We start from the raw sequence: 262089 nt of genomic DNA on the forward strand, positions 1-262089 counted from the left end.
CCTCCTCTCCCTCCTCATTCTGCCTACACCTCCCCATATTCTCACATATTCCTCCTCTCCCCCCTCATTCCGCCTCCACCTCCCCATGTTCTCACACATTCCTCCTCTCTCTCCCCATTCCACCTACACCTCCCCATATTCTCACACATTCCTCCTCTCCCTCCCCATTCCGCCTCCACCTCCCCATATTCTCACACATTCCGCCTCTCCCTCCCCATTCCGCCAACACATCCCTGTATTCTCCCACATTCCTCCTCTCCCTCCTCATTCCGCCTACACCTCCCCATATTCTCACACATTCCTCCTCTCCCTCCCCATTCCGCCTACACCTCCCCATATTCTCACACATTCCTCCTGTCCCTCCCCATTCCGCCTACCCCTCCCCATATTCTCACACATTCCTCCTCTCCCTCCCCATTCCACCTACACCTCCCCATATTCTCCCACATTCCTCTTCTCCCGCCCCATTCCGCCTACACCTCCCCATATTCTCACACATTCCTCCTCTCCCTCCCCATTCCACCTCCACCTACCCATATTCTCACACATTCCTCCTCTCCCTCCCCATTCTGCCAACACCTCCCCATATTCTCACACATTCCTCCTCTCCCTCCCCATTCCACATCCCCATATTCTCACACATTCCTCCTCTCCCTCCCCATTCCGCCTCCACCTCCCCATATTATCACACATTCCTCCTCTCCCAACCCATTCCACCTACAACTCCCTATATTCTCCCACATTCCTCCTCTCCCTCCCCATTCCCCCTCCACCTCCCCATATTCTCCCACATTCCTCCTCTCCCTCCCCATTCCCCCTCCACCTCCCCATATTCTCCCACATTCTTCCTCTCCCTCCCCACTCCCCCTCCACCTCCCCATATTTTCCCACATTCCTCCTCTCCCTCCCCATTCTGACTCCACCTCCCCATATTCTCCCACATTCCTCCTCTCCCTCCCCACTCCCTCTCCACCTCCCCATATTCTCCCACATTCCTCCTCTCCCTCCCCATTCCGCCTCCACCTCGTCATATTCTCCCACATTCCTGCTCTCCCTCCCCATTCCGCCTACACCTCCCCATATTCTCCCACATTCCTCCTCTCTCTCCCCATTCCGTCTCCACCTCCCCATATTCTCTCACATTCCTCCTCTCCCTCCCCATTCTGCCTCCACCTCCCTATATTCTCCCACATTCCTCCTTTCCCACCCCATTCCGCCTACACCTCCCAATATTCTCACACATTCCTCCTCTCCCTCCTCATTCCGCCTACAACTACCCGTATTCTCCCACATTCCTCCTCTCCCTCCCCATTCCGCCTACACCTCCCAATATTCTCACACATTCCTCCTCTCCCTCCTCATTCCGCCTACACCTCCCCATATTCTCCCACATTCCTCCTCTCCCTCCCCATTCCGCTACACCTCCCCATATTCTCCCGCATTCCTCCTCTCCCTCCCCATTCCACCTCCAACTCCCCGTATTCTCCCACATTCCTCCTCTCCCTCCCCATTCCACCTACTCATCCCCATATTCTCCCACATTCTTCCTCTCCCTCCCCATTCCACCTACAACTCCCTATATTCTCCCACATTCCTCCTCTCCCTCCCCATTCCCCCTCCACCTCCCCATATTCTCCCACATTCCTCCTCTCCCTCCCCATTCCCCCTCCACCTCCCCATAATCTCACACATTCCTCCTCTCACTCCTCATTCCGCCTACACCTCCCCATATTCTCACACATTTCTCCTCTCACTCCTCATTCCACCGACACCTCCCCATATTCTCCCACATTCCTCCTCTCCCTCCCCATTCCGCCTCCATCTCCCCATATTCTCACACATTCCTCCTCTCACATCCCATTCCGCCTACACCTCCCTGTATTCTCCCACATTCCTCCTCTCCCTCCTCATTCTGCCTACACCTCCCCATATTCTCACACATTCCTCCTCTCACTCCTCATTCCACCGACACCTCCCCATATTCTCCCACATTCCTCCTCTCCCTCCCCATTCCGCCTCCATCTCCCCATATTCTCACACATTCCTCCTCTCACATCCCATTCCGCCTACACCTCCCTGTATTCTCCCACATTCCTCCTCTCCCTCCTCATTCCGCCTCCACCTCCCCATATTCTCACACATTCCTCCTCTCCCTCCCCATTTTCTACACATTCCTCCTCTCCCTCCTCATTCTGCCTACACCTCCCCATATTCTCACACATTCCTCCTCTCACTCCTCATTCCACCGACACCTCCCCATATTCTCCCACATTCCTCCTCTCCCTCCCCATTCCGCCTCCATCTCCCCATATTCTCACACATTCCTCCTCTCACTTCCCATTCCGCCTACACCTCCCTGTATTCTCCCACATTCCTCCTCTCCCTCCTCATTCTGCCTACACCTCCCCATATTCTCACACATTCCTCCTCTCCCTCCTCATTCCGCCTCCACCTCCCCATATTCACACACATTCCTCCTCTCCCTCCCCATTCCGCCTACACCTCCCTGTATTCTCCTACATTCCTCCTCTCCCTCCTCATTCCGCCTACACCTCCCCATATTCTCCCACATTCCTCCTCTCCCTCCCCATTCCGCCTCCACCTCCCTATATCCTCCCAAATTCCTCCTCCCCTCCCCATTCCACCTACACCTCCCCATATTCTCACACATTCCTCCTCTCACTTGCCATTCCGCTACACCTCCCCATATTCTCCCACATTCCTCCTCTCCCTCCCCATTCTCCCTCCACCTCCCCATATTCTCCCACATTCCTCCTCTCCCTCCCCATTCTGCCTACACATCCCCATATTCCCACACATTCCTCCTCTCCCTCCCCATTCCGCCTCCACCTCCTCATATTCTCCCACATTCCTCCTCTCCCTCCCCATTCTGCCTACACATCCCCATATTCTCACACATTCCTCCTCTCCCTCCCCATTCCGTCTCCACCTCCCCATATTCTCCCACATTCCTCCTCTCCCTCCCCATTCCGCCTACCCCTCCCCATATTCTCACACATTCCTCCTCTCCCTCCCCATTCCGTCACCACCTCCCCATATTCTCCCACATTCTTCCTCTCCCTCCCCATTCCGCCTACATCTCCCCATATTCTCCCACATTCCTCCTCTCCCTCCCCATTCCGCCTCCATCTCCCCATATTCTCACACATTCCTCCTCTCACTTCCCATTCCGCCTACACCTCCCTGTATTTTCCCACATTCCTCCTCTCCCTCCTCATTCTGCCGACACCTCCCCATATTCTCACACATTCCTCCTCTCCCTCCTCATTCCGCCTCCACCTCCCCATATTCTCACACATTCCTCCTCTCCCTCCTCATTCCGCCTCCACCTCCCCATATTCTCACACATTCCTCCTCTCCCTCCCCATATTCTACACATTCCTCCTCTCCCTCCCCATTCCACCTACACCTCCCCATGTTCTCCCACATTCCTCCTCTCCCTCCTCATTCTGCCGACACCTCCCCATATTCTCACACATTCCTCCTCTCCCTCCCCATTCCGTCACCACCTCCCCATATTCTCCCACATTCTTCCTCTCCCTCCCCATTCCGCCTACATCTCCCCATATTCTCCCACATTCCTCCTCTCCCTCCCCATTCTGACTACACCTCCCCGTATTCTCTCAAATTCCTCCTCCCCTCCCCATTCCACCTACACCTCCCCATATTCTCCCACATTCCTCCTCTCCCTCCCCATTCCGCCTCCACCTCCCTATATTCTCCCACATTCCTCCTTTCCCTCCCCATTCCGCCGACACCTCCCCATATTCTCCCACATTCCTCCTCTCCCTCCTCATTCCGCCTACACCTCCCCATATTCTCACACCTTCCTCTTCTCACTCCTCATTCCGCCGACACCTCCCCATATTCTCCCACATTCCTCCTCTCCCCCCCCATTCCGCCTCCATCTCCCCATATTCTCTCACATTCCTCCTCTCCCTCCCCATTCTGCCTCCACCTCCCTATATTCTCCCACATTCCTCCTTTCCCACCCCATTCCGCCTACACCTCCCAATATTCTCACACATTCCTCCTCTCCCTCCTCATTCCGCCTACAACTACCCGTATTCTCCCACATTCCTCCTCTCCCTCCCCATTCCGCCTACACCTCCCAATATTCTCACACATTCCTCCTCTCCCTCCTCATTCCGCCTACACCTCCCCATATTCTCCCACATTCCTCCTCTCCCTCCCCATTCCGCTACACCTCCCCATATTCTCCCGCATTCCTCCTCTCCCTCCCCATTCCACCTCCACCTCCCCGTATTCTCCCACATTCCTCCTCTCCCTCCCCATTCCACCTACTCATCCCCATATTCTCCCACATTCTTCCTCTCCCTCCCCATTATGCCTCCACCTCCCTATATTCTCCCACATTCCTCCTTTCCCTCCCCATTCCGTCTACACCTCCCCATAATCTCACACATTCCTCCTCTCACTCCTCATTCCGCCTACACCTCCCCATATTCTCACACATTCCTCCTCTCACTCCTCATTCCACCGACACCTCCCCATATTCTCCCACATTCCTCCTCTCCCTCCCCATTCCGCCTCCATCTCTCCATATTCTCACACATTCCTCCTCTCACATCCCATTCCGCCTACACCTCCCTGTATTCTCCCACATTCCTCCTCTCCCTCCTCATTCTGCCTACACCTCCCCATATTCTCACACATTCCTCCTCTCCCTCCTCATTCCGCCTCCACCTCCCCATATTCTCACACATTCCTCCTCTCCCTCCCCATTTTCTACACATTCCTCCTCTCCCTCCCCATTCCACCTACACCTCCCCATGTTCTCCCACATTCCTCCTCTCCCTCCCCATTCCGCCTGCACCTCCCCATATTCTCCCACATTCCTCCCACATTCCTCCTGTCCCTCCCCATTCCGTCACCACCTCCCCATATTCTCCCACATTCTTCCTCTCCCTCCCCATTCCGCCTACATCTCCCCATATTCTCCCACATTCCTCCTCTCCCTCCCCATTCCGACTACACCTCCCCGTATTCTCTCAAATTCCTCCTCCCCTCCCCATTCCACCTACACCTCCCCATATTCTCCCACATTCCTCCTCTCCCTCCCCATTCCGCCTCCACCTCCCTATATTCTCCCACATTCCTCCTTTCCCTCCCCATTCCGCCGACACCTCCCCATATTCTCACACATTCCTCCTCTCCCTCCTCATTCCGCCTACACCTCCCCATATTCTCACACCTTCCTCTTCTCACTCCTCATTCCGCCGACACCTCCCCATATTCTCCCACATTCCTCCTCTCCCCCCCCATTCCGCCTCCATCTCCCCATATTCTCACACATTCCTCCTCTCACTTCCCATTCCGCCTACACCTCCCTGTATTCTCCCACATTCCTCCTCTCCCTCCTCATTCTGCCTACACCTCCCCATATTCTCACACATTCCTCCTCTCCCTCCTCATTCCGCCTCCACCTCCCCATATTCACACACATTCCTCCTCTCCCTCCCCATTCCGCCTACACCTCCCTGTATTCTCCTACATTCCTCCTCTCCCTCCTCATTCCGCCTACACCTCCCCATATTCTCCCACATTCCTCCTCTCCCTCCCCATTCCGCCTCCACCTCCCTATATCCTCCCAAATTCCTCCTCCCCTCCCCATTCCACCGACACCTCCCCATATTCTCCCACATTCCTCCTCTCCCTCCCCATTCTCCCTCCACCTCCCCATATTCTCCCACATTCCTCCTCTCCCTCCCCATTCCGCCTACACATCCCCATATTCTCACACATTCCTCCCACATTCCTCCTCTCCCTCCCCATTCCGCCTCCACCTCCTCATATTCTCCCACATTCCTCCTCTCCCTCCCCATTCCGCCTACACCTCCCCATATTCTCCCACATTCCTCCCCTCTCTCCCCATTCCGTCTCCACCTCCCCATATTCTCCCACATTCCTCCTCTCCCTCCCCATTCCGCCTACCCCTCCCCATATTCTCCCACATTCCTAGTCTCTCTCCCCATTCCGTCTCCACCTCCCCATATTCTCCCACATTCCTCCTCTCTCTCCCCATTCCGTCTCCACCTCCCCATATTCCCCCACATTCCTCCTCTCCCTCCCCATTCTGCCTCCACCTCCCTATATTCTCCCACATTCCTCCTTACCCTCCCCATTCCGCCTACACCTCCCTGTATTCTCCCACATTCCTCCTCTCCCTCCCCATTCCGCCTACACCTCCCAATATTCTCACACATTCCTCCTCTCCCTCCTCATTCCGCCTACACCTACCCGTATTCTCCCACATTCCTCCTCTCCCTCCCCATTCCGCCTACACCTCCCAATATTCTCACACATTCCTCCTCTCCCTCCTCATTCCGCCTACACCTCCCCATATTCTCCCACATTCCTCCTCTCCCTCCCCATTCCGCTACACCTCCCCATATTCTCCCGCATTCCTCCTCTCCCTCCCCATTCCACCTCCACCTCCCCATATTCTCCCACATTCCTCCTCTCCCTCCCCACTCCACCTACTCCTCCCCATATTCTCCCACATTCTTCCTCTCCCTCCCCATTCCGCCTCCATCTCCCCATATTCTCACACATGCCTCCTCTCCCTCCTCATTCCACCTACACCTCCCCATATTCTCCCACATTCCTCCTCTCCTTCCTCATTCCGCCGACACCTCCCCATATTCTCCCACATTCCTCCTCTCCCTCCCCATTCCACCTACACCTCCCCATATTCTCACACATTCCTCCTCTCCCTCCCCATTCCGCCTCCATCTCCCCATATTCTCCCACATTCCTCCTCTACCTCCCCATTCCACCTCCACCTCCTCATATTCTCCCACATTCCTCCTCTCCCTCCCCACTCCCTCTCCACCTCCCCATATTCTCCCACATTCCTCCTCTCCCTCCCCATTCCGCCTCCACCTCCTCATATTCTCCCACATTCCTGCTCTCCCTCCCCATTCCCCCTACACCTCCCCATATTCTCCCACATTCCTCCTCTCTCTCCCCATTCCGTCTCCACCTCCCCATATTCTCCCACATTCCTCCCTCCCCATTCTGCCTCCACCTCCCTATATTCTCCCACATTCCTCCTTTCCCACCCCATTCCGCCTACACCTCCCAATATTCTCACACATTCCTCCTCTCCCTCCTCATTCCGCCTACAACTACCCGTATTCTCCCACATTCCTCCTCTCCCTCCCCATTCCGTCTACACCTCCCCATAATCTCACACATTCCTCCTCTCACTCCTCATTCCGCCTACACCTCCCCATATTCTCACACATTCCTCCTCTCACTCCTCATTCCACCGACACCTCCCCATATTCTCCCACATTCCTCCTCTCCCTCCCCATTCCGCCTCCATCTCTCCATATTCTCACACATTCCTCCTCTCACATCCCATTCCGCCTACACCTCCCTGTATTCTCCCACATTCCTCCTCTCCCTCCTCATTCTGCCTACACCTCCCCATATTCTCACACATTCCTCCTCTCCCTCCTCATTCCGCCTCCACCTCCCCATATTCTCACACATTCCTCCTCTCCCTCCCCATTTTCTACACATTCCTCCTCTCCCTCCCCATTCCACCTACACCTCCCCATGTTCTCCCACATTCCTCCTCTCCCTCCCCATTCCGCCTGCACCTCCCCATATTCTCCCACATTCCTCCCACATTCCTCCTGTCCCTCCCCATTCCGTCACCACCTCCCCATATTCTCCCACATTCTTCCTCTCCCTCCCCATTCCGCCTACATCTCCCCATATTCTCCCACATTCCTCCTCTCCCTCCCCATTCCGACTACACCTCCCCGTATTCTCTCAAATTCCTCCTCCCCTCCCCATTCCACCTACACCTCCCCATATTCTCCCACATTCCTCCTCTCCCTCCCCATTCCGCCTCCACCTCCCTATATTCTCCCACATTCCTCCTTTCCCTCCCCATTCCGCCGACACCTCCCCATATTCTCACACATTCCTCCTCTCCCTCCTCATTCCGCCTACACCTCCCCATATTCTCACACCTTCCTCTTCTCACTCCTCATTCCGCCGACACCTCCCCATATTCTCCCACATTCCTCCTCTCCCCCCCCATTCCGCCTCCATCTCCCCATATTCTCACACATTCCTCCTCTCACTTCCCATTCCGCCTACACCTCCCTGTATTCTCCCACATTCCTCCTCTCCCTCCTCATTCTGCCTACACCTCCCCATATTCTCACACATTCCTCCTCTCCCTCCTCATTCCGCCTCCACCTCCCCATATTCACACACATTCCTCCTCTCCCTCCCCATTCCGCCTACACCTCCCTGTATTCTCCTACATTCCTCCTCTCCCTCCTCATTCCGCCTACACCTCCCCATATTCTCCCACATTCCTCCTCTCCCTCCCCATTCCGCCTCCACCTCCCTATATCCTCCCAAATTCCTCCTCCCCTCCCCATTCCACCGACACCTCCCCATATTCTCCCACATTCCTCCTCTCCCTCCCCATTCTCCCTCCACCTCCCCATATTCTCCCACATTCCTCCTCTCCCTCCCCATTCCGCCTACACATCCCCATATTCTCACACATTCCTCCCACATTCCTCCTCTCCCTCCCCATTCCGCCTCCACCTCCTCATATTCTCCCACATTCCTCCTCTCCCTCCCCATTCCGCCTACACCTCCCCATATTCTCCCACATTCCTCCCACATTCCTCCCCTCTCTCCCCATTCCGTCTCCACCTCCCCATATTCTCCCACATTCCTCCTCTCCCTCCCCATTCCGCCTACCCCTCCCCATATTCTCCCACATTCCTAGTCTCTCTCCCCATTCCGTCTCCACCTCCCCATATTCTCCCACATTCCTCCTCTCTCTCCCCATTCCGTCTCCACCTCCCCATATTCCCCCACATTCCTCCTCTCCCTCCCCATTCTGCCTCCACCTCCCTATATTCTCCCACATTCCTCCTTACCCTCCCCATTCCGCCTACACCTCCCTGTATTCTCCCACATTCCTCCTCTCCCTCCCCATTCCGCCTACACCTCCCAATATTCTCACACATTCCTCCTCTCCCTCCTCATTCCGCCTACACCTACCCGTATTCTCCCACATTCCTCCTCTCCCTCCCCATTCCGCCTACACCTCCCAATATTCTCACACATTCCTCCTCTCCCTCCTCATTCCGCCTACACCTCCCCATATTCTCCCACATTCCTCCTCTCCCTCCCCATTCCGCTACACCTCCCCATATTCTCCCGCATTCCTCCTCTCCCTCCCCATTCCACCTCCACCTCCCCATATTCTCCCACATTCCTCCTCTCCCTCCCCACTCCACCTACTCCTCCCCATATTCTCCCACATTCTTCCTCTCCCTCCCCATTCCGCCTCCATCTCCCCATATTCTCACACATGCCTCCTCTCCCTCCTCATTCCACCTACACCTCCCCATATTCTCCCACATTCCTCCTCTCCTTCCTCATTCCGCCGACACCTCCCCATATTCTCCCACATTCCTCCTCTCCCTCCCCATTCCACCTACACCTCCCCATATTCTCACACATTCCTCCTCTCCCTCCCCATTCCGCCTCCATCTCCCCATATTCTCCCACATTCCTCCTCTACCTCCCCATTCCACCTCCACCTCCTCATATTCTCCCACATTCCTCCTCTCCCTCCCCACTCCCTCTCCACCTCCCCATATTCTCCCACATTCCTCCTCTCCCTCCCCATTCCGCCTCCACCTCCTCATATTCTCCCACATTCCTGCTCTCCCTCCCCATTCCCCCTACACCTCCCCATATTCTCCCACATTCCTCCTCTCTCTCCCCATTCCGTCTCCACCTCCCCATATTCTCCCACATTCCTCCCTCCCCATTCTGCCTCCACCTCCCTATATTCTCCCACATTCCTCCTTTCCCACCCCATTCCGCCTACACCTCCCAATATTCTCACACATTCCTCCTCTCCCTCCTCATTCCGCCTACAACTACCCGTATTCTCCCACATTCCTCCTCTCCCTCCCCATTCCGCCTACACCTCCCAATATTCTCACACATTCCTCCTCTCCCTCCTCATTCCGCCTACACCTCCCCATATTCTCCCACATTCCTCCTCTCCCTCCCCATTCCGCTACACCTCCCCATATTCTCCCGCATTCCTCCTCTCCCTCCCCATTCCACCTCCACCTCCCCTTATTCTCCCACATTCCTCCTCTCCCTCCCCATTCCACCTACTCATCCCCATATTCTCCCACATTCTTCCTCTCCCTCCCCATTATGCCTCCACCTCCCTATATTCTCCCACATTCCTCCTTTCCCTCCCCATTCCGTCTACACCTCCCCATAATCTCACACCTTCCTCCTCTCACTCCTCATTCCGCCTACACCTCCCCATATTCTCACACATTCCTCCTCTCACTCCTCATTCCACCGACACCTCCCCATATTCTCCCACATTCCTCCTCTCCCTCCCCATTCCGCCTCCATCTCCCCATATTCTCACACATTCCTCCTCTCACTTCCCATTCCGCCTACACCTCCCTGTATTTTCCCACATTCCTCCTCTCCCTCCTCATTCTGCCGACACCTCCCCATATTCTCACACATTCCTCCTCTCCCTCCTCATTCCGCCTCCACCTCCCCATATTCTCACACATTCCTCCTCTCCCTCCTCATTCTGCCTCCACCTCCCCATATTCTCACACATTCCTCCTCTCCCTCCCCATATTCTACACATTCCTCCTCTCCCTCCCCATTCCACCTACACCTCCCCATGTTCTCCCACATTCCTCCTGTCCCTCCCCATTCCGTCACCACCTCCCCATATTCTCCCACATTCTTCCTCTCCCTCCCCATTCCGCCTACATCTCCCCATATTCTCCCACATTCCTCCTCTCCCTCCCCATTCCGACTACACCTCCCCGTATTCTCTCAAATTCCTCCTCCCCTCCCCATTCCACCTACACCTCCCCATATTCTCCCACATTCCTCCTCTCCCTCCCCATTCCGCCTCCACCTCCCTATATTCTCCCACATTCCTCCTTTAACTCCCCATTCCGCCGACACCTCCCCATATTCTCCCACATTCCTCCTCTACCCCCCCATTGCCTCCATCTCCCCATATTCTCTCACATTCCTCCTCTCCCTCCCCATTCTGCCTCCACCTCCCTATATTCTCCCACATTCCTCCTTTCCCACCCCATTCCGCCTACACCTCCCAATATTCTCACACATTCCTCCTCTCCCTCCTCATTCCGCCTACAACTACCCGTATTCTCCCACATTCCTCCTCTCCCTCCCCATTCCGTCTACACCTCCCAATATTCTCACACATTCCTCCTCTCCCTCCTCATTCCGCCTACACCTCCCCATATTCTCCCACATTCCTCCTCTCCCTCCCCATTCCACCTCCACCTCCCCGTATTCTCCCACATTCCTCCTCTCCCTCCCCATTCCACCTACTCATCCCCATATTCTCCCACATTCTTCCTCTCCCTCCCCATTATGCCTCCACCTCCCGATATTCTCCCACATTCCTCCTTTCCCTCCCCATTCCGTCTACACCTCCCCATAATCTCACACATTCCTCCTCTCACTCCTCATTCCGCCTACACCTCCCCATATTCTCACACATTCCTCCTCTCACTCCTCATTCCACCGACACCTCCCCATATTCTCCCACATTCCTCCTCTCCCTCCCCATTCCGCCTCCATCTCCCCATATTCTCACACATTCCTCCTCTCACATCCCATTCCGCCTACACCTCCCTGTATTCTCCCACATTCCTCCTCTCCCTCCTCATTCTGCCTACACCTCCCCATATTCTCACACATTCCTCCTCTCCCTCCTCATTCCGCCTCCACCTCCCCATATTCTCACACATTCCTCCTCTCCCTCCCCATTTTCTACACATTCCTCCTCTCCCTCCCCATTCCACCTACACCTCCCCATGTTCTCCCACATTCCTCCTCTCCCTCCCCATTCCGCCTGCACCTCCCCATATTCTCCCACATTCCTCCCACATTCCTCCTGTCCCTCCCCATTCCGTCACCACCTCCCCATATTCTCCCACATTCTTCCTCTCCCTCCCCATTCCGCCTACATCTCCCCATATTCTCCCACATTCCTCCTCTCCCTCCCCATTCCGACTACACCTCCCCGTATTCTCTCAAATTCCTCCTCCCCTCTCCATTCCACCTACACCTCCCCATATTCTCCCACATTCCTCCTCTCCCTCCCCATTCCGCCTCCACCTCCCTATATTCTCCCACATTCCTCCTTTCCCCCCCCATTCCGCCGACACCTCCCCATATTCTCACACATTCCTCCTCTCCCTCCCCATTCCGCCTACACCTCCCCATATTCTCACACCTTCCTCTTCTCACTCCTCATTCCGCCGACACCTCCCCATATTCTCCCACATTCCTCCTCTCCCCCCCCATTCCGCCTCCATCTCCCCATATTCTCACACATTCCTCCTCTCACTTCCCATTCCGCCTACACCTCCCTGTATTCTCCCACATTCCTCCTCTCCCTCCTCATTCTGCCTACACCTCCCCATATTCTCACACATTCCTCCTCTCCCTCCTCATTCCGCCTCCACCTCCCCATATTCACACACATTCCTCCTCTCCCTCCCCATTCCGCCTCCACCTCCCTATATTCTCCCACATTCCTCCTTTCCCTCCCCATTCCGCCGACACCTCCCCATATTCTCACACATTCCTCCTCTCCCTCCTCATTCCGCCTACACCTCCCCATATTCTCACACCTTCCTCTTCTCACTCCTCATTCCGCCGACACCTCCCCATATTCTCCCACATTCCTCCTCTCCCCCCCCATTCCGCCTCCATCTCCCCATATTCTCACACATTCCTCCTCTCACTTCCCATTCCGCCTACACCTCCCTGTATTCTCCCACATTCCTCCTCTCCCTCCTCATTCTGCCTACACCTCCCCATATTCTCACACATTCCTCCTCTCCCTCCTCATTCCGCCTCCACCTCCCCATATTCACACACATTCCTCCTCTCCCTCCCCATTCCGCCTACACCTCCCTGTATTCTCCTACATTCCTCCTCTCCCTCCTCATTCCGCCTACACCTCCCCATATTCTCCCACATTCCTCCTCTCCCTCCCCATTCCGCCTCCACCTCCCTATATCCTCCCAAATTCCTCCTCCCCTCCCCATTCCACCGACACCTCCCCATATTCTCCCACATTCCTCCTCTCCCTCCCCATTCTCCCTCCACCTCCCCATATTCTCCCACATTCCTCCTCTCCCTCCCCATTCCGCCTACACATCCCCATATTCTCACACATTCCTCCCACATTCCTCCTCTCCCTCCCCATTCCGCCTCCACCTCCTCATATTCTCCCACATTCCTCCTCTCCCTCCCCATTCCGCCTACACCTCCCCATATTCTCCCACATTCCTCCCACATTCCTCCCCTCTCTCCCCATTCCGTCTCCACCTCCCCATATTCTCCCACATTCCTCCTCTCCCTCCCCATTCCGCCTACCCCTCCCCATATTCTCCCACATTCCTAGTCTCTCTCCCCATTCCGTCTCCACCTCCCCATATTCTCCCACATTCCTCCTCTCTCTCCCCATTCCGTCTCCACCTCCCCATATTCCCCCACATTCCTCCTCTCCCTCCCCATTCTGCCTCCACCTCCCTATATTCTCCCACATTCCTCCTTACCCTCCCCATTCCGCCTACACCTCCCTGTATTCTCCCACATTCCTCCTCTCCCTCCCCATTACGCCTACACCTCCCAATATTCTCACACATTCCTCCTCTCCCTCCTCATTCCGCCTACACCTACCCGTATTCTCCCACATTCCTCCTCTCCCTCCCCATTCCGCCTACACCTCCCAATATTCTCACACATTCCTCCTCTCCCTCCTCATTCCGCCTACACCTCCCCATATTCTCCCACATTCCTCCTCTCCCTCCCCATTCCGCTACACCTCCCCATATTCTCCCGCATTCCTCCTCTCCCTCCCCATTCCACCTCCACCTCCCCATATTCTCCCACATTCCTCCTCTCCCTCCCCACTCCACCTACTCCTCCCCATATTCTCCCACATTCTTCCTCTCCCTCCCCATTCCGCCTCCATCTCCCCATATTCTCACACATGCCTCCTCTCCCTCCTCATTCCACCTACACCTCCCCATATTCTCCCACATTCCTCCTCTCCTTCCTCATTCCGCCGACACCTCCCCATATTCTCCCACATTCCTCCTCTCCCTCCCCATTCCACCTACACCTCCCCATATTCTCACACATTCCTCCTCTCCCTCCCCATTCCGCCTCCATCTCCCCATATTCTCCCACATTCCTCCTCTACCTCCCCATTCCACCTCCACCTCCTCATATTCTCCCACATTCCTCCTCTCCCTCCCCACTCCCTCTCCACCTCCCCATATTCTCCCACATTCCTCCTCTCCCTCCCCATTCCGCCTCCACCTCCTCATATTCTCCCACATTCCTGCTCTCCCTCCCCATTCCCCCTACACCTCCCCATATTCTCCCACATTCCTCCTCTCTCTCCCCATTCCGTCTCCACCTCCCCATATTCTCCCACATTCCTCCCTCCCCATTCTGCCTCCACCTCCCTATATTCTCCCACATTCCTCCTTTCCCACCCCATTCCGCCTACACCTCCCAATATTCTCACACATTCCTCCTCTCGCTCCTCATTCCGCCTACAACTACCCGTATTCTCCCACATTCCTCCTCTCCCTCCCCATTCCGTCTACACCTCCCCATAATCTCACACATTCCTCCTCTCACTCCTCATTCCGCCTACACCTCCCCATATTCTCACACATTCCTCCTCTCACTCCTCATTCCACCGACACCTCCCCATATTCTCCCACATTCCTCCTCTCCCTCCCCATTCCGCCTCCATCTCTCCATATTCTCACACATTCCTCCTCTCACATCCCATTCCGCCTACACCTCCCTGTATTCTCCCACATTCCTCCTCTCCCTCCTCATTCTGCCTACACCTCCCCATATTCTCACACATTCCTCCTCTCCCTCCTCATTCCGCCTCCACCTCCCCATATTCTCACACATTCCTCCTCTCCCTCCCCATTTTCTACACATTCCTCCTCTCCCTCCCCATTCCACCTACACCTCCCCATGTTCTCCCACATTCCTCCTCTCCCTCCCCATTCCGCCTGCACCTCCCCATATTCTCCCACATTCCTCCCACATTCCTCCTGTCCCTCCCCATTCCGTCACCACCTCCCCATATTCTCCCACATTCTTCCTCTCCCTCCCCATTCCGCCTACATCTCCCCATATTCTCCCACATTCCTCCTCTCCCTCCCCATTCCGACTACACCTCCCCGTATTCTCTCAAATTCCTCCTCCCCTCCCCATTCCACCTACACCTCCCCATATTCTCCCACATTCCTCCTCTCCCTCCCCATTCCGCCTCCACCTCCCTATATTCTCCCACATTCCTCCTTTCCCTCCCCATTCCGCCGACACCTCCCCATATTCTCACACATTCCTCCTCTCCCTCCTCATTCCGCCTACACCTCCCCATATTCTCACACCTTCCTCTTCTCACTCCTCATTCCGCCGACACCTCCCCATATTCTCCCACATTCCTCCTCTCCCCCCCCATTCCGCCTCCATCTCCCCATATTCTCACACATTCCTCCTCTCACTTCCCATTCCGCCTACACCTCCCTGTATTCTCCCACATTCCTCCTCTCCCTCCTCATTCTGCCTACACCTCCCCATATTCTCACACATTCCTCCTCTCCCTCCTCATTCCGCCTCCACCTCCCCATATTCACACACATTCCTCCTCTCCCTCCCCATTCCGCCTACACCTCCCTGTATTCTCCTACATTCCTCCTCTCCCTCCTCATTCCGCCTACACCTCCCCATATTCTCCCACATTCCTCCTCTCCCTCCCCATTCCGCCTCCACCTCCCTATATCCTCCCAAATTCCTCCTCCCCTCCCCATTCCACCGACACCTCCCCATATTCTCCCACATTCCTCCTCTCCCTCCCCATTCTCCCTCCACCTCCCCATATTCTCCCACATTCCTCCTCTCCCTCCCCATTCCGCCTACACATCCCCATATTCTTACACATTCCTCCCACATTCCTCCTCTCCCTCCCCATTCCGCCTCCACCTCCTCATATTCTCCCACATTCCTCCTCTCCCTCCCCATTCCGCCTACACCTCCCCATATTCTCCCACATTCCTCCCACATTCCTCCCCTCTCTCCCCATTCCGTCTCCACCTCCCCATATTCTCCCACATTCCTCCTCTCCCTCCCCATTCCGCCTACCCCTCCCCATATTCTCCCACATTCCTAGTCTCTCTCCCCATTCCGTCTCCACCTCCCCATATTCTCCCACATTCCTCCTCTCTCTCCCCATTCCGTCTCCACCTCCCCATATTCCCCCACATTCCTCCTCTCCCTCCCCATTCTGCCTCCACCTCCCTATATTCTCCCACATTCCTCCTTACCCTCCCCATTCCGCCTACACCTCCCTGTATTCTCCCACATTCCTCCTCTCCCTCCCCATTCCGCCTACACCTCCCAATATTCTCACACATTCCTCCTCTCCCTCCTCATTCCGCCTACACCTACCCGTATTCTCCCACATTCCTCCTCTCCCTCCCCATTCCGCCTACACCTCCCAATATTCTCACACATTCCTCCTCTCCCTCCTCATTCCGCCTACACCTCCCCATATTCTCCCACATTCCTCCTCTCCCTCCCCATTCCGCTACACCTCCCCATATTCTCCCGCATTCCTCCTCTCCCTCCCCATTCCACCTCCACCTCCCCATATTCTCCCACATTCCTCCTCTCCCTCCCCACTCCACCTACTCCTCCCCATATTCTCCCACATTCTTCCTCTCCCTCCCCATTCCGCCTCCATCTCCCCATATTCTCACACATGCCTCCTCTCCCTCCTCATTCCACCTACACCTCCCCATATTCTCCCACATTCCTCCTCTCCTTCCTCATTCCGCCGACACCTCCCCATATTCTCCCACATTCCTCCTCTCCCTCCCCATTCCACCTACACCTCCCCATATTCTCACACATTCCTCCTCTCCCTCCCCATTCCGCCTCCATCTCCCCATATTCTCCCACATTCCTCCTCTACCTCCCCATTCCACCTCCACCTCCTCATATTCTCCCACATTCCTCCTCTCCCTCCCCACTCCCTCTCCACCTCCCCATATTCTCCCACATTCCTCCTCTCCCTCCCCATTCCGCCTCCACCTCCTCATATTCTCCCACATTCCTGCTCTCCCTCCCCATTCCCCCTACACCTCCCCATATTCTCCCACATTCCTCCTCTCTCTCCCCATTCCGTCTCCACCTCCCCATATTCTCCCACATTCCTCCCTCCCCATTCTGCCTCCACCTCCCTATATTCTCCCACATTCCTCCTTTCCCACCCCATTCCGCCTACACCTCCCAATATTCTCACACATTCCTCCTCTCCCTCCTCATTCCGCCTACAACTACCCGTATTCTCCCACATTCCTCCTCTCCCTCCCCATTCCGCCTACACCTCCCAATATTCTCACACATTCCTCCTCTCCCTCCTCATTCCGCCTACACCTCCCCATATTCTCCCACATTCCTCCTCTCCCTCCCCATTCCGCTACACCTCCCCATATTCTCCCGCATTCCTCCTCTCCCTCCCCATTCCACCTCCACCTCCCCTTATTCTCCCACATTCCTCCTCTCCCTCCCCATTCCACCTACTCATCCCCATATTCTCCCACATTCTTCCTCTCCCTCCCCATTATGCCTCCACCTCCCTATATTCTCCCACATTCCTCCTTTCCCTCCCCATTCCGTCTACACCTCCCCATAATCTCACACCTTCCTCCTCTCACTCCTCATTCCGCCTACACCTCCCCATATTCTCACACATTCCTCCTCTCACTCCTCATTCCACCGACACCTCCCCATATTCTCCCACATTCCTCCTCTCCCTCCCCATTCCGCCTCCATCTCCCCATATTCTCACACATTCCTCCTCTCACTTCCCATTCCGCCTACACCTCCCTGTATTTTCCCACATTCCTCCTCTCCCTCCTCATTCTGCCGACACCTCCCCATATTCTCACACATTCCTCCTCTCCCTCCTCATTCCGCCTCCACCTCCCCATATTCTCACACATTCCTCCTCTCCCTCCTCATTCTGCCTCCACCTCCCCATATTCTCACACATTCCTCCTCTCCCTCCCCATATTCTACACATTCCTCCTCTCCCTCCCCATTCCACCTACACCTCCCCATGTTCTCCCACATTCCTCCTGTCCCTCCCCATTCCGTCACCACCTCCCCATATTCTCCCACATTCTTCCTCTCCCTCCCCATTCCGCCTACATCTCCCCATATTCTCCCACATTCCTCCTCTCCCTCCCCATTCCGACTACACCTCCCCGTATTCTCTCAAATTCCTCCTCCCCTCCCCATTCCACCTACACCTCCCCATATTCTCCCACATTCCTCCTCTCCCTCCCCATTCCGCCTCCACCTCCCTATATTCTCCCACATTCCTCCTTTAACTCCCCATTCCGCCGACACCTCCCCATATTCTCCCACATTCCTCCTCTACCCCCCCATTGCCTCCATCTCCCCATATTCTCTCACATTCCTCCTCTCCCTCCCCATTCTGCCTCCACCTCCCTATATTCTCCCACATTCCTCCTTTCCCACCCCATTCCGCCTACACCTCCCAATATTCTCACACATTCCTCCTCTCCCTCCTCATTCCGCCTACAACTACCCGTATTCTCCCACATTCCTCCTCTCCCTCCCCATTCCGTCTACACCTCCCAATATTCTCACACATTCCTCCTCTCCCTCCTCATTCCGCCTACACCTCCCCATATTCTCCCACATTCCTCCTCTCCCTCCCCATTCCACCTCCACCTCCCCGTATTCTCCCACATTCCTCCTCTCCCTCCCCATTCCACCTACTCATCCCCATATTCTCCCACATTCTTCCTCTCCCTCCCCATTATGCCTCCACCTCCCGATATTCTCCCACATTCCTCCTTTCCCTCCCCATTCCGTCTACACCTCCCCATAATCTCACACATTCCTCCTCTCACTCCTCATTCCGCCTACACCTCCCCATATTCTCACACATTCCTCCTCTCACTCCTCATTCCACCGACACCTCCCCATATTCTCCCACATTCCTCCTCTCCCTCCCCATTCCGCCTCCATCTCCCCATATTCTCACACATTCCTCCTCTCACATCCCATTCCGCCTACACCTCCCTGTATTCTCCCACATTCCTCCTCTCCCTCCTCATTCTGCCTACACCTCCCCATATTCTCACACATTCCTCCTCTCCCTCCTCATTCCGCCTCCACCTCCCCATATTCTCACACATTCCTCCTCTCCCTCCCCATTTTCTACACATTCCTCCTCTCCCTCCCCATTCCACCTACACCTCCCCATGTTCTCCCACATTCCTCCTCTCCCTCCCCATTCCGCCTGCACCTCCCCATATTCTCCCACATTCCTCCCACATTCCTCCTGTCCCTCCCCATTCCGTCACCACCTCCCCATATTCTCCCACATTCTTCCTCTCCCTCCCCATTCCGCCTACATCTCCCCATATTCTCCCACATTCCTCCTCTCCCTCCCCATTCCGACTACACCTCCCCGTATTCTCTCAAATTCCTCCTCCCCTCTCCATTCCACCTACACCTCCCCATATTCTCCCACATTCCTCCTCTCCCTCCCCATTCCGCCTCCACCTCCCTATATTCTCCCACATTCCTCCTTTCCCCCCCCATTCCGCCGACACCTCCCCATATTCTCACACATTCCTCCTCTCCCTCCCCATTCCGCCTACACCTCCCCATATTCTCACACCTTCCTCTTCTCACTCCTCATTCCGCCGACACCTCCCCATATTCTCCCACATTCCTCCTCTCCCCCCCCATTCCGCCTCCATCTCCCCATATTCTCACACATTCCTCCTCTCACTTCCCATTCCGCCTACACCTCCCTGTATTCTCCCACATTCCTCCTCTCCCTCCTCATTCTGCCTACACCTCCCCATATTCTCACACATTCCTCCTCTCCCTCCTCATTCCGCCTCCACCTCCCCATATTCACACACATTCCTCCTCTCCCTCCCCATTCCGCCTACACCTCCCTGTATTCTCCTACATTCCTCCTCTCCCTCCTCATTCCGCCTACACCTCCCCATATTCTCCCACATTCCTCCTCTCCCTCCCCATTCCGCCTCCACCTCCCTATATCCTCCCAAATTCCTCCTCCCCTCCCCATTCCACCGACACCTCCCCATATTCTCACACATTCCTCCTCTCACTTGCCATTCCGCTACACCTCCCCATATTCTCCCACATTCCTCCTCTCCCTCCCCATTCTCCCTCCACCTCCCCATATTATCCCACATTCCTCCTCTCCCTCCCCATTCCGCCTACACATCCCCATATTCTCACACATTCCTCCCACATTCCTCCTCTCCCTCCCCATTCCGCCTCCACCTCCTCATATTCTCCCACATTCCTCCTCTCCCTCCCCATTCCGCCTACACCTCCCCATATTCTCCCACATTCCTCCCACATTCCTCCCCTCTCTCCCCATTCCGTCTCCACCTCCCCATATTCTCCCACATTCCTCCTCTCCCTCCCCATTCCGCCTACCCCTCCCCATATTCTCCCACATTCCTAGTCTCTCTCCCCGTTCCGTCTCCACCTCCCCATATTCTCCCACATTCCTCCTCTCTCTCCCCATTCCGTCTCCACCTCCCCATATTCCCCCACATTCCTCCTCTCCCTCCCCATTCTGCCTCCACCTCCCTATATTCTCCCACATTCCTCCTTACCCTCCCCATTCCGCCTACACCTCCCTGTATTCTCCCACATTCCTCCTCTCCCTCCCCATTCCGCCTACACCTCCCAATATTCTCACACATTCCTCCTCTCCCTCCTCATTCCGCCTACACCTACCCGTATTCTCCCACATTCCTCCTCTCCCTCCCCATTCCGCCTACACCTCCCAATATTCTCACACATTCCTCCTCTCCCTCCTCATTCCGCCTACACCTCCCCATATTCTCCCACATTCCTCCTCTCCCTCCCCATTCCGCTACACCTCCCCATATTCTCCCGCATTCCTCCTCTCCCTCCCCATTCCACCTCCACCTCCCCGTATTCTCCCACATTCCTCCTCTCCCTCCCCACTCCACCTACTCCTCCCCATATTCTCCCACATTCTTCCTCTCCCTCCCCATTCCGCCTCCATCTCCCCATATTCTCACACATGCCTCATCTCCCTCCTCATTCCACCTACACCTCCCCATATTCTCCCACATTCCTCCTCTCCTTCCTCATTCCGCCGACACCTCCCCATATTCTCCCACATTCCTCCTCTCCCTCCCCATTCCACCTACACCTCCCCATATTCTCACACATTCCTCCTCTCCCTCCCCATTCCGCCTCCATCTCCCCATATTCTCCCATATTCCTCCTCTCCCTCCCCATTCCGCCTCCACCTCCTCATATTCTCCCACATTCCTCCTCTCCCTCCCCACTCCCTCTCCACCTCCCCATATTCTCCCACATTCCTCCTCTCCCTCCCCATTCCGCCTCCACCTCCTCATATTCTCCCACATTCCTGCTCTCCCTCCCCATTCCGCCTACACCTCCCCATATTCTCCCACATTCCTCCTCTCTCTCCCCATTCCGTCTCCACCTCCCCATATTCGCCCACATTCCTCCTCTCCCTCCCCATTCTGCCTCCACCTCCCTATATTCTCCCACATTCCTCCTTTCCCACCCCATTCCGCCTACACCTCCCAATATTCTCACACATTCCTCCTCTCCCTCCTCATTCCGCCTACAACTACCCGTATTCTCCCACATTCCTCCTCTCCCTCCCCATTCCGCCTACACCTCCCAATATTCTCACACATTCCTCCTCTCCCTCCCCATTCCGCCTCCACCTCCCTATATCCTCCCAAATTCCTCCTCCCCTCCCCATTCCACCGACACCTCCCCATATTCTCACACATTCCTCCTCTCACTTGCCATTCCGCTACACCTCCCCATATTCTCCCACATTCCTCCTCTCCCTCCCCATTCTCCCTCCACCTCCCCATATTATCCCACATTCCTCCTCTCCCTCCCCATTCCGCCTACACATCCCCATATTCTCACACATTCCTCCCACATTCCTCCTCTCCCTCCCCATTCCGCCTCCACCTCCTCATATTCTCCCACATTCCTCCTCTCCCTCCCCATTCCGCCTACACCTCCCCATATTCTCCCACATTCCTAGTCTCTCTCCCCGTTCCGTCTCCACCTCCCCATATTCACCCACATTCCTCCTCTCTCTCCCCATTCCGTCTCCACCTCCCCATATTCCCCCACATTCCTCCTCTCCCTCCCCATTCTGCCTCCACCTCCCTATATTCTCCCACATTCCTCCTTACCCTCCCCATTCCGCCTACACCTCCCTGTATTCTCCCACATTCCTCCTCTCCCTCCCCATTCCGCCTACACCTCCCAATATTCTCACACATTCCTCCTCTCCCTCCTCATTCCGCCTACACCTACCCGTATTCTCCCACATTCCTCCTCTCCCTCCCCATTCCGCCTACACCTTCCAATATTCTCACACATTCCTCCTCTCCCTCCTCATTCCGCCTACACCTCCCCATATTCTCCCACATTCCTCCTCTCCCTCCCCATTCCGCTACACCTCCCCATATTCTCCCGCATTCCTCCTCTCCCTCCCCATTCCACCTCCACCTCCCCGTATTCTCCCACATTCCTCCTCTCCCTCCCCACTCCACCTACTCCTCCCCATATTCTCCCACATTCTTCCTCTCCCTCCCCATTCCGCCTCCATCTCCCCATATTCTCACACATGCCTCCTCTCCCTCCTCATTCCACCTACACCTCCCCATATTCTCCCACATTCCTCCTCTCCTTCCTCATTCCGCCGACACCTCCCCATATTCTCCCACATTCCTCCTCTCCCTCCCCATTCCACCTACACCTCCCCATATTCTCACACATTCCTCCTCTCCCTCCCCATTCCGCCTCCATCTCCCCATATTCTCCCATATTCCTCCTCTCCCTCCCCATTCCGCCTCCACCTCCTCATATTCTCCCACATTCCTCCTCTCCCTCCCCACTCCCTCTCCACCTCCCCATATTCTCCCACATTCCTCCTCTCCCTCCCCATTCCGCCTCCACCTCCTCATATTCTCCCACATTCCTGCTCTCCCTCCCCATTCCCCCTACACCTCCCCATATTCTCCCACATTCCTCCTCTCTCTCCCCATTCCGTCTCCACCTCCCCATATTCGCCCACATTCCTCCTCTCCCTCCCCATTCTGCCTCCACCTCCCTATATTCTCCCACATTCCTCCTTTCCCACCCCATTCCGCCTACACCTCCCAATATTCTCACACATTCCTCCTCTCCCTCCTCATTCCGCCTACAACTACCCGTATTCTCCCACATTCCTCCTCTCCCTCCCCATTCCGCCTACACCTCCCAATATTCTCACACATTCCTCCTCTCCCTCCTCATTCCGCCTACACCTCCCCATATTCTCCCACATTCCTCCTCTCCCTCCCCATTCCGCTACACCTCCCCATATTCTCCCGCATTCCTCCTCTCCCTCCCCATTCCACCTCCACCTCCCCGTATTCTCCCACATTCCTCCTCTCCCTCCCCATTCCACCTACTCATCCCCATATTCTCCCACATTCTTCCTCTCCCTCCCCATTATGCCTCCACCTCCCTATATTCTCCCACATTCCTCCTTTCCCTCCCCATTCCGTCTACACCTCCCCATAATCTCACACCTTCCTCCTCTCACTCCTCATTCCGCCTACACCTCCCCATATTCTCACACATTCCTCCTCTCACTCCTCATTCCACCGACACCTCCCCATATTCTCCCACATTCCTCCTCTCCCTCCCCATTCCGCCTCCATCTCCCCATATTCTCACACATTCCTCCTCTCACTTCCCATTCCGCCTACACCTCCCTGTATTTTCCCACATTCCTCCTCTCCCTCCTCATTCTGCCGACACCTCCCCATATTCTCACACATTCCTCCTCTCCCTCCTCATTCCGCCTCCACCTCCCCATATTCTCACACATTCCTCCTCTCCCTCCTCATTCCGCCTCCACCTCCCCATATTCTCACACATTCCTCCTCTCCCTCCCCATTTTCTACACATTCCTCCTCTCCCTCCCCATTCCACCTACACCTCCCCATGTTCTCCCACATTCCTACTGTCCCTCCCCATTCCGTCACCACCTCCCCATATTCTCCCACATTCTTCCTCTCCCTCCCCATTCCGCCTACATCTCCCCATATTCTCCCACATTCCTCCTCTCCCTCCCCATTCCGACTACACCTCCCCGTATTCTCTCAAATTCCTCCTCCCCTCCCCATTCCACCTACACCTCCCCATATTCTCCCACATTCCTCCTCTCCCTCCCCATTCCGCCTCCACCTCCCTATATTCTCCCACATTCCTCCTTTCCCTCCCCATTCCGCCGACACCTCCCCATATTCTCCCACATTCCTCCTCTCCCTCCTCATTCCGCCTACACCTCCCCATATTCTCACACCTTCCTCTTCTCACTCCTCATTCCGCCGACACCTCCCCATATTCTCCCACATTCCTCCTCTCCCCCCCCATTCCGCCTCCATCTCCCCATATTCTCACACATTCCTCCTCTCACTTCCCATTCCGCCTACACCTCCCTGTATTCTCCCACATTCCTCCTCTCCCTCCTCATTCTGCCTACACCTCCCCATATTCTCACACATTCCTCCTCTCCCTCCTCATTCCGCCTCCACCTCCCCATATTCTCACACATTCCTCCTCTCCCTCCCCATTCCGACTCCGCCTCCCCATATTCACACACATTCCTCCTCTCCCTCCCCATTCCGCCTCCACCTCCCTATATCCTCCCAAATTCCTCCTCCCCTCCCCATTCCACCTACACCTCCCCATATTCTCCCACATTCCTCCTCTCCCTCCCCATTCTCCCTCCACCTCCCCATATTCTCCCACATTCCTCCTCTCCCTCCCCATTCCGCCTACACATCCCCATATTCTCACACATTCCTCCCACATTCCTCCTCTCCCTCCCCATTCCGCCTCCACCTCCTCATATTCTCCCACATTCCTCCTCTCCCTCCCCATTCCGCCTACACCTCCCCATATTCTCCCACATTCCTCCCCTCTCTCCCCATTCCGTCTCCACCTCCCCATATTCTCCCACATTCCTCCTCTCCCTCCCCATTCCGCCTACCCCTCCCCATATTCTCCCACATTCCTCCTCTCTCTCCCCATTCCGTCTCCACCTCCCCATATTCTCCCACGTTCCTCCTCTCTCTCCCCATTCCGTCTCCACCTCCCCATATTCCCCCACATTCCTCCTCTCCCTCCCCATTCTGCCTCCACCTCCCTATATTCTCCCACATTCCTCCTTACCCTCCCCATTCCGCCTACACCTCCCTGTATTCTCCCACATTCCTCCTCTCCCTCCCCATTCCGCCTACACCTCCCAATATTCTCACACATTCCTCCTCTCCCTCCTCATTCCGCCTACACCTACCCGTATTCTCCCACATTCCTCCTCTCCCTCCCCATTCCGCCTACACCTCCCAATATTCTCACACATTCCTCCTCTCCCTCCTCATTCCGCCTACACCTCCCCATATTCTCCCACATTCCTCCTCTCCCTCCCCATTCCACCTCCACCTCCCCGTATTCTCCCACATTCCTCCTCTCCCTCCCCACTCCACCTACTCCTCCCCATATTCTCCCACATTCTTCCTCTCCCTCCCCATTCCGCCTCCATCTCCCCATATTCTCGCACATGCCTCCTCTCCCTCCTCATTCCACCTACACCTCCCCATATTCTCCCACATTCCTCCTCTCCTTCCTCATTCCGCCGACACCTCCCCATATTCTCCCACATTCCTCCTCTCCCTCCCCATTCCGCCTCCATCTCCCCATATTCTCCCACATTCCTCCTCTCCCTCCCCATTCCGCCTCCACCTCCTCATATTCTCCCACATTCCTCCTCTCCCTCCCCACTCCCTCTCCACCTCCCCATATTCTCCCACATTCCTCCTCTCCCTCCCCATTCCGCCTCCACCTCCTCATATTCTCCCACATTCCTCCTCTCCCTCCCCATTCTGCCTCCACCTCCCCATATTCTCCCACATTCCTCCTCTCCCTCCCCATTCTGCCTCCACCTCCCTACATTCTCCCACATTCCTCCTTTCCCACCCCATTCCGCCTACACCTCCCAATATTCTCACACATTCCTCCTCTCCCTCCTCATTCCGCCTACAACTACCCGTATTCTCCCACATTCCTCCTCACCCTCCCCATTCCGCCTACACCTCCCAATATTCTCACACATTCCTCCTCTCCCTCCTCATTCCGCCTACACCTCCCCATATTCTCCCGCATTCCTCCTCTCCCTCCCCACTCCACCTCCACCTCCCCGTATTCTCCCACATTCCTCCTCTCCCTCCCCATTCCACCTACTCATCCCCATATTCTCCCACATTCTTCCTCTCCCTCCCCATTATGCCTCCACCTCCCTATATTCTCCCACATTCCTCCTTTCCCTCCCCATTCCGTCTACACCTCCCCATAATCTCACACCTTCCTCCTCTCACTCCTCATTCCGCCTACACCTCCCCATATTCTCACACATTCCTCCTCTCACTCCTCATTCCACCGACACCTCCCCATATTCTCCCACATTCCTCCTCTCCCTCCCCATTCCGCCTCCATCTCCCCATATTCTCACACATTCCTCCTCTCACTTCCCATTCCGCCTACACCTCCCTGTATTTTCCCACATTCCTCCTCTCCCTCCTCATTCTGCCTGCACCTCCCCATATTCTCACACATTCCTCCTTTCCCTCCTCATTCCGCCTCCACCTCCCCATATTCACACACATTCCTCCTCTCCCTCCCCATATTCTACACATTCCTCCTCTCCCTTCCCATTCCACCTACACTTCCCCATGTTCTCCCACATTCCTCCTCTCCCTCCCCATTCCGCCTGCACCTCCCCATATTCTCCCACATTCCTCCCACATTCCTCCTCTCCCTCCCCTCCCTCCCCATTCCATCACCACCTCCCCATGTTCTCCCACATTCTTCCTCTCCCTCCCCATTCCGCCTACATCTCCCCATATTCTCCCACATTCCTCCTCTCCCTCCCCATTCCAACTACACCTCCCCGTATTCTCTCAAATTCCTCCTCCCCTCCCCATTCCACCTACACCTCCCCATATTCTCCCACATTCCTCCTCTCCCTCCCCATTCCGCCTCCACCTCCCTCTATTCTCCCACATTCCTCCTTTCCCTCCCCATTCCGCCGACACCTCCCCATATTCTCCCACATTCCTCCTCTCCCTCCTCATTCCGCCGACACCTCCCCATATTCTCCCACATTCCTCCTCTCCCCCCCCATTCCGCCTCCATCTCCCCATATTCTCACACATTCCTCCTCTCACTTCCCATTCCGCCTCCACCTCCCTGTATTCTCCCACATTCCTCCTCTCCCTCCTCATTCCGCCTCCACCTCCCCATATTCTCACACATTCCTCCTCTCCCTCCCCATTCCGACTCCACCTCCCCATATTCACACACATTCCTCCTCTCCCTCCCCATTCCGCCTACACCTCCCTGTATACTCCTACATTCCTTCTCTCCCTCCTCATTCCGCCTACACCTCCCCATATTCTCACACATTCCTCCTCTCCCTCCTCATTCCGCCTCCACCTCCCCATATTCTCACACATTCCTCCTCTCCCTCCTCATTCCGCCTACACCTCCCCATATTCTCCCACATTCCTCCTCTCCCTCCCCATTCCGCCTCCACCTCCCTATATCCTCCCAAATTCCTCCTCCCCTCCCCATTCCACCTACACCTCCCCATATTCTCACACATTCCTCCTCTCACTTCCCATTCCGCTACACCTCCCCATATTCTCCCACATTCCTCCTCTCCCTCCCCATTCTCCCTCCACCTCCCCATATTCTCCCACATTCCTCCTCTCCCTCCCCATTCCGCCTACACATCCCCATATTCTCACACATTCCTCCCACATTCCTCCTCTCCCTCCCCATTCCGCCTCCACCTCCTCATATTCTCCCACATTCCTCCTCTCCCTCCCCATTCCGCCTACACCTCCCCATATTCTCACACATTCCTCTGCTCACTCCTCATTCCGCCGACACCTCCCCATATTCTCCCACATTCCTCCTCTCCCTCCCCATTCTCCCTCCACCTCCCCATATTCTCCCACATTCCTCCTCTCCCTCCCCATTCCGCCTACACATCCCCATATTCTCACACATTCCTCCCACATTCCTCCTCTCTCTCCCCATTCCGTCTCCACCTCCCCATATTCTCCCACATTCCTCCTCTCCCTCCCCATTCCGCCTACCCCTCCCCATATTCTCCCACATTCCTCCTCTCTCTCCCCATTCCGTCTCCACCTCCCTATATTCTCCCACATTCCTCCTCTCTCTCCCCATTCCGTCTCCACCTCCCCATATTCCCCCACATTCCTCCTCTCCCTCCCCATTCTGCCTACACCTCCCTATATTCTCCCACATTCCTCCTTACCCTCCCCATTCCGCCTACACCTCCCTGTATTCTCCCACATTCCTCCTCTCCCTTCCCATTCCGCCTACACCTCCCAATATTCTCACACATTCCTCCTCTCCCTCCTCATTCCGCCTACACTCCCCATATTCTCCCGCATTCCTCCTCTCCCTCCCCATTCCACCTCCACCTCCCCGTATTCTCCCACATTCCTCCTCTCCCTCCCCACTCCACCTACACCTCCCCATATTCTCCCACATTCTTCCTCTCCCTCCCCATTCCGCCTCCATCTCCCAATATTCTCACACATGCCTCCTCTCCCCCCTCTTCATTCCACCTACACCTCCCCATATTCTCCCACATTCCTCCTCTCCCTCCCCATTCCGCCTCCATCTCCTCATATTCTCCCACATTCCTCCTCTCCCTCCCCATTCCGCCTACACCTCCCCATATTCTCCCACATTCCTCCTCTCTCTCCCCATTCCGTCTCCACCTCCCCATATTCTCCCACATTCCTCCTCTCCCTCCCCATTCCGCCTACACCTCCCCATATTTTCCCACATTCCTCCCACATTCCTCCTCTCCCTCCCCATTCTGCCTCCACCTCCCTATATTCTCCCACATTCCTCCTTTCCCTCCCCATTCCGCCTCCACCTCCCAATATTCTCACACATTCCTCCTCTCCCTCCCCATTCCCCCTCCACCTCCCCGTATTCTCCCACATTCCTCCTCCCCCACCCCATTCCTTACACCTCCCAATATTGTCACACATTCCTCCTCTCCCTCCTCATTCCGCCTACACCTCCCCAAATTCTCCCACATTCCTCCTCTCCCTCCCCATTCTGCTACACCTCCCCATATTCTCCCGCATTCCTCCTCTCCGTCCCCATTCCACCACACCTCCCCGTATTCTCCCACATTCCTCCTCTCCCCATTCCGCCTACATCTCCCCATATTCTCACACATTCCTTCTCTCCCTCCCCATTCCCCCTCCATCTCCCCATATTCTACACATTCCTCCTCTCCCTCCTCATTCCGCCTACACCTCCCCATATTCTCACACATTCCTCCTCTCACTCCTCATTCCACCGACACCTCCCCATATTCTCCCACATTCCTTCTCTCCCTCCTCATTCCACCTACACCTCCCCATATTCTCCCACATTCCTCCTCTCCCTCCCCATTCCGCCTCCATCTCCCCATATTCTCACACATTCCTCTCCCTTCCCATTCCGCCTACACCTCCCTGTATTCTCCCACATTCCTCCTCTCCCTCCTCATTCCACCTACACCTCCCCATATTCTCACACATTCCTCCTCTCCCTCCTCATTCCGCCTCCACCTCCCAATATTCTCACACATTCTTCCTCTCCCTCCCCATATTCTCACACATTCCTCCTCTCCCTCCCCATTCCGCCTCCATCTCCCCATATTCTCACACATTCCTCTCCCTTCCCATTCCGCCTACACCTCCCTGTATTCTCCCACATTCCTCCTCTCCCTCCCCATTCCGCCTCCATCTCCCCATATTCTCACACATTCCTCTCCCTTCCCATTCCGCCTCCACCTCCCTATATTCTCCCACATTCCTCCTTTCCCTCCCCATTCCGCCGACACCTCCCCATATTCTCCCACATTCCTCCTCTCCCTCCCCATTCCGCCTCCATCTCCCCATATTCTCACACATTCCTCTCCCTTCCCATTCCGCCTACACCTCCCTGTATTCTCCCACATTCCTCCTCTCCCTCCCCATTCCACCTACACCTCCCCATATTCTCGCACATTCCTCCTCTCCCTCCTCATTCCGCCTCCACCTCCCCATATTCTCACACATTCCTCCTCTCCCTCCCCATTCCATCACCACCTCCCCATATTCTCCCACATTCCTCCTCTCCCTCCCCATTCCGTCACCACCTCCCCATATTCTCCCACATTCCTCCTCTCCCTCCCCATTCCGCCTCCACCTCCCCATATTCTCACACATTCCTCCTCTCCCTCCTCATTCCGCCTACACCTCCCCATATTCTCCCACATTCCTCCTCTCACTCCCCATTCCGCTACTCTTCCCCATATTCTCCCACATTCCTCCTCTCCCCATTCCGCCTCCACCTCCCCATATTCTCCCACATTCCTCCCACATTCCTCCTCTCTCTCCCCATTCCATCTCCACCTCCCAATATTCTCCCACATTCCTCCTCTCCTTCCCCATTCCGCCTACCCCTCCCCATATTCTCCCACTTTCCTCCCACATTCCTCCTCTCCCTTCCCATTCTGCCTCCACCCCCCTATATTCTCACACATTGCTCCTCTCCCTCCCCATTCCGCCTACACCTTCCAATATTCTCACACATTCCTCCTCTCCCTCCTCATTCCGCCTACACCTCCCCATATTCTCCCACATTCCTCCTCTCCCTCCCCATTCCGCCTACACCTCCCCATATTCTCCCACATTCCTCCTCTCCCTCCCCATTCCGCTACACCTCCCCATATTCTCCCGCATTCCTCCTCTCCCTCCCCATTCCACCTCCACCTCCCCGTATTCTCCCACATTCCTCCTCTCCCTCCCCATTCCACCTACTCCTCCCCATATTCTCCCACATTCTTCCTCTCCCTCCCCATTCCGCCTCCATCTCCCCATATTCTCCCGCATTCCTCCTCTCCCTCCTCATTCCGCCTACACCTCCCCATATTCTCACACATTCCTCCTCTCCCTCCTCATTCGGTCGACACCTCCCCATATTCTCCCACATTCCTCCTCTCCCTCCTCATTCCACCTCCATCTCCCCATATTCTCACACATTCCTCCTCTCCCTTCCCATTCCGCCTACACCTCCCTGTATTCTCCCACATTCCTCCTCTCCCTCCTCATTCCGCCTACACCTCCCCATATTCTCACACATTCCTCCTCTCCCTTTCCATTCTGCCTACTGCTCCCCATATTCTCCCACATTCCTCCTCTCCCTCCCCATTCCGCCTCCACCTCTCCATATTCTCACACATTCCTCCTCTCCCTCCTCATTCCGCCTCCACCTCCCCATATTCTCACACATTCCTCCTCTCCCTCTCCATATTCTACACATTCCTCCTCTCCCTCCCCATTCCGCCTCCACCTCTCCATATTCTCACACATTCCTCCTCTCCCTTCCCATTCCGCCTCCACCTCCCCATATTCTCCCACATTCCTCCTCTCCCTTCCCATTCCGCCTACACCTCCGCAAGGATCTGTTTTGGGACCATTGCTGTTTGTCATTTTTATTAATGACCTGGAGGAGGGGCTAGAAGGTTGGGTGAGCAAGTTTGCGGATGATACGAAAGTCGGTGGAGTTGTTGACAGTGAGGAAGGATGTGTCAGGTTACAGCAGGATATAGATAAGTTGCAGAGCTGGGCAGAAAGGTGGCAAATGGAGTTCAATGTAGGTAATTGTGAGGTGATTCACTTTGGTAAGAGTAACAAAAAGATGGGGTACTGGGCTAATGGTCAGATACTTGGTAGTGTGGATGAGCTGAGGAATCTTGGTGTCCATGTACACAGATCTCTGAAAGTTGCCACCCAGGTAAATAGTGCGGTGAAGAAGGCATATGGCGTACTGGCTTTTATTGGTAGAGGAATTGAGTTCCGGAGCCCTGAGGTCATGTTGCAGTTGTATAAGACTCTGGTGCGGCCGCATCTGGCGTATTGTGTGCAGTTTTGGTCGCCATACTATAGGAAGGATGTGGAGGCACTGGAACGGGTGCAGAGGAGGTTTACCAGGATGTTGCTTGGTATGGTAGGAAGATCATATGAGGAAAGGCTGAGGCACTTGGGGCTGTTTTCATTGGAGAAAAGAATGTTTAGGGGTGACTTGATAGAGGTGCACAAGATGATTAGGGGTTTAGATAGGGTTGACCATGAGAACCTTTTTCCACGTATGGAGTCAGCTATTACGAGGGGGCATAGCTTTAAATTAAGGGGTGGTAGGTATAGGACAGATCTTAGGGGTAGATTCTTTACTCAGTGAGTCGTGAGTTCATGGAATGCCCTGCCAGTAGCAGTGGTGGACTCTCCCTCTTTATGGACATTTAAACGGGCATTGGATAGGCATATGGAGGATAGTGGGCTAGTGTAGGTTAGGTGGGCTTAGATCGGCGCAACATCGAGGGCCAAAGGGCCTGTACTGCGTTGTATTTTTCAATGTTCTATATTCTCCCACATTCCTCCTCTCCCTTCCCATTCCGTCTACACCTCTCCATATTCTCCCACATTCCTCCTCTCCCTTCCCAGTTCACCTACACCTCCCCATATTCTCCCACATTCCTCCTCTCCCTTCCCAGTCTGCCTACACCTCCCCATATTCTCCCACATTCCTCCTCTCCCTCCCCAGTCCCCTACACCTCCCCATATTCTCCCACATTCCTCCTCTCCCTCCCCATTCTGCCTACACCTCCCCATATTCTCACACATTCCTCCTCTCCCTCCCCATTCTGCCTCCACCTCCCCATATTCTCCCACATTCCTCACACATTCCTCCTCTCCCTTCCCATTCCTCCTCTATTTCCATTCCTCCTCCACATTCTCACATTCTCCATTTTTCCTCCATCTCCACACATTCTCCCTTCCCATTCCCCTCCCCATCCCTCCTCTACCTCTCTACATTTTCCATTCTCCCTCCACACCTGCCCCCTCTCCCTTCCCATTCCTCCTTAACCTCCCCACGTTCTTCATTGTTCCTCCACACATCTCCCCTCCCCTTTCCTTCCCCATTCCCCCAAGTTCTCCATTCTGCCTCCACTCCACACATTCCCCCTCTCCCTCCCCATTCCTCCTCTACCTCCCTACGTTCTCCGTTCTCCTTCCACCTCCACATGTTGGACGGCATGGTGGTCCACTGGTTAGCATTGCTGCCTCTCAGTACCCGGGACCTGGGTTTGATTCCAGCCGTGGATGACTGTCTGTATGGAGTTTGCACATTCTCCCCGTGTCTATGTGGGTTTCCTCTGGGTGCTCCAATTTCCTCCCACAGTCCAAAGATGTGCAGGTTAAGGGAACTGGCCATGCTAAATTGCTCATGGTGTTCAAGGATATGTAGTTTAGAGACCTCAGGGGGAAATGTAGAGCGATAGGATAGGGGAATGGGTCTGGGTGGGATACGTTTTGGAGAGTCATAGAGATGTACAGTATGGAAACAGACCCTTCGGTTCAATCCGTCCATGTTGACCAGATAGCCCAACCCAATCTAGTCCCACCTGCCAGCACCCGGCCCATATCCCTCCAAACCCTTCCTATTCATATACCCATCCAAATGCCTCTTAAATGTTGTAATTGTACCAGCCTCCACCACTTCCTCTGGCAGCTCATTCCATATACGTACCACCCTCTGTGTGAAAACATTGCCCTGTAGGTCTCTTCTTTGTCTTTCCCCTCTCACCCTAAACCTATGCCCTCTAGTTCTGGCCTCCCCGACCCCAGGGAAAAGACATTGCCAATTTACCCTATCCATGCCCCTCATACTTTTATAAGGTCACCCACCCCTCAGCCTCCGATTCCCCAGCCTGTTCAGCCTCTCCCTATATCTCAAACCCTGGCAATCCGGTGTAGACTTGTTGGACCAAATGGCCTGTTTCCACACTGTAAGGATCCTATGATCTATGAAATTCTTCCTCTATCTTCCCATCCCTCCTCTGCCTCCCCACATTCTCCATTCCACCTCTCCCTATTCTTTTTCTCCCTCTTTTGGGTTGGCACAATGACCCCAAGTGGTTAGCACTGCTGCCTCTCAGCGCCAGGGACTCGGGTTCAATTCCACCCTCGCATGACTGTGTGTGGATGGAGCTTGCACATTCTGCCCCCACCTGTTTGGGTTTCCATCGGGTACTCTGGTTTTCTCCTACAATCCAAAGATGTACAGGTTAGGTGGATTGACCATGCTAAATTGCCCACAGTATTCAGGGATGTGTGGGCTTGCGGATAAGCCAAGGGAAAAGAGGGGTTACGGGGATAGGGATGCACCTGGGTGGGATGTTCTTCAGAGGGTTGATGCAGACCCGATGGGCCAAATGGTTTCTTCCTGCACTAGTTTCACATCCCTTGATGACCCATTCCCTGTCCCTATTTTTCCTACTCCCCTTCCCCTTACTTACACCCCACCCCTTGAATTCTCTTCCATGTCCAAAACACTTTCAAAATTTCTGCCATCCTGTTCCCACAATGGACCTGATCTGGGAATACTTTAAAGAAGGGAGTGAAGGCCTTGGCGTGGAACAGATTTACAAGAATAGAATCACAGAGATATACAGCACAGAAACAGACCCTTTGGTCCAACTGGTCCAGAAAACATAACCTCATCTAGTCCCATTTGATGCTGACATGGATGAGGGATGTACATTATAAACTGAGAACTTCCATTTATAGTGCATCTTTCTTGATCACTGGATTTCTCAATATGCTTTAGATTAGATTAGATTACTTTTTTTTTAGATTAGATTACTTACAGTGTGGAAACAGGCCCTTCGGCCCAACAAGTCCACACCGACCCGCTGAAGCGTAACCCACCCAGACCCATTCCCCTATATTTACCCCTTCATCTAATACTACGGGAAATTTAGCATGGCCAATTTGCCTAACCTGCACATTTTTTGGATTGTGGGAGGAAACCGGAGCACCCGGAGGAAACCCACGCAGACACGGGGAGAACGTGCAAACTCCACACAGTCAGTCGCCTGAGGCGGGAATTGAACCCGGGTCTCTGGCGCTGTGAGGCAACAGTGCTAACCACTGTGCCACCGTGCCGCCAATGAAATACTTTTGGAAATGTAGTCTCTGCTGTCACAGGGAAATGCACCAGGCAGTTTACACACAAGAATTGTATTTTGTATTTTTGTATTTTGTATTTTTACAAACCTATTCCACTGTGCCACCGTGCCGCCAATGAAATACTTTTGGAAATGTAGTCTCTGCTGTCACAGGGAAATGCACCAGGCAGTTTACACACAAGAATTAGGAGTATATCATACAGCACGTAGAGCTTGCAGAGCCATTTAACAGCTCTATTTCCTGGTATTCCCAGCCAGCCAAGAGAGAAGGAACTGTAGGGAGGCATTGCTGAACCATGGAGCCACTCTTTGCCTCCAGTCCTGGGGATGGTGGGAGAAGCATAATGGGTGTCTGAGGAGAAACTTTAACTGAGAGAGGGGAGATAGAGGTGTGAATTTCAAAAATGAGCCTGCAACATTTTGCTGTAAATCCCTAGATTATCACAGCACACAAGGAGGCTATTTGGCCATTGTATCTATGCTGGACAACAAAAATCTGACTGCAGTAATATCATTTTCCAGCTCTTCGCCCACAGCCCTGGAGCCATGGCAACATGAGAGAGTATCGAAACACAACTTAAACATTACGAGGGTTTCTATCTCAACCACCCTTTCAGGCTGTGAGTTCCAGACTCCCACTCTCTTCCCTCTGGGGATGTTCCCTCTGTAAATTTATAAACTAGCAAAGTATTAATATCTGTCTTAAAAAATACAAAGGATCTGAACTATTTTTGTATTTTTACAAACCTATTCCACTAACTGAAAATTATTATTTGAGAATAAGTGCAAGAATTCACCTCAACTCTCCTCCTAGATTTCTATCTCTCATCTTCAATCTGTAGGCCATGGTTCTTGACACCTCTACTAATGGAAAAATTGCCATCTTGTCCACCACATCTATGGCTTTTATAATCTTATCTATCAGATTTCCTCTCAACTTTCACTGCTCCAAAATTTTTTTCTCATAGATCAAACCCTCCAGTCAGCAACCCTCCTTTATACCCTCTCTAATGCAATCCCATTATTCCTGTAATATGGTGACCAGAACTTTATGGAGTACTCCAGTTAATGCCTAACCTGTGTTTCATACTATTCATACAAGCATAAACTCCTTGCTTTTGTATTCACAGAGAAATTCCAAGCACTGTAGGAAGAAGGTCAATAACTTTCTCCACTCTGTCAGCATAAGTGCCATTGTCTCCTCTCTGATACCACGGGACAGCACGGTGGCTCAGCGGTTTGTACTGCTGTCTTACAGCGCCAGGGGCCTGGGTTCAATTCCCGCCTTGGGCAACTGTCTGTGTGGAGTTTGCACATTCTCCCTGTGTTTGCGTGGGTTTCCTGTGGGTGCTCTGGTTTCCTCCCACAGTCCAAAGATGTGCGGGTTAAGTGAATTGGCAATGCTAAATTGCCTGTAGTGTTAGGTGGATTAGTCAGGGTTAAATATAGCGGGGGGGGGGGTTACTCTTCGGAGGGTCTGTGTGGACTTGTTGGGGCTGTTTCCACGCTATAGGTAATCTAATCTCATACTGACTTTGACTCTGCTAACGTATCCATATCCCACCAAGACTTGTGCTCTGTCCCTCTCACTATTATATGCAGCATCTTCCCTCACTTGTTCCACCTACCCTTATTTCCAATACCACAATTTATCCATACTCTCTGTGCTGCCTAGTCACTCAGTCAAGACACTCCACTACCTGCACTACAAATAACAGTTGTGCCACCCATTTTCATCTCCTGTAATATCTGCTTCTCTCTGATTCCAGGAGGAATACAGTCCACAGTAGGGTGATGGGCTGTGTGACGTTTGGCTCCTCACCCTTTATGTGGAGAACATCCTGACTCTTACCATCCTGAGTGGCTTACTGACCATGTCCAAGAGCCTAGACTGTTATCGGAAGCTGCCCTTGATTTACCGCCCAGACCTCCTGAGTGAAGGTTACTTCTTTTGACTTGACTGAAGGTGCTGAAAATCACAACAAGCTGCACAGCTTTGTGACTGCACTAAATGACATTACAGCAGTGCTGAGAGCCCAGTATCTCTGGCTAAGGGGCAAACTGCAAAAAGACGAGGCAAGGACGCTGTGAGTATCTGAGTAGACTCAGTCTGAGACAATAAGAACCCAGCGGTACAGCCTGGTCCAGTCTGTGAGCTGGGTATCTTTCCCTGAGCACACAGTGTCCTTGCTGCAACATTGCCAGCACAGCCCAACACTGAAGTGAATTGAAGGTGAGCCAGAGATGTACCATTAAGGTTCTTGGAGGAGGCAAACACACTAACGCCAGTGTCTTGGAAAAGGCCAACAGAGCTAGCATCACTACCATCATAATTCAACAGCAACTCCAATGGACTGGCCATGTCATCCAAATGCCCACCTCGACCCTCCCAAAACAAATCATGTGCTCCCAGCTAAAGGAAGGTCAGCATATCTGTAGTGGCTAAAAGAAATGCTTCGAAGATAACATCCAGACCAACTTCAAGAAATTCCATATCAACATCACCAACTGGGAGGAGATGGCTACAAACCAGAATCACTGGAGAAGTAAGGAGCAAGGAGCTATGCGCCATGAAAATTATCTCTGCTGCACTGCTGACCAGAAACTGCTTTTGTGCAAGGAGAGATAGAACATCAGGAAGGCCTAGCCACCACCATTCCCACCCACCAATGCTCACAATGCAATAGAATCTGGTGATCCTGGACTAGTGTATTTAGCCATCTGAAGATCACACATAGACATCCTTATGAAGGACAATCATACCCAACCCAAGTGATCACTGATACATCCCCTGGCATGTCAATTGCCGATATCTGTGGATAGAACATAGAAAAGTACAGCACAGAACAGGCCCTTTGGCCCACGATGTTGTGCCGAGGTTTCATCCTAATGTAAAATATAGTAACTTAACCTATGCACCCCTAACTCACTGCTATCCATGTGCATGCCCAGCAGTCACTTAAATGTCCCTAATGACTCTGCCTCCACCACCACAGCTGACAACGCATTCCATGCGTTCACAACTCTCTGTGTAAAGAACCTACTTCTGACGTCTCCTCTATACCTTTCCCCTAATATCTTAAAACTGTGACCCCTCATACCAGTCAATTCTGCCCTGGGGAAAAGTCTCTGGCTATTGACTCTATCAATTCCTCTCATTATTTTGTACACCTCGATCAGGTCTCCTCTCTGCCTCCTTCTCTCCAGAGAGAAAAGTCCGAGCTTATTCAACCTTTCTTCATAAGGCAAGCCCTCCAGTCCAGGCAGCATCCTGGTAAACCTTCTTTGCACTCTCTCCAAAGCCTCTGTATCTTTCCTGTAGTAGGGCGACCAGAACTGGACACAATATTCTAAGTGTGGTCTCATCAGGGACTTGTAGAGCTGTAGCAAAACCTCGTGGCTCTTAAACTTGATCCCCTGTTAATGAAAACCAAAACACCATATGGAGTACATGTGGCTGGTGTCCTGAGATGTTGGTTTCTGGTGTCTAACATGGAGGCCGTTTGGAGCAATTGCTGAGCTGAAGTCGCCAGGATACCGCTCTGATTTTCATGTTCCATGGCACATTTGGTAAGATGAGAAGCTAAATGTTAATGAAGTGTTTAACAAGTGATAGTCTCCCTTAACTGGCAACTCACAGTTGCCTGATGATATATTCGCTTCACTGTTTGGCAAAAGTGTAAATGTTGCTCCCACTGTTGAAATACGCTTTCCTGGATTTCCCACGCAATTCTAATATAACTCTCACCTTCACTCATGTCATGGAGGATGCTATAAGATTCCACTCTCATAAAACTATCATCCATTGTTGTCTGCACAACCATCTGGCTCCCTAATGTTCTTCATCCTTACCCCCAGGTCTGGCCTAAGAGTGACCACAGACCCTGAGCAATTCATTGCCCTCACAAATGGCCTAGAAAACCATTCAGTTCAGGATCAACACATACTAGCCTTACCAGTGACACTCGCATCCTTTGAAAGGATCAATTTTAACAATGACATTTTGGGAAACAATGAATGTTGCCCTCACAGTTAGCATATTAAATGAAATGAATAATTTCTGAATTGAGCTGCAATTATGTTTTAGACCACATTTTATTTCTACATCCTAGTCAGCCCATGTAATATGGGATTGGGCTACCTGGCTTTATATGGGATTTTGCTGTCAGAGATATTGATTTGGGGAAATCATCTCGATAGATATTGGAGTGAAATCGGTTTGCTCTTTGTCTGGAGATGTAGCCATTGTCTCAATAAGTTTGAGCTGAAATGATTACATCACTTCCTCAATGTTATGAACATCAACCCCTAGTTAAGTCAATGACAGGCTAAAGACAATAAGTTATTAATTTCTGATCTAAAATCACAGTCGAAACTACTTTGCATTGTCCTGTTCAATTCTTTAGGAAATTTGCCATAGTCCCACTGTCCCATTAGAGAGATCACATGAGAGGGAAGAGGTTGAAAAGGAGTGTTCTTCGTGGTAGCCCATGCTATTGGTGTTACTCTGTATTGCCAGTCAGCCATCCAATCTCCAGTTCTCTGGTACAATGAATTACATTGAGATGAGTTCAACTCCTTCAATGCTTCAGCAAGTGACAGTGGGAAATCCACTTTTTAATTTCTTTAAGACTCAAGTAAAAGGATAGAGATTCAAGTAGTTAACTGGGAAAGAAGATGTCATAGTCAGTTGGTAGGCATAGACCATTTTAAAGTTGCAAATTGCCAATACATTATGTTCCAATTTATCTTAATAACACAGTCACAAGTACGAAGATTGTATTCTTAGAGAGCAAACAATTAAAACACCTCAAATCTTTAAATCTTCATGGATTCCTCATCATGAAAATGAAGAATAATTTCCAGATTTCTTATTGCAATGATGAATTAATAATGTTAAATCAGAGTTAAACATTCGCTTAAGCCAATCTACCAAACCATTGAAACAATAGGTACAAATGCTTGCAGCATAGAACATTACAGCGCAGTACAGGCCCTTCGGCCCTCGATGTTGTGCCGACCTGTGGAACCCATCTGAAGCCTATCTATTCCAGTTTCATCCATATGTTTATCCAATGACCATTTAAATGTCCTTAAAGTTTATAATAACTTATATTAGTCCATAAGATGTAAGACTTAGGCCATTCAGCCCATCAAATCTGCTCAATGATTCAATCATGGCGGATAGGTTTCTCAACTCCTTATCCAGCCTTTTCTACTTAACCCTCAATCTCCTTACTAATCAAAAACCTATTTATTTCTGTCTTAAATACACTCAATGACTTGGCTTTCACAGCCTTTTATGAGTTCCACAGATTCACAACTCTCTGGCTGAAGAAATTCCTCCTTATCTCAGTTCTAAAGGGTTGTCCCTTCACTCTGAGGCTACACCCTTGGGTCCTAGTTGGTCCTACTAGTGAAAATATCTTTTCCACATCTGCCGAATCCAGGCCTCTCAGTATTCTGTAAGTTTGAATCAGACCCCCCTCTTATCCCTGAGATCATTCTTGTCAACTTCCTCCAGACCTCCTCCAATGCCAGCACATCTTTCCTTGGACACAAAGTCCAAAACTTCTCACAATATTCCAAAGCAGTCTGACCAGAGCCTTATGCATCCCCACCAATACATCATTGTTCTTCTGTTCTGGCCTCTTGCAATGAATGCTAACATTGCATTTACTTTTCTAACTGCCAAACGAACCCACATGTTAACTTTCAGAGAATCCTGAATTGGAACTCCTCAGTCCCTTTGCGTTTCAGATTTCCAAAGCCTTTCCTCTCATAGTCCAGGAATGTGCAGTTTAGGCAGATTGGCCATGATAAATTGCCCATAATGTCCAGAGATGTATAGACTAGGTGGATTACCTATGGTTAATACAGGGTTATGGGGATATAGGGTGGGGGGTGGTGAGTCTTCGGAGGATGGGTGCAGACTCGATGGACTGAATGGCCTCTATCTTCACTGTAGGAATTCAATGAATACCATTTGTCCTTCCACCTATCTTTATGTCATCTACAAACAATGCCCTCAAATCCTTCATCCATATTGTTAATGTGTAATGTGAATATTTGTGGTTCAAACACTGACCTCTGTGGAACTCAACCAGTTATCTGCTGCCATCCTGAAAAAATCCCCCCTTATCCTCACTCTCCACCTTTTGCCAGTCAGCCAATCCTCTATCCATGCCAATACCTTCCCCAACATAGGGTCTTATTTAGCAGCCTTTTGTGTGGCACCTTGACAAAGACCTTCTAGAAATCCAAATCAATCACATTCACTGGCTCTCCATTGGCTAACTTGCTCGTCACCTCCACAAAGAATTGTAACAGATTTGTCAGGCATGACCTCTCCTTGTTGAATTCATGCTGACACATCCCTATTTTACCATGCGCTACCAAATACTCTGCAATCTCATCCTTAACAATGGCTCTAAACCTTACCAAAGTCCAACGTCAGGCTAACCAGCCTATAATTTCCTGTCCTCTGCCCCCCTCCCTTCTTAAATAGGGATGTTACATCAGCCATTTTCCAGTCCTCTGGGACCCTTCCTGACTCCAATGATTCCTGAAAGATCATCAACAACGCCTCCACAATCTCATCAGCTAACTCCTCCAGAATTCTGGGGTGTAGTCCATCTAATCCAGGTTATCCACTATCAGACTTTCAGCATCTCTGTCATCTTTTCCTTTGTGATGGCCAGTCTACTCACCTCTGCCCCTGACTCTCTTGAAGTTCTGGTGAGTGTTTGGTGTCTTCCACTGTGTAGACTGATGTAAAGTACCTATTCAGTTCCTCTGCCATTTCTTTGTTCCCCATTACTACTTAACCAGCCTCATTTTCCAGTGGTCCAATGTCCACTCTTGCCTCTCTCTCACTTTTAAAATATCGAAATAAACTCTTGCAGTCTTCTTTTATATTACTACAGGCTAATCTTCATATTTCATCTTCTGCACCCTTATTGCTTTTTTAGTTATCCTCTGCTGGTTTTAATGACTTCCCAATACTCTGGCCTTGCACCATCTTCACCACACTGTATGCTTGTTCTTTTGATTTGTGTGTCCCTGACTTCCCTTGTAAGCCACGGTTGCCTTGTTCTTCCCTTGGCATATTTCTTCTTCCTTGAGATGAATTTCTGCCGTGTCTCACTAATTATCCCAGAAACGCCTGCTATTGCTGTTCCACAGCCTTCCCTGCTGTGCTCCGCTTCCAATCAACTCTGGCCAGCTCTTCTGTCATGTCTTTGTTGTTACCTTTACTCATTGGTTATATCTGATTTCAGCTTCTCCCTCTCAATTTGCAGAGTGAATTCTATTATATTATGATCACTGTCCTCTAGGGGTTTCTTCACCTATGCTCCCTAATTAAGCTTGCCGCATTACACAAATCCAGAATTGCATGTTTCTTCATGGGCTAGTTTTGCTTTTTAATTTAGCCCCTAGCTGCTCATATTTCCCCAGCAGAACCTCTTTCCTCTTCCTACCTATATCATCAGTACCTACGTGGACCACAACAAGTGGATCTTTCCCCTCCCGCCTTCCCCAATACTGTTGTTATTATCCCATAAATTTGAATCTGTTTCTCACAAACCAATCTTTGAGCTATGTATTTTCCTCTTTAATCTTGTTGGCCTTGTGCCAATCAGCTTATGCCTCAGGTAATAATCTGGAGATTATTACATTTTTGGTTCTGCTTTTTAATTTAGCCACTAGCTGCTCATATTCTCTCAGCAGAACCTCTCTACCTATATCGTTGGGACCTATGTGGACCATAACAACTGGATCTTTCTCCTCCCACTCCAAGTTCCTCTACAGCTCAGATGAGATATCCTGAACCCAGGCACAGGGCAGTCAACACAGCCTTTGGGAACCTGAATCCAGAAAATGTGTCTATTCCCCTGACTATGCCACCAATTACAACTATATTTCTCTTTTGTCTCCTCACTTGAATGGTTCCCAGTACCATGGTGCTATAGCCAATTTGCTCACCTTTCCTATAGCCCCCCACTTTCATCCCCACAGAGAGCAAGAATTCAAACCTGTTGGGTGAGTTTCAGGGCTGAGGATCCTTCAGTATGAAGGGCTTTTGCCTGAAATGTCGATTTTGCTGAAGCTCCTCGGATGCTGCCTGAACTGCTATGCTCTTCCAGCACCATTGATCCAGGATCCTTCAGTATTACCTGCTGGACCCCTCTACCTGTCTTGTTCATGGTCACACCTTCAGTTTACATAATGTACATGACTAGCTTCGTCTGAACAGTATGAGACTTGTAATGTCAGGGTTATAAGTACAAGACCTGCGTTGAGCACTGTTGTTTACTTTAGGGATGTTGTGGTACAGTGGTAGTGTCTTCACCTCTGAAGTAGGAGGCCTAGGTTCAAGTCCCACCCACCCTGGATCTGTGACATAATCTGTCTGAACAACTTGATTAAAATAGCTATATTTGTATAAGCAGCCTTACTAGTTAGACTGTTGCAAGGTGGCTCCCAGGAGTATTATAAAACGAAATGCAACACCCAGCCATGTAAGAGATGTTTGATTAAGTGACCAAACAGTTGGTCAAAGAGAGTCTTCAATGAAGAAAGCGAGGTAGGGAGGTGTAGCTAGGCAGATTGGGGCCCAAGCAACTGAAGGCAAATCAGCTACAGGATAATGCTGAGATAAGGATCAGGTCTTGAAGGGGGACTAAAAACAAGGTAGAAACCAACGTACATCGGAATGCAAAGGGGTGATATAGGAATGGGTTTTGTTGTGAGTTAGGACACAGGCAACTGAGATTTGGATAACTTCAAGTTTACAGAGGTTAGAATGTAGGAACCTGGCTGCGTGTTTGTTCGAATAGTTGAGGCAAGAGGTCATAAATTCTTGGATGAGGGTTTCAGCAGCAAATCAGTTTGAATGGGGCAATGTCAGGCAATGTCCTGGAGGCAGAAACAGCCGGTCCTAAGATAGCAAAACGATGACAGCGAAAGCTCGTCTCAGGATCAAATATGATGCCAAGGTTGCAAACAGACTGGCTCCATCTTAGATGTTGCCTGGAAGCAAAGGATGAATATTCAACATCATGGATCCATTCCCAAATTATGGATTATTTCCCACCACCCATGTTCCATTATTGATTATAATTTAGCTCAGCTCCTTGATGATCCTAAACATCAGAAGCCTGCATTTATATAGCACCTTCATAATAGCATGACACTATCACCTCTGTGATCGTTGACCTACATTGGCTTCCAGTCAAGAAAATTCTCACCCTTGTTTTCAAATCCCTCTAGGACCTCCACCCGAACACACTGTAGTCCTCCAGCTGATTGTCTTCCTTTGCCTGGACCCTGAAATGTGCAGGACGTATCCTGACTTGACCAATACTTGACCTCAAGAAACAGAAGAAGATACTCAAGCAGAAGATTAAAAGCCTAGGCAAAGAGGTTGGCTTTTTAAGGAGTGCCCTTAAGGTAGTGAGGGAATACCAGCTGATGGCATGGCCATCAGTGGCAGAGCAATCGAAATAGTAGATGTTCAAGAGTCCAGAATTAGAATTAGTGGAATTAGACATATAGAAACCAAAATAGTGACCAGATTCTCAGCTGTCTTATTGTGTGTGCAATAACGTACAAGACAGCTCCACTCCTACCTCTTTCAACCCTTGGCCATGAACTGCACCAAAACTGCTTAGTGTTTTAATCAGGGGATGGTTTTAGTCAACTCATGCATAGATAATATTCATTAATAAAATATCACATCCAATGAATTATTGAGGAATGAACAAGGATGCATGGAACTCCTTAGTGACTCCGTTGATACAAGTTACACTGCACTGTTTTAAATGGCAAACTCATCTGGAGATTTCCGAGAAGGATAGTCATGGATCAATTGCAACGATGTGTAATTGGAGTTTGCCCAATGATCATCAGTGGGGTTCAACACGAATATCTAGCTTGAGAATTTCTTTAATAGCTTTGTGCTTTCAGGCATTGTCCCTGAAGAGCATGTGGACTACACTGAGTCTCATCTGGCCGAGTGCCAACATAACCAGCCCTCTCAGCAGCCATGAGCTCCTGAAGGGGATTGCTTCAGTGCACAGATAGTGTAGCAGTGTACTTTATTCACAGTAGACTTCAACAGTGTTAAAGCAATTTGATGCAGTTATTACCTGGAAAATAATGACTGATTGGTAAAGCATCCAGTTAATTAGGAAACTGTTCAATGGTTAATCAACAAACACTCATCAAGCTGTATTAGGTGTGCTGATTATTTTTGTTTTCCAGCAGCTATATTCTGTTTCAGTACCGGAGGACGCCATTCACACCATCACATTTGTGCTAGCTATTTGCAAGAACAACTTGTCTACATTCACTCCCACATAGCCAGCAAATGTTCCCATCAGGATATTGGTCATTTTCCAGTTCATGTGAAACCCATTTTGAACAGGTCTTTTCTGTTCCAGAAGAGATCCCAATGAACTGAGAAACTGAATCCTTGCACAATGCACCACCTCCTCAACCATTGATTTATCTCCCCTATCCTTTTATTCCTTTCCTCATTAGAACTTGGCATTGGAGATTATTACTTTTCTGTTTTCTTAATCTGCTCCCTAACCTCTTATGTTCACTCTGCAAAGCTTTAACCCTTTCCCTGACTATGTCATTCCTGCCGACATGTCCAAAAACTTCTGGCTTCTTACTTTCCCCTTTGACAATATGCTTCAAAAGTTTTGAGATGTTCTGAATTCTAGCACCTGGAAGGCAACATACTCTCTTGGATTCATGCTCACTGCCACAGAATCTCCTGTCTGTGTCCTTGGCAGGAGAATTCCCTATAACAAGTATTCTTTTAAATCTTGATAAACCCCGTTTAACATAAGGTTCATTCTCAGTGCCCGAGATCTGACTGCCACATATATTTTCCTCTGAGAGATGATTTATTTCAACAGTGCCTTTTGCTGGATTTGCAAATTTCAACTCTGCAAAGGTCAACGTTGAGTCATCTGGCTCTCCCAGATCACTTTCAGCCTCTCCCATTCCCTGATTCGAAGTTAATGCAGTTTTGTCATTTCGGAATGTGGAATGTCTGGCACATACTGTAAATGTATTTAAGGGGAAAATGCAAAACCCATGAGGGCGCTCCTCATTCAACATTTCTCCATTAACATTTTCTCATTTTAGCACTATTTTAAAAAATGTCCTTTCCTCACAATATAGAGTCATAGAGTCACAGAGATGTACAGCATGGAAACAGACCCTTCGGTCCAACCTGTCCCCGCCAACCAGATATCCCAACCCAATCTAGTCCCACCTGCCAGCACCCAGCCCATATCCCTCCAAATCCTTCCTATTCATATACCCATCCAAATGCCTTTTAAATGTTGCAGTTGTACCAGCCTCCACCACATCCTCTGGCAGCTCATTCCATACATGTACCACTCTCTGCGTGAAAAAGTTGCCCCTGAGGTCTCTTTTATATCTTTCCCTGACCCCAGAGAAAAGACTTTGTCTATTTATCCTATCCATGTCCCTCATAATTTTGTAAACCTCTATAAGGTCACTCTTCAGCCTCCGACGCTCCAGGGAAAACAGCCGCAGCCTGTTCAGCCTCTCCCTGTAGCTCAGATCCTCCAACCCTGGCAACATCCTTGTAAATCTTTTCTGAACCCTTTCAAGTTTCACAACATCTTTCCAATAGGAAGGAGACCAGAATCGCACACAATATTCCAACAGTTGCCTAACCAATGCCCTGTACAGCCGCAACATGACCTCCCAACTCCTGTACTCAATACTCTGACCAATAAAGGAAAGCATACCAAACGCCTTCTTCACTATCCTATCTACCTGCGACTCCACTTTCAAGGAGCTATGAACCTGCACTCCAAGGTCTCTTTGTTCAGCAACACTCCCTAGGACCTTACCGTTAAGTGTATAAGTCCTGCTAAGATTTGCTTTCCCAAAATGCAGCACCTTGCATTTATCTGAATTAAACTCCATCTGCCACTTCTCAGCTCATTGCCCCATCTGGTCAAGATCCTGTTGTAATCTGAGGTAACCCTCTTCGCTGTCCACAACACCTCCAATTTTGGTGTCATCTGCAAACTTACTAACTATATCTCTAATGCTCGCATCCAAGTCATTTATTGAAATGACAAAAAGTAGAGGGCCCAGAACCAATCCTTGTGGCACTCCACTGGTCACAGGCCTCCAGTCTGAAAGGGAACCCTCCACCACCACCCTCTGTCTTCTACCTTTGAGCCAGTTCTGTATCCAAATGGCTAGTTCTCCCTGTATTCCATGAGATCTAACCTTGCTAATCAGTCTCCCATGGGGAACCTTGTCGAACGCCTTACTGAAGTCCATATAGATCACATCTACTACTCTGCCCTCATCAATCTTCTTTGTTACTTCTTCAAAAAACTCAATCAAGTTTGTGAGATATGATTTCCCACGCACAAAGCCATGTTGACTATCCCAAATCAGTCCTTGCCTTTCCAAATACATGTACATCCTGTCCCTCAGGATTCCCTCCAACAACTTGCCCACCACCGAGGTCAGGCTCACTGGTCTATAGTTCCCTGGTTTGTCCTTACCACCCTTCTTAAACAGTGGCACCACGTTTGCCAACCTCCAGTCTTCCGGCACTTCACCTGTGACTATCAATGATATAAATATCTCAGCAAGAGGCCTAGCAATCACTTCTCTAGCGTCCTGGGTTCCCAGAGTTCTCGGGTACACCTGATCAGGTCCTGGGGATTTATCCACCTTTAACCATTTCAAGATATCCAGCACTTCCTCCTCTGTAATCTGGACATTTTGCAAGATGTCACCATCTATTTCCCTACAGTCTATATCTTCCATATCCTTTTCCTCAGTAAATACTGATGCAAAATATTCATTTAGTATCTCCCCCATTTTCTGTGGCTCCACACAAAGGCCGCCTTGCTGATCTTTGAGGGGCCCTATTCTCTCCCTCATTACCCTTTTGTCCTTAATATATTTGTAAAAACCCTTTGGATTCTCCTTAATTCTATTTGCCAAAGCTATCTCATGTCCCTGTTTTGCCCTCCTGATTTCCCTCTTAAGTATACTCCTACTTTCTTTATACTCTTCTAAGGATTCACTCGATCTATCCTGTCTGTACCTGACATATGCTTCCTTCTTTTTCTTAACCAAACCCTCAATTTCTTTAGTCATCCAGCATTCCCCATACCTACCAGCCTTCCCTTTCTCCCTGACAGGAATATACTTTCTCTGGATTCTTGCGATCTCATTTCTGAAGGGTTCCCATTTTCCAGCCGTCCCTTTACCTGTGAACATCTGCCTCCAATCAGCTTTTGAAAGTTCTTGCCTAATACCATCAAAATTGGCCTTTCTCCAATTTAGAACTCCGACTTTTAGATCTGGTCTATCCTTTTCCATCACTATTTTAAAACGAATAGAATTATGGTCGCTGGCCCCAAAGTGCTCCCCCACTGACACCTCAGTCACCTGCCCTGCCTTATTTCCCAAGAGTAGGTCAAGGTTTGCATCTTCTCTAGTAGATACATCCACATACTGAATCAGAAAATTGTCTTGTACACACTTAAGAAATTCCTCTCCATCTAAACCTTTAACACTATGGCAGTCCCAGTCGATGTTTGGAAAATTAAAATCCCCTACCATAACCACCATATTATTCTTACAGATAGCAGAGATCTCCTTACAAGTTTGTTTCTCAATTTCCCTCTGACTATTGAGGGGTCTATAATACAATCCCAATAAGGTGATCATCCCTTTCTTATTTCTCAGTTCCACCCAAATAACTTCCCTCGATGTATTTCCAGGAATATCCTCCCTTAGCACAGCTGTAATTCTATCCCTTATCAAAAATGCCACTCCCCCTCCTCTTTTGCCTCCCTTTCTATCCTTCCTGTAGCATTTGTATCCTGGAACATTAAGCTGCCAGTGCTACCCATCCCTGAGCCATGTTTCCGTAATTGCTATGATATCCCAATCCCATGTTCCTAACCATGCCCTGAGTTCATCTGCCTTCCATGTTAGGCCCCTTGCATTGAAATAAATGCAGTTTAATTTATCAGTTCTACCTTATCCCTGCCTGCCTTGACTGTTTGACTCACGTCTGTTCTCAGCTGTACCTGTCTCAGATCGATCTCTTTCCTCACTATCTCCCTGGGTCCCACCCCCCCACCTTACTAGTTTAAATCCTCCCAAGCAGTTCTAGCAAATTTCCCTGCCAGTATATTAGTCCCCTTCCAATTTAGGTGCAATCCGTCCGTTCTTGTACAAGTCACTTCTACCCCAAAAGAGATTCCAATGACCCAAAAATGTGAATCCTTCTCCCATACACCAGCTCCTCAGCCATGCATTCATCTGCTCTATCCTCCAATTCCTGCCCTCACTAGCTCATAGCACTGGGAGTAATCCAGATATTACTACCCTTGAGGACCTCCTTTTTAAATTTCTACCTAACTCTCTGTAATCCCCCTTCAGAGTCTCAACCTTTTCCCTTCCAATGTCGTTGGTTCTAATGTGGACAATTACGTCCTGCTGGCCCCTCTCCCGTGGGAGAACATTCTACACCCTCTCTGAGACATCCTTGATCCTGGCACCAGGGAAACAACACATCATTCTGCTTTTTCTCTGCTGGCCACAGAAACATCTGTCTGTACCTCAGACTACAGAATCCCCTAACACAATTGATCTCTTGGAAGAAGACGTACCCCTCATTGCATTAGAGCCAGTCTCAATACCAGAAACTTGGCTGTTTGTGCTACATTTCCCTGAGAATCCATCACCCCCTACATTTTCCAAAACAGCATACCTGTTTGAAATGCGTATATCCACAAAAGACTCCTGCACTAGCTGCCTACCTCTCTTACCCTTCCTGGAGTTAACCCATCTATGTGACTGTATCTGAGACTTTCCCCCCTTTCTATAACTGCCATTCATCACATCCTGTTGCTGTTGCAAATTCCTCATCGCTTCTAACTGTCTCTCCAACTGATCCACTTGATCTGATAAGATTCGCATCCAACAGCATTTATGGCAGATATAATCCGCAGTAACCCTTGAACTCTCTTTAAACTCCCACATCTGACAAGAAGTACATATCACTGTAAAGGCCATTTTTGTTCCTTCACAATCTACAGACCCAGAAAATAACACTGTCTTATTCCTCTACAAACACTGCCACAGTTAAATTAATAGCTATGGCTTATATTTTAAGTTTAATCAAGAGCCTTATCTCCAAAAACATATAATCAAGAAAGAATCCACTGTACCCACTACTGCAGCCCTTCTCTTGGACAGACTTAAAACAACAAGTAACTTATCTGATTCTGTGCTGTGAACTTTGCCCAACAGTTCCTCCAGTGAATTTCACTGTTTGTTAATTTTCCCAGTTGCACTCCGATGTCCAGCAATACATGAATTCAAACAGCAAAGGAAGTAACTGTGCAGGTTTTCTCTCTCTCTCTCTCCTGCACTGTCTTCACCATGTGCTTCCTTTGTCTGCTCTTCTCCCTTTTAAACCGCTGTTGTTTTGACTTTTTTTCCCCAAAGTTCCAAAACAATGCAACAGCATATAAAACAGCATATATGCTGCTCCTGGAATTCGAGGAAATCACCTCCAGCACCTAAAATACCTCAAAAAAAGGAGCAGCTGTTACAGTCAGAAATTTTCCCCGTCCTCCATCTTGGAACTGTTGTGGAAAAATGTGTTGTTAATTCCGCATTAACATCGTATCATCAGTCAGGGAATGGTGAAAATCATCTCACTGCTGAATTGTTCACATTGTTTGTCAAAATTGCCCTGGGGGTAGGTGGGGAGAAACCAAGAACTCAAAAGGAGAATGCAAAGAGAGACAACCAGAATTAAAATGGACAGACAGGAATTATTCTATAAAATATGGCCGCCCTTTCTGAACTATATATATACACAGATGTTTCAGCCATTTTGTCAAGGGCTTTTGTCTAGCTGTGGTAGTAGTTCTGGCAGGTCAGGGGGGCCCCGGGGGGGGGGGAGGAATCACATATAAATATGGGTTTTGTCATGACTTGATGTTAATCCATTTTGAGTATATACTTAACTATTTAATTATTACATTATTTCTTCCTAGAAATGTAAGATATGTTATTTTATGCTTTGGTTGTTTGTAGGAAAGATTAGTAGTTAGCTGAGGTTTTTTTCTCTTTTTTCTTTTGTTGTATTTTCATTATTATTTATTTCTTTTTTATATATTTAATTGTATATTAGTGTTTATACTTGTTTGTATTACTTTATAATTTTGTAAAAAATGTTAAAAAATTTCTTTTTTTCTTTCAATAAAAATATCTATAACATAAACGGACAAACAGAAAAAATTGAAAAGGAGAGAGGAAGAGAGAGAGACTCAATTGAAATGAGAGGGAGACAGAGCGCAGAGGGAGATAAAAAGTAAAATGAGCCACAGATGCCCAGCAGGTGGTGATAGTGAGCCTGCAGCGGGGGAGAGAACAAGGAAACCTTGTCATCTGATCTATGATAAATTTGTATTTCTGCCACATTCAGTTTGTGCATGCTATTTCAGTTTGGAATGCATACATTATTTCTGCTTGGGATGCAGTACTGCACCCTGTATTTTTGTGTTTCCAGTCAAGAAAAGGCTTCAATGAACTTGATTATGGATTTAACATCGATTTCCATGGGAACCCATGTTTTCACTTCAAGTTGTTTCGCTCAGTGTTTCTCAGCAAACTATCTGGAGCAGTTTTTGTTGAATACAGCCAGATGTAAAAGGATGGGAGGAGGTTCGGATGGACCATAAATACTGGTATAGATCAGTTGCAACCACAGGGGATAAATGTGGATTTCAACAGCTTTCTCATTTCCCCTCCCCCCACATTATCCCAGTCCCAAGCCTCCAACTCGGCACCACACTCCAGACCTGTCCATCACTGCCCCCTCTGACCTATTACCTTCTCCCTCACCTTCATCCACCTATCACTTTCCCAGCTACCTCCCTCCAACCCCACCACCCTCCTATTATCTCTCACCCTGACCCACAAGCCTCATTCCTGATGAAGGGCTTATGCCTGAAACGTCGATCCTCCTGCTCCTCGGATGCTGCCTGACCTGCTGTGCTTTTCCAGCACCACACTCTCGACTCTAATCTCCAGCGTCTGCAGTCCTCACTTTCTACCAGTTGGGCTGAATGGCCATTTTCTTTGCTCTACGTTACATGTAATTCATCTAACATTCTTCTGTCCACTTGCAAATACTTCTATAGCTGTCCTCAGACTTTATTGCCCCTTAATGTGGTATTGTGTGTTAATTTAAACAGTTTACATTTGCAAACTCACATCATTTATGTACATCAGAAACAGCAGGAATCTGAGCAGCACTCCCTGAGCCATGACATTCCATCTAATTCCCTCATTTGACATTATTCTTCTAAACAGCGCACGCTAGTTTCCTGTTTTAGCCAATTCCTTACCCACTTCCCAACTCGATCAAGAATACTCAATATCTTAAGCTGAAGTAACAGCCTTTCATGTGGAACTTTACAAAAGACGATCTGTCAATGCAAGTATTTAAGTGGACATTTAATTGTTCTTGGGAAAGCAAAATTACCCAAATCGAAATAAACAGAGATGAAAGATGCAGTAACCCTTTAGTCCAGGCTTCTTTCCAATAGCCAGGGAACCAATGTGAATTATTTATATTCTTCTTGGTGGACTAATCCAGCGTCTGAAGCACCCTGGCCAAACTGACAGGATTTGTTATTTTGGAGATGCTCAGCAAGTTCTGAGAGTTGCAAGCTGCAAGTCACCAGGAAGGGCCAGATGCTCAGCTTTGAATAATCACCTGTGGTGCACATTACATCTTTTGAAACATCTCTCCTCAAGCTTTGCAATTCACTCCTCATTCACTCTTCTGCTGAGGAGCAGAGGGTGATGCTTCAGATTTCAATCCTGCTCCAAGGCACCAGGTAATGCCAGAGTGAAACTGATCCTAACACATGGCCTCTATCCAGTCTCTCATAGAAATGACACCCTCCCCACTCCTTCATTTCTGCAGCAGGATCTCCTCCACAACTGATTAGCACATCTCAATGAGGGCCACCACTAGGAAATATCCCTTTAGTCCTAGAACTATATCTACATCTGTCTTGAAAGCCTTCAATGTTTTGACCTCAATAGTTTCTTGTGGCAGAGAATTCCACAGGCTCACCACTCATTGGGTGAAGAAATTCTTCCTCATTTCAGTCCTAAATGACCCATCCTTAATGCTTAGACTACAACTCTTGGTTCTGGACTCCTCGATCATTGAAAACTTCCTTTCTACATCTACACCATCTAATCCCTTTAGAATTCTATAGATTTCTATAAGATTGCCACCCATTTTTCTAAACGCCAATGAATATAGTTCTAACCAATCAAGTCTCTCCTTATATATCAGTCCTACCATCCCAGGAATCAGTATGGAAAACCTCCTTTGCACTCCCTCCATAGCCAGAACATCCTTCCTCAGACAAGGAGACCAAAACTGTGCAACATTCTCCAGGTGTGGTCTGACCATGGTACTGTACAGTTGCAGCAACACATCCTAGCTTGTGTACTCGAATCTTCACACTATGAAAGCCAATATCATTTACCTTCTTCACCATCTGCTTTACATGCAATGCTTACTTTCAGGGACTGGTGTACAAGGACACCAAGGTCTTTTTTCACATCCTGTTTCCCAACCTACCCCCACTTAGATAATAATCTGCCTTCCTGTTTACATTTATCCACATTATACTGCAACTGCCATGCATTTGGCCATTTCCTTGTACAAACCACACTGAAGCTTCACTGCATCCTCCTCACAGCATACCCTGTCATTCAGATTTGTGTCATCTGCAAATTTGGAGATGTGATATGTTTCCCCATCTAAATCATATTATTAAGCTGGAAAGGGTTCAACAGAGATTTACCAGGATGTCGTTGGATATGGAAGGTTTGAGTTATAAAGATAGGCTGGGACTTTCTTCACTGGAGCATAGGAGGTTGAGAGGTGACCTTATAGAACTTTGTAAAATAATGAGGGTTATAGATAGAGTTAATAGTAGTTGTCATTTCCCTAGGGTGGGGGTTTTCAAGTCTAGGGGGCATATTTGTAAGATGAGAGGATAGAAACTTTAAAAAGACAATTTTTTTACAGAGGGTGGTTTGCATGTGGAATGAACTTCCTGAGGAAATGGTGGATGTGGGAAAAATTACAATGTTTAAAAGACATTTGGTTAAGTACTTGAATAGGAAAGGTTAGGTGAGATATGGGTCAGGAGTAGGCAGGTGGGCCTAGTTTAGTTTGGGATAGAGTTCGGCCTGGACTGCTTGTACTGAAGGGTCTGTTTCTGTGCTGTATGACTCTATAATAGCTGGAGTCCAAGCTCTGATCCCTGTGATACACCACTGGTCACTGGATGCCACTCAGAAAAAAATCCTTTTCTTTATTTCCTGTCTGCCGACCAGTTCTCAATCCATTTCTGTGTGCAATCTCCAATCCCATACACTTTAATCTTACATGCTGATCTCTTATGTAGGATATTATTGAAAGCCTTCTGAAAATCAAAGTAAACCACATCCACTGGCTCTTCCTTATCCACTCTACTAGTTACATCCTCAAAACATTCCAAGTATACTTGTCAAGCATGACTTCTCATTTGTAAGTTATTGCTGACTGTATCTGATCCTGTCACTGTTTTCCAAATGCTATGCTATTACATCTTTTTATAATGAACTCTGGCATTTTCCCTACTACCAATGTCAATTTAACTGGTCCACAATTCACTGATTTCTTTCTGTCTCCTTCCTTAAATAGTGGGGTTACATTAGCTCCCCTACAATCTTTAGGAACTGTTCTAGAGTCTGTAGAATTCTGGAAAATTACCATTAGCCCACCTGTCTTTTCTAGGGCCACTTCCTCAAGTGCTGTGGGATGAAGGTTATCAGGCCATAAGGATTTATTTGCTTTTAATCTCATTAGTTTCCCCCAAATCATTTCGCTACTAATTTATTTCAATTCCTCCTTCCCACTACACCCCGAGATCTCCCATATTTTTTGGGATGTTATTTGTCTCTTCCTTTGTGAAGAACAAAACTAAAGTATGTATTTAGTTTGTCTGTCATCTCTTTGTGCCCAATTATAAGTTCCCCTGTTTCTGACTGCAGGGGACCTGTAATCGTTTTTACAGAGCTTTTTCTCTTCATGTATCAACAGAAGCTTTTGCCCTCGATCTGTATGTTTCCTGCATGCTCACCTAGTCACACAACAAGGGAAAGCCATTCTGTTACAAAATTCCATTAGATCATTTCTGATCGTTGCCTTAAGTCCATCTAACTGTCTTGGCTCCATATCCCTTAATACATTTATACAACAAAAAGTTATCAATCTCAGTTTTGAAAGTTTTGACCCAAGCCTGAACAGATTTTGAGGCAACAATGATGAGCGGTAATGTCACTGGAATTCAGGTGTTTATTTTTGAAGCTGCAATAGTGCAGAGGTTGTATTTTTCGATATGAAAGCCCAGAATCAAATCCATCCCAATCCAGTGAGTATTGTATTTTGGTAAAACAAACAAGGGCAGGACTTATACAGTTAAAAGTAGGGCCTTGGGTAGTGTTAAACCTAATGATGGAGCAGCGCTTCGAAAGCTTGTGATTTCAAATAAACCTGTTGGACTATAACCTGGTGTTGCATGATGTCTGACTTTGTCCACCCTAGTCCAACACCGATACCTCCACATCACAATAAAAAGTAGGACCTTGGGTAGTATTGTAGAATAAACAGAAACTTTGGGGTTCAGGTACACAATTCTTTGAAGTTTGCATCACATATAGATAGGATGGTTAAGAAGGCCTTCAGCAGACTTGCCTTCATTGCTCAGACCTTTTGAGTGTAGGAGTTAAGAAGTTATGTTAAGGTTATACAGGACATTGATGAGGCCTCTTCTGAAGTACTGTGTCCAGTTCTGGTTGCCCTGTTATAGGAAGGATATTATTAAGCTGAAAAGGATTCAGAAGAGATTTACCAGGATGTTGCCGGGAATGGAGGGTTTGAATTATAAGGAGAGGCTGGATAGGCTAGGAGTGTAGGAGGTTGAGGGGTGATCTTATTGAGGTTTATGAAATAATGACAGCTATAGATAATGTGAATGGCAGGTGTCGTTTCCTTAGCATTGGGGATTTCAAGACTGGTGACATATTTGTAAGGTGAAAGGAGAAAGATTTAAAAATATGTGAGGGGCAGTTTGTTTACACAGAGTTTGTGTGCGGAATGAACTTCTAAGGGAAGTAGTGGATGCAGGTACAGTTACAACATTTAAAATATTTTTAGATAAGTACATGAATAAGAAATGTTTGGAGGAATATGGACCCAGTACAGGCAGGTGGGATTAGATTAGTTTGGGATTGTGTTCGGCATGGACTGGTTGAACCGAAGGGTCTGTGTCTGTGCTATCTGACTCTATGACTTTACCGAGTGACACACAAATAAAGAGAAGGCCATTTAGCCTCTTCAGCCAAGTCTGGCTAATGCTCTGGGAACGTGTGTTCAAGGAGAAAATGTAATCAATAATCTGGGATATAAATTAATCTCAAAGTAATGGTGATCATGACAAATATTATTGATTATCAAAAAAAATTGGTTGCAGTATACTTGAAGGAGGGAAATCTGCTGACCTTCCCATAGGCGAACACGTCACTCCAGTCCCACAGCACTGTAGTTGACTCCCTCCGGAATGGCCTTTGTGAGCCACTCTGCTCAAGGGTGTTGAAGGAAGGGCAACGAATGCTGGCCTTGACAGTGATGCCACATCTACTGCAACACTGAGAGGCGGATAGGAATGTCAATAACGAGATTCCGAGAGGTCTGGTAGAATAAAGAAATCTACAGACAGAGGGACATTATTTATACCGCAGAAGTGGAACGTTGGATGCATGTAAAGCTATTAACATCTGCTTCAGGGGGGTAATTGAAGTGTTCTGCAATTCCTGGCAGGTATGTTTTTTTGAATGCAGTAATGAGGCTCTAAGAAATCCTTAATTGCCTACAATCAGTGCTATTCACAGCTTTCATCCTGCAAGTGCTAGCAATTGAAGCTGAAGCCCCCATGGGCTAAGAGGAAATGTGTATTACAGCAAATTACAAAATGCCGTGGAACTCAAATCATCCCTGTGGGTGGGAGGAAGAGACGCTTGGAATAATGTACTTTGTAATTTAGTGACAAGAAAGAGATTAGAGTCAGAATATAGGCAGATATTTGATCGGGACAGTTAGGGAGATGTGTTTCAATAAAAGTAAAGTTCTGCAAATGCCCGAGATCTGAAATAAAAACAGAAATTGCTGGAGAAACTCACCAGGTCTGGCAGCATCTGTAGAGAGAGAAACAGAATTAACCATTTGGGTCCAGTCTGATTTCTACAGAACAGGAGTACTCCAGACTATTAAAATATGGAGATGTGTTTCACCAGTACCTAGGAACAGGAGGAGGCCATTCACCCTTGAACTTGTTCTCCCATTCAATAAAGATATACTATAGTTACTCTGTATCTTAACTCCATCCACCCACCTAAGTTCAGTACTCCTCAATACCCTCACTGAATAAAAATCAATCAATCTGAGGTTTGAAATTTTCAGTTAATCAGCAATGTCTGGAGAATTTTTTTGATTTTGATTTGATTTATTATTGTCACATGTACCCTGGTACAGTGCAAAGTTTTGTTTTGTGTGCAATACAGGGGCAGATCATACCATACAACAATTATAGAGTGATAGAACAAAGCAAGGCACACAATGCAATAGCTGCAAACGAAGTGCATAAAAGACGAGATCAACATTAGATCTGAATTCTGAGAGGTCCATTCAGAAGTCTAATAACAGCGGGGAAGAAGCTGTTCTTAAACCTGTTGGTACGTCTGTTTAAGATTTTGCATCTTCTGCTTGATGGAAGAGGTTATAACCGGGTTGGGCGGGGTCTTTGGTGATGTTGGCTGCCTTTCCGAGGCAGCGAGAAGTGTAGATAGAGACAATGGATGGAAGGTCTCCTCCCCTTTGGTGGGGGATGAGTTCAGAGATTTCCAGTCTCCTTTGTGCTTCCTGATATGAGCTCTCAACAGCCTGCCTTGAAATTTAACATAAAGCACCCCCTCTACTCTCTTGCTCTGGAGTGCCCCTCCCCAACCTGACGAGGTAGCTTCTCACTGTCTCCCACAACCTTCACTCATGTAGAGCACTTCAATTTGACCTTCAATCCTCAATAGCCATGGGAATACAAATCTGGTATGTCCAATGGAAGCCTTACTGGGACTTTTAAAGGCACTTTATAATTGAAGAAAGTTGTTGTTTAAGTCAAGTGACTTAATTATGAACCTATGCCAGCTCAGTTAGATGGGGGGATAGCAGACAGGAAACTGTTGTCATGGATCTAAGTGGTTCTTAGCACCACTCACTATGATGATATTATATGAACTTGTGAGCAGAACAGCTAAGGTTCTTGAAGAAGGGAAATCCAACATCCAGAACCTCCTCAAAGTATCCATAACTGTGTCTATCCTATCTATGTAGCTTATAATTTGCTGATGTGAAATAAACTACATCTTGACAATGACAAGAGTTAGACAAGGAAGTGGTTTTCCTATCCCACATGAAACCAGGCAGTTCCCGACACTTAATGGGAATGGAGGCTGCAATCTCCACCATGAGCAGCAGCTCACACAGCACCATGATTTGACATGGCCGGACAACAGACTATCAAGTCAGCCACTATCTTATTGAATAGCAGAGCAGACTCAAGGGCTGAATGGCCTCCACCTGCTCCTTGGTCCTGTGTTCCCATCAACTCTCCACTGAAGAGGAGAAAGTGAGGACTGCAGATGCTGGAGATCAGAGCTGAAAATGTATTGCTGGAAAAGCGCTGAAGAAGGGTTTATGCCTGAAACATCGATTCTCCCGCTCCTTGGATGCTGCCTGACCTGCTGTGTTTTTCCAGCAACACATTTTCAACTCTCCATTGAAACCTCATTGAATCCAAACTCCATATTATTAGAGAGTTAGAAGCCATGCAAGTTTTCTGTACATTTTTAATTGACCTGTTGAGATACATCATGACACTCTCGGGTAGGAGGACCTTTTGTCTTAAACCAATATTGTGAAAGGAGTGTTCAAGTCATCAGATGAAGGAGACCTATTGAGGATTTTTGCTTTACAAATGGGCTAAATCAGTCATGATAAAAAAAACAAACAGCATTAATTACCAAAAAGATTCTGTTATGATTTCCTGAGGCTGAGAGAATGCTCCTCAAACTGGGCCTTGAGCCACTTGTCTCATTACATCCGTGCTGCTATTTGCTCCCATTTTGATTCACATACATACTCCATACAGGGCTAACGGGCAGCTCATATCGCACGCCTGATGGTGGGGTGGAACAAAAATGAGAGGCTAGAAAGAGAGGGTGAAAACTAACTGGAGAATGAAGGAGGGAGTAAGAAAGTGAGAAAAATGCAGAATGAAGACAAATGAATTAAACTGAAGAGACTTGCAGCAGGAGGGAGGGAGCAAGGAAGAGTCATAGAGACATAGAGATGTACAGCATGGAAATAGACCCTTCGGTCCAACTCATCAATGCTGACCTGATATTCTCGCGATGGAGAATATGAGATTAAGAGAGAATGTGGGATTTGTGTTGATAGACAATTTTTTTATCATCAGTGTAATCTCGATGGGCCGAATGGTTTATTCTGTACTATATGCTTCAGTTTATCTAAAGATAAAGGGGTGAGGACTCAGTAGAAAGGTGGAAGCGGGAAGCAGTAGTGAGATATAGAGGGGAAAAGAGGAATGGGAAGAGAGATCAAAGAGGTATGAGAAGATAAAGGATGGATGGAGGGAGGCTTGGCTGTTGTGAGTCAGCGTCCCTGGAACATTTTCCATGTCTAGGGTCACACGAGGCAGACAAAATGCTTAGAGCTGCTTTTCATGGCTTATTTTTCCTGTAGGGGGCTATGAAATTGAAAACAGGATCTGTATGAGAGGATCCAGACCACATCATGTATAACTAAAACAGGAATCTCTTGCTCTCTTACTGCCTACCATTCGCAAGTGATGGAAGGGTTGGCGCGTCAATCCACACAGATCTGACCATGTTATAAAAACACCTTGCTTGACCATCAAGGCCTGGAGGGTCTGACTCAGAGGCAGGGATGACACCCTTCGTCCTTGGAACTGCACCCAGTAACGTCATCCCCCCCCCCCCCCAGCCCCACTTCCCCAGGGGAGGGGTTGAGGTTGCAGTTATGGAACCTGAGCTTGGGTTAGCATCTCAACCTTGCAAGCAGTGATCAAAGCTGGCAGAAACTTGCAGGACTTTGCTCCAGTTCTGAACCTGCAGCCAGTGCCCATCCCCAGTACTTAGTGCAGAAATACAGCTGAGCACTGGTTCCAGGGAGCAATCCTTGGCACCCCAAGCTCGCGTGTAGGAGTAGTGCAATTTGCCACAGAAGTGGCCACAGAAAGGGAACAGCCCCGTTTTGTTGGCACATCCCCTGACAGGAGCAGGGTGGGCACTAGGACCAAGGAGAAGCCCTGCAGTTAGTGGCAAGTCTAGGATTAATTGGAGAGGTAGTTTGACAAGACTGCTCTTGATGATTGTCTGGATTCAGAGGTCTTTATTTCAGAAAACTTTCAATAGATAAACCCTGTTGCTGCTCACCTGGGTGCCAGAAAGCTCATTCTTGATGGGGGTTTGTTTAAAGAAACGGAAATCCTAATAGCGAAGCTCATTGCCACATCTCTCCCAGCGTCTCCTGGTAAGTCGTTCAGTTATCTCTGTGTTCCTACATCCCCTTCATTCCTAACCAAATAGCCAGCCAACCGATACCCCCTCCGGTCTAACCCCTACTCTCCAACACTTGGTCCATATCCCTGTGGGTTACAGCACTCCACAACCACATCCAAGCAATTTCATTTAATGTGCTGAGGGTCTCTGCTCCCATATCGCTCTCTCCCTCTGTGGGAACAATGCCCCCTTAAATCCACTCTCCTGCGTCTTATTCTCAGTCTGTGGGGAGAAATTCCGCAGCCAAATTGGTGAAAACAAGTTCAACTTGCAGCATCTAAAAACTCAGGCAAAAAAATGCTGAAAGTGCCTGTGTGAGGAGTGAGGGTCAGAAAAGCTACGCACACAATTAGTTTGCATGACTCCCACTTTCTCTGTCCCTCTTGTTTGGACCCTTTCTCTCGATACCATCCTCACTTTAATCTCTCTCTTGCAGTTCTCGTTCCCTACGCCCCCCTCTCCCGCTATCCCGTTCTGCTTGTCCACCTCTTCCTTCTCATTTCAACACCAATCCGTGTTGGTGTAGCTTAAATGCGCCCCAAGGTGTTTCACGGAAGCTGCCATGAAACAAATTTTGCAAACTACCTAAGGAGATTTTAGGTCAAGTGGTTAAAGAGATAGATTTTAAAGAAAATATTAAAAGAGGAAAAGGAGGCAGAGAGACAAAGCGGGGTGGGGGGGGGGGGGGGGGGTGTTTTACGTATGTATGTATCCATATTAGATTAGATTTCCTACAGTGTGGAAACAAGCCCTTCGGACCAACAAGTCAACACCGACCCTCCGAACAGTAACCCACCCGCCTCTGACTAATGCACCTAACAACTATGGACAGAGATGCTGTCTTTGACTGTATATCTATTTGTGCGATTATGTCTATATATCCTCATCAGATCCGGCTGGATTTGGGTTTTAAAGGACATCTGGTTAGATAAGAAAAAAACTCGATCTCCTCAGGGTTGGAGTGCCTTCCTCCTCAATTGTAGCTCTATTCTTTTCACCCATGGTAATGCCCACCCCAGAGCTCTGTGGTATAAAGGAATGTCCCAGTTCTGATAAAGAATCATTGGACTCTGTTTTCTCCCAACTGATGCTGCCAGGTCTGCTGAGTTTCTCTAGCAATTTCTGCATTTCTTTTCAGATCTCCAGCATCCAGAGTTCTTTGTTTTATATTTATCTGTTTAGCTTGTCTGTCAGTGTGTGTTTTTGCATCTCTGATTTTACATGTGTGTCTGCCTGAATCTGAATCTGTGTGTATCTCTGTGTACATGTGAAAATGTGTGGCTGTGAGGATGTGTGTCCGTGTCTCACTGTGTCTGTCTGTGTGAAACTGTCTTTGTGTATATCTCTGTACACATGTGAAAGTGTGTGCAGGTGTGTGGGTATGGATTTGTCTGTGTAGAGGGATTATACGTCTGTGTGTATCTATCTCTGTGTGTTTGCCAATGTGACTGTCTCTGTGCAAATCTCTGCGTACACGTCTCTGTGTATGTGTTGGGTGTGGGAGTTATGTATTTGTGTCTTTCTATGTCTCTGTGTGGATGAATGTGCATGTGGGAGAGGTTGTGTGTCTCCCTACACCTGTCTGTATGTCAGGTAGTGTAGGTATGAGAGTGTGTCTATGTGACTGTCTATGCGTATGTGTCTCTGTGAATCACTATATACATGTCTCTGTCTTTATCTTGGGGAGTATGGGCAGGGAGTTATGTGTCTGTATTGGGGTGAGTTTTGTCTCTACATCTGTGTATGTGTGGGTGTGTTCGCCTGTGTGTTGAAGTTTGTATGGGTTTGTCTGTGTCTCACTCTGTGTTGGGGAATGTTGGGTGTGGATGTGTAAATGTAGGAAGGTGTTGATTGTTTTCCTGTCTCTATAAGTACATCTATCTGCTGTTGTGTGGGAGTGTGTAACTTTTTTTGCTGTGCTATTTCACTGCTTTTTCCACCTGCTAACTACTGATTCATGCAGTCTTGCAAAGGCCTCATTATTCACAAGAGTGCTTGGCATAGCTCTGTTAAACTGTACACTCTCTGCACTTTAAGTTAATTGAGTCATTGGCAAAATTGATGGAACTGGTTCCCACACAGAAAGGCGACAGTTTCAGAGGAGAGCTATTTTTGAGATACTAATGAGAAAACTAGGAAGAGAGACATGATCCAGAGTGCAGGATAAGGCCAAGGGTGAGAAGAGTTGAGTGGAAATCAGAAAGAAGGAAGGCAGCCCCATCCCTGAGGAGATGGTTGTCTTTTCATTCCTAAGCACATTGTCCTCTAAATGTCAACCCCAAACCTTCCCTAAGATCCCAAACCACCACCTACTGCCCCAAGCCCGCGACTTACCTGGGTATGGGGTTCGATGGGCCTCCTCTTTCACGAGTCTGCCCACAGTCCTGGCAGTGCCCACTATGCGGTATAAGGAACGTCCCCATTACAGTCAGTTTGAACTTGAAGCATTAACTCTGTCTCACTCTCCACAGATGCTGCTGGACTTGGTGAGTTTCTCCAGCATTTAAGTTGTTACCACCAGAACAGATTATCTGCCCATTAGCTGTTATTGGGAGCTTGCTGTGTGCATTTGGCTCTTACATTTCTTATATTTTATCAATGGACCCACTTATAAAAAGCAGAGAATTGATCATAAAGTAAGCTGACCAATAATGTTTTTCTTCGAGGAGAAAGTGAGGTCTGCAGATGCTGGAGATCAAAGTTGAAACTTTATTGCTGGAACAGCACAGCAGGTCAGGCAGCATCCAGGGAACAGGAGATTCGACGTTTCGGGCACAGGCCCTTCTTCAGGAATGAGCAGAGAGTGTTCAGCAGGAGAAGATAAAAGGTAGGGAGGAGGGACTTGGAGGAGGGGAGTTGGAAATGTGATAGGTGGAAAGAGGTCAAGGTGAGGGTGATAGGTCGGAGTAGGGTGGAGGCGGAGAGGTCAAGAAGAAGACTGCAGGTCAGGAAGGCGGTGCCGGGCTGGAAGGATCCGGCTGAGACAAGGTGGGGGGAGGGGGGATGAAGAAACTGGTGAAGTCCAAGTTCATCCCCTGCGGTTGGAGGGTTCCCAGTCGGAAGATAAGACGCTCCTCCTCCGACCGTCGGGTTGTTGTGGTTTGGCGGTGGATGAGTCCAATGACCTGCATATCCTCGGTGGAGTGGGAGGGGGAGTTGAAATGCTGTGCCACAGGTTGGTTGGGTTGGTTCGTCCGGGTGGCCCAGAGGTGCTCCCTGAATCGCTCCGCAAGTAGGCGGCCTGTCTCCCCAATATAGAGGAGGCCACACCGGCTGCAGCGGATGCAGTAGATGATGTGGGTGGAGGTGCAGGTGAATCTGTGGCGGATATGGAAGTTTTCCCTTGCAACCGCAGGAGGTGCAACACTTGCGCCCACACCTCCCCCCTCACTTCTCTCCAAGGCCCCAAGGGAAACTTCCATATCCGCCACAGATTCACCTGCACCTCCACCCACATCATCTACTGCATCCGCTGCAGCCGGTGTGGCCTCCTCTATATTGGGGAGACAGGCCGCCTACTTGCGGAGCGATTCAGGGAGCACCTCTGGGCCACCCGGACGAACCAACCCAACCAACCTGTGGCACAGCATTTCAACTCCCCCTCCCACTCCACCGAGGATATGCAGGTCATTGGACTCATCCACCGCCAAACCACAACAACCCGACGGTCGGAGGAGGAGCGTCTTATCTTCCGACTGGGAACCCTCCAACCGCAGGGGATGAACTTGGACTTCACCAGTTTCTTCATCCCCCCTCCCCCCACCTTGTCTCAGCCGGATCCTTCCAGCCCGGCACCGCCTTCCTGACCTGCAGTCTTCTTCTTGACCTCTCCGCCTCCACCCTACTCCGACCTATCACCCTCACCTTGACCTCTTTCCACCTATCACATTTCCAACTCCCCTCCTCCAAGTCCCTCCTCCCTACCTTTTATCTTCTCCTGCTGAACACTCTCTGCTCATTCCTGAAGAAGGGCCTGTGCCCGAAACGTCGAATCTCCTGTTCCCTGGATGCTGCCTGACCTGCTGTGCTGTTCCAGCAATAAAGTTTCAACAATAATGTTTTTCATCAGCCAGTTCACACACATCTCAAGAACAGGTGAAACTTAAGCCTTTTGGCTCACAGGTAGGGTCACTACCATTATGTAACAAGAGCTCTGAAAACTCTGAAGCAACATCTCCTTTGCTGAACATGTTCAGATATGTTTTGAGATTCCCCCGGGGCAAATGGAACTTGAACCCAGACCTTGTAGCCCAGAAGCAGGGAAATGTACCAGCATGCCACAGGAATGGTACTACATCTTTTACGAAAACTTGAAGATTTCAATTGTTCAATTTCTAAAAAAAAACTTACTTTGTTTGACAGACACAATGCAGGGCATCTATTAACATTGGGAGGAAGACACTCTTACGGAATGGATGATCTGTGTGAGCTTCAGAGACCCCTGTTAGGAAAGCAGGTGAGTGGCAAACTGTTTAGTCATGTACTGCCTGGCGGAGCCTCAGCCAAGGAGGGGCCCACATCTCCCCATGGCCTCACGCCAATCTGCAACCAGCTGGTACCAGGCAGCTCTCCTGCCAGCACGGACTCCCAGTTGGTCCCACAGCTCCTGGACACATGCTCACTGCAGAACACTGTCGAGTCTCTCTACTGTCCAAGCCTAACGCCGCATGCAGATCTGAGGGTCTGGGCTAGCTCGAAACACTGCACCGAGACCACTTTCACTGAGAATGGACCTGGGGAGCAGAAGATAGGAAATTCGAAAGAGCCCAAGGTTCTGGAATCGGAGGCTGGTCAGGCAAAAGTTCCGACTGTCTCAGTCGATGTGGAGGACCTTCCATATCTGGACACACAGGTAAATGGTTCCTTGTTTGGAATGTGGGAAAAGCTTTCCACAACATTCTTGAATCCCTAGATACCTTTAATATTGTATTTAGAAATCTATCAATCTCTGCCTTAAACATAAGACTATAAGATATAGGAGCAGAATTAGGCCATTTGCCCAATGAGTCTATTCCACCTTTCAATCATGGCTGATATGCTTCTCAACCTGCCTTCTCTCTGTAACCTTTGATCCCCTTAGTAATCAACAAACTATCTGTCTCTGTCTTAAATACACTCAATAACTTGACCTTCTGGGGCAATGAGTTCCACAGATTCACCACCCTCTGGCTGAAGAAATTCCATCTCATCTCAATACTGAAGGGCTGTCCCTTCACTCTGGGGCTGTGCTGTCAGGGCCTAGTCTCTCCTACAGACACATTCAGTGACTGAGGCACCACAGCCCTCCTGACTGAAAAGATCAGTCCTAATGTTAAATTTTCTTTCAAAGTAGCTCTCAATGCCTAGGAAATTCAAAATATGAAATTCATGAAGTGATTAGAAAATTATGCTTCCCTCACTCAATATTAAACTCACTTTTATGAATTTATCTTCAGTATTGTTGATTTTTGCAATAATTCCCTAATTATTCATGTCTGTGAAATAAAGCAATAATTCACATGATTGAAATAACTGGGATTTATTTTAATTAGTTCCCTTAGGAATACAGTAACATTAGACAGAAATTTACAGCAGCAAAAACCCAATAAGATCTGTAAGCACTTTATAAATAGCACAGGTAGTGTGAGAAAAAGAAAGAAGCAAAGGAATGAAAAGAGACAGGGCAAGAGAGAGGGAGAAAGAGAGATTAGATGAAGAGGAAGAAATATAGAAAATAGGAGCAGGAATAGGCCAGTTTGTCCTTCCAGCGTGCTCCGCCATTCAATAGCAACCAAAATCATACTGAATGGTGGAACTGGCTCAAAGGGCCAAATGGCCTACTCCTGCTCCTATTTTCTATGTTTCAATATGATCATGGTTCCCACTTTCTCCCCACACCTTTTGATTCCTTTAGCCTTAAGAACTACGGTGGCTCAGTGGTTATCACTGCTGCCTCACTGCACCAGGGTCCCAGGTTTGATTCCAGCCTTGGCGACTGTCTGTGTGGAGTTTGCACATGCTCCCCGTGTCTGGGTTTCCTCTGGGTGCTACGGTTTCCTCCCACAGTCCAAAGATGTGCTGGTCAGGTAAACTGGACATGCTAAATTACCCATAGTGTTAGGTGCATTAGTCAGAGGGAAATGGGACTGGGTGGGTTACTCTTTGGACGGTTGGTGTGGACTTGTTGGGCTGAAGGGCCTGTTTCCACACTGCAGGGAATCTAATCTAAAAAAAAACTATATCTAACATTTTCTTGAAAACATTCACTGTTTTCCCCTCAACCGCTTTCTGTGACAGAGAATTCCACAGGCTCCTCCACTCTCTGGGTGAAGACATCTCTCTAAACTGGAGACGATTCAGAAAAGATTTACCAGGATGTTGCTGGGAATGAAGGATCTGAGATATAAAAATAGATTGGAAAGACTGGGACATTTTATTCACTGGAGTGACCTTATGAGGTTTATAGAATCATGAGGGGCATAGATAAGGTGAATAACAAAGGTGGGAGATTTCAAGGCTAGGGGACATATTTTTAAGGTGAGATGAGAAAGATTTAAAAAGGATATGAGGGGCAACATTTTCCACAGAGGGCAGTTTTCGTGTGGAATGAAATGTCAGAGGAAGTGGTGAATGCAGGTACAGTTACAACGTCTAAAAGAAATTTGGATAAGTTCATAATTAGGAAAGGTTTGGAGGGCTATGAGCCAAGCACAGGCAGGTGGAACTAGTTTAGTTTGGGAACATGGTAGGCATGGACTGGTTGGACCGAAGGGACTGTTTTCATGCTGTATGACTCTATGACTCAGTCTTAAATGGCCTACTCTGTATCCTTAGACTGTGACCCCTGGTTCTCGACTCCCTGGAATCTGGAACATCCTTCTTGTGTTTAGTCTGTCTAGTCCTGTTGTAATTTTATAGATTTCTACAAGATCTCTCCCTCATTCAACAGAGAAAGAGATGAGAGAAAGGAAGGGAGAGAAGGTTAATTAGGAGAGAAATTAATGGAGAGAAAGACAAATGGAGAGAGACAGAGGGATATAGAAAGATAGAATGAAAGAGAGAGGAAGAGATAGATGGACAGAACAGCAGAGGTGAAAAAAAATCAGCGAGACAGAGGCAGGAACCTTCTGTCCTTCCCTGTGATAGGTTTAGCATTTGGGTCGGGGGTGCACTTAATCAGGCAGCAGATTATTAGGAGCTTCCTTTCACTTCCTTCCTCCTTCCATTTTGGGCAAGTCTTCCCATTCTGATTGAGGCCCTTCAGTGCCCACTTAATGCTTAAATAAGGGCTTCATCCCCCTACCTGGGTATTAACCCAGCAGTGGGCAGGGGGGATTGGCCATGTGGGGAGAACAAGCAAACTGCTGGGTGGAATTTGCAGGGTCTCTGAGTGGTGGTGGTTGGGGTTAGGGGTTGGAGATGCACGTGGCCCTCATTCATAGGCATTCGGTGCTAAATCGAGGGACCTTAGAGATATTCCGCACACCCTTGCTGACTTGACCGTCAGCTGCAGCTGGGATCCACTGATGATCCTAGCCTGGCTTTGTACTGGCAGATGGCACTGCCTCACCACTGGCACTGTGGCCCAATAGAGGTGCCAGGCTCTGAGCAGCTGGCAGGTCTTAGTGAGCAGGTTGGGAGCACCTAAAACCACATCCATAATCCTTCAACCAACATTGTTAATACAGATGATCTGGTCACTATCACTTTCTCTTTGTGGGAGCTTGCTATGTGAAAATTGGTTCTCATGTTTCCTCCAATAGTGACTGCACTTCAAAAGTGTCCCATTGGCTGTCAAGCAATTCAGAGTGTCCTACAGTCAGGAGAGGTGCTATTTAAATGCTAAGCCTTTCTTTATGTCAGTGATAATTTTCCTTGACTTAAGTTGGTGACACAAAATCAGGATAGGTTTAGCTAAGATTGACTAAGAATAGCTGTTCCCTTTAGCTGATGGTACACAGGACATAGGAACACAGATATAAGGTTCTGGGCAAGAGGTGCAGTGAGAATTTGATGAAGAACTCTTCGATACAGTGAGTGGTAATGACTCAGAAAGCCTATCTCTACAGAGAAATCTTTTTTACCTTCTGTTTCTGAAGTGTGTTTGTGTGTATTTGACTGTGTCATTTGGAGATGTTTGTAGTTGGAAATTTTTCTGTATTACTGACTGTGTAAGTTCATCTATATTGGATATTTTTTGATTAAATAATAAAACCATAATTGTTTAATAAGAAACCTGGTTGATAGATCCTTTTAAGTTTCAAACCAGTTATAGAAACAGGGAGACTAAGGTTCAGGTATATAATTCTTTGGAAGTTGCATCACAGGTATACAGGGTATTAAACAAGGCATTTGAGACACTTGCCTTCAGTCCTGAGACTACTGGGTAGAGGAGTTGGGATGTCATGTTATGGCTGTACAGGACGTTGGTGAGGCCAATTTTGGAGTATTGTGTACAGTTTTGGTCACCCTGCTATAGGAAGAATATTATTAAATTGGAGAGGGTGCAGAAAAGATTTATGAGGAAGTTACCAGGATTGGAGGGTTTGAGTTATAGGGAGAGGCTGGATAGGCTGCAACTTCTTTCACTGGAGCGTTGGAGGTTGAGGGATTACTTTATAGACATTTATGAAATCATGAGGGGTATAGATAGGGGAATAGCAAAGGTCTTTTCCCTAGGTTAGGGGAGCCCAAAACCAGAGAGCAGTGGAAAGATTTAAAAGGAATCTGAAGGACAACTTTTTCACAAAGAGGGTGGTTCACACATGAAATGAGCAGCCAGTGAAAGTGGTAAATGCATTTACAGTTTCAACATTTAAAAAACATTTGGACAGATACATGAATAGGAAACGTTTAGAGGAATATGGGCCAAAGACAAGCAAATGGGACTAATTTAGTTTAGGAAACTTGGTTGGCACGAATGAGTTGGACCAAAGGGTTTGTTTCTGTGCTGTATGGCTCTTAGACTCTGTGACTGTGGAACCCACTACTTACGAAGGTGGTAGAAGTGAAGACATTCAACGATTTGGGAATGGGAATGGGACCGGGATTGCTTTACTCCACAGACAGCCAACATGGACTCAATGAGCCGAATGCTGTCCTATGTTGTAATGACTCCATGGTTCGATTTGCTATTGGTGGGATCTTGCTATGTACCAATTGCCTGTTCTCCTGTCTTGTCTTAATTTCATAGTAATTAATTGGCTACTAATCGCTTTGGAATGTCCTGAGGTAGTGCTGGGTTGTTACGTAAATGCCTTAGTTTCTTACAATAAACCTCTTTAAAATACCTCTTTTTAAAATAAATTCTATCTGGTTCTGATTAATGTATTTGGACATTTTATGTTGAGCTAATATGAATCAGTCTCAAGAACACAGCAAACGGAATCACAGAAGTGGCATAGTATAGAAATAGGCTATCATGTCTGAATTGGCTCTTCAAGTGAGCATCGTTGCCTACTGCTAATTTCTTGCCTTTTTCCCATACCCTTCCATGTTACTTCTATCTAAATAATCATCCAATGTCCTCTTGAATGCTTCAATGAAAGAGGAGCAGGGATAAACCAATTGGCCCCTCAGGCCTGTTCTACCATTCAATACAATCATGGTCCTTGGGCTTCAACTTCACTTTCCCATCCACTCTCTGTGTCCCTCGATTCTCTGAGAGAACAAAGACCTGTTTATCCCAGCCTTAAATATATTCAACAGTAGAGAATCCAAGGCCCTCAGGGCTACAGAATTCCAAAGATTCACAACCCTTTGAGTGACCACAGCTCTTCCCAACTCAGTCTTAAATGATCATCCCAATCACCAACCTTTTGGTTACCAGTCTTAATTTGACTGGACATCCAGCAAGATAACGCACTATATAAATAGTGGCCATTGTTAGAGTTTGTGGTGTATTTGAACGTGGATCCATCGGTGAAGACCACTCCTCCATTATGTCATTTCTTACTCTGGGAGTATTTGTGGACATGACGGTCAGAGGTGGCACGTGACTCAGTGGTTAGCACTGCTGCCTGAGTGCCAGGGACCCGGGTTCAATTTCTGCCCCAGGCGACTGTCTGTGTGGAATTTGCATATTCTCCCCATGTCTGCGTGGGTTTCTTCTGGGTGCTCCGCTTTCCTCAATCCAAAAGACCTGCAGGTTAGGTGAATTGGCCGTGCTAAATTGCCTATCGTGAAAAGTGCATTAGTCAGGGGTAAATATAGAGTAGAGGAATGGGTCTGGGTGGGTTACTGTTCGGAGGGTCAGTGTGCACTTGTTGGGCTGAAGGGCTAGTTTCCATACAGTAGGAAATCTAAATAAATTGCCCATAGTGTCCAGGGATATGCAGGCTAGGTGGATTAGCCATGGGAAATGAGGGTTTGGATGGAATGCTTTTCAGAGGGTTGGTGTGAACTCGATGGGCCAAATGGCCTGCCTCTGCATTGTAGGGATTCTGATTCCATGATGTTGATATTTTCACAGACCAATTATTACAACGATGGGGACAGTGATAGTGATAGTGATAGTGACAGCACACTCTCATTCAACATTCCCCAGGATTATCTGGGACTCGCTGTCTTCTCAATGCTCTGTTGCTTCTGGCCAATGGGAATTGCTGCATTTTATTTATCACAGAAGGTAAGGTGCTGTTTTATTCATATTCTTGCTGGAGTTATCCAGGTTTCATTTGTGAGAACAGATCACAACAGCCTTTTGTATCCTGGAGTTTAAAAGATTGAGGGGTGACTTAATTGAGCTGCTTAATAAAACTGAGGAGGTCTTTCCTTGCATAGTACGCAGCACCTCTGCCTCTGAGCCAGAAGGTCCAAGTTCAAGTTCCACTCCAGGACTTGACGGCAAAGGGAGATGTGTTCACAATGCGGCCAAACAAGTTGACCATTAAATAAAAACCAAAAGATGTGCAGATGCTGGAAGTCAGAAACAAAAACAGAAATTGCCAGAAAAGCTCAGGTCTGGCAGCATCTGTGGAGAGAAATCAGAGCTGCGTTTCAGATCCAGTTCTGAGGAAGGGTCACGGGACCTTTATTTTTTAGATTAGATTCCCTACAGTGTGGAAACAGGCCCTTCAGCCCAACAAGTCCACACTGACCCTCTAAAGAGTAACCCACCCAGACCGTTCCCCTACCCTACATTTACCCCTGACTAATGCACCTCACACTATGGGCATTTTAGCATGACCAATTCACATCTTTTTTGGAATTGTGGGAGGAAACCCACGCAGACACGGGGAGAAGGTGCAAACTTCACATAGACAGTCACCCGAGGTGGAATCAAACCTGGGTCCTGGCACCGTGAGGCAGCAGTGCTAACCACCAAGCCACCGTGCTGACCTGAAATGTTAACTCCAATTTCCCTCCACAGATGCTGCCAGAACTGCTGAGCTTTCTATTTTTGCTTGTGTTTGGGGTTGAATATTAACTTGTAAATCTGACCATAAGATGGAGGAGCAGAAGTTGGCCTTTCAACCCATTGAAATTGCTCCACTATTCAATAAGTTCATGTCTGATCCGATAATCCTCAATTCCACTTGAGGGCCTTTTCCCGGTAATCTTTTATTATGTTACTGATTAATAATCTGTCTATCAGAGCCTTGACTATACTTAATGACCCAGCCTCAACTGCCCTCTATGGTAAAGAATTCCACAGATTCACTACCCACTGAGAAGAATTCCTTCATTCTCTTCCATTGGCAGGAGGTAAGAGTGGAGAAAGTCCTGATTTGCCCTGATAGAAAGAAATTGGAGCCTCTACAACTGTCACTATTCATAGGTCCAGGCTACAATTTGCAAGTAAGAATGTATGATACCTCAGTAACTTGAATGCCTTGGATGCAACGGATGGGAGAACTGGAGAACCCAATTAAAGAATTGATACAGAGAAACTACCTCCATTGCTCTGGGCACGCAAACCTGAAATGAGAAGTGAATTTCCAGCTCAGCACTGTCCCCATGACTTCTCCTACCTGCCTACCTTCTTTTGCACCTATCCACTCCACCCTCCTCCCTGACCTATCACCTTCATCCCCTACCCCACTCACCTATTGTACTCCATGCTACTTTCTCCCCAACCCCACCCTCCTCTAGCTTATTTCTCCACGCTTCAGGCTCTCTGCCTTTATTCCTGATGAAGGGCTTTTGCCCGAAACGTCGATTTTGCTGCTCCTCGGATGCTGCCTGAACTGCTGTGCTCTTCCAGCACCACTAATCCAAAATGAGAAGTGAACAGTCAAGGCCTGAAATCACATAGTGCGTTTTCCCACTCTGAAAGCTCCTCCTTTAAATGTCAGTAGGTTCTGGTTGTCAATTGGAGCTTTCCAGAGGTATAGATAAGAGTTTTATCAGGAATAACAGATATTGTTGGTGCAGATAGGATGGGCCAAATTGCCTTCTTAAGCACTGTAACAATTCTGTAAACAGATATGAAGCAAAGACAGGTAAATGGAGTTGAGGTACAGAGGAAGTTTGATCCAATAAATGGGCAGTGACTAGGGCCTGAAGAACCTGCTCTAGCTCCTGCACTTCCAGCTACCTGCTTCATTAAAGGTGAGAGGGCATCTTAGCAGTCACAGCTCTGCTTATTGCTGTGGACAGTATGGAATCGCAGTAGTCAAACTCCATCAGCCATTCAGCTCTTTTAAATAGAATGAACTTCTCCAACTGTGGTCTTTTGAACATGCCCAGTTTTAACTGCCCCACCACTGTTAATTGAGTGTCTAGAACTCCCCCTTGTTCAAGAAGGGGAGTAGAGACAACCCTGGTAATTATAGGCAAGTGAGCCTTACTTCGGTTATGGGTAAAGTGTTGGAAAAAGCTGGAAGAGATAGGTTTATAATCATCGAGAGAAGAATAAGTTTATCAGGGATAAGAACACGGCTTTGTGAAATGTAGGTCGTGCCTGGCAAACCTTATTGAGTTCTTTGAGAAGAAGACTAAACAGTTGGATGAGGATAAAGCAGTTGATGTGGTGTTTATGGATTTCAGTAAGGCATTTGATAAGATTCCTCATGGTAGGCTATTGCTCAAAATACAGAGGCATGGGATTGAGGGTGATTTAGTGGTTTGGATTAGAAATTGGCTAGCCGAAAGAAGACAGAGGGCAGTGGTTGTTGGTAAATGTTCATCCTGGAGTTCCGTTACTAGTGGTGTACCGCAGGGATCTGTTTTGGAGCCACTGCTATTTTTCATTTTTATAAATGACCTAGATGAGTGCATAGAAGGATGGGTTAGTAAATCTGCGGATGATACTAAGGTCAGTGGAGTTGTGGATCGTGCTGAAGGATGTTGCAGGTTACAGAGGGACATAGATAAGCTCCAGACCTGGGCTGAGAGGTGGTAAATGGAGTTTAATGCAGAAAAGTGTGAGGTGATTCACTTTGGAAGGAGCAACAAAAATAAAGAGTACAGGGCTAATGGTAAGATTCTTGATAGTGTAGAAAAGCAGAGCGATCTTGGTGTCCACGTACCATCCCTGAAAGTTGCTACCCAGGTTGATAGAGTTGTTAAGAAGGCATACCGAGTGTTAGTTTTTCATTGGGAGAGGGATTGGGTTTCGGAGCCACAAGGTCATGCTGTAGCTGTACAAAACTCTAGTGCGGCCACATTTGGAGTGTTACATACAGTTCTGTTCACCGTATTATAGGGAATGTGGAAGCTTTGGAAAGAAATTTACGAGGATATTGCCTGGTATGGAGGGAAGGTCTTATGAGGAAAGGCTGAGGGACTTGAGGCTGTTTTCGTTAGAGAGAAGGTTGAGAGGTGATTTAATTGAGACATATAAGATAATCAGAGGGTTAGATAGGGTGGGCAGTGAGAACCTTATTCCTCCGATGGTGATGGCTAGCACGAGGGGACATAGCTTTAAATTGAAGGGTGATAGATATAGGTCAGAGATAGTTTCATTACTCAAAGTAATAGGAGTGTGGAACGCACTGCCTGCAACAGTAGTAGACTCACCAACCTTAAGGGTATTTAAATGGTCATTGGATAAACATATGGATGGAAGTGAAATAGTGTAGTTAGATAGGTTTCAGATTCCTTCCACAGGTCGGCACACCATCGAGGGCCAAAAGGCCTGTACTGTGGTATAGTGTTCTATGTTCTAATTCCCTCCCTCAACCTCCCTGCTTACAACCTCCTCCTTTAAGATGTTTCCTAAAAAAGAATTGAGTTTTTTAATATTTCCTTATATGGTTCACCATTAAGTTTTGTCTCCTGTGAGGCCCCTCGGAATGTTTTAACATTGAAGGTACTATATAAATATCGGCTGTTGTTGAACAAGCAGCTTTGGTTACCCTCATTTCTCATGACATTGTATTAACTTTGGCAACTTCTGTTTTTTGTTCCTTCTATGTAACAATTTCCTTCTCACCTCGTACTCTGCAGACCAGCAAAGCTACAGCCAAAGGAGACTATCGGCAGGCCAGCTCTGCCTCCAGGAAAGCTCTGTGCACAGCCATCTGCTCTATTGCTCTTGGGGTCTGCACCTACATCGGAGGCATGGTGGCTCTGGTGATATACTTGGCAAAGAATGGGCACTCGTAGTGCCAGAGCCTGGCAGGGTCTAGGCTCCACAGGAGCAGAGACTGAGAGAAGAGACTTGCTGGGCAGGTTCTGACTCCCACAGGGCTGTGATACCAGACAACCCATCAGGAGAACCATCTACTATCTCTCAAAAGGTAACCAACTCTTAGCTGCAAGGTCTGAATGGAGCTCAAGCTGCTTTGTGGAACATCTTGTTAGTGTCTCAGCCATTTCGCTGATCCAACAATTGTTTTGATCAACAATAAATGGAAGGTTTCATCTTCAGGGAACCTAGACTAAATCAGGGATCAGAATTCCCATCATGTTGTATGTATATAATTGTCTGTAACAGAGTTACAAAAATCTGATTGTGGTTTCAAGCCCAAGTTCACACCCAATGCCATTCCTGACAGCATGCTGCACTGTTGGACCTGTCACCTTCTGAATGAGATATTTAACTAATAGCCATTCTCAGATGGTTGTAACAGCTATCATAGCACTCTTAAGGGCAAAGGAGTTCACCTCAATTGTACTGACTAATATTTATGTATCAACTACCAGTCAAAAACCGGTAATTTGGTCATTGTCACATGGGAGCTTGCTGTATGCAAATAGGTTACTATATTTCCTACATTACCACAGTGGCTATTGCAAAGCAAATGAGTATAAATATAGGGAGATCTTGCTAATGCCATACAATACTCTAGTTAGAACCTACCTGCAATACTGTGTTAAAGATTCCAACACTTGCAAAATATCGGCAGCCAAAGTAAAACATTCCTTGGAATAGAGTGCAACTCCCATTGCAACTAAGAGCATTGAAAGCTATCCCACAGATTCAGTGCACTCTTTCTAAAGCTCCACATCGAGGGCTCAAATTATTTTCTCCTCCCCCAGTGCCAGAAATGCGTACATTAACTGCAGTGAAGATTATAACACTCTGCTGCTGCTAATCACTTGGAATAGACTGCAGCAACTAAGATAAGTGCAAGAGCGAAAAGCTTTTAGGTTTCAAGGTGGGATTATAGTATTTGACAGAGAAGGGAATAAAGAATGGAGCAATTTACGTTTGAATAAACACTAGATTCACTGAAAGCGTTTTAAAATGAGAAATGTGACATCAACTATATTCACCAGCATAATATTACACAAATTCTTTTGGAAAATTCATTCCAGAGATGTGGGTGTCATTAGCAAGGTCGATATTTATGGCTCATCCCTAGTTACTGTTGAGTAGGTGATGATGATGATGGTTTCTTTCTTAAAGCTTTTTTGTCTTTTGTGAAAGCAAGTCCCTGCGATATTGGGATGGAGTGTTAGGATTTGGACCTAGCAACAAAGGAGGTACTTAATGTTACCTTGTCCAAATTGGGGTGGAGAGTGACAGTTGTGGTGTTTTCACTGACCATGCCGACCTGATATCCTCAATAAATTTAACAGTGTTTGCCAGCATTTGACCCATGTCCCTCTCAACCTTTCCTATTCGTATACCCACCCAGATGCCTTTTCAATGTTGTAATTGTACCAGCCTCTACCACGCCCTCTGGCAGTTCATTGCATACACACACCACCCTCTGCATGAAAAATTTGTCCATAGGTTCCTTGTAAATCTTTCCCTTCTCACCTTAAACCTAATGCCCTCTAGTTTTGGGCTGCCCCACCCCAGGAAAGACCTTGTCTATTTACCCTATCCACATCCCTCATGATTTTGTGAGCCTCTATAAAGGTCACCCCTCAGCCTCTGACACTCCCAGGAAAACAGCCCCAGTCTCTCCCTATAGCTCAAAGCCTCCAACCCTGGCAGCATCCTTGTAAATCTTTTCTGAACCCTCTCAAGTTTTACAACATCCTTCCAATTAGCAAGGAGACCAGGATTGCACACTGTATTCCAATACTGGCCTCACCAGTATTGTGTCTCTACAGGACAAGAGCTCCCAACTCCTATTCTCAATGGTCTGAACAATAAAGGCAAGCATTTCAAATGCCACCTTCACTCCACATTTAAAGAAAGAATCCACATTTCCATAGCTTTCTCCATGACTATAGGGCATTCTAAAACCTTTCCAGCCAAATAAGTTACTTTCACTGTTGCAATGCAGGAGATGCGGCAGCTACTTTGTGCATAGCAAGATACCCAAAGATCATATGACAATGAAAGTTATCATCCTCACAAATACAAACGTGGGGAAATCCTGCTGCAGCTACCATCACACACAGCTTGGCCGCATGTAGTTCAAGGGCAGAAGCAAGAAAATTTAAATCCAATTGGGTTCCATCAAGACAGGTACAGTATGGGTTAGATACTCAGAGTAAAGTTCCTCTCTGGTGCTAAGGGCATACTTTTCAGTGGTAAACTGTGATCTCGTGGGAGACCTGATTTGGGTTGATCAATCCTTTGCATTTCTTTCAAAATAATTTCCAAAGCAGCTGGAGACACTACTGTGATCAGCAGGTACCTGACTAAGTTGTTGGGACTGGTCAATAGTAATCTTCACCCTGCTCAGTCCTTGGAACAGGACATTTGTTTCCCAAATTATAATGATCTCTACTAATCCCAAACCCCACAGAGGCCACGTGTTTTATGCATTCACTCATTGATAGGGGAATTGAGGAACATTTATCGGCCCAACTCATGTTGAAGACCAGTTAACATTAGAAGCACAAACTGCCCCACTTGCAGCTTCACCAGTTTCAATAAGATCTACTGTTGCATCTTCCCTGTCCCATACAGTCGTGTTATCCTGGGCAATACGATTTGGATCCCAAGGGACAGAGTGCCCCAGACAATGCTTATCCTGGGCATCCTATACCCAGTGAGTGTGAGTGCTCCAGCCAACTCAGTGCGTCAGGGAGAGAGAGTGCCATGGGGGCAAGCTGGGTGCCAGGGTGAGACAATGCCAAAGGGAACCCCTACCCTTGGGAGAGACGTCACCCATACAGCCTGCACCTTGGGGGATAGCGAGTACCCAAGGCAAGCTGTACCATGAGGAGAGACAGTGCCCCAGGGAGAGTGGACATCCCAATTGCCTATCCCCTGAAGACAGTTAGTACCATCAGGGTGGAAAGAGAAAACTGGCACAGGACTGCATTTCTATTACTGAGATACAGAAGGCAGGAACAACCAAACAAACACCCTTTAAACCTCACAAGAAAGCAGTGATTCCAGGGCTGGCACTTTGACCAGATTTGCCAATGACTGCAATGGGTTTTCATTTGTTGTAACCATTATTTCTCAGATCTGAAGAGAATGGAAATTGTAAAACTAGCATGAAACAAAACTGTAATTCTTCACCATTAAACTTTATTTTTTAAAAAACGTTCGTTCTTCCTGACTCCCAGATACATGCTTTGCAAGTGTTCAAAGTACAGTGCCAAAGTAATGTGCCAAAATGCTGAAACAGCTCAGAGTTACTGTTTCTTTCAGACCAGCTCAGAATACCCACAGCTATCCACAGGATTGATCATCGAGGGCTCAGTGATCATGGAAGGCTCAGGACCAGGATATAAACAGAATATTCACTGCTCTCCATCAGAGACTGTCCATTGGCTTCATTCTGAACTTGATGGCTCTTGGCTTTCCTGAAGGCCCTTAAGCACTCTACTGCTCCCATCTCTAGTCACTCATTTTCGAGTATTTCCTGCTCACTGAATCCCTGTAGAATTGGAAGATTTTCTCTGCAGCTTTCTGGCACATTGCGACACACTGTTGGAGCTATGTAAGAGAGATAAGCGCATTAGCAATATCATGGAGATGGCCTTTTCCCTCCTCTTCCTAACAGAACTCCAGCCAGAAGGATAGGCCTCTGTAAAATCTTAACATTGAAAAAGGCAACTGTACAAATATAAAACATCAGCAGTATAACAGACATGTTTGGGATGATTAGAAAATTGTACAGAGAGGAATGGGAAGGCAGGGGACTGACTAAACTACACCTATTATCCAGAATTTATAGCACAGAAATAAGCTGTTCATCACAACACCTATACATATCCTATCTCTGAAACCATGTCCAGTTCTAAAACTGATATTCCTTATAACTGGCCAAGTGCCTCCAAGTTACTGGATGTGCGGCTGTACAAAAAGGTTTGAAGGTTCATATACTTTAATGAGTGGACTTACTAACAAAAAATATTAGAAGGAATGTTACCACTGTGGCCGGACAGACCACCCGAAATAATGAACTTATGATGGACAATAATAAACTTACCATGGAGTTACAAAAGAATGGACAATAATTAAAGTAGGTTGGGAAATGGAAGCCAACCTTGACTAAAGTGACTGTATCAATCCCCATGCTGCAGAATCCAGACAATCTGCAGCTGCCCATAGACGGTTTGCAAACAAACCTGACAGCTGCAGACTCTGCAATAATACACACCTGAAGATGGACTTAAATGGGACAAAAGAATGTCACCTCGGGACAATTAGGAGCAGTGAGTCATTCCTTAGACACGGAGGTGCCCAGCACCTTTATTTGGAGGAGGCTACGTGCACCCTGCACCTACCATAATGGACACCTAAGGGTCACCCTGCCAACAATGAGCCAACACCTGTTTGGGTCTGATTGATGAAGGTAATCGAACCTGATCAATCCATTGGCAGATTCTCAAGATCCTCCCAAAAGGGCGCGAAGACTCGGAAGGATAACAATCACCGCAAAACCCCTCTCAGCGCGGTAACAAGAATAACCACTGAAAGAGAAGGCACCTCCAAGACCATTAGAAGACGACGACATCATCACATGGAGTCCAGCCATGTTCTCATGTGGTGGTACACGATTGCACAAAGTTAAAGCATAATGTAGTTTGTAGTATTTTTCATTAGTTTATAGTATACTTTATTGTTCTAATATTAAGTGTGTTCAAATACCAAATATTATTGTTGATAAGAGTCGACTCACAATTCTATTGCTGAACATAAGAATTTAAGCACACTGTGTGGCAGGTCCAACACCTCCAACTCTGAGATCAGTGCACACCTCCAATTTTGATCTTTTGCACTTTCTTGACTTTAGATTATCATGGAAAGTCTATGTCATCAGCTGCCAATCCCCCAAGATTGCTTTCCCAAAATCTTGCCAGCTCTTTCTTAAATTTAGATGCTCTTTAACCAAACTTCTGAGTCACCTCGACATCACTCAGCATCGAATGTTGTTTGGAAACACTGCTGCACAGACCATGAGATGTCTGACTACATTTGAAACTCATTACAAATATAAGCAATCATTTGTTGTTGCTAGAGCTAATGCTCCCTATGACCCTTCCTGTCCTTCCATCATCTAATTCCATCAACAAAATTTTCAATTACTTTCTCACTTGTGTATATTGAGATTTCATTTACATACAGCTATGTCATTTGCCCCAAACACTCCATGTTCCTTCAATTTGCACATTCTGACCATTCTCTAAGGAAATACATTTCTCCACATCTCTTTATCAAAATTAGTAGTGACTATTTTATAACTATGTCCCCTACATTGTGGATTCTTGAGAATTGGAAACAGCTTATTTACATCCATTTTATCGAACCAATCAGAATTATCAAGATTTCTATTAAAAGTCACCCTTTGTCATTTCTTTGTTAAAAAAAAGAAAATAGAGAAGTAATCAGTTCAATATTCCCAGACAGTTACAACTTCAGAGTTTTGGTAACATCCTTTTGCACATTCAACAGGAGGATGCACACTTCCAGCTGTGCACTGAGAGTGTAGTTCACCAAGCATGCAAGTTTCCAGCCATTTCGAGTCACACCTCAGACTATGTCTTTTCTGAGAAAGTGGCTAAAGAATGAGAAAGTTCACAGAGGTCAGACAGCAATGAACCTGTTGATGAAACCACATCTGTTGATGAAACCACATGCCACACAGCCTGTTCACAGCAGGCGACAGACTGCCTCACTCTGCCCAACATCAAACAGGAGGTGCATAGAATTCTACCCCACAGTACTTTATAAGTAATCAGTTTGCAATTCAAACTACATACTTGCAGATTATTAAGGGGTAATTAGAACTGACAGATTCTGGATGCAGAGAGGCTTTCATTACAATGAGTCATAGAGATGTACAGCATGGAAACAGACCCTTTGGTCCAACCTGTCCATGGCGACCAGATATCCCAACCCAATCTAGTCCCACCTAGTCCCAGCACCCAGCCCATATCCCTCCAAACCCTTCCTATTCATATATCCATCCAAATGCCTCTTAAATGTTGCAAATGTTCCAGCCTCCACTACTTCCTCTGGCAGCTCATTCTATACACGTACCACCCTCTGCGTGAAAAAGATATAAAAGTCTCTTTTATATCTTTCCCCTCTCACCCTAAACCTATGCCCTCTAGTTCAGGGCTCCCCGACCCCAGGGAAAAGACTTTGTCTATTTACCCTATCCATGCCCCTCATAATTTTGTAAACCTCTAGAAGGTCACCCCTCAGCCTCCGACGCTCCATGGAAAACAGCCCCAGCCTGTTCAGCCTCTCCTTATAACTCAAATCCTCCAACCCTGGCAACATCCTTGTAAATCTTTTCTGAACGGAAACACCAAAACCAAGAGACTATTTGGACAATGAGCAACATTATTATCCTATGGGTGAAGGCAGTGTTGAGTCACACTGACCTAGCAAGATGCTAGGTACCATCCCTGGCCTGTACTCCGTTGGTGAGCATCAGCTACACGAGGAAACAAGGTCATTACAAACAGCCCCAGCTAATTTAAGTTTCAGTTGGGGCTAAGTAGGTATCACGCTCACTTTGGAGTCAGATTGGGTTCTAATTGTAGTTCAGGGACTGCAGTATAATATCTCCTGATGGAATGCTGCATTGCGGGAGGTGCCAACTTATAAATGAGACATCACTAACCAGAATGGTATAGTACCTCAACAACAGGACAAGTGTTCAATTTGATGTTATATCTCTTAATTTTTAATTGGGCAATTTATATTCAACAAGAGGATAGTGGAAAGACTGTAGATGAAAAGAAATAATCAAAGCCCAGTTCTCTAACAGAACTAATTTGCATTGAAGTGCCAATTACAGCAAGGCACCCGTTGTACAATCTAATTAACAGATTTTCATCACTAGCTAGTGGCCAGAGTGGGATAGGCTGACAATAGACTTCAGTATCCAACACAAGTGCTTACTTAGCTTTTCAAATTCTGTTTTAACCCTTCAAACAGGGTGTGCACAGTATAATCTGCATTGTCAGTGCCCTGCCTACCTCACAACGGCACACTGCAACCAGCACTGTCTTCACATGGCCTTCTCTGTCTGACAAGCTACTTACTGGGGCAGCATGGTGGCTCAGTGGTTAGCACTGCTGCCTCACAGCACCAGGGTCCCAGGTTCGATTCCAGCCTCGGGTGACTGTCTGTGTGGAGTTTGCACATTCTCCCTGTGGATGCGTGGGTTTCCTCCCACAGTCCAAAGATGTGCAGGTCAGGTAAATTGTCCATAGTGTCAGGTTCATTAGTCAGAGGGAAACGGGTCTGGGTGGGTTACTCTTCGGAAGGTTAGTGTGGACTGGTTGGGCCCAAGGGCCTGTTTTCACACTGTAGGGAATCTAATCATACGTAAGAACATGTGATTTGGAAGCAATGGAGCCTGCACAATTTCCAATACAACCATGATGTGGAGGTGCTGGACTGGGTGAACAAATTTAAAAATCACACAACACCAAGTTATAATCCAACAAGTTTAATTGGGAGTAATAGCTTCTGGAGCACTGCTCCTTCATCAGATAGCTGTGGAGCAGGATCATAAGACCTAGAACTAAATTATCTCGGGAATGTGATTTGAAAGAAGTTCTGAGATTTACATATTAATGAACCAAAATCTGCAACCCATTCTAAAAGATGAACGACTTAACAGCAATTTAGGTTTGTTCAATATATTGTATCAGTTGAATGCATGACAGTGATCTTTTGCTATAAATTCTGTGTCTGATGATCCTGCTCCACAGCTACTGATGAAAGAGCAGCACTCTGAAATCTAGTGCTTCCAAATAAACCTGTTGGACTATAACCTAGTTATGAGTGATTTTTAACTCAATAAAACCATGGCTGTACTGATTTCTTCACATTCCTGTCTATCCTCAATCATCTTTCATGTTTTGCTTACAACGAATCTATCCACCTCTGCCTTAAAAACATTCAATGACTCTACTTCCACCACCTCAAGGAAGACAGTTCCAAATACTTGCGACCCTCAGAGAAAATTAAAATCTTCACGTCTTAAATGTGTGACCTGTTATTTTTAAAATAATGAGCCCTCGTTCTCGGTTCTTCCACAAGACAAAGCACTCTTTTGACATCCACTCTGTCAAGACTCCCCAAACATCACAAGACAACTCGCCCAATCCAGATTTTAGTTGAGTAAACCTTTTCTAAACTTTAAATTTACATCCATGTTTAGGAAAGACTAATACTGTACACACTACTCCAGAAGTACTATACAACCACCCTACTTTTGTATTCAATTCCACTTGCAATAAACTATAACATTTATATTCACTTCTCAAATTACTTGCTGTACCTGCATAGGAACCTTTTGCAATTCATGCACTAGACACCCAGATTCCTCTGCTTTCTCAGAACTCTAATCTCATAATATTTCAGACTGATCTGACATCCCTCATGTCCACTTTCCTGCGTTTTCCCATAACGCTCGATTCCCCTATTTGTGAGGAATCTATTAAATATACACAAGGTACCTGCTGTCACAGTTCTCTGTGGAAAGCAATTCCAAAGACACTCAATCCTTGAAGAGAAGAAATTCCTCCTTATCTCTGTCTTAAATTGGTGCCCATTTATGGAGACTATGCCACCAGACTGTCCCATGAAGGAAACATCTCTCAGCATTTACCCTGTCAAGTCCTTTAAAAATCCAATATGTTTCAATGAGACCATCTCTCATTCTTCTAAACGCCAGTGAATAGAGACCCAACCTACTTAGCCTTTGCTCATAAGGCAATCCTACATGGGATCATCATAGTGAACCTTCTCTGAACTGTTTCCAATGAAATAACACAGTTCTCTAAATAAGGGAACCAAAGCTGCTCACATTATTCCAGATATGTTCTCATCAGCACCTGTACAGTTGCAGTAAAACTTCACTACTCTTATAATCCAAACCTGTTGAAATAAGGGCCAACATTCCTGATTACCTGCTGCACCAGTAAACTAGCTTTCTGTTATTCATGCACAAGTTCTCCAAGTCCCTTTGTGCTGCAGCTTTCTGCAGATTTTCGCTGTTTAAATAATAGTTTGTTTGTTCTCCCTTCCAAAATGAACTTCATGTTTTCCTACATTATACTGTTTGCCAACTTTCTGCCTACTTACTTTTCAATCAATATCTCTGTAGACTGCTTGTATCCATCTTACAGCTTGCCTTTCCATCTATTTTTATGTCATGTACAAATGTGATTAAAGTACATTCATTTCTTTCCTCCAAGTCACTAATACTTATTGTAAATGGTTGTAACCCCAGCACTGATCCCTGTGTAATCCCACCGGTTACAGGTGGCCAACCTGAAAAAGAATTCCTTATTCCTACTCACTGTTTCCTGTTCATTAGCTAATTTTCTATTCACCACACACTATTTCAAAAAATATGCTTACCATCTTTTCTTGCTACCAAAAGTGGAAAATCTGCTATCACCTTATTTTCTGTAGGACCAATGCTCGCTTTGTTAAACTCTTATAAATCTTTATAGAAACTGGTTTCAAATTTTAGTTAGCTTTCTCTCCTACTCTAATTTAACCCTTCTTTTAATCTCTTGATCACTCTTTGCTGTTGTATTTTCTGTCCAATCTCTGACCTCCAACCCACACCTGCACCATTATACACATTCTCTTTAAATCTGATATAAGCTGTAACACTTTTAGTTAACCACAGAATGTGAAACCTCCGATAGAATTTTTCTTTCTTGTTGAAATGTAACTATTCTATGTATTCCAAAATATCTGCCATTGCATCTCTATCCCTTAACCCCTAGTTGCCAGTTCATTTTAGTTCCCTCCGCACTACTGGCCTCATAATTGGCCTTTAGTCAACTTTAAAACACCAGACTTGGATCCACTTGTCTCCTTCAAAATGAAAGGAAAATCTAATTATATTCATTGCTACCTTGGAGGTCATTTCACTATAGAAGTCCTAATTAATTCGACTGCACTTCTTAATACCAGATCTAGTGTAGCCTGCTCTCTGGTTGACTCCAGAGTATGACATACCAAGAGCTATCTCAAAAACATTCTTGATTTACCCAGGCTACTTTGGCCCATCTGATTTTTCAGTCTTTATGTCGATTAAATCCACATGCGATACCTTTCTAATAAGCTCCCATGGTTTCTTCTTTTATGCTTTGGTTGTGTGGTTACTATTAGGAGGTCTGTGTCCCGCAAGACACTTCTTGCCTTTGTCTTTTCTCACATCTCAACCTAAATCACTTATACATCCTCATTTCCTGAATCTGGGTCATGCCTCTCTATTGTGTTCATGTCATCATTAATTAACAGAACCACCCCTCCAACTTCTCCTAGCTTCCTGTACTTTCTAAATGACATATGCCTTTCATCTTGCAGCTATTTCACTATGCGACAACTGATGAAATTCAGTGACAATCTGGCTCTGAGCCACTGAAGAAGGATGGGTGAGAGGACCAGGTTTGACCCCTTTCCCACTGACTTCAATCCTGTGCTACATGCTCAACTGTCAACCTCGGTCACTGCGGTAACAAGATTGCTTACATTGGTCTACATTTCCTGGGCTACAACAACTCAATAACCCACCCCCTTCAAAATAAACTCAGACAAGGCTCTGCTCTCGATCGCTACCCAGAACATCTCACTGGTGGGTGACCACACGTGTCCTTGAATGCAGAGTGGAGCACAGCTACATTGTTGCCATGATTGGCTGTGACACTTCCAAGGTGGAGACATTAAGAATTAGCATGGGAGAAGCAGGGGAAAGTGCTCATTGGAATTGTAAAACTGAAAGACACAGTTGTGAAGAAAAGGGGGAAAACATGGAGATTTGGCCTAGCTCTCAAAATTATATTTCTCCAGTGGCTGCTCGTGGAGCATTCTCTGGAACAGAGTGGTGTTTCATCTGGTCTACCCTTTAATCTGTGGTTCTTGCATGCACCCAAGGGCAAATAGTCAAAAGACATATAATAAGCACGCAATATTGGAAACAGTTAACCCAAACCACCCGTGCTCCAAGTCTCATTCCCAATCTCTCTTCACTGGGGAATAACAGAAATTGATATCGTTAGATGAGGTAGGATGGGATGAGGTTTGAATAAAGCAAAAGGTAACAAAATGGACATGCTTGGCTAATGGTTTATTCCTGTGCTGCACAATCTATGTAAGTCTTCATATAATGGATCAAAGGATCCACATGTGGAAGTTCTTTTTAATATAGAGATATTAACAGAGAGTAAGCACCTAAAGACACTCAAACTTGTTAAGCAGAAAATTTCAGAATTTGGGCTCTGTAATAATTAAAGAATGGTAATAGAAGTCCAAACCGAGTTGATATATTATTTGAAGGCTGTGGTGTTTCCATGTGCCTGTCCTTCCAGATTCAGGTGGTTATGGATTTGGTGCTGTTAAAGATGCCTCGGTGAGTTGTTACATTGCATCCTGTATAGTGTACACAGTGAAACTGAGGTGTGCGGGTGGTGGAGAGAGTCACAGTTAAAGGTGGTGGACTGGGTCTTAACAAGTCAGCTGTTGTGTCCTCAATGGTGTCCAACTTCTTGAGTGTTATGAAGCTGCCCTCCTAGTCATGGCTGGATGCACTTTTGGAAAGCATGAGATGGTAACCTACTTATCACCGGATCTCAGACCTGGAGGACACTGCTGAAACCTGTCAATTCCTCTTAACTTCTTGTTATCTGATTTGCTGTAATTGCCAAAACTTGTGAGCTGTAATCTATATCACTGAAGTTGATGCGTGTGAGGTACAGCCTGAAATGCAATAGATAAACTAACACAAAATCCATGCAGGTCACTGAACATGAAATATATATAGCTCTGCCCTTTCATTACATGGAGCCATAACCCTCTTGTATCATGTCATTCAGCTGTGATAGGAATGTGTAGCTGGCATCAGGATTTGACAGAACCTTGTGGAAAGAAACAAAGGCTGCGATAACTTTCCCTAAAGCTTACCTCTTCAACAGAGTATAACCCTTTTGTGGACGACATCAGCAATTGCTTCTCAACACTGTCGATGGAAAATGTCAGAACAGCAGCAGCCTCCTGAAACCAACATGCAATTAGACAGGGAGTTTTCAGCACAGTGAAGCTAGCAGCAGTTTCATATAGGATTAACAGCTTTCAATAATGCTCGTCAAACCAGCCACAACTGACTCCTCACATGTAACCTTTCACACGTCAGCTTGGTTCAGTTGGCAGCAATGTTGCCCAGATCAGAGGATATGGCTTTGGATTCCACCAGTGCTTCCTGTAAGCTGAGTGGGTGCACAACTGCACAGAACTCACTGTGCAACACAGTAAGTTAGGCCAAGCACAACCAAAGCTCCCTTTAAGGTACACATGGGCAACCATGCAGCAATATTTAAGGGACAATGCACTGCAACAAATAAGCCACACAAAGGAAAACTGGTGGTACATAACATTACTTCTAAGCTGCACACTTATACAGCCACACAGCAATGAAAAGTACAGTGCAGACACTGGTCATAAAATATGGATGTGCTCAAGTGTTCAAAAAAATTCAAAACATCACACATTGTCATGAACATATCATGCAAAAACAAAACAAAATTGGGAAGTTTTTTGGGGGGGGGGGGATATGATTGAGCACATAGACTTAAGCTAGTAAGTTAACTGACACTTAAATGTGGTACTGAAGGAGTGTGCATTGTCAGGAGGTAGCATATTTCAGATGAAAACCAAGTTCCACAGAGGACCTGGGGCATGAACTGAAAGGGCCATTCAGCCCAGTATTTCTCCTTGAGTCCAAATCTCGAGAAACAGACAGCCTGGCCTCTCATCCAGTTACAGACTGTGTGCAAATTGTGTTTGCTACATTACAAAAGGAAATCATTCACTCTAAAAGCACTTTGAGATGCCCCGAGGAGGTGATATAAATGCAAATTCCTAAACACAATGTGGAGGCATCATTTTCCAATGCTTCAGAGGAGATATTTTTAATCAGGCTCATTGCCTGCTGAGATTTTACTGCCCTGGTGTTTCACACCACTAACCTTCTCCATCTTTGATGTTGGATCTAAAAGGATATCTCCATTGGAGTCAATCACACACGTGACCCCGCAGAAAACACTTTTCATCGGCAGCCCAGCATCCATTAGTGCCATGCAGGCTGCATTCAGGCAGCAAGCCAACAGCTATTCCAGTCAGTTAAGGATGTCCTCATGGAAGCTTCGAAATAAAAGTTCATGCAACACAGACTAGCAAACAGTCAGGGTAGGGGATAAAAGATATTTAAAGCATTCAAGAACATACAGTCATAGAAATATACAGCACGGCAACAGTCCCTTCGATCCAACTTGCCCATGCAAACCAGATATCTTAAATTAATCTAATCCCATTTAGAGTCATAGAGTCAGAAATGTACAGCACGGAAACAGACCCATCGGTCCACCTCGTCCATGCTGACCTGATATCCCAACCCAATCTATTCCCACCCTGCCCATATCCCTCCAAAGCCTTCCTATATTCAGGTGACTTTTAAATGTTGCAATCGTACTAGCCTCCACCACTTCCTCTGGCAACTCATTCTATACAGGCACCACCCTCTGCGTGAAGATGTTGCCCCATAGGTCTCTTTTATATCTCTCCCCTCTCACTGTAAACCTATGCCCTCTCGTTCTGGACTCCCCAACCCCAGGGAAAAGACTTTGCCTATTTATCCTATCCATGCCCCTCACGATTTTGTAAACCGCTATAAGGCCACCCGTTAGTCTCCGACACTTCAGGTAAAACAGCCCCAGCCTATTCAACCTTTCCCTATAGCTCAAATCCTCAAACCCTGGCAACATGCTTGTAAATCTTTTCTGAACCCTTTCAAGTTTCACAACATCCTTCTGATAGGAAGGAGACCAGAATTGCACACAATGTTCCAAAAGTGGCCTAACCAATGTCCTGTACATCCACAACATGACCTCCCAACTCCTGTACTCAATACTCTGACCAATAAATACCAAACACCTTCTTCACTATCCTATCTATCTGCGACTCCACTTTCAAGGAGCTATGAACCTGCACTCCAAGGTCTTTGTTCAGCAACATTTCCTAGGACTTTACTATTAAGTGTATAAGTCCTGCTAAGATTTACTTTCCCAAAATGCAGCACCTTGCATTTATCTAAATTAAACTCCATCTGCCACTCCTCAGCCCATTGTAATCTGAGGTAACGTTCTTTCAATACACCTCCAATTTTGGTGTCATCTGAAAACTTACTAACTGTACCTCTTATGCTCACATCCAAATCATTAATATAAATGATGAAAAGTAGTGGACCCAGCACCAATCCTTGTGGCACTCCAGTGGTCACAGGCCTCCAGTCTGAAAACAACCCTCCACTACTATCCTCGGTCTTCTACCTTCAAGCCAGTTCTGTATCTAAATGCCTAGTTTTGCCAGCATTTGGCCCTATCCCTTTAAACCTTTCCTACATATGTACCCATCCAGATGCCTTTTAAATGTTATAGTAGTAACTGTCTCCACCACCTATTGGCAGCTCACTCCAGACATACACCACCCTCTGCATGAAAAAGTTGCCCTTCAGGTCTCCTTTATATCTTTCCCTTCTCACCTTAAACGTACATCCTTTACTATTGAACTCACCCCCACCCTGTGGAAAAGACCTTGGCTATCCACTCTATTCATGCCCCTCATGATTTTATAATCCTTTATAAGGTCAATCCTCAGCCTCTGACGCTCCAGGATAACCACAGCCAACTCAGCTTCTATTGATAGCTCAAACCCTCCAACCTTGGCAACATCCTTGTTGAGATCAATTTCCATTTTCACTATGGGCATCCTTTCCACCTTACACCACCAAAACTGGGCCACAGTGGATGTTTAACACCTTTCTCACACATCAAACGTGGCAAGCTGCAAAATTAAAGCTGTGCCAAAGCACCAGCCATGTTTCAGTGGGCAGCATGCTCATCTACATTATAACATTGTGGGTTCAAGTCTCAATCTATAGTCACGAGACAAGAGCCCAGGGTGAAACTCCAGTGCAGTATTGAGAGAGCACAGCTCTGACAGAGGTGCTGGCATTCAGATGGGATGCCAGACCAAGGTCCTCTCTGTCATAAAAGACTCTACGTACTACATTGGCCTGAAGTTATGAGAAGTGCTATACAAATGTAAGGTTTTTGTTCAGATATTTTGTTTGCTTCAACCTGAAAATTTTGATGCAAAGAAACAATACAAGTCACAGATTCCCTGAGCAACTATGTCACAGCATCACTGACAGGCAATGCAACAGGTAATCTTGTCGATTCTGTGCATTAAGGTTTGACCGCTGGACCATTACAAAGTGTTTTGCAAGCAATTGCATACTTTGACCTATAATTACCTATATTTAAGGCACATAACGCCCAATTTGTGCACAACTTCCCACAAACAGTGAAATGATAATGACCAGATAACCAATCCTATAAAGCTGATTGAAGGATAAATATCAAACAGGGAACCAGGGACAATTCCCAGCATACCCCCAAAACAGTGCCATTTCACATCCACCTGGTAGCCCTCACCTGAAAGCCCTATCCAAAAAGGTGCCAACTCCAACAATGCAGCACTCAATCTGTATTGTGCCAGGGTATTGGCCTTGATTTTTGAGCTCACATCCTGAAGTGGGATTTGAACTCAAAACTTACCTCCTGACTCAGTGACAGGAGTGCTTCTCACGCAGCCACAGCAGATTACCTGTTGCTAACAATGGTTCATCCAATCCAAGTAGTTGGTGAAGAATGCATTACACCTGCTTCTTACCCAACATCTACCCACTCTCCCAGCAGTCTCACTTCACACGTGTGAAGCACCTGATGCCTTTCATCTCTGTGTCTTAAAATTTAATTAAGATGTTATTAACAGGAACTAATGGCTCTAGTTGATGGCCTGTAACACTGCTTGAGGACGCAATGACCACATTTCAAGCTTCTCAAACAGCGATCTAGCTATGTTAATCTTGTTGACTGCCTAAGTGTGAAAACTATCTTCAACCGACCTTGATTCAAACCCTTCCAAGAGGCCCACACCGCAGCTTATGGTTACATCTCCTGACCTGCAATTGGCACTTAACTGTACATAGGCAAAAGTACATAAGCCGGAGGTTAGAGTCAAGAGTGCGGTGCTGGAAAAGCACAGCAGGTCAGGCTGCATCTGAGGAGCAGGAAAATCGACGTATCAGGCAAAAGCCCTTCCGACAGCCTGTTTTGAACTTTTGCCCAAAACGTCAATTTTCCTGCTCCTTGGATGCTGCCTGACTTGCTGTGCTTTTCCAGCACCACACTCTTGACTTAACTGTACATTGCAATCAGGCTCTGGAGCTTGTAGGTTCTCCCAACCACCATTGCCAAGGCACACAGTGAGCAACAGGGTGCTTATATACTTAACTGGCATCAAATATTGGCAGAGGCAAAGCGCTGTTTAGTAATGAGTTTGAGTCCTTCACCTTTCATACTGCATTAACTCCATCCAAAATGGTTTACCCATCACCTGGCTGTCACTAGAATTAAAAGTCTCACTTTGGTGTTCAAAACCCTGCCCCTCCCAGCACACATTTTTGCTCACCTCTTCTTCCAGGCCTATTGTGTATCCCCGATTTCCTTTGCCCACTAGAAGTTTAATTGTCTAGGCTCTAAAGGCTCTAATTGCGTTCTTACACCTCTTCACTTATGTCCTGATGCCTAATTTGTGAAAAATTCTTTCATGGGATGTGGATATCACCAGCTGGACCACTGCTTTGATTGCCCATCTCTAACTGCCTTGTTGAAGGTGGTGGTGAGCTGCTCTCTTGAAAGGCTGCAGTGTGCGAGATACAGGAACACTCACACTGCTGGGGAGTGTGTTCTGGGAATGTGATCCAGTGATAGCAGAGGAGCAATGATATCTTTCCAAGTCAGGACAGTGAATAGCTTGGATGGGAACTTGCAGGTTCCTTTGTATTTGCTACCCTTGTTCTACTAAATGGTAGAGGTCACAGGTTTGGAAAGTGCTGTCAAAGGAACTTTGGTGAGTAGCTGCAACTTATCTTTTAGATGGTCCACATTGCTGTGTACCAATGTGTCAATGGTGAAAGAAGTGAATATTTAAGATGATGTATAGGGTGCTAATGAAGTGGAAAGCTGTGTCCTCATTGGTATGGAGCTTCTCAAGTCTTAGTTGTGTCCTACTCAACTATGCAAGTACTGTGTAGTCTGTTACACTCCTAACTTGTGCCTTTTTGACAGCGCTCAAACTTTGGAGAGACAGGAGGCAAGTTACGCACCAGAGAATTCCTGGATTCTATGCGCTCTTGTAGGTACAGTATGCTTATGGCTGGCCCCATTCAGTTTCTGGTAAATAGTTAACCTCGGATGTTGATAATGGGGGATTCACGGATGTCAATGACAGCACTTGTCAAGTGCCTTCTAACATTGAAGGCACTATAAAAATCCAAGTTGCTGTTGCTTCCACAGTGTTTGCATCGCCCAAGCTGCCATGGGTGCTTGGAGCAGGAGTGATTTAGTAAGTAGGATCCAAGCTCTTTGAAATAATTTGTTTTCTTCAGCTTCTTAAAAAAACATAATACTGAAACATTTGTTATGAACTGTTTCAAAATAAATGAGATTATTTAAAGCTGAGAATGGTATCAGGAATAAAAAGCACTTACACCTCCTTCTTCAATGAGTCACTAGCTATCAAAGTGGAACAGCAGGTGAATCATAATTCCTGGCCTCTTTCACTGATTGGGACTAAAATAAAGTCTATATTTTCCACCATAAACAAAACATGATCAGTTGATGAAAGCGTCAAGAGAAGCAATCTCGCCACACTGACAGAGCCCTTCCAGCTCCTGGAGGAGGGAGCTGACATCTTGCAAATGCACAAACAAATCGGCAGAACTGTACTAATTGGATAATCATTTGCTTTTTCTAAGTTACATGTTGAAGGGAAATTATTGATAAGAACATGGGCTTACATGGTGGTGGTGGTGGAGGAAAACTCCCCCAATCTGCTTTGAAATAGCAGCAATTGGATGCTTTATTTTCACCTGGGGAGGCAGACAAGGACTTTGTTTTAAACATTGATTGAAAGATTAGTCAGTGTCTGCTAGGTTTATCGTGCTCAAGTCACTACAGTGGACCTGAAGCTCACTATTTTACGACTCAGATAGATGACTCTCATGCACTGAGCCACAGTTTAAGGGTTTACTGTACCATTAGGTATTCCCCAGTCTAGTGGCAAATATTAAATGGGATGGCTTTTGTCATAGTGGTATTATTGCTGGACTATTAATTCAGAAAAGCAGGTAATGTTCTGGGGACCCAGTTTTGGATCCAACCATGGCAGATAGTAAAGTTTCAATTCAAATTTATAAAAAACATGGAATTAAGAGTCTAATGAAGATCATGAAACCATTGTCGATTGGAAAAATCCCTCTGCTTCACTAATGTCCTTTAGGAAGTAAACTGCCACCCTCACCTGGTCTGGCCTATATATGACTTCAGACCCACAGCAATGTAGCTGATGCTTACCAGCCCTCCGGGCAATTAGAGATTGCAAGTGTCACCCATATCCCATCAGTGAATAGAAAAATAAAATCATCCCTAAACCAACATTGCCAAAAGGTGATGATTGTAGGATGTTTCTGTACACGGGATCTTGCAGGATGTAACCTGGCTGCGAGGCATCCGACATAAGTTATAACATTTCAAAATGTATTTCATTGACCAGAAAGCACTTTGGGTTACTCTGAGGACAGATACTGTTTAAATGTGACGACAGACATTTCGCAGTTGGAGACTGGCTGAACCATCACCGCTGTCAGGATACAGATCCAGAGTCATGGATGACTTGCAGCACGACTGTGATAGAAGAGCGCGGGTGGAGAGCAGTCAGGATGGTGGCTTCGCACGTGTTTCGAATCATCTGCTCCTTGCTCTTCTCAGAGACACCTTCGCAAAAACAGAGAAAAAGGCCCGAGTGAGTGGGGAGTTTGCAAAAGACATATGAAACGATCAGTAAACTCAAATTTATTGCAGCCCATAGTCTAAAAGGCGACAACAGGATAGCAAACACAAATTTCTTTCAGAACATCTTTAAGGTGCAGCTTGTTGCCAGAGAACCAATGTTGATTCATTTTGGGCCATCAACTATGACCCAATGGTAATACAATACAGTAGCCCCATCTTTTAAAAACAGAGGGACTCCTTCCCTATCACAGAAAAACACTGATGCACTCTCTGGGGCCCACAATAAGTTTTTGCTAAGTTAGAACCTTCACCAATTAACATTTTGAAGTATTTTTATGTTTAAAATCTGGAATGCAATGGCATGGTGGAGGCAAATTCAATTCAAAGGGTTTTGGATAAATATCTGCAGAAAATAAACTTTCCAGGATAGAGACAGTGAAGTGCAAGTTCGCACAGAGCCAGCATGGACCTGAAAGATTAAATGGCCTCCTTCTGTGTAACATTTATTCTACTAAGCTCTTACTTGGCTCCATTCACCAAACATTCTGCATCCAGTTCCACCAGGTACCCTGACTGCTCATTGAGCTGAATGTGCTACCTCGAGTGATTGGGTTGAGAGGCCCAATATCCAAACTGGTATTGAAGTATCTCAGTTGCATTTCTACAACACTGCCAGCACTAGTACCTTATCCCATCAGCCGAGTGCTGCTAACACCCTTCACATTTAAATACTGAAGATGATTTAAAAAGATATTCCTTTGTGTCAGCATATTGAGTGTTTGACTAGATGAAGGCACCATAGTCTTACCAGACCATACGGCAGCTCTCTCATTACGGAGACACAATTCTGATAGCATTACAGTTGAGAGAGGGAAGAGGTCAAGGAGGAGATGGTAACCTCAACCTGAACCCTGTAGGCATCACTTTGTATTGCACACCAGCCTCTGGTAGACTAAATTTAATTTTCTCTCTCTACACAAACAGCAGGTATAGGGAGTAAGGCAAACATAGAACATAGAAAAGTACAGCACAGAACAGGCCCTTTGGCCCACGATGTTGTGCCGAGGTTTAATCCTAATGTAAAATATAGTAACTTAATCTACGCACCCCTCAACTCACTGCTATCCATGTGCATGTCCAGCAGTCACTTAAATGTCCCTAATGACTCTGCTTCCACCACCACAGCTGGCAACGCATTCCTTGCATTCACAACTCTCTGCATAAAGAACCTACCTCTGACGTCTCCTTTACACCTTCCTCCTAATACCTTCAAACTATGATTTCTCATACCAGTCAATCCTGCCCTGGGGAAAAGTCTCTGGCTATTGACTCTATCTATTCCTCTCATTATTTCGTACACCTTGATCAGGTCTCCTCTCTTCCTCCTTCTATCCAGAGAGGAAAGTTCGAGCTTATTCAACCTTTCTTCATAAGGCAAGCCCTCCAGTCCAGGCAGCATCCTGGTAAACCTTTTTTGCACCCTCTCCAAAGCCTCTGTATCTTTCCTACAGTAGAGCGACCAGAACTGGACACAATATTCCAAGTGTGGTCTCACCAGGGACACCAGGAACTTGTAGAGCTGCAACAAAACCTTGCGGCTCTTAAACTTGATCCCCCTGTTAATGAAAGCCAAAACACCATATGCTTTCTGAACAATCCTATCTGTTTGGGTGGCAACTTTGAGGGATCTATGTACTTGCACACCCAGATCCTTCTGTTCCTCCACACTGCCAAGAATCCTGTCTTTAATCCAATATTCAGCATTCGAGTTCGACCTTCCAAAATGCACCACTTCGCATTTATCCAGGTTGAACTCCATCTGCCATTTCTCAGCCCAGCTCTGCATCCTATCTATGTCGCCCTGCAGTAGCCCACTATACTATCGACGACACCTCCAACCTTTGTGTGATTTGCAAATTTACTAACCCACCCCTCAACTTCCTCTTCCAAGTAATTTATAAAAACTACAAAGAGCAGAGGCCCAAGAACAGAGCCCTGCAGGACAGTACTCAACACTGACCTCAGGCAGAATACTTTCCATCTACAACCACTCTCTGCCTGCTGTCAGCCAGCCAATTCGGAATCCAGATAGCCAAATCTCCCTGTATCCCATACTTCCTGACTTTATGAATGAGCCTACCATGGGGAACCCTATCAAATGCCTTGCTGAAATCCATATACACCACATCTACTGCTCGACTGTCGTCGAGCTCCTCAAAGAACTTAATAAGATTTGTGAGACATGACCTGCCCCTCACAAAGCCATGCTGACTGCCTTTAATCACACTATGCTTTGCCAAATAGTCATAAATCCTGTCCTTCAGAATTCTTTCCAAAACTTTGCTGACCACAGACGTAAGACTGACCTGGTCTGTAATTGCTAGGGATTTCCCTATTCTCCTTCTTGAAAAGAGGAACAACATTCGCCTCCTTCCAATCCTCCGGTACGACTCCTGTGGAGAGTGAGGCGGCAAATATCCTCGCCAGTGGCTTAGCATCCTCCTTTCTCACTTCCCAGAGCAGCCTAGGATAAATCTGGTCTGGCCCTGGGGACTTATCAATCATAATGTTCTCCAAAATTTCTAGCACATCAACTTCATCAATTTTGATCTGGTCAAGACTGTTTCCCAGCTCTTCTAAGTTTTCATTTACAACAAGTTCCCTTTCCTTGGTGAAAACCGAAGCAAACAACTCATTTAGGTCATCCCCTATCTGCTCAGACTCCACGCACAAGTTCCCTACGCTATCCCTACATTTGACCTAAGCTCTTACAAAAGAAGCTTTAGCTCAAGGAAATGGCTGAAAAGGATCAAAGCTGACATCTCAATAAAACATGCAAAACATGTATTACATAAACAGTGATATTATGGAAGAATAGAGCCATATCACATTTAACCTTGGTTTGACATCGGCTCAGAAGCAATACAACTACATGGAGGGTCGGAAGGCCGGGAGCAGGTCCCTGCAGTATGTGTGCTGTTCTCTCTGACATCAGAGAATATTCTATAAAGTGGTCAGAGTCTGGGAAACTGTGTTGTGTTATTCATATATCACTCAGTATGAATGGAAGACGAAATCAGTCACTGGAATGATGCTTATCATATTAAGCACTCATGCACGAATTGTAATCAAATTTTTTGTCAGCAGACTAACAACTTCATTGCACTAGTTAGTAGTAAGAAATCCTCTGATGAGTATGCTTTTGTTGCTGTTAACCCACCCCTGGACTCCCAGGTTCCATGTTTTGTGACCTGTAACTTTAATAAGTTCCACTGGTTCTTTACATCCTGCACTGTATCCACTGCCTATTCCACACACCAAACCAACAAGTTCTTGGTCACGGGGCTTCCACTTTTTCCCCTTGATACACAACACATGTTTTGAAAAAATTCTTGATATTTAAACATAGCTCTGTGGGATCTTTCCCCATTTCCATGTCAGTTCTCTTCCATAAGTCCTCTGACTTCAGATCTCATGTGTGCATCTCTTCCAGCCATTCAGCAGTCTCAGTTCCACTCTCTCGAACAAACTCCCTAATTCCTGTTCCGTTGTTGTTTCCTTACAAAACCTTTCCAACACAATTTTTACTTCGAATTTTGTTATTTTGGTCAGCTCATCTAATTATTCAGTGGCCCCCGCTACCCCGAACCATACAATTATATGGAACTCTGTTCATAAGTGGAACTTCTTGCTGTGCACCAAAAAAAACACTTAAAATCCAGGATGTACCACACATTCCACTCTGACCAGCGCTGCCAGTAAACCTAATGTTTAGGACGCCCTCTACTGCTAGTATTTGTGGATACTCAATGACCTCCAGCAAATGAACTGCAGGAGTCGACTTAAAATACAGTAATCTTATCATCACAGAGCTATTCCCAATTCAGAAATGGTCCAAGAGAGCGCTAATGTGTTTGGAATACGAAACAAAAAAAATCAGCACGTCTTAGACTTCTTGTGGAAATAGATTCCAATTAGGTGAAAATTATCTGTCGCAAACCAGCTACAAACACAAGTACCCATGTAATAACTTCCAACCTCTCATCTTGCAACAATACAACACCACATCAATTCGTTTAATCCTCACATCTTATGGAGCTCTACTCTCTCTGGTGTTTCAAAGTATTGCTCTCACAGAATATTATAAAATTCTACAACAGTGCCAGTACTATCTACAGCTATGAGCCATACTCTTAGGATTAGCGTCAGCTTTAGCTGAGTTGGTAGCACTCTGACTTCTGAGCCACAAGGTTCCTGACTGAAGTCCCACTCCACATTAAAAACCAAGGCAGACACTCCTCTGCAGTACTGAGGAACAACTGCACCAGAGGGGGCCTCTTCCAGCTGATACATTAAATCATGAACCCATCTATTCGGGTGGATGTAAAGAGACTTAGTGGTACAGCTCTGAGGATTCAAAGGATGTTCTGGTCATTGTCTAGCCTCAATTAGCACCTCAATCAGAGAGTCATTACTATAATATTTATTGAGTTCACAACTCTTCAAAAAATGTTGGTGGAAAAAGGATATTAGACTGTGAAGGTAGAAGGCAAGGACACTATAATTTCAAACTGTATTGAGGTCTCTTAACTCAGAGTTGACAGTCTTTGATTTTCTGTGCCCTCGAGGTTGGTGGGTGCTCATCATTGAGTGCATGTCTAAGATCAAATTGATACAGATCCTAAAAGAATCAATGGATATGGAGATCTAGTAGGAAAACAGATCTAAGATCAAGCATCATCTATCATCTTATTACATGGTGGAACAAGCTCAAGAGAATGCAAAGCTCCTTTTTCTTACATTCTTAACCTTATATATGCTCCCTACATTCTTTAGATATCTCAGCATCCTTATTCATCCCCAGAACTATCACACAAAATCCCTGTTACTACCCATATTTCAACACACTCATCGCTTATGCAACTTCATAGAGTTTTCACCCAGGAACCTCACTTAAACTCTCTCTCCTAAAAAGGTCTCTGAAATTCATCACTTACTCGGCAATCCAACTTTTGGCTTCAGGAGGACATCTAGCGTGGCCTTGTCGAAGATTTCTTTGCTGACTTTCACCTCTGCCGGCCCATACACTGCAGCCAGGACGGTCGTGTCCCCTAGGATTTACAAAGAAAACACCCAAGAGGTTGTAAACATAAGTTGACATTGCTTAGTGGGAACATTGCAACACACGGACAACAAGACTTTACAGAGTTGCTCCTTCACCAATGTGAAAATTGCAGAATATTTAATTCTTTAAAAAAAGTTAGTTCCACTTTTTAATCAAACCTCTGTGAAGCATTTACAAGATTTAAAAAAAGACGGCTGTTTAAATAGGATAGCAACTTTCATCGCCCAAGGACACCTCAAAGCACTTTCGTTCTTTTTGATGTGCAGGCTTTTTTATGACTTATTGATCAGGGAGACTTTGAGTTTGACAGGGTGGGTGCCAGGAGAATAAAGACCAGGGATCTCTTATTTAAGATAGAGAGAAGGAGGAATTTCAAAGTTTGTGAGAAGATTTATAGCTTGGGTGCTCGTTGTTGTGGTTCTGTTCGCCGAGCTGGGAATTTGTGTTGCAGACGTTTCGTCCCCTGTCTAGGTGACAACCTCAGTGCTTGGGAGCATCCTGTGAAGCGCTTCTGTGATCTTTCCTCCGGCATTTGTAGTGGTTTGAATCTGCCGCTTCCGGTTGTCAGTTCCAGCTGTCAGTTGCAGTGGTCGGTATATTGGGTCCAGATCGATGTGCTTATTGATTGAATTTGTAGATGAGTGCTATGCCTCTGGAATTCCCTGGCTGTTCTCTGTTTAGCTTGTCCTATAATAGTAGTGTTGTCCCAGTCGAATTCATGTTGCTTGTCATCTGTGTGGGTGGCTACTAAGGATAGCTGGTCGTGTCGTTTCGTGGCTAGTTGGTGTTCATGGATGCAGATCATTAGCTGTCTTCCTGTTTGTCCTATGTAGTGTTTTGTGCAGTCCTTGCATGGGATTTTGTACTCTACATTGGTTTTGCTCATGCTGGGTATCGGGTCCTTCGTTCTGGTGAGTTGTTGTCTGAGAGTGGCTGTTGGTTTGTGTGCTGGTATAAGTCCTAGTGGTCGCAGGAGTCTTGCTGTCAGGAAGACAGGAAAACAGGTCATGATGACTGAATTACCCATCATGTTCAGGTTCGTGTGGGTTAGGTGCTTTAACAATGGGAAAATGCAGGAGGATAGGGTAGGGGGATGGGTCTGGGTGGGACACTGTTTGGGATGGGTGTGAACTCATTGGGTTGAATGGCCTGTTTCCACACTGTAGGGATTCTAAGGGCTTGAGAGAGATGAGCAGGAAGATGGAGGTTAGGCTCAACAGATCAGTCATGACCTTACTGACTGGCAGAGCAAGTGTCCATGAGCTGAAATGGCCTACTCCTGCTCCTAAATTTTATGTTAAAACACGGCAGTAACAAATCATGCATAGCTCCCACAAACAGCAGTGTGATAACCAGATCATCCAATCGAGATAAATGTTGTGCAAGATAGCAAGCAAAATAGTCTTCAGTCATAGGTTCTGCTTTAGTTGTGTTGGTATCACAGACTAATGTATTTCACCAACATATCTACAGGTAGTGTTAATGAAACCAAGGATGACTTTCCAATCTGGCCACTCTGATTATGAAAATTTATCAAGGGGAATAATCAAATGTTGATTCTTGAAGATTTCAAGCAATGGCCAATCCACCTTACCTGCACATCTTTGGACTACAGGAGGAAACTGGAGCACCCGGAGAAAACCGACACAGATTGAGAGAGAATGTGCAAACTCCACTTAGACCTGTCGCCAGAGGCTGGAACCGAACCTGGGATTCCTGGCACTTTGAGGCAAGAGTGCTAATCACTGACTCATCATGCCACCCCCAACAAAGGCTTGTTGGGCCAAATGGACCACGTTCACATTGCATTCATGTCACAATTGGCCAAAAGGCCTTCTTGCTTTAATGATTCTATAATTGTGTGGGATTTTTAAAAGGCTATGGGCACAACCAGTGATATTGGCTGTGGATGATACAATGCAATGTGAAAGAGAGTGGTACAGCAGAATTACCAGTGTATGAGATTGATAGAGGGTGGAACTGTTGACTTTATTTTGAAATTGACACAATGCTGTTGGGGGAAAAAGCAAGGAGCAGTATAATTAGTTTGGGATTTACACAGAACTATGGGAGAAATAAACATTCCGATCAAAGGGAAGATAACCTAGCATTGGATGCAGTTGAATTAAGGGGTGGAGATTGTCTGAGGAGGAGGGATTGAGTAGGACTTGTACACATTGGGGCAGAGAAGAATGAGAGGAGAACGTATTGAAACACCAGAAACGTGGGAGAATGAGAATTGAGTAATTTGAAAGGGAATGCAAGATTGAGAGGGAATGCAAGACTGAGAGTGGATCAGAAGAGGGACGATAATATTGTGACTCCAGAAGATAAATGATAATTTAAATTGTCTTTAATGAGCCTCCTTCTTACAACCTTCCAGAAACTCCCCACACCACCCCCCTCCTCCCCCCCTGTCATCCCACAGAGAGTGTCCCACATTCCAATAAGAGATGGTGAGGCTAGGCAGGTTCTGAAAGAGACTTCCCAAAGCGAAGGACTATCACCCACCTTGTGTGAAGCAAGCCGAGCCATCAGGCCTGGAGAGGAGACTGTGTTCACTGCCAAAAGGCCTCAATTGCTGCTGGCTCTCAGCACTAGCCTCCATACCGAGCAGCGTCGGTCGTCAAGTCCCCGCTCCTGACTGACAATGCTATGCACCAATCAAAGATCAGCGTTCCCCAAGGTCAACCAATCAATATCTAGATGAGGTGGGACTTCCATGCCATTCACTGATGGAGGCAACTGCCCCTCACTGAGGGCCCCCATCCTCTAGGCAACTTACTGTACGCCTTTACACAATTACAGCAATTGGATCGTATTCTTTTCCTATTTAAATTGTTGTGGCTTCTGCTGTTGTTCGGTCCGTATGCAGGGGCCCCCGCACTTGTTCTTGCTCTTCCTCAGAAGGCGGTGATAATGTGGGACAGGCAGTGGCCGGACAGACAGCAAACATGGCGGCGGTCGTCAGGCAGTTGGGAGTAAGATGGTGTGGCCTCTGGAACAGCCGTGTCTCCCGAGCTCAGCTTGCTCTCTCCGTGTCTCGGTGCCTCCTGTCTACCGGGGTGAGTAACTTCCTGACCAAATGTTAAAATGACCCTGACCTGACACCGGGCTGAGGTTCCAGACCATCTTCAGCTGATTGGTCAGGAGAGGGGGTGGGAACCTGGGTCTGGCTAGTCAGTGGGTGTCTTAGCCTAAACATACAATCAGAGTTTTACTGTGATTCATAACGTGATATCATAACTTTATTAGATTTACTGATTGCTTCATTTTAACTTAACTCATAAGTTAACGAGACTTACTGATTGCTGCAAAACTTTAACTATGAGTAATTATATTCCTGTATTTTCTGCTTCATGACCAATAAATCATAATTTACACTTTACTGATTGTCATAATGTGTATATCGTAACTATTGATCGCTTAATAACTTAGAATTCCTAACCTTTTACTGTATTATTATATCATAACCTTACTAGGTGTGCTGATTGCTTCATGACATAACATAAACTTTACTTTTCTGTATTTTTAATTAATAACTTATAAATCCATAATTACTTTTTAAAACAAATTGTCTGTTAATAATTTGGAATGTGAATCCAAATCCCAGCACTCTAGTTGGGAATTTTGATTTCAGTTTATTTTCAGTATTTATTTATGCAGCGACAGTATCACTTTGTTCAACCTCCCTTTTTACCCTTGTGAAGGTGGTGGTGAGCCATCTTATTGAACTTCTGTAGTGTATGTGGTGCTTGTACATCTACATCCCTGGTCAGTAAGGAAATCCAGAATTTTGATGCAAGTACAGTGAGATATTTTCAAGTCAAGATGGCTTGTGGGTTGAATGAAAACTTTGAGGTGGGAGTCTTCCATGCACTGTCAGCTGTTGTTATTCCTCTGAAAGTGGAATCAGCCTCTATTTAAATGTGAATGTCCAGAAATTGCTATCAGTAATTCTGTGCTTCTCCATAAAGTGATTCATTTTCATGAGGAGAATGCAGAGTGGCAATATAAAATGAAGTTTACAGTTTTAAAATAGACCAGAGGGACCTGGAATAGCAGGGGTGTGTGAGCACATATGGGATCCTAGACTTCATAAATGCAGCATAGAGTACAAAGACAAGGAAGTTATGAGAAAGTTGAATGAGTTACTAGTTTGCAGTATTGTATCCAATTTTAGGCAACACACTTAAGGCATTAGATCAGATGTAAGAAAAGATCATGTTTCCAGGATGTGATTTTTGAGAAGATTTGTGGCTCAGGTTGACGTTCAAATTGTAAGATTGCTCGCTGAGCTGGTAGGTTTGTTCTCAGACGTTTTGTCACCAAGCTAGGTAACATCATCAGTGAGCCTCCAGTGAAGCGCTGGTGATCTGTCCCGCTTTCTATTTATGTGTCTTGGTCTCTTAGGGGAGTGATATCTTTTCTGATTTTTTTTTTCTCAGAGATCGATTTGGGCCCCATTTACCAATGTGTTTGTTGATGGAGTTCCGGTTTGATTGCTAGGCCTCTTGGAATTCCTGTGCGTATCACTGTTTTGCCTGTCCTAGGATGAATGTGTTGTCCCAGGCAAAGTGGTGCCCTTCTTCATCTGTGTGTAAGAATACTAGTGATAGTTGGTCATGTCTTTTGGTGGTTAGTTGATGTTCATATACCCTGGTAGCTAGTTTCCTGCCTGTCTGTCCGCTGTAGTGTTTATTGCAGTGCTTGCAGGGTATTTTGTGAATGACATTCGTTTTGCTGGTAGTTGGCACAGGGTCCTTTAGGTTCTTTAGTAGCTGTTTCAGTGTGTTGGTAGGTTTGTGGGCTACCATGATGCCAAGGGGTCAAACCAAACCCTGACATTAAAGTACACCTTCTGAAGTGCTACATAGGTTATTGTGGCTCAGGTCTCTGGAGTGAGGCTTGAACCCACAACCTGAAACAGGGGTGAGAGTGTTAAGCCTTGGCTCACTTTCTCTTGTAGCATGACGGTCATTTCATCTTCAATGTGCACAGCTCTTCAAAATAATTTGGATAATTTAAAAGTATTGTGATGAATGTGAACATTGGCTTGTTGTAATAGCCTGGAGCACATACGAGGTATGAATTATTTCTTTATTACAAAAGTACTAAAATTGACGGAACCGGTTTGTCTACTGCAGAAAATGTTTCACAAAAGAATGTAGGCGAGGATGAGACAGAAGACTACTTTGTTCTCTTGCAACATGTATTACGAGTTTGCATTTTCTTTTGGTCCCACATTGTTTGGAATCATCACTATTTAAGGATGCAAAATTGAGAGCTCTGTTCAATTCTACCTTCCCATGCTGTCTGGCTAGGTCAGTGCTTAGGCAAGTGTCATATTGCATATGTGACCTGGCTGTTCTGTGCAGCCATGTATGTTGCTCACTGGAACACAATGCACACATGCACAACTGCGTATTAGTCCCTAGCTCGTTACAGACAATGCAAAAAATATAACAGCAACTGGAATATGCACCTGTGACAAGAGATGATTTTGAATTTAAGTTTGAAGCCAAAATGAAATGTGAGAGAGAAACATAGCCATGAGTGAACTTGAATGTGTGGACAACTCTTATACTTATTCAGCAGGCACAAGACAGCAAGGAAGGCAGCTTGGGACACCTACCAATAATAATTCATGAACAACTTGCATTAACATTGTCCTTCAGCATAGCAAAGTTTTCTCAGGTTCACACAAAATGTGACAAGCAACGAGGGGGTATTAGGTCAGGTGATGAAAGAGTTGGTCAAAGATACAAGTTTTCATGAACATTTTTAACCAATGGAGTGAGAGGCAGAGTGGTTTAGGGAAAGAACTCCAGAGCTTAGGGCATAGGCAGCAGGAGGCATAACTTCCAATGGTGAACTATTGCAAATCCAGGGTCACGCAAGGGGCCAGAATTGATGAAATGTAGAGTTGCAAGACTGAAGAAGATTGCAAGGATTAGGAGGGGACAAGGTGATTGAGGTATTTGAAAGAAAAAAAAGGTATTTTTTTAAAAGGGAATGGAGGTTTTGCTAAAACTATGCAAGCCATTAGTCAGACCACAACTGGAAAACTGTGAGCCCCTTATCCAAAGAAAGATTTATTGGCTTTACAGGAAGTCCAGGGACTGATATCAGATATGGAGGGACTGTCCTTTTGAGGAGAGATTGAGTATGTTCGGCATGTACGCATTGGAATGTAGAAGAATGGGAACAATCCTAACAAAACATACAAAATTCTTAGGGGATTTAACACCGTAGATATGAAAAGACTATGTCTGCTATTAGAACCTCAGGCATAATCTTAGCGGGTATAATCTCAGATTAAGGGGTTGCAAATTAAAGAGAGGGATAACAAGAAATTTCTGCTGTCAGAGGGTAGTGGGCATGTGGAGTTGTTTACTGCAGAGGGCTATCGTGGCTGGATTTTTAAATATATTCAAGGCTGAGATGGACAAATTTTTAATCAGTAAGAGAATCATGAGCTATCAAGGCAAGAGAGTGGAGTTAAGGATCACTGCTTAGCCATGATCTCATTGAGTGAAGGAGCAGGCTAAATAGGCTGAATGGCCTTTTTCTGCTCCTACTTAAGATCATAAAATCTGGTCTTATGAAATGTTAGAGTCAGAATGCTGCAGGATCGTGAGTCAGTATAAATCAGAAAGCACAGGAGCTTTAGATCTGACATAAGTCAGACTGGACAACTTTCTTGTAAGTAGTAGTCCTGTGCATCCCCTCCACTGCTGTGCACTCTTTGCCTCAAGAGCTGACATGCTGGATTGAGGGGCATCGAGCAACAAACACCAAAACCCTTGCCCCAGATGAGGTATTTCAGTTCCTCCAGTTTAGAAGAATGTGTAGGGAATAAGTCATGGTAGATGCATCTGAGCATTCAGCAAGGGCAGCACTGGCCTGGCTGCGATACAGTCCACAGTCGAATAGCTGACCGACTGACTGATTCACATACAAAGGACATCAACATCTGAGTTATAGTGGACCTGAACAAATAGAATTAAATTCAGACATTCACAGGAGTGGATATAGGCAACTGGTAACAAAAAAATACAATGCATTTCTTACACATACACTAACGTTAGCAAGTCTTGTCTCCACCACCGTTTGCAATTGAGCAGAACTGCAAAAATCATACAGGATCAACAGAAATCCAATCTCTGAACAAGCTGATTAGACGAGTATTTGTACCTGGTATCGGAGGTACCTTGGTACCTTGGCTCAAGGTTATGTCTATTCTTGTATCCTTCAGTCCTTTTCCTGAATGTCACCTTTACTCCCAACTCCGAGTCAATAAACTTCAGCTCATGCCAAAGGTTTCAGCACGTATACGAGGGTGACACTTTGGTGGTGTACTGAGGGGGTACTGCATGTCAAGAATGCTATCTGTCAGAAAAGGCGTTGTTCTGAGACCCCAAAAGGATATAATGGATCCCCTAGCCCTATGGGATTTCTCCCATCAGCTGGTCAATACTTATCTCACAATCAGCATCATGATTTTACAGAGCTTGAAGTAGAGTACGACACACAAAGTAGAAATGGAAAAAACAACAAATTTGATACAAACAAGTTGTATATTTTAATATAATGCAGAAATTTTCCATTTAGTTGGTAAGATTGCTCAGTACTGATTATGAATATTGAGCTTTTAACGAAGTATTGTTTTACTTTATTCCACAAAAATCACAGATTAGAATTGTAGAACAGTTAAATAAAGAAGAACATTCAGCTCACTGTGCACATGTCAACTACTTGCAAGAGAAATTCACTTTTTCGATGGGGGCATGCAAAGCTTTTCTCTTCAAAATAATTATCCAACTCTGTCTTCAAAGCCAAGATTGATCCAGTCTCTTCCACAGTTCTAGATACAGCATTCCAATTAGTGCATGAAAAGGTTTCTCTTCATGTCATCATTGCTTCTTTTGCCAATAACTTTCATTAACCTTCCAGCATTGGGAACATTTTCCTCGGAGTCTTCCCGATTTAGAAATATGGGAAATAGGAGCAGAATGCGGCTATTTGGCCATCGAGCTCAGTCCAACGTTCAGTTTGATCATGCTGATACTGTAGCTTGATGCTCTACTCCTGCTCTCTCCAACTGACACGTTTAGCCTGTAGAAATGTTAAATAGTGTCTTGGACTCCACAGCCATCTGTTGTAAAGAATTCTATGAGTTCAGCATCCTCTAAGTAAATTTCTCCTCATCTCAGTCCAAAATTGCGATCAAATATCTTGCATTATGACCCCTTGTTCTGAAGCCCTTGCACTCAATCTGTGTAATCACTTTTAAATCTTCTATGAAATCACCTCTCATTCCTCTGAATTTCAGCACAGTCCACAAGTAAAATCTACCCAATCTCTTCTGATTTGACAAAAACTGCTGTTGCAGGAATCAGACTGGTGCACTTTCACTGCACTCCCCCATGGCAAGAGACCAAATCTGCACACAATGCTCCACTTGTAATCAAACTAAGACCCTGTACAGCTACAGTAAGACTTCTCTGCTCCTGCACACAAACCATCCTGCAATGAAGCCAACATAATGTTTTCCTTCCTAACTGCTTGCTGTACATGCATGTTGGCTCTCAGTAAACAGTGTAAAAAGGACACCCAGGCCCCTTTTCACATACGTCCCTATTCTATGACCATTCAAATAATACTCTGAATTCTGATATTTTTCTACCAAAATGAACAACTTCACATTTATCCACATTACCCAATTTCTCCAATCTATCTAATTTATATTTCCTAGTTCCTGCAAACATTCAGGTTGTAGGTTTGCTCGCTGAGCTGGTAGGTTTGTTCTCAGACCTCATCATCAATGAGCCTCCAGTGAAGCGCTGGTGTTTTGCCCCGTATTCTATTGATGCATCTTGGTCTATAAGGTGATATCATTTCTAGTTCTTTTTCTCAGAGGTTGGTAAATGGGGTCCAAATCGATGTGTTTGTGTTTTTTTGGAGTTCCAATTTGAATGCCAGGCCCCGAGGAATTCCCGCGCGTGTCTCTGTTTTTCATGTCTGAGGATGGATGTGTTATCCCAGTCGAAGTAGTGTTCTCCTTCATCTCTGTGTAAGGATACTAATGATAGTTGGTCATGTCTTTTGATGGCTAGTTGGTGTTTGTGTATCCTGTTAGCTAGTTTCCTGCCTGTCTGTCCAATGTAGTGTTTGTTGCAATCCATGCAGGGTATTTTGGTAAATGACATTCGTTTTGCTGGTTGTTGGTAAAAGGTCCTTTTGGTAAACCAAGGCCCCATTTACCCTCTTAGGTGTGTTATGAAGTTGAAGGCGTGTACCTTTTGAGAGAGTGAATGCTGCTTTTCACTGAGAGCTTACAAGCACCTGTCATATGACTGACTAGCAATCTGAGTGTACTGGAAAATTGAAAATATGTAACATTTGGCTGTGAAATAGATACCTGAGTTGGTTGCTGTTTTGACAACAATTCGAATCTAACCAATCAATTTAAATTATGCCCCAGGATACTAAAACCCAATTGATTTTGAATTAATTGTTCTTGCCAAACTTGAACCGATGAGACGATCTGATATTGGGCAGTATAAAAAGGCAGCGTCTAATTGTGTGCTGCTGAAAAAGCACAGTTGGTCAGGCAGCCTTTCCAGCACCACACACTTCGACTCTGATCTCCAGCGTTTGCAGTCCTCACTTTCTCCTAGTTAAGTATAAAAAGGCAGGCAGTTTGAAAGTCAGACAGAGTAACTGCCATTGAGACAGACCCAAATGCTCTCTACCAAAGGTACCTTTTCATATAAAAAATATTAAATTGATATTATTTTAGTTAAATAGTGGAATTTGGGAGTTCTCTGTTACTCATATTTTAACTTTTTTTGAAGCGAGGTGAGTTTTTCTGGGTAGAGTCATAGCAGAAGGGTTCACTACTGTGTCGTAACAGTTTGGGGGCTTGGGTCCATGATTTGGACAGGTTTAGACAGATCTGAATAGATTTGGGGTACAAAAGAGCCCAGCAGATTTAAACACTTGCCAATTAGTGTCCTAGATCTTTAAATAAAACATAGGTGAGATAAATTATTTAATTTCAGTTTCTTGTCGTTGGTTAAATTAAAAGTGAGAGAAATGGCTCTTAAGATTGCTAAAGAGGTTCTGGGGTTCGAAGACGATTCCCAAATTTGTCAAGAAAATTTAGAAAGACAGAAGAAGGACTTACTTTTAGAATTAGCAAAGAGGTTAGAATTGGGTCTAACCAGGGACAAAAGGAAAGCTGAAATTGTAACGGAGTTCATCAAACACTTGGATGTGTCAGAGAAACAGACAAGTGCAGTAGAGTTAGAAAAAAACCTAAATTACAATTGAGGAAAATGGAGTTAGAAGATAAAGGAAGAGAAAGAAGAGCCATGAGAGAGAGAGCGAAGAGAGAGAGCGAAGAGAGAGAGAGAGACACACAGACAAAGAGAGAGACAGAGACAGAGACAGAGAGAGGAATCTTAGCTGAGCAAAGAGAGAGAGAGAAGAAAGAGAATTTGAACTTCAGAAGTTACAAATTAATCAGAAAAGTCAAGTTAACAGGATGGAGATGAAGAGAGAAGATAGTGATGTATGCAAATATGTTAAAACATTGCCACATTTTGATGAGAAAGATGTCAAAATCTCCTTTACTTAATTTGAAAAACTGGTGAGGCAGATGGAGTGGTCAGAGAATTGTGGGTAATGCTCGTTCAGACTCAGCTGTTAAGCAGAGCTAGTGAGATGTTTGCAACTCTGTCAGATGAGGTTACGCAGATATAAACAGGCTATTTTGAGTGCTTGTGAATTGGTACCAGAAGCGTATAGACAGGGGTTCAGAAACATAAAGAAGGTCAGACTTGTGCTGAGTTCAAAAGAATTAAACATAGTAATTTTGATAGATGGGTGCAGGCCTTAAAAATAGGTAAAACCTATGAGGCTGTAAGAGATTATTCTGCTGGAGGAGTTTTAAAAACTCACTTCCAGAGATGATAAGAATTCATGTGGATGAACAGAAAGTTCAAGAAGTGAGAAGAGCAGCAGAGATGGTAGATGTATATGTATTGGTGCATAAGGCAAAATTTAACTTCTGGCAAGAATTTCATCCTGTGAAGGATAGAAATTGGCAGAAGGGGAGATTCTACACTACGAAGAGTAGAGCACACTGGTAATTCTTTACCACAGGCTAAAAAAGAAGCCCAAGACGGTGGAAAGGAGGTGAAAGGCCTCGGGTGTTTTCAACTGTAATGGAGTGGGACACAGAAAATTATAGTGCCACTGGTTTAAGAAGGGCACTAGGGAAAGTGTTTTCACTGCCAGAAAGTGGGACACCTAAAGTCACAGTGCTGGTCATTAAAGAGAGGCAGTGTAGGAAAAGATGTAAAAGAGACAGAGCCAGTGGCATTATTGAAAGTAGTAAAGGAAACCCCAAAAAAAGTTCAGGAGCTGCAGGAGAGTGCACAGCCTGAGCAGGGGCTGGGTATGGAGTTAGTGCCTGATCTCTATAAAGACTTCACCTCTGTGAGAGAGTGGTAATTTGTGGGATCGATGGACAGAAGTTTAGCATTCCCCTATGTAAAAGCAGGTTGGAGTGCCAACTCAAGACTGGGGAAGTAACAATGGGAGTGATTGACAGAGTCTGGATTAGTGGTGCTGGAAGAGCACAGCAGTTCAGGCAGCATCCACGGAGCAGCGAAATCGACGTTTCGGGCAAAAGCCCTGACAGAGTGTCAGTTCCAGGAATACAGTTTATTCTTGGGAATGATTTAGCACGATCCAAGGTGGGAGTGATACCCCTTGTTGTGGAGAAGCCAAAGAAACACCAGGGAACTGAGGAGTTAAAAGAAAAATACCCTGGAATTTTCCCTGACTGTGTACTAATAAGATCCCACTATCATAAGTCACAGCAAGAAGCAAAGACTAAAGAGAAAGATGAGTTGAGGTTCAGTTAGCGGGCACCCTGTTTGATGTAATGGTGTGGGAAAAACCTGCGGGTCAGGCAGAAGTGTTTAATCCTGAAAGGCTAATGAATTTACAACAGAAAGAGGAGACAATAAAAGATATATATGTGGACGCACACTCAGAAAAGGAGTCCGAATGTATTCCTGAGCGTTATTATCTTAAAGATAGAATCCTAAGATGAAAATGGAGACCAACAGCAGGTTAGTGCAGAGGAGAAATAGGGAGAAGTGCACTAGATTGTGTTGCCGGTAGCATACAGACAGGATGTGCTATGGGTAGTGCATGGATTACCAGTAGGAGGTCACCTTGGTGTGAGGAAGACTCCGGCTAAGGTACATAAGCATTTCTACTGGCGTGGAATGCACAAGGATGTGGTTAACTTTTGCCGTATGTGTCAGGTGCTGTTTACCTAACTCACCAACCCAATTTAATCTCTTCCTCACCTCAGGTACATAACCCAAGAGTGAGATCTCTGATTTTCGTCAATTTCTCTTTAATTAATTTCACAGGCCCTCTCTCTTCATGTCTGAATTTTAACCCAAAGGGAGTCAACTGAGTAGATTCACTTGGGGAATCTCTAATGGCAAATATTACAAATGGGATATCTTTATCCCAATCATTCGGGTAATTCTTAGTACGCTCTTCACATGGTCTTCAGGGTCTGATGCCACCTTTCCAAAGCTCCTGGGATTCAGGATGGTATGCACTTGATTTAAAGTGCTGCATGCTTAAACTATCCATGACTTCCTTAAACAGCCCATGACTTCCTTAAACAGCCTAAAATTACACCCTCGCTCTGACTGAATCTCTCTGGATAGCCCATACCGCGTGAAGAAAGCTACTAACTCCTCTACCATCCTTGTTGCCTTAATACTCCATAATGGAATTGCCTCTGGAAATCTGGTAGACACATCCATTATGGTTAACAAGTACTGGTCCCCACTTTTGGTTTTAGGGAAGGGACCTGCACAATCAATTATAACTCGCATGAAAGGCTCTTCGAATGTGGGGATTGGCAACAAAGATGCTAGTTTTATTACTGCCTGTATGTATTGGGTATGTCATGTGAATATGTTGAAACCTTATTATATGAGTGACAGAGAACTCCCAAATTTGGTTTAATTAACAGAAGGGTTCACCACTGTGTTGTAACAGGTGGCTGTAACAGATGCCATGGCAGTGTTTGAATCTACAAGGAGAAATCCCTTTGATCTGTTGAGCAATTCTGTTCTTTCGGTTCAACCACAGAACCTCCCCTTTGTTTGCAGAGTACCGCAGACGCATCCCCTAGAGTGCTGAATCTGTGGCAGACCTCTTTCAGATGGCCCTCACTGTTAACTTTAGCATCTAGCATCCATCTCCATTACCACTATGTCAGGCCTGGTCACATAGCATAGTATGATGGTGGCAGTGGCTGAGTTCCCAGAGAACCAGCTCAAATAGACACAAAGGTCCAGTTCGGTGGTACCATGCTGACTGAATCACTCCCCTCCCTTCCTGGCCCCCTCTCTCACAGCCTGCAGCTTCTGGTTTTAATGCGTTGGGAATTCCGGCTTTGGATTCCTGGTCTACCCTCAGTGCCTCAGGCTGCTATAGGACCCTAGCCTCTCTCTTGGCTCTCCAGTGTAGCCATGAATGGATCACATACATGCACCGCTGGGCCGAGGAGTGGCAGATGGCATTGAATTTAGATAAATGTGAGGTGCTGCATTTGAAAAGGCAAATCAGGGTAGGACTTGTACACGCAATGGTAAGGCCTTGGGGTGTGTTGCTAAACAAAGAGACCTTGGAGTGCTGGTTCATGGTTCCTTGAAAGTGGAGTCACGACAGGATAGTGAAGAAGGCATTTGGCACACTTGTCTTTAGTATCATGAATTGAGTATAGGAGTTGGGAGCCATGTTGTGTGGCTGTACAGGACATTGGTTAGGCCACTTTTGGAATATTGTATTCAATTCTGGTCTCCCTCCTATCAGAAGGATGTTGTGAAACTTGAAAGGGTTCAGAAAAGATTTACAAGGATGTTGCCAGTGTTGGACTGTTGAAGCTGCAGGGAGAGGCTGAGTAGGCTGGGGTCTGGAGTGTCGGGGCCTGAGGGTGACATTATAGAGATTTATAAAATCATGAGGGGCATGGATAGGATGAATGTTTAAGGTCTTTTCCCTAGGGAAGGGGAGTCCAAAAATAGAAGGCATTAGGTTTAACGTGAGAGGGATAAGGTTTAAAAGGAACCTCAGGGACATCTTTTTCATACTTTGTGGTGTGTGTATGGAATGAGCTGCCAGAAGAGGTGATGAAGGCTGGTACAATTACAGCTTTTAAAAGGCATCTGGATGGGTATATGAATAGGAAGGACTTAGAGGGATATGTGTGAAATGCTGGTAAATGGGACTAGATTAATTTAGGATATCTGGTTGGCATGGACAAGTTGGACCAAAGGCTGTGTTTCCGTGCTGCATAGCTCTGACTCTATTTTGCCAGATCTGTTATGGGTTTGCAGCAATTTCTCGTTTTGCTTAAGATTTATGGAGTTGAAAAGGTATTTGCAGAAAATGTCTTTCCCCTTGTGGGAAAGTTTAGGATTAGAGGACATAATCTCAGAGTAAAGGATCATCCACTTGAGGCAGAGGTGAGGAGGAATTTCTTCTTTTAGAGGGAATCAAATTTGTGGAATGTTTTATTGCAGAGGGCTAGGTTGCTAAGCATATTCAAGGCTGGTGTAGATTTTTTAAAATTAGTGAGGGAATCAAGGGTTATGGAGAAAAAGCAGCAAAGTGGAATTGAGGATGACCTGATCAACCATGATCTCATTTAGTGGCAGAGAATACTTAATGCACTGAATCGCTTTCTTCTTCTCCTGAGTCATAGAGATATACAGCACGGAAACAGATCTTTGAATCCAACTCATCCATGTCAACCAGATGTCCTAATCTAGTCCCATTTGCCAGCACTTGGTCCATATCCCTCAAACCTTTCCTATTCACCTATCTGTCCAGATGCCTTTTAAATGTTGTAATTGTACCAGCCTCCACCACTTCCTCTGGCTGCTTATTCCATACATGCACCACCCTCTGTGTGAAAAAGTTGCCCCTTAGGTCCCTTTTATATCTTTCCCCTCTCCCCCTAAACCTATGTCCTCTATTTCTGGACTTCCCCAACTCGGGGAAAAGACCTTGTCTGTTTATCCTATCCATGCCCCTCATGATTTTATAAACCTCCATAAGGTAACCCCTCAGCTTCCAATGCTGCAGGGAAAACAGCCCCACCTATTCAGTCTCTCCCTATAGCTCAAATCCTCCAAGCTTTTGCAACATCCTTGTAAATCTTTTCTGAACCCTTTCAATTTTCACAACATCCTTCCGATAGGAAAGAGACCAGAATTCTAGTGGTCTTCTGTGTTTTGAATAAGGATGCCTGTCTTGCTGTCCTGACCAATATTGATCCCATACCAACATGGTGTTTGAAGAAAGGGATTATGTGATCCACTACCTTATTGGTGTTTTTGGTAGCTTGGTGTGTGCAAACTGGCTGCAGTATCTCTTCCATTAGCACTTCATTGACTGAAATGTGCTGTAGGATATCCTGAGGTGCTTACTGCAAAAAACATAGCTGTTTGAAAGAACAAAATCAGATTAGTTTTATAGACTTCTCTTTCTTTCATTCTCAAGTACATCCAGTTTTCTTGTGGAAGTGACTACTATATCTGTTTTCACTAGCATTTCAGTTGGCGCATTCCACACAATAGCCCCATATTTCAATTCAAAAAATCATCTCTTTCTTTCATTTTCTTCCACTCACTACCTTAAACTTTTGTTCTTTAGTTACTGATGCTTATTATTCTATTCATCCACGGGTTATGGAACATTGCAAACAAGGCCAGCATTTATTGCCCATACTTAATTGCACTGGCGAAGATGATGGTGAGCTGTTTTCATGGACCGCTCCAGTCCTTGGGGTATAGGGATACCCACAGTACTGTCTGGAGTGCACTTCCAAAATTGGATCTAGTAACGACGTGAAGGAATTGTACTATACTTACAATTCAGGATGGTGTTTGGCTGAAAGACCAAGTTGCAGGACTCAGTGTTCCCATGCATTTGCTGTCTTTGTCCTTCAGGATGGTGGAGGTTGTAGGTTTGGAATGTGCTGTCGGGAGAACCTTAATGTGTTATCTCAGTGCATCTTGTACATGATATATACTTCTGCCGACGTGTCAGTGGTGAGGTGAGTAAAAGTTGAAGTTGGTGGCTGAGTTATTAACAAAGTAGGCTGCTTTTTCATTGTGCCAAGTTTTTTGAGGTTTGGTGGAGTTGCACCCATCCAGTCTGGTGGAGAACATTTCATCACACTCCTGATTTGCACCTTTTAGATGAAGAACAGGCGTTGGAGAGACAGGAGTTGAGCTACATGCTGTGGAATAACTACCCTCTGCTCTTGCAGCCACAGTCATTTATATGACTTGACCAGTTCAGTTTCTGGTCAGTGATAAATTCCTGACAGTGAGGTTTCAGCAATGGCAGTGCAATAACTGGTCAAAACCAATGCTTAGATTGTCTTTTGTTATAAGTGATTATTCCATGGCACTGTATGGTGTGAATGTTTCTTGTATTCTTTTAATCAGACCAAGTCTGGATGCTGTCCAGGTTTGCTGCCATTGGACATGGGCTTTCTCAGTACCGGAAGAGTTGCAAATGGTGCTGGACGTTGTACAATCATTATTGTGCATTTACTATAATCAAATAATGCTCGCTATTTGGAACACCATTAGCTCTCTCCTTTAAGTTCAGTGTGAGGAGAAAGAAAATTCCCAACTTGTCTAATCTATTTGCACAACCAAAGATTCTCATTATTGGTACCATTAATAGAATAGTTACAACACTGAAGGGGGCCATTCAGCCCATCATATCTGTATTGGCCCTCTGAAGTAACTGACAGAGCGCCTCTGCCCTATTTGGTTACAATTTTACATGCCCATCTTTGATTCTGAGTCATCTAGTCAACATTCAACATTACCTCACTCTAAGTTGGCTTCCCAATCTTGATTGTTTCGACACTGGACTGCTCTATTTCCTTTTCTATAACTAACCAAACTTTATAATACAATGATAACTGCCCCTAAATGTTCCCCAACTAACACTTGATAAGTTTGGCTCATTCTCACTAGTTCAACACTGCCTACTTTCTTGTTGGTTTGGAAATATACTGCAATGGAAAATGCTTCTGAATGCAGGGAAGGTCTTGGCCCTTCTTGCTATTACTATCCCAGTTCATATTTGGTAATTAAAGACCCAAATCATTACAACTTTATTGTTGTGACTTTTTGTAACATCCTTGCAAGCTTGTTCGCCTACAGCTTTCCTAATAATAGGTGGTCTATAGATTACACTAACTACTTTTTCACTAGATTGATCCCAGAGAGGTGGGGTGTGTCGTATGAAGAGATATTGAATAGTTTAGGCCTATACTGTCTGGAATTTAGAAGAATAGAGTCATAGGGTCATAGAGGTGTACAGCATGGAAACAGACCCTTCGGTCCAATCCATCCATGCCGACCAGATATCCCAACCCAATCTAGTCCCACATGCCAGCACCCGGCCCATATCCCTCCAAACCCTTCCTATTCATATACCCATCCAAATGCCTTTTAAATGTTGTAATTGTACCAGCCTCCACCACATCCTCTGGCAGCTCATTCCATACATGTACCACCCTTTGCGTGAAAAAGTTGCCCCTGAGGTCTCTTTTATATCTTTCCCCTCTCAGCCTAAACATATACCCTCTAGTTCTGGACTCCCTGACCCCAGGGAAAAGACTTTGTCTATTTATCCTATCCATGCCCCTCATAATTTTGTAAACCTCTCTAAGGTCACCCCTCAGCCTCCGACGCTCCAGGGAAAACAGCCCCAGCCTGTTCAGCCTCTCCCTGTAGCGCAGATCCTCCATCCCTGGCAACATCCTTGTAAATCCTTTCTGAACCCTTTCAAGTTTCACAACATCTTTCCGATAGGAAGGAGACCAGAATTGCACGCAATATTCCAATCGTGATCTAACCAATGTCCTGTACAGCCGCAACATGACCTCCCAACTCCTGTACTCAATACTCTGACCAATAAAGGAAAGCCTTCTTCACTATCCTATCTACCTGCGACTTCACTTTCAAGGAGCTATGAACCTGCACTCCAAGGTCTTTTTGAATGAGGGGAGATCAAATTATGTATCAAGATAATAAAAGGATAAAATAGAGGTGGAGTGGATGCTTATTCTTTTGGAGCATTCTTGGCTGAGGGTTGGCAAATTTAAAACCGGGTTGAGGAGAAACTACTACTCCCAAAAGGTTGTGAATCTGTGGAATTCGCTACCCCAAAGTGCAGTGCATGCTGGGACAGTGAGTAAATTTGAGGAGGAGTTAGATAGATTTGTAATTGGTAATGGGTTGAAGGGATATGGGGAGAAGGCAGGAAAATGGGGCTGAGGAGCATATCAGCCATGACCGAATGGTGGAGCAGGCTAAGTGGGCCGAACGGCCTACTTCCGCTCTGATATCTTGTGAACTTTTTTATGTTCCTTGGCTCTAGTCAAATTGAAATGTCCTTGATACCTCTGGGACATCCTATCTCTCTGATGATTTTCCCAATTAGTTGTGCCACCTGTCTTCTTTACTTTCCTTTTCTGATTGCCTGGTTGTCAGGAATGTTTAATACCCAGTCTTGCTCTTTGTGAGGCATGTGCCTGTTATTGCCATCACATCATATTTTCACATGGCTATCTGTGATTGAAACTTGCTGATCATATTTACCATACTCAGTAAATTCATGCACATACATTACAGTCCTAATTAAGTGATGAAGGGCTTATGCCTGAAATGTCAATTCTCCTCCTCCTCGGATGCTGCCTCCCTGCTGTGCTTTCCCAGTAACACACTCTCGAGCCCTCGTTAAGAACTTTATACTTTCACTGTTAGGCTGATCCCAACTAATGTCTTACTGTTTCCCACCTTTTGGCACGCCCTGTCTCATAAGTTGATCGTTTCAGAACCATAGCATCATAGAATCCCTCAAGTGTGGAAACCGGGCATTCAGCCGAAGAAGTCCACAATGACTCTCCAAACAGCATCCCACCCAGACCCACCTCCTTACCCTATTCCTGTAATTGCATTTTCCCAAGGCTAGTCCACCTAACCTACACACCCCTGGACACAATGGGCAATATAGAATGGTCAATCTACCTAAGCTTTGTTGGCTACACAGAACAGTCGATTTTCCGTAATTACACCAGCACCACTCCCCACCTCTTCCTCCGCTACATTGATGACTGCATTGGCGCCACCTCATGCTCTTGCGAGGAGGTTGAGCAATTCATCAACTTCACCAACACATTCCACCCTGACCTTTAAATTTACCTGGACCATCTCTGACACCTCCCTCCCCTTTCTAGACCTCTCCATCTCCATTAATGACGACCGACTTGATACCGTCATTTTTTACAAACCCACCAACTCCCACAGCTACCTGGATTACATCTCTTCCCACCCTACCTCCTGCAAAAATGCCATCCCGTATTCCCAATTCCTCCGCTTCCACTGTATCTGCTCCCAGGAGGACCAGTTCCACCACAGAACACACTAGATGGCCTCCTTCCCAATTGGTTAAAGATGCCCTCCAAAGCATCTCGTCCACATCCCGCATCTCTGCCCTCAGACCTCACCCCTCCAACCGTAACAAGGACAGAACGCCCTAGGTGCTCATCTTCCACCCTACCAACCTTTGCATAAACCAAATCATCCGCCGACATTTCCGCCACCTCCAAACAGACCCCACCACCAGGAATATATTTCCCTCCCCACCCCTTTCTGCCTTCCGTAAAGACCGTTCCCTCCATGACTACCTGGTCAGGTCCACGCCCCCCTTCAACCCACCCTCCCATCCTGGTACCTTCCCCTGCCACCACAGGAATTGCAAAACCTGTGCCCACACCTCCTCCCTCACCTCCATCCAAGGCCCTGAAGGAGTCTTCCACATCCATCAAAGTTTTACCTGCACATCCACTAATATCATTTATTGTATCCGTTGCTCCCGATGCCGTCTCCTCTACATTAGGGAGACTGGACGCCTCCTAGCAGAGCGCTTTAGGGAACATCTCCGGGAGACCCGCACCAATCAACCACACCGCCCTGTGGCCCAACATTTCAACTGTCCCTCCCACTCTGCCGAGGACATGCAGGTCCTGGGCCTCCTCCACCACCAGACGCCTGAAGGAAGAATGCCTCATCTTCCGCCCAGGAACACTTCAACCCCAGGGCATCAATGTGGACTTCAACAGTTTCCTCATTTCCCCTTCCCCCACCTCACCCTAGTTCCAAACTTCCAGCTCAGCACTGTCCCCATGACTTGTCCTACCTGCCTATCTTCTTTTCCACCTATCCACTCCACCCTCCCCCCTCGACCTATCACCTTCATCCCCTCCCCCACTCACCTATTTATACTCTATGCTACTTTCTCCCCATCCCCACCCTCCTCTCACTTATCTCTCTACCCTTCAGGCTCTCTGCCTGTATTCCTGATGAAGGGCTTTTGCCCGAAACGTCTTACTGCTCCTCGGATGCTGCCTGAACTGCTGTGCTCTTCCAGCACCACTAATCCAGAATCCACCTAAGCTGCACATCTTTGGACTTTGGGAGGAAACCGGAGCACCTGGAGGAAACCCACACAAATGTGCCATGGTGGTCACCTCTGTGATAAAAATTGCCTGGTGTGGCTCAGGAATCCCACTCTCGCAAGGCCATCGCTGATGCATTTGCTGCAGAGGAAGACAGGAAGCTGAGAGGGTGTGTCATTTGCTGGCCTCTGTTTTCTCTGGACCCTCTTTATGCCTCACTGGGTAAAGAGGAGATCACACTGAGCAGCTTCAGCAGGCAGCCAGTTTTCTTCAGCAGCTTAAATAGTCAAATGACTTAGTGAGATTGATGAAGGCAATATATTAGATCACAGCACTTCTCTTGCAGCTGCTCGACTGAAAAGGTCATGTCACTTGTAGATCGTTCAGTTCTGAAATTTCCACTGGTGTTCAGCTTGGATATGCAGTTGACGAGGGCAACATTCTTTTCCCACAATGCTCAGCAGGGAGGTGTTTCCATAATTGTTGCAGTCAGTATAGACACCCTTGTACTTGTACAGGGTTACAATTTTGCATCTCCCTATACAAGAACAGGGAGACACTACGCTCCCTGTGACGCCATGCTCTCCCTTGTAGAGTCTGAGCAGTTTGTGGAGATGCTGCAGGTGTGCTAGTTTCCTGAGTTCAGGCAACATTGAAGCAGGACTTGAAACAAACATATCAATAGCTTCGCTAAGCTCCTCCACTGGGTTCTATATCTAACTCTACCATGAGAGTAAGACAGCATTATTATGGTATTGAGGATCTCCTCAGTAACATTCTCCCTAGAATACGAGAATGGACCACTTGGTTTCAGTGACGGGTTCCAGCACAATGATTGTAGCCTCAGATCAGTCAACACTGTCCTGCCCTTGCTACCATATTTTGAGAGTGTAGTATTGTACATTTTGTCTCAAAGTATATAGATGTACAGCATGGAAACAGACCCTTCGGTCCAACTCGTCCATACCAACCAGATATCCCAACCCTGTCTAGTCCCACCAGCCAGCACCTGGCCCATATCCCTCCAAACCCTTCCTATTCATATACCCATCCAGATGCCTTTTAAATGTTGCAATTGTACCAGCCTCCACCACTTCCTCTGGCAGCTCAGTATGTTCCATTTTTTTTTCCTGCACTGTTGTGTGAGAACATCTGCTCAGTTGCGTCACAGACTGTTAAATTATATCTGGATAGACAAAGTGACTGGCTGATATTGATATGAGGATGACATTTCTGCTTTGAATGACAGAACTTTGTGTTTGCTCTGTTGAGTGACCTGACATCACAGTCAGCAATCATGTGTGTTCAGCAAGCTGTTCAGAAAGTCATGTCTGATGAACAGATCTAGTTGGTGTCAGTGAATCTTGGATGTCTTCAGGACACCTTATGGCACATTTTGTTCTGAAAAAAAGTTTGGTTACTCAAAGCTCATGGTAGCAGCAAAGCTAAAGTAGTTTCTGTCAGTCCTTTTTTATTCTTCACAGACTGTGTAGTTCGAGGCAGAAGGGATATGCACCACCGAGGATTTTAAAATGTGAATATACATACGAATTAGGAACATGAGAAGGCTCTTCAAGTCTGCTTCACCATTCTAAAGATGATGGTTGATCTGATTACTCCACATTCCTGCCTATCTCTGATAGCGCCCTTTTGTTTAAGACCCTGTCTCCCACTGCTTAAAAATATTCAAAGATTCTGTTTCCATCTTTTTTTAATACATTTTTATTGAAAAATTGATTTTTTAATATTACAACAAATACAAAACAATACAAAGAACACCAAAAAAAGTTAAAAATCCAAACCGTCCTCCTGTACAAATGTATAAATCTGTATAGAAAAATATATGTATTTAAAAAGCTCCAACTAACTACTTAAATAAATAATAACCAATAACAAACAAATAAATAATAATAACAAAACACTCTCTCTTGAATATCGAGAGCATTAGTTTTCACATATTCATACGTTTGCAACTCCCCCCTCTGGATATTGGACTTGTAAAGCACAATCGTTAAGGCTATATAAAAGCCCTTGTTAGTGTGGCAGATAAATCTGTGTCCAGGTATTCCAAAAAGGGCTGCTATTTCTTATAGAAATTCTCAGTCTTGTGGTGTACCATACTGGTGAGAAAATCCAAGGGGATATGCTCCATATCAATCTTCCGCCAACCTGACAGGCCTGGGGGGGTTTCGGATACCCAACCTAACAAGATATTCTTTCTTGCGCAGAAAGTGAGGATGTTGAAAAGTTTTTACTTACGCACATCTACAGGGAGCACACTGGGCAGGCTAAGAAGAGAGATCGGGTCCTTCTCCACCCTTACACCCAAAATCCCCTCCATTGCAGCCGCCACAGCGCTCCAGTAAGTTTGAAGCTTACCACAGGACCAGAGACAATGGGTAAGATTGCCCTTACCAACCTTACACTTGGGGCATGTTGAAGACACCCCTGGTTTAAATTTTGATAAATGATCCGGAGCCAAGTGGACCCTGTAGAGAATCTTCAACTGTAAAGCATGGGTCCTATTGCAAATTGATATCTTTCTTGCATTTTCCCAAAAATCTTCCCATGCCTCTGAGGAGACCTCAATGCATATCTCTCTCTCCCATACCCTGCAGAGTCAATCAAACTCATCTGAGGGGGTGCACTACAATTAATGATATCAATTGCTGACAGAAAGTGTACTCTTACCACTTAACACCCTCCTCTTTATGTCAGATTTGTAGGGATCCCTAAAATCCCTAACTTGAAAAAAACGAAAGAGGTCCCAGTTAGCTCGTATTTTCATGCTAACTGATCAAAGGACATCATTGTGTCTCCCTTCAATAAATCGCCCATGCAAGACACACCCCTAGATGCCCAATGTTTGAATCCTGAATCTATCATCCCTGGTTGAAAACCCGACATGCCCACTATAGATGGAAGAGAAGATGTTTTGCCAATTTTGCCTTCCCTCTGCCAAATTGCCCTCCGTGCTTTAACAGTAAAGATAACTATTAGGATATGGCAATATTCCCTAACTGTCCTAATTTTGTCCAAAAGCAGCAAACTGGTAAGGGGCCACCCTGCCGGAGAGGTTTTGATATCTAACCATATTGAAAGAAGATCCCCACAAGCCCAACCACTCACGCAATATAAAAGCAAGCTTAGTTAATAGTTTTTAATGTCCGGGAGATCCACTCCCCTCAATCTGTGAGGCAACTGCAGTTTAGCTAATTAAGATGCCAAATAAAAGAGCTGAACCAGCCGTTCAGTCTCCCGAACGTTTGCTTATCGAAAATCAGGAGAAGCATCCGTATAGGGTACAACAAATGGGGGAGAATATTCATCTTAATAAGTGCTATCTGACCTAACCATGAGACCGTAAGCGCCTCCCGTCTTTGAAGATCTTGTTTGATTTTATCGAATAATTGAACAAAATTAGCTTTGAGCAATCGATCAAGAACTGGCGTGATGACCTTGCCTAAAACCCTCTGTGACCACTTAAATGGGAATCGATATTCGCCCTCAAGACCTAGCAACTTCGTAAGACCACCCATAGGCATAGTGTCTGATTTTGCAAAATTAATCTTGTACCCCGAAAAGATGCCAAATGTGCTGATGCATTGTATCAGGCAAGGCACCAAAATTGCTGGATTTGACAAAAAAATGAGGACATCATCCGCGTGCAATAAAATCTTATGTAATTTTGACCCCACTTCTGAAGCTGATATATCAGGATCCTTATGAATGGCCTCTGCCAATGGTTCAATCACCAATGTAAAAAAACAATGGTGAAAGGGACCAGCCCTGCCGGCTACTCCTAAAAATGTTAGGGCCACTCAACTCCGTTAAATGCCTTCTCTGCATCTAGAGAAATCACCAATCCCTCTACTGACTGTTAATCACATGTTTGAATTACATTCAGCAGCCTCCTAACACTATTGGAGGATCTATGAATCCCATCTGTTCCTCTTTAATAATTTAAAGTAACACAGTCTCCAGCCTTAACACAAGAATCTTAGAGAGGATTTTGAAGTCCACATTCAAGAGTGAGATGGGTCTGTACAAAGCACAGTCTTCCAGGATCTTCCTTTTTTTAAGAATAAGTGATGGCGGGAGACGATCATGACTGTATGAGTCGTTGAACATGTTGAGCATCAGGCCTGACAATATGTTTATAAATTCCTTATAGAATTCACTGGGAAGTCCATCAGGATTGGGCACCTTTCCACTCTGAAGCTGCTTCACAGCCTCCTGCAGCTTGCTCTGATAAGGGGGCATTGAGAAAAGACTCTTGTTTGGGATCATGCCCGGGAGCACCAGATTCTTGAAAAAGGACTCCATCTTGCCTCGCCCCTCCTCACAACTCTCAGATTGTTATAACTTAGAGTAAAATCTCTGGAATGCTGCATTAATCTTTTTGGAATCACATGTTAGGTTTCCCAGACCCTTCCCTAATCGATGTACTGGCTTGAGGGGTGCTCTTTTTCCTGGTGAGATATGTTAGGTACTTGCCCAGTCTGTCACCATGCTCATATAGCTTTTGCTTTGCGAAAGTAAGCTCCGTCTTTGCTGTCTGCGTGAGCACGGAATTCACTGCAAACCGCAGCGCCATAATCCTCTGTAGCTTGACCAACGAGAGCCTGTCAAAGTAAGCCTTCTCGGCTGCTTTCAACTGTACTTTGAGGAGACGTCGCTGTTCGCCCTTTTGCCGCTTCCTACTAGTACAGTAGGAGATAACTAACCCCCGGCATAGGCTCTGGCAGTTTCCCAAAGGACAGATGGGCTACTAACTGAGCCTGAGTTAATGTCTAGGAATGCCTGAAATTCCCCAGAGAAGTGCTCCACAAGCTTATTATCCTTAAGGATAAAGGGATCCATTTGCCAGTGCCTCAGGCCTTAATCTTAACCAACAGGTACACTAGGGCGTGATCGGAGATGGTAATATTACCAATCGTACAAGACGCTACCAAGTCCAGGGTTGCCACGGGGGTCAGAAAAAAAACATTAATCCTGGTGTGATATCTGTGTGGGTTGGAAAAAAACATAAAATCCCTACCTATAGGATGGAGACGCCTCCAGACGTCCACCAACCCTAACTCCACACAGATCCATTAATTGTTTCGTTTTTACAGAGGGTATCAGGGGACCTTTGGGCAACCTGTCTACTGTGGGATCCATGAGACAATTAAAATCTCCCCCTTTAATGCCAGGACTCGAGACTGATCAATTTGGAGAACACATCTACCAGAAATTTGAGGGGATGGACCGGAGGGCAATAAGCATTTAAAACACCATGTTCTTCCCCATTTATCAGGGCTTTGAGAATTACAAACCTCTCGTGTGTGTCTTTAATACACTCTAGTAGCTTAAATGGAGGTTCCTCCGAACCAGTAGAGCCACTTGCCTACTCCTGGTATTAAAAGATGAAAAGTAAACCGATCAAAGCCATTCTGCTGTTGTTTCAAATGCTCCCTATCATCCAAGTGTGTCTCCTGTAACAAAGCAATATCCACCTTTCCCTTTCTAAGACTCGAAAGTACCTTCTTCCTCTTAATTGGTGAGTGACTCCCCTTGATGTTCCAGGTACACCATTTAATCAAGTCATTAGCCATAACTTTCTGTAGTAACATTTAGATTCCAGAGAGGAGGAACTTGAACCACAAACCGCCGAGCCGTAGTGTCGCAAGATCCATCGAACGTAAAAACTACATAAACTAAAACCACTACAATTACAAAGCTATCAAAGACTATATACAACAAAAACCAAATAAAAACCAACATATAAAGCGTCAATGGTGCTGAATAGGGGAATCACCCCCTTGCCCAAAGGGGACACCTACGCACCCCGAAGCCCAACTTCCCATCCTGCTGCCAATACTGCAGCCTGGGCCTGAATACCTGAACCGAGCATAAACTTCCCGTAAGTAGGCATCCAGCCATCCCAACCATTTCCCTCCACCTAGCTAGAGTCGCACCGCAAACATGAGCAGCAAAGAAAGAACATACACCATGGAATAGCAACTTGAATAAAGAAATTTTGAAAACAAATGGGTAGGTACTTTGCTATATCCTTTGCTATAACATAACTTAGAAATTGAAAGTACATATCTCAACCGCCACCAAACACAGTTTAGACCAGATTATTGCCAATAAAAAAGACAGAGAAAAAAAGCCCCGACTGGACGCCATTTTTTTTTAAAAAGAAAATACAAAGACAAGCAAGCAACACTACTATTTGTACAAACTAAATTGTTCAGATTAAGTTAAGTTAATTTGTACACAAAGTCTCTTGACTTCTCTGACGTGTCAAAGATATGTCCAGATCCATCTAAGGTGATCAGAAGCACTGCTGAGTACCTCAGAGTACTGGATCCCAAGCTCCCTCAGTCTTTGTTTGACGCCATCATAGGATTTTCTTTTCTGAGAAGAACTGGAAGAACATGATCTTAGAGCCCTCATAAACTAGAGCCCTCAGGACCTTCTCCTGGGGACGAGGACGTTGATCCAAACCTGACCTCTGCGCCATGACCCGGTGAGCCCTCTCGATCTTCAAGCCTCTCGTTCCAGCCTCCCAAGTTAAGGAATTTCGGCAACCAGTCCTCAATAAATTCCGCCAGCCACTCACCTTCCTTACCCTCCAGCAGACCAACAATCCAAATATTTTTTCTCCTGCCCCTCTTCTCGAAGTCATCAACTTGGTCAAGCAAATTAAGTACCTGCATCTCCAGGGCTTGGATCCTATCCATGGAGGAACCAGTATCAGCTTCCACCACTGCGCCTCTGTGTTCTACCTCATCCGTCCTTTTCTCCAGGACTCTCAGCAGCTGTTCATGCTTCTGCAGCATGATACAGATCGGGGCCAGATTCTCCCCTACCTGCTCACCCAACATCTCCCGAGATTTTATGAGCTCCTTCCCCAGGACCTGGTAAGAAATCAAGTTTGAGGATGCTGCAGGCTGGGCCGCGGGCCCGGCCTCTGATTCTCCTCCTCCCCTCTTTGGCAGCCATGGACGGCGAAACCAAGGTAAGTTGATTTTTAACAGTTTTCTGGGACTCCACGTCCTTTCTGGAGTCCCAGGATATCGCAGTGGTCCGGATATAGAACATTGAACATATCACAACACAGCGCAGAACAGGCCCTTGATGTTGCACCGACCTGTGAACTAATCTAAGCTCATCTCCCTACACTATTCCATTATCATCCATGTGCTTATCCAAGGATTGTTTAAATGCCACTAATGTGGATGAGTTAATTACATTGGCAGGCAGGGCATTCCACGCCCTTACCACTCTCTGAGTAAAGAACCTGCCTCTGATATGTGTCTTAAATCTATCGCCCCTCAATTTGTAGCTATGCCCCCTTGTACAAGCTGATGTCATCATCCTAGGAAAAAGACTTTCACTGTCTACTCAATCTAATCCTCTGGTCATCTTGTATGTCTCTATCAAATCCCCTCTTAGCCTTCTTCTTTCCAATGAGAACAGACCCAAGTCTCTCAGCCTTTCCTCATAAGACCTTCCCTCCAGACCAGACAACATCCTGGTAAATCCCCTCTGCACCTTTTCCAATGCTTCCACATCCTTCCTGTAGGGTAGGGTGGGTTAAAAGTTCATCCCACCTGTGCTGGGTGGGAGCTGCACTGTGGTGCAGAGCTCTGCAACGTGATCTTCCTAGATTGCTGCCATCTTGGATCCCCCCTTCCATCTTCTTTTGAAGAAGTTCCCAGCATACACAACCCTCCGTGAGGAAAAAGCTTCTCCTCATTTGTACCTTAAATGAGCAACACATCATTTTTAAACAATGAACCCTCGTTCTAGATATTACTAGGAGAAAATTCCTTTCCACAAGAGGCCAGTCAAGAGGACAGTCACAGGATCTTGTATGTTTTAACCAAGTGATTCTGGTCACCTCTTGTTTTTCTAAACTCCACCAAAAACAGGCCTAGCCCACTCAGCCTTTCCTCAGAAGAAAACGTGCTTATTCCAGGTATTATACCTGATAAACATTCCCGAAGCTGGTTCCAACACACTTGCATCCATTCTTCAGTAAAGGAACCAATACTGTACACAGTATTCCAGCTATGATCTCACCAATGCCCTGTTTAACTGAAGCATTACTTTCTATCTCTACATAATTCACAATTTACACAATTCCCCTCACAATAAATACTTTCCTAACTACCTGCTGTTACTACTTACCCACCTTTTGCAATTCATGCACTAAGAAACCCAAATTCCTCTGTATTTGTCGTTTCTCACCATTTGAATAACATATCTCATTCCATTGGCCAAAATGGATAAATACACATTCTCCTAAATTATAATCCATTGACCAGATATTTATCCACTCAATTAACCTATCTACATCATTGTGTTTCTTCTTATTGTCCTCTTCACAACTTGCTTTCCTACCTATTTTTGCATCATCAGAAAATGTAGCAAGCATACCTTTGGTTCTTTCGTCTAAGTTCATTATATAAGTTGCAGGAACGCTGAGGCCCTGACCCCAGCATTGGTCTGGCGACATGCCATCTGTTTATCTGCCCAACCAGAAAACAACCTATTTATACCGATTGAAGATGTTCTGACTTAGAGATTCTGCTGATAATGATATCAAACTTCTCATAGAACTAGTCTTTCACCTCAGTAGTGGAGCATTGCTTTAGAGCACTGATACCTCTACTTTTAACTGGTTCTGTTTTGAGTTGAATGCTATTTGATGATAATATGTTCTGAGCCATTTGAGAAGGTTCTGTTATGAGTATAGAGTTCCATACACTTTGCTCAGATGTTTCTTTGAATTCTCCAGCTTTCAAATGACCACACAACACGTTTCTTTCGGTCATCAGCTCCCAGCGGCCTAGTCTGTTACAGTGAAGCAATGTTAATGTTCAACTGATCAAGTAAATTGTTGATCTCTTGTACATGTTATTGACTAGCTACAAGTCATCTGTCAACACATGTCCTGGCATTCGAATTTTCCAATTGAAGAGAGGGCAGTTTCCTTCTTTTCTATATTCCAGTATCCAGCTTTTTCCAATGTTCTTTACAATCTGATATTCCTTTTTAGTTTGCCCAATCCACCCACAAACATGACCAAATCACCCACATGCAAAATGGTCCATCTTTTCTCAGGTGCAACTTGCCCAGACTGTATAGGTCCCACCTCCCCCAAGACTGATGTCAGTGTCTTTAAGAATCCAAAGCTCTCCCTCTTGCATCATCCCCACAGCCACGCATCCATCTGTTCCATCCCTCCCATTTCTTGCACATAGAATCTATAGATTACTATTTTTGAGTACTGCTTGCTAATTCCTGATTCAGCTCCTTATGTCTGACACACCAGTTCTAGCAGCCTGTGTCATTGGTGTCGATGTTGCTCGTAACCTCTGGCCTAACACCGTCCCTCTTTAAGGTGTTCTCCAGCCATTTAGTGACATTCTTAACCCTGGTGCTGAAAATGCAGGGAAAGGTAGGGGAATTCATTCCATAAAGCTTCCAGAATACCCAGGAAAATGCAATCCTGGGCAAGACCAATCAGAGGGAAGTTGCCTTTGTAAGAAGTGCAGATAGAATCTATGAAGAGTTGCTCCTCCAATCACAGGCTAGTTCTATCACACATTTGCCCCTGATAGGATCACTGAATCTTTCAGCAGTAAGCAAGGGAAGAGAAGAGAAGGGATTCCATCTACTGGGTCTGTGTAGGGTGATGGGGCAGGAGAGGGAGCTTGCAAAGGGTGATTGGATAAGAGGGGGATGCTGCGGGAGGAATGGGGTGGGGAAGCAGGCTGCAGGAAATTGGTGAAGGAAGCTTGAAGTTTGGGGGTGGGGGTAGAGAAAGAAAGGATGCGAATGAGAGAGAACTGTTTTAAACAAGTCAGCCAAGGAATATTGTGTTAACTAGAAGCCTGGAAAACTTGAGATCACTGAGGTAATTAATGACTTACAACGAACATGGAATGTCTGGCTTTATGGCTGTATGTGTTTAGGAACTCGTATTTCTGCAAAAAATATAGTGCATGCTTCTATTGTAATGAACACTGTTATTTGTTAAGTTGAGATCTGAGTTTGAGATCTGAGCTGGGTAAAGTCAGGTTCTGGTCCTTCTGATTGTATTTCACGGTGATTTTGAACTGCTTCACAGTAAATCCAGTCTGTTTTGGTGTGATTTTTGATCTGTTTCACACCGCTCCTAACCTGCTTCATGACGATCTCTAGCTGCTTCACAGTCTGCTTCAACTGCTCCCGGTCCTGCTTTGCCATGATCCTGGTCTGTTCACACAGCTCCTGGTGTTCACTGTCATTCTGACCATTTTCACACTCCTCCCAATCTGCTTCAGTGACCCTAACCTACTTCACTCTCCTCCTGTGCCATAGCATTACTCTGTACTTGTACATACAGCACAAAAGCAGACCCTTCGGTCCTACCAGTCCATGCCAAACCTAATCCCAATTTAAACTAGTCGCACCTGCCTGCTCTTGACCCATATCCCTGCAAACCTTTCCTATTCATGTCCTTATTCAAATGTCTTTTAAACATTGTAATCGTACCCAAATCCTCCACTTTTCAGGAAGTTCATTCCATGCACAAATATTTCCCATGTTTTTTTCAAAATCTCTCTCCCTTCACCTTAAAATATCCCCCCTAGTCTGGTAAGCCCCCATCCTCAGGAAAAGACAACTACTGTTAACTCTATCTATTTTATAATCTCCTATCAGATCGCCTCTCAACCTCCTATGGTCCAGTGAAAAGTGTCCCAGCCGATCCAGCCTTTCTTTATAACTCAAACCTTCCATTCTGATAAATCTCTTCTGAACCTTCTCCAGCCTAATAATATCCTTCCTATAATTGGGCGACCAGAACTGGACACAATATTCCAGTAGAGGCCTTGTCAGTGTCCTGTACAACCTCAACGTGACTTCCCAAATCCTATACTCAAAGGACTGAGCAATGAAGACAGAGATGCTAAACAGTTTCTTAACCAACTGTCTATACGTGGCGCAAACTTCGAAGAATTATGTACCTGCACCCCTAGGTCCCTCTGTTCTACAACACTACCCAAGACTCTACCATTAATTGTTAAAGCCTACGCTTATTGGTTGTATGAAAATGCATTACCTCTCATTTATCCAGATTGAACTCCATCCGCCATATTTCAGCCCATTGACCCATTTGATCAAGATCCCTTTATAATCTTAGAAAACTTTCTTCACTGCCTTCAATGCCACCAATTTTGGTGTTGTCCACAAATTTACTAACCATGTCGTCTTTCTTCTTGTCCAAGTCATTTGTATAAATGACAAACAAAAGAGGAGCCAGAACCAATCCCGGTAGAACATCGCTGGTGACAGGCCTCCAGTCTGAAAAGTAACCCTCCACCACCACTCTGTGTCTCCTGCTGTTAAGCCAATTATTTATCCAATTCACAAGCTCCCCCAAATCCCATGAGACCAAACTTTACGAATTAGTCTACATGTGGAATCCAAGTAAACAATGTCCACTGCTGTACCCTCATCAAACGTTTTGGTAATTTCCTCAAAAAACTCAGTCAAGTTTGTGAGACATGATTAAGTAATAATCCCACTTTCTCTAATACCCTAGTAAATATAATACAGTTTTGTGTGGAGATGTATGTCTTGTCATCTTTTTAATAAACATTTATTTAATGGTAAACCGGCATGATTCTCCATCAATATTTCTGATGGTCTCTTCTTTCTCTGTCCTCAGCATGCAGTTCACCAGCAGCAGTTCACTCCCTTGGATGAGAAACCCCAATTCCCTGGAGCCTCGGCAGAGTACGTGGACAAGTTGGAGTTCATTCAGCCCAATGTCATATCTGGTATCCCCATTTATCGGGTGATGGACCGGCAAGGTCAGATCGTGAATTCTGACGAAGACCCCAAGGTATATGCTGTCATGGTTGTCTTGTTCATGTGTCGTTTTCCTTAACATGCAATTGCCACTCTCATTCTAGATTGGCAAAAAGTGTAGGATCGACTTACTTGAAAATCTCAAACCAGATTACTCAATAGACAAACTGATGACTTACAGTCACAGCAACTTGTGTATGGATCCTTATTCTACCATGCTGCTGCCTGGACTCCTCATGGATGCAGGACTTGTGGTCCTTGGACCACTAACATACTTTTAGTGAGACTGCAGTTGTGTTCCTGCATTATATTATCTGGAATCGAAGCAATGATATTTCCAATCTTTGCAGTTCTGGAGTGTTAGTTCTAGTAAACTGACTTGAGAAGCTATCTCATGACAGCCCAGTGGATAATAGCATTGACTTGTAGTAGTACTGAGCTCTGCAGGTTTTATTTTCTGTTCGTTTCTGGAATGTGGGCATGCAGGTTGGACAAGTGAACATTCATCTAACAGATGTCACACTGGATGATCTGGAGCGGAAGCCAGGAAACAGGAAGTCCTTTGACCTTGAGAGAATGCTGGTCAGTTATCATGTTGAACTGCTGTAGTCCATTTTATTGAGGTAGACCCATAATGCTGGTAGGCAGGAAATTCCAGGAGAGGCAGCATTAAAATTCTAGGTCAGGATGGCTTGGAGAGGAACTTGCAGGTGGTGGTGTTCCCATATGTCGGCTGCTGTTCTCCCTCCAAGATGATAGTCTTAGTGGGTATGGAAGGAAGGTACTGTCCTAAGAGCCTTGGTGAATTTTTGCAGTGCATCTTGTAGATGGTACACGCTGCTTCTACAGAGCATCAATAGTAGAAGGAGTGGATGTTTGTGGATGTGGTATCAATCAAGTAGGCTGCCATGTCTTGAATGGTGTCAAGTTTTTTTTAAAGTGTTGTTGGAGCTGCACCCATCCAGGCAAGTAGGAAGTGATTGATCACACTTCTGACTTGTGCTTTGTAGATTGTGGACACACTCTGGGGAGTCCGGAGGTGAGCTTTTTGCTTCTGACTTGCTGTTGTAGTCACAGTATTTATATGACTAGACCATTTCGATTTTTGATCAGTGGTAACCCCCTGGATGTTGATAGTGGGGAATTCAGCGATGATGATGTCATTGAATGTCAAGGGGTGATGGTTGGATTCTTTCTTATTGGGGATGGTCATTTCCTGGTATTTGTGTTGTAGGAATGTTGCTTGCTACTTGTCAGCCCAAGCCTGGATATTGTTCAGGTCATGTTGCTTTGGACTTGGACTGCTTCAACATCTGAGCAGTTCCAAATAGTGTTGAACCTTGTGCAATTATCTACAAGTACTCTCACTTCTGACCTTATGATAGAGAGGGGGGTCATTGATGAAGTAGCTGAAGGTGGTTGAGCTGAGGATTCTAGCCTGCAGAACTCCTCCAGTGATATCCTGCAGCTGTGGTCACTCACATCAAACAACAACTGCCGCCTTCTTTTGTGCTGGCTGTGACAATGCTGTCACTTTAAAAAGGTTATTTTGTCCTTGGTTTTTTTTTCAAGAGAGGTTATAAAGACCGAGGTGGTGAAATGTCTGGAAATATCTACTTTAACAATGGCAGGGGAGTGGCCAGCTCTACCAGTTCAGGTTTTATCTAGTTTGGTTTAGTTGTAGCAGAGAAGCTGTTGGTAGCTGTAACAGAAGCTGCTACAGTGGCTTCAGCAAATCATTCTTGACTGACTTCTTTCTCTGAAATCTCTCCTGCTTGTAAATACCTGTACTAGAATTTACCTTTTGCCAAAGGGTGTGTTTATGGGATGTTACGGAAAATAAAACAGGTCCTTAGTTAAATTGCTGTATCGAGCAAGTTAAGTTTTCCAGTAAAGTTATTCTAAATTCTGTTTTCTTTGTTGCGTTTCAACTGTAGTGTTTAAATAAAATCTGTTTTGCTTAAAGCTGAGTGGTTTGACCAGCTGCATCCCACCTGGAATATCCACTTCACATCTGCCTTTAGAATAAGAAAAAGTTAAGGTCTGGGTTACCTCCATCAAATATTTTGAGGGGTCTGGCCCAGTCCATTACACTGGGTGAGCCTTCATCTAGGCCAGAAATTTCCTCTGATTCCCATTAACCGTTGGGAGCATCTTGAAGCCACGCTCAGTGAGAAGCTTTCAACAGAATTGTGGTAACCCAAGCAGTTAATTGTTCCCAGCAATAAGGTTTAGCAATGCATTTCATCATTCTTGGGCTAAGGACTTCCTGTTTCCTGGCTTCTGCTCCTGATCACCCAGTGTGACATCTGTCAGATAATTGTTCACGTGCAAACAGTATTTCCCCTCCATACTGTGGTTTAATAGCTGTTTAGGGCAAAATTGCCACAGAGTCTTGTGTGGAAAATAGCCACTTGGGAGAGGTATCAAAGGGAATTGAAATCATGTTTGTAGTGTTGCCACTACAAACAGTACAAACTGTTTGTAGTGGCAACACTCTTAGTGGCATAGGGTAGGTGAGAAAGGTGATTGTTGTGCAGCGTCTAACAAACATGGCTGTACCACTGAGGAACTCACTTCCTCAAAAAGAGTTAGAAGCAGAGTGTTTGAATATTTTTAAGGTGAAGGCAGATTCCTTCTTGGAAGGCAAGGTGGTGAAAGGTTACCAGTGTTAGGCAGGAATGTGGAGTTGAGGTTACAGTCAGATCAGCTGCAATCTTATTAAATAGCAGAAGAGGTTCGAAGCATGAAATGGCTTACTTCTGCTCCCAACTGGTAAACTCCCAGTTAAAACTAAACAAAGAACTGTGCGTGCCGCAGATTTGAAACAAACAAAAATAGACATTGCTGGTCAAACTCAGCAGATCTGGCAGCATCCATGGAGAAAAAAAAGAGTTCACATTTCGAGTCACGTGGAAGAACTCAACATTAGCGAATACTGTGTGCAATTCTGGTCTCCCTCCTATTGTAAGGATTTTGCGAAACTTGAAAGGGTGCAGAAAAGATCTACAAGGATGCCGCCAGGGTTGGAAGATTTGAACAATAGGGAGAGGCTGAAAAGGCTGGGGCTGTTTTCCCTGGAGCGTCGGAAGCTGAGGGGTAACCTTATAGAGGTTTATAAAATCATGAAGGGCATTGATAAAATCTTGTCTATGTATCCTTTCCTTTGGGTGGGAGAGTCCAGAACTAGAGGGCAAAGGTTTAGGGTGAGAGGAGAAAGATTTAAAAGGGATTTATGGGGCAAATTTTTCACGCAGAGGGTGGTGCATGTATGGAATGAGCTGTCAGAGGAAGTGGTGAAGGCTAGTACAATGACAGCATTTAAAAGACATCCGAATGGGTGTATGAATAGGAAGGGTTTGGAAGGATGTGGACCAAGTGCTGGCAAATGGGACGAGATTAGGTTAGGATATCTGGTCGGCATGGACAAGTTGGACCGAAAGATCTGTTTCTGTGCTGTACATCTCTATGACTATTAACTGTTTTCTCTCCACAGATACTGCCAGACCTGCTGAATTTCTCTACCAATTTCTGTTTGTGTTTGGATATTCTCATTTTAAGTTAACATTGCATCACTTGAACTCTAATCCCCCTACTGAAATATTTATGTTGAATATGTTGAAATGTAAAATTTGTTGAACTGAGAAGTGACAACTGACCACCAGATGGCACAAGTGTCTTATAATGTCATAGATTCTTTCCTCGCAGCAAAAATGTCATGACCAACCTCCCAGATATTAGATTTGGACATATTTGATAAAATGATTATTTACCTTCTCACCAGTAAACGGAGTGTGGTCTATCAAGAAAATACTATTAAACGTATTCTATAAATTGCAATGTCTCCGTCCATTCCAATCAGCTCCATTCGATGCTTTCTGTTTCAATTGTGGGTAGTGGAATCAGGGTGTCTCCTGCCACTCTACTGCAAGTGAAATGTGGGGCAGAAGGTGATCTTAATGTGTACCCAGAGTTAGAGGTCAGCATCCACTCCATCCTTAAGCACATTGTGCACCCAGTGAACGCTTGCTGTCCCACTCACTGTTTCCCTGGCTACCCCACCCTAACCCTTACCTGCCTCCCTGTCAGTCACCACCAAGCTCCCTCACTTGCTAGGATTGGTTAACAGTGAGGGAGTAGGGTGGTGAGTGGGAGGGAAACAGTGAGGGGTTGGGAGTGGATTGGCCAGGGAAGTAACCGCCAAGTGTTTGGCATAGGGAAGTGAGCAAATCCCCACCCCAGGTTTGAGCTGAATTGATCTGAAACATTTGAAGGGAAAAGTACATTTTATTGGGGCTGCACATGTTCCAATATTTATGCATTGCTCAATATTACAGATGTTCCTGTTCTTTGATACAGAAATCTACTTGCGGTATCGGCTGTGTTGCCATAGGCACTGCCACTGTGTACGTGGTGTCCCTTGCCATGATGCTGGCAAGATATTCATGCAAAGTTTAACAATGATCGAAACTCTGAAATGCAAATGATTTGCGATGTGTCAAGTGGCAGATCTGGTATGCAGTTTCTGGACTGCTAATTCAGGAAAATCAAGTTAACATTCCACCAGGTTTGAGAGACAAAAGTAAACAACTGGGAGCAGTGACGTGACTGTGAAGTTGGCAGAGTGCAGTTAAAAATCCAACTGGTTCAGTCATGCCCTGGAGGGAAGACTGACTGCCGTCATTTCCCAATTTGTGCCTACATTCTGTCTAAATTGGCCTTGCTACAATCAGCATACTTGTTGCAGTGTGTGGTACGTTTCATGTTTCTGTACACTCATGCAACTCAATGGTCACATGACTCCAATTTCACATCAATGTAGTTGCCTCTTAACTGCCTTCTAAAGTGAGATGGTGCACCAAGTTACTGCTTTGTTGGTTGTGTTGTTAAAAGATGCATAGACGATAAGCATTGTTTGATTAACAACAGGGAATGCATATGAAGAGAGTCAACAGGGACACTGAGATCTTACTCAGAAGGAAAGGGAAGCTGCATCTTGGATATAGACCTACTGTTGAGGCAAAGAGCAGTCTTGTTTCACAATGGTTTGTATGCATTCAATGAAGCACTTGTATCAAACAGTTAGACAATGATTCGAGAAGCACCTCCTGCACAAAGCAACTAGGGGATGGACTGTAAACACCAGCAATGCCCACATCTGAAGAATAAATACTTTAGACATGGTGTAAGGTACAGTGTCCCAGATCAGGGCGCCCAAATTCTTACAGCCACCACTCTCCCACAGTTGGATTTGTTGGTGCACATGTCAATTGAACTGGTACTGCTCTGATTAAATTGCTAAATCAAGAATAATCTTTCTTCCTTGTTGCCATCAGGTAATAATAGACAATAGTATTGTAGAACCGTGGCAATTGAAATTTTAAACTAATTAGAGTTGGGGTGGATTCTGGAGGGGCATACGTAGGCTTACACAGAAAAAGATTATGACGCATTGCAGGGCAACTATTTTTGGTAATGAATAGGACAGGAAGTTGAGAATGTACATGTGTAAAATAAAAAAACAAATGGAGTTATCAGAAATAAAATGTTATTAAAACTAATGATTCTTTACTTAAATGCCTCAGTATTCAGAACAAAGTACTGAACGAAATCGGTGGGCACTATTTCGTTCAGATAATTGATTATTCGGTTAAGTGATTCAATGCTTCTCCTCTGGGGCTTGGAGTTTTCTGAAGTTTCCTTTTTCCTTCGTCTGCCTCCCTTGCACCCTCTCTCTGTCTCAGGATTTCTGAGCAGACACCCACTAGTGTGTAGAGGACTCGCAGCATTGCTGAAGCTCTCTCTCTCTTCCCCCTCATCCCAACCCCCGCACGCGCGCACACACGTTCAATAGGATTGAGACAGCGAGCACTTGCTAAGTCTGCTCCCCGTTCAGAGAGATTATGCAGCGGCAGCAGCAGCAACGCACGTGAGCTCCCGCTCTCCGTCCACCCCCACCATCCGCTCCACCCAGCTGCTGCGCAACCCCGCCCGACTGGCCACCACACGCACCCCCACTCTTTATCTGAGGAAGGACATTCAGGCTATGGAAGGAATGCAGCAAAGGTTTACCAGATTGATTCCTTGGATGGCAGGACTGACATTTGAAGAGACATCTGGATTGACTGGAACTTTATTCACTGAAGTGCATAAGAATGAGGGAGGGATATCATAGAAACTGAAAAAATTCTGACTGATCTTGACAGAATTCCTGATGACTTGGGAGTTCAGAACCAGGGGTCGTAGTCTAAGGATACAGATTAGCCACTAAGGACTGACATAAGGAGAAAGTTCTTTACCAAGAGAGTGGTGAGCCTATGGAATTCTCTGCCACTGAAAGCAGTTGAGGCTAAAACATTGAATGTTTTCGAGGAGAGAGATATAGTTCTTGGGGCCAAAGGACTCCAACGGTATAAGGCAAATGTGGAAACTGAGTTGGTGGATCAGCCATGATCATATGGAATGGTGGAGGAGGTTTGAAGTGCCAAATAGCTTACTTTAGTTCCTTCTTTCTATGTTTCTCTGAAGGGAAAAGTGGTGGGCTAGCTTTATTAGTACGGGATATAAAAATGTTAATAGCAAGAGTTAATGTAGGATTGGATGATATAGCATCCATATCGAGTCATACAGTTGAAGCTATGAAATAACAAGGGGAAGAAGATACTGAAGGGAGTAGTTTATAGATCCCCAACAGTAGCTGTTATGTAGGAAAGTGAATAAATCATGAGATAATGAGGATGTGTAAAACAAAGGCAGTATACTAATCAAGACTGATGTTAAACAAATTGATTTATTATTCAATCAAATCATATTAGCAGAAGTAACCATAAGGAAGAATTCAAAGAGTGTTTTGGGACAGCCTCCTGGAACACAGTCTTGTGAATCTAACCAGGATCAGGCAAATTTGGATTTGGTAATCTGTAACAAGGCAGATTTAATAAATTATCTCGGAGTAAGAGATTTGTTACAGAATCTTAACATGGTAGAATTTAACATTGAGAGTGAGAAACCTGGGTCTAAAACAACTCTGCTAAACTTAAGTAGGGATAATTACATAGGAATGAGGGTAAAGTTGGCTGGAGTGGACAGGGAAAGTTTAGTAAAGAAGACTGTTCAGAAGCAATGGCAGTCATTTCAATGTAATTTATTAAACCTGCCTCGTTTCACAATACCAGATCCAAAATACCCTATTCCTGGTTGGATCCACAAAATTGTGTTTCAGGAAGCTGTCCAAGTGCATCCAATGAACTCTTTCATATGGTTCCCTTGCCACTCTAATTTGACTAAATAATACATCAGTTTGATTAAAATCAGTCTTGATTAGTGTACTACTTATTTTACAAGCCCTCATTATCTTGTGGTTTATTGACTGACCTATGGAACAGCTAGTGTTTGGGACTGGGTAGGTAGGTGCCTATAAACTACTCCTGCCAGTGTCGTACACTTGTTATTTATTAACCTCAAAGCAGCTAATAAGAGGTGTTGAAAAGGAAGTGCTGTCAATGACCAAGAATGTGAACGACTGGTGGAAAGATGGAATGAATGTCATAATGGGCTTCTTTGAAAATAAGCCAGAATTGTGATTTTATTTCTCCACTATTCAGTAATGTCTCATCTAGAAACCTAAATACTAGTTATGATTGAAGAACATTCCTATATTATTAATTGTTTAGTTATTAGTTTTTTTGTCAATGTAATTATTAATTGGTCAGCCATACCACTACATGTCTTTCCTAATTGTTTTCAGAATGTATAACTTCAAGCATTCCGTCTTGCATGTGATTATTAATTTGGAAAATTATGAATGACCAGGAAGGGCAGAGTTCAAAGCTGAAGCATTATCAGAATGTGTGGAAATTTGTAATACTGCGTCACTCTTCTGTTTTTCAGATCTGCTGCTTTGCATCATAAACAGATAATGACCAATGATAAAACTGTTCTGGAGCTCTTCCAAAAATAATTACCCAAAACATTTAAGAGAGTTAGAAAATAAACCCTGGGAGTAAACTAGCAAGTACTATAAAAAGGGACAATAAGAATTTTTAAAAATCATAAAAATAGAGAGAGGGGCTAGAGTGATCATAGCGTCATGTGAGAACAAAGCTGGGGAAGAAATACTGGGAAAACAGAAAGTGGTAGATGAGTTGAATAAATACGTTACCTCAGTCTTCATGATTGAGGACACAAATAGCGTCACAAAAATACTAAATAATCGAGGGACTAAAGTGGGGGAAGGGGAGGAAATAAACACAGTAACCGTGACTAGGGAAACTAATAGAGTTAAAGGCCAACAAGTCCCTTGGACCTGACGCATAACATCCGAGGATTTTAAAGGAAGCAGCGACAGAGATAGCAGCACTGGTAGTAATCATCCAAGAATCTTTAGTTAAAAATCACACAACACCAGGTTATAGTCCAACAGGTTTAATTGGAACCACACTAGCTTTCGGATGAAGGAGGGTCGCTCCTTCATCAGGTGATAGTGGAGGGCTCAATCCTAACACACAGAATTTATAATAAAAATTGTGTATGTGTGGGTAGGAGTGCCTGTGTGTGTAGGAGTGTGTGTGTGTGTGTGTAGTGCAATGGTAGTCACCTGTGATGTGACATGAACTCAAGGACCTGGTTGAGGCCCTCCCTATGGGTACCGAACTTAGCTATAACACACACACACATCCACACACACACACACACACACACACTCCTACACACACACACACAGGCACTCCTACCCACACAGACACACATATACACAGACGCACACACAGACACACACACTCACATGCACCCCCTCACAGACTTAAGACACTCTACACATACACATAGACTTTCTCACACTCTCAACCCCCAACCCAGACAGACAGACACAGACAGACAGACAAAGACCCACATGCACACATATATTTTGTGAGGTGAATTTGTACTTGCAGGGTTACATTGTACTTTGCTCAAAAACTGCATGCATTCACGTAGAACTCTGTTATCTCACTTTTTAGATTAGAATCAATCTAAACATCATGGCATAGACAGAGAACACAGGGGACTAACACCTTCAACATATTGTCTAGCTATCACCATTGTTAACAGCTAACCCGAGAATGCAACTTTTTTTAAAAAGTGGTTTTGTGATTTACACATGAAAGAAGTGAAACTATCGTGGTATTCTAACAGATGAAAGACTTAACAGACAATCAATTTTTCAATGTATAATTTCAGTTACATCACACTACATTTTTGTTATAAATTCTGTGTGTTAGGATTGATACCCTACACTATCACCCGATGAAGAAGCAATGCTCTGAAAGCTAGTGTGGTTCCAATTAAACCTGTTGGACTATAACCTGATGTTGTGTGATTTTTAACTTTGTACACCCCAGTCCAACACCGACACCTCCAAATCAAGAATCTTTAGATTCTAGGAAAGAATCGTACAAAAGAAATTGAGCTATTCTGTCCATCCAACTTGTGTCTTTAATCCCATTGTTCTGCTCTTTGTCTAGGGCCCTGAGAATTGTATTTTCTTCTAAAAAAAAATTAGTGCTAACCTATATTGAGTCTTGGAAATACGTTTGCCTCTAAAGTCAGTTCTGGCCATCTCTCGTGTGGCAACTCCTTTTCCTTGAGTTCTGAGAAAGGGTCACCGGACCCAAAGCATTAACACTGATTTCTCTTCACAGATGCTGCCCGGTCTGCTGAGCTTTTCCCGCAACATCTGTTTTTTATTTTTGATTTAAAGCATCCGCAGTTCTTTCGGTTTTAAATTTTTCCCTCCTCGCAAGATCCGAAAACGCTCTCAGTTTTCGCCGAAGGCATTAAGCTTTCTGTTCAGAGGCCTGCTTCCACTGTTCTTGCACCTGTTTTATCCTTCACTACCACTGTGCTTCTTCCAGTTGCCTAAGGACGTGGTGCTGAAGTTCTATCAGAAGATGACACTGCTGAACACAATGGATCGCATTCTATATGAGTCCCAACGACAGGTAAACATTGCAAGACATTGAGACAAATGGGATATTCTACCTGCTTTGTCACTGAGTTGCTAATTGTACATATCCTGAGTACAGTAATGTAAGTTGACAGTCTGACAGAGCTGAGGGTGTGCTGGACTGTCTGAGGTGCCATCTTTCAGATGAGCTGTTAACCTGCCCCCTCAGTTGGGTTAGCCGGTCCCTTGGAGAAATGAGAAGAGCAGGGGGAGTTATGCCTAGTATATTTAAAATCCTAAGGAGCCCTGAGCCGACTTAGTGTTCATCTCATAAGAGTTTGACCAAGTGGTTACTTCAATCTGATATATTCTGAACAAGTTTTACATAAACTCTGCAATAAACTCAGACAATGATGTGTATATATCCTGCACTAATTCTGGACGGAAGAGCACGTGACTTGTCTCGCAGCATTTGGAATCTGGTTGCGAACGTATCTTCTCTCTCTCAAGTTGGTCAGGTTATTTTTACCATGCTGTTTTTACAATTAATCCGGGGTGGCACGGTGGCTCAGTGGTTAGCACTGCTGCCTCCCAGCGCCAGGGACCCGGGTTCAATCCCAGTCTCTGGCGACTGTCTGTGTGGAGTTTGCACATTCACCCCGTGTCTGCGTGGGTTTCCTCCGGGTTCTCCGGTTTCCTCCCATGGTCCAAAGATGTGCAGGTCAGGTGAATTGGCCATGCTAAATAGCCCGTAGTGTTAGGTGCATTAGTCAGAAGGAAATGGGTTGGTGTGGACTTGTTGAGCCAAAGGGCCTGTTTCCACACTGTAGGGAATCTAATCATTAACCATTCCAAACACCAAATCGAATTCAACCTGTGGGTTATCCTGCCCGAGGAAACCGTCCTGGACCAATCAGATATAAATACAGGTGAACGTATCAACCTCAGGTCATTTTTTTTTTGCATTCAGCACTGTTTTACTTTGCCTTGTATCTCAAGGCTACTATATCTGGATTTGGCTGTTTAAAAGCTTCAGCACTCTTGCATTTTATATACGCACACAGTCTTCGAAATGTCATCATCTTTTAGTTGTTGCAAAAAGGTTGCCAAATTTGTTCTTCCCCATAATCCTATTCTGGTATCAATTTTTATTAAGCCTCATTTCTACTTTTTTTTTAATACCTCACTGTACGATGAAGAAGCAATGAATAAAGTTGTGTTACTGATCTTGTACCCTGGATATATATCCCTCCACCAAAGACTATAAACAGATTCCTCGGTCGTTATAACATTGTTGTTTGTGGGAGCTGGATGTTTGCAATTTTGCAGCCCTGAATCTGACATTGAAACAGTGACTACACTTTGTACAGTACATTTTAGGCTGTCAAGCACTTTGTAGCTTCATGAAGCGAATGAAAAGTTTTTTGTATAAGTTAATCTATCCTGCCACTGTGGTGGTGTAGTTCACTGGCCTGTACCATAGTTAGACACCCTGCTTATTTTACAGGGCCGCATATCCTTTTATATGACTAACTATGGTGAAGAGGGCACACACATTGGCAGTGCTGCTGCGCTGGAACCCACTGACATGGTGTTTGGGCAGTACAGGGAAGCAGGTAAGTGAAACATGAAGCTTGTAATCAGGGTACTACAGTCTGCTGACAAAATGTACGCCTGCACTGGGGCTTCACACCATGAGACCCCAATTTCTATTGGTTCCACAGGCAGAAATATTACTCAAGTTCACCGAGCAGCTAAACCCTTTTATAAACCATTGGGTAGGCCTGAACTGGAGCACTCTATCACATTCTTAAGGTACCACACTCTATTCAGGATGGCAAAACCTTGGAGAGGATGCTGAATGGATTTACTCAATTACTTCCTTTATATTTGAGAAGCTGGGGTTGTTCATCTTGAACAGTGATGGGGTGGCACGGTGGCTCAGTGGTTAGCACTGCTGCCTCACAGCACCAGGGTCCCAGGTTCAATTCCAGCCTCTGGCAACTGTCTGTGTGGAGTTTGCACATTCTCCCTGTGTCTGCGTGGGTTTCCTCCAGGTGCTCCGGTTTCGTCCCACAGTCACAAAGATGTGCAGGTCAGATGAATTGGCCATGCTAAATTGCCCATAGTGTTAGCTGCATTAGTCAGGGGTAAATGTAGGGGAATGGGTCTGGGTGGGTTCCTCTTCGAAGGGTCAATGTGGACTTGTTTGGCTGAAGGACCTGTTTCCACATTGTAGGGAATCTAATCTAATAGGAGCTTTATTGGGAGGCATTCTAAATTTTGAAGGGTTTCATTGAATTATTCCCCAGAAAATGTTTATCCTGGAATGTGAATTATTAAGCAGAGAACACTGGTTAACATAATGACAAAACTTGAGTTGTGCGTAATGAGTTGAAATGATGTGGAAAACACTGGCTGAAAGAGAAGCTGGTTCAGTTGTGACCTGCAAATGAAACTGGAAAAATTGATAGCAGTGTAGAGCAGGAAGAAGGACAAACTTGGTAACTCCATCAGAGAATGGGCGTGATGGGCTGAATGGCTCCTCCTATGTTATAAAATTCTATAGTTAGCTTCCCCAGGAGAGGTTCAGTGAGCAGTGCTTGTTGGAGGGAAACTTCCCAGGCCTTCCTTTCTGCAATGCCATGGCATAAAGATGATCCGACAGTCCTGTCTCTTCAGATTGGGCAGCATTGATATAGTTGTAATGTCACTGGCCCAGTAAAACAGAGGCCAAAGTTAATGGTCTGGGGCAAGGTTTGAAATCCCACCACAGCAGATGGTGAAATTTGAATTAAAGTAATGAGCCTGATGGTCTATTGGTAACTGCAGAACTATTATCGATTGTTGTAAAACCTCACCTAATATCCTTTAGGCAAAGAGATCTGTCATCCTCACTTGGTCTGGCCTACATATGACTCCAGACCCTCATAGCAATCTCGTTGAGTCTTAACTGCCCTCTGAAGTGGCCGAGCCATATGAAGTCTAAGAGAAGGAATGAAACTGGATAGACCACTGCACATCAATCTAGACACCAGACATGACAGCGGCAAACCGAACTCTGTGGACCCTGAAAAGTCCTCCTAACTAATCTCTAAGGACTTTTGTCGAATTTGAGAAAACATACCACAGATTAGACAATCAACAGTCTGACATAGTTATACTCTCAGAATCATACATTACACATGATGTTGCACCATCGTGGAGTATGTAATGCCCCACTATCAGGACAGACCTGTCAGAGATGGCAGCACAGTAGCATAGAGTCAGGAGGTTTCCCTGGACAACGCCTTCTGCATTGACCTCATGAAATCTCATGGCATCAGGTGAATTGTGGGCAAGGAAGTTTTCTGCTAGTTACCACTTACCTTTCCCTGGTCTCAGCTGATGAATCATTATACTTTGATGTTGAATACCAATTAGAAAAAAAAATTAAGGGTGGCAAAGGCACATAATGTTTTCTGTTTGGGGACTTCAATACCCACCACCATGAGTTGGCAAGGTAGCACCACTATTTACCAAACTGATTCCCAAAGACCATAGCTGCAAGATTGGGTCTGCAGCAGGGGGTGAGGGAATCAACAAGAAGGAAAAACATTCTTGCCCTTTTCCTCACCACTACCACTATGCCAAATTGAAAAGACTTCAAACGGATCCAAAAACCCAAAACTGTGGGCCTTCAGCAGTTGCAGAATTGTATTCAACTACAATCTGTAACCTTGTAGTTTGACATTTCCCCCACTCTAGAATTGCCACCAAGCCAGGGATCAATCTTGGTTCAGTGAAGTGTGCAGGAGGGCTTGTCAGAGCACCACCAGGCACACCAAAAAGTGAGGTGTCAATTGGGTGAAGCCAAATCGCAGAATCACTTGCGTGTCTAACAATGGAAATGGTATGGTATAGATGGGGCTAAGTGATCTCTCAGTCAACGGATTGGATATAAGCTCTGCAAAAAGAGGCTCCACAATATTCCTATCCTCAGTGATGTGGGAGCCCAGCACAGCCATGCAAAAGGCAAAACTGAGGCATTTGTGTCCATCTCCAGTCAGAATTGCCAAGTGGATGATCCATCTCAGCCTCCTTCTAGGGTTCCAAGCATCACAGATGCCATTCTTTAACCAGTACTGTTCACACCACATGGTATTAAAAAGTGCTTGAAGGTACTGGATACTGCAAAGGCAATGTGGGTTGACAACATTCTAGTAATAATATTGAAGACTTAATAACTTGCCATGCCCCTAGCCAAGCTGTTCCAGTACAGCTACCATATTGGCATCAAACCAACAATGTGGAAAATTGCTTTAGTATGTCTTGTTCCCAAAAACCAAACCAAATACAATGCAGCTGATTATTGCCCCATCAGTCTACTCTCTATTATCAATAGAATGATGGAACAGGTCACTGCCAGTAGCGCTTGATTAGAAATATGCTCCTCACTGACGCTCAGTTTGACTTCCACTGGGGCTACTTGGTTCCTGATCTCATTATGGTCTTGATCTAAATAGGTACAAAAGAGCTGAATTCCCAAGGTAAGGTGTACTGCCAGAGTGACTGTCCTGGACATCAAGGCAATATTTGATCAAATGTGGCATCAAGGAGCCCTAGCAAACTGAAGTCAATGGGAATCCATAGGGAGGAAGCTCTAATTTGATTGGAGTCATATCTAGCACAAAGGAAAATGATTGTGGTTATTGGAGGTCACTCATCTCAGTACCAGGAGGTCTCTAGAGTTCCTCAGTGTAATGTCCTAGGCCCAACCATCTTCAACTGCTTCATCAATTACCTCCCTCTAACATAAGTTCAAAATTAGGATGTTCACTGATGACTGCACAGCATTCAGTACCATTGCCATTTCTCGGACGCAGCCTGTATTCAAGTGCAGCAAGACTCTGACAACATCCAGGCTTGGTTTAATAAGTAGCAAATAACATTTACACCACTCAAGACCCATGCAACAACAATCTCAAACAAGACAACAGAATTTAACCATCTTCCCTGGACATTCAATCACATCATTGTGACTAAATCCCTCACTATCAACAGCCTGGAGTTACCATTCACAAGAAATTACTAGACCAACCATAAACATACCACAACTTCAAGAGCAGATCAGAAGCTGGGAATTCTATATCCCTCCTGTCTCCCCAGTGCCTGTCTAACATCTACAAAGCACCAGACAGGAGTGTGATAGGATACACCTCAATTACCTGGATGAGTGCATTTCTTTCCCACCCCTAATTTATCTTGAGAAGGAAGTGGTGAGCCGCCTTCTTGAACTCAGAGGTTTATAAAATCATGAGGGTCGTGGATAGGATAAATAGACAGGGTATTTTCCCTGGGGTGGGGGAGTCCAGAACTAGAGGGTGAGAGGGAAAAGATATAAAAGGTACCTAAAGGTAACCTTTTTCCACAGAGGGTGGTGCGTGTATGGAATGAGCTGCCAGAGGTAGCTGGTACAATCACAGCATTTAAAAGGCACCTGGATGGGTACATGAATAGTAAGGGTTTAGAGGGATATGGGCCAAGTGCTGATAAATGGGACTGGATGAGGTTAGGATATCTGGTCGGCATGGACGAGTTGGACCAAAGGGTCTGTTTCCGTGCTGTACATCTCTGACTCTGAGTACAACTCCAATAATATTCATGAAGCTTGACACCATCCAGAACAAAGCAGTCCATTTTATTGGCAGCCCATTCACTAACCTTTTACTCCCTCTTCCACTGTGTACAGTGACTGAAATGTGTACCATTGACAGGGTGTACTGTGGCAACTCGTCCAGGCACCTTTGGTGTGTATCGTCTGCTTCCTTTTGTCCCTCGAGATCTGTGATCCTGGCTGCCACACCAGAATCCTCGATGGGAGTCAGGAAAGCCTCCTGTGTAACGGTCCCCTTGTCTGAGGTGGATCGTATTGTGTCTATGTAACTGCAGATATTGTATTTAACACTGCGCGTAGTTACAACCGCGGCAGCGGGGAGGTTGTTTATCCGGGACGCTTTCCAACCGGACTGATCTACCAAAGGCAGATTAAAAGCACTCATATTTTTAACAATCGTTTTTACCATAAGGCAAAAACACTCGAATTTTAGCAGTCGTTTGGCCCTTCGGTCAAAGTTGACCAAGGTTACCGGCGAGGCCAGCGAGGAGGCACGACAAAACTGTGAAAATCAAAATTCGCAAAATCAATCACAGCTGCAACTATACGAGGTGGTGACTTTCCTATCCCACAACCTAGACCACTGACAAGGCCAGCAGGTGCCTGGTAAGACAACTACCTAAAAATTCCCTTCCCAAACACAAACCATCCTGGCTTGAAACTAGGCCGCCATTCCCTCACTGTCACTGGTCAAAATCCTGGAACTGTCTTCTGAAACATTCTGTGGCTGTAGCTGTATCTCAAGGATTCAGCAGTTCAAAAAGACAGCTCACCACCACTTTCTTCAGGACAATTACCAATTTGCAATAAATTCTGGTTTAGCCAGTCCACATCCTATGAGTGAGTACAAAATAGTGATAAGGTGTGGAATGTACTGCCTGAGGCTAGCAGTAACAGATTCAGTTGAAGCTTTCAAAGGGTCTATAGACTATCATACAGAGCAATATGTGGGGTTACATGGAGAATGCAGGAGAGTGGCATTAGATGAGATGTTTATTCGGAGGGCCAGTGCAGACATGATAGGCTGAATAGCCTCCTGTACTACAATGTACACAATATTTATTAATTCCTATTGACCCTCCTCTATTCCAAATGCTCAGAAACTATGCAGTGTTCACTGTTTAGTTTTAAGGATTCCATATCTGAATTGTCAGTCTTATTTATTGGCTATGATTTAGAATAATTGGAATTCTCTGTGGGACTGGTGCACATAATCTGAGCTGATGCTTTGAGCAGTATTTAGTGGGTGCTGCACGGACAGAGTCTTCTCCTTCAGGTGAGATAGTTCACTCAGGCCTTTCCTACTTGTTTCAGAGGTTCTGATGAGTGGGAAAGATCCCACAGTGCAATCTGAGGAAGAGCAGGGAGCTCTCCCAGTATCCCTACCAACACCCCTCTCCTTAGTTAATGCCACTCACTGCAGTTGATCACCTTGTAGCTCATTTTGAGCACTGTTGTGGGACCTTGCTGTGCATGTCTTGGCTATCTCCTAACAACAGCAACTAGGCCTCTGATTTATTCATTAGTCACCAGCTGCTCTCTGTGGAACCCTGGAGAGATGGTGAAGTGCTGCCTAACTGCTGTTTCTCACTGTCTAACCTGCTTATACTTGGTTCTTTCCTAGGCGTCTTAATGTACAGAGGCTTGCCGCTGGAGCTGTTCATGGCACAGTGCTATGCCAATGCTCGAGATGTGGGTAAAGGGCGTCAGATGCCTGTTCACTATGGCAGCAAGGATCTCCATTTTGTGACAATCTCATCTCCCTTGGCAACACAAATACCGCAGGGTAAGAATTTACAAACTGAGCATAACCTTTGCACACACTCAGCCTTCGTTCATTATTTTCTTCCTCACCACCGAATCCCTTTCTAAAATTGAGTGCGTTTGGGAAATATTTCACCAACTAACACAGCAAGGTTTTCCACCAAGCAGATTATGTTTTAGATTTCCCTTTTGGTTCTGCTCACACAATGTTTAATCAGCTGTTGTCTGGGGATTGCCTACAAGATGTCAGCAGAACAGTTGAGTTATCAATTGGAAGCTTAGAAACATGGCCTGTAGCAGTCAAGCATTCACAAGAGCCCTCCTGGGTATGGCACCTTTCCTCCACTGGAATTTCCCATCCTTTTCATCAGGTACCTTACCTGTCCTTTCCCCACTTCTCCATTTCAGGTATAGTAGCTTAATTTCCATCGCCACCGCCCTCACCCCTCACTCTTTCATTTCCAGGTACAGTGCTGTTCCCCTAGCTCCTCCACAGCTAGGATTTGCCCTCAGCCAGTTCATGCCCACACTCTTGTTGTGTTGGTGGATGTAGCACTCTGTCTTTAGGGATCAATTTTCTCTTTGTTCTGCATTTGGACATTCCTGCTCTGTGTCTCCCTTGCTGATTGATCTATCTACTCCTTGGACCAGGGCAGTGCTGTCTTGGCACGGCAAGGCTCAGGAGCAGGCACAGGCAGACAGGCCAAAAATTGATCGATCGAACGATCCTCCTGTACTTTTTTTTCTTCCACCTACATGCCAGGACATTCAATCCCTCCTATTTGAATTCTCTGACACCCTGTCTGCTTTCTGCTTCCAGCTGTTGGAACTGCATATGCCTACAAAGTGAGTCAAGAGGACCGTGCAGTCATCTGCTACTTTGGAGAGGGTGCTGCAAGCGAAGGGGATGCTCACGCCGGTTTTAACTTTTCAGCCACTCTCGAATGTCCCATTATATTCTTCTGCAGGAACAATGGCTACGCAATATCAACACCAACTCATGAGCAGTACAGAGGAGACGGCATTGGTAGGTACTGGGACCGGGATAAAGAGAGATTTGCAGCAAACTTTTCATTAACTGGCACCTATGAGACCAGGAGTGTGCTGGTTAATTATGTGTACTTCTTGATCAATGTAAAAGCATACACTAGGTAATAAAAACATAATGCATCATTGTAATATTTTATTTGTAGTTTAAAGCACTTTAACAATAATGCAATTTTTCCTTAAATAAAACTTACCAGCAGAGAGTCTTCTCATTCGTACCCTCAACTGACAACTAGGACATTGCAATAATACAATAAACTTCCCATATTTCCAGTATATAAATTTTGCCGGTTTATTCAGACTGCTGGTTCATAAGGTGCCTATCAAAACAAAGTTTGCTTACTTCATAAATATCAATCAAATCAAAAAAATGAGGAGAAAGTGAGAACTGCAGATGCTGGAGATCGGCTTATGCCCGAAACGTCAATTCTCCTGCTCCTCGAATGCTGCCTGACCTGCTGTGCTTTTCCAGCACCCCACTCTCGAAATCAATAAATTACACTGGACGTTAGGAAGCCATTCGGCTAGTCATTCCAACAAAGTCATTTTGAAAAAGCGATCAGTTGGTCCCAATGCTCTTGCCTGTAGTTTTATAATTTTTTTTTGAATATTTATTAAATTTACAGCCTCCATCGTTTTCAGGCAGGTATGTTTCACGTCAACATTGCTCACTGCACTTAAAAAAAAACTTGGTTTTGCCTGGGTGGCAACCTTCAGGGTCTTTGTACATGGACACCGAGGTCGTTCTGCTCTTCTACACTGCCAAGAATCTTACCATTAGCCCAGTACTCTTTATTCCTATTGCTCCTTCCAAAGTGAATCGCCTTACACTTTTCCATATTAAACTCCATTTGCCACCTCCCAGCCCAGCTCTGCAGCTTGTCTATGACCCTCTATAACCTGCAACATCCTTTGGCGCTGTTCACAACTCCACCGATCTTAGTGTCATCCGCAAATTTACTAACCCGTCCTTCATTGTCCTCATCCAGGTCATTTATAAAAATGACAAACAGCAGCGGATCCAAAAGAGATCCTTGTGGTACACCACTAGTAACTGAATTCCAGGATAAATCTTCCTATCAACCACCGTATTCTTTTAGCTAGATCACCATCAATCCCATGGCCTACCGTGGGGAACCTTATCAAACAGCTTACTGAAATCCAAATGCATCACATCAACCACTTTACCCTCATCAACCTGTTTGGTCATCTTCTCAAAGAACTCAATAAGGTTTGTGAGGCATGACCTACCTTTCACAAACTGTGTTGACTATCCCTAATCGACTTATTCCTTTCTAGATGATTATAAATCCTATCTCTTTTAACCTCTTCCAATACTTTACCCACTGAAGTAAGGCTCACTGGTCTGTAGTAGCCTGGGTTGTCTCTACTCCCCTTCTTGAACATGGGGACAACATTTGCTATCCTCCAGTCTTCTGGCACTATTCCTGTAGACAATGATGATATAAAGATCAAAGCCAAAGGCTCTGCAATCACATCCCTGGCTTCCCAGAGAATCCTAGGATAAATCCCATCCGGCCCAGGGGACTTAGCAATTCTAGAAAGCGTGAAAATAGATAACACATCCTCCATGTGAACCTCAATCCCATCCAGTCTAGTAGCATGTATCTCCATAATCTCCTCGACAACGTTGTGTTTGTCCAATGTGAATACCCAATGAAAAATATTCATAAAAATACTTACTCATCTTAAATCTGTATTTTCTGGTTGAAGGTTCTTGAGTCAGTGGAAACAGTTTCACCTTATTTTCTCTCATCAAAACCTTCAGATTCTGAATGCAGCTATCAAATCTACTCTTCATCTTCTCTGCTCTTAAAAAGAACGAGCCAAGTTTTTCCAGCCTGTTCATGTAACTGAAGTCTACACTCATTCCAAGATCTTTATACCTTTAAAGTTTGGTGGCCAGAATATTGGGCGTGAAATACTGTCGCGAAAGTTCAGGCAGATTGAGAGTTCGTGTGTTGCCATACACCTACCTGGTTTTAAGCTTTATCGAAGTCAATGAAGTATAATATTGAGCGGGAGAATAAAACAGGTCCCCAAGACCCTTCTCTCCAAATGAATTGAACCAACCTGACCCAGTCCAATTGGGTGGGTTAGGTCAAAATTGAGACTAAACCATTAGAATGGATCCCTGGATCTCGGGAATTGTCTGCATTGGTTAACACCTTCCCTCTCTCCCAATAGCTGCCAGAGGCCCTGGTTATGGGATAATATCGATCAGAGTGGATGGGAATGATGTCTTTGCTGTTTATAATGCTACCAAAGAGGCGAGGCGCAGAGCGGTGGCAGAAAACCAACCCTTCCTCATCGAGGCCATGACTTACAGGTAAACGTACTGGCTGCTGGCTTGTTTATGATTCAAATTAATGATTCAAGTTGGCAAACAATATAAACTCTGTTTAACAGTTTCCATAGGGAAGATTGATAGGGTAGACAGACCCTGACCTTCAATGCCAAGGTTAGAGTAAGGGGCGATGAACGCTGGCATTGAAGAGGGGGGCAGTGAATGCTCTGGGCCCCAGCACAAAGAATGTGAGAGCACAGAGGACCCATGGAAATAGAGGGCACTGAGGGCCTGGGCAGAGAAAGAAGGACAGAGGGCCCAGGCAAAGAGAGATGGCACGAGCACCTGGACAGAGTGAGAGAGGGAAGGAGGGCAAAGGGGGCACAGGCAGAGAGAGAGAGAGAGAGGGTACAGGGGACCCAGGCAACAAGAGAGACTGCAGGGGCCCTGAGCAGAGAGGAGGAATAGTCCTACACTTTTACATTTTATTTTACAACTAATATAATTTACCAATATAGAAATTTAGCATCATAAGGTATTTCAACTTGCAGGGTTTGATGTTCCTTTGATGGGGAAAAGTCACACAGAATCTAATCATCACTTTTAATTATCCTTAATAAATAAAAATCTGATTTGCTTAAAAGCATTTCTGTTAACATTACACCTTGCCTCCACGATTGCCAGGAAGACCATCGCCGGCAGATTCGCGGCCTCCGTGGGGTCCACGGTTATCGGGAATAACACCGTTTCTGTCATCGCCACAGCCACTTCCGCCCCCTGGGTTGCTGTCGCCACAGTCACTTCCGCCCCCAGTGACATCACTAACCTGCACAACCACCACGCCGCATGCATCTCCGCCCCCACGCCGATCTCCGCCCGTACGCCTAACCCCGCCTCCATGCCGATCTCCGTCCCAGCCCCCACGCCCAAACCAGCCCCCACTCCCAGCTCCAGCCCCACACCAGGTCCTAGCTCCCAGCCCTGCCGTGTTTTCACCATCCCTCCAGAACTACCCCTTCTGAGGATGAAAGATCAGTCCTCAGCAGAGGCCTCACCTTCATTCCCCTACACTCTCGGATTAACAAGTTCAACACGCGGCGAGACATCGAACAGTTGTTCCGCCGCCTTCGCCTCCGCGCCTACTTCTTCAACCAGGATTCTCGCCCACCCTCTGACGACCTCTTCTCCCGCCTGGACACTCCGTGCTGGCCTCTTACCTGCCCTCAATCTCTTCATAGCCAACTGCCGCCGCGACATTAACCGCCTCAACCTCTCCACCCCTCTCACCCACTCCAACCTCTCACCCTCGGAATGTGCAGGCCTCCACTCCCTCCGTTCCAACCCCAACCTCACTATCAAACCGGCAGACAAGGGAGGCGCAGTAGTAGTTTGGCGCACTGACCTTTACACCGCTGAGGCTAAACGCCAGTTCGCGGACACCTCCTCCTACTGCCCCCTTGACCATGACCCAACCTCCCACCACCAAACCATCATCTCCCAGACCATCCATAACCTCATCACCTCAGGGGATCTCCCATCCACCGCCTCCAACCTCATAGTCCCACAACCCCGCACCGCCCATTTCTACCTCCTGCCCAAAATCCACAAATCTGATGCCCCGGCCGACCCATTGTCTCAGCCTGCTCCTGCCCTACCGAACTCATCTCTGCATACCTGACACGGTCCTGTCCCCCTTAGTCCAAGAATTCTCCACCTATGTTCGGGACACCACTCGCACCCTCCACCTCCTGCCGTACCAACCAGTACCCTTCCACTGACACCCTCATTCGACTGACTGAACTGGTCCTCACGCTGAACAACTTCTCTATCCAATCCTCCCACTTCCTCCAAACCAAAGGAATAGCCATGGGCACCCGCATGGGCCCCAGCTATGCCTGCCTCTTCGTAGGATATGTGGAACAGTCCATCTTCCGCAGCTACACTGGCACCCCCCCCACCTTTTCCTCCGCTACATCGATGACTGTATCGGCGCTGCCTCGTGCTCCCACGAGGAGGTTGAACAGTTCATCCACTTTACCAACACCTTCCACCCCGATCTCAAATTTACCTGGACCGTCTCAGACTCCTCCCTCCCCTTCCTAGACTTTTCCATTTCTATCTCAGGCGATCGAATCAACACGGACATTTAGTATAAACCAACCGACTCCCACAGCTACCTAGACTACACCTCCTCCCACCCTGCCCCCTGTAAAAACGCCATCCCATATTCCCAACTCCTTCATCTCCGCTGCATCTGTTCCCAGGAGGACCAGTTCCAATACCATACAACCCAGATGGCCTCCTTCTTCAAAGACCGCAATTTCCCCCCTGACGTGATCGACGATGCCCTCCACCGGATCTCCTCCACTTCCCACTCCTCCGCTCTTGAGCCCCGCCCCTCCAATCGCCACCAGGACAGAACCCCACTGGTCCTCATCTACCACCCCACCAACCTCCATGTACAGCGTATCATCCGCCGTCATTTCCGCCACCTCCAAACGGACCCCACCACCAGGGATATATTTCCCTCCCCTCCCATATCAGCATTCCGAAAAGACCACTCCCTCCGTGGCTCCCTCGTCAGGTCCACACCCCCCACCAACCCAACCTCCACTCCCAGCACCTCCCCCTGCAACCGCAAGAAATGCAAAACTTGCGCCACATCTCCCCCCTTACTTCCCTCCAAGGCCCCAAGGGATCCTTCCATATCCGCCACAAATTCACCTGCACCTCCACACACATCATTTACTGCATCCACTGCACCCGATGTGGCCTCCTCTATATTGGGGAGACAGGCCGCCTACTTGCAGAACGTTTCAGAGAACACCTCTGGGACACCTGGACCAACCAACCCAACCACCCCGTGGCTCAACACTTCAACTCCCCCTCCCACTCCACCAAGGACATGCAGGTCCTTGGACTCCTCCATCGCCAGACCATAGCAACATGACGGTTGGAGGAAGAGCGCCTCATCTTCTGCCTAGGAACCCTCCAACCACAAGGGATGAACTCAGATTTTTCCAGTTTCCTCATTTCCCCTCCCCCCACCTTGTCTCAGTCAAATCCCTCGAACTCAGCACCGCCTTCCTAACCTGCAATCTTCTTCCTGACCTCTCCGCCCCCACCCCACTCCGGCCTATCACCCTCACCTTGACCTCCTTCCACCTATCGCATTTCCAACGCACCTCCCCCAAGTCCCGTCTCCCTATCTTTTATCTTAGCCTGCTGGACACACTTTCCTCATTCCTGAAGAAGGGCTCATGCCCAAAATGTCAATTCTCCTGCTCCTTGGATGCTGCTTGACCTGCTGCGCTTTTCCAGCAACACATTTTCAACCTTGCAAGAACACAACAACAAATTCATGTGAGGACTTGATGTATTATTCAAGCACCTCAAAAACATTGTTTGTATTGAACGCACAAAACTTTCCATTAAATTTCCATTACTATTCTGTAATGACTCTTCTCTCAGCTGAATAAATATGCTGCTGTTGTGGAGCTGAGCCAACATTATACACTGTCATTATACACAGGAGCTTACCTCTTCAAGCTGAGGACAATGCACCTGATTGAGTAATTCAGGCACTTAGACTATGACCTGAGGACAAGTTCAGATCCCAGTGAGGCAGCTGGGAAGTTAAACTCCATTAATTGAGTAAGTCTAGGACGAAAAGCTAGTACCCTTAGTGGTGACCACGATATTATTACATTGTTTCACTAGCATCCGTCCGGGAAGGAAGTCTGATGTCCTTATCCGGTTGGCCTGTGTATGATTCCAGACCCAAGTCACGTGGCTGATTCTTAACCACTGAGTTAGCTATTCCGATCTGTTCAAGGAGCCAGCTCACCAACACTTTTTCTAAGAGCATTTAGAGATGGGGCATAAATACTGTCCTTGCCAGCAATATGCACACTTCCTGAAAGCGTATTAAAAACTTTGCAAGTAATGAGATCAGTTGTCGTTCCCTGACACACCAACTGAGTCATCTGACCTGAAGTCACACTTCACTTTCCAATTCATTGATAAGAATCTCCTCAAAAGTTGTTTAAACCATTCATGGACAATGTTTGACTTATCTCACCATCAGCCCTGGAAGACTCAGTTTTCTAGTTGAAAGCACTCCCCTCAGACCAGGTGGAGTTTATCTTGAGCTAACTGGAACCCTGGGGACAGACAGCAGATGCCTTATTGACCCTTATCTTGCACCAGGAAAATACACCCCAACTCTTTCATAAATGAGACAGAGAGGCACGGTGGCTCAGTGGGTAGCACTGTTTGCTCACAGCGCCAGGTTCAATTCAAGCCTCGAGCGAATGACTGTGTGGAGTTTGCACATTCTCCCCGTGTCTGCATGGGTTTCCTCTGGGTGCTCCGGTTTCTTCCCACAGTCCAAAGATGTGCAGGTTAGGTGAATTGGCCATGCTAAATTGCTCATTGTTTCCAGGGATGGGGTTAGGTGCATTAGTCATGGGAAATGTAGGGTTGTAGGGTAGAGGAATGGATCTGGGTGGGATACTGTTTGGAGGCTTGGTGTAGACTTGTTGGGCCAAATGGCCTGTTTCCACACTGTAGGGTGGTATGGTATGGTATAAATTTATACAAAAAACATGATTGACATCATTTAACCCCTACAATTTTTTCTTTGTCTTGGCTCCCTTTTCATATTCCTCCATGACCCTGTCCCTCTCAACCTTTGACACGCTCTCATGAAATCTCTGCATTCCTCCAATTTTGTACTTTTATATATTTCTGTTTTCAATCACTCCACACTTTTTGTTGTGGAATGACTGTGTACAGTTCTGGTCACTGCATTATAGGAAGGATGTGGAAGCTTTGGAAAGGGTTCAGAGGAGACTTACTAGGATGTTGCCTGGTATGGAGGGAAGGTCTTATGAGGAAAGGCTGAGGGACGAGAGAGAAGATTGAGAGGTGACTTAATTGAGACATATAAGATAATCAGAGGGTGGACAGTGAGAGCCTTTTTCCTCAGATGGTCATGGTTAGCACGAGGGGACATAGTTTTAAATTGAGGGGGCGATAGATATAGGACAGAGGTGAGAGGTAGTTTCTTTACTCAGAGTGTAGTAGGGGCGTGGAAGGCACTGCCTGCAACAGTGGTAGACTCGCCAAGTTTAAGGGTATTTAAATGGTCATTGGATAGGCATATGGATGAAAATTGAATAGTATAGAATAGATAGGATTCAGATTGGTTCCAAAGGTCAGCGCAACATCAAAGGCCAAAGGGCCTGTACTGGCGCTGGAATGTTCTATGTTCCTTCAGTTGCAGAAGATCAAAGCTGTGGAATTCCTTCCCTAAGCACTTTCCCACTCTGCCTTTCTTTCCTTTTAAGCCACATACCTCTTTGTTAAATTGTGACTAAATGTAATACCTCACATTATAACACTCCTGGGACGTGCCTTGGGATGTTTTACTACGTTAAGAAATACTTATGTTTAATGGAAGTTTTTTTTTAATGTGGTGTACCTAATTCCCTCTTGACCGTTAATAATGTTCATTCTGCTCCAACAACATAACTGCAGAAAAACGGTAAAGGAACAGATAACATAAAAGACAACTAGAAATCAGGAGTGATTATTCTGCACATTCCTGCTTCTCCTGTAAGACCCTCAGTTTGGTTTTACATTTTGTGCCAAGGGGTGTTTATGGGGGTTGTTGCAAGTATTAGGAACAGCATCATTAAGTTGGTATAATCTGTTGGGGTTTCAGATAGTTAAGCTGTCCTGTGTTCTGTTTTCTTATGTTTGTGTTTCATTTGGTAATCTTGTAAATAAATTCTGTACATTTAAAACTTGAGTGGTTTGACCAGCTGAATCCCTCCTGGAGTATCTGTGTTACACCTGATTAAAACAACTAGCAAAGTTAGGGTCTGGGCTACTTTCTTGAAATGTTTTGAGGGGGTCTGGCCTGGTCCATAACACAAGATACAGATTGTTGCTACTATGCATCAGTGGAAGAGGAAGTGATGTCGAAGATGGATGACAAGCAAGCAAGCTGCTTGCTTCTGAATGTTGTCAATCATCTTGAGTGTTATTGGCACTACACTCAACCAGGCGAGTGGAAAGTATTCCATCTCTCTCCTGACTTTGGTACAGACACAGTAGATTTGTTATTCACCGCACAGTTCTTTATCTCTGACCAGCTCCTGCAGCCATAATATTTATATATGGCTGTTCCAGTTCAGTTTCTGGTCAATGAAATTTGCATTTCCAAGATCTGGAGCACCGCGTGAGCACATTTGCTACAAGAAATAGAAGCCTAATTCAGAAGCCGTGCACCCACACGTCATGACAAAGCTGAATAAAATCACATGTAAGTCAACTCTGGAAGATCTAACCACAGGCTTTTTTTTATGGCTCATTTCACAGAAACCTAGTGTCTGGCGGTGACATGAGATCTGTGCCTGACAAACAAACATTGTATCATCAGCAGCATCCCTAATACAACCAGGGCAACTGTCCAGCTGCAGACTGTGGCATTGCCAGCTGCCACAGTAGCTGCCCTTTGGATCTGAGGTAGCTGGCACACAGAATCTTTACTACAACACTTGGGTTAGAATTTGTGCGAGAAGGAAAATAGATTTAAAGTCAAATCTGTTCACATTTCCTTGTCAAGGCTTTGGAGCAGAACATCAAAGAGTTGCTAGAATGGTTTCAGGCATTAAGTAGCTTGGAATGATTGCAGAAGCTGGGGTTTTGCTCTCTAGAGTAAAGAAGGCTATTGGAGTTAACAGATTTGGAGGAGCCGGTGTTGGACTGGGGTGGACACAGTTAAAAATCACATAGCACCAGGTTATAATCCAACAGGGTCCTACTCCACAACCACCTGATGAAGAAGCAGCGTTTTGAAAGCTAGTGCTTCCAAATAAACCTGTTGGACTGTAACCTGATGTTGTGTGATTTTTAAAAGAGTTAATAGAGGCATTTTAAAATCACAGACGTTTTAGAGTAAGTAAAGTTTCCAGTGGCTGAAAGGTCAATGATGAGAGGAAACAGATGTAAAGTGATTGGCTAATGAATTGTTTGGTGACATGAAGAGAAATTGTCTTGTTCAGTGAGTGATTAGAGTTTGCAATATACCGCTGAGTATTGTAGTGAAAACAGGTTTAATGGGAGTCGCATAATTAAGATAAAGTTTTGTAGAGATACAACGAAAGAGAAGAATGGACCTAATTGGATTGCTCTTAGCATTAGCACAGATGTAAAGGGGCTGAATAACCTTTTTCTGTCCTGCACTATGAACCCCACGCTGTCCTCACACACCTCATTCAGAGTCTGTATTTTGCTTTCAAATCAATAGGTTGCGTTTTGTCCTGACATCTTTGTATTATACAGAATCAGCTAATGAAGGTAAAATCTTTACACCTTCCTCCTGGTGTCACCTTCAATGAACAGCATCTTAGGAGAGCTGGCTGACGTGGTAGGTTAAGGCACAGATTGTTTTAAGGCACAGGAGGTTAAAAGCATCCCAGACAGACAAGATGGTAGTCTCTCCTGTCTACTGGATGTAAGGTGTTTTAATCCTCTGACACAAACAGGCAAAAGAAGCAATTATAACCTCTTGTTGCACGATCATCCTAAATCCACAAAAATAATCCATGACCTCAATTTCTGTTATTTCAATTTTATATTGCAAATTATATATTAAATAGCAGATACGAAGAAAGCTAGAGCTCCCAAAACCCTTCACAGCCCTGAACGTTCTCTAATACAATTTCAGCTCATCTTTGAAGTTTTATCCTCCAATTCTCATTCTGGTAGCTGCACCCAAACAGTCCAAGTTTCACCAAAATTTCTACAGAAGCTTCTCAGGCCTGCTCACATCAGTCTTGATGTCATGGATCCCCCAGACACCCCCTTATCTGCAGCCTCAGTGATAAACCCATGCACTGTATGGCCAGCTCACACTTGAAGTGAAAGAAACCACTGCAACTCCCTGGTATTTATCTGTTGCCAGCTTCAGGATACAGCCGCCATTTTCTTTTGGTTCAGCTATTCTACTCCTTGGCTGAAGGAAAACTTGGTCACATGGGCGCTGCCAGACAGATCAGGTGTTTTGCCAAGTCTCTCAAAAAAGGAAATTCTCTCCTTGCTGTTCAACATCTTGGTGACAATTTTGTCAGTTTCCACCACTGAGTGCCCAATGCTTCATTTCCCATGTCAATGAACCCTTTTTTGAGCAAGGTACTATTTTGCCTGGGACCTTCTCTGTTGGACTGCTACCACTTTTTATAAACTAGAGCTCGTCCAAACTCTGCTGCACATATCCTGACTGACACTAAGTCACGGACATTGTCTGCATTCTGTCTCATTTTCTAGCTGCTGTGCAGACTTTTGCAATCTGTACACAGCAGCAACTTCCTGAACAGGAAGTCAATGGGTCAACATGTCAATTGGTGTCTGTGGACTCTCTAACTGGCTAGAGTGAAATATTGGTCGTCGTTGTGCTGACTGATCTACCATCAGTGCTCAGGTTGAAAATTCTCAACCTCTCCTATTAAAATCTCTCCTTTTCTCTGCAAGTTTTTCTACCTTTATAACCCTCTTAGAAATCTGCGTTTCTCCAATTCCTGATTTAAACCGTCCCACCATTGCCAGCCATGCCTTTCTCTAGAAACCCATCCACAAACCTGCCTGCTGTCCACCTTTAAAGCCCTCCTTAAACCATTTCTCTTTGACTAAGCTTTAAGTCACCTCCTTTGCGGCAGTGTCAGTTCATGAGAATTGCCTGAGGCCATTAGGTTCAGCTGCCTGAAAGGGAAACCTCAGTTCTTTGGTCTGGGCTCGCCCTGACCCAGGAAGCCATTCAGGCAGTAGACTGTGTGCTATTTGTTAACTTCAATACACAATATTAAATGGTGAACAAATGGTGATCACATTAATTTCCTATTGGCCAGGAGCCATTACATGGTTACATGAGTCCCCTTCCAAGTCTCAAATCATTCATCATTGTGAACATCTTGGCTTAAAGAACAAAATGTGAAATATTGTCTGTTGCTGAGTTTCGATATCCTCTTCATCTACATTGAGTAAGTAGTTTGATCTACTCATTAAATATTAATTGAATATCATTCCCTGGGCTTTCTCCAGCCTCCCTCCGTCTGTTTTCAGAAATGTCACAGAGTGATGAAACGTTAATAATACACCTCCTGGGTAGTCAAAAAGAATCATTTAGAGGTTGCTGTGACCCAGCAACCAGCTCTCAATTGTACCAAAGCATCTCATCCATTGTAACTTTTAAAAAAATAAGAACAAAGATCCTGGCTCCTTTTCTCATAGAACCATAGAGATGTACAGTATGGAAACAGACCCTTCGGTCCAACTCATCCATGCCGACCAGATAGTCCAACCCAATCTTGTCCCACTTGCCAGCACCCAGCCCTCATCCCTCTAAACCCTTCCTATTCATATACTCATTCCTTCTTTCTATCCGAAACCAAAAAGGCAGATCCAACAACTAATAATCTTACAGATGTATTATTTATAATAATGGCACTGTTCAAACCCTCCAATCCAAAAGCTGTATATGTAGGCAATCATTTGCTTTTGAATTGTAGACCCTGACATAAGCATACATTTGAATGCCATAAAAATGACGTTCAGGGGAGACAATGGGTGAGGTAGTGATTGAAAGGGAGCTCCCTTTTCTAATAATGCTGTACAATATTTTATATCCATTTGAACTGGTAAGTTACTCCCTGGTTCAATATTACACCTGATAGATGGTATCTCTGAAAATGCAGCCTTCCCTCAATACTACAACACAGGGTCAACCTCAGATTCCAACTGTTGTCAATCTGCACCATACCTGAACTGCTGTATCCCCTAGATTTTGGCAGGGACAATAGGCTAGCCACCCTTGTAGCTTTAAATTCAGTAATCCAGGTCTGGTACAGTCAATCACTGAAATAAAGGCTTGTATTTATACAGTGCCTTTCGCATTCCCCTACCCTGATCCTTACAAAACATTTTAGAGCGGCAGCCTATTTACAGGCAGGAATGTCCCACAAGCAACAATGTGAAAATAAAACAATTTATTTTATGTTGTGAGGTGAGGGGGAAATATTTACCAAGACACCAGGCAAACTTTCATGTTCTTCATTAAAATAGAGACATGGGACCTTTAATATCAACCCAGGAGGGTGAAAGGATGTTATTAAACAGGAAAGGATGTAAAAAAGATTTTCAAGGATATTGTTGAGACTGGAAGGTTTGAGTTGTAAGAATAGGCTGGAACCTTTCCCTGGAGCGTAGGAGGCTAAGGAAGTGACCTTTTGGAGGTTTATAAAATCACAAAGGGCATAGATAAGGTGAATAGCCAAGGCCTTTTAGGGGAAAGATTTAAAAGGGTGTTGAGGGTCAACTTTGTCCACAGAGGGTGGTGTGTATATGGGATGAGCTGCCAGAGGAAATGATAGGTGCAGGTACAATTACAACATTTTAAAATACATTTGTACAGGTACATGGATAGGAAAGGTTTGGAGGGATATGGGCCAATGCAAACAAATGGACTAGTTCAGTTTAGGAAACCTGTTTAGCATGGACAGCTTAGGCCTAAGGGCCTGTTTCCTGTATGACTCTATGAGCACTCGGGTTTAATGTCTCATTCAGTAGCCTGAAACACATGTCACAAAACTAGTCCCTTTTTTTCTAAAGGCTGTTCCTTGGCTCAAGGAGATTCTGTTCTTGATTTTTTTCAAGGGGCAATAAACTGGGCCAGGCTCCGATCAGACTGGTTTGGTACAGAGATGAAAAGGGTTTGAGAGGCATTTTGTTTATATATGAACAGGTGAGATGTCAGGCCAAAGTGGTCATGGTTTAGAACTGACCTGTATAAGGAAAAGGGAATGGTCAGCTTTCTAGCTGAGCTGAGCAGTTTTAGTTCAGTCTTGAACTGGTTGGAAGTTCAACAGGGAGCTGTGTCGAAACTATCTCTCTCTTTCTGCCCTTCAACTTCAACCTGTAAGCGTGTTCCATTTATCCTGGTTTTTAAAGCGGACTGTTATGTATATTCAGAACAGCATGATTAACTCTAGTTGGATAGGCTGAGTTCTGAAGGGGTTCTTTATTCTGTTCTTTATGTTTCATTGTGTAATTTTGTGAATACATTTTTGTCTGTTTTAAAATCTAGTAGTCAACCTAGCTAACTTATTCCAGGTAATTTTCCCTGTACACTTACTGAGACAAATTGCAAAGTTATGGTCTGAGCTCCCTGCTAAAGAATGTTTTGAGTGGTCTGGCTTAGTCCATAACACACAAGTCGTCACAGATTATGGGCCCATGGTTCTGCAGTGGCAATTGAACGCGCAACCTTCTGACTCAAAGGCATAAGTGCTCGCCACTGATCCACAGTGCTATAGTTAACTGAGCTCAGGTGCCTAGCTGTCAGATTACAACAATTGGACTCCATAGACTGTGGCTGTTTTCCCTGAAGCATCAGAGGCTGAGGGGTGACCTTGTAGAGGTTTTTAAAATCATGAGGGGCATGGATAGGGAAAAGGTCGAGGTCATTTCCCTAGGGTGGGGGACCCTAGAACTAGAGGGCGTAGGTTTAAGGTGAGAGGGGAAAGATTTAAAAGGGACCTAAGGAGCAACGTTTTCACACAAATGGTGGTGCATGTGTGGAATGAGCTGCCAGAGGAAGTGGTGGAGGCTGGTCCAATTACAACATTTAAAAGGCATCTGGATGGTTATACGAATAGGAAGAGTTTAGAGGAACATGGGCCAAGTGTTGGCAAATGGGACTAGATTAATTTAGAATATCTGGTCGGCGTCCTTGAGTTGGATCGAAAGGTCTGTTTCCATACTGTACATCTGTATGACTCTATGACTTAGGCAGTAGAGGCAAAATGTCAACCAGGATTCCTGCTCCCAGTTCTAGGGACCATAGCTCCACCACCACAAGAATTCAGCTGTGATAAAGCTACTTGCTGGATGCTCATTGTCACTGCATCATAGCAAATGGTGTGCCTGTGGCAAGCACGATATATAGCCAAGCACAATACACAGCTAATTGTGGAATTGAATTCTGAATCTCTCCAGGATAGGCCACCACAGTACCAGTGATGACAGCTCAGCCTATCGATCTGTGGATGAAGTAAACTACTGGGACAAACAGGACCACCCCATCTCGAGGCTCCGACACTACATGGTGAACAAGGGCTGGTGGGACGAGGAGCAGGAAAAAGCTTGGAGGAAGCAGTCCAGGAAACGGGTAGGTATTAACACTGACGTTCAGTGCAAAAACTAAACAATGAGTGCTTTCCTATAAAGCAGCATGACCCACACTTCATCTTGTACTTTGTTGAGTGTAAAAAATTCTGAGATGTCCTGCTAACAAGACAGGTTCTATGACAATGCAAAGTTTTTTTTTGTTGCAGTCTTTCACAAAGAATTGGAACTCAGTATTGCATTCTAATTGAATCAGGTTTTGTAAATCCACGATTTTAGCAGTAGGATTCATATTTTGCATTGTATATTGTGTTACTCAACCACACAATGCTGACTGAGTATCTAGTTGTCATGCCCCGACCGTCAAACTTCCTGCCAGGGTTAATCAGTCAGCTGCTAACTAGATTCCTGCGGATCAGTGGGAAGTCAGCTGATCAATGCTCAACAGCGTCAGCTCATTTCCTTTTGCATCCCAGAAAGACAAATCAGAATATTCTCTCCAAGGAGTGGAGCTCTGGGAGATCAAAGAGATTTTGAATTTCTTGGCCTGTCCACATCACTTAAAAGTCAGAAGACAAACTGTGATCGATAAGACTAATGCAATGTTGGCCTTTATCTCGGGAGCTGTAATACAAAGGCAAGGAAGCAATGCTTCAGCTGTAGCAAGCAGACTGGTGCAAGTCACGGTGTGCTAGAGTGAAACCATTTAAGATGCTGGCATTAATTCTAGTCTAAGAGAAACCTCACATGCATTAACATGTGGTACTTTGCACATATATATTCATTTAGCATCTACCAGCAGTCACAACAGTCAAAAAAAAATTCACACACTCCATTCTTTTGCCTTGTCAGCAAATGCATAAGAAGTTCAAACTTCACATGCCTAAGGTACACAAGTATGACATACCAATTGCATTGTCTATTGCTCAATTTCTACTTGTGAATCAGAAATGCGAGTAGTTGGCTTGCAGGGTCAGCTTATGTATGGGACAACACTGGCACAGAACCTGGGTCAGGTGCCGATGGAGCACCGCTCCATTTTAACCATCATAGGGAAGGATATTTGCCTTGGGAGTAGCTACAAGATTGGTTCATGGGAGTGGTACGGAGGCTGAAATGAATAAGTTGCATAAACACAAGACTCAAGATGTTTGCAGATGGAATGATAGGTCGAATGAATGGGCAAATATCTAGAAAGCGGAAGATGTGGAAAATGTGAAGTAGATTGCTTTGGCAGAAAGCAGAGTGTCACTTAAACTGAACAAATGTAGAATTTCGAGGTACAAAGGCATTTAGGTGTTCTAGTGCCCCAGTGTCAAAATATTATTACACAGGTATGATGTGTAATGAAAAAGGCTGATAGGATTCTGTCCTTTATTACGAGAGTCATTGAGCATAAAAGTAAGGATGTTATGCTGCAGTTACACTGAACATTGGTGAAGTCACATCACTAATACTGTTTTGAATGTGCTGATTTGGTTACCTTCTTTAAGGGTGAATGCTAATGCGGTAGAGGCACATCTGAGGTTTATGAGATAGACAGCTGGACTGAGCAGGTTGTCTTATGAGGAAAGGTTAGACAGACTGGGCTTATGTCCCCTGGAGTTTAGAAGAGTGAGGGCTTGGCTGAAAATGTGTAAGATCCTGAATGATCTTGAAAACGTGGAAAGGATATTTCCTCTTGTGGATCAGTCCAGAACTAGAGGGCACTGTTTTATAATTGGAGGGCTGTCCTTCAGGACAGAGATGTGGAGAGTTTTTCCTTTCTCTCTCTGAGACTTGGGAACTCTATGCTTCAGAAAGTGATGGAGGCAGAGTTATTTAATATTTTTAAGACTGAGGTGGGTAGATTGTTATTAGGCAAGGAGCTGAAGGTTATCAGAGGGTAGGTGAGAATGTGGAATTTGAAACACAAACAATTCAGCCTTGATCTAATTGGATGGCAGGGCAGGATCAAGACGGCGACTGAGCTACTTGGTGCTCCTGTTTTATATGTTCAGCTTGCCTTGAGGTCAGAAGATGAGGAGAAGTGTTTGAAATGATAAAGAGGTGGGTATAGAGACCCTGCTTCCCTGGTATAGCAATCCAGAACAAAGGGACATCTGTGGAGAGAAATAAAGAAGGATCACTGGACGCAGAACATTGATTTCTCTGCACACATGCTACCAGACCTGCTCAATTTTTCTAGCGTATTCTGTTTTTGTTTCTCATTTCCAGCATCCACTGTTCTTTCAGTTTTTTTCTTCGGACGAGCCTCAGTGCAGCTGCGCAGCTTAGAGAGAACACTGGTCTCCTTTTTCCTCATGTTTCTAGGACCTGAGGAGGGGAAGAGTAGCAAGGATGTCATAGAAAACTCTTTTTTTTCAGTAGTTGCAAGCATTGCTGACAAGACTGACATTTGTTGCTATCCCTAAAACTGCCTTCTTGGGTTGTTACAGTCCTTGGGGCGCCAAGGTGGCTTAGTGGTTATTACAACAGTGTGGCTTTCTACGTTGATTTGAAGGGCAGTTAAGAGTCCACACTGCTGAAGGTCTGAGTCACATAGAGGCCAGACCAGTTGGAACAAGAATCATGTTGGACTCAAAATGCTAACTCTGTTTCTCTCTCCACAAATGCTACCAGACATGCTGAGTTCACCTCGCACTCTGTTTTTATGTCAGATTTCCAGAATCTTCAGTACTCTACTATGCTATACAGAGCTGGAAGATATGTGTTAAAAGTAAAAAAAAAAATTCTTGTTGCAGTGCTACTATTAGTTGAGCCGCACCATGTGCAGTAACTTAAAGCAATGTCTTTTGTTATAGGATGTGATAATGGTGAATGCTGTAGCCTACATTCCCTGGCTTCAAACCCAGCATTCAATCACTTCCCTTCACCCAGAGCTCTAATCAGGAGTTTGCTGTGTGGACCACAGAAATTACATTTCCTCTTAATTTCCTGATCTTTCAGTTGCGGTCTCTGTGTTATTCAAAAAGCATAGAACCCACTGACAAGCTGGCTGGCAGATATAATGTCAGCCTTCAGTGGCCTGGGTGAATTTTCTGCTTATAGCCATCTACCCAGAGTGTTACAAACAAGAGATACAAAATCATTGTTGTCTGAGGTCTGCAGTGACTCGACACCTCACCTCAGCAAGAAACACAAGAAAACATTGAAAGTCAACTGCAGATCCAAGGCCCCGGATAAGAAATTCTACTTCTGGATTACATGCGGGAGTGTGGGTGTTGTGCATATGTTCTGTTGTCCCTGCAGTGGGAGTGTAGATTAAAGTATTTTATTCTCTGCAATCCATCAAAGGGTGGTTTAACAGCAATGTCAGTGGTGTTGTACAGGACCAGAGGTGCTGTAAATCTGAGGCACAGAATGCATTTTAAACGCTAGAAGGGAGCTTCCTTAATGATGCCGCTGATAAAATGCTGCCCATTTAACGAGTTGACTCTGCAATCTCTTTTGCCAGGTCATGGAAGCCTTTGAAGAAGCTGAACGGGCACTGAAACCAAAACTGGATCACTTGTTCTCCGATGTATATGACGAGACCCCAGTCAGCCTCCAGAAACAGCAGGAGGCGCTGCAGCGGCACTTGAAGATGTATGGAGAGCATTACCCCATTGACCATTATGAGAAATAGACCGACTGTCTATTGCTGTCACCTTCCCCCCCCACCCCCCCGATCTGCTTGCCTATGAATTTCTGTTTCGTGTCCTGTCTCAAAAAACCACACCCCCTCTCCATTCCTAAGCCCCACCTCACACTACCCTCTTTCCCCCACAACCCCCAAACCTCTAATCAGAGTGCTCTGTTCGTAAGAATTATAGGAATTTGATGTCATAGATACTCAATGAAATCCTGGTCTTCCATGATCACCTTATCCCAAATATGGGAATGATGTCATTAGAGAGGTCGCTTCATTCACAGCACTGTGCGTGATCAGTCACCCAGGAGCAGGGTCAATGTTATAAGATTGCAGGAGATCAGAATTATCCAGCACACTCTGCTTACAGAAACGGAGGGGGTGGGGAAGACAGAGTCGTGTTGCTGGAAAAGCACAGCAGGAAAGGCAGCATCCGAGGAGCAGGAGAATTGACATTTTGGTCATAAGCCCTTCAAGACTTTTTAGAATAGGCTGATTGTCCCTTCTCGCTTTCAATGTACTGTCAGTTTCAGGAGGTCAAGTTATGAATAGACCTCTGCGGGGGAGGTGGCCTTTTCAATTTACTCCCGCTTTTGATCTGCAGAGTGAATTTATCTTCTCACTCTCAAAAGGGAAGGGTCTGCAATGGTGCTGTCTTAGCTTGTGGTGTGTAGCTGGACCAGAGCAATAATCCATTTTGAACACTACCTAACCTTTTGGTTTCCTTGATGTACTCATCTGCAATATTAGAAGCAGTGATTCTCTGGGTTCTTCAGTAAGCTTTGTTAGGGTTAGGGTGAGGACTGAGCCTCAGAAACTGGATGCACCCCACCCAACCTGTACAAAATGACATAAATGCAATCTTAGCTAGTGAACAGGGTAGGTTGGTCACTGGCCTCACCATCCCTGAGCTTTCTGTAGGATTTTGACGTGACACTTACACACAGCAGTAGTGCATATTTCTGCCACCAGCACTGCCTACTCTACATTGCTGCTCTAATACTCTGAAGTGATTTACTTTGCTGGAGATCAGATCTTTTCACAATTTGTATGAAAAGAATGCTGCTTGTTGTTTAAGATCCAAATTGCATGGCTGTGTTGCCATGGGTTAATTGGAAAGTGAACAACTAGGTGCTGCAAGTGTTTTGTCTGTCAAAAAGGATAAGGTTCAATCACTCTTGGAAAGGGCTTCCTTGGTGCAAATTGCACCTGCACAGTCTCATTTGCGGCTATTTAATGACCGAGATCAAATCCTGCTGAAATCATAGCATCCTGGGTTAATGGACAAGATCTTAAATTTGACTTGTGCCAATGAGTTAGGGAGGACTGGAGCAGGCTGGAGAAGCATTGGTATTCAGTCACTGACCATGATTGACCCTCTTGCAGGGAATCAATCGACCTGAGTCCCTGGAAGAGTATAGTGGGAGGGAGTGGGTGTCACAGCAGCATCCCTTTGTTAATGCTACTTTAATAGATGTTTATTTACAGACAAGAGGATGATGCAAGTCACTTTATTGGTACCACCCATATAACGTTCAGCCATAAACACCACCATTTTCAGCCTAACAATCTGTGAAGTTGCCAGACTTGTGCACCAGTTAATAAAATATTTGTTCGGGGGTGGGGGTTGTCAGTCCTGTCCAATTGTGGTTATACTCTGTACAGACATGTTGTAGTGCAGCTACCAGTTCCCTTATTAGATCCAGTATGTCATTTCTGGCTAACCAGGCCCTCTCAACTTCAACTGTGAAACGGCATGGTGGCTCAATAGTTAGCTCTGCTGCCTCAGAGTACCAGCAACCCAGGTTCGATTCCATCCTCGGGCAACTGTGGAGTTTGCACATTTTCCCTGTTTCCTGCAGTGCTCCAGTTTCCTGCCACAGCCTAAAGATGTGCAGGTTAGGTGGATTTACCATGTTAAATTGTCCATAGTGTCCAAGACTGTTCACACTAGGTGGATTTCCCATGGACAATGCAGGGTAACGGGGATAGTGTAGGGGATGTAGGTCTGGATGAGATGCTCTTCACATAATGAGTGTAGACTCAGGCCAAATGTCCTGTAGGGATTCTATGATTTCAACATTGATTTCATCACTGTAGATCTGGAGTTAAGTGATGCCAGACCAAGTAAGGATGGCAGATTTCCTTCCTTAAAAAACATTAATGAACTTGATGGTTTTAGCAGTTTATTGGTCACCATTAATGAGATTAATTTCAGATATGTTAATTTAATTTTAAATTTTAACGTCAGCTATTGTGGGTTGTGAACCCACACCCTCAGAGCATTAGCCTTGGCCTCTAGATTATCACGACACCACTGCCTCCACATCATGGAGTGAGCACTTTGGGAAAAGGCCAGTGTTCTAGGTTGAACCTCACAACTTTAAGCGGAAGTATGTTGGGGGAGGGGTCTGCTCAGTGAAGGTATGTCTTTGCGGATGATTCACACCACCCTGACCTCTCATACATTTCTCCCACATTGTATGTCGTTTATGGTAAGCAGCTCTAACATCCAACTGTGAGGTATTCTGTGATGTAATGTTATAGGGTAGGATGTATTCATTTCACAAGAAATGCTGGCTACTTTCTTTGCCGAGTTCATAACAAAAGATGATACAGGATTGGAAATTCTAGCTGTGGAATCGTATGGCTTAGTGAAGGAATATCGCTTCCACAACACTGTGGTCGCAAGACAGACATTCAATCCTTCTTCATGCTCCATGTTTTCTATTTCCAATACTCCATCAACCTCCTTTATTGTACTCACCCGATGACAGTAAAACGAGTTAGTTAATGCACCACCCTATTACATTATCATGTCCAAGTCAGAGATAGGTTGTTGAAAGTTCCCTTCCTGAAAAAACCCAATATCCTGAGGAATTGAAGGACTCTGTGTATTGTAAGTGATTTCATTACACAATGGATTATTGTGTTGTGTTATGGAAGTAGCTGGTTTGCTCTGATGGCCACCATTAATGTAATTTAGAGGGCTTGGTACAAATTGGTGATTATTTAGCAAGAGCCGAGCACCACTGATGTTACAGAACATTCCACAGTTGTGCAGATCCGATTGAGTAGAGTTCTGACAACCCAAACCAACAATGTTGCTGACCTGTGACAAGTTACAGATTGCAGAGGGTTTTGACAAGTCTCTGGAAATTTGTTCAATTCTTTTGCCGGAGTCTCTGGATTCTGCTGTTGTCATTGGAAGGAGATGTGCTGGCACACACAAAATGACACAAACAAGCTGGCTTTTAAGGATCCCCTACAGCCCTTTCCATAAATCACAGATATAATTTGAACCAACAAGTGCATTATTTTGTCCACCACACCCCCTTCGTCTTCCAGTTTGTGTGTCTAATGTTTGTTTAAACACAGATTTTCTCTTCCTCAGAGACTTAATGCGGTTCGTGTACTGGACAAGGTCTATTTTGACTGAATGAAAATAGTTATCACAAAAATTTCCCAAGGCTCCTTACAGCCTTCCTTGTGTGCAGTAACTGACCTCCCTATTAACAGTGCTGGGTGAACTCTGTTGTTAATGACTAACATCTCAACACTCTGTTCCTTTTTGACTCTCGCTTTCTGTTTTAATTTGGCCAGTGACATTGTAAACTCTCTTGCAGGAAACTGTTGTCAATATAAATTCCCCTGTGTTCTACTTTGATTTTTTGGCACACTAGCAATGTGTTTTGCAGCTGTTTCAGACGACCCTAGGGGGAATCTGATAGATGATAACATAACTGTAGAGTTGAGAGCTCTTTTGTTGATGTGGGACTCGGAGGGTAAAAAGGGTTTGATTATCAACTAATGTTCACACTGGGTGTTGAACTAGAAGCGGCGTGAACAAATCTCGGTTTCATATTTATCTTCAAAACTGCTGTTACAAAACACAACATGTTATTGCTGCATGTGTAATCATTGTTTTTTAAAAAAAATAAAAATCAAGACAGTGCAAAATGTGCTTTCTCACTTTCGTGTTAAGGGTGTTGGTTGGTAACACTGGTTCTAAAGCACAATAAAGGTAATGACTGAAGGTGCCTTTTTGTACAGGGATCCACTCGGGGAGGGGTCTAGCCAGTATTGGGGTTGGCACAGTGTACCCAGTCTCTGGATTTAATTCTTACTGGGTGTAAAACTGATTTTAAATAGCTTTCTGCCGCAATATTACTCAAATTAAGCTCCCTTATGCCATTGTTTCAAGTGCTGGTGTGAAGTCAGAGGTCTCACAATGCCAGGTTACAGTCCAACAGGTTTATTTGAAATCACAAACTTCCAGAGCGCTGCTCCTTCATCAGGTGACAAAGGAGCAGCACTCTAAAAGTTTGTGATTTCAAATAAACCTGTTGGACTATAATCTGGTGTTGTGTAATTTCTGATGATCATAGAAGTCCTTGAGTGATTTTAATACAAAATTCCCAGAGCTGGGATGAGAGTCTCTGGAATTTCGAATATGTGGCACAAAGGTTTACTCCTGTCTTGGCAGTCTAAGCTTTCTCAAGTTGTGGCCTGTGGTTTCTCGTATACAGTTTTGTAACTGCAGAATTTGCTGAGGGAGAGCCACGAGGATGCACTTTGGGTGACGCACTAGCAGAAGACCTCATCAAAGGTGACTTGTTTCAGCAGTGCAGGGCAACAGCCAATTGTTGCGCTGTGACAGTTTTAATAATAAAAGTAATATTTAAGCCTGAATATTTCATCATGTCCTCGTGTTGGTTTTCGTTTGTAGTAGTAAAATTTACTGCCTTTAACGACTTGGAGACCGAGCAACCAAATCTTACCACAGGAATTGAATTTGAACTCTTATTAATTCAATGTTTTAAAAAGTTAGCATCAAGCAATTGTGACCATGAATCATAATAATTGGAGTCATTTAGGCTGGAAACCTGCTACCTTCACAGTACATGACTACAGCAAGACAGCAATGTGGTGGAACCTTAACTGCTATCTGAGTAAGCCCCGGCGAGAAAAGGCATATTTTCCAGGGTGTTTCGGGATGGGAATAAACTGCTAAATCACAGTCTCCTCCTATGCGTTTCAAGAGCTTGAGTTTAAAAGATTAACAAAGTTTGGGCAGACAAAGGGATTCAGTGCCTCGGGAGAAGGAATGGGGTTGTTTTTGGGAGGGGCATCTTCACCTTCCAGTTAAATAAAATACCTTGTCAAACATCTGAAACAGAGTCCTTACTGTCACAGCCTTTGATATGGAAACAGTTGCTGTGGAGCATTAAAAAGCTGCTGTAAAGGGGAACAAAGAGAGACACCACATTTACACAAAGCTGTTATGAACAAGAACAGGTTTGCAGCAGGGACTGGGAATTGAAGAGTTTTGCTGCTGCTTTGGTTTTGCCAGAGCTGACCAAACTGTTCAACAGGGTACCTTAAAGGGGTCACCATAAAGGAGTCTCTAGGAATATGGTACCATCAAGAAAATCAGGAGCTGAATTAAAGCAGGACAATTCTGTTCAAATGACAACCATCTCCAGGGACTCAAATGAAATACAGCTGTTGGTGGGAACTGATTTGCTTTAGGTGAAAAAGTGAAGTCTTATATACTAAGTGCTGAGTTGGGAAACTTTGAAACGACATGTCGTGCCACACATCTGCAGCGACTGATGCAGATGTTTGTGATTTTGTGGGACGTGTTTATTTTATCAATTAATTAAAGTGAAACACTCATTTTTATGTACTATTTGCCTGTAATCAGCCTGTCCTCTTATTGACTGTAAATGGTCACCATTGAATAATTCCTGTTATGTTGATTCCTGAAGAAGGGCTTATGCCCGAAACGTCGATTCTCCTGTTCCTTGGATGCTGCCTGACCTGCTGCGCTTTTCCAGCAACACATTTTCAGCACCATTGAATAATATAAAGGTTGCAATGTGCAACATTCAAGTGAGACATTAATAAGCAGACTCTATAAAATACACAGACTTTAATCAAACAATTAATTTAATTAACAATTAAAAAAACCTTCAGCAATCTCTGGTCACAGTCTGTCACTGGTTCGGTACAGTTCATCATCTGAATCTTTACAAACCAAGAAGTATTAATTTCTCCTGAGCGCAATCTCACAGATGATGAAAGCCCAGACATTGCTTTCACAACCTACCCACCACTTCTCTCTCCCTCTCAGTGCATTGGCTCTACAGCCATCTGCGTTTTGGTCATTGTTGACCAAGAGGTGAAGTACAAAAGGAAACATTATTTGAGAGGGACCCATCACATAGGGAGAAATAAAATTTTTGCCTTGGTTGCACAAGGATAGAAGAGCTGGCATCAAAAACCCTTCTCAATCAAAGTAGAGTCATTTGGTTCTTTGGACAGATCATCCCTTTGAAGGCAAGAATTTCTTCACCCATCCCCAATTGCCCTTAAAATGGTGGAAAAGATTGTCTACCTGTTTTAATCACATTCTGGAATGGATCTTGAACCCAAAGCTTCAATGTCAGAGATTTCTTTGCAAACATAGATCAGACAGTGACTCTACAAAAGCCACAGTGCAGGCAGGTAAGCAAGTTCAAACCAGCCTACACTGAAGGACACAACCTTTTCAAAGGTTCTTCCTTAATCTGGTGTTTCTTTACATAGATTTGCATCCCTTAGACATCAGTTTTTATTTTTAGAAAGGGTATTTTTCACACAAACTTTATTCCTGCTTTTATTAAGTAAGTGGGAAGAACTCTCAGGCTAACTTCCAGCTTAAACCATATCACAAATGCTCTTTCCTTAGATAAAAATCACACACCGGGTTATAGTCCAACGGGTTTATTTGAAAGTACTAGCTTTTGGAGCGCTGTTTCTTCATCAGGTGGTGATCCTGTTGTGTGATTTTTAACTTTGTACGCCCCAGTCCAACACCGGTATCTCCAAATCGTTCCTTCCATATCAATCATGGTCTGATGTGGGACTCAACCTAGTGCTTCTGACAGAGAGACAGGGACACTACCACCACACAAGACCTCCCAGAAACTCTCTGTAAAAGCACAGTGCCATTTTCTTTTTTTAAAAAAAACAATCTGTTCAGAGATGTTATGACACACCTCTGGAGCAGGTGGGATATGAATCAAGACCTCCTGGCTCAGAGTAGGGACACTATCACTGCACCACAAGAGCCCCTATACAATAACTGTGTGTTCTTCTAAGGTGTATTCTCAGGAACCTGTTAGAGGTGTTACTACACAGCTCTGCAGCAGGTAGGATTAGAGTCCAGGTTTTTTGGTTCAGAGGAACGGACACTACCACAGTGCAATAAGGCAATCCAGAACTGCCATTTATATCACACAAAGTATACATTTGTATACCATTTGCCTCCCAATTATACTCTAATTGACAGCAGAAAATGCTGCCATCTCTCTGCAGAGCAAGCAGCACTTGTAAACGTTAACATATGTGTAGGCTGACCTTTCACCAGAACCAGAAGACCTTAAGAGTATCTGATTGATACTAAAGCAGCCGTATTGATAGCTACACCTCTTGCAGCTTTTTCTTTTCCACCTTCAGCTTTCAGAGAATGGGAAATTCCTCCCATTTTCAGGAATCTTCAGCTCCACAGGGAGGAAAATGAAGTGGGAGTCAATGAGAATTTTTCAGAAAACCACTTCATGCCTGATGCTTTGGGGAAAGGATCATCCCCTTGGCAGGAAGCATGGGAGGGGCAGACACTAGCACTTGAGGTCTGGGCTGCGCAGAGCTCTCCAGAGTAGAGCCGTTTGCCTGGGGCTGCGCTGATGTACGAGGATCAGGTTGATGTGGGCGCAGGGATTATCTCGGTGCTTGGGCTCAATGTCGAATGTCTGGAAGCCAGAGTGATGCAGTAAGCTAATCTTGAGTGCCATGAAGCACATCCCAGTGAAAACATCATCAATTGGGAAGAATGGGATGTAGTGAGAGACTTTGTAGAGAGATCTGACCAGGCTCCCCGAGTACAGGAAACCCCCACCCCCAGCATAAGCTGGGTAGGCCCCATCGTAGAAGGATTTGGGAATGCTGTACTTGCTTTTCTTGTCTCGGAGTGGCGTGGCATTCAAGATGGTCTGTCCAACATAAAGTTGGCTGCTTATGTCATCGCTCAGTGATTTCAAGTATGTCACCATCACGGGCGTGTTAACGAACACGTCGTCATCCCCCTTGAAGACGTACCGGACATGGGGGCAGTGGACTGTGGCCCACTTGAGGAACAGATAGTCCTTCAGGGTGAGGTTAAACAGAGTGTCTTTGAATTCCCACTGGAGGATATCCCTGTAAAGCCTGTTCTCAAATTCCAGCAGCCTCCAGAGGTCGGGGCCATCGCCCACGTTGGAGGCCGAGCCCAGGAGGAAGACAGTGCGGACCTGCATTCCCTCCACGGTGCTCTCTTCACCCCAGGTCTCGCGGATGGCCTGCCTCCTCTCAAAGTTAGCGGCTACCGACTTGATCACGAGAAGCAAGAAGGTGTCACTGTCGCACTTGTCTGGCTGGTCGATCCGTTGGGGGTAGTCCTTGCAGTTCATATAGCGCAGGAAGTCCCCGTGGGACTCAGAGAAGGAGTAGGCCTCAAGCACCTCAGGCCCCATTCCGGCTTCGATGCAGTTGGACGAGGGGCTGTAGGAGGAGGTACCGTTGAGAATCAGGCGATCGAGCAGCTGGAACATCTGGTGCTGCCTGTGGTTCCAGAAGTTGTTCTTCTCAGGGATAAATTTCTTGAAACCGGAAGAAATGTTGACCAGAGAGATCTTACTTTCATTAGTGGCCAAGCTGGGATAGGAGACGTTTGTAGCATTCAGCCAATTATTGTGGACGTATACTCTCTGCACAAGAACTTGTATCAGGTCTTTGGAATGCCAGCTCAGAAAAATATGGAGCGTAGCAAGACCTAACACAGCCACCACTGCTAGGCGTAACTTGGAGTGTGCCATTCCCCTCTAACCTGGAATAGGAAAGCGAAAGTATTAAAACAAGGTTCTCATCCAACTGTACAATAACAATTTTTTTTTTTTAAGATTACATTACAGTGTGGAAACAGGCCCTTCGGCCCAACAAGTCCACACCGACCCGCCGAAGCACAACCCACCCATTCCCCTGCATTTACCCCTTACCTAAGGCTACGGGCAATTTAGCATGGCCAATTCACCTGACCTGCACATTTTTGGACTGTGGGAGGAAACCGGAGCACCCGGAGGAAACCCACGCAGACACGGGGAGAACGTGCAAACTCCACACAGTCAGTTGCCTGAGGCGGGAATTGAACCCGGGTCTTAGGCGCTGTGAGGCAGCAGTGCTAACCACTAAATTTGAATTTATATAGCACAGTAAAGGAATTTCAATAAGCCACTCTAGGGCAAAGTCTTAGTAAAAGTGGTAGGGTTCCAAGGAATGTCTTAAAACAGGAGTGGGATTTCCAGAGCTCAGGCCCAGGCACAGCCACGAATGGAAGTGCAATGGAAAACAGAAATACTCAGGAGGCCAGGGTTACAGAACCTCCGATATCTCTGAGGGTAACAGGGCTGGAGAAGGTTACAGTGGAGGGGTTTAGTCAACACGACCAGGATGTATATCCAATCCACTCAGCATCCAATAGTACTTTAGAATGAGAGTCTAATTCATATTCGCCTTTCAGTAACTGATGATCACACTCGAGTCCAGAGGGAAGGGGAGAAGTCCTGGCTCCTGTGCCTCAGTTTTGCATTAGGAGGGTAGTTTAGGATCATACACTCCACATTGCTTAGAATTTGTAACAAATCCAACATGATCTCAACAAAATATAGGATGAAGAAATAGATGGGGAGTCATCTAGACTCAAACGTTAGTTTGCTCTCGCAAAACGGGTGCTGCCTGACCCGCTGTGATTTCCAGCATATTTTGGACATAAGGGCCTGGTCAGGGTTGATTCTGTCAAGACATTGCCCCACCCTGGCTGGATAATGGAGAACGAGGGGAACGTAGTCCCAGGAGAAGCAGTCATCCAAACCAGACTGAGTGATGGAATTTCTTCACATGAAGGATTGCAAATTCGGAATTCTCTACCCTGGGGAGCTGTGAATTCTCAGTGATTGAATATATTGAAGACATGAACTTTGTTTTAATTTGAACTACAGTCATGGCTGAAGCAGGCACAAACAGTCATGCTACAATAGTCAAATAATCTGTTTCTGTAATGTTTGAGGGGCAAACCCTGTCTAGGACACCAGAGAGAAGGATACTGTGCTATTCTTCAAAATTGTATCCCAGGATCTTTTTCATCTACCACAAAGCCTTGGTCTAACGTCACATCTGAAAAGAGAACAGGGCAGCATTCCTTCAAAGTTGAAAATGTGTTGCTGGAAAAGCGCAGCAGGTCAGGCAGCATCCAAGGAGCAGGAGAATCGACGTTTCGGGCATGAGCCCTTCTTCAGGAATCTAAGAAGGGCTCATACCCGAAACGTCTATTCTCCTGCTCCTTGGATGCTGCCTGACCTGCTGCGCTTTTCCAGCAACACATTTTCAGCTCTGATCTCCAGCATCTGCAGTCCTCACTTTCTCCTCCAGCATTCCTTCGATAGTGCACTGCAGTTTCAGCCTTCCTTGTGTGTTTAAGTTGTGCTGGGGTTCATGAACCTTGGAGCTTGTGAGATGATGGTGCTACAAACAGAGAGTGATATTGTTGGCTAACCTGCTGGAAGTCACTGCTGAATTTTACAACTCCCAGGCTGTGCTGTCGGACTGCTGTCCAAACCTCTGCAGGTCATTGTCACTGTCACAGAATCCATTCAGGGTTAGTTAGTAGGTGGATACATATTCGGCATGGGCGGATGGGGATTGTAACATGAAAGTATTATACTTCTGTCAGGAAGCCCTGGCTGGACGGGAATGGAAGGAAAGACACAAATGGAGGGGGGGGAAAAGAGAGAGTGGGAGAGAGAAAGACAGACAAACAGACAGAGAGAGAGAGACACACACAGAGCCGAATACAATATCAATCCAGAACTAAATCTCTGTGGGACCTGCTGAGTCTTGCCTCAGTCACACGGTGGCTGATAGCACAGGCCAGAACAGGAAGAATCATTGGTGGTGAAATGAAAAGTAAATTCCTGTTGTTTCACAAAACAGCATGGCGTTTAATCAGAAGATTCCTGGGATCTGTATCAGCTAGACAGTTTTCGTTGTTTCAACAAGTGATCGCAAGCCTGATCAGCTCAGGGTGATCACACAACACTAAACAGAGTCGAAACGTGTGGCTCTAGAAAAGCACAGCAGGATTCCTGCCCAAAACGTCGACTCTCCTGCTCCTCGGATGCTGCCTGACCTGCTGTGCTTTTCCAGCACCACACTTTTCGACTCTGATCTCCAGCATCTGCAGCCCTCACTTTCTCCTACCATACATTGGATCCTGATCTGACGACATGAATCTAGCTCTTTGTTTGAGCTGGTTTTCCCAAATTTCAGCTGTTGTAACAGCATACTGCCATTAAACTATCCCAAAACATCCCAGAGCAGGGACAACACAGTGTTAGATACACAGTATAGCCTCCTCTACAACTGTCCCCATCAAACACTCTCAGGATAGAGACAGCACGGGGTTAGATACAGAGTAAAGCTCCCTCAACACTGTCCCCATCAAACACTCCCAGGACAGGGTCAGCACAGGGTTAGATACACAGTATAGCCCCCTCTACACTGTCCCCATCAACACTCCCAGGACAGGGTCAGCACAGGGTTAGATACACAGTATAGCCCCCTCTACACTGTCCCCATCAAACACTCCAGGATAGGGACAGCACGAGGTTAGATACAGAGTAAAGCTCCCTCTACACTGTCCCCATCAAACACTCCCAGGACAGGGTCAGCACGGGGTTAGACACATAGTGTAGCCCCCTCTACACTGTCCCCATCAAACACTTCCAGGACAGGATCAGCACAGGGTTAGATACAGAGTAAAGCTCCCTCTACACTGTCTCCTTCAAACATTCCCAGACAGGGACAGCATGAGTTAAATATAAAGACCATCTCCCTCATTATCGTTATTCTTCACATCCTTCCCGGAATTAAAACCACCTCCTTGCCTCCAGGGTGTTCCTGCATTTTCAGTTTACTCATTACCACAAAGTTAGCGTTTACTGCCTGTCCTTAATTGCGGTGATAGTAGGTCCGCTTTTTGGACTGGCTGTAGGCCACGTGGTGAAGATACACCCAGAAACAAGTTCCAGGAATGAATCTAACTCCCATTACCAACATCCTACCACAGGTTCACCTGGATCAGTCCTAAAACTACTGTGGCTGCACAAACACATCACAGACTGAGTTCTGTGTATTCTGCAGCAAGTGACTCACCTCTTGCCCAGGGGTTCGTCACCTAGGTGACACGGCATTAGTCAGAGATGTGATGGACTATTCTCCCATTTGTCTCTCTGACAGTTGCCTTGTCCTCGGAATTTTACGCATATCTATGGGATCCCTTCCTCAGTCTTCTAAACCCTGGAGAATATAGGGCCCAAATAAAAGAATTTATAAAACTGATGAAAAATAACGAAAGAAAGAGAAACAAAGTAGAAATTAAGATGAGCACCTGGAAAGCAAAGAGGATACATGAGAGAACAAATAAAATCAAACTGCAAAAGTAAAGCATGTGAAGACTGCCAAGAGTAAGAATCATCTATCTCCAGAAACTTAATGAAGAACCTCTCAAGGGTATTTAATAAATTGAGGAGAAAGTGAGGACTGCAGATGCTGGAGATCAGAGCTGAAAATGTGTTGCTGGAAAAGCACAGCAGGTCAGGCAGCATCCAAGGAGCAGGAGAATCGACGTTTCGGGCATAAGCCCTTCTTCAGGTATCTTCTCCCGTATTTAATAAATTGGCCTTCTAAGCTCCAGTGAGTAGAGTCCCAACCTGATTAACGTTTGCTCATAAGACAATCCCTACAGGGGATCATCCTACTGAACCTTCAATGAATGCATCCAATGAAATGATATCTTTCATTAAATAAGAGGAACTAAAACTGCTCATAATACTCCAGACAGGAACAGCACAGGAGAAAGTGAGGACTGCAAATGCTGGAGCTCACCGTCAAGAGGTGTAGTGCTGTAAAAGCACAGCAAGTCAGGCTGCATCTGAGGAGGAGGAGAATCGATGTTTCTGGCATATGCCCTTCATCAGGAATTCTCATCCCTGATGAAGGGCTTACACCCGAAACATTGATTCTCCTGCTCCTTGGATGCTGCCTGACCTGCTGTGCTTTTCCAGCAGGAATTACACTGGGTCAGACAGAGTAAAACTCCCTCTACACTGTCCCCATTAAAAGTAGACCTTCACTGAATGGTCAGGACACTCATAAGGAGCAAGAGATTCTGAGCAGCAGCAGGATTGGGGAAAGGGTTAAATTATGAAGAGGAACAGGTGAATGGAAGAGGCGTTTTTGCTCTGCAGTAAAATAGGGACTTTCTAACCCAGACAATAAAAGATGACTATGGGTTTGATGCAGGGAAGCTATTTCCTCCTGTCACCTGTGGGGATTTGTAAAAGAGAACATTGAACAATGAAAATCGAAGCAAGGTTAATCTCAGGAAGCTTCCCGTCTTCACAAAACTACTCTCCGCACACAATCGCAAAGACGAAAGTGTTCAATCTCTGTCAGGGTGTTTGGGGAGATGTGTGTGTGTGTGTGTGTGTGTGTGTGTGTGTGTGGTGTGAGGATGGTGGTGTGGGGTGGGGGTGCATGTGGAGCAGGGTGCATGTGAGGGGGTATGTGTGGTGATCCGGTTGTGCTGGGGGGCAGTATGTGGGGGGAGGGGGGGAGCGGTATGTATGTAGGTGGGGAATGTGAGAGAGTGGGGAATGTTCGGGGGGGTGGGGGTGGGGGGTTGAGTCATAATTGAGCAGTAGAACAAGTTCACTGCCTTAAGGGACTGAAAGAACTCCACATTCTGACTGTAATATTTCACATCAATTGGGCCAGGAGATGGTGAATGCCAAGATCTGATTACAGGCATCCTGGAATTCCTAAAGGTGTTAGAAACTGAAGCTGCAGAAAATTAATTCCGTTATCAAATCTAACATTGGGCACAGCATTAGGGAGTGGTCAATTTAGCAGACTTACATTCAATAAGTAAAGTGACACATAACCCTGGTAATAGCCGGTAAAGGTCTGTGTCTGCCCTGAAGACTAAACAGCGCACACAGAACAATTGAGTCATTTCAGACCAGTTTGTCAGCTGTGGTGAACTCATAGCATTCTTACCTCTGAATCACAGAGTCGTGGTTCAAACCCCACTCCAGGGCTTGATGTATATAAAAAGCAAGGCATTTTCAAATTTTGTCTTATCACTTCATTGTTCAAAGTGTTGTCTTTCAGGTGGTACATCAGACCATCCCCTGGTGCTATTTCCAAGGACAACAGTTATCCCCATTGTATGTCCCAGTATTAATGCCTCACCCAAAATACAGGTCATCCCATTGTTTTGTTATTAATGTGGTTAATAATGATGGCAGAATGGGGAAGTTAGTCTGTGACACTGATATAACTAAACTCGAAGAGTCAGCCCTTCACGCACCAACTCAAGAGTCTACAACAAAACTGATCGCAGTTCTATGGTGAGGGGTCAGCCATTTAGGATTGAGAGCATGAGAAATATCTTCACTTAGTTTGTGAATCACAGACATGTTCCACCAAAGCAGTTAATGAGTTTATATTTAAGAACACAAATCTATGGGACTGTTCCTTCAATGTTCTTGTGGACGCTAAAGGAATCAAGTGGATCCCTCACAAAGGGAAGCGAGAGCTGGGACATAAAATTGGAGAACATCCTATGGGTTACCATTGACTAGAACAATGGGAGTAGCAATTTGAATACCATGGCTACAAGAGCAGATCATGGTCTGGGAATCTTGCTGTGAGTAACTCACCTCTCGACTCCGGAGTGTGATGGAACACTCCCCACTTGTCTGGATGGGGGCAGCTCCAATAACACTCAAGAAGCTCGACACCATCCAGGACAAAGCAGCCCCCGCTTGAGTGACATCATATTCACTACTTTCAAGATTCATTGCGTCCACGAAGTTATGCTCAGTAGCAGATACAAGATGCACTGCAGTATTTTACCAGGACTCTTTCAACAGAAACCACCAAACCCACAACTTTGCCATCTACGACAACAGACACATGGGGACACCACCCCATACAAGTGCTCTACCCTAATGGACAGTGCAGTTCAATAAGACAGTTCACCACCAACTACTGTACTCAACAGCAAATAAAGATGGGCAATAAATGTTGGCCCTCGCTGCTAACACCCATATTCTGAAAAACAGAATTCAGATATTAATTGCATTCCATTATGACCATGAGTGGAGAGCAGATAGCACTTTAATTACAAGCAGCAGGAAGCTGTGATGATGAACACAAGCTAACTGTGATGAGAGATATGATAGTGCTCATTATGGGAGTTAGCATGACACAGAAGCCATTCAACCCATTGAGTCCATGCTAGTCCAACGACGATGGGAGAAAAGACAGACAGACTGGCGTTGCTGGATGAGAATTCTCTCCCCTCGCAAAACTTCAGTTTTTCACTTCGCGATGACACTCCTGCTTAAACCTCTCAATAGCTTCATCCCTCCCTTAATTCTAACTTGATTCATATAGAATTATAGAATTGCTACAGTGTGGAAGCAGGCCATTCAGCCCATTGAGTCCACACCAAAGAACATCCCACTCAGAGCCCCCCTCCCTCCCCAACATCCCTGTAACCCTGCATTCCACAAGACTAATCAACCTAACCTGTGCATTCCTGGACACCACGGGCAATTTCCCATGACCTGATGGTCTGCATCCCAAAGTACTTAAGGAGGTGGCTCTAGAAATCGTGGATGCATTGGTAATCGTTTTCCAATATTCTATCAATTCAGGATCAGTTCCTGCAGATTGGAGGGTGACTAATGTTGTCCCATTTTTCAAAAAGGGACAGAGAGAGAAAACAGGGAAATATAGACCAGTTAGCCTGACCTCAGTGGTGGGAAAGATGCTGGAGTCAATTATAAAAGATGAAATTACAACTCATTTGGATAGCAGTAACAGGGTAGGTTAGAGTCAGCATGGATTTACGAAGGGGAAGTTGTGCTTGACTAATCTTCTGGAATTTTTTGAGGATGTAACTCTGAAGATGGACAAGGGATAGCCAGTGGATGTAGTGTACCTGGACTTTCAGAAAACCTAAAGTCCCATATAGGAGATTAGTAAGCAAAATTAGGGCACGTGGTAATGGGGTCAAAATACTGACTTGGATTGAAAATTGGCTGGCTGACAGGAAGCAAATAGTAGTGATAAATGGCTCCCTTTCGGAATGGCAGGCAGTGACCAGTGGTGTACCACAAGGTTCAGTGCTGGGACCGCAGCTGTTTACAATATACATTAATGATACAGATGACGGTATTAAAAGTAACATTAGCAAATTTAGTGATGACACGAAGCTGGGTGGCAGGGTAAAATGTGAGGAGGATGTTATGAGAATACAGGGTGACTTCGTCAGGCTAGATGAGTGGACAGATGCATGGCAGTTGCAGTTTAATGTGCATAAATGTGTGGTTATCCACTTTGGTGGCAAGAACAGGAAGGCAGATTACTATCTAAAAGGAGTCAAGTTAGGTAAAGGGGAAGTGCAATGAGATCTAGGTGTTCTTGTACATCAGTCAATGAAAGCAAGCATGCAGGTACTGCAGGCAGTGAAAAAAGCTAATAGCATGCTGGCCTTCATAATAAGAGGAACTGAGTATAGAAGCAAAGAGGTCCTTCTGCAGCTGTAGAGGGCCCTGGTGAGACTGCACCTGGAATATTGTGCACAGTTTTGGTCTCCAAATTTGAGGAAGGATATTCTGGCTATTGAGGGAGTGCAGCGTAGGTTCACGAAGTCAATTTCCAGAATGTTGAAAGATTGGAGTGACTGGGCTTGCATACACTTGAGTTTAGAAGGATGAGAGGGGATCTGATTGAGACGTATAAGATTAATAAAGGATTGGACATTCTGGAGGCAGGAAACATATTTCCGTTGATGGGCGAGTCCAGAACCGGGGGACACAGTTTAAAAATAAGGGGTAGGCCGTTTAGAACAGAGGTAAAAACAGGTAAAAACAGTTTAGAACAGACTTGAGGAGAAACTTCTTCACCCAGAGAGTGTTGGTTATATGGAATGCTCTGCCCCAGAAGGCTGTGGAGGCCAAGTCTCTGGTTACTTTCAAGAAAGAGATGGATACAGCTCTTAGAGATAGTGGAATCAAGGGTTATGGGGATAAGGCAGGGACAGGATACTGATTGTGGATGATCAGCCATGATCATAATGAATGGTAGTGCTGGCTCGAAGGGTCAAATGGGCTACTCTTGCACCTATTGACTATTGTCTATTGACCAGTCCACCTAACCTGCACATCTTTGGACTGTGGGAGGAAACCCACACAGACAATGTGCAAACTTCACACAGACAGTTGCCAGAGGCTGGAATTGAACCTGGGTCCCTGGCGCTTTGAGCCAGCAATGCTAACCACGGAGGTATCATGCCGCCAATATAATTTGAGTACATTACATGATCATCGAAACAAAAGGTAACATTTACATGAGATGCAGACTGAGTCAGCTTTTAATACTGTGTGTGATTCACCATATTCAAAATGACAGTTCATATTTATTCATTAGTCATGACATGTTGACACACTCTACACTACAGGCCAAAGGATTTTTTATTACAGTTTCCAATCCTTAGCTCCTACATCCCTACCTTGATTCTTTACTCCTTTAAAACTTTCTAACAATTGGTATACCTGTTCCCAACACAGACTGTGTTTTATACCCAATTCCCACCAGTGTGTCCCACATTAACCTGAATGCTATGAGTCAGGAAGTCAGACTACCCTCACTCTGCCAAGACTTGTTTTGAACTCATTTGGAGACCATCCAGACAATTTTGTAGCTGCAAGTCAGCACTCTCTGATGTTGCAGCATTCCCCTAGTTAGCTGGGATTATGCGGGACCCTTCCAGCAGACACCTTGGGGGAACTGTTACAAACGACCTTTGGTGCCTGCACCATTTTGATGGGAACATCCACTGGTCAGGTAAGAGGAGAGATAGGCCATTCAGCTCTTTGAAACTTCTCACCCATTTAATTAAATGAAAGCCGCTATATTCTCAGTCTCCCTTTCCATTCGTACCACTGTAAAAAGGAACTATTGATTTCAATCTTGAAAGTTTCAATTGGCTCTCAGCAACCAGAGCCTGAGAGAAAGTTTTGCATTCTTCCACTGAAAGAAAATTCTTGATTTCACCGTTAAGTAGCTGAATTTTAAGACTGTCACTAAAGGAAATTGTTCCTCTATACCTACCCTATTGAAAATCTTTAATGGATTACGTCTTGGTATTAATATAAGATTTAGGTTCAAAATTTAGGTGTTCCATCACTGTAACCCATTCTAGCCCCATGAGGCTAACATGCCAGGATTCCAGATAGGGTATGGTCAAGGATCTCTGGAATGGAGGCACACAAAGTAAAGTCCAATACTTAGCTTCCTTGCATGGCTTTTACATCTGTCCACTAACGTTTAGCAATGAATGCACACAGACATCTAAATCGCTGCTCCTGCACAACTCCAAGCATTAAGAAAATATTCCTATTTCTCCTTCTTGAATCCCAGTTGGATGACGTAACCCTTCTCCACTTTGGATGCTGGCTCCTATAGTTTTGGCCATTCACTTAATCTGTGAGTGCCCCTCTTGTCACTTAATGCTCCCTGCCCCTACTTTACTGTATTCTACAACTTTGCAGTAGGAAATAGAATTTGCACATCCACGTCATTAATGGACATGGCAGATTGTTGAGGCCGCTGTTCACCTTTCTCAGAAACCTTATAGATTGCATCCCACCTCTTGCAGAACGTGGACCTTTCCCACACTCTCAATTTCTACTCTCCAATAGTGTGTACTATCATTTGGTCTTCTCTGCAAAACCTTATCAAGAGTTTTCTGGAGGTGAGGCCTGTGACCTGTGGTGTTCCACAGGGATTGGTGCTGGGTTCACTTTTGTTTGTCATTTCTATAAATAATTTAGATAAGAGGTACGGTTAGTAAGTTCAGGGATGACACCAAAATTGGCGGTATAGTGGACAGTGAAGAAGGTCAGCTAAGATTATCAAAGAGATCTTGATCAATTGGGTCAATGGGCTGAAGAGTGGCAGACGGGAGTTTAATTTGGAGAGGTATTGCATTTTGGTAAAACAAACAAGGACAGGACTTATACATTAAATGTAGGGCCCTGGGTAGTGTTTAGAACAGAGAGACCTAGGGGTGCAAGTACATAGTTCTTTGACATTTGTATCACATACACACAGGACAGATAAGAAGATGCTTATCACACTTGCCTTCATTGCTCAGATCTTTTGAGCACAGGAGTTAGGATATCATTGTTGAGGTTGTACAGGACATTGGGTGAGACCTTTTCTGGAGTACTGTGTCCAGTTCTGATCGCCCTGTTATCGTAGGGATTTTATTAAACTGGAGAGGATACAAAAAAGATTTACCAGGGTGTTACCAGGAATGGAGGGTTTAAGTTAAAAGATAGGCTGGGACCTTTTCTCACTGGAGCGGAGGAGGTTAAGGGGTGACCTTATAGAGTTTTGTAAAATCATGAGGGGTATAAATAAGGTGAATGGCAGGCATCTTTTCCCAAGGGTGGGGGATTTCAAGACTAGGTGGCATATTTTTAAGGTGAGAAGAGAAAGGTTTAAAAAAGACATAAGGAGCAATTTTTTATTTTACATAGACAATGTTCCATGAGTGGAATGAACTTCCAGAGGAAGTGGTGGATATGGTACAGTTACAACATTTAAAAGACTTTTGGATAAGTACATGAATAGGAAAGCTTTAGAGGGATATGGGCCAAGTGCAGGCAGGTGGGACTAGTTTATTTTGGGATTATGGTTGGCTTTGACGAGTTGGACTGAAGAGTCTGTTTCTGAGCTGTATGACTCCACATCTGTTTAAACGCGCCCCTCTCCACTCTGCCAATTGTCTCCCTAAATAGGTCAACTAGGTTAATCAACTAGGTTAACTAGACCTATACTTTGCGATTTCACGTTGACTCCCTCTGGTCAGATCACACTAATTGATGTACATACTCACTCACTCTGACCCTGATTATAATAGATTCCAATGATCTCCCTAAAGTTGACATGAACTTACAAATTCACTTCTTTCTTTCTCACACTTCTTAAATTACAATAGATAATTTCAGGATCTGGAGTTTTGAAAAATTAAGACTTACATCTCTGAAATTCTTTGCACTCCGTTTTGTTAACGCCCTGGTGTTGAAACTAGCAAGACATGAGATCTGACTTTCTGAAACTACATTATTTATACCATTACTATCTTTTAAAAATCTTACAACCGTAAAGCTTTTCTTTTATATTTGTTCCTGGTATGTGGATGTCACTGATTAAACCAGATTATTATCCATCCTGAGTCACACAGAAGGCAGCTAAGAGTCAACGACCTTGCTATGTCTGGGCAATGATGACAGATTTCTTTCACTGAAGGACATGAGGGAACCAGATGGGTTTTTCTGACAACGGACAATGGTCGTCTTTCGACCAGCTTTTTGTTCCATATATTTAGTGAATTCAAATTTCACCATTTAACATGGTGAGTTTCAAATCTTTGTCCCCTTAACTAAATCCACAAAATTTCATGTGCAGATTATATTGTATCAGTTTACCTCACTGTGAAAATCGACACAAAGTTTGCATCTAACCAATCCATTATGGCTGTAACTACATCAACCTTCAACCCACCCAAATATCCCTTTAGTGCTTGCGTTCTCATCATCAACAATAATTTTTTATTCAGAAGAGGGTTGTCAAGGTTTGCAAATTGCAGCTATGAAGCAAGATTGGACAGGCCAGCACTATTTCCCTTTGAACAGAAGAGACAAGGAGTGGTGGCTGAGTGGAGGTTTACAATATCTTTTGAGGGACTTGGACAGAAGGGAGAGCGAAAACCTCTTGCCCATGGCAGAGGGGTCAATTACCAGTGGACACAGCTTGGCAGAAAAATAAGAGAGAACATGAGAAACATTGTTTTTGCCCAGACAGCTGTGGGTGGTCTGCAATCTGCTGCCTAGTTTGGTGGTTGAGACAGGAACTCTCAAACAATTTAAGAGGGACTTGGTACTGCACCTGAAGCCCTGAAACCTGCGAGGCTACAGACCAAGGGCCGGGAAGTGGGATTGGAATGGGAGGCTAACTTATTCTGCTGCCACAGGCAAGCTGGCCTCTTTCGGTATTGTAACTTTCCTAGATACCTACACTTTAAAGCCTCCAATAGATTTTCCTGCCCCGTCATCACTGGCTCGTGTGTGGAATGAAATGCCAGAGGAAGTAGTAGATGCAGGTACAGTTCCAACATTTAAAATAAATTTCGATCAGTCCATGGATAGGAAAGATTTAGAAGGATACGGGCCAAACTCGGGCAAATGGGACTTGTTTAGTTTGAGAAATGTGGTCGGCACGGACAAGTTGGACTAAAGGGTCTGTTACTGTGCTGTGTGACTTGATGATGATGATGATGGCATTCCTTTTCTTATTTCTTACATCTACGTATCATTTATGACTTCTAGTAATTGTCACACACGTTGGGATTTCAGGGTCGTCTGAATTGATGTGAATATTTTAATTCTGGTTTGGCACTACCTTTATGACACAAGTAGAGCCATTGCCTTTCAGGGATATCATACATTGTTTTACGTTATACACTTGGTCTTAGCCTCTGAACATCCCTTTCTAACGCACTGGTCTCTCTCTGTCCTCCTGCTGTTCTTCCTTTTAAGATACTTCTCAAAATCTACCATTTTGACCAAACGTTAGGTGATCTGACATTATGTGGCTCCATGTTTCAATCATTTCTAATTACTCAACCTTTTTTGCGCATGTTATGACACAGTTCCAGGCACTTGAACCAACACCTACTGATCAGAGGCACTGTACCACAACAGCCCTTCAAATGTTGTTTTACAATATTCCTATGAAGCATATGCTATTCGGTGAAAAGACACCATTTAGAAATAAAAATTGTTGCTCTGTTCTCATTGCTTGCTGTGGAGATTTGCAGATTTAGGGGGAAAGGTGATGGTCTAGTTGTATAAGTATTAGACTTTTCATGCAGAGACTCAGGTACTGTTCTCAGGATCCGGAATCATACCCTGTATGGCAGATTTTGAATTCAATAAAATTCTGTAAGTCATAGAGATGTACAGCATGGAAACAGACCCTTCGGTCCAACCCGTCCATGCTGACCAGATATCCCAACCCAATCTAGTCCCACCTGCTAGCACCCAGCCCATATTCCTCCAAACCCTTCCTATTCATATACCCATCCAAATACCTTTTAAATGTTGCAATTGTACCAGCCTCCACCACATCTTCTGGCAGCTCATTCCATACCCATACCACCCTCTGCATGAAAATGTTGCCCCTTAGGTCTCTTTTATATCTTTCCCCTCTCACCCTAAACCTATGCCCTCTAGTTCTAGACTCCCTGACCCCATGCCCCTCGTACTTTTTTAAACCTCTATAAGGTCACCCCTCAGCCTCTGACGCTCCAGGGAAAACAGCCCCAGCCTATTCAGCCTTTCCCTTTAAATCAAATCCTCCAACCCTGGCAACATCCTTGTAAATCTTTTCTGAACTCTTTCAAGTTTCACAACATCTTTCCGATAGGTATAAGGGTCTAATGATGACCGTGAAACCATTGTCGAGAAAAAAGCCCACCTGGTTCACTAATGGGTGGTCTTAGGGAAGCCCTTTTGGGGAAGGTTCTCTGTCATTCTCACCCAGTTCTGGTCTGCATGTGATTCTGACTCCTAACTGTCTCACTGGGCAATTAGGGATGAGCAATAAATGTTGGCCTAGCCAGTGAATAAAGTTTAAAAAACACCTCAACAATATAGGGTGACAGAATGGCTTAGTGGTTAGCACTGCTACCTCAGAGTGCCAGGGACCTGGGTTCGGTTCCAGCCTCAGGCGACTGTCTGTGTGGAGTTTGCATGTTTTCCCCGTGTCTACGTGGGTTTCCTCCCCCAGTCCAAAGATGTGCAGGTTAAGTGGATTGGCCATGTTAAATTGCCCATAATGACTAGGGATGTGCTGGATTAGCCATGGGGAATGCAGGGATGGGATAGGGGATAGGGGAGGGGAGGGGAGGGGAGTCTGGGTGAGATGCTCTTTGGAGGGTTGGTGTGGGCTGAATGGCCTGCTTCCACACTGTAGAGATTCTATGGTTCTATGAAAATTCAGCCTGGTGAACTCTGATCCACTTTATTTTGTAGTTTAATTCTAAAATCAGACCTCATATTAAATTCAATGATATTATGGTTACTGTTTGCAAGAGAGTCCCCCGACTTCAGATTGTTAATGAACTCTTGTGCCCAGTCTGGTGACAACTCTGTGCTAAAATTCCCTCCTATCTTCCTATTCAAATGATTCCATGTCCCTCCCTGTCTCTGTCAACTTGTTCAGCTCAAAAGTCCCCAGCTATCTCTGCACACCTCCATTTCAAGCCTCCTGTACAATCGCTCCACCATCGGGCAGCCACGCCTTTGGCTGACTAGACTCATTGAAACCAAGCAAATAGGAGCAGGAGTAGGCCAATCGGCCCATTGAACCTGCTGCACCATTCAGTGTGATCACAGCTGATCAAGTCCTTTCCAAATCCCTGTCTCTTAGTGTCTAAAACACTCCACCTCTTTGTCAAAACTTTTATTCATCAGTCCCATTGTCTTGCATTGCTTCATGCCGTTTCTTTGTCTGATTATGCCCCTGTGAAGTTCCAAAAAGACATTTGACAACATGAAAGGTGCTTTATAAATGCAATTTGCTGTTGTACCTGTTTATTACTCATCACTAAATCCAGCATGACTGGATTTCTTATGAATCCTAAAATATTGTCCTGGAAAATTGCTCCAATCATTAATTACAGTGAACACACTAACAACAGAGTTGCTCGGGTACACGGTTAAAAACATATCCCAGGGTGCTTAATACTTTCAGCATGAACAGAAATCCTATTTACTTATGTCGGTTGCCATAGTGATAAAATGGGCACCCTTAAGAGGTGGACAAAAGGAGAGAACCCCAGCTTCTGTCCTAGTCTGGGCTCTGGGTGAGGGTCAGTGCTCTAGTTCCATCAGGCTTTGATCTGAGAGAGACAATCTCCTCCAGGATTGGGAGAGAATCATAGCTGTAAGTGTTGCTCTTTTTTTTGAGGGTCTTTTCAATACTGAAGCTGATTTCCTTGATTCCTTGGAGCAGAAATTCCTGTTGTTACAAGTTTTGGCTTTGTTCTTGGAACTTTACAAAAAAATTAATAAAATCATGAGGGACTTGGAAAGCACGAATTGCCAAGGAGAGGGGAAAGGTTTAAAAGGGACCTAAGGGACAACCTTTTCACGCAGAGGGTGGTGAGTGTATGGAATGAGCTGCCAGAGGAGGTGGTGGAGGCTGGTACAAATACAACATTTAAAAGGCACCTGGATGCTATATGAATAGGAAGGGTTTAGAGGGATATGGGCCAAATGCTGGCAAATGGGATTAGATTAATTTAGGATACCTGGTCAGCATTGATGAGTTGGATCTAAGAGTCTGTTTCCGTGCTGTACATCTTTATGTTTGGATTTACTCCAGCCCAGATCCACACTTGTCCTGGCTCCTTACAAAAGTGGAAGGCATAGGATTAAAGTAAAAGGGGGTAAGTTTAAAGGAGAGGCAGTTTTTTTTTTTTACACAGAAGGTAGCTAAGTGCCTGGAGTGGTTGCCAGAGATGGTAGAAGCAGATACAATCACAATATTTAAGAGGCATCTTGACAGAGACATGAAAAGACAGGGAGTAGAAGGATACGGCTTGCATAAAGGCAAGAGGTCTTTAGATTTAGAAAGAAGTCATGTGTTGGCACAGGCTTGGTGGGTTGAATGGCCTGCTCCTGTACTGTTCTTTGATAGTGCTGTTGAATTGGCAACAAACAAGGAAATTTGACCTCTCCCAAATGTGGGATTATAACAGGAACTGCTGCCTCACAGCGCTAGAGACCTGGGTTCAATTCCCACCTCAGGCAAATGTCTGTGTGGAGTTTGCTCGTTCTCCCCGTGTCTGTGTGGGTTTCCTCCGGGTGCTCTGGTTTTCTCCCACAGTCCAAAAATGTGCAGGTTAGGGTGAATTGGCCACGCTAAATTGCCCATAGTGTTAGGTGAAGGGGTAAATGCAGGGGAATGGGTTTGGGTGGGTTGCTCTCCGGAGGGTCAATATGGTCTTGTTGGGCCGAAGGGCCTGTTTCCACACTGTAAGTAATCCAATCTAATAGAAACTGTCTGATCTAAATATTCTTCCTGCTCTTACACGACCCATTTCTTTCACCCATCACCAGTGGCTCATCATTTCAACACGAATCCCCTCTCTTAAGATCTCCCTTTCTAAAGTCAGACATTTGATGAAGCCATTAATTGCGTTGCATCCCACGGCATCCAATCTTTGACTTTCTGCACTCCTCTGGAGTCTGATTTTTTTAAAAAGAAAGGCACTATACAAATGCAGGTATAAAGGCAAAATATTGCAGATGCTGGAAATCTGAAAAAAACATTTGGAGAAACTCAGCCAGTCTGGTAGCATCAGTGGAGAAAGTGAGGACTGCAGATGCTGGAGACCAGAGTTGAAAAATGTGGTGCTGGAAAAACACAGCGGGCCAGGCAGCATCTGAGGAGCAGGAGAATCAACGTTTCGGGCTTCTTCAGGAATGAGGCTGATGTGCCAAGCGGGCTGAGATAAAGGGTAGGGGGAAGGAATTTGGGGTAGCATCTGTGGGCAGAGAGAGAATCAGTTTAGGTTAGGTTAGGTTAGATTAGATTAGATTAGATTACTTAGTGTGGAAACAGGCCCTTCAGCCCAACAAGTCCAAACCGACCCTCCGAAGCGCAACCCACCCAGACCCATTCCCCTACATTTACCCCTTCACCTAACACTACGGGCAATTTAGCATGGCCAATTCACTAAAGCTGCACATCTTTGGACTGTGGTTAAAGTATCAAGTCCAACAATCCTTCTCCAGTGCACCTTAGTTCTGAAGTAGAGTCATATTGGACTGGAGGCATTAACATTGTCTGTCTGTCTCTCTCTCTCTCTCACTCACACACACACACACATACACATACATACATGCTGCCAGACCTGCTGAGTTTCTCCATCCCTTCCTGTGTTTCATAGAATTCCAACAGTATGGAAGAGGCCATTCGATCCTTAGATACCACACCGACTGTCTAAAGAAGCTAGGTAAAAACAAGGACTGCAGATGCTGGAAACCAGAGTTTAGATCAGAGTGTTGCTGGAAAAGCACAGCTGGTCAGGCAGCATCCGAGGAGCAGGAAAATCAAGGTTTCGGGCAAAAGCCCTTCATCAGGAAGCTTCCCACCCTATACCAGTAACCCCTGTTTATTTTGTACAAATAAAAGTGCTTGTTTCAACTCTTTATCGGATAGCCTTTTTACACTCAGGGGTTAACCTCTCTGCCTTTCAGTAGCGCCTTGTGACAAAAACATTCGGTTTTTAAACAACATCCCCCAGACTTCCCTTGAAATCCAAGTCCCTCAGTTTCACCTATCAGCACAGGAATCCTCCTGCCCTTTCTTCCTCTGAAATAAACCTTCCCAGGATCTGTGTGTGTGTGAGAGTGAGAGAGAGTGTGTGTGTGTGTGTGAGAGAGTGAGTGAGTGAGAGAGAGAGAACAAAGAAATGAAGGCGAACGAAAGACAGAAAAGGGGGGGGGGGGGGGGAAGGTTAGGATGTTAGAGGAGACAATCCACAACAGAGAGGGGGTGGACCATAACTTTTGACGATGTCTGAAGAATTATTGGAAAACACATCAGGAAACTGCCTGCTCTTTATCTACACCTTGACTGCTCCCGCTCCCAAACAACAAAGGGTTTTTTTTTAAATATATACACTGCACAGAAGTTATTCGTATTGCAAAGGGGAAGGGTCTTTTTTCCCCTTAGCCCATGACATAACTCCCTCTCCCCTGCAGCAACCACACCCTGGATATACAAAGGCTTCTTGCCTGGTCACATCAGTGAATCCTTGGCTCTCTCCGCCTGTCGAGTCCGCTCACACACGAGGCATGGGTTTTCTCCTCCAGTCTCCTGTCCCGCTCTCAGTGTGCCCCTCTCTGCCGCTGGGAATGACACTCAGGGTGGGCAAAGGGAGCAGAAGCAAGTGAAGTCTCTCACACACACACATCCAGCTGGAGGGACTATACACAAAAGGAATGCATCTGCTATTTTTGTCTGTCCCTTAGCGCCGAAATCCCGGTCCACTCCAGCTCAGTTCCTCTCGACTCTGAAAAGCCTGCTTCCTCCAAAAGCCAGCAGCTAAGGCTTTCTTATCTTAAACTCCGCCTATTAATGGATTTGACAGCCTCTAGTGTTCAGGTAACGGTTGTACTATTCTGTTACATAGCTCGACTGCTTCCGCATCACAAGCCATGGACTTATATGGGGTTTTTTTTTAAAAAGAAAAAGCCACTCAAGTTGTTCCCAACTATTCTTAATTGATTCCTAGAGTGCTTCAGCCTCTGCAGAATCTGCATATTTACTTGTGTGTTCTCAGGGGTCCATACCTGTGTGTTGGTGTCTAAATAACTCAAGTTCATAATCCAAACTGACAGTGCCAGAATGGGGTGGAGGTGCCAGTTCATAATCCAAGACCACCTCTGTCCTCACAATGTGGAGGTACCCGGGTTGGACTGGGGTGGACAAAGTCAGAATGGTTATAGCCCAACAGGTTTATTTGAAATCCCAAGCTTTCAGAGAGTAGCCTGTTTGTAAGGTGAAGGGGCAGTGCTCCAAAAGCTGGTGATTTCAAATAAACCTTTTGGACTATAACATAGTATCGTGTGACTTCTGCCCTCGGGTCAGCACTGCTGCCTCACAGCGCCAGGGACACAGGTTCGATTCCACCCTCGGGCGACTGTGTGGAATTTGCACATTGTCCCCACATCTGCACGGGCTTGCTCCAGTTTCTTCCCACAGTCGCAAAGATGTGCAGGGTAGCTAGATTGGCTATGTTAAATTACCCCATAATGCCCAGGGATGTGCAGGCTTGGCAGGTTAATCGTGGGAAATGCAGGGTTATAGGGATGGGTTGGGTCGAGGTGGAATGGTCTCTGGAGGTTTGAATGGCATGTTTCCATACTGAAGGGATTCTATGTGAGAGACTGGGGCAAGGATAGGCAAATAAGGCTGGCCCATCATTCAAACATAGATCCTCTGTGGCCCTAACTCCTGTCTCAAACCTGGCCTCTCGAGAGAAGGTTAAAAATCTTTACAGCACTATTTCAATGTTAATCCTTCTAGCAGCATCAGCAAAAAGAGATTATCTGAATGTGATCACATTGTGGGAGCTTGCTGTGCCAAAATTGGCAACTTTGACTCAGGGATTGCTGTAGGTAAAAAAGTGCACTGGACAAGCATGAAATATTGACGTTCTTCTGAGTTTATGCAAACTGAATCATCAGTGCAAACACATTTAACTATTAAGTGTCTGAACCATCAGAGAAACACAGGGTATAGGAGCAAAAGTAAACTATTCAGCCCTTTAATGCTGTTCTGCCAATCAGTGGCATCTTGGCTGACCTGATTTGATTTATTGCAATCACACGCGACTAGGTACAGTGAAGAGCTTTGTTTGTGAGCAATGCAGGTACTTATGGTTTATATTTTGAAATTTTAATCAAGAGACAGATTTCAATAAACCATATAATCAAGAAATAACCCAGTCTATTCAGTACTGCAGACTTATAGCAACCTTACATGTTAAAAACTATGCATTTATCTGTTCCTGGTGCTAGGTTCACTTCTTTTTGTCATTTATATAAATGATTTGGATGTGAGCAGAAGAGATATAGTTAGTAAGTTTCCAGATGACACCAAAATTAGGGGTACAGTGGACAGCAAAGAAGGTTACCTCAGATAACAACAAGATCTTGATCAGATGGACCAATGGGCTAAGGAATGGCGGATGGAGTTTAATTTAGATAAATGTGAGGTGCTGCATTTCAGTAAAGCAAATCATAGCAGGTCTTATACACTTAATGGTAAGGTCCTAGGAAGTGTTGCTTAACAAAGAGACCTTGCAGTGCAGGTTCATAGTTCCTTGAAAGCGGAGACACAGATAGACAGAATAGCGAAGAAGGCATTTGTATGCTTTCCTTTATTGGTCAGAGCACTGAGTATCTATGTTGGAAGGTCATGTTGCAGCTGTGCAGCATGTTGGTTAGGCCGCTTTTGGAATATTGCATGCAGTTCTGGTCTCCTTCCTATCAGAAGGATGTTGAGAAACTTGAAAGGGTTCAGAAAAGACCTACAAGGATATTGCCAGAGTTGGAAGATTTGAGCTAAAGGGAGAGGCTAAATAGACTGGGGCTGTTTTCCCTGGAGCATTGGAGGCTGAGGGATGACCTTATAGAGGTTTATAAAATCATGAGGGGCATGGATAGGATAAACAGACAAAGTCTTTTCCCTGGGCTGGCGGAGTCCAGAACTAGAGGGCATGGGTTTAGGGTGAGAGGGGAAAGATATAAAAGAGAACTAAGGGGCAACTTTTTCATGCAGAGGGTGGTATGTGTATGGAATGAGCTGCCAGACGAAGTGGTGGAGGCTGGTACAAATACAGTATTTGAAAGTCATCTGGATGGGTATATGAATAGGAAGGGTTTAAAGGGATGTAGGCCAACTGCTGGCAAATGGGACTAGGTTATGAGAGAATATCTGGTTGGCTTGGACGAGTTGGACTGAAGGGTCTGTTTTCGTGCTGTACATCTCTATGACTCTATGACAGGTAAGAAGTACTTAAACAAGCACTTAAAATACCATAGCATATCAGGCTATTGGCTGAGTGCTGGAAAATGGGATTGGAATAAATGCTTGATGACTGGAGGGGCACAAATGGGAGAAGGGTCTCATATGGTGCTGTAAGATACTCCATGACCCAGCCTTCATCACTTCCTGGGGAAGAGAATTCTATGAATTAATGGCCTTCTTGGCTTTGTTAAATGCAAAATTAACCTATCTAATAAATGTGGAGGGGTCAGGTAGGGCAGATGGCTGGAAGGTAGTGCAGGATAATGCCAATGATGTGGGTTCAATCCCTGTACCATCGAAGCCTCACCTCCTCATATTACAATATGCAACTGGTGCCTTTCAAGCTACGGATGACCAATCGTCACTTTGTAATGGAGAGAGTTACCTCTGATCTTTTATATCTCTGATCTTTTAATTACTGTTCTTGTAGCAAACTTTTTTTTAAATTTCAAAACTATACTTTATGTATAAAAAAATTATTTGTATATATACATTGACACAAAAGCAGTTCAATTCTGTGCAGTAACATATCAAGCAAGCCAACATTTGAGTTTGACTCCATTCCAACAAATCAACAACATCTTTCACACATACAAGATTATATTTACATGCACTGAAGCTCTGGGAGGGCCCGATAACTAAAAGGACCCCATTTACCTTCAGCAGGAGACCTCAGACAGTGATCTTTCCAAATCACCTCTTGGCAGCAGCTACCCCAAACTTTAGTGCATCCCTCAGCACGTAGTCCTAAACCTTGGAATGTGCCAGTCTGCAACACTCAGTTGGGGTCTACTTCTTGTTATGGAAGACCAACAAGTTTTCGGCAAACCAAAGAGCGTCTCTCAACGAGTTGATGGTCCTCCAGGTGCAGTCAATGTTTGTCTCAGTGTGCATTCCAGGGGACACATCAGAGAGCACACAGTCACACATCATAGAGCTGCTTGGGACAAACCTTGACAAAAACCACAGCATCTCTTTCCAGACTTACTTTGCAAAGATGCATTCCAGCAGGAGATGTATGACATTCTCAACTCCTCCTTGTAGCTGCTTCAATGGCAGTGTGTGGTGGTGCAGACCAACTGGGCATACATGAAGGATTTCACAGGCAGTGCCCTTCTCACTACCAGCTAAGTGATATCTTTACTTGTTGGGAAGCTCTTGTGATGAGGCATTCCACCAAATGACTTTAACAGTCTGTTCAGGGAACCATGCAACAGGATCCATCTGCTCCTTTTCCCACAGGATCTCAAGGATACTCCATGTTGACCACTCCTTGATGGACCTATGGTCAAAGGTGTTTTTCTTTGCAAATTTCTCCATGAAGGACAGGTGATACAGAACAGTTCTTGCTGCAAGTTGCACAGGGTATTTGGCTACTATAATGCAAATAGATTACTAACTTGGCCAAACCGCATGGGATGTTGGGTACATTGTGCAGCACAATCTCTTATGGAAAATTGCGATGGAAGTTTTCTTTATAAACATATAATAGGCTTGAAAATAGTACACAATGGCTTTCACAAGACAACAAACATAAGCAACTCTTACAATTAGGTATGAAGTTCATTTGCATAAGCTTCTTTCCATTCAAAAGGGGGGAACGTATAGCAGGGCTGCTGAAACACAAGTAGATTGCTAACTTGGCCAAGCAGCAAGCAATGCTGGGTACATTGTCGATAAAGGGTGGTGCTGGAAAAAGCACAGCAGGTCAGGCAGCATCTGAGGAGCAAGAGAATTGACTTTTCAAGCTTAATCTTTTGGACATTGGTAAATTAACGCTGAAGTCACATAACCCACACATCAGACACAGTGCAAATCCAGCAGGTGCTAATGACATTAGCAAAATGTAAAAGACAACAGTTATCCTGGACAGACATATCCCCAACAACCCATCCACCAAACAAGGTAGAGCCCAGACAGAAAACCATTGGGTCCTGCTACACAAAGAAACAAACAGTGGTATGCCATCTGAACGATTGACTCTGTTTCAAACTTTTAGATGTGTTCCCCATTTGGCCAAAACTATAGAAAGTTCTAGAAGACCACCCAAAAAGATATAAAAACAGGGTTCTTCTGCAGATCAATCTCTTGGATCCTCTTGGACTTTCTAAAGGGGCCAGCATGGCCAAAGGTAGAGACCCACTGGCCATCTAGAGAGATAGGAAGAGAGAAAGGAGCTTCACAGTCCCACAGCGAGAGAGAGAGAGAGAGAGAGAGAGAGAGCGGCTCCACAAATCTACAAGAGAATTGGGAAGTATTGTAAGTGTAAGTGGCTGGATAGAATTATAGAGATCATAGAATCATAGACTCCCTACAGAGTGGAAACAGGCCCTTTGGCCCAACAAGTCCACACCGACCCTCCGAAGAGTAACCCTCTCGGACCCATTCCCCAACCCTATTACTCTACATTTACCTCTGACTAATGTATCACACCTACACATCCCTGAACACTATGAAACAATTTAGATGGGCCAATCCACCCCAACCTGCACATCTTTGGACTGTGGGAGGAAACATAGTGTTGTTTTTGTAGTAAAAGCTATTGTAACTTGCTTCAGTAATAACGATGGGACAGTTTTACATTAATACCGGCTCGTGCTCAGAGTGACTCTATTGGCATTGTGGGACACCCTGGGCAAATTCAATCGAAATATTCCGCTTGGTGTTGTTGAACTTGCACGAGACAATATTTGACGTCTCTGGGAGGTTTTTGATAAGAAGTGATCGTCATGTCCTCCGAAGTCAAACCCACTTGCCTGGGTATCCTCAGAATTCAGCCTGAGCCATAATTAAGAGGGCACCTACCCCACATGACAGCCAGGGTTCAAGTGAGTAACTGAGGATGCAGACAGCCGCCCAGAAATCAGCCAATCAGCCAGGTCTTCTGCAGCCAGAGCGAGCAAAGTACCAACTGGAAAAGGGTAGTGGGATACAGAGGGACTCTAAGGAAGTCGGCTTAGATGGGGACAGGCATTTACCTCTTGTGTAAAAACCCTAGAGATATGTTGGACTCATGGCAAGAACTAAGGGAGTTTTTATTTTAACCCTCTGTCGTCCCTGTCCCAGAAGTGTTTGACGGGGGTCTGTCTGAGGGGAGCCTTAATTTATTTATTTTCTATTCCAATAAGTAGAATAAATTTTGCCTTGAATTTTAAACTCTTGTTAACCCTGTCCTGGGAGTGTTCAATGGGGATGGAGCTGAGGAGATTTAGTTTTTAGTTTACTTTAAGATTGAATGAGCTGAGGAAAGTTTATTCTGGACTTCCATTCCTTGTCCCTACCCCAAGAGTGTTTGGCAGGGACAGAGTCACCGGAAAATCATTCTTTATTTTCAGAGCTAAAGGAACTTTATTTTGAGTTCTAGAGATTTGAGGGAACTTTTAGTCCCAAAGAGTCATGGAGTCATAGCAGAGAAACAGACCCTTCGGTCTAACTAGTCCATGCTAGATGTAATCCCAAACCAGTCCCACTTGCCTGCTCCAGGCCCATATCCCTCCAAACCTTTCCTATTCATGTACTTATCCAAATGTCTTTTAAACATTGTAACTCTACCCACATCCACCACTTCCTCAGCAAGTACACTCCACACTCCACACATGAACCACCCTCTGTTTAAAAAACATTACCCCTCATGTCTTTTTTAAATCTCTCTCCTCTCACCTTAAAAATGTGCCACCTGGTCTTGAAATCCCCCACCTTAGAGAAAAGACAACTACCATTAACTCTATCTACACTGCTCATTATTTTATAAACTTCTATCAGGTCACCTCTCAACCTCCTACACTCCAGTGAAAAAAGTCCCAGCTATCCTTTATTTATAACTCAAACCTTCCATAAAAGGCAACATTTTGGTAAACTTCTTTTGATCCTTCCTATAACAGGGCGACCAGAACCGGACACAGTATTCCAAAAGAGGCCTCACCAATATCCTGAACAACCTCACCATGACGCCCCAACTCTTATACTCAAAGGACTGAGAAATGAAGGCAAGCATGCCAAATGCTTTTTTAACTGCCTTTCTATAAGTGATGCAAACTTCAAAGAATAATGTACCTGAACCCCTTGGTCCCTCTGTTCTACAACATTACCCAAGGAAGCTTTACTTCTCTGTTTAAAAGGAGTCGAGACATTGGTAGCTGTTGACACCCCTACATACTCTATTACCCCGATCAAAATGACAGCTAGGTGTTTTAAAGAACAAGGAACCAGAGATTGGGTCAGGGAATCAGGGATAGATGTAACATACATGTGTGGGAAAACCTACAGTCAGGGCATGAGAAGGGGTTAAAGACCTATCTCGGGGTAATGTTAGGAGGGGTCACCATGCTCTAGTTATACATGTCTAAGACTTGGAGAGGCTCCAACAGGAGTTTTGTTGAAGCCTTACCCCAACTACAGCCACTTCCCATACCTAATAACATGTTGGAGAAATACAGTAAAGGACCCAGCAATAACATGTTTGCGAGCGAAAAGGATGGGTATCTCCTCACCTGACGTAGGAGGACACTTTCAGGCAATACCTTTTCAAACCGTGGCCCAAATGGATAGAATTCTGTAGTAGTCTAGCCTGGCCCTGTGCTACAGATCCAATGGCTCAAAACATATTGCAAGATACACATAACAAATTGGGAAAGAAGGCCATTAAAATAACCACAGCAATAGCAATAGTATGCAGCCTAGAAGTTTCCCGTAGTCCACCAGCTGAGATTAGATTGCAGCGGGATCAATTAGAAATCACTCCTGATGAACTGGAAAAGGTAAAACTTGTAGTTAAAGAGCAGCACACCAGAATACAGGAAAACCTGATCCATAGTTCCAGTCACAATGGGAAAGGGCCTAATAGTGAGAGAAGGGCCATTAGGAACCAAGAGGCTGCCTTAGCATACATTGACCAGCTGGAACAACAGTGTAGGGATCTCCAGGAAGCTATACAGGTTCTCTAAGCCAGCAATGCAAAGCAATACACATCAGGGCCTAGTGGGAATCATTCAAAGTGCCAGATGCAATCTTTAGTGAACCAAGTCTCCACCCAGAATGGGATAATGTGTGCCTTCAGGGTGCTCCCTCCCAATGGAGATAACGTGAGGCCCCACACTGATATATCCACACCTGCCCACAGATGAAGTCCCCTGTCATCCTTCTCCCAGGTGATAGCACCTTTAGCCCACACACCCCCGACCCACAGCTGAAACCAGAGCCTGTGAATCCCTGTGGTCACCCAGTGTCAAACAGTTGATGGTCACATTACACACACAACACACATTCCAACCATCCAGCCAACGGACATCGCCAACAAGGCCACTCTCTTTGATTCCACCTCGGACCCACGTACATGTTCTGACAAGGTCTATCGTCTATCCATCCTATGTGACCTAGACTCCAGTGAGCAAACCAAATGTGAACCATGTGCCTTAGTCATTCAGCCCTCCTCGCCTTGACGAGATGAAGATGGTAGGATAGGCAGACCCTACCGAGGTGTTACATAACTGCTGACAACAACAAGGGAAACAGCTTGGCCCAGAGATTCTGGGTCCCATTTGTTCAGGTTTTCAGGGACATGACGCGCAACTCTCTCACTAATAAACAACAGAAGAACTGGGTCCAAATCCTTGACTACCGTGCCTCAGAATGCATAGTGGGATTCAACACCTCTGAATCCCCCCCCCCTTTAATGAGGCTTGGGTCTTCCGCAAATTAATCGTTGTGTGGGAAAGGCAGTTAAAGGCACAGGAGTCGTCCGGACGGTCCGGACTTCTTATAGCCTCCCTCCAACTTGGAGCAATGAAGGAAGGGGCAGGAACACAGCAAGGATTTCCAAACAGACTGTCCCCCTCCATGTAAGGAGAGATGATAGCCTAATGGTTTTATCACTGGACGATTAAGCCAGAGACCCAGAGAATGTTCTGGGCACCCGAGCTCGAATCCTGCCATGGCAGATGGTAGAATTTGAAATTAGTAAAAGAGAAATCTAAAATTAAGAGTCTAATGATGACCATGAATCCATTGTTGATGGTTGGAAAAACCCAACTGATTCACTAATGTCCTTTAGGGAAGAAAACTGCCATCCTTACCTAGTCTGGCCTACATGTGACTCCAGACCCACAGCAATGTGGTTGACTCTCGGACAATAAGGATGGCAATAAATGTTGGATCGAGAGTGTGGTGCTGGAAAAGCACAGAAGGTGCTCCAGCATCAGGAATATGAAGGGCTTATGCCCGAAACATCAACTCTCCTGCTCCTCAGATGCTGCCTGACCTGCTGTGCTTTTCCAGCACCGCGCTCCCGACACTGATCTCCAGTATCTGCAGTCTTCGCTTTCTCCTGGCAATAAATGCTGTCTAGCCAGTATTGCCCTCATCTCATGAACGAATAAAGAAAACAAAACTCCCCTGCCCCTAGAAGAAAGAAACTTCCACAAATAAACTCCAAGCTGAATACATCCCATAACCAGCCATTTTGTTCAAGAGTGACGGGCATCAAAGATTCCAACCTGGCAGTGAGAGGTCTGGAAAAAGGGGTCAACACCCAGAGTACTGTCCTGGCAGCAACAGCTGGAGTGAAACTGGGACTGTGGTTTACACATTGAGGATGACAGGGGCAACTCTGTAATGGAAATAGCTTTGAAAGTCCCCAGCCACTTGTGTGCACAAGCTGATACGTGGGATCCAATCAGGAACAACTCCAGTCGCCTGCTAAACATCCATTTACAGAGCAAGTGATAACTCACCCCCTCCACACCACATCCTGTCTGGGGGGGCACATTTATTCCATTGCCCCTTTTGTTAAGGGGGCGGGGCCAGGATTGGGTGACAATTGGACAACTTGACAATTCTAAAATATTCTGGATTAGTGGTGCTGGAAGAGCACAGCAGTTCAGGCAGCATCCGAGGATGTCAGACATTAGAGAAAGATAATTTCAGAAATTACTGCTGTTCTGCTTTTAGGAAGAGCACTGGAGTGGCTAATCGAAGACAGCAACCCAACCCTTACAGAGGGTTGTGTGTTATTTATTGTGTGTTATTATAATGATTATCCAAAAATGTAGCGCAGGCACAAGGGAGCACTATGTACTCAGGATCCCTGTGATATGACCCATCAGATGCCGTGGCGTGTGTAAATGGGATTGTCTGGGACCACTCTGTGAAGTCGGTGATATTTGGATGTAACTATTAGCTCATGGTGTACAGGAAACCCAATGGGAGTTCCACATTGTCTTACAGGAGTGTGGGGGTCACAGACGATTGATTGGTTTCTCTGAGAACGGGTGCATGGTAGCTGGCTGCCCAACGCACAGCCTGGACAAGGGGTAAGAGTTTGGATGGAGATGCCCCACTAGGGAGACTTCCTAGAGTATGAAATTAAAAATAGGCTAAGACCAGGAGTGAAGGTTCCTCTCCCAGCTTGTCCCACACACTCACACACCAATGGACTAGTAATTGTGGTAAAATCCTGTTTGATAACAACCAGTCATAATAGGTGTATCAAGGATACAGTGACTGGAGTGGTGCCCTTCCCCATTAAAATTATTCTATTCCTATCTGACTCACAGAATAATGGAACAAGGGACATGGAACGATGAGGGAAAACCCAGCCCGGCAGCTGAAAGAGAATGGAGCTCTTTAATGATCGATCCATAGCATATGGGCAGGAGTGTCAAGAGTCAATACAATTCCCATATCCGCGGAATCGTTTTCAGTGGCTTCAGCCACCTACGGTTTTCCATGGGCTGAACATATAAAAGGGAACGCTCCAGAACCAGGGACCAAGGGCTGCCGGGAAGGTACGTTTCCCATTGAAATGCATGGGTTCGCTCCTATCTGCGGTTTTGGGTTTCCATGGTAGGTCGTGGATCATATCCCCTGCGGATACAGGGATGGGGGTACTCCTGATTTGGCTAATTTGGACAATAAACTCAGGATCTTGATCTAATAAGTCAAACGAGCTTTCGAAGGACTGAATATAAACAATAGGAGACCACAGGACAACTGATGGAGAATCAGGTTAACCACAATTTAGTGACCATACTGGAGGGCTATGCCAAGATGATTAACCAGACAATCCATGACAAAATCAGGCCAGACGGTGAGCAGCAAAACTGCACCCTGTGCAGAACCCACAGTAATGGGATGATTGAACAGCTAAGGGAGGACGTCAGGCAGGCCGGCCAAGGGAAAGCCAGATTAGTCACAAACAGCTCGAACCTTTGTTCCTGGAGATGATCCACATGAACATTCCTTGCTGTCAGTTGGCGCAGCTCACCAAGGTGTGGCATAATGACAGCAAGGACACTCTCGTGAGGGAGTCCAATTATTCCGAGTGACAAAGTTGGTTTGAGGATCTTTGATGTTGAAGACATTGAAGTTATGAAAGAAGGATCTTTGGATGGGTTACCATGAAACTCTCCCATGTGCTGTGGAGAGACAGAGGACACTGTTAGACACCACTCTAAACAAATGTGAACAAACAGGCCATACCATCATACGTCCATAACCTGTCATCCATGAATTGGGCTCCTCACATATCTAGTTGCAATTCTAATTGCACTCATCTTCATATAACTCAGGATATTCAACAGATGGGCACGCTGACTACGAACAATGCTGTACGTGCACACGGGCCTGCAAGATGGTTGGAACACCCATTGTTATCACCACTCTCACATTTATTTGTTCTGATTACTGAATAATGACTGTGTACCACAATCCTGTATGGATTATTGCGATGGGAGTTTTCCTTTCTCGTACATATAATGATATGATAGGCTTGAGCAACATACTCAGTGGTTTTCACTTGACAACAACTATAAGCAACTTTCACAATTAGGTTTGAAATTCACTTGTTGGAAAGTGTGGTGCTGGAAAAGCACAACAGGTCTGGCAGTATGTTAGAAGCAGGAGAGTCGATGTTTCGGGCATAAACCCTTCATCACTTGCATAAGCTTCTTTCTGTTCAAAAGACTGGGGTGGGGGAGCAGAATGTAGCAGCTGCTAAAACACAGGTAGACAGGTACAATTATAACATGTACAAGATGTTTGGACAGGTACATGATTAGAAAATGTTTAGAGGGTTATGGACAATTGGGACTTATTTAGTTTGGGAAACCTGATGGGCATGAACGAGTTGGACTGAAAGGTCTGTTTCCGTGCTGTATGACTCTATGACTCATAAGTAAGATTAGGTTCCCTCCAGTGTGGTAACAGGCCCTTCAACCCAACAAGTCCACACCGACCCTCCAAAGAGTAACCCACCTAGACCCATTTCCCTCTGACTAATGCACCTAACACTATGGGCAATTTAGCACGGCCAGTTCACCTGGCCTGCACATCTTTAGACTGTGGGAGGAAACTGGAGCACCCGGAGGAAACCCACACAGACACAGGGAGAATGTGCAAACTCCACACATAGTCACCCAAAGCTGGAATTGAACCAAGGACCCTGGCCCTGTAAGGCAGCAGTGCTAACCACTGAACCAGCTTGCTACTCCCTTCCCTTGAGCAAGGTTGAACTCATCTGGTGCTCACCCAGAGTCTACTCAGTAAGGTTTGCACCCACCCCTCCCCACCAGGTGAGGTGCCAGCTCACCTATGACAGAGGTGCTCTGCCCACCTCAAGATGCCACTCATTCACTTGATTGTCTGAACCACATTTGCCCAGTGGTGCTCGCCAGTCAAACAAGCCAGAAGCTCCAATTGGAGGGTTTGAGGGTGAGGCAATCTGCAGTCTGGGTGATCTCTGTTTTAAAAGAGAAAGTTAAAGAATCATCATTTCTTGTTGCAGATCTCCCACAATGTTATCTTTCAACTCCACCCTGATTAGGCAACTTGATTGGGCAGTCACCCATCGGACCAACCCTGCAAGTTTCTTGCATTGCAGCAGAAGTGTTTTGTTGATGTTAAAGGATTTTAGGGTTACCTGAGGTCGTGTGAAGCATTTCAGAAGTGCAAATTATTTCCATTTCCACGCCTGTGTGGCTATTCATTACAGTACAGTGGGTACTGTCAGAGCACAGTTAGAAACATTGGGCACATTTAACATAAAACCCTCCTAACATTTAAGAAATATTTAGGCGTGCACTTGTGATGCCAAGGTATACAAGGCTAGGAGCCAAGTGCTGGAAGATGGGATTAAAATAGTTAGGTGGTTGTTTTTGACTGGCACAGACTCAATGGGCTGAAGAGCCTTTTTCTATGCTGCAGACCTTCATGAAAACAAACAATTTGATTTTCAACCTACATCGCTGAGGGCTATTCATTGTCAGAACGTTTCCTTGTATTCCTCAGAACCTGCCTGTGTTGCCATTAGGCATTTTAAACAATGCATTATCCCCCAGGTTGCTCTGCACCCTCGCTGCCCAATGATTCAGGAGTCCAGGGTGTGGGGTAGTCACAGAGTCATATAGCACAGAAACAGACCCTTCGGTCCAACTCATCCCCGCTGACCAGATATCCTGAATTAAACAAGTCCCATTAGCCAGCATTTGGCCCATATCCCTCCAACCCTTCTTATTCATTTACCAATCCAGATGTCTTTTAAATGTTGTAATTGTCCCTGCCTCCATAAATCCTCTGGCAGCTCGTTCCATACATGCACCACCCTCTGCATGAAAATATTGCCCCTCAGGTCCCTTTTAAATCTTTCCTCTCTCACCTTAAACCTACACCATCTAGTTTGGGACTCCCCTGCCCTGGAAAAAAGAACTTGTCCATTTACCCTGTCCATGTCCTTTGTGACTATATAAACCTATATAAGGTCACCCCATTCCCACTAGGCCTTGAGAAGGTGGTGGTGAGCTGCCTTCTTGAACCGCTGCTGTCCACTTGCTGTAAGTAGACCCACAATGCCTTTAGGGAAGCAGTTGGCCCAGCGACAGTGAAGTGATATATTTCGGAGTCACAATGGTGAGTGGCTTAGATGGGAACTTGCAGCGGGTGGTGTTCCCGGGTATCTGCTGCCCTTGTCCTGCCAGATGAAAGTGGTCATGGGTTCGGATGGTGCTGTCTAAGGAGCTTTGATGGATCTCTGCAGAGCACCTTGTAAATGGTACACACTGCTGCAACTGAACGTTCGTGGTGGTAAGAGTGAAGGTTTGTGGATGGGGTGCCAATCAAGTGGACTGTTTTGTTATAGAGGTCTATAAAACAGCAAAAGGTCCTTTGCCCTATTGATGCTTGTCAAAAACATCACCTGGCTATTCTGTATTGTATCAAGCTCCTTGATTGTTGTTGGAACTGCACTCTAAGAGAAGTATAGAATGTGCAAGAAATATTATTTAAATATTAATTCAGAAAGATCACAGAAGGATCCAGGTGTCCTAATACATGGGAAAGTTAGAATGCAGATACAGCAAGTGATTAGGAAGGTAAATGGGATGTTTAAATTTTTTGCAAGGGTCATAGAATATTAAAATATTAAATAGGATATTGGTGCGAGCACAATTGGAGTTGTGTTCAGTTTTGATCTCCTTACTCAAAATTACAGCTGAGAGAAGATGCATTCAACTGGTGCCTAGAACAAGGAGGATATTTTCTGAGAAAAGGTTGGACCTGGGTTCTTTGGAGTTTTGAAGAATAGGAGGTGATCTCCTTGAAACATATATGAACCTGAGGGTAGATGCTGAGACGATGTTTGCCTTTGCAGAATATACCAAAGGTAAAGTGGCCATAGTCCCAGAGAATCAAAGGGTTATTCTTTCAGTGGAGAAAGAGAGAGATGACTGGTGGTGAGTTTACCCTGAGATTCAGCACTCTTCAGGTGAGGGACAAAGTTGAGAAGACATAGTGACCTCAACCTTTACAGAAATTGAACCCATAATTTTGGCATCACTCTGACTTGTGTAACAAAGCTGCTTCTTTAACAAGGTTATTCTGTTTTGTTTTGAGAGGGGTCATAAAGGCAGAGGTTCCAACATGTCTGGAATTATCTACTTGAAAATACTTTTTTTAGAAACAGTTGTACAATGAAAGGGAGTGGCCAGTTTTCCAAGTTCAGGGTTTTTTCTAGTTTTGGGTTAGCTGGGGACCCAAAGAAATAGCTCCATGTTAATCCCCTCTCTCTGCAATCTCTCTCCTGTAAGAACCTGTATTTGAATTTACCTTTTTGCCAAAGGGGTGTTATAGGATGTTGCAGGAAAATCAGAACAGCTCTTTGTTATGTTACGTTTTTGTGTTAGTTGTGTTTTCAAATACTTGTGTTATTCTAAATTTGATTTTCTTTTGTTCATGTATAAATAAATTCTGTTTTATTTAAAACCAAGTGATTTGACCAGCTGTGTTGCTCCTGAAATATTCACCTTACATCTGCTTAAAATACCTAGAAAAGTTAGGTTCTGAGCTACCTTCTTGAAATGTTTTGAGTGGATTTAGCCTGGTCCATAACAATTGTAAACCACCCTTCCAAACTAACTGACCCCCATAAGAGACATTACAACCTGAATCATGGTTTAAGAATAAGGTGTCTCTCATGTAAGAAGGAGTTGAGGAGGTGTTTATTCTTTCAGAGGGTCATTAGTCTAGGGAACAGTCTAGAGGTTGGGGTCATTGAATATCTTTAAAGCTGGGTTAGAAAGAATCCTGATCAACCAGAGGATACTGAGGGAAAGATGGAAAGTGGAGCTGAGGCCACAATCAGATCATAGAGCCTTAGAGTCTTACACCATGGAAACAGACCATTCAGTCCAACCAGTCTATGGTGAACATAATCCCAAACTAAACTAGTCCCACCTGCCTGTGCTTGGCCCATATCCCTCCAAACGTTTCTTATTCACGTACTTCTACAAATGACTTTTAAATGTTGTAACTGTACCCGCATCTCACCACTTCCTCTAGAAGTTCACTGCACATATGAACCACTCTCTGTGTAAAAAACAATGCCTCTTGGCTCCCTTTTACATCTTTCTCCTCTCACCTTAAAAATATGTCCCTTAATCTTGAAATCCCCCACCTTAGGGAAAGACACCTGCCTTATCTATACCCAGGCTCTTTTGGGGAACTGGCGCAGATACGATGGGCTGAATGGCCTCCTTCTATGCTATAACAATTCTGTGATTCTCTGCCCTCCTGCTTGTCACTCTTCCTGTAGTTACTTACAAGACCATGTGATATGACTCAGCAGTCAATGCATTCCAAGCACCAGATTAGCACAACATGCTCATATAACATATGCCCCGGATCTCGAAAAAGCAGTTACATGAAAACAGATTTATCTACAGTCAATATTTAGGAAAACACAGAGTTAATCTGTGCAGAAATAGTGTGTGAATATTGGTCCGAATATCCAAGAGAACCACCCAGCTCTTGTTTGGATAACACTGTGGGATCTTCTACATTTATCTGAGCAGGCAGACGGACACGTGGTTTAGCAACTCATTCAAAACACAGCACCTCCAACAATGCAGCAGTTCCTCAGTACTGCATGAGAATGTCAGCTTTACTTTGGAGGCAGGTCTACAGAATCGTCAGTGGAAGATTGATGCCTTTAATAATACTTGTCCTTCCTTGGTTCTTTCTGCTGAGACCCCACACGCCCTCAGTGTGTAGTTTGGAACAGACAAATTCTTGTGACTGTAAGGATTTAGCAAATGCATTAAGAGACAACCTCAGAACACACTGCAAGGCCTTATCTCCCATACAATTATACCTCCCTCGAAATAAAAGGAACTTGCATATCTGGAGAATTTCTCAAAACCTCACAATGTTTTTACAATTATGTACATTGAAGTGTAGTCGCTGTTGCAATGTAGGAAATGTGGTTATCAATTTACATACAGGAAGCTTCAATAAGGCACAATCTGCTAATGACCAGAACACATGTTTATGTGATGTTGATTGAGGGATAGATATTGGTCAGGTAAACTCACCATAGTTCCTGAGGGCTATTGTCTCATTAGAGAGAGAGAGAAAGACAGAGACAGAGAGAGGGAGAGAAAAACTGCTTGTGGTCAGTTTAATGTGAAGGTCACCACACCTCAGGGGAGGGGCAAGGTTGAGGAAGTGGGATCATCTCAGATAGAGTCATAGAGTCATAGAGATGTACAACACGGAAACAGACCCTTTGGTCCAACTCGTCCATGCCGACCAGATATCCCAACCCAATCTAGTTCCATCTGACAGCACTCAGCCCCTATCCCTCCAAACCCTTCCTATTCATATACCCATCCAGATGCCTTTTAAATGTTGAAATTGTACTAGCCTCCACCACTTCCTCTGGCAGCTCACATACCATCCTCTATGTGAAAAGGTTGCCCCTTATGTCTCATATATCTTTCCCCTCTCACCCTAAACCTATACCCTCTAGTTCTGGACTCCCCTACCCCAGGGAAAAGACTTTGTCTATTTATCCTATCCATGCCCCTCATAATTTTGTAAACCTCTATAAGGTCACCCCTCAGCCTCCGATGTTCCAGGGAAAATAGCCCCAGCCTGTTCAGCTTCTCCCTATAGCTCAAATCCTCCAACCCTGGCAACATTCTTATAAATCTTTTCTGAACCCTTTCAAGTTTCACAACATCTTTCCGATAGGAAGGAGACCAGAATTGCACATCAATATTCCAACAGTGATCTAACCAATGTCCTGTACAGCCGCAACATGACCTCCCAACTCCTGTACTCAATACTCTGACCAATAAAGGAAAGCATACCAAACGCCTTCTTCACTATCCTACTTGCGACTCCACTTTCGAGGGGCTATGAACCTGCACTCCAAGGTCTCTTTGTTCAGCAACACTCCCTAGGACCTTACTATTAAGTGTATAAGTCCTGCTAAGATTTGCTTTCCCAAAATGCAGTACCTCATTTATCTGAATTAAACTTCATCTGCCACTTCTCAGCCCACTGGCCCATCTGATCAACAACCTGTTATAATCTGAAGTAACCTCTTCGCTGTCCACTACACCTCCAATTTTGGTGTCATCTGCAAACTTACTAACTATACCTCTTATGCTCACATCCAAATCATTTATATAAATGACAAAAAGTAGTGGACCCAGCACCGATCATTGTGGTAGTCCACTGGTCACAGGCCTCCAGTCTGAAAAACAGCCCTCCACCACCACCCTCTGTCTTCTACCTTTGAGCCAGTTCTGTATCCAAATGGCTAGTTCTCCCTGTATTCCGTGACGTCTAATGTTGCTAACCAGTCTCCCGTGGGGAACCTTGTCGAACGCCTTACTGGAGTCCATATAGATCACATCTACCACCTCTGCCCTTATCAATCCTCTTTGTTACTTCTTCAAAAAACTCAATCAAGTTTGTGAGACATGATTTCCCATGCACAAAGCCATGTTGGCTATCCCTAATCAATCCTTGCCTTTCCAAATACATGTACACCCTGTCCCTCAGGATTCCCTCCAACAACTTGCCCACAACTGATGTCAGGCTCACTTGTCTATAGTTCCCTGGCTTGTTCCTACCACCTTTCTTAAACAGTGGCACCACGTTTGCCAACCTCCAGTCTTCCGGCACCTCACCTGTGACTATCAATGATACAAATATCTCAGCAAGACGCCCAACAATCACTTCCCTAGCTTCCCACAGAGTTCCTGGTTACACATGATTAGGTCCTGGGGATTTATCCAGCACTTCCTCCTCTGTAATATGGACATTTTTCAAGATGTCTCCATCTATTTCCCTACATTCTATAGTTCAGAGATAAAAAGAGAAAATGCTGGGAAAGCTCAGCAGTTCAGGCAGCATCTGTGGAGAGATATCCTTTTCCACAGTAAATACTGATGCAAAATACTCGTTTAGTATCTTCCCCATTTTCTGCGGCTCCACACAAAAGCCGCCTTGCTGATCTTTGAGGGGCCCTATTCTCTCCCTAGTTACCCTTTTGTCTTTAATGTATTTGTAAAAACCCTTTGGATTCTCCTTAATTCTATTTGCCAAAGCTATCTCATGTCCCCTTTATCCCCTCTTGATTTCTCTCTTAAGTATACTCCTACTGCCTTTATACTCTTCTAAGGATTCACTTGATCTATCCTGTCTATACCTGACATATGCTTCCTTCTTTTTTTCACCAAACCCTCAATTTTGTTAGTCATCCAGCATCCCCTATACCTATCAGCCTTTCCTTTCAGCCTGACAGGAATATACTTTCTTTGTACTCTCGTTATCTCATTTCTGAAGGCTTCCCATTTTCCAGCCGTCCCTTTACCTGCGAACATCTGCCCCAATCAGCTTTTGAAAGTTCTTGCCTAATACCGTCAAAATTGGTATTTCTTCAATTTAGAACTTCAACTTTTAGATCTGGTCTATCCTTTTCCATCACTATTTTAAATCTAATAGAATTATGGTCGCTGGCTCCAAAGTGCTCCCTCAGTGACACCTCAGTCACCTGCCCTGCCTTATTTCCCAACAGTAAGTCAGGTTTTGCACCTTCTCTAGTAGGTACATCCGCATACTGAATCAGAAAATTTTTTTGTACACACCTAACAAATTCCTCTCCATCTAAACCCTTAACACTATGGCAGTCCCAGTCTATGTTTGGAAAGTTAAAATCCCCTACCATAATCACTCTATTATTCTTACAGATAGCTGAGATCTCCCTACAAATTTGTTTCTAAATTTCCCTCTGATGCTGGGTTCTGCTAATCTAACTGTCAATCTGAGTAAGTCACCACTCTGAGGCATTTAGCCTGCAAGAGTAAACCAACGGCTTCATGACTCCATGAACATAACAACCTTACAACCTGATTCAGGCAGGTAATGCGGGATATGCTGAGAGACACAGCGGCACAGTGGTTAGCACTGCTGCCTCACAGCGCTTGAGACCCGGGTTCAATTCCCACCTCAGGCGACTGACTGTGTGGAGTTTGCTCATTCTCCCCGTGTCTGCGTGGGTTTCCTCCGGGTGCTCTGGCTTTCTCCCACCGTCCAAAGATGTGCAGGTCAGGTGAATTGGCCATGCTAAATTGCCCATAGTGTTAGGTAAGGGGTAAATGTAGGGGTATGGGTGGGTTGCGCTTTGGCGGGTCAGTGTGGACTTGTTGGGCCGAAGGGCCTGTTTCCACACTGTAATGTAATCTAATCTAAAACACAGTGTAGGGGGAGCTTTATTCTGTATTTAACCCTGACCTGTACCTATTCTGGTAATGTTTGATGGGGAACAATATGGAGGGAATTTTACTCTGTATCTAACCCCATGCTGTCCCTGTCCTGGGAGTGTTTGATGGAGACAGTGTAGAGGAAGCTTTACTCTCTATCTAACCCTGTGCTATCCCTGTCCTGGGAGTGTTTGACAGGGATAATGTCGAGGAATTTTTACTCTGTGTGGGAAAAAGATCTGCCACCCTGCTCACCCACAGCATGACCACATAAAAAACACAGAAGCTGGCCTGCAAAACACAGAAATCAACCCTGCCAGCATATACAGAAACTACCCATAGTGCCCCAGTCTTGGCCAAACAGGCTAACATAGAAACCAGACATGGCCAATCTACCCCCAGACCAGAGAATACATTTCCTAAAACAGTTTTCACAATCAGCTCCCAGCCCAGGTTAGTACTGCAGTTCCAACACCCTAATAGCAGGCTCCTTTCCCACTGAAACTGATATCTCATAAACAAAGTGGCAGACTGAGAGACCCCGCAGGAGGAACACAATGGACACACATGAATGCCAGGAGAAGGGACGTTTGAACATATGGGAAATACAATGAAGACATTCTCACCCCCTCAGAGATGGCTGGAATCTCCTGGGTCAATTACAAATAAATTGCTGCTGCCGGACACTTGGTTAACGTCCATTCAGTTTATTCTTGTTTTAATCTCTTTACTATTTTTGCCATTTTACTGTAACTACTTTACAATTATTACCTTTATGCTGTACCCCTATAAAGCATGCCTGCACCTTCAGTTCTGGAAAGAGCATTCTGGCTAGCTGTGCAGAGAATCAGTTCTGTGTCAGCCTGGTCAATTTGTTTTCTGCAATATCGCTTTGTTTAATTAGACTGCTTGTCAATTTCACCGCGATCCTCGTCATGATTTGGAGATGCCGGTGTTGGACTGGGGTGTACAAAGTTAAAACTCACACGACACCAGGTTATAGTCCAACAGGTTTATTTGGAAGCACTAGCTTTCGGAGTGCCGCTCCTTCATCAGGTGGTTGTGGAGGACACAATTGTAAGATACAGAATTTATAGCAATTGCGTCTTACAACTGTGTACTCCACAACCACCTGATGAAGGAGCAGCGCTCCGAAAGGTAGTGCTTCTATTTAAACCTGTTGGACTATAACCTGGTGTTGTGTGAGTTTTAACTGTGATCCTCATTTGTGACCTCTGCTCAATTTCTCTGACACTCTGTATCTAACTCGTCTTGGGAGTGTTTGATGGGTACAGAAGTTTACTCTGTATCTAACCCCATGATTGTTCCTGTGCTGAGAGTGTTTGGTGGGGACAGTGTAGAGGAATCTTTACTCTGTATCTAACCCTGTATTGTCCCTATCCTGGCTGTGTTTGATGGGGTCATTAGAAGGAAGTTGTCCTTCCCTGCTCCAGTTTAAGAAGCGTTGTAGAGGATGTTCCACATTGGACTTGTCCAGTGTCACACAAAATAAAAGCTCACAGTGTAGGGGTGTGGTATTAGCATGGGTCTAAGAATTGGTTAGCTAACAGGGAACAGACAGTAGGTACAAATGGGTCATTTTCTGATTGGTAAGATTAACTAGTGGAGTGCCAGAGGGATCAGAACTGGGGCTTCAACTATTTACAATCAATATCAGTCACTTAGATGAAGGGACCAAAAAGCATAGATTAGATTAGATTCCCTACAGTGTGGAAACAGGCCCTTTGGCCCAACAAGTCCACACTGACCCTCTGAAGAGCAACCCGCCCAGACCCCTACACCTAACGCTACCGACAATTTAGCATGGCCAATTCACCCTAACCTGCACATTTTTGGACTGTGGGAGGAAACCAGAGCACCCAGAGGAAACCCACACAGACACGGGGAGAACGTGCAAACTCCACACAGACAGTCGCCTGAGTCGGGAATTGAACCCGGGTCTCTGGCGCTGTGAGGCAGCAGTGCTAACCCGTAGTTGCTTAATATACTGATGACACAAAGGTAGGTGGGAAACTGAGAATTGAAGAGGACAAAGGGAGCCTGCAAACCGATACAGATGGATTAAATGAGAGGATAAGTGTTGATTAATGGAGTACACTTTAAGATGTGTGAAACTGTCCCATTTGGTAGGGAGACAATGGCCTAATGTGATTACTACTGGATTATTAATCCAGAGACCCAGGTAATGTTCTGGAACGCAACTTCAAATCCCGCCATGGAATCCAATAAAAATCTTGAATTAAGAGTCTGCTGGTGACCATGAAATAGTTGCTGATGATCAGGAAACCCTGCTTGGTTCACTAATGTCCCATCGGAAAGAAAACTCCCGTTGTCATCTGGTCTGGAACTCCAGACCCACAGCCAATGTGATTGCCTTCTGGGCAATAAATGCTGGCCTAGCTAGTGATGTCTACATCTTGTGAACGAAAACGAAAAATAGAAAAGAACTGAATCATAGAACTCTAAGAGGAACCATGGAATAGGATTTGGTTAGTGTACAGGTCCAACAAGAGATCAGTCAAATATTATGTTATCATGAGGAATGGGTATCGGTGAGACCACATTTAGAGAGTATTAGTCTCCTTACTGAGATTAAAATCACATTAGCAGTTGTGCAGAAAAAATTCACACAACTGATTCTTTCATTGATGTAATTTCCTTAAGAGAAAATGTTGGACAGTATGGGTCTGTATCTATTGGGGTTTAGTAGAATGACAGGTTTTCCAATGAAACGTAAGATCTTGAGGGGACCTGACACGGTGTTGCCCTGGGTGGGGGCAGAAAACTGACCATACAAGTGCACGGACATCAGCTCACCACTGCCAGATAAGACCAGTACTCTCTCAATTCCAACCACACAGACAACGAAGACACAAAGTCAACTGGGACAATGTAATCATCCAAGCACAGGCTAAACAGAGACACGCCAAAGAATTCCTTGAAGCCTGAACTCAATCAATAAACACATTGAACTGGACCACGTATACAAACTACTCAGATACAGAACCGGAAGTACCAAACAACAGAGACACTTAAATAACAGGTGGGACAGACCACCAATATTGTATCGACAACGCACGGACAATGTCACCTAGTGAGGCGTTGCAATGTCTGCAGAAATCCACACTAGCTCGGTGGACTACAATGATTTAGAATATCAGGTTGGCATGGGCAAGTCAGATCGAAGGGTCTGCCTCCGTGCTGTGCAACTCTATGACTAAGAGGCTGATAATTTTTTTAGAATTAAAGGCATCAAGGGGTATGGGGAGAAAGTGGGAACATGGCATTGAGACAGAAGATCAGCTACGAAGAGCTGAATGTCCGATTCCTAACTTCTATGAAAAGGAAATCTTTTTTTTGTCACACGCCTGCGTGTGGTACAGGTGATGCTCATCCTCTCTGGTCAAAACCTGATTCCGTCAAATTGCAACTTTAAATGCAACTGCTTTCACAGCCACTGCCATCAGGATTAATCACCCCACTCAGTTATTCCTTCTGCTTGTGACTTTAAAATTAAAATTCAGCCTGACGGAACACAACATTGTTTCATGCTGACGATGTAAAGGTTTGTTCGCACACTTTTCCTCAAGGTGTGGTACAAGAGGCCTGCTTTTCTGATCTCACTATCATGTCTTAATGAAGCTGATTTTATCTCTGAATCAGTGTTATGCAATTCAAGACTGTCCGTCATGGAGATGCTGTCTTTTCAGACTTTATCTCAAAGGTCCCTGCTGCTCACCATATTCATTAATGCCTTGGAGTTTGAAATGCAAGTTTGTAGTAAACACAAAGTTAGGAGAGATGGGAAACTGCAAATGGAGACTCATATAGATGCTCCAATCACCAAGGGAATGAAAAATGATCAGGAATGTAGAGTTGGGGTTAAAATGAGATTAGCCATGATCTTATTGAAGGATAGTAGCAGACTCAAACGACTGAGTGGGCATTCTCTTCTTCCTTTATGGTATGTACAAATAGATACCATCTGTACTTTAGTCATGGTAAGGGATAAATAATCACAGGAACTCTGGGCAAAATATCTCTGCCCTTCTTCCAAGTAGTCCTAGATACAGCTGAAAGGACAGACAAGGTCCCCTTCCATGTAACATCTCATCCTGCCTTGATCTAAACATGAACTAAAGAGCTGAATTCCAGATGGAAGGTGTAAGTTATTGCCCTTGACATCAAGGTTGCATTGACATAGAGTGCAGCATCAAGGAATACTCGAAAAACTGAAATCAATGGAAAATCAACCTTTCCACTGGTTGGAGTCATACTGAGCGAAAAGTAAGATGACATGTAGTTAGAACCCCTACAGTGTGGAAGCAGGCCATTTGGCTCATCAAGTCCACACTGACCCTCCAAAGAGCATCCCACCCAGAGCCAACCTCCAACCTATACCCGTAACCCTGCATTTCCTATGGCTAATTCATCTATCCCTGGCCACTATGGGCAATTTAGCATGTCCAACCCACCTAACCTGCACATCTTTGGACTGCGGTAGGAAACCGGAGCACCCGGAAGGAACCCACATACACACAGGGAGAATGTGCAAACTCCACACAGACAGTTGCCCGAAGGTGGTTATTGAACCCCAGGTCCCTGGTGCTGTGGGGCAGCAGTGCTAAACAATGAGTCACCGTGCTGTTAAGGTGAATCATTATTGAAGCAATACATCACTTTCTCAGGGTCATGTCGTAGGTCTAATCATTTTCAGTTGCTTCATTAGTGACCTTACACCTAGTATTAGGGTAGAAGTGGGATGTTTGCTGATGCTTGCATGATGCTCAACACCATTCATGATTCCTCAGCTACTGAAGCAGCCTCTGCCATAGACCGACAAGACCTAGCCAAGACTCAGGCTTGTCCTGATGAGTGGTAAGTGACAGAGGGACCACGCAAGTGCCAGGCAATAGCCATCTCCTACAAGAGAGATTGTAACCACTTTGACGTTTAAATTAGATTAGATTAGATTACTTACAGTGTGGAAACAGGCCCTTCGGCCCAACAAGTCCACACCGACCCGCCGAAGCGCAACCCACCCATACCCCTACATTTACCCCTTTAACCTAACACTACGGGCAATTTAGCATGGCCAATTCACCTGACCCGCACATCTTTGGACTGTGGGAGGAAACCGGAGCACCCGGAGGAAACCCACGCAGACACGGGGAGAATGTGCAAACTCCACACAGTCAGTCGCCTGAGTCGGGAATTGAACCCGGGTCTCTGGCGCTGTGAGGCAGCAGTGCTAACCACTGTGCCACCGTGCCGCCCACAGTTTAAGTGGCGTTCCAACCTCACCATCAAAATCCTGTGGTTTACTATTAACCAAATATTGAAGAGGACTAGCCATATAATTATACAAGAGCAAGCAGGAAGCTGGGAATCCTGCGGTGAGCAACACATCTTCTGACTGCCCAAAACCCATTCAACGTCTACAAGGCACAGGAAGGCAATAGAATACTCTCCACTTGCCTGGATGAGTACAGCCCTAACAACACTTAATAAACTCAACATGAACCAGACCAAAGCAGCCTAACTGACTGGCACCCTATTAGCACCTAAAACATTTACCCTCTCCACCAGCATCACAATGGCAGCGATGTGTACTATCTACAAGATGTGCTGAAAAATAACGTACCAAGATTCCTTTGATAGCAACTTCCAAACCCATGACCCCTACCATCGAAAAGGACAAAGGCAGACGCCTGGGAACACCACCATCTGCAATTTGCTTCAAAGTCACTCGCCATTCTGACTTGGAAATATATTGCCACTCCTTTCAATATAACTGGGTTAAAGTCCTCCCTAACCACACCATTTGGACTACAGTGGTTCCACAAGACAGCTCACCACTCTTTTCTCAAGAGTAATTAGTGATGGGTAATAATTGCTGGTCTTCTTGATCAAATAAAAATAAAGCCGTTAAGCCACAGCTGAATCAGATCTGATGAGGAAATAATCACATGTAGTTCTGGCAGCCCAATGCTGCTCTGATCTGCCTACCCACATAAATTATTGCTATGTGTAGTAACCTAATAAAAACTATGATCTTTGCTGAATATGCAGTCAGGATACGTACCCCACTCCTTTACTGGAACTATGTACATCATCACAGTAACTGTCAAAGTCCATAGGGAAGTTAGAGATCCTAACAGTAACAGTTTTGATGGGTCAGACCCATGTGGACTTTGTTGCCTCAACTGAGGTGATTATTTTAATGTCACAGAGCAGTGCTAACTCATGGAGTTTGCACATCAGGAAATCTGCAGGAGAAAGTCTTGTGACTCTTATTTTCCCCCACCTTTGACACTCATAAATTACTGGCAACCACAGATCACAGAGAAATCCCTGCTGATGATTCTGATGTTCACAACACAGGAAATGGTTAAAATTTAACAAAGAACATGTGATGATACTAAAGGGTGGACTATGTAGAAGGTATGAGAAAGCATCAGTCAAGAATTCCAGTTTCTGTAGATCAGGGCAGCAGGATTGGTTTGGATTTATTACAAGGCAATGGGGAGAGAGTTGGGCAGTGGGATTGGCTTGGATTTATTACAGGGCTATGGGGAGTGAGCAGGGCAGTGGGATTGGCATCGATTTATTACAGGGCTATGGGGAGAGAGCAGGATGGGGATTGGCTTGGATTTAAAACAGGGTTTTGGAAAAGAGAGAAAGGCAGTGGGATTAGTTTGGATTTAATTCAGGGCTATGGGGATTGGTTTGGGATTAATAGAGGTATCTGGCAAGGGAATGGGCAATGAAATTAGTTTGCGATTGCAAAGCAGGGCCAAGGGGTTCTTCCAATAAATCTGAATTAATTACTTTCACATAGAATTTGTAATTTACATTCTTGTGTCTGTCCTGTGAGTGTGAGATGAAAAGCTTTGAGAGCCTGTCTCTTTTTGTAGCAATACTCAAGTTTCACACATCCAAGGTAAGAATAGTTATCCTTCAACCAACATGTAAAAGCAGATTATCCGGTCATTATTCAATTGCTGTTTGAAGGGGTTTGCTGTGTGCAAATGGTTGTTATGTTTCATATATTATAACAGGGACTTCACAGAAAGCACACAGTTACCTATCCAACACTTTGGGATATCCTGAGACCATGCTTACTACAGAAATGCTGAAATCTTCACACGTAACAGTGAAACCATCAGACAGAAGACCTGAGGGTTATTAATCTGAAACATCTACCACCTGAAACGTGTTCCCTCATTGACATTTTGTAGAAACATAGAGAATTTACAGCGCAGAAGATGGGTATTTGGCCCATTTGGTCCGGGCGAGCTGAAAAAGAGCAATTCAGCCTAATCCCACTTTTCAGATTTTATCTATAAGTTAGAGCACCTCAAATGTATTTTCAAAGTATTTGAAAATATCATGAAGGCTTTTGCCTCTACTGGTCTTTCGAGCAAAGAATTCCAAATACCATCACCTTGTGCAAGAAAATGTCTCCTACCATTCTACCATATTACACTTAAAGCTATGTCCCCAGTTATTGATCTCTATGCGAATGGAACTAGGTCTATATCCATTCTATTGCAGCTCCTGCAATATTACATACCCAAATTCATGCTCTCCAGTTCAATTCAGCTCACCACCACCTTCCAAGGGCAATTAGTGATGCACAATAAGTACCAAAGCTCACACCCCTTAATTAATTTTTAAAAAGTATCTCTAGTTACAAAGAAAACTTTCCTCCGTGCAAAAACTGGCCATTGCTGACAACATTCTTGTAAGTCTCCTCTGTCTCCACTCTGGTGCAGTCCCATTATCCTGTAATAGAACAAAGAATAAATAATAATACAGCACAGGTATAGGCCCTTCGGCCCTCCAAGCCTGTGCTGACACATTTTACCCTTCCATACTAAAACTGTCTTCACTTACAGGATCCATATCCCTCTATTCTCTTCCTATTCATGTAGTCATCCAGGTGCTTCTTGAATGCTTTTAGTGTGTCTGCTTCCACCATCTCCTCTGGCAGCACGTTCCAGGCACTCACTATCCTTTGTGTGAAAAATGTGCCTCACACCATCTCTTTTAAGCTCTCCCCCTTGCAGGTTGAACCTGTGCCCCCTAGTAATTGACCCCTCCACCCTGGGAAAAAGCCTCACACTTTCCACTCTATCCATGCTATTCACAATCTTATTAACTTCTGTCAGGTCTCCCCTCAACTTCCTGCGTTCCAGTGAAAACAAACCCAGTCTATCCAACCTTTCTTCATATCAAACCCGACCCCTCAGACAACATCCTGGTAAACCTTTTCTGTACTATCTCCAAAGTATCCATATCCTTCTGGTAGTGTGGGGTCCAGAACAATATGCTGTCTAACTTGTATTTTATACAGTTCCAGTACAATCCGCCAGCTCTTATACTCTGGGCCTTGGCCTGACGAGTGGAGCACTTCCAACATTCTCTTGTTGTTTTTCTCTCGATTTTCCAGTTGTTATGATTTAAACCAGCATCTGCTTCTCTCCTTGGCTGGAGAGCTCATTTCTATTCTTGGATATTGGATCATTCACTCGATGTAAATGGCAGGACTCCCACTGAGCATGTGTTGGCAGCGATACTGATCTGTGGACAATGCTCTGGCCTTCAAGCTGAGTCATGCATTATTTAGCTGAGAATTTTAGTCATACCATCCTGTCACTTAAAGCTGGTGGGAAATCTGATGTTCCAAAGAATTGTGGATTTTGATAACAAATGCTTAAACATTCTTGTTCCGAATTCCTCTCTGCGATGAGGTAATCAAAAGACTATTGGATAATTATTCAAGTAGAAACAATATGCAAGGCCATGGGGAAAGAGCTGGAGAATGGTACTCAATCATTTAGAGAGCCAGTGCGTACATATAAGGACAAATGACTGCTTACTGCACTATAACACTGCTGTGATCTCCTGCTTAGGTATTCGGGACTGCTTAAATTAGTGTTTGGTGAAGGGATTTCCTTGTCTGTTCTCCTCCCTCCCATTACAGACGCTCTAGCTGTTATTAATGCCTTCAGCCAGTCTCCTAACTTCACCAAGCCAGGGTGAAGTTGCACAGACTGATCAGGCTCAGTAACAAGCCCCATCCTAGTAGATCAACCCACAAAAGAGACCAATCAATAACCAGTGGAACAGTGGCTCCAGTGGGCACTACTGACAGGAGGGAGAGGGCTGGTGGTGGTCATGGAAGGAAAGAAAGCAGCTAAGATCCAATACTGGCACTTTCCCTGGTATCCTGTGTGGTGCAAATTCCTGGAGCTGCTGCATGCTCAGACATTGGCAACACACAGCATTGCACAGATATCAGATTGCAAAGTCATCAAAGGGTGGCTGCAGACTCAAAATGGGATATGAAAACAGCTGGGCAATCGGAGCTGTGTTAAAACCAGCCTAAAATATGCCACAAACAGCCCAGTAATTGGAACATGTCGCGAAAAAGGGCAAATCTGTGATTACACTGCAAACTCTGAGCCAATATTTACACAACAGGAGAGGATTCATCATCCAATTCATGCAATTAAGGATATGTTCTTCACTCTTACTGAGCAGGCACAAACTGGTTTTTAATTATCATAAAACTTGCCTCAAGGTAATTACCTCTTGATTGTGTATGCGGAAAACTGCTCCTGCTAATTCCCCGTGCTTATTTAAAAGAAATATTGCAAAAGAATTCATTTCCATCCACCCTTCCTGTTCCCACGGCTCTCTGAACAGCTTCCTATTTCCATTCATTGAGTCATAGAGATATACAGCACGGAAACAGACGCTTCGGTACAACCTGTCCATGCCGACCAGATATCCCAACCCAATCTAGTCCCACCTGCCAGCACCTGGCCCATATCCCTCCAAACCCTTCCTATTCATATATCCATCCAAATGCCTCTTAAATGTGCAATTGTACCAGCCTCCACCACATCCTCTGGCGGCTCATTCCATACCCTTACCACTTCTGTGTGAAAACATTGTCCCTTAGGTCTCTTTTATATCTTTCTCCTCTCACCCTAAACCGATGCTCTCTAGATCTGGACTCCCCGACCCCAGGGAAAAGCCTTTGCCTATTTACCCTATCCATGCCCCTCGTAATTTTGTAAACCTCTATAAGGTCATCCCTCAGCCTAAGACTCAGAACTTCTTTGGAGGTTGCACTTTTTATTCTTTCACAGGCTAGGCCAACATTTACCCTGCGTTCCTAGTTACCCTTGAGAAGGTGGTGGTGAGCTAAGCTGTTTTCTTGAATTAAGACAGTTTATTACGGACACCCACAGTGCTGTTAGTAAGGGATTCCAGGGTTTTGACCTACTGACAGTGAAGGAACTGTGATTTACTTCAATGTCAGGGTGGTAGGTATGAGGCTTGGAGGGAAACTTGCAGGTGTTCCCATGTATCTGCTGCCCTTATCCCTGTGTTAGAGGTCATGGGTTTGCAAGGTGCTATCTAAGGTTCTGGCCTGTATGTTTTCTGGCTCAGTCCACGAGAACATGGGACATTTTTCACGTATCGGCCTTTTGAGGAACATAGTCAGGATTCACTATCGCAGTGTCAAAAACATCAACTTCCTGGGAAGTTACCATTGACCAGACACTGAACTAGTGCAGTCATATAAATACTGTGGATACTAAAACAGGTCAGAAACTGAGAGCCTTGCAATGAATAACTCTTCTTGCTACACAAAACCTGCCCACTGTCTACAAGGCACAAGTTAAAATGCTCTCCACATGCTCGATGAGAGCAGCTCCAATAGCACTCAAAAGGCTTAACACCTTTCAGGATAAACTAGCCCACCTGATTGGCACCCACCTACCACCTTCACTCCCTCCACCATTGAGGTACAGTGGCAGCTCACCACCACTTTCTCAAGGGCAACTAGAGACAGGCTAAAAATGCTGCCCAGCCAGAAACATGCACATCCTGTGAATGAATAGGAAAAATATGTACCTTAGAGCCATTTAAATATTTATGGTATGTAACTCCTCTTGTAACACAGAACCCACAGCTGCCAAATGCATCACAGCAAAATCCCACAAACAATAACGTGATATTAACAGGATAATCCATTTTAGAGCTTTGCTAACAGCAGTTAGCAGGAACTCCCTTTGCTGGTCTTTGAAGAGGCGCTGTGCGATCTTTTACATTCAGTTGAAAGGGAAGACGTTCCCGAAAAGAAGAAATAAAAAGGGTGAGAACGGTTAGTGAATCGGGGAACCAGGTACACTGGTCTTTAAGCGGTCATTAGACAGATACAGAAAATAGTCAATAAGGCTCATGTAATTCTGACATTTATATCTGAGTCCAGAATAAAAGGCTGCGGTTTGGGAGCATTGAGGTGGAACAATTTTGTTTCAGTTATACAAAGATTTATGTCAAAGGCACTTGGTGCACTGTGTTTCTGTACAACACAGCTAAGAAAGAATATATTGCCTTTAGTCGAAAACGTGGTGCTGGAAAAGCACAGCAGGTCAGGCAGCATCCGAGAATCAACATTTCGGGCATAAGCCCTTCATCAGGAATGTGGGGGAAGGGGACTGAGAGGGGCACCTCTCGTCACCGCAAGAGGTATAAAACCTGTGCCCACACCACCCCTCATCTCCATCCAATGCCCCAAAGAATCCTAACACATCTGGTAGAGATTTTCCTGCACATGCAAACACCTCAACTACTCGATCTGTTTCTCTCAGCGTGGTCTTCTCTACATTGGGGAGACAGGACGCCAACTCGGGAACGTGTCGTAGAACATCTCTGGGACACATGCACCAAACAAGCCCATCGCCCTGTGGCTGACCACTTCAACTCCCTCTCTCACTCCATCATGGACACACAAGTCCTGGGCCTCCCCCACTGCCAAATCCTAGCCATCTAATGTCTGGTGGAAGGACACCTCGTCTTCTGCCTTGGGACCCTCCAGCTACACAGCATCAACGTCGATTTCACAAGTTTCCTCACCATCCCCCCCAACAATGAGAGATGATGTAGGCCTTGAATGTATTCTTTGGAATTCAGGAGATTAGTGGATGACCTGATCAAATCCTCTAAGATACGAAGGAGAGCAGCTGAATAGAGAGCAACTATTGCTATTGCTTGGAGATTCTAAGACAGGGATCACAGTCTGTAGGTTACAGCTGAACCTTTCAGGAGTGAATTTAGAAAACATTTCTACACAGAGGGTGGGAGACATTTGGAATTATTTTCTGCAAATTCTGCATTGAGCACACGATTTGGGAGGTCATGTTGCGGCTATACATGACATTGGTGAGGCCACTTTTGGAATATTGCGTGCAATTCTGGTCTCCTTCCTATCGGAAAGATGTTGTGAAATTTGAAAGGGTTCAGAAAAAGTTCATAAAGATTATAGGATTTGAGCTAGAGGGAGAGGTTGAATAGACTGGGGCTAATTTACCTGCAGCATCAGAGGCTGAGGGGTGACATTATAGAGGTCTATAAAATCAGGAGGGGCATGGATAGAATAAATAGATAAAGTCTCTTCCCTGGGGCGGGGGGGAGTCCAAAACGAGAGGGCATGGGTTTAGGGTGAGAGGAGAAAGATATAAAAGAGACGTAAGGGGCAACATTTTCATGCAAGAGGGTGGTACGTGTATGGAATGAGCTGTCAGAAGTGGTGGTGACTAGTACAACACTTTAAAGGCATCTGGATGGGTATATGAATAGGAAGGGTTTGGAGGGATATGGGCCAGGTGCTGGCAGGTGGGACTAGATTGGGTGGGATATCTGGTCGCCATGGACGAGTTGCACTGAAGGGTCTGTTTCTGTGCTGTAGGACTCTATGGTGCCCGAACAATGGTTAATTTTAAATCTGAATTTGATAGATTTCTGTTAACCAAAGATATTAGAGTTGTAACTTTTGTCACTGTCCATTACGCCACCAATTTAGGTGTCATCCACAAACCTACTAACCATTCCTCCAGTGGTACAGCCTTAGAGTAAAGGGAAGACCCCATAGAACAGAGATAAGGAGAAACTTCTTCAACGCGAGGGTGGTGAATCTGTGGAATATGTTGCCACACAGAAGGCTGTGGAGGCCAGGTCATTGAGTAAACACACATTTATTATTTTTAAATGAGTCTTCCTGTAGGATTCAGCTGCACTGGGTATGAATGCTGGATCTCTCCACCAGCACCAGTTTAGATGCACTTTTGTCACACAGAATGCAGTAGTTCAAGCCAAGCATTATCTGATGCTGGGCAATAAATTGTGATCATACCAGTGATATTTTGAGATGTGCATGCAGGGCTACTGGGGAAATGACACAGGAAGGGCAATATTTGAATTGCTCCTGCAGAGAGGTAGCACTGACATGATGGGTGAATGGCCTCTTTCTCTCCTCTAACACTAACCATTCTAAGATTGGTCAAAAAAAATACTGCACTCTTCCAGATATCAACTGCAAAGATTCCAATGATAAACTGGGCGTGAACATCACACAAATAAGCAGCCCAAACTTTAATAAACCCTTTCTTCAGGTATTTGAAACACGAATTGGATTTGAATTGCAGCAGAGGTAATAATTTTGAGAGGAACGGCAAACCCTCCTTAAACTGGTACAATTCAGTAAGGGTGGCATTGCAACGAGGTCCAACACAGGCAGGAGCTGATTTTGTTGGTAATCACTGGGCTCATTCACTTAGCTAGGTCAATCAGTTATGAAGAGCCCAGAGGCAAAGTGAAGGCCGGGGTTGAACTGTCTGTCTTCTACTTGCTAATCCAAGAGAAGCACTTGACACCCGGCTCGTAGCCTGCTGCATGAGACAGGAGATCCCTCAGAGATAAAGTCCAGCTCTTTCGTACAATTGGATTGAAGCACGCAGTTACAGCTCAGCCAATCACTGGTTTGGATTTGCAGAGCAGTTTCTCAGTTCAGGGTCTGATTGCAGCAGGGGCTGCTGTAATAACCCATCCTCGTACTGAATCCCCACAATCGTGCACTGCGGCAGACTCTCCTCCAACAGGATTCTCATCATCCCTCGGTTTTTCACAGCAGGAAGGTCTGATAGATCCAACCGCTTTAAGTTCCTGTGGAGAAAAGGCAAAGGTGAAGGGCCTAATTTCTGCTCCTATGTCTTATATAAATAATTTGGATGTGAATTTACCATAAATGACAAATTAAGAGACATTGGTTAGATGGGTACATAGAGATCAATTTGGGATGGCAGAATAGGTTTGAGGGGTTAAATGGGTGAAGGGTAAAGGGAGCACAGGACATGGCAAAGATTGGTCATCAGCTGAAACAGTGGACCTCCAGGTGCCACCTTGCCATCTGCAGCCTCTGCAATTTTAGTTGTAAGCCTGGGCAGCAGCAGTCCCACCTCAGACTGAGACCTAGTGGGTGAAGGCTCACCCCAGACTCTTGAGGTAGCACAGTGGCTCAGTGGTTAGCACTGCTGCCTCACAGCGCCAGGGACCCAGGTTTGATTCCAGCCTTAGACGACTGTCTGTGTGGAGTTGACACATTCACTCCATGTCTGCGTAGGTTTCCTCCCACACTCCAAAGTTGTGCAGCTTAGGTGAATCGGCCATACTACGCTGCCCAGAGTCCAGGGACATGTTGGCTAGGTGAGTTAGCCACGGGAAATGCAGGGTTACAGGAATGGGCTGTGAGTTTGGGTGGGATACTCTTCGGAAAAGCTGTTGCGGACTCACTGGGCCAAATGATCTGGTTCCACACTGCAGGGATTCTGTGATTAACATAATCCATGCTGGCCCTCCCAGTGCAGTACAAGGGGAGAAGTGCACCAATCAAAGCTTTGCCTTCAAGTACTAAACTGCAATCCCTTTTGTCCTCTCACGTTGATCTAAAATATCCCATTGGGGGCAGGGAAGTCCTCACCGGTGCCCCGGCCAATATTCATCTCTCAACTAATTGCACTGGTGAGCAGATTAATTCATCATTTATCTCATTGCTTTTGGAGGATGAGCACATTTTTGTAGAATTGTACTCCTTCAGGAGAGAAATGGAGAAAGCTAAAAAAAAATGTGACAAACAGTACGTTAGCCTTTCATGTAAGTGGGGGAATATAAGAATTAGGAAGTCTTGCTGCAAACATATCAACGTTTGGTAAAACCACACTTCAAATGCTGTTCACAATTTTGGCCTCCTACTTAAGCATGATGTAAAGACCAGTTTTTCTTTTGAATGATACGGCTTTAACCAAGGAAAGTATAAGAAGATGTGTGCGTGTGTTCTCAGGACGACCCAGCCCAGAGACAGTCTTATAATTGGCTTTTCAATTGTTGTGGACTCAGGGGAGCTCAGCATAGGAACAAACACTTGACTGTTACCTGGGCAGCTGTAGCTTTGTATATGGACAATATGGCACTTGGGACATTAATGTCATTAGGTTTTATTGCCTATGTCTAATTGCTAGGTGGCTGAGAGGTGGGTCATAGAGTCATAGAGATGTACAGCATGGAAACAGACCCTTTGATGCAAATTTGTCCATGCCGACCAGATATCACAACCTAAACTAATCCCTCCTGCCAGCACCTGGCCCATATCCCTCCAAACCCTTCCTATACATATACCCATCCAGATGCCTTTTAAATGTTGCAATTGTACCAGCCTCCACCACTTCCTCTGGCAGCTCATTCCATACATGTACCACCCTCTGTGTGAAAAAGGTGGCCCTTAGGTCCCTTTTATATTTTTCCCCACTCACCCTAAATCTATGCCCTCTCGTTCTGGACTCCCCCACCCCAGGGAAGAGACTTTGTCTATTTATCCTATCCATGATCCTCACGATTTTATAAACCTCTAAGTTGCTGATCTTTGAGGGGCCCTATTCTCTAGGAGAAAGTGAGGACTGCAGATGCTGGAGATCAGAGCTGAAAATGTGTTGCTGGAAAAGCGCAGCAGGTCAGGCAGCATCCAAGGAGCAGGAGAATCAACGTTTTGGGCATGAGCCCTTCTTCAGGGCTGAAGAAGGGCTCATGCCTGAAACGTCGATTCTCCTGCTCCTTGGATGCTGCCTGACCGGCTGCGCTTTTCCAACAAAACATTTTCAGCCCTATTCTCTCCCTAGTTACTCTTTTGCCCTGAATATATCATTTCAGAATAAACCACATTGCTGTGGGCCTGGATTCACACATAAGCGAGACTGTGTAAAGGTGATGGATTTCCTTCCCTAAAGGACATTAGTAAAACAGACTGGTTCTTCAGGACAGACAATGAATAAAACTGGAATTAAAATGCAATGAGCTGTACTTAAAATCCCCACAACTGTGGTGGGATCTGAACTCGTAAGTCTGCATTATTAGTTTAAATCTCTGGATAATTTGTCAATGAACATAATCCTGTGCCTGATAAACACATGACCACATTTACAGCTGTGGGAACCAGAGAAGCTTAATCCATCGAAATTAACTTGGGGAAATCATGGCGGGATCAGAAGTCAGACAAGTGGAAGGTTAACTCCACATTGCTGAGTAAGAGCATGAGCAACAGAAAGGCTGACATCACTTACTTCAGATGGTGCAGAGAGGCCAGGCCTCGCTCGGTGACTCGAGGACAACCTGATAGTCCCAACTCTTCGAGCGAATCTCCAAACACGTACAGGCGGCTGAGACACCAGTCATCGATGTGAGGGCAGCTGCTCAGATTCAAATACTTCAGTTCCTTCAGACACACTGAATAAACACAAGGATATTCGAGAAAGAGAAAAAAAAACTTGCATTCACCACCTCAGAGCACTTTACAGTCAGTGAAACTCTTGTGGAAGTGAGGTCACCGTTCGAATCATAGAATGATAACAAGAGGAGATGGCAATTTGGTCTATTGTCTCTGTGCCAGAGTTTTGCTGGCATTATTCATTTCGTCCCATTCACCTGCTCTTTCCCTACAGCCCTCTAATATTCAAAGTTACACATCACGGAAACAGATCCTTTGTTCCAACTCATCCATGCTGACTGGATATCCTCAACAAATCTAGTCCCATTTGCCAGTAGTGGGTCTATTTCCCTGGAAACCCTTCCGATTTATGTACCCACCTAGATGCCTCTTAAATGTTGTAATTGTACCAGTCATCATCACTTCCATACACGCACCACCCTCTGTGTGGAAAATGTTGTTCCCCCCTCACTTTAAACCTATAGCCTCTAGTTTTGGACTCCTCCACCCTCTGAAAAAGGTGTTGGTTATAAACCCGAACCATGCATCTCACTATTTTATAAATGTCTATAAGTTCACCCCTCAGCCTATAATGTTCCAGGGAAAATAGCCCCAGCCTATTTAGCCTCTCCCTTTACCTCAAACCCTCCAGCATCTGCAGAGCTCACTTTCTCCTAGCAATTCAAAGGCCCAGGATAATGTTCTGGGGACATCAAATCCTACCATTGCAGCTGGAAAAATTTACATTCAATGAATAAGTACGGAGGGCGCGCCGCACTGCCAGAGGGCCAGCACGGAGGGCGCGCCGCACTGCCAGAGGGCCAGCACGGAGGGCGCGCCGCACTGCCAGAGGGCCAGCACGGAGGGCGCGCCGCACTGCCAGAGGGCCAGCACGGAGGGCGCGCCGCACTGCCAGAGGGCCAGCACGGAGGGCGCGCCGCACTGCCAGAGGGCCAGCACGGAGGGCGCGCCGCACTGCCAGAGGGCCAGCACGGAGGGCGCGCCGCACTGCCAGAGGGCCAGCACGGAGGGCGCGCCGCACTGCCAGAGGGTCAGCACGGAGGGCGCGCCGCACTGCCAGAGGGTCAGCACGGAGGGCGCGCCGCACTGCCAGAGGGTCAGCACGGAGGGAGTGCATTGAGGGACTGCGGCATGGCTTTTCTTTAAAAGATGGAACATTAAACTGAGACACCTTCTGCCTTCTCAGGTGCATGTGAAAGATCTCGTGAAAACATATTAAAGTTGAGCAGGGAGGTTTCCGAACTGACTTGGTCAATATTTATCCTTGGGTCAACATCACACAAACAGACTAACTGCACATGATCACAATGCTGATTGCAGGACATTGCTGTGTGCAAATTGGCTTCTGTATTTCCTACTTTACAACAGTGGCTACAATGACGAGCCCTTCATCAACTGCGATTTGTTTTGTGACGTCCTGGATTTGTGAAAGGCGTTACATAAACACAAGTCTTCTCTCTTATTTGGGAAAGGCAGGGAACTGTGGCTGTCAATGTGTGAGCAACAGATTTGATGGAGGCTTAAATTGTACACTGGAGTAGCAATCATATAATCAACAATGCCCTCCAACACATCTCCTCCACTTCCCACACCTCTGCCCTTGAACCCCACCCCTCCAACCACAAGAAGAATAGAACTCCCCCTGGTCCTCACCTTCCACCCCACCAATCTCCACATACAGTGCATTACCCTTTGCCATTTTCACCACCTACAAACAGACCCCACCACCAGCGGTATATGTCCCTTCCCACCCCTATCTGTGTTCCACAGAGACGATTTCCCCCCGTGACTCCTTTGTCAGCACCACGTCACTGACCCCCGCACCACCAACTCACCATCCACTCCCAGCATCTCCCCTTGCAAGAGGTGTAAAGACCTGCACACACACCTCCCCCCCAAGGCCCCAAAGGATCCTTTCACATCCAGCAGAGATTCTCATGCACAGCAAGCACCTCATCTACTGGGTCCGTTGCTCTTGATGGGGTCTCCTCTACACTGGGGAGACAGGACGCCAATTTGCAGAACACTTTAGGGACTATCTCTGGGACACAAGCACCAAACAATTCCACCGCCCTGTGGCCAACCACTTCAACTGCCCTCCCACTCTGCCAAGGACTTAAGTCCTGGGCCTCCTCCACTGCCAAATCCAAGCCACCTGACGCCTGGAGGAAGAACGCCTCATCTTCCACCTTGGGACCCTCCAGCCACATGGCATCAATGTTGATTTCACCAGTTTCCTCATCTCCCCTCCCCCCACCTTATTCCAGATCCAACCCTCCAGCTCAGCTTCAACTGTCCTACTGTAAACTTAGAAATTATTGGACCACTCGTAGGTTGCAAAAAGCACTCTCTTATTGTTATCAAGCCGGCTGAGAGATCAATAGACAATAAGACTAGGTTATCAATCAGATATGGCCCTGAATTTGCCATTGGTGACCTCTGAAACATAGTAAAAGACAGCATTGTTTTATAGTCCGAGTACGCTCTCTTATCTTATTTTTCTCTAAGTCACAGCATATAATGTTTGTTTATTAATTAGAGGCTATTAAATAATTAATAAGTTTAGTATTGTTAAACAGAACCGCTGACGTTTTCCAATATTTGCGTAAATGTATGGGAATGAGATAAAAAAACAAAGCTGTTAATTCTATTGGGGCTCTTTCGCACATGTTAAACAAACCAACTATTCAGAAGGCAAGCGTAAGCAGGCTGGGGAAAAACCCTGCACTGAGTGTTGCATCATGGTTCCATAGCAACTGCTATGGTAACTGTCTGATAAGCAGGACAGCCGTTAATCTGTGCCAGGATCCTTCTTATTCTCAGTCACCTAACAACCTTTTTCACACGTCAATTTATTATTTAAAAAGGATTCCTGTAAATATGGAGGTTTTTTTTTTAAGCTATTACTATTTTCATACTTGGGGAGTCCAGAACTAGAGGGCATAGGTTAAGGGTGAGAGGGGAAAGATATAAGAGAGACCTAAGGGGTAACTTGCTCACACAGAGGGTGGTATGGGTATGGAATGAGCTGTCAGAGGAAGTGGTGGAGACTGGTACAATTGCAACATTTAAGAGGCATTTGGATGGGTATGTGAATAGGAAGGGTTTGGAGGGATATGGGCCAGATGCTGGCAGGTGGGACTAGATTGGGTTGGGATATCTGGTCGGTATGGACGGGTTGGACCGAAGGGTCTGTTTCCATGCTGTATATCTCTATGACTCCTCTCTGACCTATCACTATCACTCCTACTTGCACCTACCTACTGCCTTCCCACCTACCTTCCGCTCCCCATTCCCCCCACCCTCCTATTTATCTCTCAGCTTCCCCCCCCCCCCCCAACATTCCTGATGAAGGGCTTATGTCCGAAACATCGATTCTCCTGCTCCTCGGATGCTGCCTGACCTGCTGTGCTTTTCCAGCGTCACACTTTTTGACTCTGATCTCCAGCATCTGCAGTCCTCACTTTCTTCTAGTAATCCAAAGGCCCAGGCTAATGTTCTGGGGACAGACTCAAATCCTACCATTGCAGCTGGTAGAATTTTGCTTTCACCTCTATGGTTTTATCCATTGAATGTAAGTCACAGTAAAGGTCAATTGTTGTAAAAACTGTTGTTCACTCATGTCTTTTTGGGAAGGAATTCCGCCATGCCTACCCAGTCTGGCCTACATGTGACTCCGGACTCTCAGTCATGTGATTGATTGGTAAATGCTGCACCAAACAGGTACAGAGGACAGAAATCAGGTGAACCATCCAGAATCAAAACAAAAACAGAAATTGTTAGAGAAACTCAGCAGGTCTGGCAGCATCTGCGAACAGAGTTAACATTTCAAGTCCAGTTCCCCTTCTTCAGAATTGATAGTAGCCTGGAAAATGTAATACACATGTGACGGCGACAACAGTGCAGGGTGGGGTGGGGTGACGTTGAGCAGACAGGTGGAGTTGGAGCCCAGAGAATGAGAAAGACAAATCGGCAAAGGGATGGAAAATGTTGAGTCAGGGAGAAAGAAAGGCTGATGATGGGGACCATGAGGAGGTGGCTATGGCTTGGCTGTGCTGAAAGCAGTCCATGTCATGAGAGGGCCAGGGTTGTTGGAATGGGTAAAGGACATAACAGAAAAAAAGTGTTTTCAGGTTATTAAATTATTGAACTTGTTACGGACCAGACCAGACCCTCTCAAAATTATTTTAAGTAGCTTAGATCCTGACTTTTTCTGAATTTAAAGGCAAATGTAAAGTCCTGTGTTTCAGATGTAATTCGATTGGTCAAAGTGCTCAATGTCAAGCAAGTTACAGTTTAAACACTATAGTTAAGATACAACAAAAGAACAAAGAACTAAGAATAACTAAACTTTATTGGAAAACTTACCAGAATAATAGATACAGTAACTATTACTAATTAACTGTTCCAATATAGTAACATCCCAGAAACACACCTCTTGGCAAAGTCATACAAATTGTCTCACATGCGATCCAACAGCAGAGAGAAAGAAAATATCAAGCGAAAACTCAGACATTTATCGCAGCTTCCAACCCTGTTCAGATTCCAACCCTGTTCAGATTCCAGCGGTAAATTCTTAAAGCTAAACCTAAAAACTAGAAATCCTGGTCTGTCAGAACTGTCAACACCCAGTCAGGTTGCTTCAATTGTTCTAACTATATATAAAAAAACCCAAGGCTTCACAAGTTGTTTATCTTCTCACAGACTGCTCGTCACCTGTCCCCCCAATCTCTCTCTCTCAAAGAAACCAGGATACCTGTTAAAGTCACAGTATCACCACAAACTCTATATCGAATCCTGAAGGCAGCAGGATGTCCAAATGGAAAATGGGATGCTGTTCTTCCAGCTTGCACTGAGCCACACTGGAACACTGCAACAGGCCCGGGATGGAAATATTGGTTAGGGGACATGGTGTTGTTTTGAAGTGGCAGGTATCAGGCCACCCTGGTACCAATCTAAGCACCAGAAACAGCAGCAACCCTTGCCCTGTCAAACAATATACAGCCGCTCATTCACTGCTCCTAAGACAAAATCTCTTCCTAATAGGGCTGAGAGAGCTGTCGCATTACCCTCTTGAGGGCAATTGGAGATGGGCAGTTAATAAGCAGAGATGGCCACATCATGTGAGCGAGTAAAGAATGCACTTCACTGATCCTCACCTAAATTCTCCATCCCGTCGTAGGTTAGTAAGGAGCCGCTGGCATCGACCGCCTCGAGGGGAACATCTTTGAAATTCAAGAAATCCCAGTTGTACTTGCCCCTTCGGTTTGCGCGGATCCAGTCGTCATGGCCCGCAAACCTGCAAAACAAGACCCAGCGGAATCATTGCCTGCGCCTCAGGCAACCCCATAGGCCATTTATATCATACAAGGGACCCGACTGCATCTCTGCTGACACATTGCCTGATCTGCCCAGAAATATTCCCGGTGTCCTGTGCACTCCCAACAGTGCTGGAGATTTGAAGGTTAAACACTGCCAGATGATGGAAATCCAAAATATAAATAGACACCGCTGGAGGAACTCAGCAGGAAAGTAATGATAGAAAGAGGAAAGAACACTGGAAATTTGTGAAGAAGGAAAAGTCTTTCAGCAATGGCAGAGGCAAAAAAGATGTGGGGAAGTGCAAATCAAAGGACAAGCCATGAGCAAATGTGCTTAAATGAGCGGAAGAATTAGTTCCAGTGCCCTGCTGTCCAATGGTTCACTGGGCATGGATGATGTGAAACTTGGAAGCATTGTAAACCATAAGGAGGATAAAGTAGAATTTCAAAAGGGCAAAAGAAATTGGTGAAAAAAGGTAGTCAGGTAACAGATGAGGTTCAATATGTAGTGATTCGTTTTAGCTTATTGTATTCTAAACGTTATTCATTGGGACATTGAATACAAGAACAAAAAGGTTATGTTGAACTTGTATAAGATACTAATTCAGCCTCCGCTGGAGTACTGCATCCAGTTCTGGGGGCTGGAAGGATGTGAATACCTTGGAAAGAATGCAGAAGGACATTATGCAAAGAGTTCCAAGGATGAGGAACTTCAGTTATGAAGACAGTTTTGAGAAGTTGGGACTGTAGAGGTAGTTTAGAAGAGGGGTCCTCCAAATCATGAGGGAGTCTGGACAGAGTAGACAGGGAGAAAATGTTCCCACCTGTTGAAGCGATTGAGATCAAGAGGTCACATCTTTTAAAGCAGTAGTATAAGCAATGTAAGAAAAATAAACTTGTCACTGCAGGGAGTGATTCAGAAATGCACTGCCCACCCTCCTCCCTGACCTATCACCTTCATCCCCACCCCCCCTCACCTATTGTACTCTATGCTACTTTCTTCCCACCCCCACCTTCCTCTCATTTATCTCTCCACCCTTCAGGCACTCTGCCTGTATTCCTGATGAAGGGCTTTTGCCCGAAACGTCGATTTTCCTGCTCCTCGGATGCTAGCTGAACTGCTGTGCTTTTCCAGCACCACTAATCCAGAATCTGGTTTCCAGCATCTGCAGTCATTGTTTTTACCCTGTCAGGTGAAGGCAGATTCAATGATGGTATTCAGAACAGATTTTGGCAGTTATTTGGCAGTATGTAGGGTATTACCTGAAATGGCTGGTCTCCCACTCCTGCACTGTTACCTGTAATATCCCCAAGAATCTATTCTTGGCCCTGTTCTATTTCTTATCTACATGCCGTCCCTCGACAACACAGATTCCACACGTACACTCACAACACCTGGCTTTATTGCACATGGCGTAATTTTCCACTGGAGGTGCTAGTGTTGGACTGGGTGGGACAAAGTCAGAAGTCACATGACACCAGGTTATAGTCCAACAGGTTTATTTGAAGTCACAAGCTTTTGGAGTGCTGGGCTTTCAAATAAACCTGTTGGACATTTCAGTGAGAGATCACCTCATTAAAATCAAAAATTAACAAAATATGAACTATTGAGCCAGATTTCAGTCTGGGATCTGACTTGTCCAGTAATAATATCAATTGTGATCACAACACAATGCCTGAATCGCCCACCGCCACTGTTTCATGCCAGGCACAGTGAAGTGGGCATGACCCGACTGATGCCATTTTGGAGTTGCCTCACTTATTCCTGGAGATTCTCTCCTGCTGGCCGCTTCCTTTCTTCGCTGTCCAGTTTCCCCTCAACCCTCCCTCTTGCACCCCACACTGCCTTCTCCAATTCTTCGGATTGCCACTTCATTCTGAGATAAACAAGTAGGAGACTGAAAGAACACAGTGGGCCAGTGTTTTAAAAAATCTCAAGGTCAGGTTCGTAGGAGAGTAGTCTGACACAGAACAAACGACCAAGAGGCGAGTCTGCTAGAATATGGGCATTTTATTCCCCGCAGCGTCGCCACAACCAACGGGTCTGGCTTATACTCACTCTACATGTTACCGGAACTGGGAGCCGTCAGTTCTCGTAGAGCGGTTGCCAACAACCCACGCTCGGCGGTTAAACGTAACCCCGGAGCAGACTCACCGAACTGGAGACTTTTCCAGCTGATATACTCTTTTCCAGATATAAACATTCATGTGAACAGCAGAGCAAGGCTAAAAAACACATTCCATTCTGGTTACATACAGATAAGAAGATTCACACGGGGAGGTGTATAATAAGATTCACACGGGACTAAGCAACACCTCCATTCCGGTTAGATTCACACATGTATTGGGACATAATTTTTAACCGTTTCACCACAGCCAGCCACCATCAGGAGGTGGAGACGTCAACGTTTGGGGTGTAACCCACCCCCACCCCTGAAGAAGGGTTACACCCGAAATGTTGACTTCTCCACCTCCTGACTGTGCCTGGCCTACTGTGTTATTCCAGGCTCCTGCTTATCTACCTTGGATTCCAGTTTTTTTGTCTCTATCTTCACTCTGAGCCTCCTGCTCACTGCCTTGCCCCCACTCACCATCTGCCTGCTCAACCCTGATCCTTCACTTCTCTCCCTGACTCTCCCATATGCCCATTCCCCCCTCAACCCTCCACCTTCACTTCCCTCCCAGAGACTGTCCCACATGATAATTCCTTCATCAACCCTCCCCCTGTCGTTTCCTTCCCCTACTCTTCTGCTCATTCCACCCCCCCCCTCCCCCCATCTGACTTTTTCACTCGCAGTAGGATTCAGCAGAGAAAGGTTTGGCTTATGGGATTGGTGGTTAGTGTGGGGCAAGTGGAAACTTTTTTTTGCCTAAAAGTCAAGGTCATCACAAGATTGACTATTCCTCAAGTACATGCAGTACATCAAGGAGATGGATTACACTGATATGGTGCAATACTATAAGGCAGCAGGAGCATAAAGTTTGGCAGACTCACTGGCATGAATATCCTCTCCCTCATTCCGTTTTCAAATGTTATTGGTCTGTATTATACACAGCAACAATTGTATGGAGCACAGGAAGACTGACACCATGACATACCGCACAGCTCCACGTTGCTGCAGGATGTAGTGAGCTGCTGCAGCATAAACACCATACATTTTCTTGGTATATCCATAGTATCTGAAATAGAGAGAAAAGTTGCAATGATGTAGCGCCTTTCACAAGCTACAATCATAGAATAATGTAGCACGGATAGATGACTTTCAGGTCTAGTGCCTGTGGTTTTGGCAGATCCCTTTCCCATTAATCCCTTGTCCTAATCTTTCCCTGTAAGAATTTTCCATTCATTTGTTTATCAAATTATATTTTAAACATCATGACTGAATTAACTTGTATCCCACATTCAGGCCGAGTGCAATATCTCACTAGGAAAAAACACTTCTCAAGTTGTCTTTGGTTCTTTTGCCAATTTCCTTAAATCGCGATCTGCTGAGAAGAGCACAGGATTCGATTCTTATTCCAGCTGAGACAGATTCGGGGGTATCCCTCTTCAGTGAAAACTCATAGTACTTTGCTGTGACTTGGGGAACAATCGTCAAGGACCTGCCTTAACTCAGAACTGAAGACGAACAGTACATAACAATTTCTAAAAACAAAACGTTTATCAAAGCTTTCTCATGAGGATATTTATTTTGCTAAAGAGGGAAAGTTTTCTTTCTTGCTGTATAGGAATCTGCTGCATGCTTGGCAAGCAGACTTTGATTAGTACAAAGTTAAAAATCACACAACACCAGGTTATAGTCCAACAGGTTTAATTGGAAGCACACTAGGTTTCGGAGTGACCTGATGAAGGAGCGTTGCTCCGAAAGCTAGTGTGCTTCCAATTAAACCTGTTGGACTATAACCTGGTGTTGTGTGATTTTTAACTTTGTACACCCCAGTCCAACACCGGCATCTCCGAATCTTGATTAGTACAGGCCTTGTTGTGGGAAAGGTGATGGTGATTGACAGTTAACTGCCAAGAACTGTGCCAGAGCTGAAGGGTTGATAATCGGGGAAGCTGTGGCAAAAGAAGTAGGAGGCAACACAAGGAAAAGCCTTTTTACACAATGAGTCCTTAGGTTTTGGAATTTACTATGTGGAAAAATAGCCAATACAGCTTCCACCACAGCCTTCAAAAGGGAATTGGATAAATACTCAAAGCAACAAATGTTGCAGTGATATGGGGAAAGAGCAAGCGAGTCTTTGAATGAGCTGGCCTGGTCTTGATGTGCTCAATGGCCTCTGTGCATATTAGGGATGCTCTAGTAGTCCCTCAAATTAAGCTCTGTGATCTTTTATACAGAGCTGAGGGGGCAGACAGGGTCACAGTTTAACATCTTACCCTCAACGTCCCATAATGCAGCACTGCCTCAGCACTGCATTGTGAGTGTCATCCCAGATGCTCAAGTTTTTTGAGTCAGAGTCAAATTTAAACACTTCTGACTCAGGCACAGTTGTGGAGTACTGAGGCAATGACCACAAGCCAGGTAGCACTGACTGAGCTGGAAACACTGAGCTCTAAATAGTTCAGGACCACATCGGCCAATACATGTTCTGACCCAGCCACCAGACAGCTGGCCTGTTCTTGTTTTGGGAAGTGAGATACAAATTATTCTAAATAACACCCCTCCTCTAGCCTTGAAATAATTAACAGCATTCCTGGAAACAGGATACGGACAAATCAGACAAAGACACCACTGGATAAGAAGAATCCTTTACAATCCTAATGCCTGTTCTAGCTTTTCGCTTTCAGCTGAGGTGTTAAACCGAGGTCCTGTCATAGAGCCATGCAACATGGAAACAGACTCTTCAGTCCAACTAGTCCATGCCAAACATAATCCCAAACTAAACTAATCCCAGCTGCCCGCGATTGGCCCATGTCCCTCCAGATCTTTCCTATTCATGCACTTATCTAAATGTCTTTTAAGCGTTGCAACTGTGCCTACATGCACCACTTCCCCAGGAAGTTCATTCCACACATGAACCACCCTCTAAAAAACTTTGCCCCTCACGTAGTTTTAAAACTCTCTCTTCTCACTTTATATTTTGCCCCCAGTCTTGAAATCCCCCACCCAAGGGAAAACACACCCACCATTAACCCTATCTATACCCCTCATGATTTTAAAAGTCTTTGTAAGGTCACTTCTCAACCTCTTACTCCAGTGAAAAATATCCCAGCCTATCCAGTCTTACTTTATAACTCAAACCTTCCATACCTGGCAACATTCTGATAATTCTCTTCTGAACCCTCTCCAGTTTAATAATATCCTTCTTATAGCAGGGCGACCAGAGCTGCACACAGTACTCCAGAAGAGGTCGCACCAACGTCCTGTACCACCTCAACATGACGTCCCAACTTCTATACTCAAAGGTCTGAGCAATGAAGGCAAGTGCGCTAAATGCCTTTTTAACCACCCTGTCTATATGTGATGCAAACTTCAAAGAATAATGTACTTGAACCCCTCGGTCCTTTTGTTGTACAACACTACCCAAGGCCTTACCATTAACTGCGAAAGTTATTAAAGGATCTATGGGCAGTATTTTGAATCACTGAATCCCTACTGTGTGGAAGCAGGCCACTCAGCCCATCGAGTCCACACAGATCCTCAGAAAAGCATCCCATCCAGATCCACGCAAACCCTATCCCTGTAACCCTGCATTCTCCATAGTTAACCCACCAAGTCTGCATTTTCCTGGACGCTATGGGTAATTTAGCATGGCTAACCCACCTAACTTGCACAGCTTTGGACTGTGGGAGGAAACTGAAGCACCCGGAGGAAATCCGAACAGACATGAGGAGAACATGCAAATTCCACACAGACAGTGGTTGGAATCGAACCCAGGTCCCTGGAGCTATGAGGCAGCCGTACTAACCACTGAGCCATGGTGCCGCCCCAAAAGACACGCAAAGATATCCTCGGCAACCAACATCACTCATACAACTTAATCTGGCCATTGATCCCAAGACAGTTCATGGGAGCTTGTGTGTATACACTGGCTGCCACATCCACTACATCACAACAGTCCTTCGTGGTCTGTAAAATGTTACAGAACATGATTGATGCCATATAAATGCAAATTCTTTTTTTCTCTTAAATCTATGCATGGACCACCATACAATGCAGGCTGAGAAGTTGACTTTGTAAGTCTATAAGGACTGGGAGGCCCTGGAATCTTCCACCAAAATTAGAGGCCCAGAAAGTTGCAGTGAATATCTCCCTGTGGCTACACATTTCCTTTCTCTAAAGCTTTCCCATTTAATTTCAATTTTGCTTCTGATCTTCTTTTCCCACCATCCAGCTGCCCTGCTTCAAATCTGTGACTTCCCTGCCCTTCCTGTTCCTCTGCTGCCATCAAACTGGCCTGGTTCCTGTTCACTGTCCTGACCCCTTACTGCATCCGGCAGCAGGAACCCGTGAAGTGTACATCAAAGGCTTTCAACCCCTGGCTCTCTTTCTCCATTGAGCAGGTTATTTAAAGTCAATTGAATGACAATCCCCAAGGTTACAGAATTTTTCCTACAAGGCATAACACTGGAACTGTATAAAACATCAGTTGGGGCACTGCTTGGTTCTAGCCACTGTACTGTAAGAAAGATGGAGTTACGCTGAAGACAGTACAGAGATTTTGACTCAGCTGGAGAATTTTCATTCTGAAGAAAGACTTAGAACAGTGGAGGCTAATGGAAGATTTAATTGAAGTGAATCAAAACTATCAGGAGTCTAGACAGGGTGGATAGAAATATCCTATTTCCTTTGGTTGAGGAATCCATCAACTAAACCGGACGAAGGAGCCACGCTCCTAAAGTTTGTGATTTTAAATAAACCCATTGGACTATAACCTGATATTGTGTGACCGCTGATTTTGTCCACCCCAGTCAAACACTAGCATCTCCACATCATGACAGCCATAAACATGGGCCTAGATTCAGGGGTACAAGCGGAAGGCTTAGAAAAGCTTCAAGGGGATTTGAAACTCTCAGCCTGAAAGGACGGTAGACGCAGGAACCCTCAACTACTTGGATATGCTCCTAAAATGCTACAAACTGCAGACTGAGAGCTGGAGGGATACTTAATGGTCAACACAGATACAACAGGCCAAATAGCCTCTCATCGTGCTAGACATTTTGATGATCCTGGTAATATTTAATCCCTGACCCTAGTCTTGCAAAGATCGTGAAGTGCAAGGCACAGTCACCTGGCCCCAAACCTGATGGTCATCTATTGGTTCTCTGGAAAAGAATATCCCGTTTTAGAGGGCATGCTCCGCTTGGCTTGTTAGTGAGAGCTGGCACATCACTCAACACCAACATTGGGAGTTTATCTGTTCCCAGTGTCACTTTACCAGGAACTTTTATAACACAGTGATGATGGGGGAGGGTTAGGAGCTAAAACAAGTAGTACAGAGAGGAAGATTTTAGAAAAAAACATGGGGCAACTTTTTTATTTACACAGAGTGGTTTCTGTGTGGAATGAACCTCGAGGAAGTGGTCGATATGGGTACAGTTACAACATTTAAAAGACATTCATATAAGTAGATGAATAAGAAATGTTTGGAGGGATATGGACCAAGCACGGACAGGTGGGACTAATTTATTTTGGAATTATGGTTGGCATGGATTGGTTGGATCAAAGGGTCAGTTTCTGTGCTGTATGACTCTACAGATCTCGACTGCAGTATGTGGGTGGGCGTGGGTAACTGCAGGTAGTATTTCACAGTACAGACCCAATGAGGTCTGGGTAGGAATTAAGATCCACCCCCCCATATTGTGACCTAGGAAGACTCAATCTGTAGAGATAAATTTTTAAAAAAAATTTTATGGGATGTGGGGGTCACTTGCAAAACTAGCCTTTACTACAGATCTTTGACTCATGACTGTAAGGGTATTGACCTTAAAGGTTCACCGTATTTTTCTCTCCACAGATTCTGCTTGACCTGCTGAGTACTGCCAGCACTTTTCTGAAATTTATTTCAGAATTTAAGTATCCACAGGATTTGTCGATTTCTGTTGACCAAACAAACTTACATGTTTTTCCTCCGCAGATTCCAATGTTGAAATTTAATGCTCCAGTTAAAAAGATTTTCAATGTCATAAAAACGTTCATAAAGTTTCAGCAGCCACCGCTTTGCCCAGGGATCCTGTGCCAACTTAGAGGAGTCACTATGATTCTGGCAACTGGAGGGCACTACAACCTGGTACACTCCAACCTAAAGGGAAACAGAAAGCATCATTCAGCAGCTTCACCACTAACCACTGACCCCTCTGACCTCCCCCCCACCTTGACCCATACCAGAGGGACTGAGCTACAACCTGACCCAGTGACCAGTAACACAGGGATTGACCCCTTTGTCCCCACTGAACAGCACCACAGGCACCAGCCCCCACCCACTTCCAGTGTGACTGGTAACACAAGGACTGACCACCCAACTCCAACAGTGACCCGTAACACAGGGACTTACCCTGACCTGCACATTGACCGGTGATACAAGGACTGACCTCCCCTCTCCCTCAGTGACCGGTAACACGGGGACTCACCCCCACAGTGACCAGTAACACAGAGACTGACTTCCACAGTGACCGGTAACACAGTGACCGGTAACACAGGGACCCCCCCCCTCCCACTCCAACAGTCTGGATCAGTGGTGCTGGAAGAGCACAGCAGTTCAGGCAGCATCCAACGAGCAGCGAAATCGACGTTTTGGGCAAAAGCCCTTAATCAGGAATAAAGGCAGTGAGGCTGGAGCGTGGAGAGATAAGCTAAAGGAGGGTGGGGGTGGGGGTGGGGGAGGGGAAAAAGTAGCATAGAGTACAATGGGTGAGTGGGGGAGGGGATGAAGGTGATAGGTCAGGGTGGAGAGGGTGGAGTGGATAGGTGGAAAAGGCGATAGGCAGGTAGGACAAGTCCAGACAAGTCATGGGGACAGTGCTGAACTGGAAGTTTAGAACTAGGGTGAGGTGGGGGAAGGGGAAATGAGGAAACTGTTAAAGTCCACATTGATGCCCTGGGTTGAAGTGTTCCGAGGCGGAAGATGAGGCGTTCTTCCTCCAGGCGTCTGGTGGGGAGGGAGTGGCCAGGAGGACCAGTTCCACCACAGAACACACTAGATGGCCTCCTTCTTTAGAGACCGTGGTTAAAGATGCCCCCCAACGCATCCTGTCTATATCCCACACCTCCGCTCTCAGACCTCACCCCTCCAAACGTAACAAGGACAGAACGCCCCTGGTGCTCACCTTCCACCCTACCAACCTTCGCATAAACCAAATCATCCACCGACATTTCCGCCACCTCCAAACAGACCCCACCACCAGGGATATATTTCCCTCCCCACCCCTTTCCGCCTTTCGCAAAGACCATTCCCTCCGTGACTACCTGGTCAGGTCCACGCCCCCCTACAACCCACCCTCCCATCCTGGCACTTTCCCCTGCCACCGCAGGAACTGTAAAACCTGCGCCCACACCTCCTCCTCTATCCAACCCCCTAAAGGAGCCTTCTACATCCATCAAAGTTTTACTTGCACATCCACTAATATCATTTATTGTATCCATTGCTCCCGATGTGGTCTCCTCTACATTGGGGAGACTGGGCGTCTCCTAGCAGAGCGCTTTAGGGAACATCTCCGAGACACCCGCACCAATCAACCACACTGCCCCGTGGCTCAACATTTCAACTCCCCCTCCCACTCTGCCGAGGACATGGAGATCCTGGGCCTCCTTCACCGCCGCTCCTTCACCACCAGATGCTTGCAGGAAGAACGCCTCATCTTCCGCCTCGGAACAATTCAACCCCAGGGCATCAATGTGGACTTCAACAGTTTCCTCATTTCCCCTTCCCCCACCTCACCCTAGTTCTAAACTTCCAGCTCAGCACTGTCCCCATGACTTGTCCGGACTTGTCCTATCTGCCTATCTCCTTTTCCACCGTCTCCTCCCTGACCTATCACCTTCATCCCCTGCCCCACTCACCCATTGTACTCTATGCTACTTTCTCCCCACCCCCACCCTCCTCTAGCTTATCTCTCCATGCTCACTGCCTTTATTCCTGATTAAGGGTTTTTGCCCGAAACGTCGCTTTCGCTGCTCGTTGGATGCTGCTTGAACTGCTGTGCTCTTCCAGCACCACTGATCCAGAATCTGGTTTCCAGCATCTGCAGTCATTGTTTTTACCCCCCCATCCACAGTGACCAGAAAAACAGGGACTCATCCCCCCCACCATTACAATGACCGGTAACACAGGGACTCACCCCCCCCACAGTGACCGGTAACACAGGGACTGATCACCCCCCCCAGTGACCGGTAACACAGGGACTCACCCCCCCACCCCCACAGTGACCGGTAACACAGGGACTCACCCCCCCACCCCCACAGTGACCGGTAACACAGGGACTGACCACCCCCCGCAGTGACCGGTAACACAGGGACTGACCACCCCCCCACCACAGTGACCGGTAACACAGGGACTCACCCCCCCCCCCCAACCACACCACAGTGACCGGTAACACAGGGACTCACCCCCCCCACAGTGACCGGTTACACAGGGACTCACCCCCCCACACCCCCCCACACAGTGACCGGTAACACAGGGACTCACCCCCCCACGCCCCCCCCACACAGTGACCGGTAACACAGGGACTCACCCCCCCCACACAGTGACCGGTAACACAGGGACTCACCCCCCCCCCCCCCCCACACAGTGACCGGTAACACAGGGACTCACCCCCACCCCCCCCCCCACACAGTGACCGGTAACACAGGGACTCACCCCCCCCCCCCCCCACACAGTGACCGGTAACACAGGGACTCACCCCCCCCCCCACACAGTGACCGGTAACACAGGGACTCACCCCCCCCACACACAGTGACCGGTAACACAGGGACTCACCCCCCCCACACAGTGACCGGTAACACAGGGACTCACCCCCCCCCCCCTCACAGTGACCGGTAACACAGGGACTCGACTCACCCCCCCCCCCAGTGACCGGTAACACAGGGACTCACCCCCCCCCCCTCACAGTGACCGGTAACACAGGGACTCGACTCACCCCCCCCCCCCCAGTGACCGGTAACACAGGGACTCACCCCCCCCCCCCCACACCACAGTGACCGGTAACACAGGGACTGATCTCCTCACACCAAAGTGACCAGTAACTGAGGGTCTTATCAGGGCGGGGCCTGGTTAGTATTGGGCGTGTCCTAAGAAGAGGGCAGAGCCCAAAGAGCTGGGGGCGTGTCTGGTGAATATGGGGCGTGGCCCAGGGAGTAGCGATTTGGGGGCGTTCCCGGTGAGTATGGGGGTGGGCCCCACGGGGTATGGGGCGAGTGCGGTATGGGGCGGGGCCATGACGCCTGTATTAGGGGCGTGTCCGCTTTGTATGGGACGTGTCCCAGAGAGCCTGGGTATATCCGCGGGGAGGGGCCAAGAAACATGTCCCGGTGAATATTGGGCGGACCCCATGGAACAGGAGGCGTGGCCCAGAGAGCAGGGGGCGTGTCCTGTTACTAAGGGGCGGAGAGGGGCGTGTCCGGTTACTGAGGGGCGACCGAGGAGGAGGGGTCAGGAACAGGGCTTCAAGCGCCGGTTCGGAATTTGTCATCTGCCTGGATTCGCCCCCTTGGACCAACCGCAGCGCAGGAAGGGTCTACGATTAGGGTCTCTGCCACCACCGGGCGTGTTCAGTTCGTGCCGGTCCCTTACCGTTCTCCGGGAGGAGAGGGAGGCCCAGCGGCTCAGCAGCACCGCCATCCCTCACCCGAGGAGACGACACTGAGACAGCAAGAGCGGCCCTGGGAGGCGGCGCAGTCGCTGCAGCGCCACCCTCGGCAGGAAGACTGAAATGTTCAGCTCACAGTTCAACAGCAGTCAGACTGTGCATTGAAGGCTGACTTTGTAGTTAGTTCCTCAAATATGTGCAGAAAGGGTAGGGTGGGGGCGGAGATCACAATTAATTTATTGGTAAGGATTGTATCCAATTGGAAGAAGCAGTGTGGAAATCCGCAATGCATCGTGGTAGGTCAAAGGATGTCAATCTTCACTGTCAGCGCTTCGAAAGCTACTGCTTCCAAATAAACCTGTTGGACCATAACCTGGTGTTGTGTGACTTATAACAATCTCCACTGTAGAAGACTTAGAGTATTTCCAAAAGATGCATTGAACATCAAGGTTTGAAAGGGAGAGAGGAACATAAAATAATTAAAGAAATAGCACTAGAAAAACTATTAGAACTAAAGGCTGAAAAGTCCCTGGATCAAATTTGAAAGGATGTCACGAAGTTGCTGCACATCACTGAGCATAAATACTACAGAGTGGATGGAGTTAAAACACTTGGAATAACATTAAACCTTCAGGAAGACACACAAAGAGCACATGGACTCGAAAATGTGACGAAGATAGATAAGCCCTAATGTACTTTGTGATGAAAAGTAGTACACTGGAAATCAAGCCTTGCTTTTCCCACAATCATCATAAGAATCAAATATTTTCAAAAGTGCAAAGATTTCCTTGATTTACCTGTCTTCTTAAATGCAGGTTTCTACACTTAACAAGAGTTAGAATCTAAAATGTAAAAAAAATCAGGGCAGCACGATGGCTCAGTGGTTAACACTGCTGCCTTACAGCACCAGGGTTCCAGGTTCGATTCCAGCCTTGGGCAACTGTCTGTGTGTAGTTTGCACATTCTCCCCGTGTTTGTGTGGGTTTCCTCTGGGTGCTCTGGTTTCCTCCCATAGTCCAAAGACATGTAGTTTAGGTGAATTGGCCATGCTAAATTGCACATAGTGCTAGGTGAATTAGTCAGAGGGAGATTGGTCTGGGTGGGTTACTCTTCAGAGGGTCAGTGTGGACTGGTGGGGCCAAAGGGCCTATTTCTGCACTGTAGGGATTCTAATCTTAAAAAAAAATTGCTGGAAAAGCTCATCAGGTCTGGCAGCATCTGTGGATAGAAATCAGAGTTGATGTTTCAGGTCAAGTGACACTTAGTTCTCTTTCTATTTTTAATTTTGTTCAAGAGTTAAAACCTATTTATTTATAATGAAAATTAACCACATACCAATTAAGAACTGTCAACATATACCTCTACAAATTAAAAGACACACGGATGGAAGGGGGAAACATTTGTGTATGGGTAGAGAGAAAGACTGGGAAGGTTCAATGGACCCTGCCAACAACAACTGTGGAGCTTGCATGTTCTCCCCATGTTTACACGGGTTTGCTCCATAGAGTCATAGAGATGTACAGCATGGAAACAGACCCTTCGGTCCAACCCACCCATGCTGACCAGATATCCCAACCCAATCTAGTCCCATCTGACAGCACCTGGCACATATCCCTCCAGACCCTTCCTATTCATATACCCATCCAAATGCCTCTTAAATGTTGCAATTGTACCAGCCTCCACTACTTCCTCTGGCAGCTCATTCCATACCCTTACCACCTTCTGTGTGAAAATGTTGCCCCTTAGGTCTCTTTTATATCTTTCCCCTCTCACCCTAAGCGTATGCCCTCTAGTTCTGGACTCCCCAATCCCAGGGAAAAGACTTTGCCTATTTACCCTGTCCATGCCCCTCATAATTTTGTAAATCTCTATAAGGTCACCCCTCAGCCTCTGACACTCCCGGGAAAACAGCCCCAGCCTGTTCAGCCTTTCCCTATAGTTCAAATCCTCCAACCCTGGCAGCATCCTTGTAAATCTTTTCTGAAACCTTTCAAGTTTCACAACATCTTTCTGATACGAAGGAGACCAGAATTGCACGCAATATTCCAACAGTGGCCTAACCAATGTCCTGTACAGCTGCAACATGACCTCCCAACTCTTGTACTCAATACTCTGACCAATAAAGGAAAGCATACCAAACACCTTCTTCACTATCCTATCTACCTGTGACTCCACTTTCAAGGAGTTATGAACATTCACTCCAAGGTCTCTTTGTTCAGCAACACTCCCTAAGATCTTACCATTAAGTGTATAAGTCCTGCTAAGATTTGCTTTCCCAAAATGCAGCACCTCACATTTATCTGAATTAAACTCCATCTGTCACTTCTCAGCCCATTGGCCCATCTGGTCAAGATCCTGTTGTAATCTGAGGTAACCCTCTTTGGTGTCCACTACACCTCCAATTTTGGTGTCATCTGCAAACTTACTAACTGTACATCTTATGCTTGCATCCAAATCATTTATGTAAATGGCAAAAAGTAGAGGACCCAGCACCGATCCTTGTGGCACTCCACTGGTCACAGGCCTCTAATCTGAAAAACAACCCTCCACCACCACCCTCTTTCTTCTACCTTTGAGCCAGTTCTGTTAGCGGTTTGGATCAGACATTGGCTAGGTGAAAGAAGACAGAGGATGGTGGTGTCTTCTTGTTTCCGCTGGAGTTTAGAAGAGTGAAGGATGGGAAATATTCATCCTGGAGTTCAGTTACTAGTGATGTACTGCAAGGATCTGTTTGGGGTCCACTGTTGTCTATCATTTTCATAAATGTCCTGGATGAGGGCATCAATTTGCGGACGACACTAAGGTCAGTAGAGTTGTGGATAGTGGCAAAGGATATTGTAAGTTACAGAGGGACATAGATAAATTGCAGAGCTGGGGTGAGAGGTGGCAAATGGAGTTTAATGCGGAAAAGTGCGAGGTAATTCACTTTGGAAGGAGTAACAGAAATACAGATTACTGGGCTAATGGTAAGATTCTTGGTAGTATAGGTGAGCAGAGAGATCTCTGTGTTTAGGTACATAAATCCTTGACAGTTGCCACCCAAGTTGATCGGGATGTTAAGAAGGCATATGGTGTATTACCTTTTATTGGTAGAGAGATTGAGTTATATGCTGCACCTGTACAAAACTCTGATGTGGCCGCACTTGGAGTATTGTGTACAGTTCTGGTCACTGCATTATAGGAAGGATGTGGAAGCTTTGGAAAGGGTTCAGAGATTTACTGGGATGTTGGCTGGTATGGAGGGAAGGTCTTACGAGGAAAGGCTGAGGGACTTGAGGCTGTTTTCGTTAGAGAGAAGGTTGAGATGTGATTTAATTGAGACATATAAGATAATCAGAGGGTTAGATAGGGTGGACAGTGGGAGCCTTTTTCCTCGGATGGCAATGGCTAGCATGAGGGAACATAACTTTAAATTGAGGGGTGATAGATATAAGACAAATATCAGAGGTAGTTTCTTTACTCAGAGTAGTAGGGGTGTGGAACACACTGCCTGCAACAGTAGTAGACTTGCCAAGTTTAAGGGCATTTAAATGGTCATTGGATAGGCATATGGACAAGAATGGAATACTGTTAGGCTTCAGTTTGGTTTCACAGGTCTGCACAACATTGAGGGCTGATGGGCCTGGACTGCGCTGTTCTATGTAAACCTCGTAGAGAAAAAGTCTTCTTATTTCTATCCTGAAAGGGCAGCCCCTAATTACAAAAGTGCCCCTTATTTATGGACTGATCCACAAGAGGAAACATCCTTTCCATGTCCACTTTGTCCCGACCATTTAGGATCTTGTACACTTTAATCAGGTCATCCTTCACTCTTCTAAACTCCAGTGGAAACAAGCCCAGCCTGTCCCACTTTTAAGACAAACTGCTCAGTCCAATATCAATCTAATAAATGTGCTCTGAGCAGTCTCCAATGTATGTACACCCTTACCTAACTAAGGAAACCAAAACTGCACACAGTATTTGAGATGTGATCCCACCTATGCCCTATATAACTGAAGCATAACATCCTTAACTGCATGTACATTTGATCTTATAAAAAGCACTTAGCATTCTTGATTATTTGCGGTGCCTGCATATTAGCTTTTTATGACTCCAGGACACCTAAATCTTTCCCTACCCTGGAATTCAGTTTTCTCCATTTAAGAAATACTTTTGCTCTTTTATTCTTCCCACAGAAGTGAACAACTTCATATTTCCCCATGTTATCTTCCATCTGCTACATTTTTTGCCCACTCTGTCAATCTTACGTCATCTTCTATTTTACTGCTTGATATTGTCTGCAACTTTAGCTAGTGTGCCTTCATCTTAGTCATTGATGTTAACTGGAAAAGGTTGAGGCCCTACAGACCTCTTGCGGGCCCTGCTTGTCACACCTTGTCAATCAAAGACTCATTTCTACATATTGCCAGTCAGCAAATCTTCCATTCATACTAATACATTACCCCCACATCATGAACTTTTATTTTCTGCCATAACCTTTGATGTGGCACCTTTTCAAATGCCTTTTGCAAATCCAAGTATGGTACATTGGCCATGCTAAATTGGCCCATAGTGTTAGGTCAATTAGTCAGAGGGAAATGGGTCTGGGTGGGTTACTCTTCGGAGGGTCGGTGTGGACTGGTTGGTCTGAAAGGCCTGTTTCCACACTGTAGGGAATCTAATCTAATGGCTCACCTTTATCAACAGCACATTGCTCCCTCAAAGCACTACAGCTGACAGGTCAAACATAATTCCCTTTGACAAGACCATGCTGACTCTTCCCAACCACCTTTGAATTTTTTTTAAAGTGTGCAACGATAATCTCTTTAATGACTGATTCTAACACTTTCCCCATGACAGAGGTCAAGCTATTTTGCCTATAGTTTCCTATCTCCATCCCATCTTGAATAGATGAGTTATATTTGCTACTTTACAGTCCAATGGAAACTTTGCCGAATCCAGGGAATTTTGGAAAATGAATTCCAATGCACCTTCTACCTCATTATCACCTCGGACAGTGCAGTATTACTTTAATGCTGCATCAAAGTGCCACCATCTGCTTTGGTCATCAAGGACCTGAACAAGAAACCTTGTGATTCAGAGATGGGCCCACCATTAACTGAGCCATCAATTTCAACATTCAGTTAGATCATGGCAGAACTGCATCTTAACTCCATCGACCAGCTTTGGATCTAGATTATCTAATATCCCAGACAACAAAATCTTCTATTCTCAAGTGAATACAAGCCTAATTGTTAGCAACTTCTTTAAGACCTTGGGATGATGACAATATGGACCCAGAGACTCATCAGCCCACAGCTTCCTAAATTTATTTAGTATCGCTTCCCTTGTGATTATAATTGTATTAATTCCTCATTCCCTTCCAGTTCTTGATTTATAGCTGTTACAGAAATGTTTTTTATATCATCTGTAGAGAAGGCAGAAGCAAAATATTTGTTCATTTCAGACTTGTTTTTTTAAAAATCCCTTCATAAAAGTAACCACTACCCATATACTACTTTTGAAATCCATACTCTCAAGATAATATCTTGTAAAGACTGTCTCTTTTTATTTTTCAATATTTTGATTGAGAATTAAAATGGGAAAAGGATTCTTTTGAAAACCAATGATTGCTGTAGTTTTTAGAAGCAATCAACCTGACACTCATTACTTATACAGCTGCTTTTCAAGCTGTGGTGTCATGGAGTTTTACAGAATGGAAACAGACCCTTCGGTCCAACTCACCCAGGCCGACCAGATAAGCTAAATTAATCGAGTTCCATTTGCCAGCATTTGGATTACATCTCTCTAAATCATTCTTATTCACGTACCAATCCAGATGTCTTTTCAATGTAATTCTACCAGCCTTCACCACTTCCTCTGGCAGCTCATTCCATAAACCCAACACCCATTGTTGCCCCTCCTTTCTCCTTTATTTCTTTCCTTTCTCGCCTTAAACCTATTTCTTCTAGTTTTGGAATCCCCTACCCTTGGCTATTCACCATTACCATACCCCTCAAGGTTTTATAAACCTCTATAAGGTCACCCCTCAACTTCAGTCATTTCAGGGAAAATAGCTACAACACATTAACTAAAGTCAAGGGGTTGTGTATGAGTGGAGTTTGAAAACAAGTAGCTGATTGGTTTGTAGACTAGTGACCAGTTATTGATGTTAAAGGCCTTCTGTCTGCCACTGTATGCTTAGTTCCCAGGTGCTTAGCAGCCTGGGCGCGTGAATGAGATAAGCAGAAGTGATCAGATCTCTGCAAGGCCAGGTGCTGTCTCTCTTCTCCCTGCAGTAAAAACCACCTTAACCATATGAACGCCGAGTTATTCTTCCTTCAGTAGTTGCTGTAAGCTGTGGATCTTAAAAGGTAAGCCACAGTCTCTGCAAGTGTAAACCTGTATCTCCTGCAAACACATGAAAGTATCTACAGAATGACCAAGGAGCAGCACATCCTGACAAGCCAAAAGGACCATCTCAGTAAAACCTGGAGTCATAGAATCTCCACAGTGTGGAAGCAGGCCACTTGGCCCATTGTGTCCACATCAAACTTCAAAGCATCCCACCCAGACCCAAACCCCTACCCTATCCCTGTAACCCTGCATTTCATTTGGTTAATCCACTTAGCTTGTACATCACTTGACACTATATGGTAATTGAGCGCGATCAATCCACCTGACCTGCACATCTTTGGACTGAGGGAGAAAACCAGAGTACATGCATTGAGTTTTTTGAAGAAGTAACAAAGAGGATTGATGAGAGCAGAGCGGTAGATGTGATCTATATGGACTTCACTAAGGCGTTCGACAAGGTTCCCTATGGGAGACTGATTAGCAAGGTTAGATGTCATGGAATACAGGGAGAACTAGCCATTTGGATGAAGAAGGTGTTTGGTATGCTTTCCTTTATTGGTCAGAGTATTGAGTACAGGAATTGGGAGGTCATGTTGCAGCTGTACAGGACATTGGTTAGGCCACTATTGGAATATTGCGTGCAATTCTGGTCTCCTTCCTATCGGAAAGATGTCGTGAAGCTTGAAAGGGTTCAGAAAAGATTTACAAAGATGTTGCCAGGATTGGAGGATTTGAGCTACAGGGAGAGGCTGAACAGGCTGGGACTGTTTTCCCTGGAGCATCAGAGGCTGAGGGGTGACCTTATAGAGGTTTACAAAACTATGAGGGGCATGGACAGGATAAATAGGCAAAGTCTTTTCCCTGGGGTCGGGGAGTCCAGAATTAGAGGGCATAGGTTTAGGTTGAGAGGGGAAAGATATAAAAGAGACCTAAAGAGCAACTTTTTCACACCGAGAGTGGTACACGTATGGAATGAGGTGCTAGAGGATGTGGTGGAGGCTGGTTCAATTGCAACATTTAAGAGGCATTTGGATGGGTATATGAATAGGAAGGGTTTGGAGGGATATGGGCCTCAGGTGGTGCTGGCAGGTGGGACTAGAATGGGTTGGGATATCTGGTCGGCATGGACAGGTTGGACCGAAAGGTTTGTTTCCGTGCTGTACATCTCTGTGACTTTATGACCCTAAATCACCCTCAATCCCATGCCTCCATATTTTGTGCCATAATTATGTGACTTTGTAACTCTGCCTCAGGTGGGAGGAGTAGGTTAATGGATTACTTTTAAGACAAAGATGGATTGATTCTTCTACCCCTAAAAGAAAATCTTAAGGTAATTGGGGTAATTAAGAGAAAGTGGAATTTGGAACAAACAATTCAACCATGATCTTATTGAATGGCAGAGCAGATTCAAGGGACTGAATGGCAACTTCGGTTCCTATTTCATATCTTCAGACAGCCCTCTGGCACAGTAACCTAGCCCAATGTGTGTTAGATATATTGGGCCCACTTACAGTTATAGAGTCAGAGAGATGTACAGCATGGAAACAAACCCTTGGGTCCAACCCTTCCATGCCAACCAGATATCCTAACCTAATCTAGTCCCATTTGCCAGCACTTGGCCCAAATCCCTCTAAACCCTTCCAATTCATATACCCATCCAGATGCCTTTTAAATGCTGTATTTGTACCAGCCTCCACCACTTCCTCTGGCAGCTTATTCCATACACCCATCACACTCTGAGAGAAAACATTGCACCTTGGGTCCACTTCTGATGTTATGGAGAGGAGGTAATTGAATAAGGCAGTTGAAAATGGTTGGACAAAGACCACCCTGAGAATCTATTGCAGAGGTGTCCTGGACCTCAGATGACTGACCTCAAATAACCACAACCATCTTCCATTCTGCCAGGTACAACTTTAACCAGGAGGGATTTTCTTCTAGATTCCCATTGGACTCCCATATTGCTTGGGCTCCTTGATGCCTCACTCAGTCAAATGTAGCCTTGATCAAGGGCTGTCACTCTCACTCTCACCTCTGGAATTCAGCATTTTTGTCCATGTTTGAACCAAGGCTGTAATGAGGTCAGGAGCTGGGTGGCCTTGGCAGAACCCAAACTGGGCGTCACTGAGCAGGTTATTGCTGAGCAGGTGCTGCTGATAGCACTGTTGGTGACACCTTCTGTCACTTTTCTGTTGATCAAGAGTAGACCAATGGGACAGTAACTGACCAGATTTGATTTGTCCTGCTTTTTGTGTACAGGACATACCTGGGCAATTTTCTACATCATCGGGTGATACCAATATTGTAGCTGGATTGCAAGAATTTGGCACAAGCCTTCAGTACCATTGCAGGAATATCATCAGGGTGCATTTTCTTTTCAGTATCATGCTTCCAGCTATTCTTTGATATTACCTGGAATGAATCAAATTGGCTAAAGATTGGCACCTATAATGCTGGGAACTGCTGGAGGAGGCAGAGATGGATCATCCACTCAGTATGTCTGGTGGAAATTTATTGTAAATTCTTCACAGCTTTGTCTTCTGCACTGTTGTGCTGGGCTCATCCATTATTGAGGGTGGGGATATTTGTGGAGCCTATTCCCCCAGTGCTTTGTTTAATTGTCCACTACCACTCATGATTGGATGTGGCAGGACTGCAGAGCTTTGATCTGATTTGTTAATTATGGGAAACACTTAGCTCTATCACTTGCTACTTGCGCTGTTTCACATGCAAATAATCCTGCTTCTAGCTTCAAGCAGACACCTCATTTTTGGTATGCCTAGTGCTACTCATGGCATGCTCTCCTGCACTCGATTGAACCAGAGTGGATGCTCTGGCTTGATGGTAGTGGTCAAGTGGAGGATATGCCAGGCCACAAGGCTGTACTCAAGTACAATTCTGCTGCTGATGATCCACAGCACTTCATAGATGTCTGGCCTTGGAGGTGCTAGCTCTGTAAGGTACTCTGTCAGTGAATGTAAGAATATCTCATGGCTCTCTGGATTATAAGTCAAACACTAATACCCCAACACCATTGTCTGATGGTTTAACAAGCTGGTAAAGATTGAATGGGCTGAATGGCCTACTTTTGTACTAGAAAGATCAGCTGAAGTAAATTTTGATTATAAACACAAAACACACTCACTGTTGTGATGTCAGAAAGCCAGCAGCCAATTCACACAAAGGAAGCTTCATGATCAGCCAAGTGCTACAAAGCTGATAACCCAGAGTTTTTTTGTCCCCCATAATGGTTTTTATATAATACTGGCCAGCACAGCACATTGCTCTACTTCCAAATAGTGCCTCAGGATCTTTTACATCCAGCTAAGCAGACAGATTGGGCCTTGTTTTAGCATCGCACATGAACAAGGGTATCTTGGACAGCACATGCACAGCTTTGAAGGCTAAGTGGCAGTGCAAAGATTCACCATGCCACCTTAGACAACACCTTCCAAACCCAACCACCACTTCTGTCTAGAAGAATAAGAGTATCAAAGGTGGTATTCCTCTGTATCTAGGTTCCCGTCCAAGTCACTCATCATCCTTACTTAGAAATAGATCACTATTCCTTCAGCACCACTGGAACTCCTTCCCTGAATGCATGGTGGGTGTAACTACACTGAATGGACTGCAGCTGTTCAAGGCTGCAGCTCACTACCAACACCTTGAGGGCAATTAGAGTAGTGCAATAAATTGCAGCCAGCATAATCTAAATTCCACAAATGAATGAAGAAAAGCTTTCAATATTCATTAGCATGTGTTACAACATGGGTAAACCACTCCCCTACTTAATTTAAACCAGCAACACCGAAGAGATTTATCCCATGCAGTAATCTGAAAATTCAAGAGACCAAGAACTATTTAAAAGTAAAATTCAACAACTATATTTCTTAAAGTATAACAGAATAACCAACTTTTAACATCTCCTTCCTCTAACCTATCTTTTACTTTCTATAATACTAGTCCAATAAACCCAGTCCCCTCCTAAATAAGATTTACCAATGAAATTCAAATTTCACAATCAGCCCTCTGTCAAATCTTTGTATCTTCTTCTGTAGATTTGCTCTCCAAGTCAGTGTCGATGTTCCAACCCCACCCCACCCCCAAACCTCCAGTGCAAACTCCTTCTCGAGACAGGTATCTTTGATTTCGGACGAGCAGCCAACACCAGTTGGTCATAGAGATGTACAGCATGGAAACAAACCCTTCAGTGCAACCAGTCCATGCCGACCAGATATCCCAACCCAATCTAGTCCGACCTGCCAGCACCCGGCACATATCCCTCCAAACCCTTCCTATTCATATACCCATCCAAATGCCTCTTAAATGTTGCAATTGTACCAGCCTCCACCACATCCTCTGGCAGCTCATTCCATACACGTACCACCCTCTGTGTGAAAAAGTTGCCCCTTAGGTCTCTTTTATATCTTTCCCCTCTCACCCTAAACCTATGCCCTTTAATTCTGGACTCCCCAACCCCAGGGAAAAGACTGTCTATTTATCCTATCCATGCCCCTCATAATTTTGTAAACCTCTATAAGGTCACCCCTCCGCCTACGAGGCTCCAGGGAAAACAGCCAGGCAACATCCTTGTAAGTCTTTTCTGAACCCTTTCAAGTTTCACAACATCTTTCCAACAGGAAGGAGACCAGAACTGCACGCAATATCCCAACAGTGGCCTAACCACTGTCCTGCACAGCCGCAACATGACCTCCCAATCCCTGTACTCAATACTCTGACCAATAAAGGAAAGCATACCAAACACCTTCACTATCCTATCTACCTGCGACTCCACTTTCAAGGAGCTATGAACCTGCACTCCAAGGTCTCTTTGTTCAGCAACACTCCCTGGGACCTTACCATTAAGTATATAAGTCCTGCTAAGATTTGCTTTCCCAAAATGCAGCACCTCACATTTATCGGGATTAAACTCCATCTGCCATTCCTCAGCCCATTGGCCCATCTGGTCCAGATCCTGTTGTAATCTGAGGTAACCCTCTTTGGTGTCCACTACACCTCCAATTTTGGTGTCCTCTGCAAACTTACTAACTGTACCTCTAATGCTCACATCCAAATCATTTATGTAAATGACAAAAAGTAAAGGGCCCAGCACCGATCCTTGTGGCACTCCACTGGTCACAGGCCTCCAGTCTGAAAGGGAACCCTCCACCACCACCCTCTGTCTTTTACCTTTGAGCCAGTTCTGTATCCAAATGGCTAGTTCTCCTTGTATTCCATGAGATCGAACCTTGCTAATCAGTCTCCCATGGGGAACCTTGTCGAACGCCTTACTGAAGTCCGTATAGATCTCATTTACTGCTCTGCCCTCAATCTTCTTTGTTACTTCTTCAAAAATTTCAATCAAGTTTGTGAGACATGATTTCCCATGCACAAAGCCATGTTGACTATCCCAAATACATGTACATCCTGTCCCTCAGGATTCCCTCCAACAACCTCCCCACCACTGAGGTCAGGCTCACAGGTCTATAGTTCCCTGGCTAGTCTTCACTGCCCTTCTTGAACATTGGCACCACATTTGCCAACCTCCAGTCTTCCGGCATCTCACCTGTGACTATCAATGATTCAAATATCTCAGCAAGAGGCCCAATCACTTCTCTAGCTTCCCAGAGAGTTCTCGGGTACACCTGATCAGTTCCTGGGGATTAATCCACCTTTAACCGCTTCAAGACATCCAGCACATCCTCCTCTATAATCTGGACATTTTGCAAGATATCACCATCTATTTCCCTACAGTCTATTTCTTCCATATCCTTCTCCACAGTAAATACTGATGCAAAACATTCATTTAGTATCTCCCCCATTTTCTGTGGCTCCACACAAAGGCCGCCTTGCTCATCTTTGAGGGGCCCTATTCTATCCCTAGTTACCCTTTTGTCCTTAATATATTTGTAACACACACCGGATCATCAACGCCACACTCGCAGGAATCCAATTCACTAGAGAGGAAGAAAAGGACAACCAACTCCTATTCCTAGACGTGATAGTACAGA

General features: G+C 45.4%; 5 protein-coding genes across 9 annotated transcripts; 2 read left to right on the forward strand and 3 right to left on the reverse strand.

The window, feature by feature from the left end:
* Positions 1 to 60998: 60998 nt before the first annotated feature.
* Positions 60999 to 79096, forward strand: tmem91 (transmembrane protein 91). The gene is made up of 4 exons (XM_087983984.1): positions 60999 to 61274; positions 65666 to 66155; positions 71754 to 71909; positions 75674 to 79096. Exons 2-4 carry the CDS (start codon positions 65715 to 65717, stop codon positions 75830 to 75832), a joined length of 756 nt encoding a protein of 251 aa, XP_087840110.1. The 5' UTR covers positions 60999 to 61274; positions 65666 to 65714; the 3' UTR covers positions 75833 to 79096.
* exosc5 (exosome component 5) lies at positions 79091 to 102864 on the reverse strand. Of its 2 annotated transcripts, XM_043680940.2 has the most exons (6): positions 102624 to 102864; positions 99985 to 100098; positions 94848 to 94969; positions 89039 to 89179; positions 87978 to 88067; positions 79091 to 79523 (listed from the first exon to the last, which is right to left on the reverse strand). In XM_043680940.2, exons 1-6 carry the CDS (start codon positions 102718 to 102720, stop codon positions 79425 to 79427), a joined length of 663 nt encoding a protein of 220 aa, XP_043536875.1. In that variant the 5' UTR covers positions 102721 to 102864; the 3' UTR covers positions 79091 to 79424. The 2 variants fall into 2 exon arrangements, with proteins under 2 accessions (XP_043536875.1, XP_043536876.1); XM_043680941.2 differs by lacking the exon at positions 87978 to 88067.
* A 37-nt stretch (positions 102865 to 102901) lies between these two features.
* bckdha (branched chain keto acid dehydrogenase E1 subunit alpha) lies at positions 102902 to 173047 on the forward strand. The gene is made up of 9 exons (XM_043680936.2): positions 102902 to 103177; positions 132428 to 132604; positions 142461 to 142547; positions 144000 to 144108; positions 149773 to 149934; positions 150733 to 150939; positions 153168 to 153309; positions 165328 to 165499; positions 168914 to 173047. The coding sequence occupies exons 1-9, from the start codon at positions 103067 to 103069 to the stop codon at positions 169082 to 169084; spliced, it is 1338 nt and encodes a 445-aa protein (XP_043536871.1). The 5' UTR covers positions 102902 to 103066; the 3' UTR covers positions 169085 to 173047.
* Positions 173048 to 175021: 1974 nt separating this feature from the next.
* Positions 175022 to 196453, reverse strand: LOC122542846 (N-acetyllactosaminide beta-1,3-N-acetylglucosaminyltransferase 2-like). 3 transcript variants are annotated; one of them, XM_087983887.1, is made up of 3 exons: positions 196174 to 196453; positions 181376 to 181519; positions 175022 to 177995 (listed from the first exon to the last, which is right to left on the reverse strand). In XM_087983887.1, the coding sequence occupies exon 3, from the start codon at positions 177982 to 177984 to the stop codon at positions 176752 to 176754; it is 1233 nt and encodes a 410-aa protein (XP_087840013.1). In that variant the 5' UTR covers positions 177985 to 177995; positions 181376 to 181519; positions 196174 to 196453; the 3' UTR covers positions 175022 to 176751. The 3 variants fall into 3 exon arrangements, with proteins under 3 accessions (XP_087840013.1, XP_087840014.1, XP_043536872.2); XM_087983888.1 differs by lacking the exon at positions 181376 to 181519 and adding an exon at positions 188441 to 188573; XM_043680937.2 differs by lacking the exon at positions 181376 to 181519 and having other exon boundaries at positions 196174 to 196452.
* A 6176-nt stretch (positions 196454 to 202629) lies between these two features.
* Positions 202630 to 249847, reverse strand: dmac2 (distal membrane arm assembly component 2). Of its 2 annotated transcripts, XM_087983863.1 has the most exons (7): positions 249727 to 249847; positions 246059 to 246240; positions 241090 to 241170; positions 237829 to 237968; positions 232506 to 232668; positions 208557 to 208706; positions 202630 to 207384 (listed from the first exon to the last, which is right to left on the reverse strand). In XM_087983863.1, exons 1-6 carry the CDS (start codon positions 249772 to 249774, stop codon positions 208598 to 208600), a joined length of 723 nt encoding a protein of 240 aa, XP_087839989.1. In that variant the 5' UTR covers positions 249775 to 249847; the 3' UTR covers positions 202630 to 207384; positions 208557 to 208597. The 2 variants fall into 2 exon arrangements, with proteins under 2 accessions (XP_087839989.1, XP_043536877.1); XM_043680942.2 differs by lacking the exons at positions 202630 to 207384; positions 208557 to 208706 and adding an exon at positions 226975 to 230058.
* Between the last annotated feature and the right edge of the window lie 12242 nt (positions 249848 to 262089).

Source organism: Chiloscyllium plagiosum, unplaced genomic scaffold (genome assembly GCF_037043375.1).
Source record: "Chiloscyllium plagiosum isolate Xiang-an unplaced genomic scaffold, Cpla_swu_hap1 HiC_scaffold_47, whole genome shotgun sequence".
In the NCBI taxonomy this organism is placed as follows: Eukaryota; Metazoa; Chordata; class Chondrichthyes; order Orectolobiformes; family Hemiscylliidae; genus Chiloscyllium; species Chiloscyllium plagiosum.

What these genes read in the sequence shown, in the direction of transcription:
- tmem91 (XM_087983984.1), top strand. Translation starts at nt 65,715, where the DNA reads ATGGATGATCTGTGTGAGCTTCAGAGACCCCTGTTAGGAAAGCAGGTG. An exon ending in TTCCATATCTGGACACACAG is followed by an intron (nt 66,156 to 71,753) that starts GTAAATGGTTCC and finishes ATATTTTCACAG; the next exon opens with ACCAATTATTACAACGATGG. An exon ending in CATTTTATTTATCACAGAAG is followed by an intron (nt 71,910 to 75,673) that starts GTAAGGTGCTGT and finishes CGTACTCTGCAG; the next exon opens with ACCAGCAAAGCTACAGCCAA.
- exosc5 (XM_043680940.2), bottom strand. Translation starts at nt 102,720, where the DNA reads ATGGAGGCTAGTGCTGAGAGCCAGCAGCAATTGAGGCCTTTTGGCAGT. An exon ending in CAACATCAAAGATGGAGAAG is followed by an intron (nt 88,068 to 89,038) that starts GTTAGTGGTGTG and finishes TGTTGGTTTCAG; the next exon opens with GAGGCTGCTGCTGTTCTGAC. An exon ending in GGTTATACTCTGTTGAAGAG is followed by an intron (nt 79,524 to 87,977) that starts GTAAGCTTTAGG and finishes TCTCTTACATAG; the next exon opens with CTCCAACAGTGTGTCGCAAT.
- bckdha (XM_043680936.2), top strand. Translation starts at nt 103,067, where the DNA reads ATGGCGGCGGTCGTCAGGCAGTTGGGAGTAAGATGGTGTGGCCTCTGG. An exon ending in GGTGCCTCCTGTCTACCGGG is followed by an intron (nt 103,178 to 132,427) that starts GTGAGTAACTTC and finishes CTCTGTCCTCAG; the next exon opens with CATGCAGTTCACCAGCAGCA. An exon ending in GGAAGCAGTCCAGGAAACGG is followed by an intron (nt 165,500 to 168,913) that starts GTAGGTATTAAC and finishes CTCTTTTGCCAG; the next exon opens with GTCATGGAAGCCTTTGAAGA.
- LOC122542846 (XM_087983887.1), bottom strand. Translation starts at nt 177,984, where the DNA reads ATGGCACACTCCAAGTTACGCCTAGCAGTGGTGGCTGTGTTAGGTCTT.
- dmac2 (XM_043680942.2), bottom strand. Translation starts at nt 249,774, where the DNA reads ATGGCGGTGCTGCTGAGCCGCTGGGCCTCCCTCTCCTCCCGGAGAACG. An exon ending in CGACGGGATGGAGAATTTAG is followed by an intron (nt 232,669 to 237,828) that starts GTGAGGATCAGT and finishes GTGTTTATTCAG; the next exon opens with TGTGTCTGAAGGAACTGAAG. An exon ending in GCCTCTCTGCACCATCTGAA is followed by an intron (nt 230,059 to 232,505) that starts GTAAGTGATGTC and finishes TTTTCTCCACAG; the next exon opens with GAACTTAAAGCGGTTGGATC.